The 264,520-nt window shown below is 36.7% G+C and overlaps 1 protein-coding gene across 1 annotated transcript; it reads left to right on the top strand.

Annotated features, from left to right (window-relative positions):
* Positions 1 to 44,196: 44,196 nt before the first annotated feature.
* UNC13C (unc-13 homolog C) lies at positions 44,197 to 166,102 on the top strand. Its single transcript, XM_066558584.1, has 32 exons — positions 44,197 to 47,176; positions 60,748 to 60,770; positions 61,298 to 61,362; positions 64,881 to 64,953; positions 66,192 to 66,197; positions 72,475 to 72,546; positions 77,245 to 77,464; positions 80,468 to 80,695; positions 82,621 to 82,762; positions 89,469 to 89,638; positions 90,474 to 90,589; positions 91,988 to 92,151; positions 97,969 to 98,119; positions 100,498 to 100,566; positions 101,839 to 101,928; positions 102,729 to 102,857; positions 111,508 to 111,641; positions 117,815 to 117,900; positions 131,978 to 132,104; positions 133,001 to 133,097; positions 133,534 to 133,677; positions 134,649 to 134,726; positions 138,101 to 138,178; positions 144,872 to 144,960; positions 147,144 to 147,293; positions 148,560 to 148,683; positions 151,171 to 151,227; positions 152,272 to 152,352; positions 155,887 to 156,034; positions 162,700 to 162,792; positions 163,525 to 163,684; positions 164,572 to 166,102. The coding sequence occupies exons 1-32, from the start codon at positions 44,206 to 44,208 to the stop codon at positions 164,855 to 164,857; spliced, it is 6,621 nt and encodes a 2,206-aa protein (XP_066414681.1). The 5' UTR covers positions 44,197 to 44,205; the 3' UTR covers positions 164,858 to 166,102.
* The last annotated feature ends 98,418 nt before the right edge of the window (positions 166,103 to 264,520 follow it).

Below are 264,520 nucleotides of genomic sequence, written 5' to 3'. Positions count from 1 at the left end.
AAATGTGTAAAGAATTATACATGTATTTTAAAGATCAAATTGTCAACCAGAGTTGTGAGCTGAGACAATTTTTAATTTTAAATTATGAAATGTTATTGTCTTGTAAGCTAGTAATATTTAAAATACATTTCAACTACAGGAAATTTTAACATAATTTGATTATTTAAATTGGTCAATAGAAACTTTTTTTTAAATAAGGAGAGTACAGTACTTTAGCTTAGCCAGGGTGGGCAGGAGAAGGTGTCTGAATTTTCCAGATGAGGAAACACAGACAGGAGACACTGATGGACAGTTATAGTAATCAAGTATTACCCTAGGCAATAAATATGAGCAAAACCAAGCTTCCCAGGTCTACACAAGTCTGTCTCCAGGACCAAGACAGCCATGGTGGAAAAGAAACCCTGTTTTGGGTTGAAAGCTGAAGATATGAGCAGGTGGATATGCTGCCCTTCACAAAAATTGCATTATATGCCTCCAGTTTTTGACAGGTAAAATGGTTGGAAGTTGCAATAATGGCTTTGTGGAAACAGCACTTCTTATCATGTAGCAAAATTGACAGCTCCTCTCCAGTGCCAGGGTATTGTAATGATATTCACCCTTGACTGTGTTATTCTTCAAGGAGGTTACATATTCAGTTATTTAAAAGGTAGAATATCTACATTTTCTTATTTGACATAACTCATGGCATTTAAAGAGGAGGGTGAATTAGTCAAAAAGCACTGAAGGGTAAGATTTAGATCCAGAGAATAGCCAAAGAGGCCAAGGAACTACTGGAGAAGTAGCTATTTTAAAAAGGAGATGACAGGGTTTCAGGCAACAGTATAAGGCAGGCAGTCCAAGATATTTTTAATTTTTCATGCTAGAAAAGGAGCTGCAAAAGGATACCAGGTGATTAGGTTTGATCATCTGGTGTGACACATAGCAATGTGAAACCTACAAATGGGAAATTAGAGTTGAATATGAAATAATGCAACAATGAAACAGATTTCCACTAAAATTGTGGGTTTAAGTTTCTACCTTATAATTTATGGGTTCATTTAGAGGAGATTCATTTTATTTATGAGGGAAGCTGGTATTGTAGTTTTAATTTACATGGCTGCTCTAAATGGCTGAAGTTAAACATTGTAGGCTGCTATTTTTCAGCTAAGAACTTTAGCGTTCTTCTGAAAATTTCTCAAACTTTGAGTTGCAAGTTCTCCCAACCATAAAAAAGTTGAGCAACTACAAAAGATTTTGCAATTTTTTTGTTTTGTTTGCCTCAGTTACACAGAATGGTGGTGTGTGAACCATGCCTTGTTGATGCCATTTCTCTCACATAAGTCACCAGACTCCTAAATTCATATTGACTTTGTCACGTTTTTTCAGTATAAAAAAAGTCATGTTTGAGAAGACTTGTCCACTGAGTTATAGAAAATAAATAGATAACATTGGGCACTGTTGACTTTTTTTATTAAAAAAAAAATTTCCGTTACGTGATATCTTTAGTTCTTTGGTCAAATATTATAATCGGTCCTGATAATAAGATCTACATCCAGGATGTACACAGCCAACGCTTCTCCTTCACACCTTTTGTTAAGTGCAGTGTAATTTGATACAACCTATTCAGCGATCTGTTGTAGACACTGACAGCTTCCCTCCAGCTCTGAGTGTTTGATTGACCTCTGGTAATACGGACAGTTCACAAATTCTGTTCTTGGCTATGTCTTATATATATGTATTTTGGCAGTGCTTGGATTAAAAAAGAAGTCTTTTTTTCAGTCATGTGTCAATGTTAATCCTCGCCTAGGATGCTGGAGGGTAGTGAAGGATGTGTTACATGCATACAAACTAAAAAACCATGTTCATTGAGATGATAGAATGTGCCTTTGCAGCCTTAAATTCCTGTGTCAGGCCCTACAGGATAGAGTTTTCCCTCAGTTCTGCTTTTTTCTGTCAGTTATATTTTCAAGCACTTTGGAATTTTAAAAATTTTATTATTTTTGTTTATTAGGTCTGTTTTTATGAATACTCACACTGTGCCTTTACAGAAGCATTTATAAAAATCTAAGAGTTCATTTGGGACTGCACCTGAAACCCATTTTCCTGCTGCTTCTATACACAGAACTCAGTTCATGCACAAAGACTGAATTACATGTTACAAGTCTATGGCCTTGCCTTAATTGGAAATAAAAACCTGTTAGCTGTCCCCAGTATAATTGTATCAATTAAAAGGCAAAAAAAAAATAAAATCCTAATTTGCAGAAAATAAGTGTGAACTGGTTTCTTGTGAGAGCTGCCAGAGAGATTGATGAACAGTAAAAAGCTGTGTCTGGAACCTGATCTGTAAAATACTCACATTTAGAATTATGTTCTCTCCCATCTGTCATGGGCAGAGGTTTTCCTGTCATAGTCCTACTAAAACTAATAAGAATTTCCTTGCTCACATCCACGTATTTGACCCACACCAGTGGAGGGTGTGTATGAGGGATGAGTTAAACCCTCGCTGCCATATAGTTGGTTTTCATCTTCTGGAAGTACCTGAAGTGGAGGTTAATGTGCTGGTAATTTGTTTTTCAGACACATCCAAAACATATGTTGTTTTAAAAGTCCAAAATTTAAAAAGCACTACAATAGATCGAAGGGGAAGGGAGCCTTGCTGGGAACAAGACTTCATGTTGTAAGTAAAAAGGAATTCTTATCAATTGATTTTGATGTATCTTTGCTATATTTGTATAGAGTAGAACAATTTAGTGCATGTGAGGTCGTGTACAGAGCACAAAAGCAAGGAAAAAGTATCCAGCTCAGAGGAAGGGTGCCAGACTAATTCTGGGAACACAAGTTAATTTTTCAAGCCACATGGCAGATGAGGGCCAGCAGTCAACAAGGGGAAGAATTTGTCTCCAAATTTAATTTCATGTATGAAATTAAATTAAATATATTTTAGGAATACAAGGATAAAGAACTCAAACCTATCCTCACACAAATTGATTTTTGTTCACTCAGTTTCATTATGAATTATTCTAATTTTATACATTATTTACTTAACAGCCAGTTTAGGTACTTTATTTATCTTTGACTCATACTGATTCTCACTTCTGTCTGCAGATCTTTGCCCACTCCACTCTCCATCTTGTTATTCAGTTGCTATTCTCTTTTCTATAGATCCTTATATACATCTCACTGGTCAGGAGGGTCCAAACACTTTTACACTGGCTGACATTCTGAGGAAACCTGCCTTCAACTTCCAAAGCAGTTAAACCAAATAAACATAATCCATTAGATTCTGAGTTAGTACATCAATCTCCAACGTTTTTGTTCCCTCCTTTTTCCCTGCACAAAACTTTGTCTGTGATCGCACCCTTCTAATGGAAACACAAATTTTACTCTTGAGGTCTACAGATGGTTGAAATATGTTTACAGAATTAAACATTTAATTTGATTTAGTTATTTTTATGAAGATGTCCTTTTTGCAATTTTAGCTTTTTTTAGTCCAAGTATTTTAATATTTTGTTGAAAGAATGAGTTGTTTTGCATAATATTTCTATACTTTCTGGTTATCAAAATGTATAAATATATTTTGGCTGTATGCTGAAACTGAAATTTTGATTGAAATAACTCACTCCTTCTTAATTTCACTTTATTCTGTATTAAAAATGGAGTTTCTAAAAGCTTCTCTAGTTTTCCTTCCTGGTTATTTCACATAATACACAATGTTCTTAATCTCCTTTTAGGACCTTATCTTCATCACAGTTTTTTTTCTGAAGATAGTGGGTGATTTGAGAATATTCTGTTCGTTTCATGCAACTGATTTCTTGACACAACTGTAGCAAACAGCTGTATTGCTTAGCTGGAGACTCTGAGTTGCTGAAGAACATTAGGTCAACATATGTACCTTCTTTACATGCTATTTTCTGCATTGATAGAATGGCATATCATAGAAGTCATAAAAAATTCTGACTTCTGACCACATCTGGTTGATGTGGGCTGACTCCTCCCCACCACTCTGGTCAGCGGGCTTCTCCAACAGACTGTTCAGAGCCACAGCCTCAATTATCCAAAAAGGAAGATAATATCTGGCTTTGAAAAAGTTAAGAAAAGTTGTTATCAATAGCTGACCTTTTTAAACACCATTCTTATACTGCAGCTTTCACTTGTAGATAATACTCCGCTATGATATTATTTCAGAACTTCGCAGATTTAGACATAATAGTTCTGTAAATCATTGGGCATGGAGTGGATGACAGTGCAAAAATTTCTTGGGAAGTAGATCAATTAAACTTCAACACTTGCCCTGTCTGTTACCTTTTGGGCAGGAGGCAATTAAAAAATATTTTAATGTGAGGGTGTTTAACCTAACCTCAAAATTTTCCTGAGGAATGTGTTATATTATTAATATTTAAAACAAATTATTTGCTCTTGTTTATATGCTTTTGTTCATATTATATGTAAATGAGTGTTCCATGCCATCATTAAAAAAGACCAATTTATTAGGATTATTTTCTTAATTTTTAGTGTACTAATTACCAAAGAATACTAAACCACCTTTGTAGCAATTGCATTATGAGGTTGCTGTAGCTCCATCTGCTGCCTACTCATCTATACAGCACAGCAGACTTTGAAAAGGAATTATAAACAAGCATTTACAAAGATATTTATCTAGATTTTGATAAGTATACTATAGTTCATTATCTTAAGGACTCTCACTCCATGTCTGCCAGTAAAAACTGTTCCATTACTTGCAGACATTACCAGCTTGCATGCTAAAAGTTGATTATTGCCTCACCTATCACTATTCAGTTGTCAGTTTAAAGGTTGTGGTCTAAAAATACTAGAACATAAAAATATGCAATTGGTCTTCAGTAACATATTTGTAAAGAGAAAAGCTGAATAAAACAAAAATTTAATATATCTAATCAATTGCATGAAGCAAGTACAACAAAAAATTAGGCCGCGATGCAGGATGGTTTTTGAGAGCAATGTGATTATTTAAGTAGCTGTCTTGGAGGTGCCACCTACCATTCTCTGATCTCATTTGTTCTTTTCCTGATGACTTTAAGTACACAGTAATGCTTTGTGGTACCCCACACAAATAATTTGAAGATGAGTTTTGCTACTTAAAATTAACAGAGATTACATAAAATTAGTCCAGCAGAGACACCAATACCTACTTTATTATATTGTTCATATTTACAAAACTGGTCTGTAGTGGGGAGCATTCCCTGAGGAAATGACCTCTCTCTTAATATTAATTCAGTGTCATGAGGGATTGATATGGTCTGGTAAAAGTTGATTTTGAATTCTTGCAAAATATGGTTGTGGTATGGTATTTTTTTGTCAAAACCAGCTAGTAATAAAATGCATGCATCCTTTAATTACAACTAAAGTAGTGTCTGGATTTGCAGCTTTTGAATTTGAGAGATGTCTTCCCGTTGTTCCAGCAGAACTGTCCTCATCATTTCATAAGGGCAATCCTGAACAATAAGACTTGAGATTTGGCTTTTTCAGTCTCACATTTGTGTTCATCCTGCTAGTTTAGATTTTACAAGTATACTGAAAAACCCCCACCTCTGTATCTGCTGTAAGAAGATAAGAATAAATTGTTATGATAGATTGCTGAGCAGTTGAGATTACATTTTCATTTTAATGATCTCTGTATTCATTCTTTGTAGTGAAATCAGTGCTGATGGAAAGGGCTTCATTATAGAGCTGTGGAAGAAAGGCTTGCTCTGGGATAGCATTTTAGGAGTTTTATGGATTCCCCTTGCCACTGTGGAATATGCAACAGATGTAAGTTGACTTTCTGTGGAAATATAAAGCTCTGAGTAAAATCCAATAAATTTCCCATTCTTGGACTCCCTGGATAACAACATTTGTGATCAATGTATACTTCTAACTCCTTTGCTTCAGTTGTAACATTAAAGCATAATGTACATGTGGCTCTCAAAGTGACAACTAGTGTGCATCAGCTGTATGCCCTGGAGAAATGGCTCAGATCCCAGGCCAGGTATAACACAGAAGGTAAGTTAGGGTTCAGCAGAATTTAGGAACAATTAGAGAGGCAGGCATGTTTGGTTTATATGATTAGAGTGAAAGAATTTTAGATCAAGTTCCATGGTCTGCTCTTCATTTTGTGACCTTGGGTAAATCACTATTAAAATGGGCAAAATATTGTTGTTCTCTTTCTCTTGGGAATTGACCATGGTCTCAGAGAGGAAAACAGAAATGTACCCTGTGGTGCTACAGAAGAAGTTAATTGTATAGTGAGGACAAAGGAAAGGGTGAGTCAGGAAACTGGGTCAATACAGGAGTTACATATCCACCATAGTCACTCGGCCACCGGAATGATTATACTTGCTTTCAGTAGGGAGTTTTTATTTTATAAAATAAAAAGAAAGGTTTCTAGGAGTGTGGAAATACTGAAGCAATCTGCAATTGCTGAAAAATTTTATAAATTTGGAAAAGGTAAGAGGTATTCTATTCTAATAATCCACAATTCTCCCAATCATAAATATGCTTTCATATGCATAGTCCCTGTAGGCTGTTTTTAAAGAAACTGTGAATTAGAGAAGATGAAATTAATCCTTGCAAATAAAAATTGTTTGCCTGCTTAAATACGTATAAAACATAAAAAAGGCAATTGAAGATAGGGTAAAGGTAAGAAAATCAGAGAATAACTTAATGCAGTATCTCATCAGACTATAGCCATTTCTTTACAGGAACTAATAAATATTAATATATACATTGAACTGACATTTCAATGATTCTTCTCAGAAAATGGAAGCAGAGGAAGAAAGTAATTCCTGCTTAAATTAGAAGAGACTCTATCACAGCTGCCAAGTGCCATTTCAAGCCCCAGGGCAAGTTGTTCTGCTCTGCTGCCCAAGCTGTTGCCAAGTTACAACTTGCTGACACAGAGGTTGTGGCTTGCTTGTAAATACTGAAACTTTAAACAAAGATGCAAGATAAGAGATTGTTTCCTAATTTCTTCAGATCCTCTAAACCTTCATTTATAATTAGTCCACTGTGGAACATTCCTATTTATTTATCCTCCTGGTCTTAACCCTGAAGTTTTGTTCTGGGCTTTATAACTCAGAAATAACCTACAAGGGAGTATTACTTTAGAAGCTCTTTTTTGGCTTGGTTATTAGCTTAGATGGATTGTTTCAGTCTTGCTAGTGGCACCAGTTGAAAGGGAAACTGGAAAATCTCTGTTGATAAGAGTAATTTTCAATATTCATATTTGTTGTGTCTTAATCATCTGGCAATCTTAATGTCTATTTGTCTATATTGTCGTGCAAATGTTATATTTTGAATGTGATGACTGAGAAAACGTGAAGTCCTAGCTAGTACATCAACAAAAGCTGGAAAATACTAAAATGTTGTTATAAAGGAGCTCCTACTGACTTAGGGGAAACTTCATTCAGTGAAAAGTGGGTAATGCTATAAATCCTGCCCAGGTAATTTCCATAACCTGTTTTTCCTAGGAAGGCCCAGGTTCCTGGTGGAGATTGCATTCTGAAGTAATAAAAAATGGAAGTGAGATTCAAGGCACAAAAACACCAACTTCTCATGAGATCTTACTAGATATCTACTTTGCATTACCATTTGGTGAGTTACAGATTAAGGTCCAGCATTCCAGCCATTCTCTCTCTCCCTAAGTTCCTGTCATTTCACCTGAGTTCCTGAAGTACACCAATAAATAGCAATTTTTCTATAGAATGCTAAATGTCTCTTCATCACTAGAGTATTTTCACAATCAGTACTGGTCATTGTTACTGGTAAGTAAGAACCACTTCCCACAGGGAGCTGGATGAGCAGTTTCAGTAGCTAGTGGTGATCCACATGTGGATTGCAGAGCTAAAGGAGAAAGTACCTCCTTCAGGGTCAGTACTAGAGCCTGTGTGTTACAGCTCTGCAGCACATCACCTTTGACCAATGCACAATGTAAGTTTTAATAAAATCCACACCTTCACAACATTTTTTACCCTCCTTGCAAAGGTTGTCTGCCCTTATTTTTAGTGCATATGAAGATGGAAACTATTGATATTTCTGTATATATGATTGTGGTGTAAATGAGGGTAAAAATTGAAACTGAACTTCAAATAGTATATCACCACACAATACTTCCAGATAAAATATGAGATTGATTTTACGAAGATTATCAGTCCATCCATATGACTTGGTCTATCTCCAATTAAGGTCTCAAACATAATTTAGCTTAACATTTTACTCTTTAAATAGTTTAATGATTGTCTGAAAAGATTAATCCTAAAATTTATTTAAGAATAAAGTAAAAAAAAACAGTGAAGAAGTATGAATAAGAAACTATATGAAAAGGAGGTCTAGAAGTTATACCAATAATATGCTCTTTGATTGTCTAATTTATTTTTAAAATGCATTGCCTTTGATTAACCTTGGTAAATTGTTTTTTGGTGTAGTCTGCATGACTACACTCTTGTTAATACATCAGGTGGGATACATACCTTTTCACAAAGTGACTGTGGACTATTTTTTAGTTTCTTACAAGCTATAACATAGTCTACCTTTTTTCCCCCTTTCTTTTTTGTTCTTTTTTTCTTTTTAACAAAATTTACTACTTTGCTACTTGGCCAAAAAAATTTTTAACTATACCCTCTTCTCTAGTTGCATTCAGATTTTTGTTTGCTTTGGTTTTTTGGTATGTTGAATTAGCAGAATGTTTTATGTCCTTACATCCTTCTTGTATCTAGAAACCTAGTGTAAATCTGAAACAGGAACTCTAATTGTGTGTTTACAATATGTAAATTCAGACTTTTGGTTATTTCAGGCTGCTTCTTGGAGAGAATGTTGGTATGTATGTTGAAGCTTGTATTCTGATTTCAAAGAAATATATTTGAAAGTTCCCAAGGCAGGCCCTGTGACGGTAGCCACGGAGTGCTGTGAAGATCCTGTAGAGGTCACTCTTACGCTGTAGTTTTCTTCATAGAGGCAAGAATTCAAAAGCAATTATGTCTTGGTTGTCGAGAAAGCCAGGATTATCATCCACCTGGGGTTTGGTGAGGGCATTTTCATTGCTTGTCCTGTTGAATGACTCAGCTCAGTTATGAGCACCTGAGAATCTCTCATTGACTGTTGGAATCAGTGCAGCCTCTTTATTATGGCAAATTACACTGGAAAGGTAGAAGGCTGCAGTTACTTCTGACAATTCCTGGAAGATGTTCATTTGAGAATGCCAGATAATAGGCACAAATATAAGAGCCTCCCATGCTCCTTTTAATAGCATGACTTCATTTGGACTTGAAATCCTGCATGAAGTACCATGGAAATGTGTTCTCATGAGTAGTTCAGTGCCTTTTCTAGAAGTATCATTTAATGTCAGTTATGGTAGCAGTAAAGTAGACATCTCACTGTTGCCAGCTAGAATGAGCTGCATTAAAAGGCTGCTAAGTAAAATGAATCCCTACTATATTTAAAATTCTGCAGGCAAAGTCACAGTAATGAAATAATGATTTTAGATAAACACTACAGTTGAATTACAAACGTTTTACATGTCTCTAAAAATCAAATTTTTTTAAAGGGTAATCAGGGGTTTGTGAAATAAGATAATTTTCCTTCAAATTTTTTAGGTCTTCCTTTGTAGGTGCACAGTTTTTGGTAATTGGGAGTGGGGCTGTGGCCGAGCCTCATCCCTAATGAGCTACAGCTGTGAGCAGCAGGTGAGCAGCGCTGACAGCAACGAGCCATGGAGTGCCCAGGGGCACTGACCAACCACCAGGGGGAACAGAGGGCACACAGGTGCAATGCATCAACAGGAGGGGTATAAAAGGCTGGGCTAAAGAACAAGAAGGGCAGATGCTTGCAGCCTTCTGCAGTGACATGGTGTTCCTCTGTATGGGCAGAGGCCTGAAGCTCTCTGATGAGGTATGGTGTTACTCTGTATGGGTGAATGCTTAAAGCCTGCTGAAACTGGATGGTGATATTTTGTGCATCGTGCTGTCTCAACTGTGACATTTCTTGTAAGAGACAACAGAAGAAAATGTAAAGGACATGTCTTTTTTTCCTTGAATTCAGCATTAGAAATAAGTAGCTTGCTCCTTAACATTTTTATACCTTACATAAAGAGTATAATCTAAAGAAATTCAAGGTAATTTTATTGAAGTAATTGGTAATAGCTGTAATTTGGAAAATTGTTTGTGTGTCTTGGGAGCTAAGATGTCATTTTGCCAAGTAGCCTACTAAAAGTTGACAAAACTTTTACTTTATTAATAATTTTGGAGAATACCATGCAGAACTCACATCTTAGGTTTGTTTTTAATTCAACTCATTATGACAAATTTCATATATGTTAATTAGCAAGTGAAGTAACAAGAACAAAGTAGCAATGATGAGATTTAATCCCTGTTTCTGCATTAGTCACCATACTAATTCACTTATATGCCAAGGGATTAGCAAGTGAGAAAATTAATTGTTCTAATACAACTTTGATCAGTAAAAACCAAAGTTCTGAAAAATCATAATATACTGACTGAACACTCATGCATCACTGTATAGAATTCTAAGTACAGGCCACTTTAGTTAGTATAATAATTCACATATACTTACAACTTAAAAGTCTGTATTAATATATGCAGTAGGAAAACTGAAAGATTCTGGTTTCCAAAGTGTTGTCTTTATTTTTTGCATGTTTTGCAACAGTGTTGTGTTCACTTTGAGCAAAAGATATGGCATAAGTTTCTGCCAGTTTACCTAGTGATGGTAAATAAAACAGCATCCCCAATCTGTAAGCAAAACTTGAAAAATGGAAAAAAGAAGTGGGCACACAAATTTTTATCATCATCATGGAAGAAAACTTCTTCACAATCAGGGTCAGATCATGAACCCTTTCCTCTCACTAAAGCTGATAGGATGATTTATAGAGCAAAGTGTTCTGCAGGGAATCAGTTTGTACCTCCAGTTGCAGACTTGTCATGTTTCTCCCAAGAGCCTAGAGCTGGGAGAAAAAGAAAAGCCCTTAGTTCTAGGCCAATAGCATGTGGAATTAAAGTACAACCTGATTCTCTACATAAAGCAAAAACACAAAAAGCCCCACAGAACCAAAATCCAATCAAACAAAAAACCTAGATCTCAGAATGCTGTGCATGGAGCCATAAAAAATACATGTCGAGTTGAACTGGAAAATTTAAAAAGATCAATTTTCTTCCTAATCCAGCAATAGGTAATTTTTTAAGCTGTAAAATTAACTTTGTATAACAAGAAAGTAAGTGCTCTAGGTCTCTCAGACTTTTTTGAGTGCCAATCAGAAGATCATCTTGAAACTCTTTCTGCTCTCCTTGTAACAAGTGATTTCATCATTACAATGTTTGCAATTGGTTCGATAATTCCCTGTTACTATAGATAAAATGAATTAAGGTAATTTTATATATTGCTTCTTCTTTTAGAGGTAAAATGGGCTGAAAGATTTCTAGCAGCTTTTTCCCTCTCTACAGATACCCACAGAGATCTAGATTGCAGAGGCTGGCACAGAGAGACATCCCCCCTATGTACAAGGTGTTCACATCAAGATACAAATGACAGTCAGACATCCATGGAAAGTGCACTCAGCATACAAGAAAGCAGACTCAGGTATTTTACCTTGTCACATCAGACCTGTGTGATATTTGTTGATTTTAATTTTTTTGAAATATTTGAATGTCAGCATGATACATGCATATTCCTGCTTAAAATAGTTTTGTAAGTCTCTTAAACTTGTAAAGAAAATACAGGTATTTATTAGCTTTTCTATGTTCTTTTATGGCAAATACATGTCCCCCTGTCCTGTTCTCATCCCTGGGCATGTGTCTACATAGGGTTCAGCTATTCCATGGTGACTTGTTGAAGTATTAAGAAAGAAAGGGAAGCAACTCCTGACATGATTTGGGTATTGTAACTATTCTATTTCATCTGGAAAGCAGGAAAGACATTTGATTCCATTTTTGAAGCTAATGTATTTACCTAGACAGCCTGCCTGCCTTTCTGGAAGTTTTCTAAAAGAGAATTAATATTTCCTATCTATTTCTTCTGAACAAACAAGAACACAGTGGAAAAAAAGAAAGGCAGGGAAAAGATAATTGCTGTCTTTCTGCTTCTGTGAATGTGCAAAATGATGATCCATAATGGTGGAAGGGGCAAGGAATAAGGTGGCAACAACTGTATTATTTCTCTGCCATCACCTTCTGCTCAGTGGAGTTGAATGCTCAGGAGGGAGCCCAGCCAGCCTCTAAGAACACTCAGCAGTGGTCTCTGAGCAGGGAGAGCTTTCTCTGTGTTGGCATAATCACTTCACTTCTTTTGAAAGGCAAACTGGTGAGAAAAAAGTTCCCTCTACTGTTCATTTTGGCTTTCATAGCAGCTGTCACAGACTGTATTACATTTCATTCATGGTGTCTTTTATCCATAGCTGTGCAGGAAAGGCACTGTGAGCAGCTGACACTCCAAAAGGTGTTCTGCCTTGATGAGGGGTAGAAAAGGCTCTTGGGAAAGGCAGCAAGAATATTTGGTGTGTCAGGCATTTTGCTCCTGTTTAAATAATGTCTAATAGCAATGGTACTAGAAAAGAAGCACAAACACGAGAGAAAATACAATAAAAACGAATACATTATTAAGTTAAATATTCTCTGAGGCAATAACATCTTGATGCCCTTAAACCACCTTTTCATGTCCTTTAAAAAAGCAGGGTCCTGGAGCATGTAACTTCTACACAAAATTAGGAAATTAGAATCTACAGAAAGCTCAAGCTCAAGGAGGCAGTTAGGGACTGCACATGGACAGGGTGCCACAGCATTGTTTTGGTGCTTGTCAGCCTCACCATTTACATTTCCCAGTCAGCCCTTGCAGGCTATTTACAGAGAAGTACAAGTGCTTCCTCAGGGTGAGAGCTGTCAGTAATGGCAGCACTCAAGAGCTGTTCCTCTGTGTTGTTCTGAGCACATGTCCAGTCATTAGCATATCATCTGTGCTGACGTGTCATTTTCAACAGAGATCTGAGCTCTGAGCAGGTTAAGCTAAACCAAAAGAAGCTAACCCAGTCTGACTATGGAATTCTTTACCCTCTTTGTACCAAATAATTTTATTGAAATTCAATGAGCTTTTATAGTACTAAATTGAGGGTCAGCACTAAACTGTTATTTTTAGATGAAAAGTTCTTTTATCTATATTTATAGGTATTTATAGCTATGTTTATATAGCTATAAATATAGATACTTACCTATATTTATAGGTATTTTATCTTATATTTATAGGTATTTTCAAAGATTCTGAGCAGAAATATGATTGTTTTAAAACTTAGAGATGTGTATTTATTCTAAATAACTGCATTTATACTAAAAATCTGGGATGTGGATGAGACTATTTCTTTCGAATAACTGCATTAAGCACCAAAATTAACTGTCCTGTAAATACTTAAGTATTAATATGTTCCAAATTTCTTCCTTAAGTGTTTTTTTTAAACTGATATTATTCATCAGTTCTTTGGTTATGTACATAAATCGTGTTTATGGCTGCTGACTTTAGGTGTAGACTAATGACTAATTAAGTGTAACTGAGTAACATTTTCCCATAAAGCAAACGCTCACCAAATGAAAATTTGAAGGATATCGTAAATTAAATAACCTCTTATTGGAGCAATATTTTTTTTCTAGAGGCTTAGGAAAAAAGACCAAAAGAGAAGGGGAAAATACTAGTAAAAATATCCCAAAACTCATAAATCATCTGAGTTTTTCTATAATGTAATTAATGAGTGAATCACTGTGAATTTGTAAAAATCAGCGATCAAGTATTTATTGTATACTTCATTGCATCTCTCCATAGTAGCCATAGGATAAATCACTTGGTTCACTCTTTATGCATTATTAGTATCCAGTGCTGAATGCTACTACTTGTAGGAAATATCATTTCATGGTTAATCTCTGGTACCACTGAGGTAGAAATAATGTTGCTGTACATCCAGAATAGCCAGAAATGTATAGATATAGTTAAGCATAAACTAAAGTGAACAGCATAAAATTGATTAGGGGCATTTCCAAAACAAGCAAAGTGGAGCAAATATTTCTTTTAAAAGCAACCAATTAACCCCAAAACCTAAGGAAGTACAGCAACAGATACGAGGATCTTTCCTTTTAGAAGAATATTGATTTGTCCTGTGATGTTTGTTTTCTCTGTAGAACTGTAAAACAATCATTGAACAAAGAGAAAAAATATTACATTAAAAAAGGCAACTAAAAATCCATTATTTAGATGTATTAGAAGCCATATATGTTTATTTCTTTCTACCTTCATATGCAAGCAAATAGATGTCATGTATACCTATACAGGAAGGGATATGCTGCCCACAAAACATTACTAGACCTACGTAGATCGTATTGACAAATTTGGGGTGGAATATCTTGTTCTAAAGTGTTTGGCTTTAACAGTTCTTCCTCTTTTCTAATGGTTTGATGGTTTGGGTACTGTAACTGCTGTGTTAAAAGGAGATATATTACTAAAACTGGACTTCATGGCCTGCAGCCACTAGCAAATTTGATTTTTATGTAATCATTAAACTGATATTAACTAAAACAGTGGTTTACGACAGTAAAATGCATATTTATTTTTCAAATGGATGAAAAGTGAAAAGAAAGCTTCAATGTGATAGTATTAGAAGTTTCTTAATGCTTGAAACATCATGAGCATTAAATGGTCTCTTAAAAATGTAACTAATCTTTCTTTCCTGGTTTTCCATACAAACAAACAATTGCTGAGGTCTAAATTAATTTGAGGTGATCAGTTTACAGCCATTTTTCCAGTAATCTGTTTCATTATTCATGCCTAGATAACAGAAAAAATGATAGACAAGCATAAAATTATTTCTAAACCATGAAAATTTCCACCTCCACCTCTTGGGCACAGGTTATGAACTCCTTGAATTAAAGCCATATTTCCATGCCTAGCTATCTGTTTAAACAGATAGGTTTTTTTATATATACATTATATATATGTATGTATTTTATGTTTATATCTATTTGGTATATATTTTTATTTTATATATATATTTTATGTATATATGTTACATTTATTTTCTGTTGTGATCATTCAGTGAGAGTCCTCAAATTTAAATTACAGAATAAGCAAGCATAACTGATTTTCTATAACATTTTATTGCTTCTTATTTACTGCCAAAACAAATAAGGTCCAAATGAAAAAAAGAGGCATTTAACAAAAGATGTCTATCATATGCAAGGCTTTTGGCTATGAACATCCCCTGGTTCCCAGCTTTCAGAACTGGCAGATAATTTTCAAAATATCAAAAGACATTGACATTATAATTAGTGATTGGTGGCTTTGCATTTAATTATTATTCATAGGCTGCTCTCTAAACTGAAGGTGGTTTAAGTCATGTAAACACTTGTGTGTTCCAAAGGCAAGGTAAAAAGACTGTTTACATCAAAACCCATGAACTAAGAGGCTTCCCTGAGTCTGAGCTATTTTCACATATTAAAGAGCATTCCGCTGAGCTCTTTGGCCTCCTGGACAGCTTTGTTCTGCTTGAGTTACAGAAAGCAGTGTGGGTAGGAAGGTATTCAGCTTGAGGTGATGTTTACTCTTGTATAATAGAGTAGTCATTTAAAACTGTAAATAAATGTTATTAATTTCTATAATTACAGTAAGGCAGATTTTTTCAGTGAGAGTCTTATGTAAAATTAAACCCTTTGTGTACCAGCACAGTGCTGAGAGTTCATTCCACTGTACCCCAGGCTTAATTCTCCTCTGTCACTCAAACTCACATGCTCATTGATGATCCTTCCTGCTCTGCTGCCCTTTCCTATTTCAGTTCCACCCTCTTGCCTTTCTCAAATGTTTTTCCTTCAGGTCTTCTGTGGCCTAAAACTATTGCCCTTGATTCCATTAAAAGTAGTACTTTAAAAGACTATTTTAAAAAAATATTTCTAAATAATTTTAAAGACTGTTACCATAGCTCTGTACAGCAGAGGAAATGCAAACAAAATTTAAAATCAGAGATGGAGAATGCTAAATCTCATATATACAGTGAATTTGAAGTGCAACCAATTTTTATGGGCTTTTTTATGTCTCTATAACTATAACAACTTTGCAATTCTTACCCATTTAATTAGTATATTTTAAAATTTTTTGAGTAAAAAAGTGGAAAAGAAGGTTAGTTAGCAGTTAACAATATAGAGAGAAAATATTTTACTTGAAAGAGATTGAGAAAAAGGACACTGAAATAACTGAGAAAAATTTAGGGAATTGAAGATTGTGTCAGAAAAAACCCCAATTAATTACATATGAAATTGTTATGAAGTCTAGTATGGAACCAAACAGATTTATTTTGCAAGGCAATTTGCAGTTCAGAAGAAGTGATGGTGAGCTGATGTGACATGTTGATGTACATTTTCTTTCCTAAAGTTATCCCAAATAGATTTTGGTAAGTTATTTTTGTTTGACTGGTTTGGAAGTCAAATGCTTTAATTGACATCCTGAAGTTCTCAGTAGAATAAAGTTTTTTAGTAACTATGAAGCATGCATAGTTGAATATCAATCTTTGTGGCACATCTGAAAGCCGGACTCTTCATACCTAGCTGGGTTTGTACAAATGTGCAGGATTAAGGCTGTAGGTAAGTGAGGATGAGCTGCTGCTCCCAAGGGAGGGGCAGTGAGGCAGGATAACACAGCAGGGCAGGGCCAGGGCAGGCAGTGCCCCAGCCCAGTACTCCAGGCAAGCCTGGGAATGGCAGCAAGGGTCAAGCAGCAGTGCAGAAGCCTGTGCTGATGGAACAGCTCCGAGGCCTAACTGGCAACTCCTGGAGCTCGGGGTCAGGGCCAGTGGTGCAGCCAGGGCAGGGCACAGCAGTGAGCACCGGGCAGGTCCATAGCAGCACAGCTGGGTCAGACAAAGGTCTGCAGTGAGTCCAGGACTGGGGGTCCTGCTCAGTGGGTACATAGGCAGAGCTCTGCTTGAGCCAGTATTCCAATCTAGGAATGAGACAATCTTGGAAGAACTTCCAGTGAAGGAGGAATAGTATCTAGCTCTAGCATAAAACATACAGCCAAATTTTGTCCTGCTGTATATATGAAAGAACCTACAAAACCCAATTATAAAATGGATTACACATTAAAATAAAATGCAAGTATCTTTGGCACATAGCAGAAATTACTTTTGGTTTCTTCCAGTACTCATCCCCACCACTCCATACTGTTTAGCTTCTTCCAGTAATCAGATCTTTTGAGTCTTATCAGTATTTTCACAAGTGTCTGTTTTGTTTGTGGTTATTGGGAGTGTTCTGAAGATTGTTTTGCATCCTGATATGAGCTGATACTGAGCTTTAATTGGCTCCCTTATTAATATTCATAGTTTTATATTGTTTGCTATGGTGACAACTTTTCAAAATAAATGACAAGTCATTATGATACTCCCTGAGATTCTGTGTAATGTAACATTACTCATGATAAATTCTTTGGGCTTGAAAGGAACAGGAAAGGCTTTTGAAGTTTTATTTTACCTAGACTAATTAAGTTCTATGCCTTCTTAAAGGTTTCTGATATCATGTAACTGTATTAAGTCTATTACTGTTATGCAGTTATCTTATCTTGGGTTCCCAAAAGGTTTACTTGCTATAAAGGTTAACACATTTTACTTAGACGTTACATAATAGTAAACTTTTTAAGGTAACCTTGTTGGCTTCTGGGAACTAGTTTATCTAATTAATGCTTATAGCTGTGTGTAAAAGATTGAAAAGATTCAATCTCTGTGAAAGTATTCCCTTGAAACTACTAGAAAATTTGTTCATTTACAGAAAAGCTAAAATAGTTGTCAGGTATCAATTCTTCTGCAGAGAAATTCCCTTTCTCTGTATGACTTGAACTCTAAAAACAACAGCCATTTCAGGTGGGAGCATAAGAACTCTACATAAAGAGCTACACAAAGAGGGAAAAGAGAGTTGCTGTGGGAAAAGCAGCAAATGTTTATGAAAAGTTTGATTTGGACTCCTACTGCTGTCATATTTCATCTATACACTGCTACCCTGAATGATAGCATTCTATTCAGAAGCAGGGTGAACTTCACTGGAATTAGTTTATTATACTTGCCTAGCAATTTATTTTGTTTGTTTATTGCATGCATATTCAATCAAATACATTTATAATACTGATTTTAATGGCTTTTTAATAAAATTGAAATATTAGGCATTGGTTATGAATAGAGAGATTCTGTATGAGAAAATTGAGCTTAGTTGATTGAAGAAATATGCCTCTCCAGTAAATATTGGGGGAAAAATACAGACACTTTTATTTTTTGAGTTGGGTATATTAGAAGAAAAGAAAAAAATCAATGATACAGTATTGAAATAAGAGAGAAATTGGAGACTAACAAATAGCTGCATAGTGCAAATCTAGGCAAAATCTGGAGAAATTCACAAAGTTTCCCTAAGTGTCAGATAGACATTGTTTGCTTTCTGGGAACAATCCAAGATGACACTTTGACAGATTCAAAATTGATTAAAAGCTGCAACTTCAGTGGACAGCAGAACAATGTCTTGATAATGTCTTATTCACATCAACATGTGTTTCCTTGTGTCACCTGTCTCCTGCCATAGCCTTTGGTCTTGTCAATCAGTTTCTGTCCTAATTGCATGTTCCTTTTGTTCAGATAAGCATCTTGCAGTTTGGAAATCACTAATGTAGCTACTGCAGCACTGAGGAGATAATGTATCTTGCAGGGGTTTGTCAGGTAGCAGCATCGCATTGTAATACCTCTAAGTCCATCAGAAAAACCTGGAAGTTACTTTGTAAAATGTTGATTTACTGTCTTGGCAGGCCTTAAAAAATAGAATCTTTCTCCAAAGCTTCTGTTCTATGGCAACATAGGGGGAAAGATGAGTTATTATCTACTGGCACTGCATTAAGTGTACAAGATGAGTATCACAAGCTGTAGTTTTGATAGATCTGAATGACAGTTTACAATCCAGTTCATAGCTCTGAGTAGTAAGAATTGCAATTTTAAAAGTTTAGGTATGGATTACTGTAGTTGTGGTGGTTCTTTTGAAGACTGTTTAATAGAATTGAATAAATTCCTCCAATCATAATGGAAACAGGATTTCACCCTATCTTACAAACCAAATCTTTCAAGAAAGGGATATATTAATGTTTGGGAATAATAGTTAATCAGATAACAAGAAAATCCCACAGTGTTAAATCCAAAATGCCTCTACATATTTTGAAGTAGAAACATTTGAAGGGGCCTAAAATAGAGTAGTTATTAGTTCCTTTTCCCACTACTCATTCTCAGCTACACAGAAGAGTTTCCTATTTCTCTATCTGTGATGGAAAAGAATTTTTTTAAGGTGATATTGTAAGTCAGAACACTAAAATAATATTACTGCAAAGTAACTGTTAAAGCAAGCTGGGACTTTGTGAATCAGTTTTAGCAGAGACAGCAGCATCCCTTCAACAAGTCATGCTATGGTCAGGCTTCACACCCATCTAAGGAGTCAAAAGACATGAGGGAGAGGAAGGTATTTTCCTTGCACCAAATTTTTAATTGTGCCCAGGGAGGGGAGTGGTGGTCAGACTGCAGTAATTGGTGGCTTATCTTTAGCAGCTGTACAGACTTGGCTCAGGGGTATTTCTAAGAGCAGGCAGGGACAGATCTTTTTCTTCAGGAAGACACGAAGATCAACATCAATGTGAATTATGCCTATGAAAATATTGTGAAGAACTGGAGGAAAAATTTGAAATGGGAAAAAAATATGAGTCCTATTATAAGGGTTAATGGATACCTTTGGGCTTTTTTAATTTGCTCTATAGGTGAGTCAAAAGTTGTAGCTCTTATAAAAGACTTAAATTCTTAATGATTAGGTAAGTAACCTGTAAAAGAGGGCTGGAGGAAAAACTGAACTAAAGGAGATATGTAAGTATATTTTAGTTTCTGTTCATGCATTGCTAAATTTTTGAATCTGAATGGCTAGAAAACAGATGTTATTGTTGTATTATGTGTTTTAGGCACTTAAACAAGGTTATCTCTAAGAAATCAGAAAGTGTTATTTTATTACTGTAGTAATGTTGTTCTCGAAATTCATACATCTAAAATTTAGTACCTTGTCCCAAAGAAACTAGCAACTTGTAATTTTAGTTTCAAGAACCACCAAGAACTCAGAACTGTAAACTATTTTAAGTGAAAGCAGTAATATAAATGTATGATTGAAGATGATAATATAGCTATGGAAACTTAGTATTTTAGACAATAAGAAAGCAAAATGAAAAGAAAAATGTGTGCTTAGATTTAAAACTAAAATTTTACTGTAGGGATGAGTGACTGGTTGCTGACCTATAGTAAGTTTTTTATTCTCTGCTTATTTTAGTTTAAAAATTAAATTTTCAAGAGCAACTTGAACATCTGTAAAAGGGAACCTGTGTAGGGGTATTATTTAGTGCTACCAGAAGAGGTATCTTGGAGGAAACTTTGCTTTCTTTTGCCACTAACACACAAAATAGCTATCTGAGGCAGTTGGATGATACTAAATTGTATTAATCTGTGCAAGAGTTAGTTTTTTTAAGTCTTACTGTGGCCTAGATAACTGTGGAATGCCTAGATCACTTAATTTTGCTTTGCAATTTTAACACATCATTAATTTCCTTTAAATGTGATTATAGTGAAGATGGACGAGTACTGCTTATAGTTCTTACTGTTTTACTAAACTGCTTCTTATTGCACAGCTTTTTAATGTTATAATTATTCTTTTTTCTATACTGTATAATTGAGGCCTATAAAAATTTTAAAATTGAATTGCAGTTTTATAGTCCAGCAACCCTTGATGGGATACCATTTCTACAGTTCCATATCCCAGACATATTTTCCAATAGGACTAGTGTGTCCTTCTACCAAGGGCATGAATTGAGTTGAAAGCCAGTGTTGTAAAGCACCTTGTTTTCAGCTGGAAACTATTTCAGTGCAATCAGCTTCAGCTAATGACCAGTGCTGGAACAAGGACAGCTTTTGTAGCCCAGGTGTATGGAATATTGCTCACATGGCTTTGGCCTGATGCGCGAGACTGTGGTAGCAACCTCACCAACAGATATTCCCGAAGAACTTGTTCTTTACACACTGCAGTCTAAATGAGTAACAAGTGTATAAATCCTCACAGAAATGTTTGGGGGTATGTTACAGACTTACTTCCAATGCATGCTAAATTGTGCATGTTACAAAAGTTACAGCACTGGAAATTATACACTTGAAAGTACCGTTCTTGTATTCTAAAAATCAGAGAAGTGGATATTCATCTTTCTGTATTCTTTTCTATCCCCCTCCTGAGCTATAGAAGAATGCAGAATAAAACTCAAAAATTATCAGCCTTGTCACATATTTGTACAAGAATGACCATTACTGGAATATTCTGAAAAGCACATTTAAAGGAGAAAAAAAACCCCAAACTTTTTTGTGGTAGTGTACTATCCAAGTATAAGTCTGCTTGATATGTCCATTGGAGATTGATTTAAGCACACAATTTTAGTTTCAGCCTGACTGTTGCCAGCGGGGAGTGAAAATTGCCAAATAAAAAATGTCATAATAGAGTGTAATTATTTCAATTTTTCTTCCACAGTTTGTTTCCAGTTATATTCAAAGCTGATGAAATTAACTTTAGTGATGAATGCATAGAAATGAATGCAGATGTTCAGGATTGCTATTACAAACAGATAAGCATTCAGAAGATGTCATTTTTTGTCTGTATGTGGCCACACTACAACTGCTCTATAATTAATTGCCTTACAATGAAGCCTGTAGTGAGATTAATTTTACAGGAGGTGCCATGAAAATGCAAATCATCCCTGAAATGCTAGAGCAATTTTAATGTATTTGGCCAGCAAAATTAAGAGGGAAAACATCTATTAAATAAAAGTGTCAGTGTAACTTTTGTTTTCTATTAAAAACCCTTAGCTTTTGATAAACCAGACTGAAGAACCTTTCTGTTTATCTAGCCTGTGCATTCCTTTGCACATACCTGTCATTGGTTGGTAAACCACTGCAACAAGATTTCCTTCTGGCTAAGAGATGTGAAAGTCTGCTGAGTTTGATGCACAGTGCATCAAAACTTTGACCTGGGCTGCTTGCTGAGCTGACCAGATCTGAATATTGCTGTACTGCTCCTGAGGTGTCTCTTGTAGTTCTCATCTTGTTGTTCTTGTGGCCTGTACAGCATCAGAGAGCACAGCTGGGCATTATGTTGTAGGGGTGATGAATCAGTATGATTTTCAGGCACTCTTAAGGCATTTGTCATTTGTTTTTAAACTTTTTGTTGTTCAATCACTGGGAATATTATGCTTTTCTAATTATCAGATATGATAATACAATTGATGGGATGCCCTTGTTTTTCAGCTTAATGCTTGTGTGAAGTTCCCTAATCTGCTGTTTATGTTGTTTCAAAAAATTATAGTAATGCATTTGCCTGGCACATATGTTCCTTGTGACAGTTCAGTTAGCAGGACAGATGATTCCCAGCAGTGTCTGGTGGGCTTTGTTACCTGGAATTCCTGTAAAGCACATGTCATCAGAAGCTTTGTTCAGTATTGAGAAAGCATTTTTCTGCCAGGTAACTAATTAGTTTCACTAAATCTGAATAGAGCATTAACAACCAGTTGTCCAAACTGGACTCATCACTGTGTCAGCAGGAAGTGGCTAGGTGGAAACTGTTCCTTGCTGTGTCTGTCTGTGCTGTTTCTAAGTGGCATATTCAACTAAACAGACTGCTCTGCTCAGCAGTCTGATCATAGATTGGTGACTTCATAAAAATACTACAATCCAGTTAAACCAGTTTTTGTCCCCCTCTCTACATTATGCCTCAAAACTTAAGAATACTCTTTTCCCTACTTACTTTTAGTGAAGGCAGAGAAAGCTGTTTCTCTCTGTTCCCTCTGAATCAGCACTGACAACCCAATCTCTATCTGACCGTGAGGTTAATTACCCTGGTAATCCCTAAGGTTAATTTTTACCCAGTATTTCCAGTCTAGTTAACAACTGCAGGGTGGGGCAGACCAATTATTACTATCACTTGGTTGATTTACCTGAAAACAAAATCCAGTTGTGGAGAGGGAAAAGGCTGGACCTGCAAACATGCGGCCTCAGAGATGAGGGCAGAGGAAGGCAAGCCTCTTCATACTTAGTTTGCATCATGTGCATTCAGCTGTGCATATCAGAGGGAACATTTTTCTCCTCAAATAAAAGAGCACTGTTCCAAAAGTCCAAGATAATTAAATAGTAATGTGTTAGACCAAGGGATGGCACTGATGTATAATATAAATATACTGCAAAAGCCTCAGTTAGTAAACAGGTTTCTACTGTCCTCTGTAAATTTTATGTGTAGAATTTTACTGTGTAATTTTTATTCTGCAACTTTACTGGTATTGTACAAGGTAGTGGCTTTTGAATTACTTAGAATCTTGCAGGAGAATTACAGAATCTTGTGGAGTCCACACTAATTATTTTAACCTGTGTAACCTGTGCTTAACAGCCATTAATGGAATTAGTATTTTTCATTTTAAACCAACATTCTTCACAGGTGTGGTGAAATAGCTGAATAATGAGCCCTAATTATAACTGGCCTGTGCAAGTGTGCAACTTCTGTGTCAGGGCAGCCAAATATGCAACAGATTGTATTTCAAAGATTGGTTGGAGTAAATGTTAGTTTTTGTCTGGCGGTACTTTTTGGGGTAGAGGGAGTATTGTTTTTATGTTATTTGGCTTCTCAATAACTCCTTAAGTGCAGCAGGCAAAGACTTGGTGATAGTGGCTCTGCCTCACAAGGATAGGCAATAGGCCTTTACTGAGGAAATTCATAGGTTTCCTTTTTTTCACTGTCTTGGTGGTTTGGATTTTGTTGTTGTTTTCTGCCTCTCCTCCTGCTATTTGATGTTAAAGACTTGGTAATCCTGATTTATGAGCCACTATAACTGGGAAATGTATTCCTTTGCTAATGTTCTTTTACACCCTGATAATATGAGGAGCAGGAGTTGTGTCTTTTCAAGCAGTAAACTCTTAGCTTTAATGGAAACCCCTGTAATCCAAAGGTGATATTGTGAGTTAGCGATGGATCTGACTTTGATCCACTCATCCATAGATTTATCAGATTTATTTTAATTATTTATTTTCTTACTTTTCTGTTCTGAGTACTTTTTTTTCCCCTCCTTTTCTTCAGGAGAAATACAGACCAAGGTAGTGGAGGTAATTTTGCAAGAGCAAGATGGGCCAGGGCTATCCAGAAGGTAAGAATGACTCTTAAAACTACTGATGTATCACTATAATTTAAAAAATTTTCTCAGTGTCAAGGAGAATTTGAATTCATGTAAGCAGGGCCTGAGGATGTGACTGCCAAGTTTCTGGTACTTGAGACAATTTCTTCCATTGGTTCTTAAATCTGCGCCATTCCGTCATCTCTGGATTTTTTTTTTTATTCTGAAGCACAAAAAGGATGAGAGTTTGAGACTTTCTTTAGTCTCAGAGGAGTGACTGCAGTCTGGCCATCTTACAGGTATTGCATATTAATCCAGATACCATAATATCACACAGCTTTGTCTAAATAATTTTTGAAACTTAGGAAGATCATTGATAATTAATAAAAATTGTTTGATGAACATTTTCTCCCAGAAAAAAAACTTGTAAATTCTACTGATGATATCACTGCCTCAACATGGATTTTTTATTAGGTGTGATAATTAAGGGAAATTAATGTGAGCACTTGGTATCATTATTGACCATATAAAAGATCAAGTATTTTCTTTCTCACTGTTGCTGTTAAACTGCAAACCACTACCTCGCATCAGTTGTTGGGAATTCAATGTTGTTAGTTTTTACCCAGTCTTCCTGCATGGGCTGTAGTGCAGATAACTTCTGAGAAACGCAGCAATTGTCTTTGGTATGTACCTGTGAGAAACTGAAGAGTCACAGGCTTCCTGTTTAATTTGTGTGTGGGCCTTTTGGAAACACTGCTTATTCTCATGTGTGCTGTAAAATATCTCTTTTGTGCTTTAATGGCACAGCCAAACTAGTTTCCTGTAAATATGAGTCAAACCCCATCTAAAATTCACCTTCGTCAGTCCATTTTGAGCTGTTTTTTTCCTGCTCTTTGGGGACCAAGTCCTATTTCTTTTTTACTGAATTCTCTTGTCTTTATGATAATCCATAGACTGTGCCTGTGTGAAAAGAGTGGTGGGGGAAATCTGTTTATACTGGGGTGTTGTGGGAAGAGTATTTACCTGATTGACATGATCTCAGTTTCTGCATCCAATTCTGTCACTGGTTTGATCTTTTCCTTTTTTCTGCCAATGGTAGCTCACTGAAGGAGACAGGCAGGAAGAATCCTGGTCTCTAACCAAACATAATGGTCAGACAAGTCAAATAGTCCAGTTTTTTCTTGCAGACAGAGGTTGCAATAGCCTTAAGATAAATTCTTCTGTGAGGAGTTTTCCTTCAGTGTGTGCTTAATTGCCTAGTCAGTAGGATAAAGTTATTTCTGAGTTTAAAACCAAATAACTAATGCCATACAGTCAGCAACTCTGACTTGATGAATTAGCTGAATTTTGTTCAGATGTTAAAAAGTATTTGAATAAAGCAATAGTAGAATTGCATTTCTTCCCACTGCTGTTCTTCAAAGTAATTTTGAGGTCAGGAATTAGAAGATGGTAAAGTAAGCAAGTTAATATGCATGAGCTGGAATCTTGGGCTGTCACTGTGCCATTAAGTCGTTTTTTGTAACAAAGTAGTCAAAATATCTTGGTGCACTGAAATAAGAGAAGATTGCTCAGCAGCTAATCTAGCATCAGTATTGGGCTGAAAGTTGTTGGCAAAGTTATTGTGCAACTTTTAAGAATTTGAAGATCGGGTGGATGGGAGATGTAAACACATACCTCATGTGAAACTCTTTTTGAAGAGGGAAATTTCTATAAGTATTTAAAAGGCTAATTTAATTCCTGAGTAATTATTTCATTTTATTCCATGACAAATTAATTTAGATAAGGTTTTTCTTCTGATAAAGTTATTGTCCCTGAAATACAGTTATGTCTTTAGTTCTTTACGCTTCAACCTTGTGGGTTGCCTTGGACTTTTTGCTTTGTCTTTTCTCTCTGAAGATAAACTGGTTTCCAGAAACAGTACATTGGTATTATCTCAGCATTGATTTAGCACAATTGATGTGATATTAAATGCCATTTTTTGCCCAGAAACTGAGATGTATGAAGGATGAATTTCTGCCAATGCTTAATCAAAATAAACTTTGCACTGGCAAATGTTATTGGGGCTATAAAAGGCCATCAGTAAAAAGAAACTCTATGCAGCACAACAAGATCAGAAGATTAAACAATCCTGACGTATTTTGAAGGAGATACAGTACTCACATAGCCTCATAATGGAGGCATGCAAACAGATAAATTAAGTAGTATTCCACAAAAAGCAGTCTCTTTATGTAGGTGACTGCTGTAAGATACAACCACATGGACAGAGCTGTATCTATAAGGAGCTGGAAAAGTAAATAATAATCTTTAGTAACCATAAGATAGATTTTTAGGCATCAAAGCAGGCTTAGATAGGGAACCAGTCCCTGGAAACTTTTAAGAACAGAGGAGTAACAATTTTTTTGTTTTTTTAAACTATTCTTGGAGGTTTAGGAAAGTGGCTTTAGCTTGGAACAGGGGCAGGGGGTGTGTAGTTTGTTCAGGTTGATGGCCTTCAGGTATTTCAGGTGAAACAAACATGAATCTTACTGTAATAGAAAATATATTTGTGGCTTAGATTCCAGTAATAATATTTAGAATGTATGCTTTTAGTGATAATCTATGGAAATATGAAATTGAAATAAGCTATTTGGATCAGATATGAGATGACAGCCCAGTGGTTTTCCAGAGGCATTGTAGCTGATGAATATTTACTCAAACATTGACTAGATAGGAGAAGTGCCAAACTGTTTTGGAGACTGTTTCTTTTTAGATAATGAATTGCCTTGGTGCATATTTGAAATAGTAATAGTTAAGCCTTCTTCAATACATAAGATCTAACAGTGCTAAAATAAAAGCTTTAGGGAAATCCGTCCTCTCTTTGAGAGGAGGGAGAAATTGAGAATTTGAGGTGAAATTTAACGTAAATAACACTTAAAATAATATAAATATAAAAATTAATAGCTTTTTAAAAGACAGTGCAAAACTAGATAGGGTCCTCTAATTGTGCTTCTACTGATTGATTAAAAAAATAAAAACCACAATTCTTTTAAAATAATCCCATCCCAGTGTCTAGTTTTCAGTTTCATATTCACTGTATTCCAGGAACATTGAGGCTTTTATTATTTGCCTTAGTTTTCTAACAGCTTTGAAATAAGTGCTATGAAGTACTGACAACAATTATGTAAAGATGCACTGGGAGAGTTTTTTTTCTTGTAACTCAGTGTCAGCCATGAGTACAATCAAATGGGTTTTCCCCTCTCCCCCCTCCTACCCCAGTTGTATGTGTCACTTTGATTATATCTCTAGCTACTAATCCTTAGTGAAGTAGAGACTGTTTTGCTGCTGAAATATATTGAATAAATAAATGTCACCTCTCTGAGATGGATATGCTTTTTTTTATTAAATACAAAGCATAGTAATTCATTCCTAAGGCTAACATTAAGCAGGATAGTACTCATGTAAGTTACCCTTTGTATCATTCCACAACTTTATTTATTGACAACAGTGAGTGTTGGAGACAAAAAAAACAGTGACATAGTGGCACTGTTGTATTGACTGGTTTTATAATCTGGAGATCAGCAGTGAGAGTGACACAGATCTGCCTTGGTAAATCTTCCTAACATACATTATTCCTGACTGCACAATGAGCACAACGCATCCATAGCTCACTAATTATTCAATAAATTAAATATATTGGTGTGTTCCAAAATTTAAAAAATATTAGGTAGAATTAAATAGTCACTGTGGATTGTTGTAATGTGGTTCTTTGTGATTTGTGGTGAATTACATGATGGATGCAGTGGTGATGCCCAGTATGAGAGCGCTCACTAATAGAGAAGTTATCAGCAGCTTCATTTTGTCAGCTCTATTGATTTACTGTCTTATTCAGAAACAGAACTTGATAAACTAATACTAAAGCAGATATTACACAATGACAGCAGTGGGAATTTAAGGCTGGGAAAGCAGAAATCATTCTTTGTTTAGGAGCCACAGGGCTATGAGATTAATGCCAAACTTCTCTTTAGAAGATATCTATAGACCCAAAGAATTTTTTTTCTTTTAAAAAGAAATCTTTCAGTTGAAAAATCTTTTGTATTCCAAGTAATGCAAGCATGTCTTGAAATGGAAACAAACAAGTATTTCCTTTTCATAAAGTATTAGTAATAGATATTTTGCATCCTGATTCACCTAAAAAGTAATTATTATGTTCAAGTGGCAATCAGCATTTTTACTGGGTGAAATGACTGTCAGCAGAGAAGCTGCTTTTTTAGTTTTTTGAGTTTATTTCAAGGATTAAATATTTAAACAAAAAGTGATAAACTGACAATTGGAAAACAGAAATGAAGTGCACTTTTCAATTAAATTAATTCATCATAAGTGTAAATTTGCTAAGCTGCAGATATTTTTGAAATGATTTGAATGTTAATTGGTGCATGAGGAAAATCAAAATATACCTGATAAGTTAAAGGAATTTCTGGGATGTTTTTGCTTTATAAATCACATTTTTAATATATATATAGTATGTGAAGAAACTTACTAGTGGGTAACATCAAGCAGTCCTACTTCTATAATAGAAAGAATTTTGACTATCTTGTGTCTGAGTTCTGAGTTTACATGAAGAAGGTGAAAAGGTCAGTGTGGGGCAATTGGACCAATAGTCACAAGATCACTTCATAGTTTCCTTTAAGGCTTTCAGAAAGTGGTGCTAAGAAAGTTTGCTTTGACAAAAGGATAAAGGCAGAAGTTCAAGATTGTGTTACGTATCAATTCTGAACAAATTGATTTTTATTTCTTCTATTTCCTATCATTTTAGGTGAACTTTGTTTTTCCTTTTCCCTCTGAAATGACAGCCTCTGAAAGTTTCTCAGGGAGAAATTATTTCAAAATCTGATATAATTGTGATGAAAATAAAACAGATGTCTTTTTATCTGACCAGAGTTACAGTTAATTTAGTTGAAGACTTATTATAACTTAGATCTTCCTATGGTATTGTGAGTTTAGATATTCTATTTTACTCCCTGTCCTTCCTGCCTTAAATCTATGTGAAAGTTGAAAATTGTTTTCTTCAATTAATTTAAGGCATTAAGTGTTATGGACCCTGGGAGAAACCTTTGTGAGCTGCTGTATCATTGTTTGAGGATTCTGTTAGCCAAGCTCAGAAAAAGAATTATCACTGTTTTTCCCTTTGAAAGGTGATATATAATGACTCACAATAGAGGATAAAAAAATCTAAGCTTTTGCTTTTGACCATTATTATAGAAAATCAACAAATAAATGTAATGTGCTCTCTTCCACAATTAAACTTCAGTTCTCTCCTTTGCTTCAGAGTTCAAAAGGGCACCATGGTAACATTTTTTTCTCTTCCTGCTGTTTCAAGTAACCATGTTTTAGCATTTTGCAGATTGTATTTGAGACTGATGTTAAATTATTTATTACTGATTTCATTGGTAACCTGTGGCTAATTTGCTGTGTTATAGAATTATACAGCTCCTGGTGCACATTTGTGATTGAATTATTGAGTGTTTTGTGAGCATTTGAGGGAATGCTTAAAAAAATGCTTCCAAAGACTGAAACTCAACAGGGTTCTCATCAGAGAAAGTTTACAAGTGACATTGGATGTTTCACATAAAGCAGGAAAAATAAGCCAGTTAGTATGAATCAGCTGGACTGATCTTCATGGGCACCCGTCTGTGGAGGCAAAAGCTGCTTTTTGGAATGCAGTGAAAATAAATAGGATTGTGAAGGCAAGAATGCATTCCATTAGAGAGGATTGGGATCGTTAGTTATAAGGATTGGCAGAGAACCTCTCAGTGCAAAAAAGGGAAGCAGGCCCTAGGGTGAGGAGAGAAAAATACTGGGATAACCAGCAATCATTTCAGTGGGAGATGTAGGATAGGGGAGAGAGCAGCCAAGAATGGAGCGCTGATGAACTCTGTATCCTAGCACAAAGAGTGGCAGGTCACACACTGAAAAACTAATGAATTCTATTGATGGAATCCAAGCAGTAGCTGGAGGGAGAAGGCCTAGGGGAAAAAAGATCCAGGAGAGTAAATTGCCTTGCTTCTCAATACATTATAAAAGATGTGACTTCACAATTGTTGCAATCACTTGTTTTCTTGAATCCTTGCAGCATCTGCCTTAGAGTTCCTACCTCATCACTATGGATCTTTCTTGTCATCTACCTCTCTTTACCTATTTTCAGATTTGCAGGGTTGAATGTTTTAATTCACTACCAAATTTTTTTTTCAAGTTTGGAGGTGTGCTCTTTTTCTAAATCTTCCTATGCTGCTGCCACTCTTGATAAGTCTTGAGATGGCTCTTAATTAGCACCTTTAGTAGGACTATTAAATATATTCTTGAGTTTAAGTAAATGACTGAGCATCGTATTGTATGGAGATGCTGTAACTCTTCCACTCTGTCACTTCTGTTTCAATAAACTTTACCCTATTATGGTGGTTTAACCCCAGCCAGCAACTCAACCCCACAGAGTTGCTCATTCATTCTCCCCCATTGGGATGGGGCAGAGAACCAGAGGGTAAGAGTGAGAAAACTTGAGGCTTGAGATAAAGGCAGCCTAAAATCAGTTCCCCACATGAGAAGTGGCAACTGAGTCAGATTGTTCATTTTTAAAAAGTTTTAGCAAGGATTCTATGTTCTTAGACAAAAAAACTAAAACAGTTTCTAGAGTGAACACGTTCCTAGAGAAAAAGGATGAATAAAATAGTCATAAGGAAAGAACACAATGGGGAATTAAATTTCAGAGTTAAGGTATATTGTTCTTAAGTTACTACTTCAAGTCCATTACACTTGTTTAAGTGCTTGATAAATCTGAATGGGGAGAAATCTCACTTTTCCCTTCTGGGTAAAAAAAAATTAAAAATTATTGGTGTTTCTTGATTTGTTCTTCAGTTATTGTTGGGCTTTTGCCCCTGTATTTGCTTTTCAGCTATGATCCCGTTTTATGATTCTGTCTGAAATCAGGGCCAAATTTTGATTAAATTGTAGCTGGCAAGAAGACATTTTTACATTGGTTGCTTGTTGCCTGTTAATTGCTATTTAAAAAAAATGTTAAATGTGATTTATTTCACTTAATAGAATTCAATCTGCATAGTTTTATAAACATAGAAATTGGTTTTTAAAAAGTCTGGAAAAGTTTTCATTTGGAATAAGAAGTAGCTTTAGCCTTCTGAACTTCAGAATCTTCAAAGTGTTTTTCACAGTCATTTGAAGTACAATTTAAACCAGCTCACAGGTGCCTTATGAAATACAAGAGCAGTTATTTTCTCTTTCCCCTTCCTATTGCAAGCCCTCCTTTCCAGAAGGAGACATTGAGCTTGACAGTAAAGAAAAATGATCAGTGTAGAGAAAATAAAACCCTTTATGGAGAAGAACCTCCAGAACCCAGTGCGTGCCTCCCAGCGGAGCGGGTTCGGGGCGGCCGGCAGGGGGCGCGCGGGGAGCGGCCAGCCCGCCCCGGGCGCGGCCCTGCGGCTGCTCCGCTTCCCTGGGGCACAGCAGCGCGAGTCGAGAGCTGCCCCGCGAGACGCTTTCTAATTGACGGATGGGATTCCGGAATTGACAGTTACTGCCTTTCTTTGATAAACGGGGAGATATAACCATCCCTTAAGCAAACTGGCAAGGTGATGTGCAGAACAAAGATAGATTAGTTGTGTGACAGCTTTTCCCACTTTCAGGCTGAAATCCATCATGAAATACAAACTATTCAAAAGTAATTCTCTCAGTTTACATCTGTCATCATTCAATATAAGTATTTTACAGTAGAAATAGTCAAATAATATCTAAAATATGCTATTTAACCCATTGCACAAAAGTAATTATGGAAATTACTGAAATATTTTCAATGGACAGACTTTTATTTCTGAGAATTCAAAGAATCATCTCTGAAAGTCATGACTGAGTAATCCTGGAAATAGGCACAAAGAATAGCTGCTTTCTCCATGCAGGCTTAGAGTTGCCCATTGGGGTTTTGGTTTTTTGTTTGGGGTGTGGTTTGGGCTTGGTGGTGATAGTGTTTTCTTTGTGGGGCTTTTCATTGTTTTCTCCATTAAGCTACAGGGTTTGGCTGGAATTGTGTAACAAGTTGCAACAACTCTATGCATGCTGTATACGTACATGTAATTACACGTATTTTTTCTCTTCCTTCTATGACACTCTGTTTGGGAAATAGAGTAAATCAGTGTGAATCCTGAGAGTTCAAGGGCAGCTTCATCAACATGTCAGGTTACTGCCAAGTAACCACAACAATGCGTAGGGCCCACACACACAAATTGCTCTTTTGTTTTACTTTTTCAAAACCTGGTGTGGATGTTTTCTCAAGATGCACAGGAGTTTCATTCCAGTCACTGACTTACAGCTATCTGGGCTTCTAAGCCTGTGAGTATTTCAGCTGTAACTCAGAATTAAAACATCTGCTCATAGATAGGAGGTTGATGGCTTTCTAGAGTAATTCTATGTGAGGAGTGCGTGAACAGAAGTACAATGTAACTTTGTTCTGAATTTGGGTAGCTTCACTTGTGAGTAATCGGTATCATTACAAACACCATATCTCTGGCTTGGAGAAGTTCCACACAGAACTTTAACTCCAGGGAAGACAAGCTATGATGGGTTCTGAAGGTCTTTGGATTCATGTTTACTTTTTTATTTCCTTCTGAAATATCAATTGAATAATGCATCTGGTAAAGTAAAATGTCCTACTTATGATGGTTTATCAAATAAGTTGAATAAGTTCACCTTCCAGCTGAAATATTCAGCATGTGGTAACACAATACATGAGCATAAACAGAGTCAACACTTAGGAGCTTCCTTGAAGATGGCAACATTAATCCAAGCATTCTGAGTTAATGTTATTGGTAAACATATTTTTTATTAAATGACGAAACCTTACATTTTTGGGAAACAGTTCCAATATTTACTAGTTTTACTGTCTGTAGTCTTAAGGCCATTTGTTTCATCTTACTGAAACAGGTATTACTAAGTGTGTGACTACTGCAGGTGGGCATGCTTGACTAGGCAGCCTGGTTTTTCCTTTTTTTCATCCTTATATAAGCAGTCCTGTTGATGTTGAGAGGATTTATTTTTGCATTTTGTGTAGTTAGGACTATAGCACTGACTATTGATATCAGTGGAATAGTCCTATTGTGCACTTACAAGAAAGTTTTATTATATTTATTTTTTGGCATGTAATATGGCAGTTTTAAAGAATAAGTTTGATTCGGTTTAGACAGAGTATTGAGTAATGGCTGCAGGCTAATAACTGCAGTAAGATTTTAATAATCAAGCATTCTTTCATCCGTTCTTAACTATAAATCGAATTAATGGTTTGTTTATAGGTTGCATTTATGTCAGCAAGACATAATAAATATAATGATCCATAATTATTTTTAATGATATGCAAAAAACCCAAATTATTAATTTACAACTTTACATAAGAGATCTGATTCTAGAATTTTTCTGTTTATAAATTGTATGTAAAAGAGTCCCAAGATGACAGTACTAACAACAGTACAAGGATGCTGAAAGTGAAAGCTATCACCAATAAGTTTTAACTATCACTAGAAATTGTTAAACAGTGTTAAGTGCTGCCTTTTACTCAACATATCATTCAAAGAACGTATTCTTCTGCAGAAGAATTGCAAACTTCTGCTACAAATGTCAGTTCTTACAGACGATCCCAAGTTTGAGGGTTTAATTTTTAAACAGAAAAGATACATACTTTAATATTCACTATGGCATTCCAGTCATGCTGTTTCCCAAGATTAAAGAGGATAATCACATACCTGAGGGTTTATGCCTGTACACACGTTTTGTGAAACATTTACACTCTGGCTGTGTGTACACTCTGTAGAATGCTTTTATATAGGCTCATTCTGGATGCATTTCTGTAGTCCTTCATGTGTCAGTTTTAAATATATTTTCAATACGTGTAAGGCTGCATGTGGCCTTACACTGCTAAACCTGTTAAGATTTGGAAAAACACCTGATGTATTCTGTGCAGGATAATTTACTAACTGCATGTATAATAGTAATCCATTCTGCTATTTGAATTGCAGTAAATGAAAAGGCTGATTCCTACTACCTAGACATTCACTGGGGATATATAAGTGCTTTTCCTGGAAAGTGAGTGATGTATTTCTTACGTGGAGCACCCTTCAATCACCGTGGAATGATAGTAGTTATGTAGGGTATTTAGTAGATTCATTACAAATATTATCAGCTGTTGATGAAAGCAGTGCTGTCAGAAACAGCTACACAATCGTTTCTGCGGGTCGTGTCAGACTGATCAAGAAAAGGTTAGGGCGGAACACGGCCCTGCCGAGCCAGAGCCGCTGTGTCCCGCTGTTCCCCTTGCGGGCACGGATGCGCACCTGGCAGCTCCCCCGACGCACTGCATGTGTTGTTCCTGCGAGCGAGGCTGCTCCGGGAGCCTGAGTGGCTCTGCGAGCAGAGGGGCTGCCTGCCACGCAGGAGGGCTGTGCCTATTGCAGCGGGTGCTGCATTCGGGAGCAGCGGCAGGAGAAAACAGCAGCGGGGGAAGTTCCCGGCACATAAAGCCCCAGGATGATTACTGTTCTCTCGTGTTGATGTTGTTTTTGAGCCGGAGTAGGACGCTGACTCCTGCTCTGCTATTACAGAGGAGAAACAAACCTGAGCTGCAGAATGAATTAGTAGCTAACATCACGATCCCTCTTAGCGGTTAGCACAAGTTGTAGGAGGGGGAAAAAATGGGAGAGGAAGAAAAAAAATCCTATTTAATGCTGCCTAGGGAATACCGTGGAATTTAGAACAGATACCGTTGCAGACTAGCAGCATGCCTGACTGCACTTGACTTGAATCACTGGGAAGCAGCCTCATGTTGTACCATTTAAGGCTGAAGGAAGAACGGCAAAATAGTAATGGATTTGTGTACAGTGTTTCTGCATAAATGGAAAATAATATAAAGATGGTGGTATGTAATTTGTGTTTTATTTTTAAGAAGAATTTAATCCAGGTATGTATGCTCTTTGTATTTTTGTCTAGTCTGCATACAGTTTTCTGTTTCCTTTGTTTCCTTTGCTTATTTTCATTCTGAATGTACCTCCTGCTGTTCTTGCTAATGCAATGCATTGATTTGTAACTGATTTGCTTTCTAATGCTATAATGTTGATGAAACTGTCTGGGCTTGTGGAATTAACACTTCATTAAAAACTGGGGGAGGTTATTTTGTAAGGTTGGTAACTTCACAGTGTAAGTTGAGTAAGACAGTATGGTGTTGGATTTTTCAATGAGTTGGTATGTTTAAATTGATATTAAAATATAAACAAAATAATTATATGAATACACGGTGAAAATACCGTATGTTTTGCCTATTTATGTCAGTACCTTTCTCCTAATTTGTGACAGGATTAGTAATAAATTGAGCTTTACGGATGCTTATGTATTTCTGGGTCTTGATTAATCTCCAAGATGAACACCCTGCAGCTTTCTTTTGAAGAGGCAGCTTGCTTAGACTACGTGTTTGATTCTGTTCCACAGCTAAATCTATGTCTTAGAATACCCTCTATTACATACCTTCTCCAAGCCACAACCTAAAAACCACCATAACTATTTCATACATTTTTGTCCATCATTTTAACTTCAAGAAGATAACATTAGTATTTTCCTTCTGCAATTTCAGAGGCCAATAGTAGCTGAAACTAATTTCTTACTATGAGATTGATGGTACATTTTGCTTTAAGAGGAAGAATTATGCAGATATAAAAATATGACTGCATTCTTTAGCTCTCACCTTTCTTCAGTCACCTGCCTCCTTTTGCGCTTTATTAATATATTCTTTCAGCTGACATGTAATAACTGAAATAGAACACAAAGCTATGTGCTCTTAAACTAAGGACACTGATAGTTGTCTTATGTCTAGTAAAAATATATTAAAACACTTAATGCTTATTTGATTGTTCATTAGTCTTGAAATATCTTAAAACATTCTGTTGCATTTGTAATTTCAATGCAGCCCAGTTAGAAGTAAGATTTTTTTTTTTAATAATATGTTGATCCAAAAAGGTTTAATATTACTTCCAGCATCATAATACTGTTGTTAACCCCTGGCTGGCAGGAACTCTTACACCTTAAAAACATTCATTGGTGTAACATCAATTGCTTTCTGATGTGAGAATAAACTGTCTGTAAAGTTGTAGCTATTTTTCACAGAGAGGGTGACACTATACTTGTTTCCGGTTGGTGATTATATAAAATAGATGCCTTTCTTTAGCGTAATACACAACTATGATTTGGGTAATTGAAAATGTAAGGTTACTTGACACATACAAATGTTCCAAAAGTCAGTGGTTAATCATCTAAATCAACAAACATAGTGAGAAAAGCAGTGAGAGAATGCTGTTAAGTCTAAAAGCACTAAGATGAATGAAAAGTAGAATTTAAGGTTTAAAGCATGTTTCATTCATCACAAATTCCTTTTGTAAGGGATATAATGTTAGGAATTATGATTATGAATTAAGATTAGCTGTCATCTCAAAGAAAAAAGCCATGATGTAAGATAAATGACAGTTCTTTAAGGTGAGTGTGCACAACTTGGAGAGTTGCATAAAGGTTTTGTCACTATACCATTTGCTTGATCCTGCAGTGATGTCAGCACATTACCATAATGACTATATGTTGCTGTGAAAACACTTAGGAAATCTCAGGTAAAGTACTGAGATTCCAGAGTGTTACACAGTAGGAGAATACTCATAGCTCAGAACATCTCCCGATTCACTAAAGTATTAATGAGGATTGAAAAGTCCAAATTTTCATTTAACTGTAGTGTTGTGAAAATCCAGGAAGAATGTAGTATAATAGCTTCTGCCTTGTGAGACCATTACAGCTCTGAAGCTCTGGAGCCTAAAAATTCTTTGGCACCTAAGAAGGTTGTTGCATTGGTTTTGTTTTTCTCATTTTGTCATTCCCTTAGGTTGGTAGCAGAGGTTCTTGCTTTCAGGTACAAATCTGAGTATCACACTTGTCAGTATATTGAAGCAAAGACAGCAGAGGGGTTTTTTAATAAAGTTTTTATTAAATTTAGAAACATATTTATTGTCTACCATCCTTATCAGTGAATGTCATTTCAGGTGTTAAGCATGGTTTCTATCTGTGTCTGCCTACTCATCCTAGTGTATGTTGTTGTCAACAGTACTTGTAGTCATTTGTGCTTGTGGTATTTTTCAAATCAAATATCACAGACAATTGCTACCATTTTTCAAATGAAAGAGTACTTCATCAAAAGATTTCCTTTTCATAACTTTTTGTTCTAAAAGTTTGATATAAGTATTCATTTAATAGATTTTAGAAAATATGTAAAATCTCTGTGTGCAGAGGAATGGAATCCAATACTTTGCCCATAGAAAGTTGTTCTCTTACTTGTAAGTAATTAAAAAAATGTCCCCAAACCCTCAAGAAAGAAAAAAATTCAAAGCTGTAGAGTGATGTAGTGCACATGTGGTCACTGAGTTAATGGTAAACTGTCCAACAGAAATCTAATTCAGGGCAGTGAATTGCCTATTCCAAGGCTCAGGCAAGTACAGTTGGAGGATTAAAATTCTTACCTGAAAGAAAATGGGATAGGGTCTTTTTGTTTGTTTGTTTGTTTTAATTATCTTTTCTGAAGGAATTACTATCCTGAAAAGTTGCTGAAATTTTTGAAATGTTAGTATTAGAAGAAACTTTGCACGAAGTATACTGTAAATACAGTCTCTGTATATATGCTGTGCTTCAGTGTAAATTAAATCACTTGGGTTCCTAGGGTGTAATGTTTAAGGGACCCTCTATTAAAACCCAGGCAAAACTAGGGACACAACTGAGATTAAGTCAAAATTTATGTTGATACTTTCTGGTTTTTAATAGGTACTAAATAGGTTCTGATTATTATACAGTAGCTCTTTTATTTATGGTCATCTGATATAATAGCAAGCTGGTAATAGTCTAACAAAGCTAATATGTCTGGTACTGACTTAGTTATACAGTAATCTCCATATAGTCAGCAAATAACTTTTCCCTCCCCATGTTTTCCATTCCTTTAGTAGTCTGCATTTAAATAGAAATGAACTATTTGGTGAAATTGTCTCAATCTTAGCAGGTTTTGAACTGAGTATTGACTAAAAACAAGTTTTTGTATGGGACACCATATATCATGTATACAGCTGTAAGAGGAGAAAAAGGTCATTATTACTGCCTGGTTATACACTACAGTGTAATTTTTTTCTTTTTTTTTAGTTGAGAAGGTCAAGGAAACAGCTAGAAAGATTAAAGAGAAAGAAGTCAGTACACTTAGTCAAATAATATTGAAGCTGTTATCCAAATCATCTGCAGTCACTTTTTCTTGTGTGCACATTCAACTGGCCTACATTATCTATGGGCTCTCTGGATGGGCCACAATTTACCTTTAGAATCTGTTCTATAGTTTTTACATCTCAGTATTAATCTACTGTATTTGGCACATCTCTTCCTGTTTTTAGTCTAGTCAAGGCCATTGACCTTTAAGAACAGTTGCTTCAATTACAGGTCTTTATGTTTGTAATGTAAATACCACACTATAGATTTGTTTCTAAAGAAATAGCATTCTAAATGCTTTCAACAATCTTATAACAAATTATTGAATTGCAATAGCCTCAGTTGCCTTAACAAAACTTTGTAGAGAAAAATGCAAATATTACAAATACGAAGACGTAGAGAATAGCGTAACTAAAAATGTAAATCTGCAAGTTATTATAAAATAGTGGGGTTTTCTTCAATTTGTCTGTCTTTAACAGTAATTGCAAAAAAACCCTCCATTTTTTAGTGAACAAAAAAATTCCTCTCTTTTTCCATAGTGGTCATAGTCATAGGGAAGCAGTGAAGATGACTTTTCTCTCCAGAGAAATTACTCATCCTAACTTGCTAGGAATTTACATTTTCTTGTAAGCTAATCCGAAGACAATGTTCTTCTATACATTGCAAAGCAGTTTAATCGCAACTGCTTAACTACTGAGTTAATTCACTAATGCAGAAAGTTCTAGGTTCGGTGTTCTAAATCACAATGAGCCAGTCAGGTTTAAGCATGTGCTGTTTCCATCTTTTTTCCTTAAACTCTATTAAGTTGTGTGCTGGCAGAAGAGATGCATAATAGTCATAAATGACCAGTCTTGCAGTATGACTGTTAAATTAGAGTGGAAGAAACTGTAGTGTACCCCATGAATATATATGCAGCCTCCTCAGGACAGCAGTAGGCCTTGTGGGTTAAAAAATAAGCAGATTGTAGGCTCTTAAGACTGGGGTTTGAATCAGCAGTTTGGTGGTTAGTTTTACTTTTTACATTCTCTTAAGTAGAGAAGGCAACACGTTCTGAGGGTGGTTAGATATGCATAAATAGCAGGATCCATAAAGAGATACTACCAGGTAAATAAGCAGATATAGTAAACTTTCCAAGTAATTTTGAAGAACAATAAGAAGAGCTTCCTAGCCAGGGTGAGAATGCTGATATCACTCCATGCTCTTGTGTGAATGTTGGACGGACAGAAGGGATAGGCAAAAGTCTGCTGCTGTGAAAACCTGAGGAATTTTTGGAACAAAAAATAATTGCCCAAAAGAGAAAGCAGGTCTCTTCATTGCTCTTGGCCCTGCCTCTGCCAGGGTCTTAAGGCAGGTCATCCACATAGCATACGCAGTGTTAAGAAAAATGTCATTTTACCTTGAGACTCACGAATTACACAGATTAAAAATGTCAGTAGTTAAGACTACAGGAGAATTTAGGAAGACTATAGAGGAGCAGATAAGTGCTCTAAATTAAGTTCTTCTGAATTAGGTCATCTGAGATGATTGTCAGTATAGTGCTCCTGTTATAGTAAATTAATGAAGCAATGTGGAGTGTACACTGTAATGCTTGTCAAAAGGAAGGGAGCATAGGTTTCACCCAGCAGACCTGAGCTGAGGGCAAGTACACTTATGTCAAGATAACCTTATCCCCAGGCAAGCATAAGACCAGTAAAAGACCATAATTAATAAATCTACATATCTGAATTCTGTTATTGTTTCCTTATGTACGATGGTTAGAGAAACTCTCTGAGCCTCAGTTTCTGCAGATGCAGGGTAGACTACACTTTTTTTTTTTGTTGTGTTTAATTAATTAATTTCTGGGGAGTATCTTGCATATCACAAAAATTTGTTTCTGTCTATAGACTCTAGTGACTATTTTGGCACAAATACAAGTTGGTATTGCTCCAGATGAAGACTTCCTAGTTTTGCTTTGGTTCCCCCTACCATCTTGGAGTTGTGAATATGAACTGTCATAGGGTATTTTTATAGAGAGAAAATGCACTTCCTGCCTGCTCCCTTTCAATACACACAGACCCCTTGTAGTTGATTAATAGTGTGAAGGTTAAGCAAGGCTATGGTTCTGCCTGGCTCTTGCTTTATAAGAGGACAGTCTGTATCCATAAAGCTGCCTCTTACTGGAGAGAGCTGCTGTTCTGCAGCTTCATTTACGAGGGTCTGAACAGAAGCTGAGCAGTGATCTAGTTATTCTATTTAAATACTGAAATTATATTTTTAAGGTGATTCACTTTTTTTTTTTTAATAAAGGGCTGGATTTGTTAAAGTAATTTTTTGAAATGGGGGTCTGGTGTTCAGATGCAAACACTCTGTTTGCATCATTTAAAAAGCTATCATTTTTAACTCTGCCCACTCCTCCCCCCTTCTCCCTGACACATTAGTTTTAGACTTGGAATAAGATCCTTTATAAATGATGCTTCCAACTGACATTTTTATTTTGACAATGCTTTGTTATCAACAAGTCCGGTTGAATATGCTCTACATTATCTGTTCACCATCAAGTTGATTGACAAAGCTATTTTGAGATTTGCTATGGGTCAAAAGTTGATGGACGTGTAAGTTTGTCCTTTCTTTATAGAAAAACCCCATTAAGAACTTATTTTAGTTCTAGTCTCCCAATCCATAACACTTTCCAGTTTCCTGCTCTATTACCATCTAGCATAAAGTCCATACCTCACTGCTGTAACATTTCAACATGAATCCTTGTGCTTAGAATGGGTTAACCAAGTAATGTTGAATTTCATCATAAAAACTGTTTTCATTCAATAAACAAGCAAAGTGAGAATTTTAAAAATTAGGTTATAATCGTTTATTGGGAGACCTGGATAAAACAAGAAAGTCTCCAAATGACAACTTGCAGCTCATTCAAATAATTGACTTAGTTCTATGTGCTTCTTGAGAGACTTCATTATCTTCTGGAGTTTTAAATTTACATTGATTTTAAATGTTAAGAACAACCTGTGCAAATCTTTACAGACAGAAATGGATGAGTCCTGTAATGACTCAAACTTGATTCCATGTGTAGACATACTATTGTAGAGAAAGAGTTTTTGACAGAGCAATGGTAGGCTGTAAACTGATTAACAGATCATATGACTAATACAGCTGAGATGGAATAGAACTCGCATGAGAGAACATAAATCTGCTCCATTTAGCAGATCTCCCTGTGTTTGTAACAGTACAGCTTTTAATTCACTATGGCATTGTCAGAAACTGGGTTTAAATAAATTCAGTTCTGAATGTTCAGCTATTTGTAATACTTTCAGTTATCTCTGATAAAATCATTGGTTAGACACTGGATAAAACAAACACACATGTATATGGCTTGCTATGAAATCAAGATTCTTCTAAAGAGAAGCATTAAACCTTATTGAAAGTGAATGGAAATGGTCCAGATTCCAGTGATAACTTCATTATTTCTTGATGCTTTTTAGACTGAGACAGGAAACAAGCCTTCTGGCTTGTTTATACATTCTTGATTTGAAGTCATTTGAAGAATGTCCAAGTCATCTATGTGAAGTTTATATAAGAAGGCACTTAAAAATCTGTGGCTATGTGGGCAAAGGAAGTAGGCAATCACACTTCAAATCTTGTTCAATAAATGGTTACAAGCACTCAGTGTAAGAGCTGAATGGTTAACAAGTGTTTCTACATCCAGAAACATGCCTTTGACGTTGAAAAGTGTCCAAAGATGGTTCCTTTCTCTACTAATAATATGTGAAAACAAGGCAGTCTTGGCTCTAGTGAAAACTTCTCAATATTCTGAGAGATGTCATTTGCATTCCTTGAAAATTGCATGCCATCTCATTGACCATTTTTTTGCTTGCTCTTAATTCACTCTTGATCCTTTAGGCATAAGCCTATAAAAAAAAGTGGCAAGGACTATGCTGAAGCATGTGTTAAAAATGTGATTCATGTCCCACAGATATTTCATCTTTTTGTTGAATAATAAATAGCCACTTTGGGAAGAGTGAAGAATGTTTTCTATTCTTCAGCTCACTCTGCATCCAGTTTTGTTATAACTGGAAAGGAAATGAGTCTGTTTACATTTCTGTTCCAGGATTCCAGAAGCCAACCAGGCTTTTAGCAGCTTTGCCTGTGCTCTGTGCAGCACAGTGCATTTTGCTGCTGCAGTATTTATCAGGGGTTAGTGGTTATTATTTACCATTACATATGTGTGTATATGTAATGAATAAATATATGGAGTATAATAGTAAGGTCAATGAAGACAAATTATGCAATGCAAAGACCATTTCTTGAGGTATGTAAGTGGACCATGATGTTTCATAGAGTGCCAGGATGTTTGCAGACAAGGACAGTTCATATTCTCAACTCCTCTTAAGACATCACAGAGAAATTTTTAACCCTTTATATACCCATCATCTAAACAGACTTCTTATTCTGCCAAAGAATTTTTAGCTGCTTTAGATACCAAAATGGCCATTTTAAGAACTTCGTCTTTGATGGATTTTTCAGAGCTTGTTGCCTTGGTTTTTATTCCACAGCTTTGAAACTGGGAGGTGAATGGTATGCTGTGCAGAAGAATACACTGACATGTTTAAAATATATTGACTATGTTTCTACGAAATACAAGCTTTTGTAGCATGGAATAGAAACTTCCAGATACCTCCTGGTAGCTTTTTAGACTTCTTTTAGATCAAATAGCTTTCCTGTTGTAATGGCACCTGTTTATGTCCTGCAACTTGTAAACCATGTTTTGTGTAGGTTTGTGGTGCGGGACACAGGCTGTTCTGTTACCAGAAAAATGTCAAATTTAATAACGTGGATGAGAATTTCTATTAGTTGTCATTATTTTCTGTTATGCTCTATGAGTTACTTCTTAAAGAAGAGATACCAAGAAGATAAGCCCACTTCTGAGTCCTGGCTTATCATAGCATATTAAAGTCTGGTGTCAAAGCAAGTATTTCACAAACTAGTAATGTACATAATTCAACCTCAAGATAGAACAGCACTTCATAAATACAATACTCACTTCTACATGAATCCTACCTTGTTCCAAAAGATGATGCAAGAGAAAACTTTCTACTTTTGTTTTATTAACTTGTAACCATTTGTTACCCTGTCCGTTTTTTTGATCACTGCTGTGTATCTTATGGATCTAAATTGAAATGCCAGTACTCTGAAAGAAAGCAGAGAGCATTTTAAACTGAATATCTCAGTTAAAATCAGAGAATTAAACTGGATGAAGAAGCCTGGAAATAAGTATAGCTTATTAATTGTTGTTAACAATATTGCCTAAAACTGTTTTCAGCTTCAATTATTAATGAAAAAATCTATTCAGACAATTATGGGGAATTGTCTGTTTTCATTGTAACCTAGTTAAAACATCATCAATATTACTGAATTATAAGTTTGCTTGACAGCCATTGTAATGTCATTCCCTCCTTTTTAGACACTTCAAGAAGCCATGTGCAACACAGTGAAATTTTGCAAGACATACAAAACCTCTTCAGGATTTTGTTTCGAACAAGCAGATGTGTGATTTTTTTTTTAATTTTTCTGTCACATTATTCCAGAGCATCAGTAGGTTTTATGGCTATAGTCTCCATTGAAACATTTGCCAATGATCCTCTTGGAGATACAAATACTTCTCTGGAACAAAAATTGTGTTTTATGGAAAAAACTTAACATAAATTGCGCTCCATGGTTTCTGCTCTCTTCAAGAGCCTGATCTCATCTTATATATATAAGATTTGCAAAGGAATGTTTACAAAGAAATCGGGAAATAGTACAAAAAGGAAAGAGAGTTGTCAGAGCAAAAGGGAACAAGACTTAAGTCATATTGGACAAACAAAAAATCCAAAATTTTCCAATACTTTAAAAAGCACCGTTAAAAAGATTGCCAAGTGCCCATCTGCCCGCAACTTATCAACTGAAGAAGAGGAAAGCAATAGAGAATTTTCACTTTCTCCAACATTCAGTTACAGAGTTGCTATTGCCAACGGACTGCAAAGGCATATTTTTGTAGCAAACACTAATAATGAAGATATAGTTCAAGACCTGTCTTCAAATGATAGCTCTTGTTCTGAGTCATTAAGTGAAATAAAATCCAATAGCAAGAAAAGTGAATATTTATCCCACACAATGCCTGTGCGACGCAACAGGAAAAGTTTGAGCAGCCTCGCAGCCTCTGATGGAAGTTCGGATGGAGAGCGCACTTTACACACACTGAAGCTGGGAGCCTTACGAAAACTAAGGAAATGGAAGAAGAGCCAAGAATGTGTCTCATCAGACTCAGAGCTAAGTTCGTGGAGGAAAACATGGGGGTTAAGAAGTAAATCTCTGGACAGAACTGGCCGTCACCAGAAATCAAACACTCTTGAACCTGGTTTTAGTTCGACAGGTTGCATTAGCCAAACCCATGATGTAATGGAAATGATATTTAAGGAGCTTCAGGGAATAAGTCAAATTGAAACAGAACTCTCTGAATTAAGAGGGCATGTTAATGCTCTGAAACAATCAATTGATGAAATTTCTAGTAGTGTAGAAGTTGTGCAAAATGAAATTGAACAATTGCGAACTGGATTTGTACAGTCCAGAAGAGAAACTCGAGACATACATGACTACATTAAGCAGATAGGCCACCCAGGAAACAAAGCAAGTCTTAGGTTTCTAAATGTGCCTGAAGAGCGGCTTGAAAAAGCTGAAAGCATAGTTTACAAAATATTAATAGAAAAAATGGGATTCTCAGAGGCACAAAGCACCATTAAAATTGAGTTTGCCCAAAGGCTTGGGCAGCAAAGAGACTGTCCAAATGCAAAGCCAAGACCCATTCTTGTTTACTTTGAGTCATCACAACAGAGAGATTTGATTTTAAAAAAGTCTTATAAACTTAAGGGAACTGGCATTGGAATTTCTACAGATATATTTTCCCATGAAATAAAAGATAAGAAAGAAAGAGGACTTCCTTCCTCTCAGACATATGAAAGCATGGATATGAAACATTTAACTGTGGAGACAAAATCTAAAATGCATGACTGGGAGTCACCTGACAGTGATAAAGACTTGGAATCAGATATAAATAAGAACAGTTATGCAAAAATATCTAAATCAGCACTTCAGATAAAAACAAGCACTACAAAGGGGACTACTGAGTCCCCAAACACTAAAGACCTTGACAGAACTGCTGACAATAGCACCTTTTCACACAGAAGTTATGACAATCAGTCACCAGAATTTGACACTATGGAAAAACAATCAAAGGCCTATTATTCAGATGTGACTCCTTTATGGCATTTACAGAATGACTTTGCAACACCAAAGCTTAGCCGTTCAGAATCAGATTTCTCAAAATTGTGTCAGTCTTACTCTGAGGATTTTTCAGAAAATCAGTATTTTAGCAGAACAAATGGCAGCTCATTGTTATCTTCCTCTGATCGAGAACTTTGGCAACGAAGGCAAGATGATTCTCTAAACTGGTATGGCAGTTCCCAGGAACAGACTTTTGCCCAAGACATGCAGCAGTATCCAGAGCAAAATGAAACAGGGAACATAGAAACTGTTGATAGTGGAGTAAGCAATGGAGTAATCCATGTATCTGGAGATATAAACCATTATGATGATAGTCAGCTTTCTTTACAGGATGATCTTTCCCCATGGCAAAACTGGAATCAGTTGGAACAAGGGGCAGATTTGGGCCTAGACTCATCCACACAGGAAGTTTTTGTGTATGATATGAGCAGCCCTTCAGACCAACAGACAGATTTTGGAAAGGGCCAAAGTTCTGACCTCCAGTATGATACTGAAAGCTATGATTTCACCCTAGATGGTACTTCTCCATCTTGTCCAGGCCTTGACAGCGAAACACAAAGTCAGTGGACTGGTCAATACGATGATTATCAGGAAACAAATTCTATCTCCTCTTATCAGAATCAAAACAAATTGCCTATGATGTACCGAAGTCAAAGTGAACTACCAAGTGACGACTCAGAGGAAACTGCCCCGAAATCCTGGCACAGCCGATTAAGCATAGATCTTTCTGATAAGACTTTCAGCTTTCCTAAATTTGGATCTACGCTTCAGCGTGCTAAGTCAGCTTTAGAAGTAGTCTGGAATAAAAGTACACAAAGTTTGAGTGGGTATGAAGACAGTGGATCATCTTTTATGGGAAGGTTTAGAACACTGTCTCAGTCTACTGCAAATGAATCAAGTACAACACTCGATTCTGATGTTTATGCTGAGCCTTATTGCTACAAAGCAGAGTATGAGGAAGAATTGATTGAACCATCTGGTGAGAACGAAACGGACTATGTAGAAGTAATGGAACAAGTCCTTGCTAAACTAGAAAATAGAACTAATAGTAGTGAAACCAGTGAACAGGTCCAAGAGTACGAACTGGACCAGTCTTTGTATGAAACTCCATATGCAATGCTACCAGAGGAACAATATGACACACAGTTTGACAGTGTCATCAGTGAAGAGATATTAGAAGTTGAAAGTGACGTGGTTCCTGAAGTAGAAATAAAGGAGGATGAAAATCAGAATGTCCCAGAGATGATTACTGAAGTCACTGAAATTCCAAAGAAAAAAAGAATACGACCATCATTTAAAGAAGCTGCTTTAAAAGCATACAAGAAACAAATTAATGATTTGGAGGAGAAGATCCTTGCTGGAGGTAACAGTCTTTTAATACTGTCTTTTAAGTAAAACGTTCTCATTCTGAATATGTTCAATCTCTTTCTGAATATGTTTCGTCAGACATGCTTGTAAGTAACTATATTTCTTTGAATTTCAGTAACTTTAAAATTAAATTTCACAAGGTTTAAGTCTTAAAAAGAACTAAATAGTACACTGTTCTTGGTTTCCTCATAGTTTTATAAATGTGTTTATAGGAGTAATACAGAGTGTTCAGATGCTACACTCTTGCTTTCTTCTATAGTTTTCAAGGCATGGTTGGTTCTGTATTCATCCTGATGAGCAGAGTTCTCTACCCGATATGCAACCCATAACTTGTTATATACTTACAAGAGTAAAAGTCTAAACTGATTCTATGTCTGTTCTTACTTTGATTCTGTCCTTATTTGTACTCCCAACAAGCTCTCAAGAGTAGTCAGTCCCCAAAATGGGGTGAGAAGAGTGTGGAAGAAAGACAAGAGTGTAAATGGTAGCATCCATGTATGAAGAAGTTCCTTTAGGAAGGAACTAAATTCACAGGAGGGTTTCACACTGATTTTTTTCATTATTTCTATCTTCCATATTCTCAGACTTCAAAGCAGAAAGTCATATATATAACTTTAATAATATACAAAGTAATTACTAGTAATAGACAAAGTAATGTACTAATAATATACAAATATGGTGATATTCAATTTAAACATTAACTGTAACTCTAATAACATTCAGTATAATATTGCATGTGCATTTAATTGGGAGCATTATAATGACTGTAGCTAGCCAGATGGTAATTGTCACCTTGACTGAATCTTTCCTTTATCTGCCTGGGAAAAATAATCATCTGATACATTCATTTTAAAGATGAAAAACTGTGCCTTTAGCCAAAGATTGTATTTAGTAGTAATGAGCTTGAGCTACTATGGTGTTTATTTTTGTACATGAACTACTTTTACAATAATTCTATAGTCAACTTGAAAGTCAATTACAAATGCATATAAATTTTGATAGTAGTAGAATTTACTTCAAAGTCTATCTTACATTTAAATAATGATACTCAACTGTATACCTGTATTTTGCAGCCGTTTTTCTACAGTACTCTGTTACATACTAGGTGGTGTGTATATGAATGAACAGCTATCAATAACTAGGATTTTCATTACTTTTTCCTTAATTTGTGAGGCATGGGAGAAGGGAACAACATTCATTTTACCTAGTCATTGTACAATAGGAATATAATGGTCTCAGGACTTAATTACAGAAACCACACGAGGAAGACCCCAAATTTTGACACTGAGATTGGTTCTACTATTTAAAGTCTGTGTGTTTGTGTATATTGGTAGATAACACTTGTTAGAAAATGAGAACTAACTTTGATACATCCCATGCAATCCTTTCTAGGAATTAAATATATGTTCCTCTTTTAACCCAGCAGGTGAAAGACTTCTTTCAGTCTCTTAATCTCTTGGCATTTTTTCTTCTGAATAACTGAAACATTTCTTATATTTACAGAGAATCCATTTGCCACCAAGACCAGTTTATGAAAATGTGATATTGGGTGTAGTCTATGGGGCAAAGTGTCTGCACAGTTACTAGACGTCATACTAGGACTTTGACTTATATTTCCAAAAATAAAATAATATAGAATATTATAAAAGAGGAAAGAAATAAAGGAGAAAGGGAATACATCGGGAGCTTAAGGGGAATTTACAAATGAACTGCTACAACACATTACTTCTCAGCTTATTCTGAGAACAGTGTGCATTCACTCTTGAGCAGCAGCTCTGTTTCCTCTTCACACTGTTTCCCATGCCAACAAGGAAGAGGATACATGTTTCAGTCAGGAATTCTGTTGCAGCAGCCACCAACTGGTTTGTAATAAATGAGTCTTCAGGTCCTGTACCCCATCTAGCAATACCTATTAGCAATACTTATCATCTTTCATGTTTTTATATCTAATGATGGATATGATATTCTTACCTTTATGTCTGTCCAGAGAACATGTAACAGTTCTTCAGAATTTAAAACTTGCAAAATACATTTTCTAGCTGGAGTAGTCTACTCAGAGAATAGATTACCTGAAAACTGTGTCTGCTGAGTAACAGGTAGTATTTTTGGAGCAAAATCTTTCTTTATTTTACTTTCAGCTAACTCTCAGTGAGCTGGATAATGGTTATTACAGTCAGTCTGTTCACAGATAATGAAATCCACAGGTGGGATGTCTGTCCTTGGAGATAGTCAAAATCCATCTGAACATGGTCCTGGACAGCCTGCTCTGGATGTCCTGATTTGAGCAGGGTTCTTAGACAAGGCCTCCAAAGTTCCCTCCCAGCCTCAGCTGTTCAGTGATATGGAAATGCATTTTTGAATGCTTTCTATGCAGCCTTTGAATTGGGATGTCTTCTTAATGTCAGTTTGGCTGCTAAGACAAAACGCCTTCAATTTCTGTTTATTACTTGAATGTCACAGTCTAGGAAAAAACATTTTATAAATCAGTTCTTAAAGGAGTTCTTCAAAACTCCCAAAACATATTTTTTAACTTCTCATTTTTGACAACCTGCCTTCTCTTTATGTATGTAATTAGGCATGTCCACAGAATACTTAGTTTGTCATTTAAGCAAATAGTTGTTTGAGTATTCAATCTTCATTTTAATATTTGCTGGAGCAATAATAACTTTTTTTTAAAAGTGACTAATAGCTGTTCTAGGGTTTACATTACTTTTATGAATGTTTCTTGGGTCTTATTACTCTCTTACCCCTGTAACAGATTCACAATCAGCTTCAGATTTCTTACTTTTAGATGGAAAAGCACTAGAAAGAGAAAAAATTCCTTGAATTAATCTTCATTATGTAACCAAACAGAACCTATTCTTCAATGAATTGTTTCATCCCTCCATGTAAGCAAGAGTTGTTAGACAACAATCTGTCCAAGCAGAGGTAGAGCTGTATAATATTGTAGTTTTAGTTCTCCAATTAAATACAAAAGAAAGTTTTAGAATGATATGATTTTCATTCTAGTAATGCATAAGGTAAGGTAAATAAATCTTTGGTACATAAATAATTTGTTAGTGTACAAGAACCCCATAAGATATTCTATTCTCTGTCACTGTCTGGAGGAAAAATACACTCAGGGCTGATTGCTTATATATTATTCATTAAAAAATGTTTTTGGAGGCATACTGGAATGACTAGGTTATACGAATGAGAGGAGACATGAGCAGTACATGAGCAATCCTCAGATTTAAAGCTCTGTAAGGATATAGAGACATTGCTTGGATGGATGTGTATCAGTGGAGGATTTGGTGGCTAGAAAAAATCAAAAAAATGCTACCCAGTTTTTTGTTTCTTTGTACACTATAATTGAGAATGACTAACACTTTTATTCATTGTTCTAGTCCTCACATATTATTTTCTAGCTTTCTTTTTCCCTAATGGTTTCTTCCATTCTGTCCCTGTCTTATCTTTTACACCCCTTTTTATCAGTTTGCTTTTGCAACAATGAAAGTACAGTTTTTCATGTTTTGGGAATTCTTTGAAATCTAAGCACATTCTGTTCTCATTACACCTTATTTCTTCAAGTATTTTGTTGCTAAAAATTGAATATAAATTTAATAAAATAAATTAAAATTCAATCTAAACTGTCTTGAACTAATGCAGCTTTCAGTTGATACTGTATGGACTTACTTTATACCATTGAGGTGTGTGCTAATGTAAACCCAGAATCCCCTAAAAAGGCTTGAAGCTGAGTTGTGGCCCCACTCTAAGTTGCCTGGAAGTTTAGCCTCACCCTGTTCAAAGTAATGAACAAAACACTATTTAATGTGATCTCTTTGAGAAGCTTTTCCTGCACTCAGCCCAATGGCATTTTGCATCTTTCTAATCTCAGGCACAGTCTGACGGGGGGAAAAAAGTGACAGAACGAACGCAATTAATCTTTGCATCATTGGGAAAGAATAGTCCAGACAGAAATACTCAGAGTTAATGAAAAGTAACAGCAGTATCAAGCTTCAAGATTTTTTGTTTTGCTTCAAAACATTGGAGCCACAGTATTTAGTCATAGAAGGTTTTGTTTGATTTCCCACATCTCGTTTATTTATGGTTTGTTTGGGTTTTTTTTCATAAGAGTGATAAATTACTTCATTAATATAAGGACTGATTGTGCATTCCATGTGGCTGATATAGTTCATCTGCAGTGTTTAAGGAAAATTAATATATATTCACCTAATGTATCATCTATAAAGAGATGGATTTGGGGACAGAATACTTTTCAACAGAAGGTGATTAATCTATTGCTCTTCTCTTCATGTGTAAATAATGTAAAAAGGCAGATTCCTGAGAGTTTTCATCTGTGTAACTTCGCTTCTCTGTTTACATCAGAAGATGGTCACAATAGAACAGTATTGTGTAAGCAGGCTGGGGAAGAAATGGTTACTCTTGCTATACATTTTAATAAATGTGTGGTACTGAGGAAACAAGATTACTGCAAGTTAAGGAATCTATTCTGGTGCTGTATTGGGAATGATAATGAACACAGAAATATAATAATCCAGTTTTTTCAGCTGTTTTGGTTTTCTTTTTCAACACCATGTTTTTGTCTGTCTTTTCGTCAGGTAAACAAAATGATGGATGTCTTTAACTCTTTTTTTGGGGGGGATGGGGAGGTGGTGTGATAAGAAGCTGTAGTTGTGCAGGATGGGAGGACACAAAATACATTTTCAGATGATGTGGGTAGAAAGCGATAAATACAATATTCCTGCACCCAAACTGGTTAGCCACATTTCCTTTTTCACTTGTGTACGTGTGCACTCTGAAAATCCTCTACTAATATTAGAAGAGGTAAAATAGTGTTCTAAAGAATTATTAACCACTCCATGAATTCAATCAGGATGGTGCTGATGAACCAAGGTATATTGATTTGACTCAGCTTCGTGTGCTTGTTTCGTGCACAGGAGAGTGAATGCATTATTTTCTTGCTACTGGTTTCGCTGGAGTCAGGCATAAGTCTTTATACCCTTCCCTTCCTATTTCTCTACTGTCCTTTGATGGAGAAAAGAGATATCAGAGACTTAAAACAGAAAATGGCAGCCTGTCCAGCTTGAGATTAATAGATTTGTAGAAAGGTTGCTTTTGAAAAATTATGGCAGGAAATATAATCAGTTAGTCATGAAGATGATACATCCATCTTTTTGTCTGTGAAGAAAAAGCAAGTAGTTACATTCACCAGCTAATCTAAAGTTGGTGCTTCATGAAAGGATGCTCTGTATCAGTTGCCTGCTACACACTCAGTCTGTACTTTTTCCCCACTAGTTAAGTGAGTGAAAGGATTAAAAAACCTGTTTAATATATCTTCCAGGAAACATAATAGTGTTCTTCTGGCTTATTGTGTTTTAATTCTGTGGTTACAGCATTTGTTCTTATCAGGAAATCTTAGATTATAATAGTGGGTCTCTTTGTAAACAGGATAGTAACCAAATGGATTGAAGAGCAACAGTTTAATCTAGCATAGTAACTCCTGCTAAATCAGTGTGCATTACATCAGGGAAATGTATGTCACAACAACATTTGTGTAACAGTCTCAGATTCAAAAAATTCTACTGTTACCAGATCCCTTTTCCTAGAATAGCTCCACCTATTCTTTAAGCATAAAAAACAAATAAACAACCAGGTAAACAAACCCAGACAACACCCCAAACAAAACCAAAAAACCCAACCAAACAACAGCAAACCAAAAAAACCACAACAAACCACCCCCGCCCCCCACCTCCCACCGTCCTTAATCAGTAATGTTTGGCAGAAATCTGTATTTTGGCTGTTTAATAAAAACAAGTAGACAACCCAAAAAACCCCCAAAAAACAACAAAGCAGAGCAGCCCAAACCTCTTCTGTTAAAGAATGATTTCTGTTTTTAAGAAAAGTGATTGGTTAAAACTGCTGGTCTCCTCCATAAATGAAGAAAGTCTCTGCTACTCTCCTCCTTATGATAGCAGGAGGCCGTTTAACACTATTTTAATTGACTTTGGAATTCATGTTGATTGATAAATATTCATGCAGTTTGTCTGCTTTTTTTGAGCTTAAACAGATTTAAAGCTGCTAGAGCTGAGAGGAAAGCTGACCATGAATATCAGTTCCAAGGAGTTTTTATACTGGTTTTGCTGGGAAAATTAACACCATATTGCATCATCAAGAATGAAAAATATTTTTATTTCCAAAATATTTAAGCATTTTCTTCAGATTGTTGTGCTTTAGAAGTGAAAATAACACTGCATAATTTTTGAATGCAGCTTTGGGATAAAGGAATCTTGTTAAGGCATCAGGCTAAAAAAATATCTAGACACACATTTAAAAAATGTAATGACTTGGAAAATGTGAATTTGTAAATAGGCTCAAGTCTTCCTCTCATGTATTAGTGAAGTAGAATATTACAACAGAGTGTGTTAGAGATTCTCTGTTTTGCTGTCAAAGGGAAATTCTGAGTACTCCCATGGGACAGGTAGCAGGTTTTTTTCTTTGTGCACATTTTCCAGGTGATCAGTGGAACACCTAGACAGTTGTCTCTCAGGAACTCTAAATAGAAGGAAATACCCGAAACCTCTCCAGTTATTGCTGATGCAAAATTATTGTTGATACTGACAGAACTTTGCTAATCATGAGGATTGTTTCCTTGAGGACCTGAGAGTATTCTTCAGATGGCCTGCAAGTTTTAGTAAATCTGAAAATCAAGACCTATGGTTGTATTGATGACAGAGCCATTTAAAAACGTCTTGGATGCTATGATAAAGAATATGGTGTGCAAAAGATACAAGGATACAAGTTAGCTAGGAAAATTACCACAGAAAATACTGTAATCTGTTTTTGCTAAATTAGTAGTGGCAAAGAGCAATCTGCTGACTGACACTCAGGTAGCTTCTCTAGAGCAGATTATTGGAGCAGCAGCAAGTGATTTGTCAATGCTGTCAGAGGCCCATAAACTATGGATAGGTCTGGGTATCACTAGTGCAGCTGCAGCATCACCAAAGGAATTCTTGTCCTTCAGCTGCATATGTACCAAGATGGAATAAGGACAGACTGATGTGATGGATGTACTTTTAATGAATTTAAAAATGAACCAGGAGAGAGGAATATTTATAAAATGTACTTTTTAATCTTATCCTGTAGCTCTTCCTGATTCATTTTGTACAAACAAGATGAAGCTGATGCTCTTCTGAATCCATAAGGCAAGGAGGGTACTGCAAACATAAAGTAGGGGAATTTTCCTTAGGAACTTTTAAAGGCATGTTGGGTGAAATTTCCTTTTTCTAAAAAACCGTTAAAGTAAAGGGCAAGGAGACATGCCTTTTTCTATTAGCTATAAAAAGGGATTGAGGATTTCAGAAGGATTTATGCATGTCCTATCAAGCACAAAAAGTCCAAAAGTACCAAAAGTCATCCTTTGAATTCCAGTTTTCCAGTCTATAGTTCTTAACATCTGTGTCTCTCTTTGGTGTTTAGGCATAATTATTTCAACTTATTATTTCAAGCACAGCCAAAACTGTAATTTGATTTTGAGTTTACCTATAATATAAAAGATGACAGTAAATAACAATTTTGGGCTTAATGCTAATCATATGGCTTAATGCTAATCATATTATTTCAAATATTGTTCTTCTCTTGTATCTCTTAAGCTTGTTTGTTATCAAAAGAAGAAAATCTGATAACTTTGTCGTATCTCAGTAAGTGTTATTAGCTTGATGTCATCTTTTTATTTTGTATGTGATTATACATTGATTCATTTTTTCTTTCATTGCCGTAAGTCTTGAAATTAGCTTAGCTAATCTAATTTTTTTAGCCTTCTAATTTGGGGGTTCTGAATGTTTGTAATGTTTAAAGTGTTTGAGATTGTTTTAAATAGTTCCTAAACTTTATCTCAGAAGTGGAAACAACTCCACAGAAGAAGAAATAACTTCATGCCAACAGCAGCTATGAATATTATACCCTGTGAAATATGTGACTATTGCTCAGACACTACATTCTGATCCTAGCTGTACATGTTATTCTTGCTCTTTAAGAGTACTATATTTATATGACTTATGAATGTGTAATCATTAGCATTTTATTTAACAACAGGGGTACACTTTTGAAGCAAATCTTTGTCTTCCCAATTCACCACATTTGCTTTGATCACTGGAATGGCTGAGTGGGATCTATGTGTTTTACTGATGCAACCAACCCAGATGTTGCTCTTCAAGATACATCTGATGTGCTCAGCAGCTCAGCAGCTAATGGGCTTTCAGTCAGCAGGGCCAAAAATAGAAGCAGTATGAAGTAAATGCCCCAAAACATTTTTGCTGTGAGCACTTGTGTCTTTGTCACCAACTGCTTTGACCTTCCGATCCGCTCTTACTGCACTCAGCTCTTTGCTACTGCCCTCGTGTTCTCTGTGACCCAGGGTGGACAGCAGTTCACCCCTCTGTCCCAGGCTGCCACCAAACCTACCAGCCCTGCTGTCCATTCTGTCTATGCTGTCAGGATAAACCAGATTGCTTGTCTCAGTGCAATCCTCATGTTCAATGCAAGGAACATGGTATTTGTTTGTTAGAGTCCAGAGGAACTGCTCTCACATTTGTTCTCCAACCACGGAGCTGTTTGCTTGGATTTCTTTGGAAGTAATCTGATTGGACTTCAGCTTGCAACTCAGACCATGATACATTTGTGGCATTGTTAGCTTTGTGATGCAGAAAGTTTTGCAATAATCAATTATCTATTTGTTTTCACAGCAAATAATTAGTTACTTGGTTGCATTTACTGTTATCATATATATTGAGGGAGATGAAATATGTCTTTTCATCCTTTTTGCATAATGTATGCCTTGTCATTTTAATGCTTTCTGGGATGAGAAGCGAGTGCTTAAAATGCATGCTGACTTTTGCTTCCTACCATCACTGTAACAAGCCAGAGATTGTCAAGAGAGCCCAGTCTTTAAGAGAATGGTAGTTTTTTGAGCTCACCACATTCTGTAACCAAACAATTCTCATGACAGTCTATAACTTACTGTTCTAGAGATAAGTTCTAGAATTTGGTAGAAGCATCTACTAGCTGTTGAAAAACAATAGAAAACAAAGCTGTTAGAAGTCTAATGGGACTCAACTTCTAAACACCAGAGATGTTTTTAAAGCATGTCCTTTTGTTTCAGATTTGCAGACCACTTTATTAATAGAGACACAAATGCAGTTTTCATCCTCACCAAACTGACCTCCTGTTTTGACTCTCCATGTATCCACTAGTAATTTTTCTACATCACTGCTAGTAAAATGCTAGCAGCAATTCTTGTATTTCTCCTGTCAACCAAGCTTTATTCAAGTTTGACCTTCTCTTTGTCAGACAAGCATCACTCATCCCTTATGATGTGCTAGCTTTAATATTATCTTTCAAGCGTTATACGCAATCTCCATAGAATAAGCTTCAGCAATACAACATCCTCTGGGCTTACACAGTGTAATGTTCTGTTCTCTAGTGGCAATAATAGCTTCTGGGTGCAGCATTTATTATTTTAGCATGGCTTAATTTGTGTCATTGTTTTGTCCAATCTACTTCTTTAATGTCCTGCTTCTATTCAAACCTGGTTTTCATCTTTTATTTCCATTTCTTGGCAATAGATGCTAATTAAAATTGTCCATCTCAGACTTGAAACTACTTCTGACTGTGGGTACTTTACACATGTTATTTTCATGGAACAGTTGTATTGTTATCTAATTCCAGCAAGTATTTTGTCTGAAGGCTTTGCTTCCAGGAACAATGTAATTATCAGTCAGTTTGACGTTCTTGCAGCCATTTTTCAGAATTAAATATTGAAATGGTACTTTGAGAGAATAATGACCTTAAATCTTTTTCCTATTTGGTGTTGTGCCAACAACACTCTTTGTTATGCACTCTTACAAGAGTGGAAAATCAATGTTTTGATTAATTTTGATCCTAAGATTTCCTAACAGTTTAGATTTTTAGAACCTTGTTACAGTTCTTGTGCTATGGTGTGGAGTGGAGAACTGAATTTTTGCAGTCATTAAAGAAAGGGGAGTGAATGGGACATTGTTCTGCTGCTCAGAAAAGTGCAGAAGTGAAATAATGACACAAGACTTTTGAAGGAGGGTTATGACTGGGGAGCAGAATCACCTGAACCTCTTTGATGGAAATACTTCTGCTGACTGATAGAGCCAGTTGTATTTCTGATGGTGTCACAAGCTAAAAAGCAAAAGTCTGTCCTGACTTCCATATCTTAATTACTAATATACCTTTCATGCTTGGAACCTCTGTCTTGTCAGCATCCTTTATAGATTTGTTTTTTCCTCAGAAAATTGGGTCTAGAAACTGGTTGTCTTGCACGATTAATTTCTATTTTGTGTAAGAAGTTACAGGTGACAACATTGCTAATAGAATGAATAAACTGGACCATGACTGAAAACTGAAAACAGTTGATAAAAATATTAAGTTAAACTCTTCTCAGATCTATTAATTTTAATTCCAAGATTGAATAGCAATTATGCAGTATTAATGAACACTTGTTGGAAATTTTACTTAGCCTACATTTAAACTGGTAGATGGCTAGAAAATAACCAGAGAGCTTATTTGAGGGTACTGAAAAAATGACAAGCCCGTCTCACTTCATTCCACAGCCATACCTATATGTAAACTATTTTCAATCGAAGCCAAGATTTAGTGGATATGCTGAGAATTATACAGTTTGTTAATACCTGATAACTTATTAAAGGAAACTTAAAGACTAATTTTATCTAATTTCCTGCTTAGTTATCTAATTTAATGTAATTGACTGCCTTAAAAAATAAAAAGGGCTTGTGCACACTTTCCTTTTGCCTTCAATATTTGACATTAGTAAAAATAATTTTCAGTAGTATGTAGATAGATGACTACCCTGCTGTTCATCATTCTGCTACACAGGTTTATAAATATCAATGTGGACTGTACTGAGCTGAAATAGCGACAATTAAGGAGCAAAAGGATTTTTCCTATAATCCTAGTAAAAAATACCTTCCTCTTATCTACAATGGCCTGTGGTATAAAGGCACAATCTGAAGGCTATAATTTAATGAATTTTCAATTAAAATGTAAGGAGAAACAACTAATTAAAGTAAGAAGGGTTACCTATAAGAACCAGTGTTTCCACTGCTCCTAGGTGCACTCATTACTTTTTCATGTTAGTATTTTGACTGTGTGGATGACAGAAGTGAGTTATATGAAGATAAGCTCTTTTAAGTAAATCATTGTCACTCAGCAGTATAATCTGAGATGTCTAGCCTTGAATCCCTGATTTGAAAATACATTCAGTGGTCTCTTACATAATCACAGTTCATTTCTTATCTACATCAAGGAATGTTGCTGTCTGTTCTGGTAGCCTAACGACTACTAAAGTGACTCTGTACACTTCCCGATTTGGTGCTATCATACATGCAGAGAACACTTCCACAGTTCAGATTATTTCACTCATGGTGAGTTCAGAAGAAGCAGTAAACAGTGAAGTTTTCAAACTAATTTTGTCTCTGAAGATGCATTCATTTGTTACAAAGAAGAGATATTCTTAAGATCTCTTTTTTGGGAAATTTGCGTCACTTGTCCACTTTATGCAATTTCTATTGAGAAAAGAGACCATTAGATGGGTGCGTTTTTTTTTTTATGTAGTGACTGCCAAGAAAAGCAAGTTAAACCAAAAACATACCTTTCCTCCTTCCTAATGTTGATTGTCATTCTCCTCACTAAATTTAGGTAAAATTAGGTTCCAGTAAAGGAAATGTAGTGAAATTAGATTAAGTTGGCTGAAACCAAGAGAGGTAAAGAAAATTTTATATATCTATCTGTCTCTCATGCTCTGAAAAAATCCATTTTATGTAGAAGACAAGTCTCAACAATTTTTAATATAAGTTTTTTAAAAAGTGAATTAATCATATAATTCATGTAATTCTTTAGGCATTTGATAGCAAAGTATCTGCCAAGTATTTAAGAATTGCATTCCACATGAATAATACTGAGATTTTTTTCTGCACCTTTGCATGTCAGTATTAACAATTTTGCTATGATGAGACATTCTAAAAGAAGGTGCAGGTTGCATAAAAAGATTGTGGTGAGGCTTCTTAAATTACAAATAGTGTCTTGCTTAAATCTTCCCTCAGTCCCCAGATTTTTCTTTGCCTTTTGGACTCTTCCTTTTTTACAATTTGGAGAATGGATACCTCTGCCTCTCCTACCCCGTTGCTAAGTGCTGTCATGCCTTTCCTTTCATTGATGTCCAGATGCTGATCCAGCCCTCTGGGTTTTACTCCTCTTTTCTTTAGGCCTCAGAAAAGCACACCCCACCCTGTTGCCATGGCCAGCCCAGCTTACAGTCACCTATTTCCTCCTGGTTCTGCTTTCACCCTGCTTATGAAGTGCTGTAATAATTTTGGAATTGGGAAGTTAGATCTTATGGCTGTCCAAATATTTTATATGCTTGAAAGAGTAGCCAATACTATCTGATATTGTGAGACAAATCCATTTCACAAAAAAATTTTTTTTAAAAATAGAATAGTTAAAGAGTAAGCTCATTTTCATAAATCTAGGCAGTCAAATGCTTTGATCATATAAGCTGCCTTTAAAATTAGTGGCAGGATAGAGCCTTTTAGTTCCCTGATTGTCACTACTGTAGACTATGCCATTTACAGTTGCCAGTATATTTTGGATTTATGTGTTTGAGTGTCATTTTTCCTGTATATAAATTGGTTTAAAAATTAAATGTGGCACATGTTTGAGGTGTAAATTGTTATTTTGTGATGTACATAACCTGAGATATCTCTGAACATCTCAAGAATATCCAAACTATTTAAAGGGTCCTTGAGCACTCCCTTTGGGGTGGTGGGAAGATCAGTAAGGTGACAATTAAAACAATGCTCTTTCATGTATGCACTGTACTATAAAGTACAAATGTGACAAGGCAATAAAATGAAGGTAGTTTTTTCTGTCAGCAAATATTTTCTGTCTGATTGTAAATTTTCATGTTGTGCTCTTGCATTAAGCAATTTAGAATGAGATATATATATATGAAATAACTTACACTTTCACAATTGTAGTTCTGTTAGTATTTGGGGAGTCATTTCTGTCATTTTATGAGTAGCTGTAATAGAAGAGTTACAGTTCAGGAGTTGGGCTGGGTAGTGTGGTCGCTATATCCTTAGAAACAATTGCCTTTTCCTTGAAAATAAAGCATTATTTATTTGAACACCATAAATATATTAAATATATATTCATTATTATTTAAAATACATTTTTTAAAAAGCAATAAAATTAAAAATCCCATGGAGATGGGGTATAGTATGTGAAATACTGTCCACACTGTCCTTCATAAGTGGCAGGTCTTCTTATCTACCAAGAACATCTTTTTGTTTGTTTAAAATGTAGTGACAGTGATCTCACCCCAATTATACGGCTAAGCACGGGTGTTATTTGGATTCTGGTCTACATTAACAGATTAAAACACTGACAGATTTTATAGATGGGATTTTTTTCATATACTGGTTTTTCTAACCTGTATTCCCCTTCTTCCCAATTCTCTTTCAGATAGCGGTTCTGTGGATGAAAAGGTTTAAAACCACCTATTTGCTCTAGGGATCATGTATTTTGTTGATGTTTGTTTGTGACTTACTTGACCTGTTTTGTTCCATCATTTTAGTTGTGAAATCTGCATGGTTTTTCCCAGCTTTCCACTCTTTTGTTCTCCTTTGATTGTATTGCAAATGTGTTGCATTTATATACAGGGTAACCCTCACTGTTGTGCTTACCATAACTGCCAACACAGGGGTCTGCTACTGTCAAACATGATTCTGATTTTTGCCTCTTATTATCACCTACCCTGCATTATCTATAGGATTTAAAGGGCAACAGTATTTGGGAAGCAATACCTTACCTTCCCATGGGTTCTTCCACTGTGTGTCACTAAATGCTGAATGCTATCAAAATGTTTCCCAAAGGAACAGTTAGTCTAGCTTTGGCCTGGAGCTGACCCTGCTAAACATTTTCATATGTCTTACATGTTTGATGCAGTTAAATTCTGTCCAAAACTTAACTAAAAGCAACCAAGTAACTGTACTTTTTTTGATCTCTATTAAAGGCTCGGTTGGTAAGTGCAAGTTCCTTGGATGCTTCCAAGCTTTATGCAGTCCAAGCATTTGCTGGGTAAGTAAAAGTATAATTGATAATTTTTTATTTGTATCTGCAAATTATTCTTACAGCATTATAGTATTTTTCCTAAGCTTTCTGTTTTAAGAAATTGTATTATTTTAAAAGGAAGATAGTTTCATTATGTCTTGCCCTTTTAATTTTTTTTAATTCATTATTTTCTAAGAAATTAATACAACAATTCCAATGGTGAGGTCATTTAGATAACAGATTTTACCTCTTTGCATATAAAATAAGTGTCCTTTAAAGCTGTAGCCCAATTTTGTCTTTCTTCTGGTAAATGTATAGTACTGCAATTCTAGCAATATAATATCACTCTAGTACTTGAAATTAAAAAGTCAAGGGAAAAGATCTTGCAGTGGCTGAGCGTGTATATGGAAGAAACCTGTACATTTTGGTTTTTTGTCTCCAAATGAAGTTATCGTGCATCCAGTTCAAGAGATTCCTTCCTATTTTGAATACTTTCTTATTATTCAATCTGGAAAGGTAAAGAAATAAAAGCCTTTGGTAAAATTTATCAGTTATATTAGTTACCTAATTAAAAGGGGTATTATCCTCTTGCTGGTGCACTCTGTAAGTACTTTTTTTACTGTAATTACAATTTATTACAAAGACAAGGTGATGAGATTAAATTAATCATTCATCTTCAGCTTTTACGTCTGAAATGCTATACAATTGACACTATGAAGTTTTTCCTGTTTAGATTCCTATTTTGAGCAGAGGTGGGTGTCACTAAAAGGTAGTTATGGCATTAATTTGCTTAATATTATGCACTACATCAGATGGCTGACAGTAGCTCAATATTAGCTCATGTTTTTAGATGAAACCTTACTTCTTTTGCTGACAAAGTTTAGACCTGTCCTTGCCTTGCTTTGCTCTCCGCAGTATCTTTATTCAAGCCTCTCTTTTACTAGGCCTCCTTAAAAACAGTTATGCAATTTTCATTTAACTTCTCATTCAGGCAAAGAATGCTATCATTCCAAAGACATTTGTGGCTCTGTTTTAATCACACTTCCCACTCTACTCCTTCGTGCAAAAACTAATGCTAATTTCTAGGATCCCTCAGTCTTTTTATTGCCAGCACAACTGACTGCAGTTAGCTCTGACTCCTTCTCCCTCTTAGTCTCTCCAAAAGGTTTTGCTGTTTGAAGTGAGGGAGGATATTTCTTCCCTCACAACCATTGTTACCACGCTTTTTCTATGCAAAAATACCCCAGCTGACTCTCTTCTATCTCACTCTTCCCTCTCTGCCATAGCACAATGCTGTGACCCCACCTCATGCACCAGCACCCCCAAGTCCATGGCAGGGACTGCAGCTCTCTATTCTCTGCAATGATCTTCACTTGGTTGCATGAAATGAGAGAACAGCCCATGACAAAAAAGTAAAGACAAAGACCAAACAAAGCATTTCTGGGGCTTCTCATGCAACTTCTCTGTTAAAAGGCAGAAACACCACCTTTCCTGGTTTTTCCATACCAGTATCACATAATAACATCTTCATTTTATATTTCTTCACTTTCTTGAAGATGAGGTACTTTAGAGCTCATTATCGCCATATTTTTAAAAAGTGAAAGTAGGTCAGCTGGAGCTCTCATCATGTGTATGGATCCTGGGTAGTTCTGTTTTACTTTTTCCAGAGACTTGCTCTTGTGTTCATTTACTGCTTCCTAATGAGCAGTCAGAGACTGATAATTTTACCACATGGCCTAATCCATTCTGAAATTCACTAACGATACACAGATGGTGCTGCATGCAGATGATTACTCCTTTCCTTCAGTGGCATTGTCTCTATGGTAAATCAAATTTATTTTTCTTGAATTCTCTGACAAATTCAAATAGATTACTGTTAGGCAGAACATTTCCAGAAGCACCAAAAAATAGTCAATATGATAGGGTTTTTTTTCTGTGCCTTTAATGATAACTTTTATCAAATTATTATGATTACACTTCATCATCTTCTATGTCAAGTTATTGTTGAGTTATAATTGGATGTAGGGAGGAGAGTAGACAATTCAATGTATAACCTACATTAACATGAAAATTTTTCCCTTGCTGTGTTATTTCTTAATGATGACTAAAAGGAGTTTAGTAAGAACCTCTATTTTAGTCATATTTTTATGTTATAGAGCAGAATAATAGATGGAAATCCTTTTACAGATATTGCCTCTATGTGAGCATAAGAATGCCTTATACACGATAAGTTTTATTTACTGCTGATGGAACTGCTCCTGAGTAGCAAAAAGCCCTGAGTTTATTTTTTGGTCTCTGTACATTTACTTTTCACAATCTCAGAAATGTTATTTTATTTCTATCACACTTTTGCTGGGTTTGTAAGTATGTCTGGAAGCTGCAATTTGGGTCTACTTTGATCTTTATGTTATTGAAAAAAATTCTAGTATCACAACCTGGCATGGGAAAATGATTGTGGGAAAATATAAAGGAATTGCATAAACAGACTATGAATTCTTTTCCCTTTCTTAGAGAATGGTGTGAGTGTATCAGAAGGAACCGAAAAATTCTTCACTGATTTTAGTTATATCTTTTTCACATAATAATTGGAACAGGTGTAAATAAACTTAGGGCTTTCAGATGAAGAACTCTTCGTAGTGAATGCAGTTTTTATATACACAGAGATAGAAATATAAGAACTGAAATGGTATCTGAGGCAGTGCCAACAAAGGACCTTGCAAAGAAACTTGTTAGGTCTTGAAAAATCTGATAACCTAGCTTCTCTGAGAATTTCCAAGTATCTGTAAATTAGAACTGACAAGGTATATGGAGATCTTCCAAAACCCTCTGTGGAAAAAGTTCAGGAAGATACCTGTGTTAATTGTTTGGAAGAGTCAGAGAGAATAAGGCAAATTTGTTATCCAGATCAATATGTATTCTTTTAAATTCTGTTGGTGTGTCAGCCTTTTATTCTTTGAAGTGACTCCAAGTTGCTCTTTGTTGTTGTTTCCAAGTTCTGTGTGAGATGTAACTGGGGTTTAATTGTGTGCTCAATTAAAAAGCTCAGACCAGGCAAGATTAAAATAATGATGGTCACCATGGAATTATTTTATAATGTGACAAGTTCTGCTTTCCACAGTTGCATGGAGTTATTTGAGATGTGATTATGTATTTAGCTGGATATTTTAAAATTTTGTATCAAGTTTAATACAACAATATTCATTGACATCAATGATGTTCAATATGTAATGTTGTCCTGCATCTCAACTACCAGATATACAAGAACTTATGATGGAAAGCTTCTCCTGTAATTTATAAATCAATGGTAAAAAGTTTTAGAAGGTATTAAGCAACCATTTAGCTTTAGCTACTCTGCTTTGGGTGAATGCCAGAAGAAAAAGCACCAAGAACACTCACACTGGTTTTTCAATTGGATCACATGCCTTTAGCTGAGAACTGCTAATTTTGATTTTTAACTGTAAATAGAAATACTATAGGCAGTTCTTAAGGATGTAGCCTTATAAGCTCCATGTTTTTATTTTCCTATTTGCCTTTTTATTTTTCAGTCGTGGATTGTATGGAATTGACAGCATGCCAGACCTACGAAGAAAGAAATCTTTTCCCATTGTTCGAGATGTGGTGAGTAACTTCTGAAACTGTTGATTCATTTGCCAGTTGTGCAGGTCTTTCTTGTAATTACTATTGTGCATCAGAATGACAGTTTGCAACAATTGTTTCATGGAAAAAAGGAGTCTTGAGAGAGTGGATTGAGGGCAGTAAAAGTCAATGAGGCAGTTGTTGTAATGTACTAGATAAGTCTGAACATCTCATTGGATATTTAGGTATTACTGGTGTAATCAAGTAATGTGCATTTCATGCAATAAAAAGCTACTCATTTTCACAAAGATGTTGTTGTTTGGGATATCGTTTCACTTGATATATTTTGATACTGAAAGAAATTCCTTTTAAAAAGCAGCCTTTTTCACTATTAATATTTTAAAGATTTATGTATACTTTAGGTACAAGGTGAGGTAATCAGGATTTCTAACAGTCATTGTAAACAAGAATAATTTAAGAAAAGAAATTTCAGTGGAAAAGAATGGCAGTTCCTTTGAGATTTACTCTGACTTCCAGTCTAAACAAGATTAAGAAGAGTCTCTCTGCCCCAAAGAATTTCAAGTGCTATTCACATTTCTCTTTTTCTGTAGCATAGAATGCATAATTCAATAAAATACATATTTAGTCTTTAATGATGGTGAGCTCCCAAACCAATTTCTCACTACAAAGAAGTGATTGGGTGTTAGGTTAAGTAAATGATTGCTATTATTGTCATTAAAAGATCAGGCTTTGTCTATTATTGCTCAATGTTTTCTCAGTTTCTGTGTTCAGTTACTCTGTGGTGATCTGCCACACTATCTGAGCAGTCAAAAAGAAAAAGCACAGCAACCATTTCAGAGTAGAATTCCTTCTGAAATTGATGAGAAATTACACTGCACAGCATAGTAGAGCCTGCATTCATTTAAACCATCTTTTTGACAGCACCTTCTTTGCTATTAGTTGTATTAACTAGTATAGTCTATTGTCCTGCTATGATTCTTTAATGCATGTTAAATGGCACTCTGCTTTGTTCTTAGTTGTTGGAAGTGCTTGCAGAAAGGTATAGCTCAGAATACATTAAGACATCAAAATAAATGTAAATGATCCTTTCTTATGCTTACTTATGACTGTTTCAGAAAAACAGAAATAATATTGTTAGAAATGAGTGCTAGACTCTCTTGATGCTGACTAAAATAAATATAATTTTTCTTTGTTGTGCAATGAATCTGACAAATTAATACTCTCTATAATTTCTTTCCTATCTTGTCTGGATTTTTAAGGCTATGGTAAGTACTTCTATATTTATAAGTGTTCTGAAATGATCATAGTAAATGTTACAGATTCCATTAATGTTGTGTTTTATTATGACTTTCTACTGGAAAGTTAAAATTATTTTATAACCAAGAATTTAATCATAGGGAAAGTGATGCCTTATGTGAATGTGTTCTCCTCTGCATCATGTATACCAAAATTGATGGAAGAAGTTTATGTTAAAAAGTTGTCAGTATATTCCAAATATCTTTCCTGATGATACAAGCACAAAGTTTAGGTCTCAAGCATGAAGCTTCCCCTGTGGTATTGGAAAGTCTTAGATACCTAGAGAAAGAGAAGTTCAAAGTGTTCCCTACTTTGAAATTCTCTTGTATCAATCAGTTTTAGTTTTTCTTATTTTCCTAGTCCCTCTGCACTTCCAGTTTCACTCCATTATTTTCATGCTTTCAGCATTGTGTCTCAATATAATGTTTATCAAAATTCTGTATGTTTTCTTAAGATAATATCTCTAACTCCCATTTGTTCTCATGAATTCACATTTTAAAAAATCCAATTTTCAACACAGAAGCATAGAATATGTTGAGGTGAAAAAGACCCACAAGGATTATCAGGCCCAACTCCTGGCCCTGCACAGGACCATCAGGCTGATACTGTGGCCACTGCCATGGGGAGCTGTTCTGGTACCCAACCACCCTCTGGAGGAAGAACCTTTCCCTGATACCCAACCTAAACCACCCCCCTGACACAACTTCAGGCCATTCCCTTGTGTCCTGTCACTGTCACCAGGGATCAGAAATCAGTGCCTACCCCTTCTCATTCCTTCACTGAACCTGCAGTGAGGTCTCCCCTCAATCTCATCCAGGCTGAACAGATCCAGTGCCTTCAGCTGCTCCTCACAGGGCTTCCCCTCCAGACCTCTCACCACCTTCACTGCCCTCCTTTGGATGCTCTCTTCCTCCTAAACCACTGAAAAGTTTTTGTATGCAATTGCATTGTGAGTCTCTGCTTATTTTAGATTCAGTCATTAGAGAGGATAAGGCAGTGAAAATCCACATGCAGGAACAGTTCTGTTTGCTGCAGTCATGGGTCATTATTAGACTTCTGGTAGAGCATATCTGGTACAGGAGAGAGAGAGAGTGCAAGGAGAAGTGATGGTTCAAGTGCAGTAACAATACAGAGAGCATGAACAGATCTGTTTACTGTGGAGCCAGGAAAAAGAGTCCAATGCACTTGCTGATGGAATTGCTATAACTTCTGCTTTTAAAAAAAGATATTATCTTTTGGATTCTTTAGAGCTTGAGTTGAGGTGAGAACCAGGGAGAGAAATAATAATTATAGTGGAGGTTAGAAGTTTATATCTCAGTGGCCAAATAGGTGTGGTGATCTGCCCAGCCACAACCAAAGGTAGCTCTATTTTACTGCCTTTGCTGCTGTTAATGCGTCATCATTTTGAATGTTATGAAGATTCTAGAAAATTCCCGTGTTTATTTGATTTAAATGTGATTTTATACTGTGTAATCACTGTAATCAGGCCAATTTCTTCTTTTGATCAATCAAGACTGTATTGCTCCCTAGCTTTATTATTTGATTATAAGAACATAAAAATAATTTGGGAATCTTTGCTGCTGTTGTAAAGCAGTCTGTCGAAGTGAACACACCAGATGAAACAACTGCTTGTTTCAGCTAAAATGATAATGCACTAAATTTTTTTTCTGTAAGTTTCTCCACAATCAAAACATTTATAGAGGCTGGAATTCAAATATGATAATTTAAGATTCATATAAAGAAGATACTCATTTAAATCGCATATGCCATATTATGTAGTTTTATATGTTGTCAGCTAAATACCTGGACTATTTTACATTAATTCTGCTATGAGTAGTCCATTAATTCTGCTATCAGTAGTCTTAACTCCTTTAATCATTGATAGGCAAATTCAGTTATATTCCTAATAAAAATATACATAAAATAGATAAATCATAACATAGTAAGTATTTGTATATTTGTAAGGGCTTTTTTAAGTCTACTAAATGTAAATCATAACAACATAATTATCTTTGAGGCTGGACAGATCATGCTTTTTTGTCTGTGCTCCAGATATGAAGAAAAAGCAGATGATGACAGTTATGTCCAGTAATGATTGTGTAGTGGAGCTGAATTGTCTTTTTTTCTAAATCTTCTTTCTGGGCTCAATGCTGCAGTTCTATTGAGTATTTCTGTATTAGACATCAATCTTTTTAACAGAAATATTGAGGGACAGGGCTAAGTAATTTCCCTCACTACCTTACTTCCTCTCCAGTTATTTTGTCTTCCTTCCTACCCCCTGTAGTTGCTCAAAAAGAAATAGTTCTGAAATTGTGCATATTTTAAATGCTGTAAACAGTGAAATTTTTGTCACGTTCACCTCTATTGGGTAACTTTTTTATATCACATAAAAAATAATATCACCATTTCTAAAGTGATGAAAAATGGTTTGTCTTCAATTTTTTTTCCTGCTGATAGCAGTGTGTAGATTTTTTTTAAAAGGAAAAAAGGAAATATGATGAAGAAAATTGAAACCCTCTATAAAACCAGAGCAATGAGGACTGCATGGCACAGCCAGCAGTCATGAACAGTTACATGAGCCTGACTGTTTGCTCCTCTGTGCTATTTCAGCTGTGCAAGGCACAGTTTGCCTATTTCATTGTGATAGAGGACTTCTTCTCTTTTTTTTTCCCCTCAACACAATTGATCACTTAACATGTAATTGTAGCTTGAATCTAATTTGCTTTTACTTACAGTTACCATTTTTCAATGTTTTTGCTGGAACGACTTCTAATTATATTAACTTCTTTATTTAAACTGCTACGGCAAATTTGGAGATAATAAATTCGACAGTGTAGATACAAGTTATTAGGTAGTCTAGAAGGTCTTGGGCATAAAGGAGATTAATTTATTTTAAATCCTGTATTAGAGAATTTCAAAACAAATGATAAATTAAATAGACAATGGTCTGCTTTATAATCTCTTATTGTTTGGGGGTTTTGCTATGATTTTGGTTGTGACAATTTTTTCATATATTCATAATTCAACAACACTTAAAGTCCTTATGCTCTGCAGCTCGAATTTTTACCTAAGGAAAGACATGAGGTAGTATCTGGACATCAGTTTGAGAGGGTACACAAGTATAAACTGCTGACAAGTTCTGTGTCCTCTTAAGGGAGAGGTGTGAAACACTGCAGGATCCTGTTGCTCTCCATATTCTTTTGATGCTCTGATGTTTTGGACTTGCTGGAACCTCCAGCTGATGAGCTGCACTTCCCTTTGTTTCTTGCTGCTGCTTGAAAACAGAGAGGCAATAGGGGAAGAAGTTTTCTTGTTATGTTCATAACCTGTCACCTTTTTTCCCATAGATAAATCTGGCAGCTTTTTCCCCTTTCTCTTTCCAAAATGCTCACTCCTCCTTGTTTTATTCCATACTTAAGATGCGACACTGCTAACACTGCTATGTGTTCAGTGCTTCATGCTGTTGAATTATCACCAGCTTCATTGTTTTAGAACAGAAGCATTGTATGAGCTTTCCCTTGTAGATGTAGTTTGTTCTGACAGTGATACATAAATGGAAATAATCCTTGTGGGGTTTTTTTTCACTAAAATCCCTGTAAATTTAATCCATATGACTTTTAAATTTACTGGTTTATCACAAATCCCTCTAGATATCACTTTCTTCCAACATGACAAACACTTTATTGAGAACAGCCTAATTATCTGTTTCCTATTAGGTTTTGTTATTTTATATAGGGCACTGTGCTATAATTTTAGACACATTTCTGATTAAGAAGAAAATAGTAAGACTCCATGATTCCAAGGGCACCCCTTAGGAGAACTGGGCTTGAAGGACACATGGCAGGGTCAAAATTGCTTCCCCATTTATTTTCTCACAGGAAATAGTATCTGTTTATTGACTTACAGGGATAGCATGAAACTGCAGTTCTGCTGGCTCATGTTCTTTGGTATTGCTGGAGGACAGAACACAGCAGCAGTCATTGCCCTATATTTGAGGTTAATGTTCTTATGCCCTTTGTCCTCCTGTCCTGACAAGTCGTTCACATTGCTCTATTGCTTGGAATGGCCAGGATTATGCTACTGAGTCCTAGAAGGGTCAAATCCTTTCCTAAGTGTAGGGGACATGAAAACTATAAAACTAGCATAGTGCAGGCAAGTAAATCGACATGGCTACTTGTCAAAACTTTGAGCAAAAACCTGTGCTTCAAGAGGGATCAAAAAGTTGATGCTCTTACAGTACACTGTTTTAAAACCCAGAACTCTACTGATAATGAAAGTTGTTTCTTTTCCTCTTAATGATATAAAAGCATTTTCACTTGCCATTTTTAACTTTGATATGTAGGTCTTGTAGTGTTGTGTTTGATACAAAAAATGTGAAAAAACAAAGCCTGAACACTAATCTGACAACCACTGAGGCTGTCAGTCTCACTGGCACATAACCATGGCATTTCCCACATTCATAGAATTAAAGGATGGTCACAGAGAAGTAAACAGGATTATTTACTTAATAATAAAAGAATGGAGAATCTGATAGCAAATTAATGGCATAGAGTTGGTAAATTGCTGAGTTTAAAAGAGAAAAAAAAGGGGAAGATTCTTTGTAATAGGAGATGAATCGAATACTACTAAGCCAAGGATGATTTCTTACCCTATAATTGGTTTCACAAGATTAATAATTCTGTGTCAGTCTGCAAGTTTAATTATCATCAAGAGAAACGTATTGAAAATTGAATTAGGGAAAGTGAACATTTAAAATTAAAATTGAACAATCTTATAAATAAATAAATAGAAATCCATTTTAAATATACCAGTGTTAAAATTATATAATTGGAAAAAATTGGAATTGTCTCTTCATCCAGAGACTAATGATGCAGTTCCTTTGCTGATGTAAGCCTAAATTGTTTCTGGCCCAGTATGCATTTCACAAAAATAAGAATGTCACATACAAAGTATCATTTGAACTTTTGCTGTAATAGTTCTGTAATTATGGACTACAGAGACCCCCTTCACAGTTAGGTGAAAATCTGTATCCTCACAACAAAGGCAACAACAGACTTGTGGTTAGTGGGTGGTATAATTGATCCACACACTGCTAGACTGTGAGGGCAGCAAAGCATGACAAAGCAGATAGTGGATGACAGAAGAACAGAGATAAGGCTCAAGTGTACAAACACACTTGGAATGATTTAGAATAAGAGAAAGGAGGAATGAAAACAAAACTCCAGGTGCAGTCCAGTAATATAACAGTGTTATGGTTGATATTGTGCACAGTGGAATAAATCTTACTTGTTTCTGTCAGGTCAAAAGGATTATTGATAGCAGAAGTGATGTTCAGATTTGAAATATTATTTGTAAAACACACAGAACTCATTCCCCGAGGGTCCTTTCTGATCATTTCACTCGCTAGTTAATTCTCAAGGACCCATTTAAATTTCTGCGGTATTGTAATAAGAAATATAAAATTTCTTTGTTAATTGTATATTAAAATTACTTATATTTCAGTCCCTTTGTATGTACCATGCTAGCTCAAAGGAGTTCATCTCTACAACCAAGTAAATTGTCTTCAGAAGCAGAAGTTTTCCATATACCAATAACATCATGTGGCCAAATGAGGATAGATTGACACAGAGTTCTGGTCTCTTTTCCTGTCTCAAATAACCAAAGTATTTCTCTGTATAGCTATCCATAGCATTGAATTAATATTTTCTTTAAGGAAAATAACACTTTAAGATTTCTTGAGGTCTTTTTATTTAAGTAGCATTTTATATACATACACACCATTTAAAAATGCTTAGTGAGTTACAAAAAATTATCCAGACTGACAACTTGAACCATAAGACTACTGTAAAATGATCTCCCATGTTGCTGCAGGCACAGTCAGCTTCCAAATTAGGGCAGGATGCCTATCCTTGTACCACATTAATTTGGTTGGCAAAGCAGAAAAACAGTGACAGCCTGTGGTTTAAAAAAACTGAGTCACAAACCTCTGAATTACAGGTTTTGTATTAGGAATGGCAATTCAGCTGGGCGCTGCTGAAAGAAACAGTAATGATGATGGGAAGTGTACTTCCATTCTGTACTGAAACCCTAAAAACTGTGAGCTGCAAACATTAACTAAAAGGTTTTGTATCTTCTACAGTTTTGTTTACATCCAGTAGTATAATCAAATAGTATTTGCCTTCCATTAGATACAACAGCTGCTGTTACTTGTATAATTGGTGACTCTTTTGCATTTGCCTTAAACAGACCCTTGCAGCTCGAAAATCTGGTATTTCCATGGCCATGCTCATCCGGACCTCCATAAACACTGAAGAAATGGTAAGTGTTTTCACTGACAGGATATTTAGGTAACAGATAAATTTTTGTTCAAAGATCTCTAAAAATTATTTCAGTGTTACACACTCCAAACTGGATGAAATGGAATGTATTCCATTTATTGTGTAGGAACTTTCAGGGAACTTGGGCAGAATTTGCTGCCTGATCCACAGTAGCAAGACCAGGTTTGCTTCTGCTGACTCACATCCATGGTGGTCAGAGGGGACTAACCAAGAAAACCTTTGATTTACAAAACAGCTATCTGGGGAAGCCTTTTGTTTTAAATTGTCCAACTGTACCATGTTTACCTGCAGTCTTTCATCATCTTTCTATCTTCATCACACTGTGAGTGCAATTATGATGACAGGGCTCTTCAAGATGAGTTTTTATGATCATTTTTCCCAGTCCTTGGGATAATACTTAATTTAAAAAAAAATAACTCATGCTAATAATATATGTGATTCTAGAAGAAATATTTAATTCATACAAGAAGTAGCCACAAGAGTCTTTTGAAAAAACATACTGTCATACCTAGTAAAATGCATGAGCTGTGGTTTTCCATTACTGATTTCACTTAGATTTGACAAAAGACATTTTTTTGAACAAAAACACAGTAGGTGCCATTTTCTTCAGGAATACTTAAAGTGTGACACAAGATTTATGTATGATCTAAGCAAAAGCAATAATTTGAGGGAATACAGGCCCATTTTGTGTTCCTCAAATTGCTAGTGCATACATAGCCTTCTAAAATACATCCTATTCTGAAGAAAAATGAAGAGTTGGATTTTTCTTCTGTTGTCAAGGTGCATAGCAGAAGAATGGGAGAACAGAAAATACTGACAGGTGTTCTGGGAACTGAAACATGTAGCACAAATATTGACATCATTCTAACCTGTTTATTGTGAACTTTCTGTGCTTATATGGTAATAATGAAGTCATGATTTGGTGGTGCTCAGGGATAGGTTGCTGAGGTAGAAAACAGATGGTGTATGAAATGTTCTTCAAGTAGGGGCAGTAGTTATTTTATTCTGCTATCTCAAAATAGCAGCAAAGGTTGATAGAATGGAGAACTATGGGATCTTAACTACTGAATTATGATTCAGGAGAAATGGAAAAGGAAAATTCATTTGAATGTATTTTTATACCTCTGTATTCTTTGTCCTCCATTTGAACCATGTCATTTGAAAAACTGTGTACCAGAAATAGTTGTTTCTTAAGCAATCTTGAAATAAAAATTTAAGTCCAAAGGCAGATAGCAAATGTAATTTAGACACATGAAAGTTCATTTGATGAGAAAATGTAAAAAGTTAATTCAGAGTAGAGGTGAATAAAAGAAGCCAGTCCTATGCCACCCTCACTACACATACCAAGGGCCAGGGAGTGCTCTTTCCCAGACAAGCAAAGGGTACAGCTAGTAAAGCCTCTTGCAGGATATTTAAAACAAGGGAAAGGCATTACTTTTCTACTTTCTAAGTAGCCAGCCAAACTTAATAACCTAGGGCATCATTACACTGGGTAGAGCAAGATTTGAAAACAAAAAGGACAGACATTTTCAGCCATAAAAGAATTTTCCAGATATTCTCCACAAAATGAAGATGTGAAATGCAGATCAAGAAATGGAGTCACCAATGAAATTTAAGGAAAAAACTTCCCCTTTGGGCAAGTTATTCCTCTGATTAGGGGTTTTCTAGTTTTTACCTTCTTCCGAGTTTTTTTCTGGAGGGAATATTAATGATTCTGGTGGGTGTGGGTTATTTGGCTGATTAAATTCAGTATGAAAATTCTTTGAACTAATGCCTTTATTAAAACTCAAGTGCCACCTACTCAAAAAATTACACCCTGAAGTTAAGGCTTTGAGCTTTGCCACCTGACACTGCTATCCTTTTGGTACAACACACTCATGACACACTGAGTTTGTGTTTTCTCAAGCACAGCCCCAAAGACATTTTAAACAGTGTAATACTTAGACATATGCTTTCAGTTGAGCACCCATTTAATTGCTTTGTTGAACAAAGACAGAGCTGCACACTTATGAAAATTATACATCAATGACATCATCAAGTATTTCAGGTAGAATATGACAGAAGTAAATTTCCCTTTAGAGGATAAGCAGATAACTAAATAATTCTCCTATATATGACTAGTGCTAAATGTTGCCAAACCAGTTATTAGTTATATACTTATATTGGAAGTTATTAGTGTCATGTTGTTATGCTCTGTAATTCACATAACAAAAACATTTAAACAGAGAAGAGTAATAGGAATGAAAGCCTCTAGACAGTAAGAGAAATAAAATTCTTCTTTGCAATTTGCTTTATTAACAACAGGGGAAAGAACATGTTCAGCAGCAAAACCAATCTACAAATTGTGTCTTTCAGCTGAAAACTTCATTTACCCTCAAAGGTTTATTTTAAGGCCTGTTGAGGGTATATTTCATTACTTACTGACATTTCAGAAAAATGTAAAAGTTACTGGAAAAGTTCTGAAAGTATTTATAATGTGAAAAATATTGAAGGTGAACAGGGTGAAAGGGCAGGATTTGTACTGAGGCTACATGAGCTCAGGAGTGGGAGAGTGTAATCAGTGGTTTCTGAGAAACACTATTCACTCAGCAAGCTGTATAAATTCACTTTAGGTTGTTTTAAAGTTTCCTTTCTGGTCCCTGTAACATGGAAGGCAAAAGTGGGGTAATATACAAAAATTAGTTCTCCAGAGTTAGGTGGTCATTACTATCACAGTTCTTAGGTTCTGCCAAATCAAACTGGTGCACACCTTTGCTTGCTTTCAGGGAAGTTATTAGGATAGGCTGAGAAGCACCCTGGAGGGCAATTCAGTATTTTTATTTTATTTAGTCTTTTCTGCTGTATCAGGTTTTTTTCTTACTTAGTTCTTCAGTGTTCTCAGTTGTGCTTAGATCAGATGTCCATGAAATGTCTCACCATATATCTTTGGCCAGGCTCCACAGGGTGGATATTGTTTTCAGCAGTAACTACTCGCTTCAGTAAGTGCTGTTGTAGCCTAAGCTACCTAATATTTGGGTTTATTATTTTTAGTGATCCTATGAATCAATGGCTACCCTATGGCTACATGGTACTGGTTTTCCTGTGGTAGCAAAATTCCTTTGATTGATGACTTTGTGCAACATTATGCAGATATGCACACAAAAAGAATATTTGACTTTTATCAGACAATCTATTATTAGCAGAATATCTAACAAGTTTGAGTAGAAATGCAGGTACATAAAACCAAGAATATGTCAGCATATTTTTAGACAGGTTAATATCTTCTATTTGGCATGCAGTTACCACAGCTGAATATGAAAGATAAGGGAGTGCTAACAAATGTTTAACTGAATAAGTTTGCCTTGCTTCCTATATTTTCAGAGCTGTGGCAGTGATGTTCAAAAAAAATAGACAAAGCACACAAATTGCAAAATCTTATTCCCTTGCCACAGCTTTATAGCCAGCATTAGAGCTACCTTCCATAATATCCACACCAGAGGAAGGCAAGGTAGGACAGGCAGACTTTCAGAAATATCCCACTGTGATATGTTTTGTAATACAGTTTCTTCTTTCTAAAATAAGAATATCATGATATTCTGATGATAGGATTATTATTTTATTCTAAAATCATAATATGGTGATATTTTTTGTAATACAGTTTCTTCCTTCTAAATGAAACAATTATTCCTTTATTAGGCAATCTAGAACTTCTAATACATTCATGGCAGTCACGTATGCATTTAGTGAACACCCACTCACTGAAAAAGGCACAAACAACCTAAGCTCGGTGCCAAGTGCTGCATATAGGCTGCTGAGCTCTTCTTATTCCCAATAAATTGCCTGGACCTAGAAGATCAGGGTGCCTGAAAAAAATCTCAAATAAACAAACCAGAGCATTGTGCCCATATAAGCCAAGGTCTTGTGTGCAAAACTACAGGGACTGCTTTGTTTTCATCTTATTAAGCACTAAGGAGCGGAGACTGAAGTTGTTACAATGCTAATCAGTAAATAGCCAATAACTGTTCTTGCAGTACAGCTAGTCATGGGTTTTAAGCCAAAACAGTCCAAGAAATGGGTTTGGATTTTTGAGAGTATGGATCATTCTTGTCTATAGTAAAAAGCAAGTTGATGCATAAAAATGAAACAGTAAGTATGCTATTATAGGAATACAGATAAAATGGAACCCTACAATTGGCTTGCTTTTATTTGATGAGGTTATATAGACACTTGGTATTAGAGGATAGTGTTGTATATAATCAAAAGGCATTTTGTGCAATATGTCTAAGTCCCTATAGGAAGTATTTAAATTTTCAGAATTAATGTTAGGTAGCTACTTAATATGCCCAAATGAATGTAATGCTGCTTTTTTTTTTAAATTTCTGCCTCAAAATATAAAAATATATTTATATAAGACTTTGTGTTAATTGAATAACTTTATTCCAACTTAACTCTGTTGTTTGTGTAATCAGAGAAAACAGTCAAGCAGAGTTCTTTTCAAAGTGTAAAGCAAAATGAGTAAATGAGTAAATGCATGAGTAAATGTAATGAGTAAATGTAAAATGAGTATTTTACAAATTATTTTATACTTCTATGTATATTCTGATATTTTCTAACATTTTGGGTGTAAATAGCATATAGTTTGAAACGGTTCTCTTGTGATATACAATACACCTGAAATACTTCTTTTCTTACCCAACAGAAAATCCATGTCTTCAAGAAGACCCTGCAAGCTTTGATCTATCCAATATCATCAACTACACCTCATAACTTTGAAATCTGGACAGCTACAACTCCCACATACTGTTACGAATGTGAAGGCCTCCTTTGGGGCATAGCCAGACAAGGCATGAGATGCACAGAATGTGGTGTCAAATGCCATGAGAAGTGCCAAGACCTCCTAAATGCTGACTGTTTGCAGAGTGAGTATTTCATTATAGCTGAAGAGTATTAATTCACACCTTTTGATTTTATGTGTATGCTCAGCAATATCTTGAAATGAGGGACCAGATCACCCAAAATCAGTGAAGGTGTGTTAATGCTCCTCAGTTGAGAAGTTAGCCAGAAGCTTTAGAGAAAACCTACTGTTAGAAAACCTACTCATTTTGCTTTTGTCCTTGAAATCTGTCAAATGTTGCTGGGCTTTTACAAAATAATGCTTGCTAACATCAGTGAATTATTTACTTGCCACTGTCTATGGCAATATCTGGAGCAATTTATTACTTGGCATAGACCCTCTCTGTTTTACTCAAAACACAAAAAATGTCAAAGGAAATATTTTTAAATTATTCCTGCTACTTACTGTAGTCATATTGATGTGCTATAAAGTAGTCAAAAATATGAAACAGTAAGTAGGATCTTGTCCCTTCAAAATACTAAATACTGTATGTGTAAGGGGAAAAAATTTAGTCAGTAAACCATTTGGCACTAGAATTAAAGCAGAGCAAGCAAAAAGCTCAGCTTGGCTCCAGCCACCACACATTGTTCTGTGAAAATATATCAGGTGTATTGAAATGATTTTTAAATTACAACATAATTATTATATAAGATTCTAAGCAATAGAAAATCAAGACCTGGAAGTTTTCTGATTTGGAGTGGAATGGGCTTCCATACTCTGGAGTTATTCAACACTGTTCACTGTTGATATGTTCCAGAGCTTCTACAGGTTGGAAAACTACATAGATATTTCACTCAGTTCTTCCTTCTTTTCACTATATTCTCTGTGTGAGGAGCTGTCATGCAGGATGAATGCTCAAGGTTTGCACTGCTCCAGAATCAATTAAAATTTCCCAGAGCAACTGATCCCATGGACAATAAATCAGTGATCAATGTCTAAATCAAACTTCCTAACTGTGCTTAATTGTGATTCTGCACTGTGGTTGAAACTGGGCTGCTGTCCCCTGGCCCATATCACCAGCCCAAACAACTGAGTCTTAAAAGAACAAAACCTCTAGAAGGCAAATTGCAGATAAAATATTTAACAAGCCTAAGGGATCCCACTCTTCTCATTAGTATGCAAATGTTTCTGAGCATCCTGTCATATTTTTTGCAACAGATTAATTGTTCAGCATTTATAGTATACTACTTTGAAAATTTCATGTTTCTTGTTTTCCATTGAAAAAATGAATTGACCAATTGGTTAAATCTCTGTTTCTGAGAAAGCTGATGCTAACAGTGTCATAAAGTGAAATGTAGTTATTTTTATCATAGTCATTCTTTTGCCCACCTTGTAATCAGTAGGATGTATTCACCTTCAAACTTCTGTGTTTTGTTTTTTTAATATATAATCATTGCTAATGTAGGCTGTAGAAATTAATTCACATCTCAAGATCTTTGAGGTCAATATATAAACTTGTTCTCAATTAGATTTAGAAAAAAAACAGTAGCACTTTCATTAGCTCTCTCATCTTCAATAAGATATCCTTTCTAGTACTAGGTGCAATATTAAATTAGAATTGATTTCAATCATGTTGAGTTTGTATCAGTCCCTAGGGTGAAAGGAGCTTGTTAACTTCCTGTACAATGTAAGTTACACTATTGTCTTAATTAGTTTGATCAATACTGCATGAAAAGAGTTGTTGATAGACAGCAGTAGAGGTTGTTAGCAATAGGGGACGTAAAACTAGTTGCAATAAATGAGTATAAAGAGAAAGATATTTACTTAAAGGAAGTTGTGTTTTAACACATATTTCAGTATTATCTGTACTGTCTCAAAAATCAACAAGGTTTCTAACAGGAATATGTTATTGCCATTCAGATTGTGCCCAGGGTTTTTCATTCAGTTAGGTTGTTACATTTCTACTTTTTAAGGAAGGGTAGAAAATAAGAGAAAATGAAAAAAAGTTCCCTCCTGCATCTTCTACGAATGACCTGTCATGTTTTCCAGACAGCTCAGCAATCATCTCATAATAAAATCCCTAGAGAATTTTTAACTGGTGTTTTGTTTTATGGTAGCACATAATTCTATTTCTACTAATTCCTAATTTTTCAGTCTGGATAATCTTTAATTGCTAGAATTTTGGTCTTCTATATTCAAAAAGATTAGGTACTCTGACCAAGAGATTTTCAAGATTTCTCAAGATTTAGCAGCCACGGAAAACTCCTTAAAGAAGCCATATAATTCAGCCTTTTGGCAGTCTGAGATCACTGGTATCTGGTATTTCAACCCACACTTTTCCAATATTATAACATTATGCCTTCCCACTCTACATCTCTCTATAGATATAGATACCAGTTGCCCTCCAATGTGCTAAGAAACCTTCTGACACATTGAAAACTGAAAAAACAAAGCATGTAATATTTGGTTTGTAAGACTTCACTGAAATCTTATGCTGCAAGATGAACCTTTCCAGTTCTATTTCTTTAGCCATTGCAAGCTGAATGCCTCAAAAAAAACTTCTTCAAAAGAAGGATAATATCCCTTGATCTCTTCTACCATCCTCATATAATTACTGAACTTATCAGTAATGACCATTTTATTGGAGAGGGGAACCTTTCTGTTCCATACCTGTGATAAATTATTTTCTTGGGTAGGCTCTCCTTTCCAAAAAGTCTCTGAGTTTAATACCACAGGTGTGGTTCTAATGATCAAGTTTTGAGATCACAAAACTTGTGCTTTCTGCTCAGTACACAGATGTTTCCACAGTAGTGATTGGCGCTGAATAGTACTGGTTTAATAAATAATTTTATGTATAACACATAACACTGATGGAAGATGACTATTAACCCCTCATGTTAAAATAAATCAACTGATAATTTTATATATCACAAAGAATATATATATATATATATATATGAGGTATTATTCAGGTGAAAGGAAGATCTCCTTCAGGTACTGCCGTACCAAGAGTTAACTGGAGACCTTAGAGAGGAAAAAGAACAAAGTTAATTTTCAATAACAATGGTGACCTTTTCTCTCATTTCAGGAGCAGCTGAGAAAAGTTCCAAACATGGTGCAGAAGACAAAACACAGAATATTATTAGCGCTATGAAGGAAAGAATGAAGATTAGAGAGAAAAATAGACCAGAGGTGTTTGAAGTGATCCAGGAAATGTTTAATATTTCTAAAGAAGATTTTGCACAATATACAAAAGCAGCAAAACAAAGTGTTTTGGATGGAACATCCAAATGGTCAGCAAAAATAACAATCACAGGTAATTTTCTTCTGTTCTAAGAGTTCTTTCTTTCATATTCCCCTGATTGAGGAGCAAGATTTTTTATAAGTAGAGCTGGACTGTGTGTTCAATTGCATACTTGGTGCATATAAAAACAGTGGAATTTATAGGATGCCAACTGCACGAGTTGAGTTTTAGGTTGCCAAAACCACTTTATATTCTATTGTTATAGGAAGGAAGACAAGTAAAAATAATGTATCTCCTCTACCTCCTACCAATATCTTCTGTGATAAGGATGAGATTTTTGCCATCAAGTACAAGAGTTTAAGTTCACCAAAAAAAAGGCTTTGCGTGATTAAAAAAACATTTGAGCTTGCAATTCCAGATCCCATTGGTTTTGAAACTTATTATCCATTCACGTTGCTTGACTAAGGGTGTGTTCCATTTTAGAGATGCTGATGTTGCATAATTCTGTTCACTCCAGACATATTCCAGATGGCTTCCAATTGCATTAGCCTGGTTGCTCATGAAGATTCCAGGTCCTCTGACTTTGACATTTCAGTTTTTGAGCTAAAACCTCAGCATAAATGGAGGCTATTCTGAAGGTTGAGAGGTGGTGCATGAAACTCAAAAGAATAATTGTGGAATTTTGGGACTGTCACCAAGCACTAAGGACATATTTAATTCATATGTTTACTTTTAGTTCTACCTCTAAAGGATACTGAAGGCTGTCTAGTGTTCAGGGCACTATGTACATACAATTTAATTCTTGAAGACTTTTGCTAGGCTATCCCCTCATTCTACTGCATAAATAGGAGAGGGATACTTCCTTGCCTTCTAAAAATTTCCCTGTGGATTTAGAGTGAATGGGGAAGACAAAATATGCTATTTTATTCCTAAGAGTGTTTTCAGAAATTGGATGTTTTAAAGAATAGCAGAATTTTACTTCTTTCACTGAAGTCAGCACATATGACTGAACCCACACCGAGACCTGATCTGCTGAGCAAGGTGCCATTTTTAGGTAATCATTTTTCTGAGCACACCAAGGGAGCTTCATTATCCAAGGTGATTGACATTAGAGAACGTTAACTCAATGTTACCACTGAGATGATTTAAAAAATGTGTGCAAAATAACAAAGCCAACTGCTGCTGAATGGTAAGAGCAAGAGCAAGTGTTTTAGCTGCAGTTCTCTGGTTTGGTAGGCTGCTCTTTGAGAGTTCTGCTTTCTCCTGAGATTTCCAGTTTTATGAATTATGATGGAAAATCAAATTGTATGTATTTATTTTTGCTACTAAATTCATATCTATTAACTATACACCCACACTAACTGTCAGAAAGGATAGCAAATACATAAACAGTTGATGATAATTGATCTGAACTGTCACCTTCTCTGTGATAGCATAGAAAGTATTCTAAAAGTCATAGTTCATCTCTTAAGAAAACAGATGGCAGCAATGTCCCTCATGGTTAGTTCCATAAGCCACAGGGAACTGTGGAATATATATTTTTTATATTATTGGAGGTTTTACTTTGGGAATGTTAGTTTGGATCTTGGGAGAAATTTTGGAAATTTTTATTTATTTATTTAGTGGGGGCAGGAAACTTTAGGAATCTATCAGACTCAAGACAAGTTACGCAACATTATATTCCTTGCCATTTTGACTAAAGCAATGTTTGAGAAAAGTATTTGAATTATGTGTGAAAAGTATTTGTTTTGTGCTCAAAGTAGTGAATCTTTATTACTCTATTAAACTATATTTTTAAATATGACACAGTCCAGAAGGGTAATTAGACAAACCTTGTCAGTCTCCAGAGTTACAGACATTGGGAAAATAGTCCAGAAACCTTTTCTTCAGGATCCCTCATTGTGAGGCCTTTGTTTCCTGTTGCTGTTGTCATTCTCATTTACTTCTTGGCAATAAAGGCTATGAGGTCTAAAGCACATTTCTCTCCTTTGTTGCAGTTCTTTGTGCTCAGGGCTTACAGGCTAAGGACAAAACTGGTTCAAGTGACCCATATGTTACTGTGCAAGTTGGCAAAAACAAGCGAAGAACAAAAACTATTTTTGGGAATTTGAATCCAGTATGGGATGAAAAATTCTACTTGTAAGTAGAGAAGATGCTGTTGCTATTGCTTTTTTTAATCTATATTTAGATAATATAAGTCTACCAAGTGAAATGTTGGCTTAATTTGAAAACATGTTTTGTCTGCACTATACATATTTATAGCATTATGAAATTAGCGAGTTCTGAATGGAGAGAGCATCAAAATTTATTGTGTCTTTATCTTAGAGTGATCATGCAGCTTATAATTAAGTCTTTTTTGGGATCTGTTGGTGATGTCTAATTATTCTAGTCTTTAAAGGAACTTAAGTAACAGTTTTCATACTTCAACCTTACATACCAAGTATTGTCCTTAGAAATGCTTTCCTATATGCCAGATACTGACCATGCAAGGTGAATGTGTTTTTATTTGACACTGTGATTCTCTGAGGTGTAGCTGGGGAATTTGGCAGTAACTGTTGTGCTCCAGGCTCAGGGTTGGTGTGTTTGTATTGTCCATACTTTTAGAGAGTGTTGTCTGAGTCAAATATGGAGAGTACCATATGATGGTATTGTTTAGTTTATTGTCATATTTCTTTCCTCCTATGAAGAGGGAAGGAGTTGTCACTATTCCTATCTGCATAAACTGTGCAGTTTCTGTGAGGGTTCAGGCATTTGAAATAGTGCCCTGCTTTCTTTGAGAAGGTGCAATGTCAAAACATGACAGGTTAACTTCTTACAGTCTGGTACTTCCCTGGTTTTTGGCCAAAATCTGCTACTTTATTTAGGAGGAGATTATTGTTTCAGTGGAGTGTAAAAGAGTTTTGGTCCAAGATGCTGCTTCTATTTGTCTGGAAAAGGAACTAGAGAATGCCAGCTGAATTAAACAGTGTATGCCATTCTTTCACAGATTCAAACACTTGTTTAGAAATGAATAGGTACTTCAGAGAAAAGAGACACCTAGAAACTTTTTACAAGCTTCTTCTATCCAGAAATCATTTTCTTTTTGAGTTAACTGTGTTACTGTGGTAACAGTTGAAGTGTCATACCTCACTGAATGGCTTTGAGTGTCCAAAAGCAGGACATAATTACTTTCCGGCATTTTAATTGTAGGAATTGTGTAATGTCAAAACTTGGATGAGCAATTCAGAAAATTTCACGGAAAGTTTGTTGAATGTAGTTTCTCAAAGATGTGAGCCAGGCTACAATAAAAGCCCTCGAAACTTGCAAATATTTAATTTTTTTCCCCAGCACTAAGTATTATTATCATCTGCTGCCCTAGGAATAATATTTAGACCCCCCTCTCAAACTTTACTCCAGCATGTACCTCCTGAGCAACTGCTTTGCACTGAATACGTTTTCCAACATTTTTACAGCACATGTGTTTTCTGAAATAATCTCCCTGACTTACTTAATGCTTTAGATTTCAGCTGAAAGTATATGAGAATTTCTAAATTGTATTAAATAAACTATAAACGTTTAACCAGAAGATTAAATCTAAAGTAAATCAATATAACTATTTAATTGACTCAGGAAGTGTTATTTAAATTAGGCTGTATTAGTGGCAGTTGATATTTAAATCCTGTTGAAAATCCAACATTAACCATCACTATAACTTTTAAATTATAAATTTAGAAATAAGATGTCGCAAAAATCTTACAATCTTATGCATACTTATCATACCAAAACATGTTTTCAAGTCCTCCCATCTGTTCCAAAATAAGGACTTGGAAAAAACATTGACTCCCCACTGTGCATTTGCTCTGTCATAGCACACGGAGTGAGCGCAGTGTTCCTGTTCTTAGAACCACACGTGACCCAGATATGATTGCATGGTAACAGTGAGAAAATGTTTCTGACAAAATGCAGTCTGACCCCCTGCTAAATGACCATGGGACACTGGCATAGGTTTGAACAGGGGACCTCATAAAGGATAACTAAAATAGAGCTTTGTGGTGCACAAGGTAGAGAAGTAAATAGGCCAGCAGATGTTCATTTAATGAATGTAACATAGGTGCTAAGGGCTTTGATCCTTTCTCCTGGCATTATTAGAAATGAGATAACAGAGAAGTTTGAGGGCTTTTTCAATGACACATCAGTGATAGGAGAGTTTCTTTCAATGCCAGAGCAGAGTCCTGCAGCTGTCACCTTCTCTTTGTGGTTGAGTGTGGCATCTGATACAGAAAAAGAGACTGCATTTTCTTTTTTTTTTTTTTAATTACAGGAAGATATATTTGGCTGTAAAGTTTTCAGCTTTGTAGAAACCTTTTTATTGATACACTATAATAAAAGTCTACTCTCATTCTTTTCTTGACTATTTTCAACAGTTGGTTGCTGACATACAGAAACAGGTTTTTCTGACAGTGTTGTCTAGGCTAGCACACATCTCCAAATTGCCCTGCTGACTTTGCAGGTACCACATTTCTTCTGACCATTCATAAATACCTCAGATACAATTTTATAATGTAGACATCTTTCACATAACTGGATGATTATTTTACATTATTTATTTTTCCTATTTTGGCTGTCACTAAGACAGCGTAAGGGCTCTAATAAATATCTTCATAGGATTTATATTGCTACCTTCAGTGGATGAAGACATTTGCTCAAACTGATTTCAGTCATCCAGCTGTAGATGTTCTTTCTTTAGAGTTACTTTAAAGCATGGCACTCACACAATATTTAATCAGAAATAAATTACTAGTGGATTCATTTTAAGCAATATTTACTGTCAGTGGCCAAAGTCCCTTTCAAATGTTATTTTGTGCATTCTTGATCAGCTGGACTGACTTTTAAAAAATATTATCTTCACTGTACCTGAAGATAACATGGTTGGTTAACTGCCTAAATGATGCTCCAGTTTCCAGTGCTATTTAAGCACAGTTGTGCCAGAATTGTTGAAATAGCTCAAGGATTGCCTCCTAGGCAAGAGTATATAACAAAGACTTGTATTACATAGAACTAATTGAGTAATAAAACCTACACATTAGTTTACTATATTCATCCATCCCAAAAGTTCTTCAATAATCAGCCTGAGACATTCTGCTAATTAAAATAACTGTATCTCACAGCCTCAGCCCAAATCAAGAGAGCAGAACACCTCTAAGAAGCAATTCCAATGATAAATCGTTTGTTCAGTGATTATATTTTTCAGGTTTAGAGTACAGCATGCATGGTCTGAGTCTTTTTTTCCAACTGCTGTCAATCCAGATTAATTATACAATTCTCTTTTTGTTATGATAGAGTAAAATAATGCAAGAAAAAACATAATTAGTCTCATTCTACTTTATCAGAAAGCATGGCCCATGTCAACACTGCTAAAGAATTGGGACTGTCCAGACTAGAGAAGAGACAAGTAGTGGAGGTAAGGATGTCTTTAAACACATCCTTTCTCCTGCAAAGAGGAATGGAATAATCTATTTTCCATGCTTACTGTTACAGTAGAACAAGAATAATAGAACAAGTAATAGTATAGTAGAACAAGTAATAGCCACAAATTACATTTAGAGACTTTTAAATCAGACTTCAAAAAAATTTTGCCAACAGTTGGGCTAATGAAATTCTGGGAGACATATCCTGAGGGACCATGGAACTGTCTCTGAATACCTAAGAACAAAGTGGACATAGCAGTGGTGTGGATCTGGTCCTGGATTGCAGTAATGGCAATAGTACTAATAATAAACATGAGGGTAATAATAGCAATAAGTGGCTTTCTGAACTTACTGAGGGTAGCACAGTATCACTTAGTTGTCATTTTAACACTGGGTGCAGATCTCTCAGGGGATATGTACAATAAGATCATGCCAGTGCATCTAATATTAAATTTACATTGGGGTACTGTTGTAAAGATACTTTTTTATTCCAGTTTTATTACTCTAACCATTAGAATAAGCTGGAATTCTGTGAGGATTATTTCATGTCTGTGTGGCATTCTGGAAATGCAGAAGTAATGTAGTGTCACCAGCTTGTTGGTAAATTATTAAAACTGTCTCTTCTGTCTTGCATCTCTGAATAGACTACAAATTCTCTAGTTTTCAGAAGCATCAGTACCCTCAATTCTCTGTGTGCTAGAGAACAATTCATTTCTCATCTTCCTCTATCACACTTCTGTGAATGCTTTTACTGAGCACATAAAGCAGAGTGCTTAGAAGAGGAACACTGAAACAAGCATATGTTGTCTAGCCTTTAATTCCCTGGGTTGATTTTCCTGGAGTAAACAGAAGTAGGAATTCCACGCAGAGCTTCTGGACAGATGTTAGCAGTGACTAAAGCAGAACATGCATGTCATTCCAGAGGGCTGTTTCTGATTCTGGGCAGGTGAGCAGGATCATTCAGAGACAGCTCTGGAACTTTAGCAGTAACTCCCTGCAGTCACACTGCCACAGGGCAGGCCAGGAGGAAATATTTGCTCATCCACTCTTCAGTTTTTAAATACAAATTCATGCTATTTTTGTGGTCCTGAAGAGGAGCATTACAAAAGTGACAGAGCTGACTCTGTGCTAAAGTTTTGACACAAAGATGAGCATGAGTTAACACATTGGTTGGGCCTGGTCTCACCACGTTTCACTAACCTAAGATTAAAGGAGAAAAGGATGCTGAGGACAACAGAGGAGATCAGGGAATCCTGACCATCTGAATAAATATTTCTTTAACAAATAAGTGTATATCAGAGGGAAATTTATGTTGTCTCAGAAGAATAGAAATATGATGTTTGTGCTGAAGTACACAATGACTTTTTATATGCAGCATCTGTCAGAGAATCAAAGCAGGAATAAGATTCTGTTAAAAGCACAGGTATGGTGATGAGGGTCACAGAAATACCTCACCAGTAACAGATCTCCCTATGTCACTGTAGAAATCCCCTGTCAATTATTTCTGTTGGGTGAAAGCTAAATGCAATGCTGGACTTTAGCAATGTTAAGTAATAACTTAGAGCTACATTTTAGGAGAATTAAATAGCCTAGTTTCTTAAGGCAGCAATGCTTATTTGGTTCACCTCTATCTTCTTATATTTTGTATGTTCTTGCCAATAGCCTTTGAATTTTGTGATCAGTCAGAGAAATTTCCCATATTGCCAAATAGTGTGTCTGTAATGTTCTATGAAAATATGTGGTTAGAGAGAGATGAGATACTAACTGTCCTCAGTATGAGCTCATCCCATAACAGATACCAGGAGTTCACATAAAGGGGTAATTTATGAAAACCCCAGCTATGGGAGAAGATTCAGTCAGGTGATTGTAGTTGGTTGGATGTCAGGGAAGCCAGTAATAAGACAAAAGGAAACTGCACTCTATTAGTTTTGCTAATCACAGAACAATGTGCATTTTAATTACCAGAATTATCTGCAAAGTTAAAATCTGGAATACAGACAGACACAAGGATTTCTGTGATACTGAATGATGTCACAGTATGGCAGAATAAAAGCTGTGCATGCCAGTTTTAGTGTCTGATTGGCCTTGACAATAATAATTCCATTTACAGCACTTTATACTTCCAAAGCCCATTACCACCACTAATTAATTCTTAGAATACCCCTGAGGGGTTCTGCTTGGAAGATAAGTTGGAGTATTACTGTTTTAACACTGGAAACAGAGACAGATCACTAAGTAATGATAGTGCTTGGAATAGAATTTGAGTAAAAACTCTTAATCAACTGTGAAAGTAATGCCCTGCTGAAGATGAAAATTAACAGCTATGCTTCAAAGTATTTAAAGATAAACAAAGGTATGTAATATAAAAAATACTTCTGTAGCACTAGTGAATGATTAAAAAAAATACTTCATATGGATGCATGGGTATGGTATGGATTTATTTAACTGATGCCAGCTCTGTACTAGTCAAACTTCAGCAGAAAGTTTTTCACTAACCCAAACCTCTGCAGTCAGTGTTGGGATATCCCAATCAAGTCATCAAAAGCCATCACCAACAAATAGTAAACAGTCCTGTGCCTTATGGGAATAAGTATTAATAGAGTTTATTTTCCATTTCTGTGCAAATAAATGCAGGGTGCAGCTGGGAGTAAAAATGTTTTTCCTCTGTGTACTCTGTAGATTGAAAGTGAAGCCACCTCATTCCCTCTCACATCCAGAACTTTCTCAAATCCGCTCAACCCAGAAGGTGTTAGTAAGCCACTTAAATTTACAAGAAATTTTTTAGAACATGGCATGGTCCCTACTCTTTCTCCTTACCAGTTAATGGAGGTCTTGAAGAACATTAATGGATCTTTTTTAAAAAGCAGCTACTTATTTTCCTGGGTTTTTCTGATTGCCTTTCTTTCCTTGTTGGGATGTTGGTGCATACTTTTTGGTTTTTAACAAAAGCTTCCTGACACACACTGGAATTACTCTTTAATTTTTTTCTTGCTTTTTGTATTACTCCAGAGTACTACTTGGCATTCCTAAACAAATAAACCTGACCTAACTATATCTTTCCTAAGATACTCATTACATAATAGCATAAAGTATGAATTTCAAATTTAAAAAAAATTTATGACCAGTTATTGACATTCTTAAATACAATCTTTATGTATATATAACTCAATCAATTTATTCTCTTTATATGTAATAATTCTCATACATAGAGAAAATTTTTTGTCTCTGGCCATCTGGGTTGGCCTTTTTTTCCTGTTGATATTGCAGATTGTTTGTGCTTTGACATTTGGTGCAGTTAAGCAAGTGTGTGGAGATTGAGTTTAATGAATTAGACAGCAGTACAGAGTAATATAGTTTATATATCACTCACATTTTGTGTTTTGTTTTTGTTTTTCCAGTGAATGTCATAACTCTACAGATAGAATAAAAGTAAGAGTATGGGATGAAGATGATGATATCAAATCTAGAGTAAAACAGCATTTCAAAAAGGAATCAGATGATTTCCTTGGGCAAACAATCATTGAAGTAAGAACACTGAGTGGAGAAATGGATGTATGGTATAATTTAGGTATGATTCTTACTGATTTTTTAAAACAAATTTAGGTAGAGTATTACTGTCTTTAACTTTGTGACTTCAAAATTTGTAGCTTTGGTACCAATGTATGACTTTTAAAATATTAAATATAACAGGTTGATTTGAAAATGAAAGATAGAACCCACACTGCCCCATCCCACTGTGCCACTGACAGGGAGGGGGTAGAGAAAATCAGGAATCAAGTAAACCTGTGAAGAAGGGATAGGTGAAGGGAAGGTGTGTTTTAAGATCTGGGTTTATTTTTCATTATCCTCCTCTGATTTCACTGGTAACAAATTGATTTTTTCCCAAGTTGAATCTGGTTTTGGCCATGGAAGTAACTGGTGAGTGATCTGTTCCCCATCCTTATCTCGACCCATGGGGCTTTCATTAGATTTTCTGTGCCCTGTCCAGCAGAGGAAGGGAGGTGATGGAGCAGCCTTGGTGGGCACCGATCAGAATCAACCCATCACACTCAGAGTAGTCCAGCTTGTTGGTAAAGTCTTCATAATTAAAGGAAAATAATAATATTTAGTACAGATGTCAGGTAGAAAATTACAGTAATTTCAGTTGAGAAGGGGAAAGTAGTAAATAAATAGCTGTGTAGCCTTGCTTGAATGAGGGAGATAAAATAAGAGATTCTTTACTTCATAGTTAGATATTCCATTTTGTGGCCTGAATCATGTGTGAGGTATTAAAAGACATTCTTGTTTTCAACAGCAGGACTCCCTAGCTTTAAAAGATTAAACTAGAATGATTTATGAAAGCTTTTCATATGACATACATGTGTTCTTGGTAGTTACTAATGTATTATTTTTCCACACTTCAGAAAAGCGAACAGATAAATCAGCTGTCTCTGGGGCCATTAGGCTGAAAATCAATGTTGAAATTGAAGGAGAGGAGAAAGTTGCTCCTTATCATGTGCAGTACACCTGTCTACATGAGGTATGTTGGAAAAGTTATAGTATACAGTATGGAAATTACTGTTCAGTTGTTGCATGGATAAAGAAATAAGGCTACAGAACATTAGAGCACTGAAACAAATAACTGCTGCTGTACTTGAGGACAAGTTTATTTTAGATTTCCCATTCTGTATTGCTCAGGAAGTATCAGGTTCAGAGGCAAGGGTAGAACAACATAAGACCACCAACAAACAGATCATTCCTGCCAGGAGGTGTTAGAAAAAGAGGTTGAGCCAGGTAAACTCTCCCTGTACTGTTTTTTGATTTAGCCTTTAGATACTTGATTGTTAGCATCAGGAATATACAAACATTTCTATATATTACAGAAGTATACTGTAAAGGATTTCTTTTGTTCTACAGTAATACATATTTTGGAGAGTGAGAAAAAGGAGAAACGCAAACTCTATAAAATCTAATTTTCCTTCAACTAGTTTGCTTTTGTCAACATTGAAAAAAATAATCACTGATAAATAGGTGTGTCTTCTGAAAGATTTTATTTGTAATTGATTACTCTTCCTTCAAATAGAGATCCATGTAGAAAGTCTATTCTGGAAATACAAGTAGTTTCTGAAAGCTGATAGCTAATGCATGAAGGTTCACCACTAGCATGTAGCCACAGATTCCCATTGTTCACCATTTGTAAAATCAGATATTTAGGGCATTTTTCCTGATCAATTTTGACCTGAAATTTCAAATGTTGGACTTATGAAGTAAATGACAATATTCAAATGCTTTAAGCGAATCCAAGAGACAGTTATGGGCTAATTAGCAAAACTGAAAGTATTTTGATGTTTTAGGAGGTTTTTTCCAATCACTGAAAATAGGAAATAAAATCTTTTGGATTTTTTGGATACATATAAAGTTGTAAAATTTGTGAATACATATGGAGCTAGGCAATCTGAGAAGAATTCTATGCCATGAATGTCAAATCCTAGCTTTGCTCCCAAGGGTACTAAAACTAAGTTTTGTTGCACACCTTGAACAACGAGAGAGGCACCTGCAGTATTTCTGTTAGCTCCCTGTAACTGAAGGGCTTAAATAATGAATTTGAAATTTATTGGTCACAGATACAATTGAAATTGAAACACTCTGTAATAAGTATTATAACATCATGATTTCATTCATTAACAAGGGCATATAAAAGAGAAGTTTCTGCACTATTTTATGTTGCAGTCTTTCTGTGCCAGTTAATAGGCAGGACTTTATATCAAGAAGATACAATGTGCTGAATCACAAGCTTGCTGACTAGTTTGAGCCAGTCTTTGGAAAAACAAACAATTTAAAAATTGACTAACAACATATTGAAGACTATATGTAGGATATATTTCAGAATGCTTCTTAAAAGCCAAACTTTCCTTTTTGAAACATTTCTTACCTTTAGAATCTGTTCCATTACCTGACGGAAGTGAAGTCAAATGGTGTGGTGAAAATCCCCGAGGTGAAAGGTGATGAGGCCTGGAAGGTTTACTTTGATGATGCTGCACAGGAAATTGTGGATGAATTTGCAATGCGCTATGGAATTGAATACATTTATCAAGCTATGACGTAAGTATCATCATGGCCAGCTTTCTGCTTTGCTGTCAACAATGAGTTTGAGGGAAGTAACGAGTCTCAAACCTTTGTGAATTCATTCACTGTTTCTCTTCCATTCCTGACTTTAAATTCTTATCAGTTTGACCATCTGATTCTCATTAAAGTGCTTCTCATCTGCAGTGGCTTTAAGATATAAGCATTTTATAAGCTGTTACTGGTATTACTGCTAATGCATTCTTTAATCCTTATGATACTGACATATAGCACAGTTCAGAAAGACTTCCAGTGTTCCAGATGCAGCTGGAACAGGGTTTCAGAAGCTTTGTACTCTTTTCTACTACTATGGAAGCTCACTAGTGGCTACAGTGAGCTTCCATAATATGTGTAAATAATTTGTGCAAACCATTTTTAACAGTACTGAGCCCTATTACTGCATCGTCCATTCTAAAGTATCTGTCTGAACACCTTAGAACACAGCACCATAGAGCCCAGACATGTGAGATCCATCATGTGTTCTCAATATATCCAGCAAAAAGTTTTCTGGTGAAAAGGACTATATTCTGCTAGAGCTGTAGAAAAACAGGAGATCGAAGTGAGTCCTATAAATAAAAAATACAGGCTTTTCTCTCACAGCAACCTGGTATTGTGGGATTTTTAATCAGAACATCTCTCATATTTTTGTATCTCATTACCTCCTAAAAAGAAGAGTCTTAGAATAAGTAAGAAGATACCTAAAAATCTCAAGTTTTCTTTTATTTACAGAATATATTGACACCACCTACTATTGCAATGAGCTTGTCTTTCACTTTATGTAGCTGTCTGTGAATTCTTGTATTGTTCATCTAATAGAAGTTCAGGGAATATATTTTTGTAATATACATATTTATAATGATCTTCCTTCAAGGAACTTACGCAGCACTGCAGAGAATAATTAATGATTATATGATTAATAATAATTAATTCCAACCAAGCCATTTTAAGTTAATTGACCTATTTTGCCTTGTCCTCTTTTTGTTCTTGCTTTCTTCTGTACCTTTCCCCCCAAATTTCCCTGTTGTTGTTGACTGCAAACCAGGTATCTGAGGGCAGATGTAATGAGAAAGTGAATTTAATATTAGATAGTCACAAGAAATAAAAGCTAAGATTTCATTGTCCCCATACCCACATCCTTTTGTATTTTAAAATGTTTCGTGTCAATAATGAGCACTGCCTTTTTGAGGGAACAGCCCCAGCCTGTTTAAGTTGGGAATAAAATCAGTGATGCATGTAATCTCATGTAATACTTGGAGAAAAATATATATTCATATCCGTTGTTTTGCTGAATCATCTGCAGACGCATCTCAGAGCATTCAGACTTTGGGAAGAAGAGTAGTGAAGACACTAAGTCTATTTGTCATGAGGAATTTTCTTTTGGACTATTATCTCCTGGTTTTATTCTTTTTATGAGATTACCTTTTTCTTCTGGAACAATTTTAGTGGCTGGAAGAAAATGTACAGCTTCTTGATTTGGAAAATAGAATTATCAGATTGCATTTTGTAACAAAGATCTTCTACTAAAACAAAAGCAATTTTCTACTATATAACAGAGAGAGAATTTGAATGTAATCACTTTGCCCAGAGGAATATTGTGTAAGAATTTTTTGCTTGAGAATCTAGTTGCAGAATACTTCTACTGCATGTCTCATGGTAACATTGGAAATTAAAATGCTTGTGTTTGTAAATGCAAAACTGATTAAGCTTTAATACCCCGGGATCCAGACCCCAGAGAGCATCTGCATTTTATCAGGCTACGTGAGTTTTAGGATGCTGAATTCATATTTGTTTTAAAGTTAGCTATTACAATAAGTTCCAGTGCCACTAAATGATAGTCAATCTTGACCCTTTTAAGTCTAGATAGATGCCATATGCTGGAGTAGGAACATATGCCTTTCTGCATTTCTACACAACATAAACCTGATTAAGCTTCTCTAAAGTACCCCTGTCTAAACTGATTTGGCATCCTGTTCCACTACAGCAATAAACAATCCCACTTGTCTATTATTTCTGGTTCATTATAGTGGCTTTAAAATCTATGATCTCTTAATAAACCCTGAAGATTTCCTTCTGACTCTCAGTAGTTATAGCTATCTTCTCCTTTAGAGCACAGAAATAATATTTCAAAAATTTCGTCTTGATTTTCTAAACACAGTGAATATACTCATACTGAAATGTGGGAATCAGACCAGGAGATACCACACAGGTTACCTATCTGCTCTAATCATTGTCCCTACTTAGACCTTTCTCACCAAATTAGAAAGATAATGAATTCAGGTGTGGTTGCACCTCTTGCTGGAGATAGGAACATCTCCACATTTTTATGAGATAAATGTAGACACTTTTCCCCTAAAGATGCTGACTTAGATGGAGTGTTTTACTCTCAAGATATGGATTACGAGTGTACAGTTCCTGAGGAAGAAAATCTGCTTTAAGGTACAAATGTGGAATTCATGTGAATAGAAAAACAGCCATTGACCCATAGTAAAATACAACAAAAAGACTGATTCTGTTGCAGTAATTGCAGCTCTTTGAAGTCTTGACTATATAGGTTACATAATCCACTCTTCTTTTTTATGACTATTTTATACTGCCATTCCTCATGGAGTCTGTTCTAGGAAAAGAAAAGCGAGACCATTACAGTCATTCTTAAATGGTTCAGATGAGAATTTTTTTTGGTTTTTTGATGGGTAACAGCCAGACAGACACTGTTAGCCACACAACTGGTATGTGTAACTCCCAGAAGTACAAGCAGGGATGTGTGAGACAGTAGGGAAGAAAATAAGTATCACAAAAAGCAGGAAGAAAAAGTAGAAAAACAGCACAGTGATCCAGCTGCCCTTTATTTTGATGACTGTGGTGACTGATGGCAGTTTATGCTGTAGATTCAATGTCTAGAAGGAATCAAACTGAAATTTTATTTATCTACATATATTAAGCCACACTCTGCAGTGAGGAAAAAGTAACTTTTTTCCTGTCATTCATCTTTCAACTTAATTTACTTTTCTTTAGAAGGCAAAAATCTGAGCATGTATTGCAACAGTGTTTGACGAGACGCTGAAATTACACATAATATCAGCAGCCTGAATTTACTGTGTAATAGAGTCAAGTGCAATAAAAGCTCTATTAAGATCTTTACTTCTTACTGGCAAGAGTCACCACAGGTAGAAACTAATGATTCTCAATCACAACATAGCTCTCATTCCAGCAGGTTAATGGGCACTAACTATGTCATCTTGTTCTCCTGCTAGTTTTCAATTAATGTGGCAGCATTACAGAAAGCACACAAATCGCCCATTAAACTAATTTTTTATTGATAGCATTTGCTTGCTGATGAGTACAGCACATCAATTAGACTCCTTTCTTTGCTAATTCATGCTAACAGAAGTATTGGAAAAATCCCAGGCACTGTCTATTGGTCAGAAAATTGCATAGTAAGAAAGTTGGAGCGAGCAGGCCTGGTTTCAGCTTATGCAGTGCAGCCTTGCTCTAAAATGTGTGAGATCTAGCAGTGGTTTCTATGACTTTATGTGCCCACTAGAAATTGTTCATAACTGATGCTACTGGCTACTGTTTCAAAGCCCAGCAAAAACAAGGATAGGTGTTTACTTTGATTTATTCATTTTAGCAAGCAGAAGGAATCCAGGTATCTCACAGGTAGCTGATAATCTGAGTTATCAGCACTCTGAGTCATGACCCATATTGTGTACTTAATAGGTCCTGTGAACATTATAGAGATTTTAATTAAATGATGGAGAGAAAGAGAAATCTGGCACACATGCTTTATCATAATTTTCACTAAGCACTTTACAGGTGAAACAGTGCAGTGATACAATAAGGACATAAATTACAGCAATTGCTTTAAATTTTCCTTGTGAAAAATTGGTACAATTAGGGTCTATTCTTAATATAAGAATTCAGTACAGGTAGCTCATTGTGAAATGCTTATGGGAACCTTCAGAAGACACCCTAAAATTTTGACCCAGACAATATTTCCATAGTCTGTTATGTTCCCTGAAGGCAATTGAGACAATCTCAGTGATTTTTTTTGCTGCTGACTGCTCCTTTTGCCTGCCTCCTCCCACAGCAGAGCATGTGTTACAGGTATGACTCTAAGGCCAGTGGGGTTATTAGTGCCTTTTTATCTCCAGATTGATGTTACTCATGCACTAAGGACTTTTAAGTCCACTAAAAGACTTTTGGAAAATAAAGGTCATCAATATTAAAAGTATTAATTATTTTGTCGATTTTTTGATAATTGCTTCTGATTATCCCTACCTATATTTCCCAAATTCACTCACAGATAAGGAGATATTTCTATTAGCTTTAAAGGTTGCCTTTATTGGTGAGAACCACCTGACATCACTATTGTATTTTATTAAAAAGGAAAGTATTATTCTTCTACTTGACAGAGACATGTGACATATGTTTTGAAAGATTTTTCTGTGGGGTAGAGACCTGTGTTTTTCTTTTGTTGAATTCACATTTCAGTCTTCAAAAGAACTTCTTGAAATTACTGGCTATGAATTAAAGTTTTGGTAACATCATTCCATGAGCACATAGCTGGGAATGCTGGGCTCTAGTCCTGGTTGGTTTCTGTGTAATTTTGAACCGTTTCTCTCAGTTATGTAAAATGCAGATAATGGCACTTAATAATTGCTCCTACAGGAAAACAGTCTTGAATAATGCCTTGAAAGATGATTTGGGCAGTGACAATAGTTAAGGGCATTTGGCTTAAGTTCAGCAGGAAAGTTGCATTGTACCCTGTGTTAATTTTTTTCTTGGAAGGGCATTAGTGCCCAGGTGGTTCAGGCCCAGCACACTGCTCTGCCTTATGCTCCTGAGGAGGAACAGGAAAGAGGAGCCAGAGACTCCAGCTAAGATGAGCATGTGGCCAGATCAGGACCTTCAGTCATACAGACCCTGATTGGAATTTCTTAATCCTCTTCTGTTTGTACACCCATTTTTACCACCATCTTTTCCTAATCTCCTTCATTCTCTTTCCTATTTGTGTACATTTATTCTTTATCCCTCTCTCTCTCCCAGTCCTGCCTAATTATAGATCTTGAAATTAGGATTTTATGTTTAAAATTATAATGTTCACTCTCCTCATGTGTCAGATCTTTCATTCATTTGTACCTCTCAGGTTTTGTTGTGTTATAAGCCCTTTGTATGCTTCCAGCAGGCATCTCCTGTTTCATTAAACAAGTAAACGGTGCTGCTACATTGCACCTCTGGTTTTGGCTGCTTTGTGTTTAACAGACTGATTACCTAAATTTTACTGGCCTGGATCAAAGTGGAAGAGTTTCAGTTATGGCCTAATTCAAATCAAGGCGAACCCAGAAGCTGCTTGAAGCACCTTTCATTAATAATGGAGGGTGAAATAAAAGCCACACTAAAATGCTGGTTTGAGTCTTTTAGTTGACAACAATTAAATCTTTTTCTACTATGGATCTCTGTGACTTTCCATGATGATGAGTTAGAGTTTTCTTTTTTAGGTTTTCTTTAATAATTAATGTTTTGTTGAATAGCAATTAAAATCATTAAGTCATGTTTTTGTGTTTAGGATTAACAGAGTAAGAACTGAATGCGAATCTAATGTGGCCAGTTTGAAAATATCAGTGTGCAACAAGTGGCAACTCTATCAAACATGTCTGGATTTTCCTCATATACATCTGTACAATTTTCCACGAGGTAGCCTGAAAGTTACATAATTAGAGTTAGAAAGAAATTATAATGGGAGAAGAAGCAGATTCCATGCCATATTTAATAACTGTTGGTTTGTTTGAATTTCAGGCACTTTTCCTGTCTCTCTTCTAAATACATGTGCCCTGGTGTTCCAGCAGTTATGAGTACATTGTTGGCCAATATAAATGCTTTTTATGCTCACACAACAGCAGCAACTAATGTATCTGCCTCAGACCGCTTTGCTGCTACCAACTTTGGGGTAAGTAGATTTTCTTTAATAGAGTTCTGGTCCTTTTCTTTTTTTTCCTAGTATATTTCATATTAACTTCTACATTGATATTTTTTTAATTGCTCATTTTAAAGAGTAAATGTTGCTGTTAGCGTTTGAAAATTTTACCCTGAGTCTTTAAAATCAATCATCTATAAAAGCCAGAGAAGATGCTACTCAGCTCCTTGTGAGGCATAGAGGGTAGAAAGCACTGGCACATATTCACAGCACTAAAATCTCTAACAAACAGGTTTTTGCTTTATTGCAGTGGGCCTTGCAAAGTGGTAACTGCAGTAGACTAAGTATTGGATGCAATTCCTTTCTTGGTCTGTGTCATCAGTGAACTCATGTTAACCTAATGGATGTAGCCATAAGTGCTGCTCTTCTCACAAAGATCCATAATAATAGACTCTCTCTGATTTTTGCTGAAATTTTTGCTGGTGAATTGTCCAAGTCCTGGATTTAGGTATCAGGAACTTTAGGAGGAATAGTAGCATTTCAGGATGTGGTAATACTTCTTTTGTTGTTGCTAAATTTTCTTCTGTGGATAATTATCTCACAGCATGGACTTCCTAGTCTTTGAACATGATAATAAATAAAGATCCATTCACTCCCTATTCTGATTTCTTCACCAACTCTTAGAGGAATTGAGAGCAGTAAGGCAGAGCAATAATTCAAAGAGATTGCCGTTATAGCTCTGGTATTACGCATGATACAGAGGGTATAAACACAATCTTATGCTGAAAAATGTGTTTATTCTTTCCTCTTTTTTCTTTTTTTAGTAAAGTTTTTATTTGTAAGGTTGATATCAAACATGTATTTGATGTAATATTTTCATAAAATACCATTTATTGACGAAATAAAATATTAATCGTAATTAAAATTTATTAAATACACGTTAAAATTTCAAAATCAAAATTTTATTTGAAGTAGTGTTAGAGGCACTAGTACTCTTCTCCAGTATTAGAATAATAGAGGAATTATTAATTTCAGATTTTCAAGATAAAATTATGAAATTATACATTTGGATGTGTAAACCAAGAATTACTTAATATCTTTGTTGAAACAAGTCTTCTCTTTCAATGTTTAAGCTTTATTAAACCTTTGACTTCGATGCAACTTTTGAAATTTAGAATGGTTTTGCTGGATTTTTATCCTTTTTTCCCATTTTTCTAATGATCAGAACTACTTTTGTCCTCAGACTGGTCAGAGATTAAGTCCTTTATCTGATGGTAATGCCAGTTTGCCTCTGACACAATTCCAGTCCAATTCATAGTTCAACAGATGGATGGAAAAAGAGTAGTAGGCATCACTAAAAGAGATTTGGAGCTCTTTTTCAAACAATTGACTTATAGGCAAAATATGAGATTATTCTTCTCTCCTGGGTCAAAAGGCATTTGTTAGTGAATAGCTGCACATCATTCATCAAAAAGAACATCTCAAATTCAAGTCCTCAGGCTACAGCTGGGAATGATTTGGCTGACTGAATATTTCAGTAGAGCTTTATAACATGACAAAAAATTTCTATTTTGATTGATCCCTTAAGGGAGCTGTGCCAAATTAGTGGGGTTTGGTGTAGGTTAGAACTCCACTGATGAGAGACCATGCACAGACTCTATTTTCAAGTTCCTGATCATCACATTTGTATTGTACAGATACAATCAGTGCACTCTGAGAGCTATCAGCTCCTGCTTCTTCCAGAAGTCTGCTGCTTTCACATAGGCTCAGATTTCACAGTTCTGTGCAGTAGACTATGGAATATGTTCTAACATGGTAATTAGAAACTCATTAGTATTACTTGAGAATGGCACAACTCAGCTGGAAATCTCACAGCAAAATACTTTCATTGCTCCTTCATCTATCAAGATAACAAGTTAATCTTCACATTTGAAAGGAAAAAATTTAATTTCATTGTATTAGTATTACTTACCTTATTCCTACAAAAGTCACTGTTTCAGAAGTATAATTTTCAATCATACTTTTCCACCAAATTCTGTAGTAAATGAGCATAATTTCTTACTTATTAAAGGAAGGGAGAGGTGCTTTTTTCAAGAGTTTAATCAGTTGCAAGGCAAATATAAGACAGGAAGATGTTGCATTGCAAAATCTTTGTGACCTCCCTAAGGTATTGCACAGCTGCACAGTGTTTAATGCATACCAGGTATACAACATAGAAAGGGAAAATAAAGTCAATGAAGTGCATCACCTGGCCTTGAAACACAGGTGTTTCAAACCATTGCTTGTATATGAAATAATGGAAAACAAATTATTTTCAAATAAGTTAAGAGTGGAAAGAAGCTTTCTAAAACCCCAACAATTACAGGAACCTGCAAATTCTAGTGCAACATGTTCTTCTTTTCTTTTTACAGAGAGAAAAGTTCATAAAGCTGCTGGATCAATTGCACAATTCTCTGAGGATTGATTTATCTAAGTACAGGGTATGTGCAACATTTTCTATTTGAGTCAACATGAGACCCCCAAATCCTTTGCAACAAAAAGTTACAGAATTTAAGCTGTTTAACACCAATATTATTCCAATTCGACAAAAAAAAAAACCTTAGTATTTTCTTTCCAAAAGCTAAGAACGGGTCGAGGGGTTATCATATATTCAAGAAAGAGTAGTATTCAACAACATTGATTAAATTGGTCTATAACTAGTCTTAAGTTGATTAAGTTAATTCATCTGGGAATTGCCTTCACTGACTCAGGTAGTGCAAAGTGCAGATACTGCTGTATTTCTGGGAGCCTGACATCTTCGCAACAACTTGCATGCTAAGATCCAGGAAATGTTGAAAGAGTCTTGTCTCCTTGCTTTTCTATTTGCTAGGAATTAGTTTCATTTCTGCCTCATGGAATCTCCTTCCACTGAGCTGTGCTCCAAAGCCAGCCTTTCAGGAAAGCAGACCCTGGGTACCTGGCAGTTACCATTTGGTTCTGAACTCCCTCTCATTCTCCAGTCCACTGGATCATTAAACTTTTGGACAATACCTAAGTTAGGGCTTCCTCACATGTGGCTCCTCCTTTCAACTTCTAGGAGTGGTAGCCTCCAGGTCAATGATTTGTCTGTTCATGTGGCCTGCTCTCCAAAACTGGAGGAGAAGGGGAATATTTAAAAGAACCCTAAGGCATTAGAGAGAATGAAATTGCACATACTTAGTTTTTAAGACTATATCCTTCATGAAGGAGATATGTTCATGCTAAGATCATTTCATTTTGAAGAATGCTGTCCAGACAGTATTGTAGCATGAGGCTGATATTTCATTAGTAGGAAGTAGGAAGTTATTTAAATAACACTACTTCACTCTGTTAACCCAGAGATCGTAGCAAAAATTATATTATTTCTACATTAAGATTACTACTGCATTTATGCCTACAAATTATGTTTGTGCCATGTAAAACCCATGAATTATTTTCATTAGCAGCAGTTCCCAGACTTCTTGTAACATTTTTTATTCTGTCCATGTTTTTGAAATATCACAATATTTTGAATTATTCATATCACAAGTGCAGGAGAATTATCAAAGGTGTTCCTACTCATGTCCAAGGGATGCTCATCATTAACTACCTCACAGGCAGAATTTGGGTAACATGAACATCTCTAATCCTTTCAAGCAGCACTTTATGTTTTCTTTGAGGGTTTTTAACTAGATGTTCAAGGATTTTACCTGTAACTCAAATTTTGCATGATTCCTCTTTCCCTGATTCACCAGGATAATTTTCCTGCCAGCAATTCTGAAAGACTCCAGGATCTGAAATCAACTGTGGATCTGCTTACCAGCATTACTTTTTTTCGCATGAAGGTATTGTCCTTTACTTGCACAAATAAATTTCCTGACAGAAACAAAAAAAATACCTTTTTAATTAGTTTAAAGGCAAGTCACATAAAGCATACTTAGCTGAACTCCTTAGGAATCATATGTTTTCTACTGATATAACAAAATCACAAGCCGAACAGCAAAATAGATCTGATAGCTATTTGCCTTAGTCTCTCCAAAGGTTGAGATCTAAGTGGTCAAGCATGGAAATATTTTTGGAATGGAATGGTACACATTAATATTACTGAATGAAAAAATAAAAACACAAAGCAACCTTTAGCATGTGATTCCATTGCATTAGGCAGCTACATGAAGAGAATTAAAATAATCCATTAAGTTAAAGTTTGAAGTAATGTATCCTGAAATGGAGTAAAAAGATGAACCCTTTGCTTTAAATAAATAACTGCTATTTGGCTTGAAATTGTAATTCAAAGGAAAGCACATATTATACAGTTTAATTGTTTCCTAAATAATAAAAAAACCTGATAAAATGTAAAACCTAAGATTTAAAGATGTAAACTCTTGGGCACACATGCCACTTTCATCATGTAAGTATTTAATTTAAATAAAACTTAGTGATAAAATCTAATTGCATGTGTTTTAATGTATTTGTGAACTAAATCAACCTTAATTCAACACAATCTTAATTATTTTTATCATTGCTTTATTTGAACACTTTTCATCCTGTATAATAGAGCTCCATTCAACACTTATATATATATATATATATATATTTGTGTTCAATCTAATTCTGACATTCTCCCATTTATGAAATATTTAATTAGGTCCTGGAATTGCAGAGCCCCCCTCGAGCCAGTACTGTGGTGAAAGACTGTGTAAAAGCCTGCCTGGATTCAACTTACAAATACATTTTTGACAATTGCTATGACCTCTACTCCCAATTAGTGGATCAGGTAAGGTCTAATGAACTTGTTCTGTGCTATTGCTCAATCATTATTGTTAGTTTGCCTTTAGTAAATAGAAAGTCTTCTGGTGCTCCTTCATATCAAAGCACTCAGATGTTCACTTTATTTATGCATGGAGGAGCAGCATACCATAAATACACCCACAGACAGCTATGAACTCTAAAATGTTTAACATGAGTTTCAAAATGGACACATTACCTCCTAATGTAGTCATCAAGTTGGACACAACTGTGAAATTGTCCAGTGGTTTTGGGGAAGATGACATTTGATCAATTACTGTTCATTTATGATCTGTAACAGGAAAACAGTTATTTAAAATCTAACATTTCACTTCCGTAGCTTTCAAAAAAATTTTAATTTGCTGAAAATGGTACAGTCCTTCCAGCCTTATATTTTAGTACCTATGATGCATACTTGGATCCAAGCTTTAGTAACTGCTTTAAGAAAGCAGAGGATTTCTCAATATTAGTCTGTCAGGTTGAGCTATCAGTGCAAATTAATTATAGCATTTGTTGTGTTCCAAATGTCATGCAAAATCCTTGAGAATACTCTTTATTTCTTAATGTAATATGGTCATTCTATAAGTAATGTTAGAATTAATTACTGTCTTAAAGGAGCATCACTTCTTTGTCATATTACCACCTGTACCTTGTATTTGCTTTCTGGATGGTACACTGAAAAGATAGTAGTTCTGTGACTGTTCCAGCCTTGAACAGAATTAACTAAATTCTTTGGCAAATGCACTTTTTTTTTGTGTGTATAATTAATAGGAACACTCATACTAATGATATAAGACTTCAAATGAAATTTATTTGAATTTATTTAAGTGAAAGATATTTCACTTAAATCCAGAATATGAATTTCTGTGTTTTAGGAAAGATGATATTTGCTTTTCAACATTTCTGAAATGAGAATTTATTTTCCCACATTGGATTCCTTTTCCTGAGAAAACTTATCCATAGCTTTGAATCTAAGAAATTCTCACCAGCACCAATAAGCACTCCACACTTAGTGCTGATGTGTGTTTATCCTACAACAGATTATATTTTAAGCTGAGTAGGAGTATAAATTAGTGGAAGGAGCAGCTTCAGGCATCACATCTATTTACGTCATAAACTGTTCTGTTTTCTCACTAACATTTACTCTGCAGCAATTTGATCTTGTCTGGTAAATATAAAAAAAGTGCTGCTAGACTGGGTATTACATAAGCCTGCAGTTTATCAGTAGATTCTAGTCCTCAGTAAACAGCTGAAAGTGATGGAGTCTTACCTCTGCAAAGCATTGTGACAACTGCAAAAGCTTCTCTGTACTCAGAAAATTCACAACTTTTTTATGTGAATCCATACAGTCATTTAGCCTGTCTATTTTAAAATATGGTTTTAAAGTACAGCTTTTCTGCTTGGTAGAGAATGTAAAACTTGCTTAAGTAAGGGTTCTCTCCCTCAAATTATATTTGAGGCAAAACAGGCAATGTTATTATATTTTTCTCTCACATGACTCTATTTAATGGCAGAGAAATAAGAAATCCTGAAATAAATTTTAAAAATCCACAAGTATTCACTCTGTTGGAAAACTGAGTTAACTGCATTTCACTGTATTTCTGCACCTCTTGAGTTCTCGTTCACAAGATTTCCTGCAGGGGCAGTTTTATATGGAAATTTTAATCAGACAATTTTCTGTACAGTTACAATCACAAAGCAGTGCAAGAAACTTTAGTGAAGAAGTGTAAAATGCAAAATTTAGAATAAATAGATTGCATTCAAAATAATTTATTTCTAACAGTAAATCACATTAAAAAAAATTCAAGCAACAGTCGCATATAATCTTAATGCCAGACAGTAAAACTTTCTTTCCCAGAAGGTGGGAGACAATTCTGAGAAATATAACTGATCTAACTTTAATAGAGAGATAAGTAAAATTAATTCAAAAGACTACCTGAATTCTGCATCAGCTCTTGAGTTGCACAAGGAGACTTTGTTCAGCATGATCCTCTTATGGTTTCCTATCAGTATATCCAAAAGTGCATTTTGTTTTAGGAACGCTTGAATATGCAGCTTGTTTGAACTTATAGCTGTGGAGGCCTTCCAATGAATCCAGGTGACTGGTTTGTGGTACCACTGTTATAATAATGAAGCAGTAATCAGTATTGTAATTAACATTTCATTAGCATTGTGTCCCTTAGATTAGACCAGATTCCACTGTAAAGCCTTCCTCAGTACCCTTCCCTTATCTCTGCTCTCTCCCCATCAGGTGAGGTCCCCTCCTCTCAGAGGGAGGGAGCTCATCCTAGCGTGGCTCTGCACACAGGAGGTTCATGTTTTAGCTGCACAGCTGAGCTCTGAGCTGTGAGACTGAGAACTGAGCCCCAAAGCCACAAGGAATGGTTCTTATGTAGGCCAGCACCTGCTCTCACTCAGGGGAAGGACTGGCAGATGTTGTCCTGCTGAGGCCCTGCACGCTCAGGGTGTATCTGTGTGTAACTCATGGTAACCACCTTCTGCAATTGCTTTTGGCTGCAACCTACAATTCTCAGAGATGCCTGCCACTGTATTTCGAGAAAATATGATCTGATTGTGCGGGATTCTTTAATTTTGGGGTGAAAATAGAGCAATGACTGTTAAAATTGAGGGGCTTGAACTGGAGTTTTTGGATATTTGCCACTGTGAACACAAAAATTAAATCACAAAATATGCTCAGCAGTCTCAAATTCCTCTTTTTATTACTCTCTACCTTTGTGTCAGACAGGCAATCACCGTTAAAAAGCTAATGTCTTGCAGCAAAATAACACCCCTGAGGATATTTCCTGGGGTGAAGCATTGCAAATGCTAACAGCATGCAAAAATGTCATACTACGGTTCCACACCAGAATACAAAGAACAGCTGATGGCAAAATACCAATGACTACCAGAGGCAGTAAAACATGATAGCTTGACAGTCTTACTGCCATGTATATTGCTATCCTCATTATTGGAGACAAAGCCCTCTGATGAAGGACTGTCTAGCTCCTTATGCAGCACATGCAGTATTTTCTCTTTTTAATTAATAGTTATCTGAGTGAAGTGCTTAGCTACCCTATGGTAAAAAGACATATCCTGGAGAAGTAGTTTAGGAAGCACTTTGATAGCTTTCTGACTCAATTTACAGATACATCACTCTTTCTGTTTTCTTGAGAAAACAAATTTTGAAATCCTGGCTGGTGCTCACAGAGGCTGAAGTCCCTTCAATAATTCTTTTTGCAGTCTTCTCCACTGCGTGCCACCAGTGAAATGCAGACCATACCCTTCATGTTATCTGAAGAGCTCTTGATCAGTACAAATAATTTCATGACTGATAGCACCAATATACTGGAATAAAACACTGGAGTACTTTATATTTGACAGCAGCTCATCAGAGCAGGCCTGATATTCTACCTGATGTTAGGAACCTTTATTTGGGTCTTAGCTCAGCTCTGCATGTTGTCACCGAACAGCTTGGTGCAGACAGGAGGTAGCAAAGAGCAATTGACTCCTCCAGGAGCCAGGGGTGGTACAGCTGCTCCAGCACAGTACTCTGCCCTTGCCATTCATCTCTCACAGGGGTACAGCACCTTGGGCTGGGTTGATAATGAGCAAAAAACATCCCAGATCTGGAAACTGGAGCTGTGGATGAGCACGTGGATGGGCCTATGCTTTGGGAGCTGGCTCAGTTTTGCTTTACTCAGTTGTGAGTCCCTGGTCTTTGGGATTTGGGAATGCAAGCCTCATAGTTCTTTTTGGAGGTGTAGTTTTTTTTTCTTTAGTATAAATGGCAAAAAAAAAGGTTAGATTATTAATTTCTTATAGAAATACTGCAAGAATTGAAGCACGACTGTGATCTGTGGTTTTCAAACACATTCAGGAGTATAAAGTGGGAAATAAAGTGCAGTAGCAAAAGCTGTTTACTACAGAGAGTTCTATTTTTCAGGCGTGCAAATTTCAGTGTCAAGTAATAATTCTTGTGACGCCCTTTGTTATGTTTATGTAATGCTTTAGATTCTCTGAAAAGGTTCTGACTTCAAATCTGGCATGCAGAGGGTACTTAGAGATCTCTCTTTGTGTTGCAGCATTGTTTTTGATGGCCAGCATGTTAACAACAGTAATAGAAAAACATTTGGTAAATTACCTCAGAACAGAAGGATACATTTTGTGCTATGGCATTTCCAACTCCGTTCTGAGAATTCTCTGTCAGAAGACCAGATCTTACAGATATAATTTCTTCTTAGCAGCTTGTCTGAGAACACTGGTTAGGAAGTCAAAGATCTTGCAATAAGTGAGGGGCTCACTTAGGTCTTCCTCCACGTATTCCCTGCAGAAGCAGAACTTTTCTGGGTGGGTGAGTCAGATCAAAACCACAGTATCAACTTGGCTGGCCACTGCAGAGAAGCTATGCATGTTACACTGACCTAAACAGATAGACCAGTTAAACCAGCTCCTTTCACCTGCCAGTCCTTGAAGAAAAAGGCTGAAAGTTCTTGATGAGAATTAATCCAAAAGAATTCTGTTCCACTTAGATGATACTGGAGAATACATAAAGTAAGGTTGCCTGAAAAAGGTGTGGGTGCCCCATCCCTGGAAGTGTTCAAGGCCAGTTTGAATGGGACTCTGAGCAACGTGGTTTAGTGGAAGGTGTCCCTGCCCAGAGCAAGAGGAATGAAAAATATGATCTTTGACATCACTTCCAACCCAAACCATTCTGTGATTCTATGGTGATTCTTTTAATAGGGTTTCAGTTTCAAATAAGTTAACAAATAACAAATAAGTTTAGGAGTTAGTTAGTGTGACAGCACTGCACAGGGAAATCCCTCACAGGTTTTGAATGAATGTCTGCAAGTGGTTTCTGGCTTTAGGCTCGGTTGAGTAAATTCTGTAAGGCCGAATTTTTATTTTTTTTAGATATTAAAAATATCATTTAAAATTATATAAAATCCTAAAAATCAGTAGATGTTATATGTGAATGTCTACATATGTGCATATTTTATGTATAGCGCATATTGTATATTTGCTGGTGGTTCTACATAAAGTAATATTATATGTAATGTAAGTAATAAATATGCAGTTTAAAATCTGGAAGAATTGCTAAAATTAATATTTCATTATCTAAGATTGATCTATAAAATTGCCTTCTGCAGCCTTGTGCTGATCAAGGCTACTATGTTGGTTTCCATTGAATTTCCACTGTATCATTATTTATATAGAAAATTTTGTATTCTGAAACCTAGCTTGGGGCTTGCAGCAGACAGCAATACATAACTTTCTGATATCATAGAATTCAATTTGTCAAAGTCACACAGATAATAATGGATATTGATTGCACAGAACACAATAAAAGCAAAGAAAATTAAACCAGACATTCATCCTACGATCTGGTAAAATCAGTGATGGGAGAAGTTGAAAGCTCTCTGTTTCTCAGACCAGGCTTTACAGATTTGTCTCAGGGTAATAGAGATGTAGATTTTAATCTTGCTTCACACTGGGTCTGAGATTGCTTTCTCCAGTCTCAGCCACTTTTCTAGAGTACAAAATGTTTGTTTGTCAACAGTTTTAGCTTTTTTTTTCCATTAAACTCAGAAAACTCCCTTTACATTTTATTTTTCTCTTTAAGAGAGTTATCAAAACACCAGTGATGATTTTGGAGACTCTGTGCTGCATGATCCATTGCTTGAATATGAATTCGGTGACTAGTAAATTGACATTAAAAGGGAATTGAGACAAACATGATTCTGTGCAAATAATTTATTTCGATTCATATCCTATGAAAAATTGTTCTTACACACTTCCTTTCTGATTTTGATGTCTTCTATGGCAAAAAACAGAGTTATCACCTAGTTTGGAAGTTGCATTAAAAAAACCCACAGAGAAGCTCCCGTACTTAGTGTATGTGTGAATCTTAAGTGAATAATATGACTTCTTGTTAAAGACACTTTTCTTATAAGGTGTTTGCTACCACTCTAGGGTTATCCTAAAGACAAGAAGCACCCAAGTCAATTAATATGAGAGTGTAAAAACCTGTTTTGTTGGTGAGATGTCATCTGCTCTTATTGCTTGTTTGATCTGCCAGCAGAAGCCCCTTAGGAATATCATTGTTGTGCCTTTGGCCAGTCACTCATTGAGCTTTTAAGCACAGGACATCTTATGGCATTTCATGGTTCTGTGCATGTGGGCAGCATTACCATCCAAAGTGATGCTACAGGAGGTCAAGATATTTTAAATAACCTTTCCTATGTGAAAAAGCTCATGGAAAAGAAAGTGATTCTGCTAATTGGCACACTTTCATTCATATCAGTATTTGGAAAGGTCTCTTGGTTACTGGAAGAGCAGTCTGTGATTTGAGCTTGTTCAGTGCTGTATCAAACAAAAACAAGACAGGAAACTTCAGAAACTCATTTATTTTAAAATTAAAAACCACTAACAGCATCAGTTTAATTAATGATTTTGTCATCTTGCTATTTTAAGAATTTATGTTCCTCTTGAAATTTTCAGTTGTATTTTTAAAAAATTCTCATTGTTATTATCCTATACAATAATAAGCACTATTTAGGGTCTCCTATGACTTTTCACTATATTTGTTCCAGTGTGGCACTAATTGGGTATATCAGCTATTTAGTTCATGCTTTTACACTGACATTTTCTTTCAAATGGGTATAATGAAAGTGAAAAAAAATCTAGATTGAAATCAAATTTTCACCACTGCTTTACCTCATTATAACAGCACTGCTCCAAGCCAGAGCTGGGGTAGCACTGTCAAACACACAGTGTGGTTTTGGGCATTGCCCTGTGCAAGGGCTGGACTTTGGTCCTTGTGGGCCTCTTCCAACTCAGAGTATTCCATAATTCTACAAAGGCATCTGCTATACATAAAGCAAAGTGGGTTCTGAGCATTTCTAACCCACTAGGTAGATTTTAGGATAAAGAATGGAAATAACAACTATGGATGGGCAGGGTATGCACTTTCTGTTCAGGACATAAAACTACATCTGTAATGTGAGACTATTTTAAAAATACCTTCTCTGGGACTTCTGAAAAGGTCATACAGATTTTAAAGAGATTTCTTTTCCAGAGAATTATGGTAGAAATTACCTCCTTGTGCAACTATTACATTGTAAATCAGTTACTTTTTGCTATCTCTGTTGAAGAACTGAATTTTGCATTCTGTGATTCACATTCAAAGCCATGAAAAGCTGTCTCAGCTACATGTCACTTGCTGTGAAATAGAGTTTTTGGAAAGATGCTGAGCTACATATGAGGTGGCTTTGTCTTCTACAGCTGCCTTTCAGTTCGTTTGATTTAATAAGCTTCTGAGAAAAAAATGATCTATTAGACCTACATCTTTGATGTAGAAACAAGACCTTTTTATTAAAAATCTATGTATATCAGGGAAAGCCTTTATGAGTGACATTAATGCTCTAATGTTCATTTCTGTTTTGCAAAGCTCTCTCATTTGCATGCACAGTTGTTAATTGTTCGTGACACCAGACCCACCATCCTTTGACCTCCTCCTGAGCTTTATTTCTGTTGCTTTAGACACTGAGGTGGTACCCTTTGTAGTTCATCTGAGTATGTAGCAGTGTGATTAATGATACATGTCTAAAATATCCACAGTGGCCACAAAAACAGTTTCAAATAGGTGTTGAAATTCCCTCTCTGCCATTCTAAATGGTATTCATAGATAAAAGTTAATTGGGGTTAAATTAACATTTAATTCATTCACTGTGACACGTATGTCATATTAGGCATATTCTAAAAGATACCAGGTCCATTGAAGTGGTCATATTTGGACTAGGAATGAGAAGTACAGGGAATATGTGTTTAAACTTGCAGGATCACAGGCTTACTAGCTGAGACCCCTTTCAATCTCACACAGGAGTATAGAAGAGAATGTGTAGATCTAGCATGTGCAGACATAGCTCTGCGTGGCAGAAATTATTCATGTATGTGGCCATACAGAATTAAAATATTTCTTTTCATATTTGGGTCCCTACAATGAAGTTATTTATTGGACATTGATAAGGAATCTGATCCTTCTGCCAAGCAAAGGAATGCAAAATACTTTTGCCTAGGAAATTTTAGGATAAGAGTTAATAACTAAAAATTGTAGAGACAAAGTCTGTCTGTAAATGCATATTGTAGTAAAATTAAAGAACATAAAATTCTCAATAACATAAAGGGAAATTCTACTGCTTCTTCATTTAGACCATACATCAGAAGCCGCTGTTAGGCTGAATACCTTCATAACAAAACAGTAAATACTCCTCAGCATTGATTTTTTCAGTCTTTATTGTGTCGGGTATAAAAGTTCTGCCTCAACAGGCAGTTCTACCTGTGCTGAGTCTCAGCACAGCAAAGAATTTAATAATATATCTAATTACAGCATGAGCATGCACTAAAAACCAAGTCTCTATTGATCTCCTTTGCTGACATGACAATCTTTGCACTATGGTTCTTTATATTTGTGCACAGCCAAGTACAGTTTTTCATATGTTCTGCTCTGTTGGTTAGCCAGTCTTGGTCCAAAATTTCTAAAGATTCTCAATATGTCACTCTTCCCAACCAAGGAATAATCTATAGGAGAGACTCCCATAGTATTTTCTCTAATAAAAATATATTCAATCTTGTTTTAACAGAGTAAGAAACAAGAAGTTCCTAAAGAAGAACAGGGACCAACAACAAAGAATTTGGATTTCTGGGCTCAGCTGATTACTCTGATGGTCACCATTATAGATGAAGATAAAACAGCATATACACCAGTCTTGAACCAGTAAGTAATTACTTTCCTCCAAAAAATTAAGAATCATGGATTTATTAAAATAACTATAAAAAATACACCTGAATTAGAATTTGTATTTTAAATAGATTCTAGCTAGAGATTTTTATTTGTATTTAATATATATATTTATATATTTAATATTTTATTTATATTTAACATTGTATTGACATAGATTGATAAAAACTTAGTTCTCTGATAATGGAAAGAAAATCTTTTGGTTTAGGAACATTAAGGACAGGTGATATATGAGTAATCTCAAAATTTTAGGTAGCAAACTATGCTACATGAGATATAAAGGATAGAAGGGAAATGTCAGTGACATTTCAGTGAAAGGCATTTTCAGTGTGATGATACTGATGGTATGGGAGCATCATGGCACACGTGGTGTTCAAATCATGCTGAAACTCATTTAGGTATGGTTTCTAGGCATGTAATTGTAAAAAAAAAAAAAAGAACTTCACAAAAAGACCCTATCTAAATTTATAATTGGCTGGCCAGACTGACCTGAAAATGTATGAAGTGGAGAGCAGTATCCAGAAATGGAATTTCACTTGTCAGAATTGAAGATGTAGCAGATGAGAGAGGTACAATCAATAACCAAGACAAATGAAATAATTTAAGATTGATACATGAGTAGAGAAGAGAGAAACAATTGATAAACACAGGAAAAGAAGGCAGTGCTGAGCTTTGAACATGAAATATATAGAAAGAGTGCAAAGGAACATGTTTCACATATTACAGCTGGAGAAATGGGCCTTGCACCAATTGAAATGTGACATGATGAAGCCCTGGGGAAATTTTTTAGCTCTTTGGAGCCATTTTACAGAGAGATTGCAGAAAATCTAGGCAGAGTCTGGCTGTGATGACTTCTGCAAAAGTTAACATTGAAACCTACATCTGTATTATGACTAAACAATTAATAGAGGTTTCTGCAATTGTATTTAATTGAATGCTCTGAAGGGGATCAGGAACAATCTGTTTTTTTCAGCCAAAGTAGGGTAGATAGTAAAATACTTGTCTGTGCTTGTCTGTTGATAAAAGGTACCATTCTATTTATGACCCCACAGTAAAAGTGACAAAGAAACCTCCTGGTGATAACCAGAAGCTGAAAGACTTTGAAAGTCATTGACTTCTGACTCCTTCCTTTACTTGAAATAAATAGAGTATCACTTCAGTACTGGATAATAAACATTTCTTTGTTAATTATTTGTTGCACCAACCTTATTAAGGAATAAGTTCTTACCCTATAGAGGAAAGAAAACACTTTTCCTGTTCACTCCATTTTCATGTCATACTGTCAAGTTTCTCCATTAATGAAAGCTCAACCTTTTGTCAGGCAAGCTGTACAAATAATACAGTAAAATATATAATTGAGACAAATACATATATGTGATTAATTTCAGTCTCTTCATTGAAATTAAACAAGTGTAATTGTGGGTTAAGTATCCTAAACAGTGTTCTAGCTCTATTTTTATACAAATGTGAGGGAGAAGGTAAAGGCATAAAGAACAGAGTTCCTCTAAGGGGATTAGTAGGTTCCCTGAAGTACAGATGAATGATTGTGTAAGATGTGAAGAGAGAATCCGGAGTGGACGGAATTGGGACAGATTAAGGGAGAGAGCTTGTGTCTCTGACTTCTCGCTGTTTTTTGCTGTTGTTTTTTAAGTGAAAGAGTGAACACAGGGAATAACATTTCTTTTAGAAGTATAGACATCAGAAGTAAAAGATGAAGAGGCTCTAGGTGGAAAAAACTTGAAAAACTGTTCAGAGTTGCTTTGGATAATCTTTTTTTAAGAAAAGCTTCTCCTAACACAAAAGCAGCATGTAAAAAGTGTTGAGACAGTAAGGCAGCCTCTTTCCCCCTGCTTACCCCAGAAAAGGAAATGGGTTAAAATAGATGAATGGGAAATATAACTTGAATACACAGGAATCCTGCAAAAATATGACTCCTTATTAGAAATATATGGCTGTGCAATGTCTCAGTGGAGTATTCAGGCCTGCATCCATTTGAATCCTATTTTAGAAATGAGGTAACCAAAGATCCCCAGGAGAGCATTCTGATAAAAGTTTTCACAATTGTATAATATTGCTCAGAATTCTATTCCTCAGCCAGTTTTGGAAACCCTATTTTTATATCCACCTTAGAGGCAAAAATTACGCTGTGATGGAGTAGTTTGAACTGTATCAGGTTATGAATCCAGATGAAACATGACACGATGGCCTCAGCAAGCACTGCAGCCACTGACAGACCACACCAGACCACCCAGTGGGAGTGTGGGGGCAACCTGCAGTTCTTACATGGCATGAGAAACTTGACAAGTTTGAGGGAAAAACATGGTCTGGTACTTATTTAAGTTATAAAATCCCCATTCTAGTAGTTAAACAATGTAAATTGTGTTAGAAACCTGAATCACAGGCAAATCCGGGGCTTCCTGTCATTTCTAAATATCCTGTGAGGCAGGAGAAATTTCTATCAAAATAAAATATCTATTCTAACAAAAGGAACATCAAATCAAGGACAAAATCTTCAAGTCAAATATGCTTCTATATTTTGAAAGCAAGACCTAAACTTCGAGCCCCTGCCTTTTTTTTTTTTTTGCACATATTCTCAGAACAGTCCAGTTGTCACTGTAGTATAAGTTTAAGAAACAAGACAGTTCTAATGGGACTTTTAAATTTGTTCTTTACTGATCCTCAGATCTTTGCAGTGTTAGGATCTGTTTTCTCTGTGATCACATTGTGTTCCACACAGTATGGAAGGGACTAACACATGAAATCTGCAGGAGCAGATCTCCTCATGCTTCAGGAGCTGGGATGTTTAACACTGAGAAGTTGGGGATAGTAACTTATGTTGAAGAAACAGCATAATTGTAACCTACATGTCAGTGAGTTATGAAATATAGGCCAGTGAAAAAAAATTATGGAATGAAGTGAAAAAATCAGGGTACATTCTATCATGAATTGGGCTACATCAGGCCAACTTTAGAATGTTTCTTTCATGATAGAAAGTGTATCTGATGTGGTTTGTGTCTTGATGCAGTGGTATTCCTCATTACCAATTACAGTTTATTCTGTGGAAGCATGTGAATATCACTTCTTTCATAGAATTTGTGAACATTATCCTGTGAACAAAGTTGTTCTCATTCTTTCACCACACCCACTGTAGCTTCTCATGTAACAATGTAACACTGACAGACCAGGTTAGTTATGTAGACTATATACAGCATCTTCTTGCCCATTATTTTTTCTTCAGGGAAAGGAGTGTTAAAAATAAGGCTTTGGATAGATAGAGGATAAAGCACAAAATATAAGAATAAATGAGCTTTTTGCTCACATTTAAATGGAATGCATCTTTTCCAAAATCAAATTGAACTTTTGTCTTAAGAGTTAGTGAAGCAGAGGCCATGGCCAGCCCTCCACAGATGGTGTGATCTATCTTCCTGCTGCATGCACAGCACAAAACTGAATGTATTCACCCCCTAGGACTGGTGAGATTTAGCACCAGGAAGAGACTGTAGCCACCAAGGAGGGAATATGAGCTTTTCTGGGAAAGTGCATTTGAGGTTCAGAGGCGTTGATATTCTCAAGATGTAGCAGACTGGAGATTTGGCAGCACAAATTATGAAAAGGCATTTTTAATTTTCATGATAGAATTTTCTGACTTTAGGGTTGAACTAGAGACATGCAGTACTGTCTGGGATAAATGCTTTGGGGATTATATATGTTTCACTTTTACATTGATTATTTTCATTTTTTTTAAGCTGAGTTCAATTTCATTCCATTGATCTGTGGTTTTATATATTGCCCTTCATTAGAACTAGCCAATGAGAACTGTATTCACTAAATTTTTGCTTAATTAAAATCAATAGAGTGAAGATATAAGTGGCTGTCTTGTATATGCAATTTAGTATTTTTGGAAACACATAGATATAGTAATGTACAGGCAACATAACTCTTCTGGATAAACTGAGATTTTATATAGTTCCAAGAATGACATAGAAATCGGGAAAATTATGGCCTATGGGGCAGAAATAACTGTAACAAGGGCCAGCTAAATGACTGACAGAGAACTCTGCTGGTTGTCCTTTTGCTTCACTGAAAAATATGAAAATACATGGCTTTTACAAAGATTAGAAAATGTAATGTGTAGAGACTTGCATGAGAAATTTCTATGATATTTTGATCCTTATGGATCAAAATTTGAAGTCGTTTGAAAAAGTTTTCTTAACTAAAAATAAGGTGATAAAATACAAATAATACAAAATACCATACTTATATAGATGCTTTAGTATTTGACCTTTGATTATCCCTTCCCTTTAATAAGACAGCTGCTTCTGTTACCATTTATCTTTAGCCTGTGGAATGTCCTGTGTGCTTCTGTCATGCATTGGCTATGTCACTTGTCACATACAGTAAACTGCAAGGACACCTCTGGTAGTTCCCCCATGCCCATGACTGGCAGCTGTGCAATGCCCACCAGTCTGTTAGGAGCATAAAAACTGGCACCAGTTTTATACTTCACCTAACTGGAGCCAGGTGGGGTGTTGAACTAATTTAATCAACATTAATGATTGCAGTTTGTGTGTGTGTGTGTGTGTGTGTGTGCTTTCACAAGTTAAAATGCATGGACAAATCTATTTATCACTAATCAAACAAGTGCATTTTTATCAGGCCCAGCCTTGCCTTATGGCCAGCCTTGCAATATGCTCAAAGACAGGGTCAATATTAAATCAGCTGTTAAATACTTCCTCAGAGCCACACCATCAAAGTTCAAGTCTGGTGCTAAGAAAGAACTCAGAGTGGATTGAAGGTAAAGTTAAGACAGCTGAAATACATTTCAGTTTTTGAACAGAAATTAATTTTGTGGTAATAGAATTAATATGAAGTTCTTTAATTGAGCAGTCATTAGCATAAAGAGGGCTCAGTGAACTGAGCTAGCAACTGCTTCCTATTAAAGTAGCAGAGCTAATGAGCTGTTTAAGTACTTTTTCTTTGCAGATATGATGAGGGTCAAATAGGTCTCTGAAATGAATACATTACTTAGATCCTACTGCTACCACTTTAAAGTTGCACATAATTCTCATTCTTTCTATGTCAACAAGACCTTTAAAATTCTTACATTTTTACAGAAATTATTATGGAATATTTTCTGAATTTGATTAGTGCTTTACAAAAAGGTCAAAATACTTTGTGTCCAATTCTCTGCTAGTATATAGTGTAATAACCTCAACACAAAAGCCACACAGCTCTGTGTATTTCCTCATTAATATATTCCCTTATTTTATGTGGCCTGGTGAACTGTGGGTGATTTGTGTGGCTCTCTCTCACTGCACCCCTGTGCCATAAACAGCTGCTTTACCCCACTGGGAGATTCTGTTTCTTTCTGCTCTTCATCTGCCTGACCTGCCTGGCTCTGCCTCTGTGTCCTGAGAATGGCTCATATTAATGTCAGTTCCACACCTGCATTAGAGAGCCCTTTTTTTAAGACCAAAAATGTGACAAAAACACAGTGTTGATCACTAAAATGCCAGCTTTTGCTAGTTGCTAACAGTGAAAATGGTAACTCGAAGATCAAGGACTTTGTTTCGCATTTGAAGAAACAGCTGGGATCTATGAAAAATTTGTGTAAAAGTACTTAACTGATAACAGCAGAAAGTATCTAAAAAGGATTTCTCAAAGATGACATGAAGCATGAGACCAAATCTAAAATTTTGAATCTAAATCTGCATTTCACTGCTTGTTATAGTCTTTGTTATTTTATCCATTCATCAAGGTGGAAGTCTTCAGTGAATTGGATTCTGTGAGTATATAAACCAATATAGCTTCACAGACAGCTTCACTCTTTCCCAGTGTCAAAAGGGAATTAAGGAAAAGCTGTGGCTGCTAAACAACTGAGCCAACTGTTTCATGTTCTTCATAAGCCATCTGATTTAACTAAAGTTGAGGAATCATCTGCAAGATAGATGAATGTTTCTTGATTTAAAATGTCATATGAGGGAAGTTTTTATTTGAAGGTTGGATGGTTTATATAATTGTTACAAAACATAAGATACAGTAAGTGCATACTAGGGGAATTATTTTGTGGAAATATTTGCTTTTTTGTTGTGCAGCTGTAAGCATCATTCCTAGCAGCAGGTGAACTGATGTAATGTGATTGATTGCAGGTTCCCTCAAGAGCTGAACATGGGAAAAATCAGTGCTGAAATCATGTGGACTCTGTTTGCCCAGGACATGAAATATGCTCTGGAAGGTAATTAGAACAAACTATTAATTACTCTAGTAAGTTCAGCAAGACTGATTTCCACTGCAAGTGATACCTGGCGTCAGATTTCTGTGTGTGATTAGAGCTTTCTGGTGTACTTGTTTAAGATGTTTGTAAGTTAGTGAAAAAGAAGGGTTACAAGGAATCAAATCATTTCACTGTGAATATATGAAGTTATCTGTGAAAGAAGAGCACAAAAGAATTGTGATTTGAAATGATGCTTCCTAGATCTGATAAAAACCTTCAGTGTCCAAAGAGACCCACATGTGTTTGCTAGAGAGCACTGTAGATATTCTGATTTTTCTCACTAGCTGAAAATTGCTAACTTGCCCATAGGAACATTTGTGGAATGAAATTATGGAGGAAGAACACACTTATAATTAAATGTTTTTGTGTTCAAAAGGCAGGATGTATTCATTCTAGTTCCAGCAGAATCAAACGCGGTTTCATTTTATCTCTTAAGATATTGTGGTTAACCATTGTTAAAATATATGGGGTTTTGCTATATAGCAGATTGTCTCCAACTACTAATGGCTTCAAACACACAATAAAATATAGTTATTGCAGCAAACCAAGTAAAGATACCTGCATGAAACTGGCATTGTCTTTAGTCAAGTCTGCTACTAACTACAGAGTAAGTCTAAAAAGGGTGAGAAAAAACATATGAGGTTGAATTTTAAAAACAATGCAATTCAACAGGCATAAAGTATTAAAAACCCCAAATATTTGAAGATACACTTCTCTATTATTCTCTCCAGAATGTCTAATGGGATAATATCAGTGCATGGTGCTTTGATGACATGGCAGATTTTCATTATGATAATTGAAGAGATGAGTGGCTAGAATGACTATTGGTGGAAGAACTGTTTTGTTCCTCTGCTGTTGTGTTACTTTACTTTGTTAATTGTGTTATTTGAATGTGGAACTTCCGTACTAAGCAGAGCAGAAAGGAAGGAAGGTAATGAAAATATGTACAAAAACAACAGAAGACATGGGACATCTTAGATCTGGGTAGGAGAAGAGATGTTCAAACAATTGTTTCAAAGTGCTTTTCTGTAGTCATGTCAGAGTGAATCAGAAGTGCAAGAGTGAGAAGGGATGTCAGGCAGATCATCCTTTAAGAGTGATCAGTGAAAGCAAAAGCTTCCAAGAGCTGAGAAATGTGAAGACCAAGTGAAAGCCACTGGTTTCACTTAGAGCATAATCCTGGTTTCATCAGGGAATCTTCTGTCTGGAGAGGCTGTCAGTCAGGAACAGCTATCAGAAAACTGCTGTTCAGTAACTCAGTGTTGTGAATCCCTTACAGATAGCACAGATTACTGAGGATTTCTAATAGTCACCAACTGCCATGACTTCATGACCTTGGGGGTGTAGTTATACTCTGCACATGGACATCAATCCACATGAGCACCCAGAGCTTTAGCCATTCAACTATAAACATTCTGCACTGCAAAGAAATAATCCACAAAACATCACTCACTCTATTTGTTCATTAGAGCACACTGATCACTCTAAAGGCAGCTTCAGAACAAGTCATGGCTTCTTTCTCGGTTGTAAAGGATAGAACAAGAAGCTCATAAGAAAGACTTAATTATACAATATATAAAGTGTGTATGTTAGGACTGAATCAGGATTTTTAAATAAATTTTAATGTTAGTCCTTATTCTGCACAGAGAAATGTAGAAGGCATTTGACTTTTTATGTTCCAGACCAGTCCCTGAATGTGGTCTCATTTCTGTGTTGCTGTGGATACTGACTTTCTGAGGACAGTAAATGCCATTGTTGGCATTAGGAATTCTAAACTGCTCCCAGCATCATTAGTGAGACAGTTCCTGCATATAAATAATAATTAAAGGAAAATTAAATTAGTAAAGTTATTATTTTGAAATTAGTATAAATTATTATAAATATACAAAATTTCACCTTCTATTATTTCATTCCTAAGCAGGAACCTCAATAAATCTAGTAAAAAAATATAGATCAGTATACTGATCCTCTACCCAGCTTTGCTGGGATTTGAATTATGAATTCTTTCAATAGATATTCTGCAAACGGAGTTTAACTCAGTTGTTGAGGGCAATAATATTTCTTTCTTCAGATTCTATAAGATTAGAAGCAAGCTCTTAAATATGTTCACAGTTGGTCCTCATGGTTTTAATGGAGTTCATTAAAATGCATTGCATTCTGCTATGCCACTCTCGCCTTCCAAGTTATTAACATAGGCTACCATCTGTTCATACCTAGTGTCCAGGGCTGTGATTGCAATCTTCCCCTACTCTAATTTAGTATTAATCTCCTGAAGCAGCATCTTTTGTGCTACAAAGTTGATTCCTTTCTGCATCCAATCAAGAAGCAATGAACTGGTCCAGCATTGTTTGCAAAAGGATTGCTCATGTGATAAAAAAGATTGGATTAGCTCATCCAAGATCCTGTTTCTGGTTTTACCCATTTTTTGTATTCACAAATATATCCAGCCACACCCATCAGCTTAAATTCAGGAAATAACAAGACAGCAAACAGTGGAGCATCCACTTTCCATTCTTTTTCCCTTTTTCCTGAGTGCAGTTCAGAATGGCTGTTCAGGCTCTCTCCTCTCCCTGTACATCTGAATCCCTTCTGGATTTGCTCAGGGGGTGTGTGCACTGCAGATCTGCTGCTCTCCAGCAGTGCCCTCTGCCCACCTGCTCTTGTAGAACAGCCCAGCAGCCCAGCGAGGGGCACCAGCTGGCACCACACACCTTCTGCCTTCTCTCCTCCCTTGGTCCTGGGAGTACACCCCAGCAAGGAGGCTGCTGCTGTGGCAGGGAGGAGTCAGGGGAGAGAGCTGCCATGGCAGAGGCCTTTGGCTAGGGAAGAGCAAAGCCACGTCTCTGAGAGTACCAAGGCACTAAACTGGCACTGGGGGAGCAGCTTGGGTTTTGGTGAGGGAGGAAAGGCCATCCCAAAGCACAGTTCAGTCTGCTCAGCTGCCAAGATCAGGGCTACACTGTGCCAAGCTGACATGCCTTGGAAACAAAACTGTACTAAAATCTGGTATTCAGTTCATAATTCCATTCTAGATTTTCTTCCAATTGAAGTTAATTAAAATGTTTAGCCTTTGGATAGTGTTAAAAGTTTTATGCAAACTTGAACAAATTGAGTTTACACTAGTTATATTTCTTTTTTCTGGTCTAATGGATTATTTTCACGTGTAGATTTTGCATGAAAAATCACATGTTTCTCTTTGAGAGTTGTCTTCATTAGATTTGGTCTCTTTGGGGTGTTTTTCTTCTTTGCAGGCTGTCCATGCAGCATCAGTGGTTTGCATGATACATTATAGATTGTTGTTTGGCATTTAGTTTACACAAACATCTACTCTTATAGGATGGTAATGTTTTTGTTCTCTCTGATCCCCCAATTATTCCATATTTATGCTGCAAAAAAATGAGAACAGAGAGAGAGTTTCACCAACAGTGCATATGATTTGTTACTCACTTCATATGGTAAGAAATCTTTTCCTTTACAAGTATGAAGATGCAAAGGTTAAAAGATGATGAGAGAGTAATAAGCTGAAATTAAACATGCAATTGCAAAGTATCTTTTTTTTAATTTTTTGTCCTCGGAAATTTCTTTTTTCAGATCATTCAGATCTCTAACTTTTGAATAGGTCAGATCAAATGTCTGAAACTATCCAGTCTTTTAGAAAGAGAACATCCTAATTGCTGTTATTATGATAATCTAATTCTGGTAGTGGCCAGAAGTCAAGACCAGAATTAGGCGAGAAATTAGATGGCTGCTGTGTAAATAACAGCAACAGACAGTCTCCATCCTGCACAGCTAAGATTCTAAAGGCCTTATAAAAATAGGAAAAGGAGATAGTCATTCCACCATTTTATGTATTTAATGTAAGTTTGCTTTTAAGTTTGCTGTTGTCTTCAGTGCCTAAGAAGACACTATTTTCCTGTTTCTCTGACAGATATTTCATCCATGACAGAAACTGATGAAGTGATTTGAAAGAGAAGAGGCAGGTCCAGGAGTTGATGCTGAGCACAGAGACAGCATAGAAAAAAATCCAAAAGGCTAATGCCAGAGAATGGTATGCCCAGAGAAAGGTCATACCATTTGGTGGCAGATTTCAAGTCTATTTTCACTCTAAATTTACAATTTACAAAGTTCTCCTTAAGATGGAATATAGTCTTGGTTTAGAGGGAGGCTACAGAGGGTGAGGGAAGATGAGACTGAGGTTTTGTAAAGGACAAGAAGGCAGCATCCACAAGAATGCAGGATGTCATCACTATCAAAATATAAAACCTTTTTATTTTAGTCAATCTCATTTCTGCATTTGGCACCTTTCAACAAATGTATTCCGTGCTTATCTTTTCAGACACCTGAGGAATTAAGAGTCCTCTATGGCCACTCAGAGAGTCTGTGAAGGCAAAGTCAAGGAGATTACAGCTGGAATTAAACCTTCCTTTGGCAAATAAGATAGCATGTTGCTGTGATTAGAGGAAGAGGGGAGTTAGAAATGTTCTTTACTCACCATAACAGACAAGGATGTTGGTAACAGCAGGTGCACTCTGTACACCCTGAGGGGCTGAGCTTCCTAAGTATGACAATCCACCTGTCGAGGGCAAAGCAGAGCTCTCCAGGCTTGCCCAAAAAGCACCACAGCCATGCCAAATGGCACTATTCTGTTGGTGTTTGTTAGACCCAGTAATTAAGACAGATGAAATGGACAAAACTGCTCCCAGGGGCTGAGTTAATACTTCTTCATATTGTGCTGTAATACTGTATCATCTTGCTTGGAACTACCTCAGAGATCTCTCTCTGGTGTGGCACAACCTTGCAATTGGGACTGTTATATCTATAATTTCCTTGTTCTCTAACCCATTTTCTTGGATTTTACACATTGAACCACCATCAGAACAATGAGCTGTTCCACAGTACAAGTCTACAGTAATCTTAGTTCAAGTTTCTCTATGTCTGACTGTAAGTGTATTCATGGTGCCAGATTTACTGGAAAAAATTTAATGCATCAGTGAATGCCTGTCTTCATTTTTCAGTCTTAAACTTGTCACTCAATAATAGCAGTGTATGTTGTCCTATATATTTAATAATGATAGCTGTGTCCCTATTTATTCTTTTGCTAACCAATGATTATTACTCTTGCTCTTAAACACTATTATTAGCTCTTACCCAGGTAATCACTTATTGTAAAAAAAATATATATAAACTTTTCCTGAACATTGCCTAATTGTGACAAAGGCAATTTTTTGTTAGTCAGCTTATACTGGTACCACCATGCTGGATAGGTTATGACTGATTAATAATTACAGGTTATTTATAGCTCACATGGCCCTGCCTTTTCCACAAGTGAGTGAGTTGAAGGGAGAAGTGTTCTGTTCAGCTGAATGGGCTGTATATCACCTGTAGCAGCAGGGGCAGGCAAGACCTCCTCCACAGTTTGTAGATATCTTAACCCAGAAGAACTGGGGTTTTGCTGCTTCTTTCTTCTTGTCCTTAGTTCTTTATCACTAAATTTATTTTTATTACCACTTTATTTCATCTCATGTTTTTACAAAAGCTAGACTTATATCTTTTGTCTGGACTAATGTTATGGCCAGACAAATTTTATGGGGAAGAAAAAGACTAATTTTAAGAAAAGACTAATTTTATGGGGAAATAAAACAAAAACCCCAAACAAACAAAACCTTTAAGCAAAAATGTGACTTTGTCCCCTTAAAGGACCAGCATTGTTTAGTGCAGTGCTGCATCTGCTGCTAGGGGAAAATTTTATCCTTTTGTTTTCTTGAGGAGGTTCTTCCCCTTATCTCTGTCAGAGTGGAGCTGCATAATTCTCACACTGCAGCAGTGGAATGTAGGTGCTGCACCTCTTCCTGCATTCTGTGAGCTAATCACATAATGGATCCCCTTGTATTTTGGATTTCCTTCATTGAGAAACAGTAACTAATAGCAGCTTTCTGGAGAAGAAATACATTTCTTTATCAACTAGAATACAATATTTGAGTTAAAGAAAATCAAAAATAACAAGCAACTTCTGCTATCTTTAATCTTGCCCATTTTTACTAAGACACTGCTTTAAAGCTTTCCTCACACAGCAGCTGTTCTAGTCTCTGTTTTCTTAGATTGAAGATTCAGTCTTTTACTTTCAGGACTTTTCCATAGAGTTTTATTTGTGTCTTTTTCTCCTATAGAATCTGGGGTCAATTTCCTCTTATGAGCAAGTGCATTAGTTCTAAACTAAACATTTGATACTGCTTCACCCCCAGGAGAATAGGATAAATCTGTTAAAACTGCTTGTTTCCACATTATCTTTTAATAAGCCTTAAGTGCAATTTGCTGGGTGAGAATTAGAAAACACCTCTCTGGTTTTGCCGTTGCAGGCAGAGCCAGATTGAGCACAGGTAATTATTTAAGTGCAGCCTGGCATTTATCTTCCTGCTGGATTCTTCCTGGTTTGTACTTCATTTTACTAATTGCTTGTAAAATGCAAGCATGCCTGTTTGATAAGGTTTTATGCTCACTTTGCCTACTAGTGATGAGGCAAAGGGCACAGAATCAGATCTTTATGGAAAGACGCACTTTTTTAAAAATTAAGCAATAAGTAGATGGAAGAGACCTATCACAAAAATTACATTTAAGATACAAAGCTGAGTATGCAATAGTTAAGTTCCAATGCTATTAAAGTGCTCTTTGTTACCTTTATTCTGTTTTCCATCCCAGATTCAAGCATTATACTATCAAATCATAAAAACATGGAATGATTTGGGTTCAAGGGGACCTTAAAGATCATCCACTTCCAACCCCCATGCCATGGGCAGAGATGCCACCCACTGGACCAGGTTGCTCAGGGCCCAATCCAACCTGGCTTGAGCACTTCCAAGGATGGGGCATATATTCTCTGTTTTGCAATTTTTATACATATTAGAGTTTTATCAAAGCTTAATCAATATAAATTGGATTCCTATATTAGGATTACTTTTCTTCTTTTATTACTTCATTACTTTTATTACTTTCATTACTTTCTTTTTTATTACTTTGAATAGATGTTGAAATATCAGTACGAAGTATTTGACATTTCAGTCATATTCTTCAGAACTAGGACTTTAATTATCATCATATCAGATAGGATGGACTATTTCTTCTGCTTCATTTATAGCTTCCATTTCCTTATGCATTCCATGGTCAATAAATATACAAAGCAAGTATTCCATCAGCTGTAAAAAAGCACAGTTCAGATTATTCCACTCACTGGATGTAAGTGCTTATTTATTTTTGTATTCAATACAGAATTTTGTCTCCAAATGTTTATTCTTTGAATATTATCTATTTAGTATCATGGTATGTAAATTTCAATCTGATAGAATATTGAAGGGTGAAATTTATACTGAGGTTGATCTTATTCATTTACTTGTATTCCTGGCATTTTTCTTTTCTTGTCAGCAAGCAAAACAGAGAAAGTTTATGCATAATCAAGCTGCACATCTTGCATTGCCCTTTTGGTGATAACCCATCCACTTTTCTGGAACTTTTGTGGAAGTATTTGTCTTTGGAAGTAGTAATTAATTGATGAGACTAATAGAAGTCATAAGGACTAAAAAGAAGCAGTAAAAAAATCAACTGATTAATGTTAATAAAATATCAAAGTTAATTTGCCTAAGTAATCTGAAACACTTAGGCAGTATAACACAGTGGGTAAAAAATGGCAAATGCAACGTTTAGAGTAGAAGATAGGGTAGTTTGCAGAAGGTTCATACATCCTGCATCTCTTAAGTGGTATATGACATTGGTGTTTGATGCCCTTGAAGTTCCCATGAGACATTGACTTCTCCCAAGGAACCATCTCTGTACATCTCTGCCTTTTCTGACACCAAGCAGGTGTCCCTGAGCTCTGCTGCACCTGCTGTGAAATGTCAGGCAGAGCAGAGCACTGAGCACACGGCCTCCTGCTCGGAGAGCTTCTCCTTGAATGTAAAGGGCAATGTCATATCAGCTTTTACAGTGCACCGCATTAAGGCAGGGATTGATTAGCAGCTTCCACTGCAGGCAAGAAGACAAAAAAGGAACAGTGAACATTCTTCCTCACCTTTCAGAATATGACAGCCTGTCTGCCTTCCCTGATGTCTGTACAGAATCACAGAATTGCCAGGGTTGGCCAGCATCTGTGGAGATCATCCAGTCTGACCCCTCTGTCAAGGCAGGGTCACCTGGAGCAGGTGACAACAGGAATGTGTCCAGGAGGGTTTGGAATGTCTCCAGAGAGGGAGGCTCCATGACCTGCCTGGGAGCTGTTCCAGTGCTCTGCTACCCTCAGTGGAAAGTTCTTCCTCATGCAGAGATTAAACTTCTTGTGTTTTATGGCCATTGCTTCTCATCCTGTCACTGGGCACCAACATAAAGAGTCTGGCATCCTTCTCTTGGCACCCTCCTTGAGATATTTATATGCATTAATGAGATCCCCCCTGAGTCTTTTCTTCTCCAGACTAAACAGGCCCAGCTCCTCTCCTAAATCTCTCCTCATAAGAGAGATGTTCCAGACCCCTCATCATCTTTGTGGCCTCCACTGGACCCTCTCCAGTAGCTCCTCTGTCCAGGGAGGAAATATGACTCCATAGTAAGGAAATCTTTGAAGAAGATTTACAATGCCTTTCTTAATTTATGCATCTTGCACTTAATAAGTGTACTTGGTCTCTTTTTTCTTCATTTTCCCATTTGCACAGCTTCATCACCCCCCAGATATGTTCCAGGTGCAGTTCATTATGTTTGTGAACTGTCCAAACATATTTTGATGAAAATTTTCAAGTAAATGCAGAGAAAAGATTGTTTGTTGTGAAAGATACAATATATTTTTTAAAGGAGCATTAGAGGGGGGGTTAGAGATAAATGTAATCGAAAAAGGAGGTAATGACAGAAGTTTTTCAGGTTTTGGTTTATTATATTCATCTTGACACAAAGAGCCCTTTCAGAAAGGTCAGTAGTATTTCACATTATAAAAATTAATGTAAATTATACATAATTATCAATTAGTTGTGTTCTACTGTCTATTTCAGTTAATACCCAGTGACTTCCATTGCCTTTAGCAAAGTACAAGAATCCTGGGATGAGATTCTAGTGGAATGTAATGTTTTCTTCTAAATCAGTGACAAACTTTGAGTTAAATTTTTGCTTCATTTGTGGCCTGTGTGCTGTTACATTCATACAATCAGAGGCTTCAGGTTTCTTTCAGCAGTATAGAGATTAAATCTAGAGCACTATAAGCATAAAAGAGGCTGTGGCATAGCAACTGCTCCTGTATTGTGGGGAATTTGCACTGGGATCAGGTGCATTGAACATTAACTTCTACCTGTATCCAAAACAGAGTTGCATCATTCGGTGTAACATTTCCACAGTGATTCAGAGGGAGGAATGCCAATGCATACCCCATCCATATCATTCCTTACTGGAGCTTTGCTTCCTCTAGCTCTACTCAGTTTTGTGTTCCTAATTACCCTTCCCAATTATATGACTGCAAGTTTGGAAATAGGAGGTTTTCTGAAACAGCAGTTCTGGAAGAAATAGATAGCAGCTGGCAGTCTCTAGAAAGATTGGTAGGTAATTATTGCAAAAAATATGAAATTGTGCCACAATGGTTGAGAATAACAGCTGAGTTTTGATGGGAAAATTTGCAGCTAATCCAAACACAAATCCCATATGCTTAGCCTCAACCATTTCTGTTTAATAAACTGTAGAGCAGTAGAATGTATGTCAGTCAAACAAGCTGGATGTGATGAAATTAATATGCTACACATAGATATTCTTTATAGTAGTTATTAATCTCTGAAACATTATTTATAAAAGCTGAAAACTGTACAAGTTCGGTTTTTTTAGAAAAATCTATTTATGTGTATGTAGTCAATTTGTTAAATTTTACAGACTAATTTCCTTGAAGTTCTTGTTCATAAAGATTTGAAATATACTTTAAAACCATATTATTAGAATCTTTCAAGCAGCTTAACTATATGTTTTTACAAAAATATTGGCTTGGAAACTGCTGTAGAAAAAAAATTGCTCTGAGTTTTTGTACACAAATAAGGAAAATCAGAGTTGAACAAAATATCAATTTGATTATCTGAATATTTAACATGTTCATCTTTTATGAAGGTTTTTAGATTACCCTTTTTTCCTTTTTTAGCAGCTAATAGATATCAAAAGTTACATGGAAACTCAGAGTGATGTTATTACCTCAAGGTTAAAAAGAAAAAAGGATTCTGTAGTGAACAATATTCTATTCCAGTTTGTTAAAAGATATTGTCCTTAGTGTCATGTAGATATTTCTGCTTAGTGACTCATCATTATGACTTTTATTTGTAGTTTTAAGAAAATTTTCTCAGCTTTCTTCAGCAATTGCTGAAAAAATGAACAAAAACTCAAGCATGATTCCACAGTACTGTTGTTTGGTCAGGGCCTGTGAGGAAAGTAGTCCTTCCTATTATGTTTCTTTATAATTTTTTCTCTAAAAGAACTGCTGTCTGCAATTAAATTATGTGCCAGATACAGCATCCCCAGGGCTGTGCTGATTGCATTACACACCAAGTTTTTTTTCCATATATTAATGCATTCCCTGTAATAGCTTTTAAAAACAATCTCTCTTCATTCTTGAGTATACAAATAACATTGGAGCAGATTTTATCTCTTTTCCTTCAGTGCTGTTGCTTATTGGAGGTCTCCTTAAGGGGGTTCCCATCTCTGTGGTTTGTAGCAGTGAGATGGAACAATTCCATTCAGTTTTCAGTGTGGTTGCAGTTACAGTGCCTGCTGTGGAAGCACATGTGCATTACAGCATCACCCCTGAGGAGATATCCTCCCCCCACCCCAAGTGGCATCAACAATGTAAAAAATTACACTTGCTGGATCTGCAGTTCCCAAAAGTAGCTGAAGTGCCCCATACACACAACTAAATTTACAGGTGTTACAGTTTACAAGACTCTTACCAGTATTTTTTCATTGATGCATGACACAGTGATATGCAATATGCCATCATGGGAACTGAACATGACCTCTTTATGAAACTTATTTGATGAGTAGGTGCTTATAAAAATATGCTGCACTACAAGGAAAATGGCAGAAAAGGAGCAGCACGAAATAAAAGACATTATCAGCATTAGGTTTGCTATACTGGAGATTTCCTTACCTAGAATCAGTTATGAGAATGGTCAGGTATTTCTGCCATCATTTCTCCAGAGAGCACATTTGCACACAACTGGCAGGTTTAGTTCCAGACTGACTCTGTAGGATAATAATTTTGCAAAGCAAGGCTGGAGTTTTTCAAAAAAAGTTATATTGTGCAGCTACTACATCTGTCTTCCAGAAAGCCCAAAATGGGTATCTCTGTATAGGGAAACATGGCACTAGCTTTCCCTCCAGGAAAATCAACACAGATTTCCAAAATGTATCCAACTATCCCGTGCTCACGTTTACATTAGCTTGTGCAAGATGTTCAGAAATTAAGGAAGCAATCTATTGGTCCTAATCTAAATTCAGAACACCTACAGTGATGTTGCTGCACTTTGCAACCAAAATCCATGGTTGCCATGGATAAACCCATCTATTACCCAGTTAAAACTGTCACTGCTGACTCATCCGGGCACCTGTTTACTCCATTCTTTGGTTTATATGAACTGAAGAGGTAAAATGCATGGATCCTATTGACCTCATATGTTCTGTGAAGTGTTTGCTGATTATGGAAAATAGATTTGTAGAAAATTTTCAAAACTTGACAGAAGGCTCACATAGTATGTATTTGTATGTAGTCTTTGAGATAAGAAATGTTGACTTAGAAATACTATAAAATAGGTCAGACATTGTTGAAAGAGAACAGCTGATGTTCTCATACATTAATGTCAGGGATTCTGGATGCATTTTTCACTTATATATAACTAGAAATAATATCCTTGGAGACTTCAAATATTCTCTACAAGGCATAAAAGCCTGCAGAAAAAAAGTTCAGTTATTCCTGAATTACTTTTGTGCTCATTTTTAATGCATTATAAATCTTAACCTTAAAAAGAAAATACTAGTGAATGGTATGTGTAAGTTGCACCCTCCTGAGCAAGTTTGCCAATTAGTGGCAGTAGCTCATTTCTAAAATTGAAATAAGCATTTCTTTGGTTTGTGATACTGTAGCAAACATTTTCAAGTTACATTGTACAATCTAACAATCCATTTATTAAAAGATTAAATGAAAAAAAAAGTGCTATTCATTTCAGAAATTCCATTCTTTTGGGATGCAGTCTAGGACATTTTTAACAATGACTTCAGCAACAGATATGCAGTGAATTTCATACAAAAAACATAATTTTTGTCAGTGAAAGGCTGGTCTACCTCGTAAGAATACCTTTTATAGAGCAAATGTCATCTAGCTTCCTGTACTAGTTTGTGAAAAACCTGCTACCTTAAAAAAAAAAGATTCCTCAGAACCAGGACAGAAGGCAACATCTTTCTCTCTGTGGTTCTGTTTAATGCTAGTAACAATGATACTGTGCTGGGGAGAGTTTGTAGTACTCTCAAGTAGCATGAAAATGAATAAATGCAATATTTAGACAGAAACTGATTTAGTGATTTTTCTTGAGTGTGATGGAAAGGCAGTGAAGGTGAAAATGCTACTGCAATGCTAAAAAGGCAATAAAAGCCCACAGGGGCACTTCATAAGCCGATTTGCACAAAACTTAGTAACTCACTGCATAATAAAATACATTTGAAACACTTGTTGGATGGCATGGTGTGCTACTGGAGTGCTGATTTGGCATAATAATAAAACTAAACATTTCCTTCTAATGTAACTGGCTAGATCTGAAAACACACAATGTGTCATTCACAGTGCATTTTCACTGACAGACAATCCAATGCTACATTCAAGTGTATGACAGAGGATGGAATGCTCCTGCTGTTACAGAAAATTAAGTTCCCATCCAAATATATGATTTGTATAATGCTGTGTTGCAAAGCAAGCAGAAGTAAGGAGCAAAAAGGAGGTTTGAAACTGATATATCTTTAATACCTAATATTTACACAAGAACATCATTCCTGCTGAGCCACCTGTACTAGGTCATTTTTTAAGGGAGCTGGGAAAAGAAATTACTCTTTTGCTTAGGGAAGGAAGAATGTGCAAGTGACATGACATCTCAAACAGACTAGATCTGTGGAGATTTTAGGAAGCTGTGAGCAGTAAAGTTATGATTATTCTGCCCAAAACTTGTGGATGCCTGGTTTCATGCTGAGGGAGAAGGAAATGAAAGATTTGAGCAAGGATAAAGAGAGAAGGAATGGAGCTGTCCAGGTATGCAGTGGCTGGGTGAAGAATGCAGAGCATAGTGTACAAGCTAAAACAAGATCAAAATCCTGGAAGAAAGATTGACATTTGTTCCAAACAAATTAAATCAGACTTTAAAAATGCTGAAAGTGGTTACAGGTGGCTGCATGATTTCTGCCACCCACCTCCATCTGCATATTCAGTATGTGGAAAACACGAGGACACTGAGAAGGTGAAGTCCATTTGAAAAATTTCAAAAACACTTTATTAAACCATCTTTTCAACTTGTGCCATAAATCAGATGGCTGTAGAGCTGTGGAGTTTTCTCCTCTTTTTTTTTCCTTAACTCTGATAAATGTAGCTTTCACAGATTCCTGTAGGACTGGAATTTATAGCTGTTAACTTTCTCTGGCTACTGCACAGCTATGGTTGTCTTCTCTAGCTTGACACACAAAAGCTTCCTAACCATTTTGTAACATCCAAAGAAGGATCTAAAGAAGGGGAAGTCAGCAAATTTTTGGGGTTTTTTCTCACTGCAGTGAAGAGAGGGGAGAAGCCTCATTTGTGGACTGGTCTTTACTTTGTTTTGTTTTTCCTAAGGGTACTCAGATCCTGAAAATTGAAATGCTGGGTATTACTACATCGAGAAAAACCAAACCAATTATGCTTTAAAATGCAAGTCCTGTATTATTATGTCACCAGTGCACTGAGGCTCAAGAATGTTATTTACTGTTAGAACGCTATTAAGTGCTTTTATTTGCACTCCTTCTATTACAGAACATGAAAAGCAGCGATTATGCAAAAGCACGGATTATATGAATTTGCACTTCAAAGTGAAATGGTTTTATAATGAATACGTGCGTGAGCTCTCTGCTTTCAAGGATGCAGTGCCTGAATACTCTCTGTAAGTGCTGTTTTGGGGAGGCTTCCATGAGGCTGGGCTTCATGCAAGGTTTATTTTGGTCAAATATTTATGCTCAGGTTTGTGCAAGATCTCAAGGTGTGTAGTACCAACTACTTTTTGCACTTCCTTCTCTTTAATTCTTTGTTCTATCAAGTGAAAGAGTCCAGCTGTTAAATGTGCAATTAGCTATTTCATGAGTTTCTACAGTTGTTGTAACTTCAGGTCTTCAGAGATGACAAAATAACAAAATGCTTTGGTCAGAAAATGTCTGAGGAAAGTGATTTTGCATTTGTTTCATAACCAAATTTGGATAAAGCTGTAATGCTAACAGAATACACTACTGAAATAATTCTTACTGGATCAGGTCATACTCAGCTACTGGTTTTGTTTTCACCTGTCCCCCTGCAAAAAATATATTCAGTCCTGTCCTTGTATAGGAGCTGTCCCTAATCTTCTGTAAGTCTGCTGGTTTGCTGAAATGGTTTGAGGCCTGTTATTTTATTTTTTTTTAAGTAAATGAAAGAAAAATAAAACAGCTGATTTTTACTAAAACAAAGTTATATACAAGTTATTTTATATAAAAATAAAAAAAAAATGTTCCAAAGAGCCAATATAGAATAAAGGTGCATACCTACCATGCTTCACTGGCAGAATATTGGCTACTGCTAATTTTATATTACCAGGGTACACCAGTGAGACTATTGTGAAACTGAAGCCTGAAAAGCCTTTTGGTAGCTGCAGCATTTTGGTGACAAAAATTTTTCCAGAGTTGTTGAAGTCTTTAGCAATTACAACATACCTAAAAACACAAGGTGCCAAACTGCTGGGTATGATAACATTTCTCCTCTTTATGAAATCTACCTACTTTACTTTACAAAATTGCTTTTAATTTTCAGGTGGTTTGAACCATTTGTCATACAGTGGCTGGATGAAAATGAGGATGTCTCAATGGAATTTCTCCATGGAGCACTAGAGAGAGACAAAAAAGATGGGGTGAGCCCTTACTTTTTTTTAAAAAAAGAATAAATAAAGTATCAATACATATATTATTATGAAACCAGAAGTACATTTGGTCCCACAACATTCTTCTTAGACTTCAAGAGATAACAACTTTTGGAAGATACATTATAGAGAAATTCCTGTTCTAATTCCCTCTAATTCCCTCTGCCTAAATCCCCACAGAATTCATTCTATGGTATCATTTCATTAACCTATGATGTGATAATGATGTCATGAAAGAAAGTTCTGGTTTTATTTTTAAAAGATTCAAAAGTATCAGAAAAGTGAAGAACATATTTCTTAGTATTACCAGGGAGACTTTTTTTCCTTTATTACTTTTTATGACTCTAGGATGAATTTTAAGTATAAGAATCAATCAATGCGGTTTTGATCTCTGAACAAATATTAACATTTGAATGTTCCTCTCTAGTTTCAGCAAACATCAGATCATGCCCTTTTCTCCTGTTCTGTGGTTGATGTCTTCACACAGCTCAATCAAAGCTTTGAGATTATTAGGAAATTGGAGTGTCCTAATCCAGAAGCACTATCTCATTTAATGAGAAGATTTGCAAAGGTAAATTAAAGTCAATGCATCTCAACTAAGCTTCAGAGAGAATGACACTGTGTTGCCATGTTCTTAAAAGCTAAGTGATTCCAATGCATTTTAGAATCAGTGTTTTCTACCTGACTGGGATCCTAAGACATGCTGTCTGTGGCTTAAGGCTGGGTTTTGTCTACTTTGTCAAAATGGTTTACCAGTTTGAGTTAAATCCTCTCTGAGATTTCACATTTATGTAATTTATACACATATGTATGCATCAATTGTTACCTTGCTAAGAACTAATTGCAGTTCCATCCAGTGAAATGCAATTAGCTAATTAGGCAGTGCAAGTGAAGGAAAAAGTCAAGCTATGGCAATAAAGTATTTTTGTTTGAAGTCTTGAGGTGGTAGTTATTCACCTGCTGCTTGATAAACTCAACTCTGCCAGCTTTCTGTTTGGATAGTTACATTTCCTCACAAGCTCTGAATTTCCATTATAGTCCTGCTGGCTTTAGAAAAGTTCACATTTACATTTAATTCTGTTCTTTCATAGCAGCAATTCTCCATTTGCAGGGTTCTTATTTACATGATTATTGTAAGGTAACTCATACTGCCAGGCTCTGAACAGTGCTCCTTTTGTCTTATATTTCCATTATATTTCTAGTCTATGTATTGTCACCCTGGAGGATTTTTTGAGCTTGCTACTCTTCCATTAATTATGTAGTACATTGCAAGGAGTGGAGTTCTCAGTGCTTCTCAAAAACAGTACTGCTAAAATTAAACTCTCTGCTATTGAAGATTGCTTTACAATTAGATCTACCCACTATCTGCTGTGCAGGGATTTGAAAATGTACTCACAGGATTGTTTCTATTATAGCAAAAAAATATAATACACTATGTGTGCAAGCACCTGTAAAACCTATCATTTATACAAACCTTTTCTTTTATTATTTTCGGTTTACATTATGAAATTCACCATTTAAAAGAGTCTTCTCCTCTTCTAGACTATCAACAAAGTACTTGTTCAGTATGCTGCAATTATTTCAAGTTACTTCAGCTCCTATTGTGATAAAGAAAATGTGGTGAGTAAGAAGCTGTGGCTTTTTTCTGCCTCAGAAATTGCCTTTAAATGACTTACTGTACTTTTTGAAAATGAAATCACTTCTTTATATGAAAAAAACATGAATGGAGGGAGGTCAGCATGTTTTCCTAGCTGCTTACAGTGATGTGTAAAAAGCTGCAATAAGTGAGATTAGTTAAGAATCCTAGTTAATAATTTCAATATTAAAGTTATAAAATAATTACTAGATGGCTACAAACGTGCAGTGGGTAACAGCCTAACACTATGGTGAACATGGTGAATGTATCTTCATCTTGTTTCTCAGACAGAAGAAAAGGTCTTTGTTTAGGATTTTCACTTGGCATTGCCTCTCTGTGTCAGTTTGTGCACTGGAGAGTTTCTAAGCTCCCTGTTCCCTGTGTGCAGAGGTTTCTGCTGCTGCTCTCTATGCTTTACCCCTGCAGAAGGGAGGAGAAAATTGTGCTGGTTTGATGCCTCACTGCTTACAAGGGAGTCCCTAATGAAGAACCAGATTGCCATGGACTCAGAAATAAATGAGAAATGGACACTAAAGATGTAGTTGAGCAAATGGAAACATTTTCAATACTTTAACAAGACCAAGGAAAGGTATTCTTGGGAACTGGCTTTTCAATATTATTGATATTCAATCAAAGCTAGTTCTCCCATGGCAGGCAGCTTTTAGCAGCATGTCTGCTGTATTTGGTAGTGTTTTGTTCAGCTGTACCAATTTGCAGTTGGGTCAATAACTGCAGCCCCATCCTCACACTGTTCACCTCCAATGGTCCAGCCCTCAGCCCACCACAGATCTCCTTGTCCTTGTGTCACATCCTGGGCATGACATCTGCCAGTGTTCTGTATAGTTAGGGCCAGTGTCATGGTCTACAGGTCACCAACATACACACAACAATAGCATTTAGAAAGACATTTATTGCAGCTAAATATCAAATATTGGGAGTTGCTATGAATTTAATGTTAATATTAAATAAGGCTCACTACTTTCTTGAAGAAATTAGTTCTAATAAAGCATTGAATCGTCAAGTCTAACTGTTTGTGTAGTCTTTTGGCCTATCCAATGGGAGATTTTAATTGTTGGAGTGAATAATTTCTGAAGTCATTCTCAAATACCTATCTTTATTAAGGCTTTAGATGAAATTAATCTCATTATGAATTAAAGAGTGGCTTGGGTTGGAAGGGAGCTTAAAGATCATCTCCTTCCACCCCTCTGCTGTGAGTAGAGACACCTTCCACTAGACCAGGTATAAAGTATTGTATCTAATGCCTTTGATGGACATAACTTTTTTTTAACAGAATTTGCCTTACATACTTTTATCTTAATAAAAGTCTATTTGATCTGGTAATTTCTGGTGCATTAAAGTTAATAGAAGAGATTTAAATGAATTCTTTTTATTATTCAAATTAGAATTTGGCATTCTTTTTCAAGTTAATACTTTTAGTAATCTTACTAAACACTATAAAATGTGCATATAAACTGTTCAAATAAAAGCATATAAAGATGCTTTTCATAAAGGTATTTATCTAATGTAAAAACAGGCTCTTATCTTCCACCTCCTGTCAGCATTTACAAACAAATGTGGGTTCTGGTATTGAACCTGCCACCCTCTTTTACCTGTTGCTGCATCTGTTTGATTCCTGTAAACTGCTGCACAGACTATTCTGAAGGGCAGGAGATAATGAAATACAATGAGAATGTTTTTAAGTAATGTCCTTTACCTGACAACAATAGCAAAATTTTCACTGAGCCAAGGTAGGCTTAGGCTCTGAAAGGGCCACCTGAGCCAGCCTCAAAGCGAACTTTGAAACTGCTTTTGTGTGAAGTGTTTCTCTCATAGCTTCAGTGTATTGCCAAAAGCATTTGCATTTGTTTGGAACAAAAGGAACAAGATGTTATATTCAGCTACTTATACCCCCATCCCAAATCATAATTCTCATAATTATTGATTTGTGATATTGCAGATAATTTCTAAAATAATTCATTTGTTAGAAGTCAGGAGATAGTACAGGAAAGGAGGATACAATCTTAGTGATTGTAAATTAATAGAAGGTAGACAAATAGAAGTGGGGTTTGTGGATTTTTCAAGAGATGAGCAAAGAGGTGACATTTCAGCTACACAAAGCCAGCTGCATTCTGTAGGAGGAGGAGCAGCACGCTTCACTGGGAAGGAATAATCTTAGTAAGAAGTTAGACCAAATCTCTTTTTTCTTCTTCTTCAGTTGAGAAGGACTCTGACACCAAATTCCTATGAGAGTAATGTATTAATAATTAAATCATGTTATTGAGCCCATCATGCTTCAGCTCTACATTGGAACATGCTATTAACTAGAAAGGTACAAATGAGTATCAATCACTGTAACCATTCCATCACCACCTTGTTGTCTGAAAAAAGTATACATGTCTTATTGAAATGCATTTCCTCAGTGTCTAAATTAATCCAGTCACACACTAGAACACACTGGCCTTGGCCAGCCACAGTTCTTTTGGTAAATATTGTCTGATTGCTTCTTCTGCACCATAACAAACCGGCATATAGAGTCATCCAAGTACACAAGAGTCTAGTAATAGATTCTTCCATGATTTTTTGTAACTAGCTCCTTATTTTTATTAATGTTTTACTTTTAACATTATATGAATACAGTAATTGCTGTCTTTTGCACAGTGGCTCTTTTGCACAATGTTCTGCCTTCAAAAATTTAGCTTAAACAGCAACATTTCTAGACTAAAATAATATGATTACAGAGTTCTATTGCCTAATTTATTCACCAGCTTTTCAAGTAATGCAAAAATGCATACTTCTAAAATATCATTCTGTTATTAACAGAACTGCCTCTTGATTTATTCAAGTACTTCAGCATCAGCCATTAGCTGGGTTACAGTGTTGTCACAGCTTTCTGCAGAGACTGGGTCTAGCAAGCAGTGTGGCAATCCTTTCCTGAAGCCTGTTGTCACTGCCAAAGCTCTTTGAGCATTGTTGTCTCTGCTCTCCACAGGATGATGATGTGCTATTGCATTAATCCACCAGATGTAACTGTATTAGGTATGACTAGAAATTACTTGGGATAGCTCAGGATGTGAAAGTCTGGGATTTGGAATCTGTGCAGCTGACTGGGAGATGGAATCCAGTTCCCTGTGGGGCAGCAGTGCCCTTAGTGGGCAGTCACAAGCTGAGCAGGCAAAGAGAAGGGTCAGTTAAAGGGGAAGGAGAGGCAGCAGTGGACAGAAGTTCCTCTAAAAAACCCAGCTTATCAGTGAAGATGGGCTTAAAATCTTTTCCAACCTTAATGTTTCTTTAATTCCATGAATGCAGGGCTGCTGAAGAATTGGTTGTGCACGGTCTCACAATTGATCTCTCTCTGTAGGCCTGCATCTTGATGAACAACATTCAGCAATTAAGAGTCCAGCTTGAGAAAATGTTTGAGTCCATGGGAGGGAAGGAGGTGAGTCATATCTGTTTCCTGGTTCTTTCAAAGTTCCTTAGAGATCATTAGCACCATGTTTGCAACCTAGTCAAAGTTTTCACTTCTACTTGCAAAGAAAATCAAAATGCTTTAAAAAAGTCTACAAGACCTATTTACTGTCCTGACAATACTGGAATGACATAACTATTCCACAGACACATGCTAATGATCTGTAATGTTTTATCAGCACTGGGTGTTTTGTGTTGCAATCTGTAGTGCCAGCTTTATTTCAATGTTTGTATTGGACTATACTTTGCTTTTTATGTATTGGTATGTTTTGTCTGTAATGTGTCATTGTCTTTGTCTAATGCCTTTGACTTGCAATCCACTGAGCAGAAGAAAGAAGGAGAGAGATTCTCTTATGAGGTTTGTTATAGTAAGCATCTTTTATTATTCCTGACCATATTTTCTACGGCTAAAAACAGCCACATTTTCTACTTATTTCCATTGATGCATCTGTGTAATTCCCTATGATCTAAAATCAAAAAGAGCTATGCCTGGGCATTCAGTTGACACTAAACTGAAAAGTTTTACTATGCAGATAGTGCAATACCCTTTCAGAGTTTTAAAAAATCTATAAAACATTATAAGTGCACTTTTCAATATCTGAGGGCCTGCTTGTATTCAAGATACCATTTCACCAAGATCTGTTACTCAACAGTTCAAAACATCCTCAGCTTTACCCCCTTTTTCATTTCAGAAGATTTAAAAGAGCCTGAAGTCCTTTCCAACAGCAAAAGAACATAAACAGTGCTTCAGTACCTTCCAGACTGTAGTTTTTCACTGTTCTGAAACATGATGAAGAAATTAACATACCTTCATAGCCATAGAAAAAATCCTGTCTACTTTTTGAGAAGCAGTGTTCAGAACATGAATATCCTAAAGTAGCTGGCTTTAAAAAGATAAGTTATGCATACATCATCCTTTTTCTTCCCGAGGCTGTAGCTGGATAGACTCCCAAAACTTTGATCTAATGTGGCCACACTATATGGAGAAAACTGGAAAACACAGCATTTCATATTTCCACATCCACAGTGGGACCCTGCAGAGGTGGGATGGGTCCCCTATGCCTCACAAGGAACTGAAGCCTCCAGATGCACCTACAGAGTCACTCCAGGGTGTGGAGGGTCTGCTGAGCCAGGAACAGCTCCTTGAAGCTGCTCCAGATAACAGGAAATAAACTCTGCAGCCTTGTCACTGCAAATTTCCTATCAAACTTTGAAAAGAGATATTCATCATCCAGAAGTGGCTGTTTTTGTGGTTCCTAGTATACCCTTTTCCTTCTCTGAATATTACAAGTAATCTTGTCCTCCATGCTTTTATGTTCTGTACAAAGTACTTTTGTATTAGGTCTCGGATCCAAACTTAATTTTTAATGTCATGATTCATGAAAACAGGTAAATGACTATAAATCGGGATAATGGCAAGGGCAGAGGAAAGCTGAGTCACATTTTATATCAATTTCTGTCAAATTATTTTCAACCAGAATATTTGCTTGAATCTCTAAAATGTCTCCTTTTCCCCAAGAAAATATTAGTTTTTCATTTGCTCCTAATGCCTTATATAATAATATTTTTAAAAATAGGAATTTTTCATAGCAATTTTCTTTCAAAACTTCTTATGACTTCTCATCCTTTTTGGTTTCCTTCTGATGTTAATGAGGATGAATTATTAAGGTTGTTACAGTATCAAAGCAGAATTCCCTATAAATATGGTGCGACATGCAACCCACAGAGACAATTTGGATATATTTTCTATAATCACTTCACTAGGTGTCTTAAGTGCATCTCTGATTCACAGTCTAAGAGAAAAGATCTTAAAAATACATTCAGACTTCTAAGGCAATTTCTTGAAGAAAGCACATTCATATTCAATTTTTTTTCACCCATATCAAGATGCCACTAAAATGTCCTCCAGTTTGAATACTCATTCCCCTCACTATTCCAAAGGCACAACTGCTAATGGCCAATTTGGCTTATTGAACTGGTACTTAAAGAAACAAAGCCAGCAATAAAATCTGTAAGCAGTTTCCTTGAAGGGAAAAAATAGTTTAATATTTCACTTGTGGAGGGCATAAAAGTCAGATGATTTTCAGCAAAATAATGAGACCTATTTCAGTAGAAGCAAAACTAATTCTAAGAAAAATTAAATGCTGTTAATCTCCTCAGTGTCACACTGTGAGCAGTATGTCTTTCAAACTGTGCAGTCAAAATAACCACAATCAAGCAGCAGTCCCTCTGTTCAGAGTAGGCTTATTGCACATAGCAGGCAGGGAGCTCTATAAATAGAGAAAAACCTGGTTTCTCAGATCCCCCACCATTAAAATAAAATAGTCTGAACAAGATGAGCTTCTTTATTAACTGTCCTCCTCTGCTGCAGCAAAGCAGGGAAGGTACTTACAAATCATATCAATGAGAACAGTCTGCCATAGAAAGAGTAGTAAAGTGCACCCAACCCACTGTTTGTTTGTTTGTTTTTTTGTAAATCAAGTCGAAAAACATGGGAACAGATCATCATCATAGAATTTTGGTTTAGCTCCTGTTTGTTTCATCCAAAAGGATTGCATATATTTGCACTAAATATTTTTTCATGTCTGACAAGTTGGAAGCTGATAAAAGAGAAAGAGAAGCCAATGCTTGTGTTGCTTTACACCAGATGACAGAACATGGCAGAAATGAGTTACAGTAATTAGGATCAAAAAAAAGGTGTAAAGCAAAAGGAGGTTGTTTATGTATGACAATATTATATTAACTGTAGATAAATCATATTCCCACTTCAGTAAATTCAGTTCTGACTTTACATATAAGGGTTAGGAATTCCTGTAGGAATCTATATGTGGCCTTAAAGACTTTGATGGGGTGGCAGAGGACCAGACTTGAGCAGCATTGTAGTGAAGTGCCCACCTTTACATCTTGTACAGAGGCCCAAGTGCTTTCCAGTGCATTCGGAGCAGCGGCAGCCAAACATCTCACATCTCACCACAGTCCCTGTGGTGTGAGTGGAGGAAGGGAGATGTCTGTCAGAGGCAGAAAGAACCCCTAAAGTGATGGAGCTCATAAATACCTTTGCTGTATCTTTGCCAGATATACAGAAAATATGTAAAAGTATTTTCTGAACAGAAGTAACCAGGTGGTCCCATTAGGAAATTGTAAGTAATTAGACCTGTGAAATTGCAGATAAATGGGATTCAGATTAGAGAGATTCCATTTAACTCATGCAAAAGTAATTTACATCTCTGTAGTTTCCTGCAGAAACACCACCAAATTTGCAGTTAACAAGATTATGTCCATACTAGCACACATTAAATTACAGCAGGAAATACCTCAATCTAACACATTGAAAGCAGCCAAATTCATCAGATTTTTAACTCTTTTCCAAGGCTTGTCTGTATAAAAAATTTCACAGTTTTAGACAGGCAGAATTTGGAAACTATGATGTTCAACTATTTCTTATTTTTTCAGCAAATGTGTTGTCAGTTTTTGTGTAGCATTCAGAAAAAGTCAAATTTCTAATTATCTCTTTGATAATGTATAATCAATAGATGTGCCAACAAAATAATGAGTATGTTCCCTTGTGGGTAAAACTTAATTCTGTTATTTAAGAACATGGTAAAATAACAGAAATATGAGCTTTGAAAAGCCAAGAATATTAAGAATTTATTAAAAAGAATTCTTTACACATTATTAATGAAATAAGCTTGCTCCTTTAAAAAAACCCATTTTGAAACCTGAGCAACCTACCCCAATGTATTTTAAAGTTACTCCACACATGCTGGGAACTGAAAATGGAATCCAGAATATAATTGTCCAAGGGATAAATGTGTTGTCTTTTCTCTTTTGTTGCTTAAATTGGATATAGTACACTAATGATACTCATAGCTGGGATTTATTGTTGGTTTGTTGTTTTTTCTTCCCAAAATAATCAGGCTCAAGTAGAGCCTTAACTTTTTATTTTCCTGAAACATGTTCAGGGAAGTTTGTTAGTTTTCATTCCTTCTTCCCCAAACTCTATGAGGCAAATGAGACTTGAAGAGAAAAAGAGAAGTCCCCAATACCATAAATACTTCATTTTCGTGTCTCTTTCTCCCTCTATGACATCATCTCAGATGCTGATCAGCATTGCCTCTCACTTCCATGCTTCCATCTTAGCTCTGCCATATCAGGAAAAAGAGGAGATCATGCTCTGGCACATTTGGATGATGCCTGAGGACAATCATTCACACATAGAAGGCACATGATTAAAAAAATGAAAAGTGCACATTTTAGTTCTGGTGAGACACCCAAATCACCATATTTTCCAGTACCTAGAGAGAAGCAGCAATTAAAACTCTTGCTGACATCTTGTCAGTGATGCCAGCATGGCCAGGTGTGGCACACCTGCCCGGGCAGCCCGCATACCTCTTTGTGTCACGCTCCTCCCCGTGCCACCTCATCCACGGGCATGAGCATGTGGGCACACAGGCCTGGGGGCCTGCCAGATGCCTCCAGCTGTGCACACACAAACTTGTTCATGCAATTTGTGAGCACAAAGCCTCTAAAATGTTTAACAGTTGCATGCACCCTTCTATAATGTGTGTAATGTCCACAATCTGGCATTAGCATTCAGTCCAATTTTGGCTGGACTAAGTTCAATTCCAGGTGAATTTAGCAGATACATTGTGTTTTCTGGTTATCACCAAAACCTCTGATAGAAAGTAACTACATCGACCTCTATAGGCCCAGTTACAAGGTGATTCTCTAGTTTGTGCATGACCTGCTAAGAAATTTTGAATCTTCTGCTTGCCTGGTATTTTGTTTTCCTTGACATGTATCATGTTCAGTGTGAATGCTTGTATGTTCAGTGTTTGTTCAATGTTTATATTCTAGTGGTCTTAAATTTGGGGTTTGTATGTATCCCTCCAAAGGAGACAGTATAATTCCCTAGTGAAATCCATTTCCTGGAAAAATCTTTGCCTTTGATAGCAAAATCTTAATTTGTTTACTAGTATAGACATTGCAGTAAAATTAGCTTGTTAATTCCTGCTCTTCATATGAAGGAAAGCAATCATTTAAGTGTATGAATTGTCAAAGTGTATCTGCCAGGGACACTACTAAGATATACAGAAGCTACAGAAGTTCTCTCAATGCAAAGTAATTCAAAACTAAATCAGTAAGTAGTCACAGTAAGTACTTACAGTAATAAGTAAAGTATGAGCTTCTCAAGATTAGAACAGAACTGCATGACACCAAGTATCTTCTAAAGGATGTGTGGTAATTCCCCCTTGCCACCTATTTCAGGCTCTTGTCAAAACCTGTAGTGAAAATCTCAGATTTTCTATTATTTCAACCCACACATAACCTCAAAGGAGATAAAGGATGGTCTAAGATTAAAACACCATAGATCATTGGATCTATTTCAGTTTGGTTTGCTGTAGAATTCTTTTGTAGTCTCAAGTAAATTATCCAGTGTGTTGCGACAACTTCCCCTTTTCTCTGAAGTGTGATTAAAAGAACTGACCTGCTGTGCCACAGTGCTCTGAAGCACCAGAGGAAAAATAAGCACCAAACACTACTCATGCAGTTGAAAGACAGAAAACAGAAACAGCCCTGATTATGTATTCTAAATGTGCAGTGTCCTTTGAAATTGTAAGAAGGTCTGTACCTGACCTTACTGCAGAACAGAGTCCACAAATTAAGGGATATCATTGGAAATCATTCCTTAACACTGTAATGTAGGCAGCTGAAAGACCTGGAACATCAGCTATTAATTCACATTCAGCTGTTGATCCCGATGATCATCTATCATATCCCAGAATGGGCTGTAATTATTTTTTCTGAGTGCTAAAGATCAGGAAGATAAAAAAATTATTCTTTTTTACTTCAAAAAGAATCCATAGCAAATAAACAAGTTTGTTGATCAATATCAATAGGGTACCTTTTTGATTAAATATCTATGCATGTATCCTTATCCCTGTAAATGTAAAAATATATTTCTCCCCTGCATTAACTTTTCCCCTATGTATAGAAAACCTGTATCAGAATGTGTTGCTCTGTGCTTGAATTTTGTTTGCCCTAATGGCTTTTAGAAACAGCAGTACTGAAATTTGGTAGAGTCCCTTCCCACATCCTCTGTCAGTAGAATTGGCATGGACATTCTTCAAGCCATCTTTTTCAGTGCTGACTGTTCTAATTTTACACTGCATTATGGAAACATATGAAATATGGAAACAACTTCAATGCAAATCACAAAACAAAATACCGACAGCAGTGAAATGTACAAAAGTAATAAAAATATGAAGGCATCTGCATTACTATTAACACAAGCACTGACTTTTCCTGCATCCTTCTCTTGGTGTGCCTCGTTGAATACCACTGGCCTCATAATGGTAGTTCTCTCCTTTGTGACTGCCAACACAGTTTCCACAATCCCACAGAAAGTCGATTTTTCAATGGCACAATTATGATTTCTAATATAAATATTCCATGCTGTAATCAAAAATTTTTTTTATTTTTTTAATGGTAATTGTATTTCAAAATTACTACTAAAGCAATTCAGTGTCACAACAGATGTTTCCACATTTGGTTTTCTATAGTGCAGTGTATCTTTGCACATAATTCCTAATTCATTGATTGTAATTGAAACCCCAGAAACCTAGTGTATAAATAAAATATAATGTTATTTATCTCTTTGCAGCTGGATCCTGAAGCTAGTGTTGTTCTCAAAGAACTTCAGGTGAAACTTAGCAATGTATTGGATGAACTCAGTGTAACGTATGCTGCAAGGTAACAAACCCATTTTACTGCAAACCTTAGAGGAATATTCCTGCTCAAAAATCTCCCTCGTTGATGAACTCTGGGTGGTTATTTGGATGTCCTGAGGCATGGCTTGCTTCTGCCCTGAGGGAGTGGTGTGAATTTGTGTGTGCATGTGTTTAGACTCTGAAACAAATAAAAGCAACCTCGCTGTAAAGACAAATGAACATCATCTGTGAGCATGAACATGTTACAGAGGTGAGGCTGATGGCTTTTGTTCTGCTTTTTGGGAAGCAAAGTCACCGGGGATTTTGCCTGTTGCTATGTTAAACTTTCCTCTCTGACCATGTTTATGTTACTTCCTGAGACTGACAGCTTTTTCCAAGTAGCCTGCTTCAACCAGGGATGTCTGCCTGTGTTTAGCCTGCTTCAAGTGGTCATTGTGAATGGCTTTCTTGGGTCATTTGCTTGCCTGTGGCTCTTCAAAAATAGTCTACTGAGCCTTACTCTCAAAACCTTTCATTAATCAGAGTGCACACTGCAGTCCTGAATGTGTATGGTGCTGTGCCAGCAGTGCTTGTGGTATAAGAAGTAGCAAGTTACTTTTGCTTCAAATTAGAAAGAAATCTAAGAGGGATTAGTGCTGTAGTGGTGCTCATTAAGCAAAGTCTGTAGTTGCTTATTTAATCCATTGATGGGCAGTCTGGGTGGACAGTCTGCTTTTTCCCATGTGCTTACTTTGCTGTATTGTCTTGCTGTACTTTTGCTCCTAGGCTCTGCTTCTCGGATCATTGACAGTGCATGAATATTATTTCTTCCCAGGGCTTCTTTCTGAATGAGCCAACTAGATTTCTGCAACAGCAAACCCAGAATAGCTCAGTGTAGGATATGCTCCAGATAGCTAGAACATTCCTCATGGGTCAGTTTACTGCTTGGGTCTGTGAGGTTAACAATGTTGGAAAGATGTCTAACGTCAAGAAAGGCAATGCATTATTTTGGCTTTTGTTGGAGGGACTGGTCCCAAGAATTTCCATGAGCAGTTTCTCTAGTTACGTCATGTTGATTTTATCTAGGGCTTTAAAGTGTGTAGGTAAGTGTACTTCCAAGTGCATTGGGAAAGTTTCTGATTTTTCCATTGATTTCATATGGAGGTTTTTGTTCTCTTTTTACAATTAGCTATGTCACTGAACAACCAATTGTTTCTTTTCTCTTGCAGTAAATTCTCTTTCTCTTTCCTCAAGTTAATCTTTGCCATTTATCTTTTCAGCTTAACAGGCCCCGTATATTTTTGGCCTCTGTTTTGCATTTCTGTTCATAAACTAATCCTAAACCATTTCAATCCATCACAAATCAACCCATAAACCAAATTACTGTGTGTGCAGAGACTCTTCCTGCCTCTGAGCTGGTGACTGATTAAGTGCTGTTCTGCTTTGTGTCAATATGTTGTCCAAAGATTATCACATCAATAGCACTTTAAGACTGTCAGACACTCAACCAGATCAGTTAGGAAACAGAACAGTTTTCAGAAAAGCTGAGCAGATACAAACTTGAGGAGGAAGAATGTGTTCACAGTCACCTTGAAGTGAAAAAGATTCCTCCCAGGAGGAAGACTCTGAGTGCTTCAAAGCAAGGGGGCTTTTTGCAAAAGGATATTTTAAACAGTCCAAGTGTTTAGTTGCAAAGAAGTAACAATCCTTCTGAAGGCTGTGTGAAATCTGGAAAAAGTTAAATTGAGTCAAATAGGGCAGAATCAGTAGGAGTTTTTGATTTTACCTCAGGAAGAATATCAAAGCTTGGTTGCTATTAACCATCAAGAGAAAAATTATTTATCATCACCTGTTTGTATCATCCTTTCACACCAAAAATAAAATCTTGAGAAGTTGTTCCTAGCTGGCAGGCAATCACATCTAACCTATAGATTCTGATACATCTGTTGCTTTCAGAAAATAAATATTTGGCACATCTACAAGGCTATGAAAATTGTGGCAGAGTTGAAGGCAAGGAAAAGATCAAAACATGGCATGAATTATTTATATGAGCTATGATCCTCAATAGAACTTATTTTCAGATGGTAACACCACAGTATCTTCAATTTTGAACATTGCATCATTGCAGAAAATACTTAAGTCTTGTTGAGGAACCTGATGCAAAATCATCATTATTGTTTTCTCTCCCAGAATTCTTTCATTCTCCTTTTTTTTCTCATCCTATAGTTTCCAATTTGTTATTGAGGATTGTGTAAGACAAATGAGCAATGAACTGAATCAAATGAGAGGAAATGGGAATGCAGCAGCCAATAAGAACAGTGCAGCCATTGATGCTGAGATTGTGCTTCGGCCTCTCATGGATTCCCTGGACACAACGTGAGTGTGGCAGACTGGATTGGGTGCCAGGCTGGGAACTGGATGCTGCAGTCAGGCACACTTGGTTTTACTCTGAAAGCTGGAACCACTTCACAGATACCTGGAAGCACTCTGCAGTATTTTTAATATTTCTAGTATTCACTGTGTGCAGAATCCCATGCCTAACCTGTTTACTTACACTGAGCAATTTTTACATAAGCTCCAGGCTTGTCTTTCCATGTCTTGTCATGTTTTGAGTCATTGAAAATGAGCCGGTGCACGGTCTCTCCTCCTCAGGCTGTTATGAAGACTGTGCTGAAAAAAAAGAACAAAAGTAATTCCTACACTGAATTGTCTGGCATTTGTTTTAGGCTTGTACCCAATGTCCCACTGCTTATTGATATGCACTTCTGTGTCACCAAAAACCAGCATCATCTAAACAGCAACTTGATTTTTTTTTTTTCATTTGGTAAAATGCTAAGTTTTTAGAGGATCCTGCAAACTCATTCTGGCTTCTGTAAGTAAGCATAACTTAGGCTATCATCATTCAGCAGTGACACATTCTGAAAGGCCATGTGCAGCACAGGCACATCTGTAAGCACATGGGTGTCCTTGGTGCTTGTCAAACAGCAGTGGCCTTTTGATGGAAGTAGCTGTGAGGACAAGCAGCCTGGCACTGACCCTGTACAGTCACAAGTTACACAGCCCTCTGGCTCCTTAGGCAGGTTTTTCCCAGCCAGAAATTTTCAAAGTAAAGATGGAAAAGGTGCCCTAAAAATTTAATTTTACTGTAAGTAATAGATAGCAAGATTGCTCAGACATGTCAGTATATAGAAATAAATGCTTCCAAACAGTAGCTGCATATTTGCATTAGCTGTCAGCAACCAGTTCTACATCCCAGTAGAAATACAAAGCAAGAGACAGTTGCTCTTATTTTTAAGACATAAACAAATTATATACTAAAACTTTAATTTAGGGGTGTAGGAGTGCTAAATTGTATCATCCATCAAACTTTTAACTCATCATGATTTTGCATTTTCAATAAATTTGCATCAGTGATATACTATGCATTAAATTAGATAGAGGAGATTTATATAAGTTTGTAATCTGCAAGTCTTTTTGCCAAAAATATTTACTGATAATATAGCAAAATAATTTAGCTACTAAGAAATTTTTATTACTAGAGAAAAGATAAACCTTAATGGCTATTAATCTGAGCATGATAGAACACCTCTGAAGCCATAATGCTGGTTTTGGTGACTGGTTTGTGGTTTTGTTTTATTCCAGTTTAAGTGTCTCTGCAAAAATCTGTGAGAAGACAGTTCTGAAACGGGTTTTGAAAGAGCTCTGGAAGTTGGTCTTAAACAAAATAGAAAAACAGATTGTGCTTCCACCGCTGACAGACCAAACCGTAAGTGTTCCAGAGCAATTCTCAGTTGATACAAAGGACTGTAATAATGATGTGCCTGAGCAGGTGTTGCCAAGGGCTCTGACACTGTCCTGTTCTGTTCCCTGACCACAGGGACTAACACCTGCATTGCAGGCAGTGTCGCTCTCTGGTGTCTCAGAGTCATGCAGCCAACTTGCTCTTAGCTGGTGAGGAAGACTTCACTCCTTCATTTACTGCCTGCCCCAAATCAGAGCATTTTCTATGAATGCAGGCACGTGAAAGAATGCGGTCATGTGCTCCCATACAAGGGGTTTCATTTAAATCCAATTTGTCTCTCGGCTTCACTGTGCACAGGAACGTGAAGAGTGTTCCTTGCCCTTCTTAGTCACATCAGAAATTCAATCACTTCCATTTTTGTAGGTTTGAGAAAGCCAGGGATGCCCATCCCATCCTCCAGCCCTACCTGCTGTGCCATTCCTCATCTTGAGGCAGCACTTAATTAACATCAGGAAGCTTCAGCCAAATATAGCACTAAAGATTTGGGGGATTTTAATAGCAGCCTTGACAGGAGGTCCTCTTTGGGCAGAGCTGCATTTCCAGCCTGCTGAGAAGAGGGAAGGGAGCTGTGCTTAGAGAAAGTGGTGCTGCACAGGAGCCTCTTGTGGGGCATGGCCTGATGTGAACCCTGGTGGCTGAGCCGAGGGAAACAGTGAAATCCCCCTGTCAGAGGATCACCAAAGAGAGCCTGGCTTGGAGGCCTTTTCATAATTGCTTCTTTTTGAGAGATTGGGTAACATAACTGTTAATTCTTCTTTTATTCAATCTTGTTTAAAATAAATTGACCATCTTATTACAAGTTAATTGTGATGTTGCCACAGTGTGCCTTTGGCAACTTCGCTGTTGCACATCCTGTGGTACTACTACAGCTGCTAAAAAGCTGTTGGTCAGGGTCCATAAGTTAAAGGCATATCATTAAATCTTACTATAATATATTGAAGATGCATGAAAGAATATTGCTGGACAGGCAGGAAAAGCTCTAATAGAAAATATATAAATGCTGTAGAAATAAAAATGAAATTACCTGAACTATTAAAAATCCTAGAGTAGAGTTGATCATGGCCATGACTCCAGTCACTGAATTTGTTCATATATACTGTACTTGTTAACTATGCATAATTAAAAACAACCTCTCTTTCAATAAGTAAGTTTCAAATTTACATTTATGAGATCTTTAATTTGCTCTTCAAATTTTTTGGTGCAAATATTATCTGTCAATACATAGGTAGCATTTCAGTTGGTTAGCTTCATTTTCTGCCATGTGTTAGGAGCATTTATTAGCTTTATGCAAGATCAATTATTCACAGGACAGTACGTTCAGAAGGGAGTTTCCTTAGTGGTACCCTCTATATAGAGTGTTTCTAGTAGGCATTGGGAACTATTCCATTTATTTTGATGCTTTTGTTTACTATTGAACACATAATTACAGAAAATCACTGAAAAGTAGGATACTGTGAGAGATTTTCTTGCCCTGAATATTTCTTTCTGTTTGAGGTTGAGAGGCACAAGCATTCAGAAATGGGGTTTATTTTTTCCTATATATATATATGTGAAAAAAATATATACACATTTTTCTTACTATTCTCGCTACTAAAAATAATGAAGATTTAAACTGTAGTTCTGTATTAACATTTTCTTCAACTGAAGCATATAGGAAGTAAAATTATTTCTGGAAAATGAAACTTTTTGGAATAGAAAGTCTAATGAAAAATTAGTCCAGTGTAAGTTGGATGAACCTTTTTCATGAAATCCACATAATCAGAACTATGTCTTCCTGAGCTGCCATGTAACTGCACTGATAGTTATGTTGCTTGGAGTAATTGTGATAAAGGATATGAGCATGGAATTACAGTAGGATTCTGTTTGAGACAAATGTGTAGGCATCGGCCTTTGGTGTCATGCCAGGATTTGGCTATTGTAAAATATTCTTTAACTTCATAACATTTCAATATCTTTTCTTTAAAAAAGGGCTCTGGCTCACAGTACACCATTGTGCTGTGCTTTACTCAGCTCAGGATTCCCCCTACACAGGCTTTTGCAGGTTCGTCAGGGCTGCTCACTTCCCAGCATGATTGTTCATGTTAGCACAGCACCTGAGAGCTACAGTTATGGACAAACATCTCACTGACACACACTGAGAACAATCACAACCTTAGCCTTCAGTATTAAACACAAAATGTGACAGCAGAAAGGAGAACACAAAACCACTCTCAGCAGAAAATGCAATATTTGTATCAGCTATAGAATACTGGAGGGAATCTTGCTGCAGGCATTCAAGCACTTGGCCTTATGAACTGAATGAAAATGTGTCTCCTGTGCAACTGAAACTTTTATTTAGCTTTGCAAAATGATGACTTTGGCCAGTGTCCTAGCAGAAAATAAGATTGTGTTGACATAAAAAGCAAACATGCTGTCGTGAGCCTGTTTCCTTAATTTTCAATGTGATTACAGGGGCCCCAGATGATATTCAGTGCAGCCAAAGATCTTGGACAACTGTCAAAACTCAAGGTAATGGAGCCAGATGAAGCTGTGACTGGCTTGCACTAACAAAAAAAGGAGGAAATATTAATGACTGTGAGGCCAAACCTCATGCTCCTTCTTGTTCTTAAGTAGTATAATAAGATTGAATATGACAGTAACTACTCAGAGGTAAATAATTATTTCACAGTTTCATCAAAACCAAATTATGAATAGAAGACTCTATGCTTTTATGGTAAGTGATCACTACATGGGTCAAGAAGCCATCATTCCCATATGGCACAACGAGGCCTTACAAGCATTACACATAAAAAAAAAAACCCAAAGAAAACCCACAAAACTTTGCTTCTGGAAAAGCCCTTAAGGTGAGAATACCAGCAATTTTCTTTCTGTGGACTATTTATGTACATTGAAACATAGTATGTACGTCTGCAGTAAAGTCTTCAGCACCTCAGGGCTGGAGTCCACTTGATGGACAGCAGAGATGTTTGATAGTGATGTCAGTTGTTTGCCAGTCAATTCTGCAATTAGGATTTCAGATTTGTGCAGAAATGTGGTATTTGGAGCCTCTATGAATGATTGTTCAGTGTGCTAGACGAGTTAAAATATTACCTAAGGAAATCACTGACTGCTTATTTAGACAAAGATTTAACAAGAATGTAGTCACTCTATGTCTAACATGTTCTCATAGGAAGCCCTCTTTTTTTAAACATAGGGCATTAACAAACATCTGTTAAACAGTCAGGTTTAGTATTAATTACTTCTATATCATCTAATATAATTTTTTAAGTTAAATTTTAACCTTTTCCCCATCCCTCAAAACAGAGAAATAATGCATCCTAGTAAAAGAAGTAATGCTCAGTATTAACCAGTGAATCTGGTTCTCTACAGTCTATGATTTCAGGAAACAACCCAATTGCTCTAGGTTATAATTTGTTGTGAAAGGATTCTGAATTAATCCCTGTTAATCATAGTCCTTGGGGGGCATTTGGTGGATGTTTGTTTGTTTTGCAAAGAACAGATACTCACAATATTGTCTCTCTAAAACCAAGTGCACTCTTGTCTCGCGTGCAGGACCACGTGATCCGCGAGGAAGCCAAAAGCCTGAGCCTGAGGCAGTGTGCAATAATGGACGTGGCCCTCGTTACCATCAAGGTACAGCTTCACGTCTTTCCTACTCTGCTGCAATGCCCAACAATCACTGATTGGTTTTTAGATAAAAGACTGGAGACTTTCATACAGTCTTCATGGAGTTGGTTTCTGAAGTCAAAAGAAATCATTAGGAATATTTATTATATTATTAATTAATGTATTATTTCATTTGCTTATCAGTCTTTTTCACATTGACCTGGATCGTAAGTTGGTGTAAATAACTTTAAAGCAATCAGTTTCTAGAATAACAGCATATGTTCTTGTCTGCTGGGAAGGGACAGCACATCAGGAAGGTAAGAAGGCAGCTATTGAAGTATAAAATTGAAGATATAAATAAGAGGAAATACTTATGATCAAGTGCTTTGCAGTAAAACAGTCTCTAAGGCAAGCAAAAAGTAACAGAGAGAGCTCCCAATTGCCATTTTTTGTATTTGTAGTGGAGACAGTTAATTACAAATGTAATTTGACATTTCTTGCAGAAATAAAAATAATTGGGAATTAGTAATGTTTTGGAAGCAAATTGAACAAATTGAAAAATGGAACAAATTGAAGTATGCTCCCAAAGTAAGCTGCATGAAGTAATGTGAATCTAATCATTTTCCAAACACATAAAAGCTGGGGAAAATGTGAAGTCTAACCTTGCCTAAATTTCCAGTGCTTAAACTCTTACAGATGGAGAGATAGGTGTTGACCATTTTGCTAAAAAGGTCTACTTTTGGAGGGAAAAGATTGAATAGGGAGAATCTCTTTCTTAATTCAGCATCCTTATATTTGTGTGCTAAGTTATAAGAGTTAATTCATAGCATTCATTAAGTGAGCTAAAGAAAGCTTCCTGAGAAACCCTTTTCAAATTGTAAGGCAATGACTGTGTGCATTATAAATGCCTGCTGTATTTACAAGCTGCTATGGCAAAATCATTTCCAAAATACTTAACAAATAACCCTGATCATGTAGAAATTGGGTTTATACTGGTAGAATGTTAAAAAGGCAAACCTTATGAGTTAACTCAAGAAAAAAAGACCGCTAAGTTTATTTAGGAATGTAGTTGATACGTTTAATGATCAAAATACAGATTTTTTTTGGTAATGCTTAGTAAATACAGCTTATTTACAAGCAAAAATCATGGCTGTCCAGTTAAGAATAGGAGAATGGTGAAAATGGCATGTGGTGTGTGTTCAGAAACTGGGTAGCTGATTATGGTAAGGAAGGGTTTTGCAGGGAGGAGTATCTCCACTTACAGTCTTTTTTATTTTTCCTTTCATTTAATTCACTGAGAATCAATCGTAATTTAATAGTGGATGGTGTTATTAATCCTTTGACAAATATAAATTAAAGTAATATTTTTTTAATCTTGAATATACATAGCATATCATCAATCTTTGTATTATGTAAAAAGAACCATAGCAATTTATATAACTATTTAATACTTTTCAGCTTAATTTGCAATTTACAGTTAGGAGAAGTGGCTTTCTGGCCTCAGTTATCTCAGACTGAGTTCTCTGCTACCTCATTATGTCAGCCCAGAGACAATGTCCATTGATGATACTGTCCCAGTTCTCTGTACACCCAGAGACCCTCTACAGCGAGAAAGCAGCACCAAAGGGGCTTTTGTGGCATTTGGCAGCTTTGGGCTGAGACTGCAATGGCTCCAGCACTTGACACCTGCCCCTTTCATTTGCCAGTGTGACTGGAATCTCTTGTGCCACCTATAAACCTACAGAAAGGAGCAAGAGTAGCAGGGGAATTATTTTAAGTTTTCCATCTCTAAGGAACGGGGCAACAACTGATCCATCTGAATCTGTAAAACCCTGTTTACTCATTATCTTTCTATATTCAGTTCTATACAGTAATGATAGGTTCAACATTGCTGCTTTGCTTACAAAATTTACCATTTATGGGAAAAACAAAAAAAAATAGTTAAAAACTCAGGAAAACAAGGGTCAGGTGTCTATTTCTTTATATGACTATAAGCTTTCATGGAGCTTTCAGCCATGTGTAGCTGCTGCTGCAGATAATATTTTACTGGGAGAAACAGCTTCAAAAAATCACAGTAATTGTCACAATAGCAAGAAATATTAACAGATTTTAACACTCGCTTATAAATTGAATATGATTCTTAGTGAAATCATGACAAAACTCTTGAGCAATTAAGATGAGAGGTTTTTTTGTAACATATTGTATGAAATAATTTGCTTGGAAAGAAAGATTTATTCAGAACCTTTTAAACTGAGACTAACTGTCCACATCGTATTAAAAAATATAAAACATTGCAGCCTGATGACTTCAAATCCCCTGTTTTGCTCCACAGATATTTTTTTCCCCTTCAGCAGTCAGTAGGTAGCAATACATAAATGTAAATAATAACTGTTATGAAACATTTATGTTTCATCTCCTGCAGAATCTTGAGAACTGGAAGATGAAATGTGTGCACTAAATGTAAAGGGCATATGTGGACTCTAGGTCTGTATCCCAGCTGTCCAGATAAGCTGGGATACAGCACCTAGTGGAGATGTGTATATGTGAACTGAAATGTAGATATTGCATTCATTCCTTTGGCAACACTGCAAAAAGGCAGGGAGAGTAAATTCTGCTTACATTCCCCAAGATTCCCTGTACAGAGTGGACCAATATTGCATCTCATCAAGTAGTCATTCTGTTCCTGCAAAACACTGTTTATTTTTACTAATTAGCCATTAATGGGAGCTTTATTGATCTTGAGACCTAGAACTGTAATGGAGGTTGCAAAATGCTTTGCAAGGTGTTTGAACAAAATGAAGGTATGTAGCACATTTATCTTTTCATTGTGGCTAACATGAATTAATTCATCAAACATTGTCCTGTACAAAACTTGAGGAAAAATTCATCCTTGTGGGAGGAAAAAGGGAAGAATCTGTCCCCTAATTTTTCTGAACTCAGCTTTGGGATTGAAAACGATATAATACATTTGTATATGTAGTTTTTATATATATATAGTTCACATAGTCAGCATGGCATCAAAGTCATAAGCATATTTGTTATTCCAAATCTAGCTGTGCCCATAGAACCAGAAGTCCTCTTCTCACACTGCTACTCTAAAACTTCACACTCTGGACTATTCTCTCTGAAATGTTTTACAAATTGCCCTTTTCCCTAAAAAGTAATATATCCTTTATATTTTACAAGCACTGGCTTGTAAACCATGCCTTCATTTGAGAGGGGTTTGTGATGTTTTGGGTTTTTAGATAAAGAATTAAAAAAACTCATTCCACTTTCCGCAAGGTAAAAGAATGCTTCAAATATTTTCCAGTTTTGGCAAATTAATACTTCAGATTATCAAGACCAAAATCAAAATTTTGTATATTTCTTCCCTTTATGCTTAATTTTTTTACCCTTGGAAAGAAGCTTTGTACTAGAGATTATGACAGTTATCTCAAATGCTATAATAAAAGTAGAAATGCCTGTTGCTACTTCCAAACATTCATTTTACTTAAAGTTGTATGTCTGTAACTGAGGTCTTTTTTTTCCCCTGTGAACAACCATATTTGGTTTTCATTTCAGCAATACTTCCATGCTGGAGGAAGTGGGCTGAAAAAGAATTTCCTGGAGAAGAGCCCAGACCTGCAGTCCCTCAAATACGCTCTCAGCCTTTACACACAGACTACTGATGCCCTGATAAAGAAGTTTATAGCCACACAAACTTCTCAGAGTAAGTCATCTGCAAGGGACACAAATGCATCCTATTATATTTTAAATGTTCTAAATTGTTGATTGCAGATTACATTCCCTACCCCCTGTGGTATTTTAGAGTTTATTGACACAAATTTGCCCAAGTGATGTTATTGATGTTATCCCTTCTCTAATGCTGTTGTTGGAGCTTACCTGAGGGCAGTTCCTTTGGGGGCTTGTGACTGCACAGGGAGAACAATCCCTGAGCTCTGGGGGCACACTGAGCACCAGGGTTATTTGTAGGAGCACTGCACACATCATATTCCAAGCTGAATGTTTTCTTCATTCTGAAAACTGCAGAATTTTGCATCATAGTAATCTTTACTAGATTTCTTCTGAATGTAATGAGCGTTTGTAAAAACTGACCTGCCTGCCACTTCATGTCTTTGGGAAAGAATACAATGTACTGATATAATGAATTACCCTGCTCCAGCTCATAAGAATCAGAAAGTTTTAATTGGACAGTAAAGCTGGAAATAAATTGCTTTTATTCTGAAGTACAGTATGTTAGTCACAGTATAAAAAGCATGAAACATGAGTTTTGCAGCTTGTCCCAGGATTATTTCTGAGGAATGATTTCCTAAGCTATTTCCATATTAAAACTGAGCTCTCTCTTAGTAACTCATATATTAAAAATTGAAAAATAGCTATAAAGCTCTTACATGTAAGGCAGTAGAGTCCTTTTTTCCCCCCTCTCAAAAAGAAAAAATTAGCAATATGGATCCAAGCAGAAAATTAACACATACCTTCATTGTAGCTTCAGGAGGAAAAAAATAGTTAAGTTGTAGCCATAAGTGATCTTTTATAAATCCTGAGTGACAAAATTGCATTTTCTTATTTTCATCATGATTTCAGCCTGAGGTCTGTGCTCATTTCTGTGCACACATTACTATGCCTATATTTGCACACCAGTATTGTTAGAAATGTAGCCTCTGGGAATGAAACTTAAGGAAAAGTGACTAAAACTTTTCATTATCGTTTAATGCCTCATTTAAAATAACTAAATCATCATCTATTATGATTTCCAGCCTCACAGCTATAACTGCATTATTAGCTTTTAGTTAAAATTACTCTGTTTGCAAATGAGAAATCTTCTGTGGAATATAATTAGATATTTGGCCTATCTTTTCCACATTGCCAATCCATAATCAATAGACAGTTGGATATAATTTTAAGCTCAAAGCAACGGAAAGAAGAATTTTGGAAATGTAAAGAAAGTATCTATTGTATAATAACTATGACTGTAGATAGAATTGGATGCTTGTTTTTCCTGTAATGACTACAAGAATCAGACAACAGCCAGGTTTACTTTTACCCCCAGGTTAAGATAGTTTCTCACTCACCATGACTAAGCTGCAGCTACTCTAAGAAACTGAAGAGCAAAAATTTGTCTGATTGGCATGAGAAGGGGGGAGTTAAGAGCACTTGTCCTGTTTTATTCCCAACCCACAAATGTTAAACATGCAGAGCAGCATTTTCTTTTGCAAATAAATTATCAGTATTGTTTGATTGGAAAACTTCTTATAATAACACATAGAATGATTTATAAACTAGTAATGAAATTTAGTTCCACCTATCCGAACTTCACATTTAATATTACCCAGAAAGGAGTCAGCTGATTCTGCAGTGCCTGTTGTAAGCACATTCATCTGGATCAGTTTTCTTATTCAATCATACCCGAGTGCTGCCTCTGCCAGGAACCATTCCATGGAGCAGGTCACTGCTGGAGTCTCTAAAAAGGACATGGATACTGACCTAAAGGATTTTGAGAAACCTGAAGGCAGTTTAGTGAGGAGAACTGCATTCCAAAGCCTGAGTGACCAGTATTTAACACACTAGGTGGTCACTGATACCTTAGCAAAGAGCACATAAAACACAGCCAGATGAGAATAGTATGCCATCAGTGCACCATCAGACCCAAGGTCCAGATCTCAGATTGATTTTATTTACTCTGGACTTAATTGTCACTTTATTTGTACATTAATAATAATAATAATAGTAAACATTAGTTCATGCTGTAAAAAGGTGGGGTTTTTCCTCTAAATTCAGCTACAGGATAACATTCTTGCATACGTTCAGATTATTATATGGGTTGCTTTCAAAATCTTCTGTAACCAAACCATTCTTTGTGCACTTGAGCCAAGCATGAATCAGTTGTAAAACAGCAGCACAGCTTTTACAAGCCTGACCTGCAAAACCCTGCTCAGTTGCAGGAACTTGGGGGTTCACTGCTGTAGGGCTGAAACCCCATGGTTGATTCACAGCTGAAGACAGGCTGTGAATTCTGCCAGCCCAGAATTTCAAGGAACACTCCAAGACTTCTGAAAGACCATATATTTTGTACATTGACAAGAGCTCTTGTTTCAGGTCAAGCAGGACAAGATAATTTTAACTTCAGCTAAATTCAACCACATTTTCCCAATCAAGACAGAACTCTAAAAGCCAAAGGATAAACTCTCACTATACTTCTGCTGGCCTATTGCATGAACTTCCCCACTCCATGGTACACTTGACTTACCCTTAGTCTGTGCTGAGACCAGTACTGGTGAAACTTCTCTTAAGTCACTCCTGAAAAAAGGAGAGAAGGAGTCACCTTTTTAAGTTGTACCTTCCCCTTTTAAACTACTTAAAGCATATCAAAATTAAATGGCTATGGTTTAGTTTAGCAAATGCCTTGAATCTTCAGTAATTTCATAAACTATAGCCAGTGCTGTGACTATTTACACTTGTTTAGCATTAACACTAATAACATTTGAACAAATATTATTTTAATTTTAGCAAACTACATAAAAAGACAGTCTCAAATAGAGTTTCCTGAATTAGCTCTCATTTATTGCCACTAATTTCTCCAAAGTAAACACCACTCTTGCATGTAAAATGGTTATTTATTGGACATAGGGAAATATTTTTTCTTACAAATTTACAGCAGCTCCAGTTCACAAATGTTGTTATAGAATAATAAATACATAATGGCAGGATTCTGCACTATATTTTTTATCTTGACTTAAAGTAGTTTGTATCACTTAAGAAGAAAAATCAATACTCATCTCACAACACAGAGCTCATACTGCAAACCCTACCTATGTTTTTATAAGGCGGCAGAAAAGGCTTTGCTTCAGCTGGTCTGATTCAGATTTCTTCATTCTTATGCCAGAGAATTGAAAGCTGAAAAGGGAAGACATACCTGAAAACAAGAAAATATAATACTCACTTTCATTAGGTAAATATGCTTATCTCTAAAAGTATCTCCATCCTTTTCTTGTGAAGTCACCAACACAGGGAGGGATATTACACATTCAAAAATGAAAACAAATTATTTTCAATTGCCAAGCCAAAATTCAGTTCTGTGTTCCATTGCAACTTGTAATTGTACAAAGAAAAGCATAACCTCAATATTTCATAAATAAATGGAATTGCATTAAAACAATAATCTGATAGTAACTATAGTTTAAACAAGCAGATAGATGACATCATACTACAGAAAATAAAAATTGCTTAAATTGTTTAGCAGCTCTTCTAAGTGAAAAAGAAAGACCTTTTCTTCTTTTGCTTGTCAAAACCGTTATATTATTAACTGTCATATTTTGAAAGCTATACCTGTATTCTAACAGGAAATTTAAGTCCTACAGAGCATTTCCAGTTCTCTCATAACCCATACTTCAGACTGAATTTAACTCAAGAAATAATCCCTGCTTCATCCACTGTAGTTTCAAATTGAGGTCAGAACCATGTGTTACACAACCTTATTTCATGCAAAAAAAAAAAAAAACCCAACTGTATTACAAGCTGCAGAAATCAGCACACTATTGCAAGCAACCAACAGGAAAGATAAGAACAAAGAAAGAAGAAACTTGCTGAATTACATCTAATAAAAGTACTCCAGCATATGCTGATAGCAAAGCAAATGGACCCAGAATAGTGGCAGAAAAATAATTATTTTTAAAGTACATATAGTTAAAACCAGACCAGTGGTAAAGCAAAAGGTCTTTACAAAAATATTCACTTAAGAGGCTTTCACATTTGAAAATTTCTGGTCGTTCCTTAAATGAAATAGTAAAGCACCTAAATTAGAAAAAAGTTGTGTATCAGTTTCCTCTAGGTCTTCAAGAAATAAACACAAACTACAGGTATCCATCAGTTATAGGATATCATTCCAGGTGCTAAATAAGGAGGGATAAAAGCCTGACCTCTAGGCCTTTCTAGTCCCTGAGGAGCAAGCATCTTTGAGGAGATCTCCAGAGGAGATATTTTTATTCTTTACCATTTATTTGCTGCAAAAGAATGACTGCACTTTAAATGCAGGTGATCACTTGAACACCCACCAGTAAGAGGACGCTGTATTTTGAATAATATAAATATACCAACAAATAAAATGTAAAGCAGATATTAGAGAGCAAGCAGTAATAATTAAACATCCATAAAGTTTTCAAACATGAGGCAGAATCATTTATAAGTTTGTTAGCCTTCAAATGAGTTTTATTACAGTACTAAAGGAAGAAAAGTGCAATCATCCTCTGCAGTGCATGAAGAGATTTATTGTCAGCTAAATTGGCTTATTAAATGTAGTAGGATAAATGGACCTTTCTATAGTGCAGTCAGAATCACTAATTCCTGCTGTGACTGTTCAAGAAGTGGTAGCAAGAAAAGAAAACAAAACAGCAGAACTAGACAGATCAGAGGCTTCAAAATTAAGTACCCTAGCTCTTGAATGTCAGCAAGAGATGCTGTAAGCAAATACTAAATGTCCTGGAATTGTATCTGTAGTTTGTTCAGCAGGTCAGAAAGAGAAAGATGGATGGGATGATTACTGAAAGAAACCAACTTTATGTTCTAGACTCCACTAGGAATTGTCTATGCTCACTGGGATGTTCTGCAAAGGAGGTTTTCTCAGCAATACTGGATGTAGGGTCATTTCAATGTCAGCTGCTTTTAGTATAAAACTGGGTGATGTTTTGCACAGATTTCTTTATAACCATATCAAGCAGCAGTACTGTACATACAAGACTATTCATATATTTGCAGTGCTGCTTGGAGCACTGTTGTCAATTATGGGCTACCAGGAGAAGGAAAGAGACACTTATTAGGAGACCTCTGCAAGAATATATTTTGCATAAGTTAATAAAAAAGGTGAAGAAAGAGAACAAGTCTAATCTTACATATTTGTAGATTCTTGTCCTGATGAAATCCTACCTGACATTATTAGAGGTTAACACTGCACACTCTGCTACTACCACCATCCACAGGCTGCTCTTAAGGCTATCAAATAAAAATGATAATTGTCCTCTTTTAAAACTTTCCTGGGGTTTTGATTTGGGTTTTTTTTTAAGCTAGAGGCTAAAACACATAATTTACACCAGCTGATCATTTCAGCGATATTCAAGATCAGCTTAATTCATCCTCCACTGCAATCAGGAGTAAATTATTATTAATTGTTATTGGGAGAGGGTTCAAGAACTTCTCATTCTCTCTCTCAGTTTATGCTACTCATGCAGTGTCCCTAAGATTTAGGTTCCTGGTTCACTTCTCCTGTCTGGCTTGGCATTGAAAGCTTTATAATTGGAACAGAGTTACAGTATGCTCAACTCAAACTTCACAGCTGAAGGAAGGCTACAGATGTAATCAACAGCATCATTCATAATGAGGTTCATCACCACAAGAAGTACCTGTGCTGAGGTTGAATTCCATGCATTATGGAACATTGAAAAGGTGGAATTTCACAATATGAAAGGATGAGACAGATTAATGCTCTAGGACCTCCAGCCCCTGCTCTCTTTCATTTACTTTTCACTATCACAAAAGCAATGAGAATGCTCTATATATACAAACATATATAGTATTGGATTCCTATCCTGGGCAAGCTGCTTTCTGAATTACAGGCATTGTCTGCATTTAATCCAGCTGATCCACATAAATATAAGGGAAGGCTTTTTCACACAAGTTAGCACCCAGGGTTAAATGTAACTCCATTAAAAACATGCTACTCCATGATATATGGCCTAATGACACTGTGTTTGCAAGAGAAAAGAAAACCAGCTTTAACTTTATGACCTTCACCAAATGAGAATTTCCTTTCTCTTCCCAACTAAAAGCAAATTTTACTATAGTCAGATAATACTTCAGTCTGTGATTCTAAATAAAGCCATTTTATTATTCTTACTATTTAGCTTTTCTGGTCCATTTGGTTCCTACCTTTTTTACAAATTCTTTAAGCCCCTCTGTCTGTGTCAGTGCAGAACTTCAGTAATTTGTTGAGACAAAACCTTCAGCAAAGGATTCATCAATAGAGATATGGACGTAACTTTCCAAACATACATTTAGCAGTAAGATTTTTGGAAGGGTACATGAAAAGCTTGACAAACCCACCAACTTTGGCATTTCAAGATGCAAACACATCTAATGACAACCAGAATGGAAAGCTCCAGATGGACAAGATTTTTTTCACTGAGGCACTTTCCACAGATATTTGCAATTATCCAGTTTTTTGTGGCAAAATCATTTATGAATCTGTAACTGATTCTCACTGAAATGTGAAACACATCAGAAATTTTGAAGTGTTTCTAAAGGAAAATACCACTCACCTTTGGGTGTCTATTTCTCTGGATGCATTGAGAAGCCAGGTGTGCTAACCAGTAATTCTTGTTTCAGGTCAAACTGCTAATAATTCAGTGGGTGAGATATCTGTACAGGTGGATGTCTCTACCCATCCTGGAACTGGTGAGCATAAAGTCACTGTGAAAGGTAAGTTTCAAACAGGCAACTTTAAAAAGAAAGCAACAACAAAGACCAAACCTCCAAGCCCTACATCCTAAGTCAAACATACCAGTACTAAAATAAAAAATGACAGGTATTACAGTACTCGAGAAACTCTGAGTACACTTCAGGTGATTAGGAGTGCACTTCTTCCTTGCTCAACATCAGCAGAAACTCAGATTATGCAGGCAAGTACTGTCTATGCTTCTCTGTCTAGATAATTTAAAGTTATTATACTAAATTATAGACTTATAAATTAAAATGTGCCAAATTATACTTCTCAATTGCTTGTACATAATTCATCTTATAAGAACTACAGCAAAGCTGAGTGGTGAATGACTACACCAAGTCTTAAGAAGCCGCATTTTTGATAAAATGCCTTTATTCTGCACAACCTGAATTTCAGAAACACAGGATCATTCAAATTAGTATAAGATGATTTTTTTAATTGCAGTGAAGGTAGCAGGTAAAAAGAAGCTGCAAATGTAAAGGATTTATAAAATACACATTAACATTTGATACTTCTGAACCTAAAAGTAGTCAGACATCTTCACTTGGCAGGGAAGGGGCAAAGCATCTCCTAGGCTTACCAGGTATTCATATTCCATAGGAAAGCTCTCAGGTCACCTTTCACTGGCTATACCAAGTCATACAGGGTAATTAATTGGAACACTTCCAGTGGAATTGTATTTAACGTCATTTTTTTAAAACTCTTTATAGTTGTAGCAATTAATAACCTAAACTGGCAAACAACAGCTATGTTCCGGCCATTCGTGGAAGTTTGCATACTGGGTCCTAAATTAAGTGACAAGAAAAGAAAACATGGAACCAAGACAAAGAGCAACACCTGGTCACCAAAGTACAATGAAACTTTCCAATTGTAAGTCTTTCATCTCTAGGAGTTGCATATTTTTTGAAAATTTCCCTAAAATACTTTTGCCTTTAAACCATTAATAACAAGAAAAGCCATCCTAACATAGATATATAGACACCATTTCAAAATTATTTACTAATTTGTATCTTTGTTGTATATGAAAATGAATGGCAGACACCAAGCTTTCAGTCCTACAAAACCTGGTTAAAATGTACAATTAATTTCCCTACAAAGGAATAACTATTTCTATCCCTAGGAATCTATTGGCCTAGGTATTTGTTTGGACAGAAGTATTAGTTATTATTTCTAGATAATTCCTGTAGAGATATCAAAATGTGTATTGGGTTGTGCATGTGTTAATAGTATTGTTTCATTTAATCTTTAAATCAGTAAGAAGCTTCCACCTAACCTAGAGTTTTAAATTTAGTACTTCTCTGCCCTTTCCTGAGACCAATTTATTTTCCTCCTCTTACCCTCCAACCCTGACTGAAATGAGTTCATTGTGTCTCACCACAAAGCTCCTTTTGATGCCTGCTACCAGGGATTTTCTGTATATTTTGAAGCTGATTTAAAGTAATGGTGCTGACAGCTGGGGAACCAGCTGAACATTTTTTGTCCTTTCCAGGGAAAGGTAACTGTCTGTTCCAGCTGTTGAGGGAATTCTGTTTCTGTTCAGGCTGCTGAGAACAGAGGCTCCATCACCAATCCATCTGAAGGATTACCTGTGTAGAAAGTTTAAAACTAGATAACCTGTTGTAACAAAATGGAACCACAAAACTTAAACTACCACTCACTCTCACTTTAATTTGCCCAAGATTTCTAGAGCAAATTAATTCCTTGGGGGAAATTAAACTGAAATCTTTGTTCTAAATTCCTATTGTTAATCCTCCCAGCCTGCTGGGTAACGAAGATAAGCCAGGAGCCTACGAGGTGCACCTGTCAGTGAAGGATTACTGCTTTGCACGGGAGGACCGCGTTATCGGCATGACCGTCATCCAGCTGCAGGCCATCGCCGACAGGGCCGGCTGCGCCGCCTGGTACCCCCTGCTCAGGAGCATCTCCGTGGATGAGACCGGCCTGACTATCCTTAGAATACTCTCTCAGAGGAACAATGATGAAGTTGCTAAAGAATTTGTAAGACTTAAAACAGAAACGAGATCTGCTGAAGAAACGGCCTAAGATACCCAAGTAATGCAAGATTGTCACCGCCAAGAACATAAATACAACGCTGTTGTCTGACTAGTGCATGCATGTGCAAATCTGTGGGAATGTTTAACTATGTTTTCAGTGTTTGCCAGTACTTATGTACTATATTTGCAAGGTATGTCAAGGAGCTGTATATCTTTTATACATATTTTGGTCTTTGGTAAAGTAATTGTTCCAATGAAGTGCCAAAACTAAGATTAAGAGTAAATGTTTCATCATATCTTTTTAAATGATGATTTCACCTCATCACAATTTGATTATTTTTTACCATTTATTAATAAGTAAGTAGCTTTTTTAATTAATAATAGTTTATCACGGTTAAACTGTGTTGCTTATTCTAAATTAAGTTACATCCCTTACTCTTCTTTTAAAAATGAGGTGTACCTAGTTTTCTTCAAACTCTCATGTTATGCAAGCCTCATTTTAGGTGTCTTACTAATGACTTTTTCTATCATTACTACAGATGCAGTTACTTATAGAAAGTGTTTGTAATTTTATAATTACCAATATAAAGTAATGATTTTTGCATAAAAACTGAAAAGGATGGAAATATTTTATGCTAATCTCTTTTTCCAACCTTTCATAAATATCACTGTGAAGAAATGCTGTTAAAGCAGGTTCTCAAGAAGCTGTGCTTATCAGAGTTTGTTACTGATGTTTGATATCTTGCGATAACTTTGTTCTTCAAAACTGCCACGGTAATATCATATTTGTATTAAAAGAGTAAGTCAGTATCTGTAGAAACAGGTTGCTGTACAGTACAGTATATGTGCTTTTAAAAAGTGATTTTTTAAATGATATGGTACTGTACAAGGGGTAGTAGTTTGGAATATGTAATGCCGGTTTGTGGTTTGTTTCTAGAAACTGTTTATGAGAAGAAAAGATTCTGTTAGCATTTTCACTCAGAGTTCTTAACGTTGCTTTACATACTTAGCTGTAACATCAGTTAAGTGCTTTATTCTTTAATTTTTTTTAGAAAAGTTCAACAGTTTGTACTTATGCAACATTACTATGTATTGCACTAAAGCAAACTCTGTGTCCTGTAAATATATTTAGTGAGGAAAATAATTGTAAAATAAAGTATGCAGAAACTGCTTTCCAGTTTTGTCATTTGATATTATTTATGTAACTCTTGGTTTTATGTGCATGTGAAGCCCATGGAGTGGGCTTACTATATAGCTTTATAATATATTAAAGTATGATTTGCACTGTCTGGAATCTGGCTGTTTTATATGTGTAAAATTTGATATATCAGTGTCCTAAAAAATATAATTAATTAGGTAGCTATACATATACATACACATAAAAATGTTGTGGAATGCCACACATTTGTCATTGGTTTTGCTCACAAGTGTTTCTCATTACACAGGTTGGAGTTTTCAGCTTTGCTTAGGGGAAAAGTAGCTAAGGGAAGGGAGGACACATAGTTTGTATGCTGATGTCAGTCTTCTAACAACCTAACACAGGACTCCACGCACATAAACCAGATTCTTTCCAGGAGATATTGGTTAGATGTTTAGATGAGATTTTAACGTGTTTAAATATCCTCAAACTTCTTCCTTGAATACTAAAAATTAGATTTGTCATAAGTATATTTAGACATTTAGAGAAGTTATGCACAGTCTTTAGAGAGTTAAGAACACTCCCCTAAGATCATGGATTCCAAATTGTGTTTCTGCCAGGTATAGCCCTAAGTTTCAACAGTAGGCTCAGATTCTGTTTACAGTTAACAAGATTTGATGTAAGAAAACATCATCAGACTCAGTTTCAAATACAAAAGGAAAATAATCAAGAGATGAAGTTGCTCCTGGTACAGAACACTATTGTGGACAAAATGCAGAAAGAATTCCAGAATATGTAATTTGTGGCCCTGTGAATTAAACCAGAAAAGCTGGAGTAAACAGCTTCTGTTTTTTTTACCTGGAGCACTTTCATCATATTTTTCTGTGGTTGTTTATTCTACTGTAAAATGGCACACATTTTAGTGCATAATGTAATCACCACCACTTAACTGTTTATCCCCAAGACTGGGGATAAAGGAATAACTATGAAATCAGTCAAGGCAGGCAATTACTGCTTGTAGTGGTCTCCCTCAGCTGCACAGAGCAGAAGCAATCAGGCAAGCTGGTAAAACCATCCCTTATAATCCACAGCTTTACACAGTATTCTTCAGTGTTTCACTGTTTCTGACAGAGAAATATTTATAGATCAAAAGTTGTCATGTGGAAGATAAGATGAAAAAGCCTTAACTCTACAGCACAGGACTGCCTTAAACCTTGTTATGAATCAAAATACAGGTAAATTAAATAGTGTAGCACAAGCAGTTGGACCTCACACATTTAATGAAGTCAAAATGATTGACATGGCAGAGTTTTCAGTGCTGTTTTAAAAGCTGTTATAATCTCTTTTCAGAAAGTAAATATCCCATTTAAAAAAGAAATCAACTCATGAGAATTTTCTTAGTTCAGCTGAGCTAACCTAAGCAAACTGTCAGCTGTTCCTGCAGCTTCACTTCTCAGCAACAGTGATGCAACCAAAATCCTACATGGAATTCCATTTGCATTGGTTAGTTAAGATGGCAAATATACATATATGCTCTTAGGGAAATAAAGGAGAAAAAAAGACAGCAGAGAACAGCATGATTAATTTGAGAACAAATTTTCCATTCTCCAAGGAACAGCTACTACATGGAAACCATTTGATGTGCACCTGAAAAGATACATTCAGTGAAGTCTGTCATATGACAGCTCTTCAAGTCAACTGACAGTTTTACATAAAACTGTTCAATAAAGACTGAGAAATATTTTTCCCTTTTTATTTTGTTTGCTAGGATGAAAATGTAAGAGCCAAATATAGAAACGGAATTAAATTTTCCTTAAAGCAATTTTAAGCTAATATCTGACAAAATAAGCAAAGAGGTAATGTATTAATTAAAATAATATAAGAAACTAAAACTAGCAGCAATTCTGAATCTCAAACACCTTACTTAAAATAGGTTTTTCTCCTAATGCCAATTGAGATGACACCTGAATTAAGAACACAGTGCTGGAACTGGCCTTTCCTTTGCCTATGGACACTGAACTCAGGAAACTGCTAAAATACCAAAGGAAAAATCTGCAAGATGGAACTGGATATGCATAGTTCTTCATACCTTTTATGTCTTCTGGAGACTTAAATTTGCATCAAATTGATCAGTTCATGGGTGTTGGGCTATCATCAGGAGGCTCAACCAGTCCCAGCAGCAAAATATGAAACTTTTTTTTAAATCATTTGTCTGTATCCTAAAAGAAACAGGATTCTTTCATAAAGAATTCCTGGCATGTGCAAACGCCACCATTCGGCTTAGGTAGACATGACTCTAGTGATTTACTTGAGAAGCTTACAGAAAAGAATAATAGACCAATCATTTCCATTGTTTTTCTTCCATTTGTTTTACCAGTTTTCATTTATATTCTCATGCTAGTGACTGTAGAAATCAAATTTGTAGATAAATACTGTAAACAGAATAATAATTTACCATTACTGTATTAGTCTGAATTAAATACACATTTCTCACAAACCCTTGAAATCTAAAGACCTGAACAAATATGAGGAGAATACTAAGTCATTGTATTAAATTAAATTCAGCTAGCAGACATAAAATCAACATAAATGGATTCAATGTTATTTGTAAAATACAGCTGGGCAAGTGTTGGAAAGCATTCAGCTGTTTACACAAGCTTATTTTGATGGTATTCTCATATTATTTTGCATTTTGGCACCAGATTTGTGTGATTGACTTGTATTATGAAAAATTCATAGAAATAAATCTTCAGGAGATAAATTCTAAATTTTTTAAAGAAATTATAATCAAGACCTGATACAAACACAAGACTGAGACTAATAAGCAGATCTGGGATATTCTAAAAATGTGTCACTGCAAGTATTGGCTGAGAGAAAGAAAAACTACAGTTTGTGTCTGGAAAATATCTGTTTCTCCTGGGTGTTCTATGCTGAATGAATACATACACACACTACAGAGTATAAATGCATTTCTAAATGATCAATCTATAAAAGCTAATTTGAAGATAAAGCCAATAGGCAACCAAGTGAACAAAAGTATCTTTTCAAACAGAGTCTGTAGCTGACAGCTTACCTAAACAAACTTCCTAAGTGACTCAGCCTATGACCATTTCATTGTAAGAATTCAGTTTCATATTTCAAAGACTCCAGCAATTACAGCTGAAAGCCTTCACTATCAATTTAGCACAATGAATTATTCACTGCAGAATATGAAATAACAAGTGGGCATACTGTACACTTTGTAGTGAAAGCCATTAAAACATCATAGATGAATTTTCAACAAAATAAATACAAGATAATCAGAAAAGTTAATCCAAGGAAGTGAAGTCTGCTCTTTAATATTTTTCTGTTATTTCTACACGCTGCAGTCCCAGGCTCCAACCTGCATTGCCTCAGGCTCTCACCTAAGTTAACACCCATTTCTCTAGGGGGTTTTTTGAGCAGTAGTAGGAGTTCCAGGAAAAGAGGACAAACCAGAGAGCAGTTCAGGCCACAGAACAGCTTCCTGAGCTGTTCCCAGCTCTGCTCTGTAAACTGGACACACACTGTTGTCTGACCAAATACACCAAGGAAAAAATAAACCCTGGGGTAAGCACAAGTGGAGCTGTAACAGACCAGACTGAGGCAAAACTCAGAGATCTCCATCATTACTTGCCCAAGATACACAAGAGCTGCTAACCATTACTGAGGCAGCTCTAACTTGCCTTCCATTCAGGTCTAAGAGGGCCTACACATTTTGTTCACTCATGTTTACCCATTTAAGCAAGAGAATTTCTCTTGCCAGTGACAGCACTGACTGCAATGTGAGTTAAGCCTCCCGGCCTGAGGTCATGGCAGTGAGAAAACAAATGTCAATTACTGACTAGCAGAAACAAAAACTGAAAAGGAATTGTGAAAATATGCAATTTACAGTAGAACACTAATGGAAAACTACAGCAGAGTGAATCCATTCCCCTCCTCTAGATAACAGCCCCTGTATGATGCCTGCTAGATGGACTTGAAATTACAACAAGTGGCAGGGCTTTGTCCATAGAAACCACCCAGTGTTTCTGGGCATTACACAGCAGTCAGACATAAAAAACACTTCACAAGCAAATTGGATACCCAGAATGGCTGGACTGTATGGGTATACACTCAGAGGAAAAGATGGAGAGGAAACAAAAAGAGGAATGGATGTGGAAAAGGGCTGACAGGGAGTGTGGATTCAGACTGCATCCTACTCCTTTACTCCTGGCAGAACCAGAAAAGGCTCTGTGATACCAATATGACACAGAAAGGTAGATTTATCTGAATTTTTGTCATGTTCTACTCTGGCTCAAGAGTTACTTCTGTTGGTTTTAATTTCAGTAGAGGTACAAGACAGAATTTGACACCTGAGAGGGTCTTCCCCCTTTTTTTGTACCAAGTGGAGTCTGAATAAGTGTGCTCTGCATGTCACTACCCTCTGTTACAAGAAGATAAATGTATTCCCAGCCCAGAAGCCACCATAAACAAGTTCAAGCTACAGAGCCTGCAGATATTATTTCCCTGAATAATAAATATCCAAGACACAACAACATCAATGAGGTGGAATATTCTCTTGAGGAGCTTAAGAAACAACAGCAATTTGGATCTAATGATGCATCAATGTATCAACATGTGAATTTGTGCCCAGGAGACAAAAATAAATCAATATGCCCTTAAAACACTATCTGCTTTTCCTGTGTAATTTGCAGAGGAACTCCTGTGCCAGATTGAGCTTCCTCAGCACAGTGTCCACCCTGAAATTAGGTCAAGCCCTTCGTTCTCCCCTGCTCAGTAGAGACAAAGCATTGCAGGAACTACTGAAGTGAGCTGGAGTCAGTAGCAGCAGTGAACTTAACTCCTACAAATATGCTCTGTGATGTTCAACAGTCCCTATAAAAACAGCACATCTTCCCTTACTACAGAGAATTTCATCTCTGATCAGGGAGAAATTTCACAGCAGAAAAAAAATAGAAACAAAGAATGCTGTTTACACTTAGCAATAACTTACTACACTTATTAGATGGAAGCAATGAAGAGTGTAACTTTAAGTACATATCCTTCTCTGTCAGAGGGAAATAAAACTTATACACAAAATTCATTGCATGAATTGAATCTCTTTAAAAAGAAAATACAACAGAAATAATAAATACATAGAAAAATACTCATAAACAGCTTGCAATTTTGACAAATATTGTTATTTACACAGGCTGGCTAAATAATCTGTGAGAAGGGGTTAAATCTTTGTCAAACACTCCAAGTGAGCTATTGAGGCTAGTGCCAGCTAAGAGAGTCCTGTCTAGCTGGATGCAATGCCCAGAACCAGCTTATTGAAACACGGACCAGGTTTAAAATCCAGAGTGTCAGACATCGCTAATGGAAACAAACACAGTCAACTGCAGTATTTAGAGAACAGCATCTGCTTTTGTGCAGAGAGCAAAGTGAACACAGAGGAGAAAACAATTTGCCAGAAAGAGGAGGAGAGTCTGGAACAGTATCATTACTTACAGCAGCAGCTTGTGGATGACAGTGTTAAATAAAATACCATTGAAAAAGAGATACCTAAAAACCAAAACAAGAGACATTGCAGTAGGAAGGGCAGAGTTGAAAGAAAAGGGCCCATGTAGCAAAGACTGTGCTATTCTAAATCAGACCTGCCACCTAGAGAGGCCTTTGAGTCCTTTAAACTGTAAATTATTGAAACGGACTGATAGAGGATAATTAGCACACATCTATATACCAAGGTGACTGTGAATAACAATAAGAAAGAAACAAAGGAAAAAAACAAAAAATCTCTTCAGACCATCCTGGAAAGGAGTTATAGCAGGAGGAATAAAGTTCTAGATTCATTTTGAAATTCCATTATAAGAACACTTTCAGTGTATCTTTAGCCAATAAATAATAGGCAAGCAGTGCAAGAGGTTTTTCCCATTCTTTCTGCCCACCCTCCAAGCTCATAAAATGTTTGCTATCAGAACACTTTTATAGAAATTAAAAATGGCTTCTGAACTCAGCAGTAACAAATACAGCACAGCAACTTCTACTATGTAAAACTATAGTCACACAATACCTGAAAAACACCAAAATCAACTTAAATTACAGGGACATACACAGCCCCCCCAAAACCACCCATATGAGTTGACTCTGTCCAGTCAGAGGTAAGAGCAGAGTGAGTGAAGAGGCTGCAGGGGCACCTGGTCACAGCTTCCATGGTGCTTTGAACTTATGTAATTTACCCACAATCATCATCTTCTGGGGCAAGCAATGTCCCATCATTCATACACAGAAAGACTGAGGCAAGAAGATTAAATGTTTTGTTTAAATTATAAAGGGCAGGCAACAACATCAGAATTTAAATTCAGGCAGCCTCAGATTCCAAGTTTATGCTCTAAGCATTGCACCTTGTTTTTCACCCAAGGAAAAAGAAAAAATTCAATTACCCCAAAAGGCTGAATACTCTCCAAAATTCACAGAACTAAATTCACAGAACTATTTAAATTCATTAAGCTAGAAGTGAAAATTGGCATCCAAATTTAAAATTAAAAACTGCCAAGATTTTAATTCAGATTAAACATGCTGTCTTGATCTGTGATTATACTGAATTTTAAATTAAGTTGCAAAGAGCTGTGTATAATATTTTCCTCAAAAAAAAAACAAGGAAGAAAGAATTATGTGCTTGTGGTTTAGTGGGGGGGTATGGTTGTTTATTTATCTTAGCATTTAACATTTAGAACAACAAATAGAATATCTGGTACAGCTATACTTTGCATAGGTCAGCTATGGTTTGTAGAAATGCACTCAGAGGTAGATATTTTTGTTGAAAAAGGATTCCCAAAGTAGATAAGGCATCAGCCCTGGCTGCCACCATCAGCTCTGCTGGCTCATTCTCGCTGACCAGCCTGGAAACTGAGGGGGCTTCTCCTCACTTCTCATCAATACAAACTAGAACTAGGAGGCTGCTAAAAATTATTTGGGAACATAAAACCCAGAGAACACAGGGCCATTTGGAAATATCACTGAGCATTTCCACAAGCCCACACATACAATAATAAGGATTTGATAAATCTGCATCAGTGTTCAAACTGGAATAAGAGAGCCTGCAAGTCTTATTAGTCTGAGCTCTTCCCAAAGCAATTTTCTGTTTCTTAATGTAAGAGAACCAACTGGAAACCAGTCTTCCCTACAACTCTAAAAGCCCCTAAGTCAAATTGAGACAATTTTTATTGTTAATCTTGAATTTTTCCAGTAATTAAATTGTAATGAAATATTAAACATGATATAGTAAAGATGATCTATGAGTTTCGGAGAGCAGGAGGCAAGTCTGCTGGACAGTGAGGACTCAAGGCAATTCTTTTCATTAAAAATATATAATTTTTCGTTATTACCCAGGAGGTGCTCTTACGTTATGAATTAAACTTCACAGAAAATTACTTAGATTAAAAATAAGATTTCTTCAATCATTGCTGAAGTAATGAATTCCCATTGGATGATCCTGGGATAGCAGAATAAATATGTATGAAAAAGGAAGCAAAGGCTGCACTCTGGCAAGGTTATTCTGTCAGCTGGCAAGAGTTACACAGCACAAAAAAAACCTTTTCCAAAATGAGGTGCATTTGAAGTCTAGCTTTAACTATCGAAGTAGTCAACTCCTACACTTGAAAAACCGACATAAGTACTATTTAAGTAGTTTGGCTTTTTTCACAAAATATATCTGAAACATAACTTGTATTTACACAAAGTGGGTTAAGTCCATTTGGAGAAGGCTGCATGTATCATGTGGTGTCTGGGTACAGATATTGCAGATTAAAAACTTGGAGAAGAAATAAACAAATTTCAAGTAGTGGTCAATCCAAGGACTTGAGAAAGAAAATAGACCAAGGAAGAAAATTCAGTTTGAAGCTTGTCTCCAAAGTTATATACAAAACACATTCATTAAAGATTATTATTAACATAGGATTACATAGCATTATTTCCAACTGTATTTAATTATTTAGAATAAAGTTAGCTTTAAAGTCTTGACTACCCCTCAATTTCTTCTCTAAATAATAACTCAAAGTAAGTACTCAGGGATACTGTTCTACTGTTCCAAAATATGCTCAAGGATGACCCTGAAGGAATTCTGCATCTGCCTGAAAAGAAGTATTTCTGACCAAAAAAAAAAAAAACAAAAAAAAAGAAAAAAGCTCTGTTTTGAATGTGTTTGTATTATACAGAATTGTTTGTATTATATTATATGTCTCCTTCTAAAACTCGTTAATTATGAAGAGTCAAAAACACACTGAGATGGCTCCTACCAGACACACAAATCATAAATCTGACAAATCTCATTTGATTGTGATGAAGGTGACAAGTGCCAGACTCCTCTCCTGGATGAAGCCTCTCCTGCACTCCCAGCTGCTCCTGCAGTTTGGCCAACACAGGGGAGCCCCAAGAGCTGAGCCTGCAGCACTGCCACAGATAATCCCAGAGCAATTAAAAAGGGAGTACTGGATACAAAGGGTGTTCCTAAATACCCTTTGGATTGAAAAACCAAAATCACTATCACCTGAACACAGAAAAATACATTCTGAAAACCAAAGAGAAACTCATACAATGTTCTAGGAAACAAAGAGAAAAAACAATGAAATGATTGGAAACACATGAAAAAAGTGAAAAGGAAAAAACCCAAGCACTCTTATTGCCTTGATTGACATTTAATAATTCTGATTATTTTAATATATTTTAACATAAGTTCCTTGTTCATACATAGATACTTGCTAAGTTTGCTACTAGATTCTAACAATACTAACTCAAAGGGGGAAAAAAACAATTATCAACCTATAATTTTCAAATGGGCAACTCTTCTTCAAATCAGATATGAAATAACACAGGCTCTACATATAGAGCAATTTTTTCTTCAGTAAATATTATGTTTAATTAATATTACTATAGAAAATCATGTTATAATTTTCCTGACCCTCTCTAAATATGCAGCAGCACAAACACTTTCTTTCTAATTGTTTAGAGAATACCTAATCCACACATCAAACCACTATAGCCTCCAGCCATGAGGTCCTCCTTTTGTTGGATTTAAAAAAAACAGTTTATCATTTCTTCTTCTCAGCTCAGCTGCCATTAAGTCACGCATCAGTTTCCTTTAATCACAACAACACAGCATTCCCATGTCTTCACAAGGGTTTTAAATTCTGGCTCAGCTGTGCTACAGCACTTTACATACTCTTAAAAACTATAAATGAGGCAATACAGACTGTCAGTCTCACAAGTAATTGCAGATGCAATCCTGCTAACAGCTGGAATCAAGAGTTCAGCAGAGCTACCCAAGCCCCTGCCTACACTAGGACACACATTCAACAATCATCTCACTACTGCTGACACCATTTCCCTCCAATGAGCCTGAGATCAATGCCTAGGTTTGCATTTCCAAGTATGAAGCAGGCATATATGAAGTGTTATTTTGCAGACATGCTCTGAATTCCTGCTTCCCAGAACAGATTCCACTGAGAAACATTCATACAAGACACAAATAGAGCAGAATCAAGACACTCATCTTGGAATTTTTGCACCTGTAACAGGCAAATGTGAAAAGGAAGGGACATTTATAGGTGAAGTTTACAGGCTACACAACCAATCTGAAAAAACACCACATGAGGAACTTTTATTTTTTTAACACCACTGAGTGGTTGCTCTGAAACTGCATGGCAAGTCTCTGAGGAGCACAGAGAAGCTCCTGTGCTCAGGTACTCAGTGTTCATGGCAATTTCTTAGTGAAGGTTGACTGGATGTCACAATCTCCATCTGGTAAGGGAAAATATCATACACACAGAATTCCTTTTTTATATACAAGGCTTGACCTATTGCTAGTGATGCTTAATTTAATCTTCTTTCAATAAGCCTTTTTTCACTTGTATTTTGTTTGTCTGACTTTAAACTCTTCACTCAAAGGAAAACCTTTGCCAAAATAAGCATTTTCAAAATAAAGAAACAAAACATTTAGGAAACATTTCAGGTTTGTTTTTTTTTAAACCAAAGACACTGATTTGTTCATCAAGTGGAAGACAGAAAGGTGATACTGGAAAGAAAAGACTGTCACCTTTCCTTTCTTCTGTTTACTGACTGAGGGTACAATGAATGGTGTTCAATTAAAACTACAGAATGAAGGATGCCTTTCTGGAAGCGCTAAGCATTGAGGAGAAGTTCTGCAAAGTCAAATCCTCCATAGTGGAAGCTTTAGAGAGAACAATAGTTATTTATAGACAAAAATTGATCCAAAAAGCTGGATCAGCATCTGGCACAGAGCTTGGGGTCATGGAAGAAACAAACTCTTTCATTCAGGCTCCCTATAACAAAACTACAACCCTGCCATCACAAACTTCTTTCCTGGTTGCTGGACCCACTGTCAGACTATTTCTAGACATCCAACACTTATCAAGACCTGATTCTTCCCTATTCTGAACTCTAAGAGCAGCATAAAAAAGGTAAGAGAATCACTTAAATTTCTACACCTCTTTTGTACTCTTCTGTGCTGGTATGGATAACTGTTTTGGTCCAAAGCAGCAGGGAATTGTATCCTCCTCACACTGATGGCAAAGGACAAAGCTGACTCTCCAACCTGGACTTCAGCAGGCACCTGTCAGCAAACCTGTCAGAGGCATGTCCAGTTTACTGCATTTTGTACAAGTACTCTTACCCTGCCCTGTGCAAATGGAACTTTATCATTCCACAGACTCAAGGGATGTTGCCTCCTTTTTGAATGTGCCACTGAGAGAGTTTCACTCCCCATGAGCAAATGCCTTCACCAGGGAGCAGCTCCTCAGGCTGAGGCAGGACCAGCATGTTCACAGTCCTGTTGTCAGCAGGTAAACTGGGTGCACCCCTCAGGTGGAAACATGGGGCACTCCAATTGCTGCCACAGGCCAAGGTCACATGCTGCCCACAATAATATTGCTTGAAAGACAATAGAAACCTGAGTTCAAATAATTAAAGCACATGAAGATTAAAGTATCTCCTAGAGGTTTCAAAGCAGTGATCTTTGTCTGACTAAACCAATTCCAAGACATTTTCCAGCTGCCTGTCCTTGATTGTCTCCCTATGTGTGGCTGAAGTTTCCCATCAGAAAACAGAATGAATTTCAGCCCTAAGGTTAAAACACATTTTGAGACTGGGATTTCACATTACAAATGCTTCATTCTGAATTCTGTTGTGGAGTTCCTAGCTGGGAAAAGAAGGGGCTGTGTGACTGAGGAGAGACAGTCTGGGCATCTTGTTTTCAAGAAGTCACTCAGATCCATTTTGAGTTCATACAATCAGTTCTATCTTTTAAAAACCAGGCCCATACCACTTCAGAACAGCCCTGAAATGTGGCACAAAGCTTCTAGATTCAGTCAAGCACCAGAAACTGAATGTGCAGTCACTGCCTTAGCTTCCTATCCTCAAGCAGCCACTATTTCAGGAAATTTAGGACACCCTCCTCTGCAGCAGAGTAGAAACACTGTGCAGTTATAAACAAGGTAATAATGCAGAGATGATGGAGTTGGACACCATCGAGGAGATTAGCTCTAGTGCTGGTGACAAAAGTAATATGCAGAAAATACTGCTGTGTTGCAACACAAAATCCCTGCAAAAACAAGCTATATTGTGGCACACCAATGAAAAAAGCACTCACAAACAGTGCTTAGGTTTGGGTTTTTATGATGCTGAACAATAACATAATTTGATTTCATTACCATTCATTGCTGTGTAATTGCCCTAATTTTCACAGAAGGTCTGGAGATGAACAGAAGACATTCTCATATTATCTGACTCAGTTCCCCTTTACTTTCTGATATTTTCTCTCTTTTAAGCCCTAAAAAACAGCACCAGTCATTTACTGCACAGACAATTTGTCACTGCTGTGACAATAAACAATTCTTATCCTCCACAGACCCAGTTTTCTGTGGTAACATTCATTTGCAGAATGAGGATTTCTGAACTGCATCAATCTGAAAATCTCCCAAGAAAAGACACCTGCAAATCTTCCAAGGTTTATGATTCTCCTTGATGAAACAGTGGCTCAGGAACACAGCAGGATGAGCCATCCTGTGCCTTTTGAGATATCTCATTACAATGTTTTAGATCTCAAGGACAAGCAAAACTTATGCAAGAAGTTTTATTGTGCATTTTCCAACTCTAAATAAGAGAGACCACACACAGGGGAGGAAAAAAAAAAGGAAGAAGAAGATCATCAAGAACTGAATTGTGGTAGATGTAGTTCCAAGGCCTGAACCTCTGAGTCAAGGCAAATAAAAGCTGGATTCAGCTGGATGCAGGAATCTATTATTGAAGATACCATCAACAAATTTGCTTTACAATTAGATCCCACAGTGAAGTTGAAGACTGGGAATTTAGGATTGTTTGTGCTTTATATAATTCAATTTATGATGCAACCGATCCTGGCAAATATTTGCCATTAGAGATTATATTAGCTGTTCTAGAAGTCACATTAATAGAACCAGTTCTTAATTAGGCTCACTACAACTTATGAATTTCACCATTATTTGATATTCTTGAAGCTTGCCCACAAATAATTTAAGCATCAGGAAATGCCACCTGCTTGGCAAGACCCAGAATACACAGCATCACTTTTTTTTTTCTTCTCCTTTCTTTCAATCTAATTTTATGTGATTAATCAGATGCATGATTCCCAGCTTTCTACAAACTGCAAAGCAAAGGCATTGCTATTATAAAAAGCTACTTTTGCATAATCAGATAAGATTTAGTATACCATTCATCATCATTATACAGCTGATAAGCAATTCCCAAGTTGCATGGTTTACTTCTCCAGCATGCTTATTGGCTATTAAAAAAATAAACATGTTTTGGAGCATCCCAATATGTCCATATAAATAAACAAGAGCTGGAATATAAAAAGGCTGGTATATAACTATTTAAGTACAGTATGTACCCTGGAAGGATATATATGTCAGAAGCAGCAGAAGTTCTCCTTTTTTTTCCCAAATATACCTTTATTTGAACTTCCCCTCACTTATACACAGAGCAGTTCATCCGACTAATGGGCATTTCAGAAGATTAAATGTGCAGACAAACTTCACATACTTCCTGGAAAGATGTGGAGGAAAAAAATGCAAAATTCACCATAAATATCTACAGAAAGAGAAGAGCGAACCTCAATATCCTGAAACCTCTTGACCCCAACTCCTCTCCAAAGTCTGTCTCAGGGTGCAGAGGGAAGAATAAAACTAAATATTTCTGATAAACAGAACCTAACATATTAATGATTATGGAATCTATTCAATTTACTGTTACAACATCTGCTCCAGATACAGCCAACATAAAGCTGGATATTGAAAACTCAAGGAAAACCAGAGCAATATTCAGTGTAGCAGCACAGCAGAGGAAGAGTTAATTATTTCTATACATGTAACTTTGGGAAAACTATCACAAAATTATTCCATTTGTTCATACACCTAAACTGTATAACAAGATAATTTATACTCAAACAAACAATAGCAATTCCAAGACTATAATTAAAAAAAAAAAGAAAAAAACAATCCAAAGTATCACTGAGAAGCAATTGCCTCTATCAACTTCAGTAAATACTCCTTTATCAGATTGTAAAATATTTACTACTGATGGCTGCCTGCCCTGGGCCTCTCTCTAATCATCACCAAAAAGATTGCTTAGCTGAAAGGAACAGTGCTATGTTCATAAAAAAATTTTTAAAAAAACCACAGCGTATTCATATTGATGAATTAATATTTTTCTCTCAACTGACACAATACTGAATTACAAGATGCTCCTGCTCAAAACTTTCCTCACAGCACCTGTGAACATTTCATCTCTCCAGAGATCTGTTCCAACCTCCCCAAGCTTTCCTTCCTGAGCTTTATTCTTCTGCAAACTTTGGAATTTAGCCTGAGGAGCTAGACAAATTTGGATGCTCTCACTCTTTTCTCAGTGGCTTTGTGCCTGTAAGTATGTGCTCCAGATAGAGGTTATTTTTAACCTCAATTAGTAGCACAAACAAGGATGTGACATAAGGTTGGATAAGCAGACAAGTGCACGGAAAATTCATAAACTAGTATTGCTCAAAATAAATAAAGAAAAAAGAAAAGATGAGGGGAGGTGGTTACACACACACACACTTCATCCACTTATCCTGTCATTCTCCTGCAATACCTTTCTTCCTTCCCAGGGTAATTTTCTGATCCAGTCCCTGGCTCAGAGATTAACAAAAGGATCATTAGGCTGCACAAGGACAGATGAACACAGAGCAGGATTTCCATGCACTTTAAACATCAGAACAGGATTTCATCCTTCCCTGATACCTCTACCTCTTAACCAAGGGCTGTATTTATCTGTATTGTCAAGCCTTAGTGTATCTATGGCCAACGAGGAAATTAAATTTGCTTGCTAGAGTACACATATATTCAGTTGTTTATTTTTCCTTGTTTTCTTCCTTAATAGAAGTAGAGCCTGTCAAATTTGCCAGACAGATCATTAGAATGAAATAACATGCATGAGATTATTGCAAAATATTTTTTCCTGGTTTCTCTTTCTTCCCACAGCAGCATTTATTCTGACACTGCCCTTCTGAATGATGGGGCCATGCAGGTCAGCTTCCTAGAGGAAGAGAAACCAGTGACGTCAAGTCCAGGTATAATTTAAGTGTAACTTGTTCTATTTATGCATGGTCTCAGTTCTAGATTTGACAAAGAAATTACCAAATTGCCTCTGGGTGATCTCTTCCTTCAATAACAAGGCAAACAGCAGCGGGCAGTGTTCAAAGAGCAGCTCTGCCTCAAGAATTGCATTTAATCAGAACCCTGGGCAGAGAGTGAACTCTCCTGCTGCTCTCACAGTCCCTCTCCAGCAGCCTTGTCACTCCAGTGAGCCTTGCATAAGCAAGGCTCACTGCAGCTCAGCACGCCCTCCCAGCACTGAACATATGGGCTAAGGAAAAATCCTTCTTCAGGACTGCCTGTAACTCCCATCTGTTGACACCTACACAGCCCTGCTCCTCAGCACTGACAGAGACAGCCCCTACAGCTCAAGTCAGAGGCTTTGTTGTGCTAGACTTGCTGCAAACACAACCCACACATGACAGCCAACCTCTCCAAACATTCACCCAAGCACAGAAGCACCAGCAGTTACTCACCAACCACTTGCAGAATGAGGGCACTTTTACAAGGTTTGCATGGAGCAGCTCTTCAGATGTATTTTTTCAAAGTGGGATTTTATGTTTCTAGATATCTAACACACAATATCCATGCTAAAGTTTCTAATTTATGTGAAGTAATAATTTCCCTCATTTATGATGAGTTTGTCTGAAGAGGGGGAATATATTTATAGCCAAGATTACCAGCCAGTAGCTGAGCTGAAACCTTGGCAGGCATCCACTGAAGATGACAGTGATCCACTGAGCTATGTTAACAAGGACAGGGCACAGGGGAAAGAAGTGACCACAGAGGCAAAAATACCGTTGAGGAACAAAGCTACTGGATTTTGCTAAACTGATTATACAAAACAGCTCATTATAATGGTCTCTATTAAAAACTTTTAAAAGCATAAAACTATTCCTTCATGATATGCCAATTCTAGTCAACTCTAGATCAAGTCCTGGTGGAAAAATCCAAGGTATTTCTATCTCTCTACAACTTTATTAATTGGATTTCAGAATTAAAAGCAATTCTTTTTAGTACCCTAAAATAATCTGTAGACTAAATTGGTCCCTGAAATGTGATCAGTGAATATGCTCATGTTTTTTGACTTTCCACAAGTGTTAAACAATGTTTAACATTGTGCAGTATTATGGAACTAGCAGAGAAAGAGGACAGCACTGGAAGGTGTAGCAGCCTGCTAACATATACAACTTCAAAAACATGAGAGGCAGGGAAAATTATCTTCCCAGACATTCCACCAACAATTAGAACTGTGCACTAAAAATAGTAATGCTACACAGAGTCAAGAAAACTCAGCGTCTGAATTTATAGAAATGAATGAATTCTGAAATTCATTCATTGTCATGTTCACTTCCATAAACATTTTTTTTCAATTTATCAATTATTAACTTGAGTGTTATATGAGTCTCCAGTTACCAGTGATTCCGTATTTCAGTGGAAATACACAAATTATAAGGTCAAATAAGGAGATGGACCAGAATCATGAGCAGAATTCCTCCTGAACAAGTGACCCCAAGGTTTGAAGTTTTTCTAGACACATCTATATTAGAGTTCCCTTCATGGATAAAAATCCTGTATCTACAGAAATACCAGGTTAAAGTAAAACAATTATTACATCTTAAACTGTTATTTGTCATACTTTGCTGCAGAACACATTATCTCCATTATTGTTAAACTTATTAACTGGTATTCCCAGCTGGTTAAGATTCAAAGCATTCAAGCATGTAAAGCATGATCCATTGTCTTTTTACAGATTATTAAACAAAAAATGTTTTAAGAGCCCTGGAAAAAAATCCCAACTCAATTAAACAATTAAAATCTAGTCTAGTGCTAAAATTCACTAGTGCTAAAATTTGGAACATTAAAATAACAGCAATATGGTTAAACATTTCACTCAGTTGTGTTCACTCAGCTTCTGTTTGAGACTCTTCCAAAGAAAACAACCATAGGTTTTACTGAACCAACCATATGATAGAAACAGGGACAGATGGAGAACGAGGCTGTGGCAGTGCACTCACAGATGGAAGAGGTTGTAGACGATATAATAAAGATATTTTACACCTCTCTGTATTTTCAGTAAACAGTGAAAAAAGATACCAAAAGGCTATCACTGTTGGTGGTAGAAGTGACAGCTCCTATTTGCAAAACCATGCTAAAATCTATACTTGAACCACTTCACACTAAAGCAGTTTTGATTTCTGAAACTCTCCCATTCCTGAGAATTCCCCATTTCCAAGAGAAGGGTTTTAATAAATACTTAAAACAGTGGCTTAATCTAAAGCAATACTAGATGGAGCAGATTCCCAGAAATTCTCTGATTTCTCTCAAAGGTAGGAATGTCAACAGTACTGGTCAAAAAGTTAGACATTCTCAAGACATTACACAAAAAAAGAATTATTTCTTTGAATGAAGAGATCATGTGATCTCTTCATGAAATGAATCAAAATGGTAAACTAGTTTATCTCAGCTATACAACAAAACTAAATATTTGCATTGCACCAGTTTTATATTCTAGAGTAATATTTTTTCTGTGTCATTTTCCTAACCATACTCAATATATTACTGGGAAAGGGTATGAAGATGTTCTCTCCTTCCAAAAATCTAGGGTTCCCATTCTTTACCCTGTTAAAATTTTCTTCCTGTAGAACCTGCATAATTAATAAAATTTCAGATTGCCTTTCCTCTTCTTAAAACTTCTTGGGTAGCCAGAGGTGATCAAGATCTGCTATAATAAATAAAGTGGAATATTTATGTCAGTTATTTCAGACATTTTTTAAGTCTCATTTGCTTTACTTTCTGGAATGAAATACAAATAAAAGCCACTCTGCATATTTTAGTGCAATTGAGTAGTGGCAGTTAATTTTTGGTTCATGTATTCAGGTGCTTGAAGTTGTTCAAAATTGCCCAGCTTTTCATAAGTGGAAATTGCAACCTGAAATTATGCAATTTTAATTTATTTATGCTGCAGAGTTATAGAGAAACACCTTCAGTCAAGATTAGAAATAAAATAAACATTAAACAAATAACTGCAGTGACCCTACCACTCTGACAACTGCTACAATATCAAGGGGGTTTGCTAAATGAGATTAATAACTACCCTATCCCTGTTAGTAGTACAGTAGATCCATCTTTTTGGAAAGATCAATATAACAAACTGAAAAACGTACCACTGTGTGGCCAAGGTGCAGAACATGGAAAGGCTTGTTAATTCTCATTACTTATTGAACAACCTATAACATAGAAAGCAATATGAAAAAGCAATATGGATAAGTATGCCTTTGTTTTGTCCTTTAACTCCAGCCTCAAATAAAGGTGATTCACTTACAAACCTCCTTTCAATATCATTTGTTCCAGAATTGTCTCCTCTGCCAGGCACTCTCACTACAATAATCTCTTTTGATCAACTACTGTAGCAGGTTTTCCTACAATTGCAAATTATGTCTGTAAAATGCAAATTAATTTTTGTTATTTCTTATTCAAAAGACAATCCCAGGAGACAGACAGATACTCATTGCTTTGATCACCAATAGAAATGGCAAGAATTAAGCTTTTCATTTGTCCTCTAAAAGTATTTCTCTTAGAAATCTTTACAAGTCAATATTTGTTTTATTATGTAATGTACAATTTGGATCATAAAAAGTAGCAAATAAAAATTCAAAAATATTGATGAACCAAGTGAAATACTGAAACCTTGATCAACTATTCTGCTGAAACCTACACACAGTAATTCTCAAAGCTAAACAGGTCATTTTGCCAATAAGTAGTGTTGATGTCTATATGCTTTATAGAGCCTCCACAGCTTTAAAACATTCTGTAATAACATTTTCTGCAACAGAATTTGACTGTTTAGTCCTAGACATCATGAACTATAATTACTCAGCAGCTAATACTATAAAATTATGTCATTTAGTAAAGCTTCACATCAGAGAAGGAAACAATTCTGAAAATAAAAGATAAATGTAATAAACATAATATTAACATTTATTAGCAATTAGCAAATGAAAGCAATAAACCATTCAAGATTAGAAGTACTCCAAGTCCTCCAGCTGAAGTGATGGAGCTTAAATACAGTTAATAAAGGTTAAAAGTAAAACCATCCCAATTTACATTTTACCTCATATACTTGTTAGCATCACTGTGGAATAATCAAATAGTAGTCTCTGAGCAGTCATGTTTCTATGTGACATGTAAGGAGCTTACTCCCATCTTCGATTTATTCCCCTTGTATAAAACAGCAGCTGTCTCCCAAGACTGAACTCAGAGCAGAAGCATTTGCAAGCACTTGGAAGCTAAAACTAATAACATCACATCCATGTAATTGTTTAAGGGAAACAAATATATTTCTCATGTTGCTACATGTCAAATGGATCAATTACCTCACCTCGTGTGCCTTGTGAAACTGAAAACTGATCTTGCATCCTTCCAGGTCACACATCTCTTTATTTATGCCATATAATGTTCAATACTTTGAATGATTTATAGGTAACAAGAAGGAAGCTGCACCATGTTTTGCCAGACTAAAAGAGGAGTTCAGAAAGCAGCAGTTCCTAAGCATTTTCTCACCCCTTTTATTGATGCACAGTAAATAAACTTTATCAAGACTTTAACGTAAAACTTCCAAATTAAACCAATTATTGAGTTCTACACACTTTGAGTTCCCAAATTGAAAAGTCAAGACAAAATATCTTCTAAATATTAACTTTGGGAGCCACATATTGTTGGCAGAAAAACTATTATGGTATCATTCCCTCCTAGTGTGCGGTGATTAACTGCAGATCAAATGTATTAACTATGCATCAGGAGTTAGCTACAATATTCATCTTATAATGCCATTCTGTTGATAGAACAACTTTTCCCATTACACTAAAAATTCCAATACTGCAATTAATGAACCTAGGTAATGTTTAAAGTAAATAAGCCCTTTTACTATAATAGGAGGGAAAGTATTTACATGTGGATGAGGTACAATAAAGTAACCTGTTCATAGGCTTTTGTGCAATTCCTCCATGCAATTACTTCAGCCTGAGAACTACAATGTGAAACCCCCAAATTAAATACAATTAGTTCCGTGGATTAACTTCACACCAAAGACACTTTAATACTCCCAGAAGACTACAATCCCCTCTCCTACTAGTGTTCACATATTCTTATAAATCCTTTGAACTAGATCATTCTGTCTTCCTCTTCTGTGCTATACACATTTATTCCTGGCACTAGAATATCTCTATTTCTCTTTGAATTCTGGGAGTCATCTGAGTAGTGCTGTGGCTGTAAATCTGTTACTGTTGGGTGCATATAGGGAAGGACAAGGAGTAAATCAGTTCAGGGCCAGACACTCAATGGATGTAAGGAGCTGAGTTCCTGCTAGGATACCCATATCCCACAGACAGATGAGAACTCCAAGGGTTAACCTTAAGTAGTCAAGTCCCCTACTTCATCCAGTGCATAATCTCCTCGCCAGTATGGGCACACAAAGAGAAGGATATTATAAAACCACTACCATATGCTTCTGATTCAGGATGTAAAACACTCCAGGGCATGTCTGAAAGCAGATGGACCTCTGCAGAGATCACCTAAATCCACAGCACCCCAGGGACACTCCAAGGATGGCACTGTACCACGAGACTCTACCTCCTTGAAAATGTATGGAGCAAGAGAAGAGATCCAACAACGCACTCACCATGGCAGATCAGGCTACAATCAAATAACATTCCATCATACATATAGGACTGGTCACTTATATGTGTGATAAACTCAGATGGATTTCAGATCTGGGGCTATATATATTTCAGGAAGCCATCAGATTACTATGCAATGGCAATGAAAAAAAAAAGTAAATTGAATCTTAGGCAGTGTTAAGAAAGAAACAAAGACCAAAACACCGTTATGCATTTCATGGCAAAACATCTTAGACACCATCAACTTTGGGTCTCCCTGCCCTCAAAAAGAATAGAATAGAAAATAGAAAGTACAGAGCAAGCTGACAAAAATGAGCAAAGATACTAAATAGTTTTGTATTAGACTCAAAGGCTCCTCAGCCAAGATTAAGAAAGAAATTTGATAGAAGTCTATAAATGTCAAGGGTATAATGGAAAATAAAGCATATTAAATGACAGGCAGATGAGAGATTACAAACAAAAAAAATGTGGTCCTTCACAATATTTAGGAATTACACTTAGTATAAAAAAACAATGGACCCTTTCTTCATTTATAGGAATTCCTTTTTGCCCAACGTCTTGAATAAATCTCAGAGAAAACCAAATAAAGCAAAGCATGAGTGAGTTCAACAGGGAATCATAAATCAGTAACATGAGGACTCCTTTAAAAATAGGTCAGGATACACTGCAATATTAATCCTTCTCTAAGTACAGTTTGCTTCATCTACATCCCGGTTTCTTCTATTGCAAATGCTTTCAAGCAGCATATTAGTGTCAAAGCAGCTCAAACAGCACAGAGCTCTCAATCAGCACTGGAAGGTTTTCTCATTTTCCTAAACAATGGGGAAGGAGATGTACAAACACACTACATCAGGAGTTACTGATGAAGCAGAATAAATGGGTCACACAGTGTTTTTAAAAGTCTGTTACTGTGAAAATACATGCCCGCTAATGGGATGTAAAACCAGGTTCTCAGTAAGTAGGTCATGCAGCATTTTTATAGACTATTAGAACATACACATGCATACTAATGGAATACAAAACTGGATTCTGTTAAAGTAAGAAGATTAGAGAGACCAAAAAAATCCTGTGACATGGATGGGTCTGAGGAGGTTGCTCTATTAGACAGCTGTATATATTTGTCAGGGATAATCTGTTTCCTGAAATATTTCTGTCTCTTTTCTTACAGTTGTTTGGAACAGCCTGTAGGGGAATTGTGCTTCTCTGTTAGCTCAGAGCAATAAAAATATAGCTCACTTCTAAAACTGGATGTTAAAAAGTAATTCTGCCTCTAGAGAGCACTACTGTAAGCAGTCCAAAGTTTGAGGAAAGGAAGCTAGAAGATGACAGAAACAAAACCAAGCATAGATATGTTTAAAGTCATCATTCATCCGCCTATAATTTTGTTGACAGGCTAAACTTACATACAAAAACAAAAACCACATTGAACTGGCACAATGTATAATTATAATAAAACTACAGCAGCATAATATAAAGGATATAAAGCAACGTAACTTAAATATAAACACCTATCTTCTTTTATTTAGGAATACAAAATATTTATACTTAATGCTTATTTATTTGAGGCCTACCAGACAAGTTCATCATTTCTATTCCTAAGATTGATTTGTCACAACAAAATCGAGATAGTTGAAGCAAAAGATTTCTGACAAGTGAAAATACAACATCAATTTAAGCAACACATTATACATATCAAAAGTGAAAATGCATTGATCTGACTAGTTACAACTTTATGTACCAGATAAAGTCTGCACTGGGCTTTAACTACTCCAGAACCCAAATACATTCACAGGTCAAGCGTGGATTCAACTGTTGAGTATCTTGGCCTTGTAGAAGGAATTACTTCTTTGTGAAAGTAGGCTGCCCTGAACGAAAGCAAGAATTCATCCTGCACATCCTTCATCTTTCAGCATGGGGTGCTCGCTGAGGCCCCCAGCACTCCCTAATCAGAGAATACATTTTCTGGAGTTGCCACTTACAAAATAAAAAAAGCAACCAAATCAGAGCAGCTAAATTTCCCATCATTGTTGTTCTGGGGTTTGGTTGTTTTTCGGTATCACTCTCTCATCCTGACACTCTTAGATTGCCACTCACCAAACAGCACAGCCAATGCAATCAGAACCTAATGGAGGAATTAGAATTGCTATTCCAGTTACAAATCAGAGTGATGCCAATAAGGGGGACCATCTTAGAAGCAGCAGGAGTAGAAGATAATTAATAGTTTTCAATCCCAGAAGCCACTGTGAATTTCCAGGGGAAAAAATAACTTTTTAAAAATTAAAGATCAGTTAAAAGCTCTGGCACAGAAAGCTGATTTCGTACTAACATTCATTCATTAACTATCCCTTTCACTTCTTCCCTTGGCTGATGGAAACCAGAGCCAGGATGCAGCACAAAGCTGACCTGAACCCAGCACAAACTGTAATAAAGAAATCCAATTAAGACCCTCACAGAAAGAATTCAGATGAGACAGGTTGAGAGGACAGAATCTACATTATACATCTTTCAGGGAAAACTGGAAAGTGCTGATATAGCAAATTTATTTTATTAATATTTAATGTTTACTGATAAATATAAGCTTAGACTGAGAAGTGGCACCTTTAGTTTTCCATTGAAATTAATAAAGCAGCACACTCTCTGAAATTAGGCTGGCAGTTAAATTTTTACAGTAAGCTGTTTCAGCTTACAAAATTACCTCATCTTTTTTAGGTTATTATGACACATTTTCACATTTTCAAATATTTGCAAGACTTTTCAAGATAATTGCTGATTCAATGAACAGGTACCAAAACACATTTAATGACAGTAATATTTTGTAAATGCTTGTCCCAGATTAAGTACAATATTTAAACCTTATAATTAAATGAAGATTTATTACTATCTTTGCCAAATTTATTTCTAGATCAAAACTTAGACTAAAAAAGTTACTCTGATGAGTCTGAGACTTCTGTTCCTGCTATGCCCCGGTTCACAAGGGATTATGTTATTTTATGTCACAAACTAAGATACAAACTGGAAAATGTAGCTCTCTAAATAAATAATTCCATCAGTAAACTACCAAACTCAAACAATTCCCTCAATAGGTTTGATTTGCACAGAAACACAAAGGTTTTAGTGGGTATGGGATTGGTTTTGTTTTCTGCCACCCTCTCTCTCTCTGAGGACAAAGAGTTCACTCTCACCAGATTACCTCAGCAGAGGATGACTCCTACCCCAATCCCATTTCATTTATCTCCTAGAACTCTCCACTCCTACATGGAAAACAGAAGTGATGAAATCCCCCCTGGCTCAGCAGAGCCCATGAGGTTCAGAGTGGGCAGCTGCCTCTTCCCCCTCTGCCACCTCCCCCAGCTCCTCCAGAAGTGTTTTCCCCCTTTCAGGGCATACCCCAATTCTATTCCAAATCTACTGAACACATCCCTGGTTTTAGGGGACATCCCAAACCAGAACAGGTTTGGTGATGGGCATGGCAACACCTTCTCCTACAGCAAGTCTGTCTTCCTGCTCTGATTTATAGTTTCTCCCTTGTCACATGAAAATCAGAATTTCTAATTAGCAACATCAACTGGGCATGTTGTCTTTTTTTTTAAGTCTGGAAACAAAAGCAAAGAAAGATAACACACTGAAATTGTGCAAGCTCAGTATGTGAAGAGAAGCAGAAATTACTGAACAAAAGCAAAGATAAAATAGAAACACAAAGAATATACATTCATACTATCAAAGCTCATTTTGTGATGTAACTTGCAAGATTACAGTATATATCTAATATTCTATAATTAGAAAGCATAGATTTTAAAAACAAAACCTTTTTTAGCACCTAGAAACTCTAAAATGAAAACCCAATGGATCATTCAGGCACCTGGAGGGTGCCTGAATCACTATAAGTAATTTCCTGTCATTTAATTTTTTTCTACCAGCAAATAACCCTTTAACAATCAAAGGCCCAGCAGAGTTCAGGGAGCAAAAGGAAATAGAGTAAGAAAATTTATAGAGTACATTCAAAATGCAACTGGCATTACCAGAATTTACAGACCTGCACCCAGGTCTAAGTTAATTTTCAGCTCTTCTCACCACCCATAGGGAAGAATTGTAATATGCCACCTTGTTAAAAGTAAGAAAAATGAGTTCTGTTCTGCATGTGGATATTCAGGAGTTGGTTTCACTTACTTCTTCTCAGATTATGAGCCTTGGGTTTTCCCTGCAGGTTTGATTTCAATTGAATTCCCAAAGTAAACCACTTCACAAGGGTTCTTGACTTTCAAGAGCTATAAAAAAATAAGTCCTAGTGCTTGCAGAAACAGAACATCTTCATTTAAAATGACCTTCTCGTTTCTGATGCTTTCACCCTGAGCAGATTGCCTTAGGAATTAAAGGATACAAATGTCCATTCAAATATCTCTTTTTATTTTATATTTTGGGTTTGGTCTGACACAAAGTTTTTGACATGCCAAGAAACACAAATTTTCATATTACTTCTAACTTTAAAAAATCCAGAAATAACAAGGGAAGAAAAAATATTTAAAATTCACTGTAAGCCCTCTGCATGGAATACTTCCACACCACAGCTAAGGCAACAGAGCACAGCATGTCAAATAATGTTAACATTGAAGCAGCTGATCACAAATAAAATTAAGCTGGTCTGAAACCACCACCAAAGGTTTTGCACAGTATTCTGCAGTAACACATGGGTTCCCATTCGCTCTGCACAACTATCTTCCAGTGTGAGGGGGGCTGTGAAAGAACAGGAAGTGTTCCAGATCCTGGATGTACAAATTCTTTTTCATGCTGAAGGATTGGAGAAAATTTTTTAAGAAATAATTTTTATTAAAATGCCACTATGTGACCTTTATGGAGTCATTTTAGTCATTAGTTTATTATCATTTAGAATGTTATGGGAACATTCTAGAAGTGTTCCTATAACATCTGAACAATTTAAAGAAGATCATTATAAAGGGTTTTGTTTTTCTTTCTGAATTGCAGGGTTTCTATACTGCCTGACACATGCACTGCCTGAAGGTGACCCTGAGGATCATTGGCAACAAATGAACGGCTCTTAATTCTCGTGGGTGCATTTTAGAAACACAGCATGTGTGGAAAACCTCTGTCAGACTCATTAAGCAATTACAACGACTTCTCAGGGGAAAAGAGCAACCACTCTCGTAATAGCACCCTTTAAAAACAAATACTATTCTTATAGATGCACTGCACTGCTCTGAAATTCCCCATTTCCTAGGCTGCCTCATGGGAAGAGTTCACTTTCTACTATGCATTCACTCCTGATCAGGTTCTCTCAGCACAAAGGAGCATTTCCAAGGTCTACTGGGATTTACCCTCTATCTCAAAGACTGCTTCACTGAAGACATTTTCATTTTAGTTTTATTTTGCTTTTTTTTGTTCTGTCCTGAAAATCATTCTTTTAGGGCAAATACCCTTATTTAATCATATATAACACTAAAAATCTTGCTAAGAGTAAGATACAAAGTAAACACAAAAAATTTGGGTCACCAAAAAAAAAAGTACTCCATAGAAATGCAAAGAGAAATAAAAGAACCCTTCTCACCCCACACGTTTTCCAAATTTTCATTCATTGAATAATACTAAACAAACTTATAAGTAGTTCACACCAGCTTTGGGTACTGAATAGGAGGTTGAGGGGAGGAAAGGAGTTGGGCTATTTGTTTACTTTGTAATCCTCATGTGGTATTCAATAAAAGTCAATTTGCAGGAAATACTCAGTTAATCTGCTAACATAAATTATTGATCTTGAGTTTTTGCGAAAACTGAATTCCAGAAAGTCTTACGTTATCTGCAAAAATATTCATGTCAACATTAAATCTCTGACATTCTAAGCCAAGAACAGTTAGATTGCTCTTAAATTCAGAATAATTGGTTATAAGAATGTGAAATCATGCAAAGGACAGTTACTCTTTATAGAAAAATCTCACTGACCTCACTAATTCAACTAACAAGAAATAGTCTCCTACCCATGTTATTTTAGACAAAGAAATATATTCTACTCTGGTACCCACCCATCTGGTTCCTCAGCATGAGAACACTTCCAAAGAGCCCAGTTCACAACAGCCACTCTGTCACAGGAAAATTCCACCCACGTTTTGTGAAATAGAAAGACAACAGGTTTGGAATATGACAACTCCCACTCACTTTAATAAGTGTAGGGCACAAAACTGCTGTACAAAGCAGATTTCACTCTTTGTGCAGCATCCTGGGAACATTCAGATTTTACATAGAACACTAAGAAATTAATGAAAAAGCAAAGCTATAGACTGACTGCAAAGGAATTTGGTCACAATGGGAGTCCTAATGCAGAACTGCATCACTTTTATTCAAATGAAGAATGGAAGAATTTTCAGGCTAACTTGCCTATAATGAAAAAGAATTTTAGGGGTAAATTAGTAGGGATAATTGCTCTACACTTCCAGCTCCTTTTAGCTGAAATGTTTACAAGTGTGTGTGATTAATGGCAATCTGTCACCATCATTGCCTCTCAGAGGAGAAGGCCAATGTGCAGCACTTCTGCCAGCATATATTAGATTGCAAGAAGGAAACAGAAAATCTAAAGCCAGCCTTACACCTTACAGAGCCATAAGTGCCAAAGACTTGAGCAACTGTCAGAGAGATCTCAGAAGAAAAGCTGGCTGGCCAAGTGGAAAATATTAGCCAAAAGCAAAACACTTCCAGCAAAACGTGTCTAAACAAGAATTTCCCTCATTTCTCTCATCAAGAATTTTCATAAAAGCTCATTAAGAAAGGAATAAAAGAATTGCAAATAGCTCACTGTAAATAGATTCTCCATAAGCTGCAAGGTACACTCTTGTTTTCACCCTTTTTAGCTCAATACCTTCTCTCACCTTTCACTTAATATAGTAGCTGTGCTAACATGATGAGATTCTGCTGGGATGCAGTTATAAAGTCACAGGAACATCCCATTGACAATAACAAGCATCAGCAGGAGCTGAGAACGTGCTTATTTGTACCACCTGCTGTTTTGTCTTTTCAGACCCCTTAGACATTGGGTCCTCCTCTTTTCATCCTCATCTTATACACACACCTTAAAAATGTGCCTTGTCTATATTCCACTTTCTGTCTAACCTTGGAGTGTTACAATTAATTTCCAATTCATCTTCACCTTTCCTGTGAAAAGGTGGAATCCTCATGTAAAAGGACACTTTTACATAAAAACAAGATTCAGCTTTAGATGGTACTTTGATTTATTGTTTAAGGAGTCAGCAAATTTACTCATCTTCAGCTGAAGATTCCTACACCTGTCCTTGTTATGAATTTGGATGTTTCATTTCACTTCTCTCCCAGTTCATTTTAATGTAAAAATCTTACAACACCTGCAATGTTGTTCATTGCTAGAAGAAATACTTCCACTTCTTAATAAAGAGCAATCAAAAAAAAAAAAAGGCAAAGCAGAAAGAGAAAATGTTATCTAATAGCTGAATTATCAAGAAATCCAGGTACATTTCCAGAAGGTAGCCAGGCAGCTCAGCAAACATCACAAATTAACCCCTGTTCCCCATAAGGAGATTTAGGACTACTGACACCTCTGCATTCATTCAAAAAGACAAATATAAGAGTTCAAAGGTGACTTCAGTTCCCTTTCGCAAAGTATTAGAATGAAAATTATTCAGATCCTACCAACTTGAACATTTAACCCTGAAATATCCCAAAACATTTGCTTTAGAGGCTTAAATCAATTTAAATATTTCCTTGTTAGCATCAATCTTTGTAAATACTGAGACACTAAAAATTTTTGCAGAAAAAGATATTGGACACTCGCTTCTCTGAATCAGAGAATTCATGCTTTGTCTGTTAAGCAGTGGAAATATACTTCCTTTCTTTCTTCCTAGTTCTAGCCCTGTTGCCTGTTACTTTGTGCATCCCTTCTTAATAGAAATTCCTAACCAATTTTATCCACACATATCCATTCTATTCCTTTGCATTCACCCTTAACTACACACTTTCTCCCCCATTTTGTATGATTTCTATTTGATCCTCAAGTCAGTGACGAGCTCCTTATACAGCCATTACGGTCTGTTTCTATCATTTCTATTTCGCCTCCACATTGTATAACATGCACAAAAAACTATGACTCCCTCAGGAGCTGCAGTCTTTTATCCCTTAGCTGGTCTTCCCAAGAAATCCTATTTAGCAATTCCCTGAATTTGTGGAAGTCTGTTTCTCTGAAATGTGTTATTCTGTTTCTCCAATACATTCTTTTCCTTTAAAAAATGGATTCTATCTTCTGGCTTTTTTTTTCATCTTGTGTTTTCACCTTCCTTTCTTAGTTCCCCCATTAACCAGAAGCCAATCTAAACTATCTGCTACAATAACATTTCACAGCTTCTGAAACCAATTGCCCAGCCCATTTCAGGACTTCTGTGTACTGGTAGCTATGGCATAATCTTACTATAATGGCCTATTTTGCACTTATTATTAATAATATATAATTATAAATAATCACTGCTATGAAATATAAAATATAACTATTTTAGTTTAATATATAGCATGTATAATTTTGTTATGTGATTTGTAATATACTTCACATTAATATTCAAAAATATGATAGTAGTATGAGTGAATTCATACAAGTGGTTATTAAAGCCCCTCGGAAAACATTATTTAGAATGTTTTCCTTGATTAACCACACACAAAGTGCTCTCTTCTCTAGGGCAAAGACCTCAGAAAAAGTATATCCAGAATACCAGAACATAATATACTCAGCCAAATTTCTATAAAATCAATCTCTCCTCAGAGAAAGAATGAAAATATTCCATCAAGACTCTAGGATAAAACCATTTCTCTCTAAAAATTGATGAATGGTAAAAGTAAGAATTTATGCTTCACAACAAAATCTTTGCATCTTTGGAAATGTTTCAAGTACTGTTCTATATAATAATTCTATCAATTATTGTTATTTAAAGCATCTATTTTCCTCTGTAATCTTTTTCTATAGTTACTACCTGCAGATTATAACCAAAACATGCTGTAATAAATAATGGAGTTTATATTTTACTTCTTTCCAGACAGGGAATTCTAGGAGACAAATTATTTATGCATTATTTTAAATTCAGAACAACTCTATGGCTTCTCTTTATGCAGCTTCAAATACACCAGCTAGAGATTAACAGAAATGAGATGGATCTTGTGAAGTCAGTACAAGCTCTAATGCCACTGATCATGATGGGAAATATAAAATGTTCTTTTTACTTGCTACAGAAAATAAGTTGTGCTGATAATCTAGTAGAAACTTCCCATAATGTCTGTGGAAAAAAAAAATTCAAAGTAACTTAAAGATAATTTTAAAACACTGCATTAGGTCTCCTGCCTAGGGAAACCCTTAAAATTCTGATTTGATTGATTTGGCATAAAGGTGCATCTATTGCTCTTGTCACTCCCAGAAGTAATGAGAACAGAATCCCAAATAATCCAGAGATTTCTGCCAGCAATAACCACTTTCCTTGTGAAAAAAAAAAATCTCTGTAATAGAAGTAGCATGTCAATTAACAAAAAGCAGTCTGGCAGCAGCCTTAGCAATACTGCTCAAGATTAATGTTGATATGTACCTTACAGCATTTTAACTATTACTCAAAATCTGTCCTGCTCTGTAGGTGGGAGATTGGTTTTCCTAAAAACACTATTTTTCATTACTTGAAACATTACAGGGGAGCGGAAATCGTGGTTCAAAAATCCAGAGCTTTTAAAATTGTAGCAAAAATTGACATTACATATCAGCATAGCCTCTAGTGATAGTCATTCTCTTCAGAGGCTCCTTTGGAGCCTTTGGAGCCCTGAATTAGGCTAGCAGTGCACTAAGAATACTTTTCTAGAAAAACTTAATCTCTTTAAATTCCACTACTTTAAAACAAAATATAAAACTTGGAGTTTATCTATTTCTCATTATTTAATAGTACCATGAATTATTTCCTGGTAACTAATTGCAGTTTATGAGCCATTTGAGAAGTGATCACTCTGTGCTTGTGATTTGCTGCTTAGTCATATAAATGGCAAATTTTATTTTCCAATTGAATAGTGTTGGCTTAAAATTAGGAATTCTAGACAGCAAAAATATGAAGTTAATGTTTATTTACTCTTTCAAAATAATTTTCTCTCCTCATATACCTAGCTCTGCACATTGATTTAATAAATAAGTACTATTATTTATACTAATAAAAAGACAAAACTTTCATTAAAGGAATTACAACACAAATATGTAGGAAAATACATAGGGTGGTACAGGAAAGGAAGGAGCTCTCAATGTGGAAGGGTGTGCTTAAAGGGTACTTAATAAACACCCAAATATTGAGTTTTCCTGGAGAAAACTCGAAGGAAGATAATGTTACAGCTGTTGAATCTGCTGTACCTTGCTGAAAATGGAAGTTTTCTCTGCTGCCAATGAGAAGAGGACAGTAGAATCAATGATCCACAGAAAGCAGAGTCCTCTGGACATGCCTGTTCAGAACCTCAAAACAGTAAATCTTCATTCAGATTCAAACCTTCACTCTGCAGTGAAAACGCCCTCAGGAGAGCTGTAAAACTTTTTTTATGGCCATTCCCATCAGCTGAGAAAACACTCCTCAAACCCTCCCACAGAAACATCCTCAGTGAGACAAGTAAAACAAACAACAAATAAAGAGTGATGATGTTATTTTGGGTGAAAACTCGTACTTGGACAAGATCATTACAACAAAGTATTTGGTTTGTATGTTCAAAAGCAACACAGAACTTTTTCCTCTTCCCTGAGGAGCAGAAACACAAACCCTAGAATCAAACAGAACACAAACCTACCTGGACATCCTCCTTTTCTCCAAGTACAGCAATCCCAACAGAAGTGAACCAGGCTTGAAGGCAGCCATGGAGGAAACCACCTAGGATCAGAGGCAAGTTCAGCAAACAGTGGAGCCAGGTTAGCTGGACTGTCTGAATTAATTCCCTTGAGCAGAGCTTCTGCTTCAAACTTCTACAGAACTGACCCAGGGATATTTCCTCACACTGCAAAGAAATTCTGCCCTCAGAGCAAAAATTGCTGTTTTCTGGAATGGGCTCATGGTGAACAGCTGCAGAGTGAGTAAATGCTTGTGCAGAGAATACTGTTCTTGGAAAACATTTGGCTCAACATTTCACAGGCAGAATGAGCACAATCTCACAGGATGAGCCTATATTTTTGGGATAATCCAAGATACAGGAAAATTCTATCACATTGCTGTACTGTTCACAACCTTAACTGTAAGCAAAACAATTTAATCCAAATATTGTGGTGACCAATCATCCTCTTTGACCTTTTAAAAAGGTCACACTGAAGTTGACTTTTGACAATTGATCACAAAGCTGATATTTTTCCAACATTAGAAAAAAAATCTACCAAAAGTTCTCTGGAGCAGGGATGCAGAGAGCATTTGGAGCTCCCCTAGATGAGCAATAAAAAGACTGCAGAGTCAGGTACAATGCCACTGCTATTCATGCACTCCAGAAAAGCCATGTAAAAGAAAAGAATATGCAGAACTTGAGAAAAGCACAATTATTTCAGCCATTACTAAAACCAGTGGCTCTGAGGTGCTCAGGGCTTTGCAGGGCACCTGTAGAGGTTTTCACCTGTAGCAAGCTCCAAAAGAACACTGGTAGCATTTTAAACTCCAAGAAGGCAAGTTTTATTGCAATTAAACTAAGAGTTGCCATCTTAAACAGAAAAGACAAGAAGGAAAATTATAACAGAACACAATAAAAATGAAGTATAAACAATTCTTCCCAGCCTACTGTCCATGTTGGCACATCTTTAATTCTAGAATTGATTTTCCTAATCTTACTAATTTTCTGAGCTGCAGAGAAGTCTGCCCCGCCTCAGGATAGGTCCTTCAGGTGCCTCTAAGGCCAGGGTGGGTGGTCCTAATTTGGACCTTCTCACTTGTTGCCACTACAGCCTTTATAACCTCCTCTGCAGGCAGGCTCAGTTCCACCCACTTATCTTAAAGAAACTTGATGTCATAGCAAGCAGAAAAAAAATGAAAACATCAAATGCTGCCCATAAGAGAGAAACAGAAAAAGGAAAAGAGAAAAGATTAAATGGAAGAAACTACTTGGTGAGTTCTTATTTATTTTCACAAATTCAGAATAAACTGCTTTGCCTTCAGAATATTGCATAATTCAAGAACACATTACCACATGGGAATTCTTAGTTGGTAGAGAGAGCAAAAAATTGTGCTTTTCAAAGAGAAGATGCATCATCTTAATTTCTAGAAGAGTTCCATAAAAGAATAAACACCTATTTTAAAGTCCTAATAGAAATTTTTTAAAGAAAAGGTATTTCAAGTATGATTTTTTAGAGAAAATATCTCAACCGCCTCCTTTCTAAAAAGATCATTTAAATATTGTTGATCATTTAAATTGTGTTTTCCTAAAAACACTATTTAAATTATCAAACATCTAAATACCAGTAAAGGATAGAGAAAAAAAACCCTGAAGCAGCTCACCTGATGACATCTCAAAGGAAAACTTATAAGGAAACGGACCATGAAAAAAATCAATTTTCTTTTGACATTCCTTCAACTCCTTTCTCAAAGGAGGAGAGAGTAAAGGGTTGGGGGGGGGAGAATGCAAGACAAAACTAAAATGGCTTTTGCACCACCTTAAAAGTAAAATAAATGATTACATACACTGGAATAAATGTAAATGGACAAAGCTGCAGAATCTGGCTCACTAGAGTTTATGATTTCTGCTACAGCTTTACGAAATATTAAATATTTCCAGGAAGATACTGAAAAGCTTTTGGATCAAGCTGCAAGTGTAAAAAGCAAATCACCAGAAAGTTTCTCTTGTAAAATCCTGCTTCTGACTCAGAGGCTCACCTCACTTGTCACCCCTACCACGTGAAGTGCCACTGTCCAAGAACTGTAAAATCTCTTCCGACACTGGTTATAACAATTTGAGAGTTGGCGATTTAAATCTGGCACATAATATCTTCTGTCAAAATAATTACAGTCTTTTGGGAAAGCTTTTCCTGTACTGTCTGGATTTCTTTGTGCAAGGTTGTCCCCTTGTCATTTGCAACCACATCCATAACATTTTAATGGCAACTGCTGGACCTTCAACTCTGCTACTGAGCTGTCTCAAGTAATTTTGACATATTTTATTCCCGAGACTAAGCCTGATGAACAGTTTGGGCTGATAAACCATACCAAACAGCCATATCTGTAATTACCAAAAGCAGCTCAGTCTTAACTATTGAAGTCACTGAAATGTTTCAAATTCAGAAGCTTCTATAATAAGCTTCAGGACTCCCACTATATCTCTGAACAAAAATATTATATTTTTTTTTTAAATCATACAACCATAACCAGGTATTCTCTGGCAATAAATGTTTAAGTACTTTCCAGTTCCTTCCATACTGTTGTTACATTGTTCTCTTCCTGTTACATCTTTGAGTTTTAGACTAAAAATGAGGTACAATAATCTAATACATTATGAGAACAGACATCAGTCTTTGCTTGCATTTATAGATCATCTAAAGACTACCAAATAAGGATAGAGAAAAACCACTAAAGTAGCTCACCTGGTGACATATCTATAAAATAAAACCTATTTAGTAAGGAATACATGCAATGACCAAAAAAAATCTGTTTTCCTTTTTACTGTACTCCAGACTACAAATATGGTGTAACTGCATTCCAAGTGTATTACAAGATACCAAGAGCTGGGTATTCCCTGTGGCCAGTAAAACTGACTTCAGAGGTTGGATAGATTTTTTCATAAAAACACAATTTAATTCTGATTTAGAATCAGTGTCTCTCAATTTCCAATTCATGAAACCAGAAAATCTGAGAAAATTTTGCTCTAAAATCACTGAACTGCACTATTCCTGAAACAGAAGGTCCTGGGGTAGTGTGACAGTAATGACAATTTGCTTATAGGGCCAGTGAAGCACTGCAGAGCCCAGGAGGAGCTGGCAGGGCTCCCCCCACACTGCTCCCTGGGCAGAGGGCCAGGCATGACCAAGGCTGAGCCCTGAGGCCACCAGGAGCCAGGGAGCTCAAACCCCAACCTCAGCACAGCCTCACTGGGAGGTAAAGCAGGGTTCAGGACAGGCTTGGGCACTTCATGCCTTGAGGATTGAATTCAACACACTGTGGGGCAAAGTTGTTTATGGGAACCCCTTATGAGCTGTGACCCATAGTTTCTGTTGTGCACAAACAGAACTGGCCCAGTACTGCCACCCAGCAATGGAAATGGCTGAACTTTTCTCATCTTCTGGGGATTTTATTCCAGAAGGAAATGTTCTACCAGCTCCTGTTGCCAATTCCTTCCCAAGCAATAGGAAAACCCGAAGACAAAGAGCTCTGAGTGCAAGCAGCTGCAGCTCTGCTGGTTACTGCAGAGCCTGTCCCAGGCAGGCACCATCCATCAGCTGTGGCTGGGTGCAGCACAAAGGCTGACACAGCTGAACCATCCTGAGCCTGCCCCAGGCAAACACCGAGACATTTCCCTGAGCACAGGATGGCTCTGATCAGCTTTTTGTCAGCAATCCGTGGTGCATCAGGCATGGGAATCAATAACAGCTTCCTCTGTTGCCCACGTCTTTACATTTGTATTTTAAATTAAATAGAGTTTTCTCTAAACTGCTGTCTATGACTATGTTTTGGTATGCACCACATCACAGCATTTGAGGATCCATCTCTTCCATTTCTGTGGGGTGACATATATACTTCTACATCCTAAATGTTTTGGTTATGAAAGGTCAGAGGGGAAAGACTGAACATAAAAGTTTACAGTAATTAAACAATTATTTGCATTTTTTCTTTTCAGTGAAGAAGAAGTTGAACTTAATTATCCGTTTCCAAAAGGAAGTCTGCAAATTATTTTAATTAATTAGGATCAGTTTACCAAGATCTTTGCTTGGCTTTCGGCTTCTTAGAGTCTGAATACAGAGCAGAGGAAGGCAACTGGAATGTCACCAGGAAGAATTACTGAGCCCACTCCTCTTGGCCATTACATTGAGCTGGCAGAATAAAAAGGTTTTCGCTTCCTATCCTCTCATTGCAATAGGGATCAATTTGCATTTAGTTCATAAATCTGTGAAAGGCAGATTGTACAAGAGACTGCCTAAGAATAAAAGCTTCCAAAGCATTTTTAAATTTAAAACTACACCAAAAAAAAGTATTTCTCTTAAGCTCAAAGACATGTAATCTTTGTTTCTGTTAATCACTCCCATGAAAACATTGGCTTTTTTTATTTCTCTGGTCTGTGACCATTACCAGCTAGCAGATTTCAGTTAAAATGGAAAAGGAGACTCTCACCAGATTATTTTCTTAGAAACTACTGAAGTGTATCTTCCACAGGTCAAGTTTCAAAGGCCTGAACATTGACCCAAGAGACAGAGAGCAATACAAAGATTAATCTGAAGCACACACATCTCCAGAAGATGTCTTTTTGGTCCAGCATTTTAAAAATTACCAAGAATCAACCACTAGCAAAAAGGCATTTCTAACAACTGTAACTAGAAGAGGAACAGGTCTTTCGTGTAAGATAAACAGGATACTCCCACAAAATGCATGCTCTCTATGTCTGGACAGCATCATGTTTATACACTAAACAAAATTAACAGCAAGTCTCTCTGTACATTCCATTCACTTTACGTTATTTGTACATATACTTAAATGTGAAAGCCAATGGAATATCTGCAGCAAATAATCCATTATTGGTTTGAGGTCTTATCCACCAGATTAACATCCACTGAGAAAAGTTTTACATATGCATTATAAAAATATTTTGAATTCTCAACCTTCATACATACATCAAAAATAATGACAGCAATTTGCAGTATCTGACGCATACAAACACACATTCATTTTATTCTACATTTTGTCTGAAATGCATGTTTCAATATAATGCTTTCAACATCTTAATAGACTAACACTGATAGCCTATAGAAAACTGGAATAAAGTAATAAATGCTCTACAGACTCTCACCAAAAGGATACAGATCATCAACATTTATGAGACAGGTACACAAGAGGGTAGAGGACGGAAAGTAGAAATATCTGAGGAAATTAAACTGAGATATAGAGGTAGGATTTAGATAAGACAATATTCAGGTGAAACAATGATGAGAATTTTTTGAGTGTTCTTTTGTATAATAAAGCCTCTTGGACAATGAGATCATATCACCATCCTTCCCATTTGAACACTGACACATTGAACACCTCCCACTGCAATGCATTAAAAATGTCTGATTGGGAACATTTTTGTGCCAGAGGGGGAAGAGATGAGAATTTTCCAGCCTGAATCTGTACTTTCAAAATGATGGGCACGTTCTTAGTTTAATGTTGAAGAGCAGAATTACACCATAGTCTTCTTCAATTTTCTATATGTGAAGTATTTAAGTGGATCAGCTGAGAAAATACTGTTGTTGCTTTATGAAACACTGAGGTCTGTATGTACCCTCCCTAGGCAGGATTACAGAGGATTTAACACATGTGCCCAGTGCTTTTTAAAGTTTAAATTATTATTTCCCAATTTGAGGCTTCAGTATAGCAGTTGTACACATTTGCAAAACTTTACACACAATTTTCCTAATAAAACTTGATACCTGTGTCCCTGCCCTACTGAGATGTGCAGCATAATTAGGAATCTATCTATTGCCCATGTGATGGATAAAGAAAGATCTAAACTTTTCACAACCATGAGATTAAAAAGAGCTCCACGTCCTTCAATTTTACATTGTGTCATAAAACTCCAGTGCATTTTCTGATATATGAAGTGGATATAAACTAGTTTTGCAGTCTCCCATGACACTCATTACAGATCTATAAATATCATTCCCTTTCATTTACAGAACCTGAATGAGAGCATAAAGTTTCTGCAGCTACAGAAAATATATGTATTTTAACATCTCATGCTTAACATTACAGAATTATATCTGAGCAACTACTAAATATTTCAAGTAAATTCTAAAAAAGCCTGAAATGCTTTCCAAAAGAAGAAACAGTAAGTTAGATTTTATTAGATATTATTAAATCTCAATGTCCTATTTATTACAGAACAGATTGTAAAATGATTAGACTACAGCTGGCAAATTCTCAAATGTGTGATATCCAAGAGAAAGGTACTTATTGTTATTTTTTTCAGTCACTGACATAGTAAAATAGTTTGAGTTATTTAAAAGGAGACTTTTAAAGCACTTTAAGCATAATTGAGTCTTGGCATAAAAGGAATATACTTAAATATTTTGAAATAAAATCCAAATAACATCAGGTAATATTGGTAGAATTGTGAACAACTGTTTTGTCTATCAGCTCACAGATCCAAACAGTTGTAGCCCTGATGCCATATGGCATATCTGCCACTAACATTTGATGTCCAGATTGATTTGTATCTGGTCATTGTTTCTTGGACATAATTACCATTGCTACTCAATCTTTTGTATAGATAAAATCTGGTTGGAAAGATGGTGTTTCAAATGTCTGACAGCTAGGATATGCTAACATTGAATAAATAGAATAATGACGTAAGAAAAATTATTTTAAACCATACAGCTATCAGTAATTCTATTGTTACCTTGTCATGCAACCATCCTCAGAAAATCACATCAAATTTAGTCTTTGGTTAAAGTCACTCACCTGCCCTGAGCTATATTGCTCAACTGACACCTGAGTGCAGAAGCTGACCCCCACAGAATATTTGATTCTTTTTCTGAAAGGACAAGTCTCTGAAAGCAAAGGATATAAAGCAAGAAAGAAAATAAAGTCATTGGGATGTGACACCATGTGGAGCTACACAGGTGAAGTTTGAACCAAGAACAATTTCAAGTGCATCTGTGTAGTAAATACAAGATAGTGTGTCTAATCCAGACCTACTTCTCATAGAGGAGAAAGCTATTCTGCATAAAACAGGCTTAATATATTTATGGATATCACAAACATTCTTCAATATGAAAAAGAACCTCAGGACATACACCTTAATTTTCCTTTTCAAATAGGTTTTTTTTCCAAACAAACTGAAAATCAATAATACTTAAAGGACATTATTAAATTTTCAGCTCACAATCACTAGAGAAATGCTGAATCTATAATAAAATTCATCCATTTTGAGCAGTGTAATTACAAACTATGAAAATAATAATGAGTCAGATTTTAAGATGTAACCTTACATGTCCCATCACATTAGATTTTAAAGCTGAGTTAAACATCATCACAGTTTCTATTATATTTACTATAAATCACTCATATTATAGAAACACATTTAATTTAGAATGGGATAAGTAATTAATAAACTATTTCAATTAATTAAAATACTCTAGGCAGATAGCAAATTACTGATTACATTGCAAGTCAAAATATTAAAAAAACATTTTTCAAGGAATTAAATGTGAATATTTTGAACATGATCTGCTGTTACTGGGCAGAGAAAAATACAACATCAAGGGGCTTTATTTACACAAATGTTTAAGTTTATCTATTAATAACATTCATATGTTTAAAAATGAAATTACTCAATTACACATCTACTGTACCATCAAAGATTACAGTGATTCTTTTCTGATGAAATTTGGTATCTTGCTACCAAATTTGAGCAGGCAAACATTTGCAAAATGAACACAAAAGAAGTTCTAGCAAGGCTTACAAGTCACAGCAGAAGTGCAGACGTGGTGTTCTTACCCTGTTCAGCAGGACCAAGTGGTGCAGAGCAAACACCACCTCCTGTCCCAAACGCTGCCAAAGCCACACTGGCACGGCTACAGCCCCTCACACTCATTGGGGTTTAACATCACTTAACAGATTGTTTTCACCTGTGCCTCCTTGTGTTTGCACCTGCAGGGGAGACACAGGTGAAAGCTATTAACGAAGTGAAAGACTGAAATCCCGACTGAACAAAAGGATCTCGATCACTGGTAAGACACAGGGCAGGAACACACACTCACACCTATCCACCCTTCCAGTTTTGTTGTATCCTGAATTTTAGTTGCCACATTATTCCTTAACCTGTGATTTTAATACCAGTATTGCTATCATCCTGAATATGACTCTATGAGTAACCTTTCCTTCACTACTAGAATATATCTTTATGTAAAAAACCACAGATGTCAGATGAAAGTTCTATGTACAGCAACAGTTGATCAAGTTAATTACTGCTATTTGAAGCAAAAATCCACCTGTTGCAAGATACCCAAACAGAGATTTCTGGAAGTAGCTATTTTATATGTGACACTCAAATCACAAAATCATACTGTTTTCCCATTTCAGGTTTTCTGTCACAGGATATAATTTGAGAGGATGCATAAACTTGGCAAGCTTCATCTCTAATAAAAATATGCAAATAATAGACCCAGCATTTTGTCATTGTCTGCAGAATCAGAGTCCTAGCTCAGACAGGTGAACTCTGAAATACAATCTGCCTCTGCCACTCTGATGGATTTTCATCAGATTTCATCTCCAAGAGCACCTTTGTCATTTCCAGTTGAGTTTCAATTACATTTCTCATCTTGATGGACTGTGAAAACAACATTCTGGGGGAAGGGGTGAGGGGTTGGTATCATGAAGACCAAACTACAATTGCTGATTCTTCTGCTTTGTTTGTTGATCTAAACAAACATATAGGTATTCTCAAATATCAATTTGAAATACAAGTTAAATCTCTTCAAAATTTTTATACTAAATCTATTCATACAGACAGTGAAGCCATTTTGTAAAAAGAGAGTCAGAGAGGTTTATCAATTGATTTACATCTTGTTTAGACAAACACATATAAAATAAAGAGGCTTTAAAGGAAACAGCCAAAAGCTACAGAAGCAAAACCTGAAATACTCCAGGGGTACCTGAAGTTCATACATGGGTAACTTTTCAATGTGGAAATTCTGCATTACACAATTCTGCAGATTGTTTCCAGTCTGGGCAGAGTGGTGCAGACCTTTGCATGAACCAATCTCAGCCACCCTCTGAGTGAGTGGAATTGTGTCTCTCTTACTGCACCAACCCACAGGCAATCCAGAGGAGCTGCTTAGCTCAGGGCCAAAAATGAGAAAATGTGTTCAGAAAAGTAATGGGCTGGTAGCACTGTCAGGACCCTTGTCTCACAAAAAATAACTTACCCCTGCCCTGTTGGGTGTGGAATTGCTCCCTGGCCTTATGGATCAGGCAGTCTTTCCTGCACCCTAACAAACATTCCTAAACTCCCTCTCTTCTCACTGCCATCACACAAAGTTGCTGACAGGCTGTTTTACCCTCTATTCAGCTACCAACGATCTCTCTCCACTCTCAAACCTGAATCCTATAACCCCCTGGAACTCGTGGTGCCTGTAATCAGCATTGTGAGCATACAGGGTTTACCTTTAGATAGCAGTGATGCTTAATACTGACTTCAGAAGAACACTGATACTCTCTGTTCCAAGAGATTTAAGGTAATTCTCTGTAATCATTCCAGTCCTTGAAATTACATGTTATACATTAAAAACTATACACTCAGTAAACTACTCAGAAAACATATTTCCCAATTATTAAGCTTAATCCTCAGAAGACAAATGTGTTAATGGACCTGGTAAATAACTAATATGAATAAGCCACATGAAAGGCATTGTAATGGGCCAAATAAATAAAAGGCTAGTTACTCTGTTCTTCAATAAACCTGAAAAACACTCCCTATATCCTACAGAGCAGATCACAAGGGATTTGACTTGGAGACTCACAGAGAGAGGTGGGAAGTGAATTAAATGGGCAATGTTATCCATCAGTGGTAATAATAATAAGCCTCATGAATATGTAAGCTATTGAGTTTTTAGACTAGTAAAGTTCATAGTTCATTTTGCTTATTCACAGCCTGCAAGTTCCTAGTTGGGTACACTGTGTCTGTATGGAAATTAAAACTAAATATTAAATAATTGCCATTTTCATTCAAAAACTATTTTTCCAAGTAAAAACGAAACACAATAAGAACTATGAGGTTTCAATTGTTACTTATTAATTGAGTCTGACTCTCTCAAGGTCTCAGTGGAGCACTTGAATTATTTGCATAATTAACTTTTGCTATCCATATTGTTTAAAGATTTTCTATGTAACTTGAGCTCTATTAGAAAGTAAAACTTTGTTTCATTAAGAGTGTGGGTAAAATAAAATAACAACCTAAAAAATGAAATAAGACAGTCCTAGAAAATTACATCAGCTGAGGAGTTACAAGTCAGGCACAAAATAAAGTTAAGTACAATCTCTAACTTGTGAATACAGAAGATGACTCTCAAAACAAGGAAAACTTTCTTCTCCAATTCCAGAGCATGGGCAACTTGCTTCTTTTGCAATTATGCAAAATCCTATAAATCTGCTCAATGACATCAAATTAAGTTACCATTATCTCAATTTACCCAGCAGAAAAAGCAAAGTTATGCATTATTAACATCTTGAAACACAAGTGCAAGCTAATGAAGTTTGGTCACTGAGTCAATGGCAGAGCTGCCTGGAGAGCCCAAGCAGCATAACCCCCAAGGGAAGCCAGCCACCCTGGAGTAAGGAATTCTGTGGGAAATATGTCTTACAAAATCTGTTCTTTAGAGTTCATTTCTCAGAAGAGAAACAAATTGACCAGCTGTACATGAACATATCCATATTCATAGAGATGTAATTGTCATTTTCTTTTGCTCCTTCCCACAATGCATTTTAACCTGCAGCTCTTCCTTACAGACACAAACTCACACAAAACAACCTACACAGAGAGCAGCCTCTTTCCAAGAACCATTCCAGCAGTACTTGTAGCTCTAAGACATTAGGCAAGGACTTCCATGTGTGTAGTTAATTAATAAGAAACACTGCTTTTAATATGACAGGAACTGTATATGCTGCATAAACTGAGCCATATAAGTCATATACACTAGACCAAGTAGCAGATGGTAAAACCAGATTGTCCTCTTCCTTCACATTTCCATCACATCTAATATAGTGAAGCTTTTACTCCAAGCAAGGTATTTAGGAGGGAATGAAATACAAATTAAGTAACTGTTTAAACCAACATAAGGTAAATGCTAAATTTCATAAAGGACATACATAACACTTCATAAAAACTAAAAAAAAAATCTGATGTATTTTTCCATTGTTTTTCTTTTTAATAAAAGCCAGTAAATATCTTAAGCCAAAACAAAATAATAGAACAAGTGAAACCTCTCCTAGTTGCACACATAGATATTAGTAGAGGAAAATGCAGCATAATAACTAGATATACCCCTTATGTAACATTAGCCCTACAGGCTTTAAAAACCTGCTACAGAAATCCCAAGTGTTTGTACAAAAGTAGGTGATTTATGACCCTTGTTTTCAGACATGCTTAAACATTGATCTGTTCAGCACAAGCCTCACGGTGAAAAAAAGAAATCAATTCTGGGTTTCAGTGAATGAAGCAGTTTGGTAAAGATTCATGAGCTTCACATATAATGATCTAAAAATCAAAGTTGTATGAATGAGGATCCACTCCCTTAAGTATCCTTCATAGAGTGAATGATGCCATTTGATAGTTATTTAGTGGTTTTAGTAGAAAAGAGCATTTACTTCAGAAGGATGCATTTGTGGGAGCAGTGTGCCATAAACCAGCACAGGGAGCTGCATTTCCATCCTGGGATGGACTGCACCAAGTTGGTGGGTTTCATTTAAGGTCCCAGTGCCTCTCTGCACCTTCAGAGTGGAAAAGGTGTGTGGGTCAGGCCTGACCTGCCTTCCCTGCACCAGGGGTTTTGTGCTGTACAACATGCAAAACATGCAGTTTCCCAATAGCAGTGAGTGCAATGAGGCAGGTGATGCAATTTTGAATGATCTCATTTGTAAGTGCATTGCAGCTCCAGGGCTGGACTAACCCATGAGCTGTCATGAGCAGGGAAGCCTCTGCATGCACAATATTTTGCAGGTGTGCAAGACACAGCCCTGCTTTGAAGGACCTTCTTATGTAAAATATTCCTATCTGGAAATGTGATTTTTTTTTTTTTTGTGTCCCAACAGCAGAACTTTTATGGGGGAAAAAATTTAAAAGAAAAACTTGTAATCCAAAACTATAAATTCAGTAAAACTGCTTTTAGATACTCAGTGATTTCCACAGCATTGCTGAAGATAAGAGTAGTTTGTTTTTATTCTTACTGGCTCACAGATCTAGAGTGGAAGCCCATTTCTACCCTGCTTGTCACATACAATCAGTGCCCAGGTTGGGTTTCCAGCACCTTTCAATTATAATTTTCAGGCAAAATCTCAAGGCAATGAGGCTGCACAGATGAAGTGCAAACTCTGCATATCAAGACAGTGGAGTCAAGGGCCATAACATGGACTTAGAGCATCCAGAGTGATTTAAGCCAGGAAAAAAACCCAAATTTTAACCATCTGACTAGTTTTTCATTTTGAAAAATTACTACTTTTGCCCAAATGACAATAAAATATAGAGTGGGACTCCAGATCTAAATAAATTATTCATAAAATAACAGATACACCACAGTCAGCACACTAATTATAAAGGAAAATCTTTGAGATTTTTCTAGACCTGGATTCTAGGCAAACAACTCCAGTTAATTTTGTCTTTAAAACAAAGACAAGATTTATTGTGCTATAAAAATTAATCTTCTGTAAACAGGCTTCAGTCTACCTTTCCTCTGACATATAAATATATCTTTCACATAAATATTTAGATTCATTCCAGCCAGGAATGAAGAAAAAAATCTTGAAAATGTCTTTTGTGACTAAGGTTTTGGATGAGAAAGATGTGTAAAAGAAGAAACTACAACTCTAAAATATCAAAATAACCTGCAAGTATTCACTCTTTTGGTTCTTATCACCCTGTTTCAGCTAAAGTAATTGACTACTGCAATTGTTTTGCTGAAGCCTCCTTTAAATTCAGGCCTTTGTTCTCCCATTTCTCCTACCATTAGACAAGCTTGACTGGCAGCCTAAGCAGAAGGTCCTGTCTCATGGATTCTGTCATTTGTAATATTCCCTCAATAAGTACTTGTGTTGCAACTGATGTCATCCTTTCCCCACCTTACTTGGTAACAGGGACATCTCCTCAGAATAGATATCTTTCATGAGGCTCTTACTCTGCACTTGCTTTTACTTAGGTTTTTTTTTCTACTTATAAAACACAAAGCACGGTAGAGATTTCACTGCCGGAATTTCCTGCCTAAACTCAGAATGAACCTGCTACACACTGATACTAACAGATGGAATAAAGCAAACACCAATCTATCATAACCTTTCATATAAACTTTAACGTTGAACTACTACTACTACTTTGAACTAGTCCTAAATTAAAAATAAAAAATAAAACTTCTTTTGATCATCCAAATCAGAAGTAATCCTTAAAAAATGGTGGGGTTATTATTCATTCACATCTTATATAGGGGGAGAAGCAATTCAGAACAGTGTTCCTGTGCTACTCTCTTGTAGCTCTTCCTGTGTTACAAAAATATTGTGTGAATACATCACTATGCTTTGCCTAGAAATGCATTTCCAGAAAAACCGTGCTGTTCCCATTGCTTTCTGGAAGTCCACATGTTATTAAAAAGAGAATTGTATTCATGAGTGAAGCTGTTTGGGAGCATTTTCAACTGCCTATAAAATGCAATATTAAAAAAATCTATCTGGTTTTCCTAACTGGCACCACCATGATGACCTCAAGTCACTCACAGTGCCTCTCTTTTCACATTTTATTGTCCCTGAGATTACTCTGAAATCGTGCAAATATAAAAAATCAGTAACTGCTGTAATATCAGTAGATTTGCTACTGCTCTGGTTATGTATCTAATCAGGCTTTGAAATGGAAATAGATGGTGCTAGATTTTGATCCAAATATGGATCTAAAATTCAGCATTGCTTTCAGAATATGAATTATAACATCCTATTCCCTGATGGACAAATGGCTTTTTTTTGTTTTTATGAAATCTGATGCTATTAAAATACAATCTTCTTTCCACAAGCAGTTTCCTTACAGAGAGTCCAAAGGCACAACCACTTAAATTGTGTCCCCCTGCTAGAGAGGTTTTCACATCTCCAATTACCGTGGCTCTAACTACCTGGTTTATATCACCAATTATAGTCAGACTGGGTGGGTTCAACTCCACCACCCACTGGAGCTCATTTACCCAACCATGCAATAGCAGGGCCAAGCATGTAATCTTTCCTTTTGTATCCCAGTTGCAGCATATCTGTTATCAACAGAGATAGGTTCATGAAATTTAGTCAGAAATTAATAAACACTGGTTAGATATTGATCATGGCAGAACTATCACAGTCACCAACAAAGATATGTGGGGGGGATTATTTTGTATAAATCCAGGGAATCAATACCCTAAACATAAATATACTTGTCACTCTACATAAGAGGGTAAATGTGTGTAAGGCTGTCCTCGATATTGTTTGATTATTGCTGGTTTTCCAGGCAATAACATAATGAGTCAAACGTGTAATAAAAAGAAGACAACTGTTTCTACTGCTAATTTTTTTTATTTTATTTGTCAAAGTATTGTACTCTGCCTTCAAATAGAGCAAGTGAAATAAATAAATTATTTAGAAGCTTACTTAGAAGAAAACCACTTGTTTTTAGGTTTGTTTTACTTCCTCTGTCTCTAATCCTACCTCAGAACTGGAAATTTTTCTCCATGCAGTTTCCTAGTATAGTTTGTAAAGTTCAGAAATCTGAAATTCAGGCTATTTCAGCCACAAGAAATTCAGAGCCATCAATCAGAAACTATTAATGACCAAAAACCTATATCACTGTGAGTATAAGCAGATACATTACCAAGAATGCAATACTTTTGAGAGACCTCAGACTGATCGATCAAGAGCGTGAAAACCTAATCTTTTGTAAATGGAGTTCCATGTAAATTAACTCCATGTAATATTGGCAAAGAATGGGTCACTGTACCTGGAGCACAGGTGCACAGAAGGAAATGCCTTGGAAGCTGTCCAGCATTGTACAATCTGCCTCTGTCTGCAGCTCCCAGCAAAGCCCTGTGAGCTGCCCTGGTACGTGGACAAGGTGCCTTTCAGTTGTATCATCAAAATCTCCACAAAACTTCAGCTGCTGAAGAAAGTTTTATTCAAAAACAGGCCTGCACAGGCTGGTCAGCTAAACAATTTCACCTTTTTTGCAAGCTCACTGGTTCATCAAAACTCGCTGAGAAAATTATGTAAAATCCAAAGTCTGTCCGAGGTTCAAATTATTTAAATTTCAACACACAAAAAATAATTTTTAAAATGAGAACTCACAGAATTTAACAGAGAATGAAGGAATTTGTTTGTAGCTCCTACAATCCTGAAGCCTGAAGGACCAACCTCACACAGAGTTAATTAGACACTCCAAAGGTAAATACAGACCCAGGAATTTACTATTCAGTGCCAGTATTCCAATTAGATGAGTTCAATGTATTTGACAGCCAGCCCAGCAAGTTCACAGTGGGACATTTTTGGACACACAGTAGATTCTATGTGACCAACATTCCAACCATTTTGTAGGGGACAAATATGGGCCTGGAAAAGCTCCCCACAGAGAGCCCCAGTTCTGTGTAATTGATAGAGGCCACTCTGCTAACATATATTCCTTGTTTTCTACACACATGCTGATGGATGGCCCTGAAAAGATGGAGATGTGCAGTGTGAGCAGATATCCATCATTTCCACTGGATCCTTTAGTGGACAGTACAGATCCCTTAAGGTTGTGCTGACAAATATTACAGTCACCAGTGGCACTTAACTGCCATGGAGATTGAGTTTCTGCACAGCACCCAATATCTGTGAGATTTAGAGACAAGCCCATTGAAGGGCGACAGAAATTCAGTCTTTCCCTTGACAGGGCAGCAGGAAAAGAGCTCCATGGGGGAAATGGAATTACTGTGGACTTTTGCTCTCTGAATTTTCATAGTGCAATCTGAGAACAGTATTAATGACTTCCTTCCAGTTTATTACTAAGCTGACAAGCCTCCTCAACATCCAGCTGTGATGGCCATTGTACAGATGGGGACATTGAAGTGCAGGAAATTAAAAGTCATATTTCAAAAATGTCTCAAATTTCATTACTTGGTTTCCAGAGGGGTTCTTTTTTGAGACAAATCTAGAGTTTACTTTCAGTAGTAATTGGTAGAAAAAGCAGGTGTCCAATTCTCTTGAAACCAGAAAAAGCAAATGGCTAATATTAGATAGCTGTAAAGCACAGGCGACCTAAAAATGAAGGTCACACTTGAAAACTTCTCTCATTTCCCAAAGTCCAGTGTGAAATTAATGAGAACAGTTTTGTTTACTTCCCTTTTTTTCTGTATATAAATGAAATGGCTGTCAGGAGGGTAAATAACAGAGAAAGATTGAGTAACACCCTTTCCTGGGCACAGATACATTACCCAGGTAGGACAAGGAGAATCAGTTTGTTCTCTTTGGTTAAAGTTTGTCATCATCTCTGAGAGAGGCAGACACACATGCACCAGGCTAAGTTAAAAGCCTTGCACTCTAAAATGATAATTATTTTCTAATAATTTCCAAACCATCGGGACATTGCTTGTTCTCAGCAGAGCTGAAAGGCTTTCCCACAGCTGGAAATGCTCAGTATGGTTATCAGGCTCTGTTTCACCTCTTGCAGGTGATGTGACATAAATTCAGTTTGTACAGCTTGTGGTATATGTATTGCTGTCACAGTCAATATTTTGATATCTCCAGAGAAGAATACAGGGTTCTTTAAGTGCCAAGAGAAACCCCAGCTACCTAAGGAACAGATCACTGAAAGTCTGTGGGAGGTTTTATATTTGCACCTGTCAACACAAAATTCCATCACAGGGGAGGCTGGGATGGTAACTCAGCAGCAGCTTTGCATTGCTAAGATTTTTACATTAAGACCAGGAGCCAGTGATGGAACAGGAGAATTTTGTTTCTCTCAATGGAGAATTTTCTTGCTCTGAAAAACCCTTTGGTTTGCCACCCTGTTTGAAGGGATATCAATGATATTCATTACAATGCTAAAGGTTAGTAGGTTGCTTTCTTTGATACTGTAATCATTTCAATGGCTGATTTCCATAGGCCAGATGGCATTCCTCATGCTCTTATTTCTCAGAAATAATATCTACTCCAAACAAGGAGACCAAGCTCTCTTTATTTCAGCCATCCCATAATATCTTTAATTTTTTTTCATGTCCTGAGTGTATTGCAAATATGTCATTCTATTTCTGAACTGCATGAAGCTATTGAGAAAGATTACATTTGGAAAAATTCTAGAAAATGGAATTGTTTTCCTTTGCATGTTTCTAAAAGTATTTTGAAATGGAAACTTTCAGCACTGAAACACAGAAACTGCTATTTGGAATAGTAAAGGGAGCAGTGTTTCTGTCACTCTGTAAACTTTATGCAACTTAGTAACTGCTGGTTTGCATGTGATTTGTTTCCAAAATCAAGTGGAAAAAAATAACCAAGCAAAAGAACCAAGTATCTAGACTTACATACTTCAAGAGTGAAGATAGACAGTGTTTTATTAACAAAGAGTTATATTTTTCTTTTTACAGGACTAGTCATAGCCTCTCCTGGGGTATAATGCATTATTGGAATATTGTGCCTCCATGTATTTTATAACTAAATATTTCATTTGCTTTGTATTAACTGATCCTGAGGCTTTTTATACTATTTAGATGTGGGTCTGGTAGCCTTTTAGACCAAAACCAGATGGATGAACTCCAGGTAGAGAAACTAAGGGCATGATCCATGTTGCTTTTCATTGGAGTGACCACGTGGAGGGTTCCTATAAAAGATTCAATTCTTTCAAAAGGAAAAATGTGAGAAATTGCATCAAAATTAACACACAGGAATAGGAAAGAAATTATAAAAAGTAGGGGGGAAATCACTTGGATCAGAAAATTTTCCTATAAAAGATGAAAAAAAAAACTTATCATGAGGATTTCAATGTGTTTCCTGTCAGAACAGTAGAAAGGAGAATGCCCTGTGTTAAAATCCAGAGAACACAATTTCAGTTCTAGAAAGAGGCAACAGAAGGGAAGCATGGGGCAGAAGATGAGGATAAACACAGGAGGTTTGCAGGGAGTGCCTCGCCAAGGGAAGCCAAGTACCTTTTTTTTCCTGGTGTACAGCTAAACTGTAAGCAAGTTTAAGTATGGCCAGGCATGTTTTAGAGATATAAGACCAAAAGGAATAATTAAATCAATGTATAGGAAACAGGCCCCTTAGTTGCTTTTACACATACCAGTCCCTCTACAACTGTCAGCTCAGGAAGACCAAGTTATTTTCCAGAAGAGTGGTTTAAAGTTGGGAACAAACTGAGCTTCCAGTGTGAATAATAGATTGCTGGTGTTCCTCACATTGATAAGTGCCTGGCCTTGCCATATGGGCCACATATGCACAATGAAAGATTGCTGATACCACAGAATGCCACTCTAACTAAATCTGCTTTTTGTAAAACTTCATCTGGTATTTCTGATTAAAGTAATATTAAATATTTCTTTTCAATCTAAGTTAAGATATATAATTAGCAAGTCTTGCTCTCCACAGATCTTGAAACACAAGACAACAAGCCAGGTAATAAATCAGCTCTGGCCAGCTCCCAATCATGTGACCTTGCCTTAAATTCCTCCAAGGTGAAGCACAATGCCTTAAAAAGAGCAAGTAGTTGTAACATCAGCTAGAACTCTTTCCAGTGCAAGTTCCAAAACTCAAAAATCCTGTTTAATAAACTTGAAAGAGAGTCTAAATCAAATAATTCCTTGGATTTTGAAAGAGAGTCTAAATCAAATAGTTCCTTGGATTTTGAAAGAGAGTCTAAATCAAATAGTTCCTTGGATTCCCTCCTGATTCCAAGATGAGACATAATGTTTCACTTTCAAATTATTCAATTGCTTCACCTTTCCTTCATTTGCATGACTTCTGTGCTTAGTTAGGAAGTTGAAACTTAAAACTAAAAATAGAGAAAAATCTTGAAAACTTTACTCTTTTACCCCTGAATAAAACCTCTCTTGTATAATCAGCCTATTTTTTGGATATTTATTTTAATAGAGAAGTTGCTTCTTTTTGGGTTTGTGTTATTTTTGTATTATTTTAATTTAATACAATATTTATTTAATCCAATGTACTTTGCAACTTCTTTCTTCTGAAATTTTAAAAAATAAAACTATTAAAAAAAACACAAGAATTTTTAAGTAGCCATCCCCCAAAACCTTTTCCTTTTTCCCTTCCTATGTATGTATAATAGTAAAAACATCCCTGCCAAGAATACTACATTTCAAATTGAAAGCACTGGAAAAAAATCTTACTGGAAGCCAGCAATGCAGTAGATTTGAAAATAAAGGAAACAAAACAGACAGTTATTAATTATTAATCATCAATAAAATGTACCAGCATTAAAAAAAGGCACAAAGCAAAAGGTTAATACCCACGTTACAACATTTATAATGCCTCTGGCTGATAATAGACACTGAGGGAATCAATCAAATAGGCAATGGGGTCACAGACAACAACATGCTCTTAAAAACAAATTCTGAAAGCAAGGCATATGCCAGGTGCCTTAAAAAGGTAGTACAAATACCAATTTCATAAAATTAATATCTGCTTCTAAATTTTTTATGCTACATTTAAAAGAGAACAGAATTGTATGGCCTGTAATGAAAGAAGATGCATGGCAGCATATAGTTTCAAGTCAACAGGCACAGAAAATTGGCTGAGAAGCTCTCTGAACTACTATAAATTTCTTTACAAGCCCAAAAATCTAAGAAAACTCCAAGTACAAAATTTTCTCAGTGTTACCACAATGCTGTAAGCAATAAAAGTTGTGGCTGGGGAATTAAAAACTGGTCAGACTTCTGCAAAGCCTGGAACAGATAACTTGTACTGGGCAATAGAGATTCAAATACCATCAATGCCAGTCAGCAGTCAAAAATAATAATGGATGTTTTCCTAGCAAGTCAGTCCTGTTAAAAGTCTGCTCTCTTTTCAAAAGTTGCACAGCAGTTTGATAAACACAGATGTGTCAGTGCAGTCCACCACCTGGACTCCTCCAAGCAACCTGGCTTAAAAGAAAAACCTTATTTGGAGGATTGAAAATAGAGTATTTATTAATTTTTAAACTTTCTGAAGCAACCTCAGAGATCAAACATAAATGTCAAGCCACAAACATTAGGAGACACTCATTCCAAGAGCAATCATCTTACAAAGAGAGTTTGGAAATAGACTGCACAAAATGGAGTAATGGAAAGAAAGGCAGTAGTAGGAGCTGCCTACACACCCAGGAAATTACTTGTTTTTCAGAAAAAAAGTGTTGTTTTTCCATTTAACTTTGTCCTGTTTCATTAATAAAGACACCCCTGAATATTCATTTTCATGGGAACACTCTGCCTGCTGTTGAATATGCAACACATCATTCTGCCTTTCTAGCTGGAACTGTCTCCATAAACCTCAACTTTCATCTGTTTTATTGACGTCCCTCTGTTATTCAAACACCAAGAGTAAAGATAGTTTAATACTGCCACATAATTTGTGGTGTCAGTCTGCAAAAACTATGTTACTATTCTAGAACAACCCAGGAACACAGCTATAATGGGAAAATAATAACCCACCAGGCTCAAGATACAGACACATACAGCAGATGCTAAGTAATATCATCAGCTTCTACAAGTCAGCATCTGCACAGAAGCAGCAAAAGATCCATGTCCTCTTTTCAATTCCTCAGAATAATATTTTAGGTGGCAGTGATTTATTTCCTTTCACATATTCGAGCTTTTTGCACTCTCAGATTACATATTAACATTTCAATAAAAATACAATAAAAACTCAGAGGATCTGAACTTGATGGATGAGGATGCAAAGAAGGGTGAAAACGTGAATGTAAATCTGCCTTTGTGCTAAACTGCCCCTGAAAAACCAATTTAAAGGGGTATGGTTCAAAATTGTGAAAACAATTGAATTTCAATAGAACTAAATATCTCTGACACTTTAGAAAATATATTCTTTAATGTCAGTGGGAAAAGTAGCTATTTCCTGTGCAATGTAACTGTCAAAAAAATAGCATTCATTAATACCAATAGAATGTGACAATGACAAACTGGATACTTATTCAAATAAGATTTGGACCCCTTGTCTTCTTAAAAGTAAATATGTATTTTGTACTCTTAAAATCAGAATTTACTCCCAGACCACCAGTATGTTGTAAAATATATTTCCTTTCAGAAATCTCTATCATTATTTTAACAGCTTTCAAAAACATTGAACCCATTTCAGACCTGCAGCCTCTTATTTTGAATGCATTGAAATTGCAATAATAATCATGTTATTGCTAAATGAAAAAATAGGGTCACATTATATAAATGCTGCTAGCTTTAGTGTTCAGACTTTTTGCACTATTTAACACTACTAACTTTATACTTATAATTAAGTAATTTTCATCAAATTACTCCATCACACAAAAAGCATAGTAGCACAAAAACTGATACAAATATATTTAGCCTGAATAGGAAGTCATTGCATGACATCAATAAAACTGGTATCTTCAGATTACGGAAAATTATTGTGACATATATACAAAAAGAATAAATACAAATTTAACGTAACACTGTTGTTTTCTTCTGATCTCTCAAGATACAAATAAGCAATTAACCTGCACTTCATTTTTTAAAGAAAGAAGACTCCTTCTGTTGGATAAGAGGGCATTTGGGGTCATGCTGGCAACCAGAAAGTGGAATGTAAGGTCTGGAATTCTGATGCAGGCACAAAGGTGATACAGAAGAAATTGTCAATGACTCTGAGTGCTGACTGTGCATTTTCAGATTTATATTTACAGTATTTGTACTGTTGGAAGGAACAAAAATGTATCTTGATTCCTAACTTTGTTACCCCCCAGATTTGGGTCTTTATATATGTCAGTGATTTAAGTCTTTCAAATTCTTTAAATGGGATTTATATTGATTGAAATCTACCAAACTGAAAGTAGACTGTGCAGAACCCAAAAGAGTGTACATAAAGCTTGAGAAACCAAAGAAATCCACAAATGATAGAATTAAGAAACAAGGGTTGAACATAGAATGAGATCTGAAACAGCAATAATAAGATTATATCAGTTTACAATGCATTTTATCAAATACAAGGAATGTTAGAACTAATGTGGTATTTTTCTTCAAATTAGATTTGCTTTGCAGATTTCCTCAGGAGCCAGTTAAGTCTGAAGAAAATCAGTTTGCTAAATTTGAGTTAAAAACATTTAAAGCAGCAAATCATGGGTCTAATACATGTCAGAGTGGATAAATTCAAAGCTAGAGGCTCCCAATCTTCCAGCATGGCTTTAGCTTTAACTGATTTTAACAAAACACATACACAGAATGAAAGGGATCCAGCCTGAACACACTGGGTCATTTCTACTGTTTGGACATCTATTATTCAAAGTACAATACCTATCAAAAGCAAAGTTAATCTTTCAGATAAACAGCTGTTACTTTTTTAAATGTGTAAGTATTTAAAGCTATCAAACAAGTCAAGTAAAAGGACAGACAGTAAAACTATACGGTCAAAAAAAAAATCAGTGCCTCATACACCCATGATATTATCTAACTTTCATTAAAGCTAAATTAAAGCAAAACTTTTTTCTCAGTATAAGCAATACTAATAGTCCTCAGCCTGTCTATTTTTACAATAGTTTTTCCCAGAAGAAAATGGGTTGGGTTTTTTTTCTAATGAGAATTACATTATTTCACCTCAAATTAATTTAGAATTGATTGATGGGAAAATTAAACGTTGGACAGAAAGCAATTGTGGAGGTTGCTTTAGCCAATAGGGAAGCGCTGTACAAAATTATGGTGTGCAGAGACAGCTGTCGCTATGGAAACTGTTTTGCAACCTTAAATGTAACAGCAAGTACCAGGTGTCTGCTGTAATGAGGCTGTAAGGTAATTACAAATTGTAAATAAAGTTTGCTGCCAAACTGGTGCAGCAATAAGGTGGATTTAAACCAGGTATGATCTCGAGACCTAAAGGACAAACTGTCTCTGGATGACACGCTGGGAGAAGGTGCAATTTGGTGGTGCCCGACAGAGCTCACAAGCACTTGGCACTGCTGGGCAGGGGCTCCCAGCCCCAACGCCCAGAGGAAGGATCCAAGCTGGGCTGTGCAGCAGGAGTTACAGAGCAGAGTGCATGGCCAGCACAGGACACATCTCTGGGACAAGCAAGACACAGCACAGCCACAAGGCTCGCCTTGGGTCACTGCCCAGGCTGGAGAAACCACAGCTCCACAGCAAAGCCAGAGGGAAAGGGAAGCACCCACATTTGAAGGAGCCCAGCTGCAAGGGCCAGTCCCCTGCTACAAACACACATCTCCTTCCTGCACTGACTCAGCTTCTTCAGAAAGCTCAGAAATAGTAACAGATCATCTCCCCCTCTGTCCTGACAGTATTATATATCAAAATTACCACCTGCTTTTCTGGGTCATTTTAGAAGACTGTGATACATTTATTCCTGCATTAAAACAATGGACTTCCATTTCCAAAGCACCAGTTCTTAAAATGCACTTTAGTAACTGGCACTGTAGAAGTTACTCATATCACCATTGCTGAGTCAGAGCCCAGATCTGGCATTGTTGAGCAGTCAATTGAATTTTCTCTACATTAGGTCATTTTTGGTAGATAAATCTCTACAAACTTTGCATCAAAGAAGATTCTAAAAAGTTTCTCTTCTGAAATTTATCTGTGTTTCTACCAGACACTTTTGGATTTCTTAGGTCCTTGGGTTTCTTTCAGTGCTCAGAAAATCTGACCAGGTACATGGTAACAGATCCACCGCAGAGCCACCTCCAGGGAGAGAAAACTGTTGCTTGGGGTTTGGTTGCTGGCTGGGGTTGAACCATGACACTGCAACACCAATTTTATCTCTGCCAAGGGCATCCCACTCCAGAAAATGAGAATGAAGGGAAACTCAGTCCCACCTGTCTGCGCATCCAGGGGCACAACTACACCTGGAACCAGCCTGGGGATGACCTTCAGGGATGATTCCTCACATGCCATCAGTTACAATCTCCTGGGCTTGCTCAGGCATTTCTAAGCCAATATAAAATTAATAATTTGATCTGGAAAGAGATCCTTTGTAAAAAACAAAACCCCTTAAAACTTATGCAAGAGAAAATTGTCTTCTTCAATACAGATTTTCCCAGCATTCCCACTTGCTATAGGGAGTCTCTGGTTGCTGCTTGATGAAATTTGTTTCTCATTATAACCCCATAAACTCCAAACCCCTCAAATTTGCATTTATTGCAATGCAGATTACTATTTTTGGTCAGTTATTACATGTTGCTAAAAGAAGCCCTGGAAGTTGTGCCTTGTATTCCAGACACAACATCAATGAATTTGCTTTACAACACAGTGTCAGAAAGTCAAGTAATGGTAACCTTGACAAAGAGCCAACCCTAAAAAACACAAAAGCACATTCATATGTCCCTGTAGTGCTGGGGGGTTGGAAGGAAGGGAGGAAGAGGTGCAGTGGAGCATAGTCATTTATCTCAATTATTGTCTGCTTTTCCTAAATCAGTTTTGACAAGAATTACATTTCATAATATCCATTATTCTCTCGGCCCTGTTGGGTTTGGCTCTCTCTCTCTCTCTCTCCATATTAACAAGTTCACTGATGTCTCCCTAAACCACATCTCCTGCTATCACTGCTGAAGAACAAACCCTGGGTTGGGGGGGACCATCAACACCCACATGCTGTGTTCTCACAAAAGGGCCACAAGTGATGCCTTTGCCCTTGAGCATGGAGCACCCCTGAGGGAAAGTGTTTGTTCCTCTGGGTCCCAGGCCCAGCCAGAAGACCTTATCTGCAAACGATTCATATGATTTTAACAGTGCAGCAATTGAAAAAAAAGCAGGAACAGCACAGAGGTGACTTCTTCCTAGGGAATTTTCTTGAAAGATGAAAAAACAGTTTTCAAATTGTGCTGTAAGTTGTTAAAAATTGTATTTACTTCAAATACATGATGACCCTTTATTGCTATTTTTGCTCTTAGTGGAGTTATGGGGTTCATAAACTAATGCATAACTGATTACTTTCACATACCAAAAAAATAAAACATTTCATGTTTTCAATATTGGTAATTGACAGAACTCTAACCTAAAGAGAATTACATTAATGAGGCTACTTTGCTAGATATTAGACAATATATCTTTCTACTGTAATGCTATCAGGAACACAGCAATAGAGAAACTTTGATCTCACAATGGGGAAAATAACATTTAAAAAAAAGGCTTTGACTACTTTTTTTTCTTTTGCAAGAAAGAAAGATATCCCAGCACAGTGCATGTTACAGTCCCACCATGAATATTAAACCTTGGTTCAATGCAGCTAGCTATTACATTTGTTATCTTTCTCTGTCTTTCAGTCTCTTACCTTGTGGAGGTCCATCCTGAAATAAAAATCCTAACAACAACCATTGCACAAATTGCTTTGCCTTTAACCTGATATTTTTGAAGAGATAAAAGCTATATCCTTGTCATAACCTTTCTATACTTTAAGTATTCAAGCATTACCATGATCAGCACATCTTCAATGACAAATCATTTCCTTATTTATTTAACCTCTACAGGGAAGAGCCTTTTTCCTGCCATTTGGTTTTTCATGTTGAGAGGCTAGAACAGGAGAATAGGCATAGCTTTATGTCCAGCTAGTAGGAACATCAATTTCTCCTTTAACTACATCAGGTATCATGCTTCAATGAATGAGAGTGAAAAGACTTTTCATTTATTGGACAGTTTTCCATTTGTTTTGTTATCTATTGATATTTCAATAGATCTCCAATGTTTTACTTCCAAAATATTGTCACTAAAGAAAACAAATTATGGCTGGTCCTGTCTTTGTTTCAGTGCCTTTCAGAGGGAGAAAGATTTTTAAATGTTATTCAGGGCATCAAGAATTTTGGGACAGAATGATATTGATCAAAATTATTTATATGGAATAATTAAGTTCAGCAATTTATCAAGGATGCAGATGCTCTAGAATAACTATAATAACAAGTGAGATGGCCACCTGAGAGACCAAAACCAATAGCAAGTAACATATTGGAAGCACTAAATATCATGATGTTCAAATACATCAGGAAGATTAAAAGAGACTTACAGAAGGAAGATTATGACCTAATTTCTTTTTGTCTTCACTAGTGAAGTGGTAAATATAACAATGAACTGCAACAGAGAAGTACCAGAACCTCTGGAAAGAATCTGATGCTGCTCTACGCAAAAAATGTCACTTACAAGGACAGGGGTCATCAGCCAGAAAAAGAAACTTTGAGGAGCTAAAGTATAACATTAAGGACAGAAATTTTCCTGGAGCAGAAAACAAACAAAACCATGAACTGTATCTGTGTTGAACATGGCTAATGTGACACCAAAAACATTTTCCTTTATGCGTGTGTAAAGAATGATACCGAGTAGTTCTGCAAAAGAAACAGCTTTGTTATTTAGAAGATGTCTTCTATAGAGCTCATAGGCCACGTTTCAACATTTTTGTAGTGCAATTTATACATTCAAAATGATCAAGATTATTTTGAATGGAGAGGACAAGTTTCTCAGCTGCTTGCAATCATGTTTTCCTGTGTCCTCATTAGCTCTTGTGAGCCTATGCAAGATACTTTTGGAAAGATCACACAGTTCAATATCTGGTCTTTCCCTTGGGACATTTCTGTCACTTAGTTATGAGGCAATTCTCATCATTCACCAGAAGACATTCAGATTTGTGTGCCTCAACCCATATAAATTTAATATATACATAGGAAAACATTGCAGCATTCTCTGTGTCCTCCAGCTTCTTATTCCTCTGTTCCTTCTATTCTGTACTTCAGAGTTCTCTGCTACTCTGAAAGGATCCAACATGGATGTCAGTTTTCCTCCTAAACAATCCAGGACCAACATGTCCTAGACATCACTGGTTCATCAGCTGTAGCTTGATTTATATTTCATCTTAGTACTATATTTTTAAAAACTATTTCCTCAATGGGAACAATTTTTTCCTATCATTTCCAACAGAGAAAGAAAAGTCAATTCAAGGGAAAACTTGCAAAGTACAGTAAGCAAAATGTTTTCAAAGTCAGAGCATCAGAAGGAAGATTATGGTTTTTGTAGACAACACGATAATAAAACTCTAAAATGTAAACCTAAATAAATCTATTTCTGTAGTACTGCACCCTCAAGAAGAAACTATAAAGCAGCACATTTCACAGCCTTGACCTTGCCATATTTCCTACCTTATTATGTCACACTACTTGATGAGTTGTATTACAGAAGAAAAATACGCAGAAAACATGCATACAGAGCCATGAATTTCCCTCTCATAAACGATAGTTCTCATGATTTTTATTCATTATTCCAGGCAGTTGAACACCAAGATGTGTCTAAAAATCCATATCCATATTCACCAATCCCAGCAAAAAGACCTCAGAAATTACCCTGAATTGGTTTTGATGAGTCAACGAGTTCATAGCACTTCATGCAGCAGAAAATTCTGGTTCATGGGTTATTGGCACAAGGTTCCTGAACTATGAAGCTGGAAAGAGAATTAAGGGTAATCTGAAACTCCAGATAAACCAGACGAATACTTTCAGTTGTATGTCTGACTTCTAGTTTGCTTACTGTCTCCAGAACTGGAAGTTGATGGCAATGGCATGGATGAAAAAAGTAGTGCCCTGTATTATTTTACCTGCTAATCCAAACTCCATTGAAACCAATTAGTTAAAATAATATTACTTTGCTCCAAGGCTTTCATCACTTCACCCTTGTCTTTCCTAATAAATCAAACATTATTAAAAACAGAATTCAATAAAGTTACAGTTGTATTTGGGGCATATTAAAAATAAATTAATCTGATACCAACAGACAAGTTGGTTTTTTTCACTTATAAAATGCATAACACCATGACAACCAGTGGAATAAAGCAAAATAAAATTCAAGGAATGACATTTGAATTTATAAATTAGGCAAGTCTATAAAAGATATTTCATGCACATAATGGTACACAGACTGAAAATTCTTGCACTACTTAAATTAATTAACACAAGAAAGTATAAGATTATGACTGAAAAACTGTAAAGTATAACTGAAACACTATTAGCAAATTTCTTTGTTCAGTGATTATAAAGGTATAAACTAATCTATTATTCTCCCATGAAATAGAGAGAAAAAAAGTTCATCTGAAAAAAAAAATCATTAAAAAGACACAGACATTCCGAGAATGCTGCAATTATGACTAGCCCAGACCACTGGCTGCTGGGCAGAGGTGGCTCCCCTGCAATTACTAATGGTCATGAAAAGATTAAATGCCTTCAACTGCTATTTCTAAGTTTTAGTGATACTTTCCAGTTCAGCTCTTTTTACCATTCTTAAACTCTAGGAGATCAATGGAAAAGGGAAACCTCAAACACTCGGTCTTTGACCCCAACTGCTTGCAGGTAGTCAGGATATCAGAAGTCTGCAGTGATGGGTACAGTACTATTCCTTTCAAAGAGTACCTGACAATAAAAGTTTGATGGCATTCAGAGCTCTCACAAGAAAGTTCTGTGCGAGGAGTTCAATTCTGCTGTTAGAAGTGCCACAGTCAGCACTGCCCCGGGGGCAGGCAGGGAGGGAGAGCTTCAGGAGGCTTTGTGCTGCGGTGAGCAGCAAGGAGTGTGGGACCTCCCCCAGACACACCAGCTCATCAGTCAGACAGCTTAGCAAAGCAGCGCTGTTTTAAAGCTCAGTGAGCCTGAGCAATGGCCAAAACAGTGTGGAATCACCACAATGAGAATTAAAGATGACCTAATTCAACCATGCCCAGACAACCTCTTCAAGTTCAGAACCCCAGTGGCTCAGCCCCTGGACAAGGTAATTGCTCTGCCAAGTGGCTGAACAGCAGCCAAGGGCTGCAGCCTTTCCTGCACAGGGGCTCACTGGATCTCTGCAGCTCTGAACATCTTCACCCAAGCTCTCCTGACAGCTGTCAACTGCCTTTCTTACCTTGTGGGAACAACTGAAAGTTGGATTTGCTTTGCTCTTTTAATGTGTAACTTCTAGCAATGCTTTCATTGAAGAGCTTTCATAATAATCATTGTAGGTTTCATTCCCTTAGCCCAGAGCATAAGCCTGAGATTGCTTCAGTCATTTTCATCTCTGTATTTTCATTAACAACCTCCACTGGGAACATAAAATTTTCAGTTATTCTGCTCTGCAAAGAGGGTATGGACCTGCAACACTTTCCTCCTACATATCCAAAACATTTTCATGCATGACACAAAAAATATTATTAGAATTATAGTAAAGTATTTATCTGAATACTTTCTATGTTTCCTACAGCTATTTTTACCACTTACAAAATGTTTTTTCCACTCCAACAATTCCACAAAGTTCCAATTAACTCCATTTAGCAATGACTACTTTCTTGACCTTTCTGACTTGCATTAACTTCTCCTGGTTTAGTTTGCATTTTCATATGCTAAAACACCTAGGAGGTATGCAGTAGTGGCTATAAATAGTCATTTCCAATTATTGTTTCTCTGACCTTTTTGTCTCAGATTCCTGCCAGTGTTTCCTCTCAGGGGAGCCAAATGACAATTTTGTCAGTAGTTTTTGGATACACTCTCTTCTCTCCTTTACACTCTTCTGTTTTTCATATAAAAAAAAATTCAGTGAGCTTTTCCAGTTAAATTATACATCTTCCTTTTGTTAAGAACAAGTTCTCCCGTGCAGCTACCAAATTATAGCGTAAATATATTTATTGTACACAACCTCACAGTTCCCTCATCTTTTCTCTTTTTCCCCCCTTCTGCCCTTCTGCTGTCTATCTAGCCTTTTTGGTGCTGTTTTTTGTGTCCAGAAAGAAGTAATAGACTCACCTGCATTATTTTAGCTTCTATTTATAGAGACTCTTAGTGTATATGCTGATTTTTTAAAAAATGTTCCTTTCTTTGTTTTCTAAGAAAAAACACTTTAGATTTTAACATACCAGTGCCTTGGGCCTGAAGTGAACAGAGAAATGGGTGAAAATTGCTATCCCTCCAACTCTTGCAAGATCTTGTGTGAGAAGAAGACCTGAAAGTCATACCTTGCAATTACAAGTTCACTGCTTTAAAGATATATAATACATATAAAACCTTGAAATAAACCAGTGTTTTCAGCTGCAAGCACTTACTAATTTTTTTGACTTCAGCACAATAAAATGTAACAATGCAATATTTTTGAATAAGAGCTTAAAAACAAAGGAGTAACATTATTTGCAACTGTTTATACACAGAGTAATAGAGCGGAACTCCTGCAAACTTAAGCATGAAACACATCCCTACTACAAAGCTCCACTACACACAGTCATCTGTTTTAGTGGGAAGCTTATTCAACATTTAGGCATAAAGGAGTCATCAGTTTTAAGTTGTTTGGAACAGTCTGTGGAAGCAGCAGTCAGAAATAAACACTGTGGGTGGAATGGAGAGAACTGAGCAGAGAATGAGAATGCTTACAGGTTTAGCCTGAAAAAGTTGAGTGAGGATTTACTTACCTATTGCCTTGTTCTTTTAGGACTCTATTACTGCAGGAACACTCACACACAAAAGCTGTAAAAAAGTTCAGTCCAACCAAGGATGGCATCCATTCAACACAGGTTTGTTTGTGAACCTGAGGGTTTAGTCTGGTGATCTGTGGACCCCTGGCAGGGGCTCTGCAATATTTATAAAAGGTCTGCAATATGTAAATAAGAGCAGAAAGCACATTATCAGTAGGTTTAAACTTGCAATACAAGAAACTAAATTCAACCTATAGTGGTCTATCAGTGAAAAAAGGTTGAAAGTTACATATACATCAGGCAAGACTCTGCTGTAGGTTACAATCAATCAAATATAACCCTTCTGCCATTAATATCATGGCTGTAATCTATGAGATGATAGATCAGAATTTGCCTACAAAATTGTCCTGATTTTTGTCAATATGTACTGAGCAGTTCAAGTGACATCAAGTGTGTTAGCCACATCCTAACCTCTATTACATTTATTTAAATTTATAAGTGCTCTGCAGGATGAATACATGATGAAATTGCCATATTTGCCATGATGCTTAGGGGGAAAAAAGAGGTTACAGCAAATAAGATCTATAATATTTTCTTTTAAAGCTCTGCAGCTGACAGTCTAATCTGGAAAAAGTCAGAACAAATGTTTAAGATGTTCTGCAGTTTTATTTTATGTCTTCAAACCTCTGATCTAAGTAAAAACCTACACAATTTGAAATTCTTTTAAAATTTCTTCCAGCACTCTTCAGAGAGCAAGTTTTCCCATAGAACCATACAGAGTAATGGATAATGGCCTTTTTTCAGTAAGACAGCACATCAAGTCTATTGGTAGAAGATACTACAAGAAATTCAGATTTTACTTCCCCCCCAGCTGATCAACAAATATAGCAGGATGACAGTTTACTGATCCATATTCACTCTAGAGAACACCAGAAAGGATTTAAACTTTCTGCAAAATCAATTTAAGAATAATTTATAATGAAGACAACTTCCATATTTCCTCAATTATGCAAGGCTTTTAAATTCACATGTTTATTGGTCAATTTTTGTTTACAATTTCTGATCTGAAATACTATAGTAGTGAAATAATCTGAACAGAAATCTTCCACAAAACCAGAGGTGTTAGATGGGCTTATGCTAGTGACCCATAGAAATGTTCCTTTTATTGAGGGAGCAAATAACCAACAAGATCTCCTGGAATACATCAAGAGATGACATTCTGCCTAAGGAGTAAAGCCTGAGTCTTTGACATTTTCTCACCATTAAGATTTCATAGAGCCATTTGTAAAAGTCAGGGACACCAGTCCTTGCATGCTGGCACAACTCCAATTTTTGCAATTACTGCCTGACAGCTTAAATTCCCCTATGACTTTGAAATATCTTCCTGTTCCTTGTATAAAATCCCTACCATATTTTTATTTGAGAACATATCTGTTTTTTGTGGTTCAGGTTTGTATACCCTGACTTCTAGATCAAAATTAACTTTACTGTTTTATACCCATCTCACTACTGGAAAGGCCACAATGTCCCTTGATGCATAACATGCTCTGATTTCTCACTAAACTGTGGCCCATGAAGCACCAGTAAAACGAGAAGGTGCTCTCAGTCACACTCAAATGATTTCCATTAAAGAAATGGGTTAAATTTACTCCTAATGGTTCGGTCCAGGGAAGCAGGACTCTAAATTGCTGGTCAAAGAAACCATAAAGAAAGCAAAGACTCTGAAGTCTGTGAAGTTTAATTCCTAGAGTGGAAGGCATAGAGAGATGCCCTGGTTATAGGATGTGAACTGCAAGTACAGCTGTTACAGAGCAATTTTTTTTCTTTGTTTTTTCCTTCAAGCCTTGTGAGTTCCTGTTGTTGTTTTGAGATTTGTATTTCCTCTTTCCATCCTTCCAGTTTCCTTCATACAGTTCCTTTAAAAACCCATGTACAGTGGCAGGCCTTGCTAGTAGTACAGAGAGCTTTGGAATCAAAACTCTGAACTCTCCCACCCTACAACAAAAAAAAAACATGCAAACTTGGATATAATTATATTTATCAGACTTGTGGGTTTTGGGGGGTTTTAATCCTATATTTAATAAAAATAACACTTGTCATACAGAATTCTGCAAAAGCAAGAATACCCAGGAAACACTGTGAAATTCCACTTTACCCTTTGACTCCACCACAGACAAGGCCTGGATAATCCCCACATGCTGCTGAATTTCACTGTAAGGTTTTAATTTGCAGACAGGGAAATTGGACTTCCTTAGATCTGATGCAAAGCACTCAACTGAAATATTTCTGCTCAGATCTCAAATTCACTTTCTCCACACAGCAATAACCCTGCAAGAGCAAGAACCCTTTCATTCATGAATGTGGAATGGTCAGCTAATCTCTAGCACCTCTGGGAAGGAAATAAATGATTTACAGACAAAAGTAAAAATATTAAATATTCCATTCAGCTGCTTTGAATAGTTTCTCACAGGATTCTTCTGTCTTCTCTGCAGTCAACAGAACTAGTTCCAGCACAAGAAAGGGTCTGAGCTTGAGGCAATTCTACATGGCCGGCCAAGGTCATACAGCACATCTGTGACCAAAATGGGCAGACAGCCCAAACCTCTTCTGACTCCTGCTTCCTATGCCTCCTCTCACAATGACATTCAAAAAATTCAGAGCTCTTTAAAATATTGATACAGTACATTAATTTCTAAAATATTTGGGATAATGGATATTGTCCAACGGTATGCATACAAAATAGAAGTCACAGCAAGGAGAAAGGCCATTCATAGGGGGCACTGGAGTTGGAAGCTGTACTACTGCTTTGCTACAAATGGCTCTGTGTCACAGTTATCCTAATACCAGAGAGCTTGGAAAGGCCATTTGAGCAAAAGAAGTGAACTCAGGGTGGACAGTGTGCTCATGGCAGGGTCCATGCAGCCCTCCCAGGAGCCAGGGAAACACAGCCACAGACAGAATGGTTGTAGAACACCACTCAGGAGCCTCTCTTCAGCCACACATTAAAGTGCTCTCCTTGACACTATTTCCTCAGATGTATACAGCTATAAAGAGTTAGAAAAATTCTTATATAATTCTTTAAATGCTCTTTCTTGAATGCACACTTTGGAGCTATCTAATGCTAGAGCCATACTAACTTGTTCACCTTGAAATGTCACTTTGTATCTATTGCAGTCTGATGCTTTGGCTGATGACCAGATGCTTCTTGCCAGCTGCATCCACTGTTTGCATCTTAGTTTTCACCTTTTAACTTGAGCCTTCCTCTGCAACAATAACCTCAAACAATGTTTTTCTATGACATCCAGTGCTGTAATAATATTGGGCTTTCTTGCAAATTTCTCCCTGGAATAAATATGTCCCACAGCCCTCTGCCTTTGGTGCTTTTAGACAGCAACACCAAGTGAAGAACACTGCAGGCAGAATCATAACAGCCCAGACACCTCCCTCTGCTAACTGCAGGCAAGAGGGAAAGAGTTCATGAACAATGAGCGCCTGCTAAGCCAGAGTTATTGTGAAAAGCTTTTTATTCCCACTGCTGAAAGATAAGCAAATCTGGCATTCTCTCGAGAATATCAACAGCTAAAAAACACCACCAAGAAACCTGTCAAAACAGCTGACTTAAACAATTTCTGCAAAACAAGTCCCCTCTCTCCACAGCTCCTTGTGCTGGTAGCAAGTGCAAAGTTTTGCCATTTTTGACAACTAAAGTTGCTACAAAGTAAAACACAAGGAACATTACTCAACATTTCTCTAAAGGCTGCCATATGGAAAGGCATTGAGCTGTTATCTCCCATGAACTTTCTAGGAGCTTCCATCTTTTGGAAGAGATTTGTGGGAGAGAGCATCTCCAGAAAGGATCACTGAGAGAACTCATTACCTTAGCTGCTCTGAGCATGCTGCTCATGGGATTGTGCATCCTGTTCTCCCTTCCAGCTCCACAAGGTGAAGACAGTACCATCCACCCCATGCCCCCACACCAGCACTTAAGAATTTTTCATATTCTAAGACAGTCTCACTCAAGAACATCATTGCCAGAAGATATTTTCTTCTGCAGTTTTACACAGGTGACGAGTTTCCTTCTGAAACTCCCTTATAAGGTACAGTCTGCCTCAGTCATGATTTTGTTTCTGTCTCTAATGCTGTATTCTGACATATAAACCAGAAAAAAAAGACAGTATTTCCATGGCATTAACCAGCAGTACTGACAGAATGATAAGTAACTTAAAGAACATTGGTATAGTCTTGTTAACATGATTTATAAAGGTAATTGCTGCTAATCAATTATTTAGTAAATTAGATACCCCCACAACCAGGCTCAGTGAAGGCCCCTTTATTATCTCTGGCATTTGCAGCAAACAGCACCAGCACTACATGTTCCCCATTCCCATCAGTATAACTTTACATCCTCTTGGCTTTCATAAAACAAAAGTTATCATGTCAGCACCTCTGTGAACCTGTGAACAGCAAAGTGAGTGAGCTTGCCGTGCCAGGAGTCAAGAGAAAATCTTCACAAAGACAGTGCAGGCAGAGCTCACATCAGCCACGCTGCAGCTCACCGGGTGTCTCCCTTGGTTACAATGAGTTTATTTCAGAAATTGTCAATGGAGATAATCCAGATAACCCTACCTCCCGTGTCAAAAGGAAGGGTATCTAAAAAAAACCCAACATAATACTCCTATCTAAGTATGAAACTAAAATAATTGTACCCATCTCAGCATTATCCAGAAGACAAAAGAATCAAAGGTTCACAAAATTAAAATTGACTCTGATTTCATTCTTTCCTACAGAATAGCACAACTTCGCTATGATAAACATTATCATTCAATACATTAATTATTAATTTAAGAAATTCAGATTAGAAGTCTCAGAGCAGATAAAGGTCAGTAATTTAGCAACTAAATCCGAGCAAAAATTAAGCAAAGGAGTAAAATGCCACAGTTCAGACAAAAACTCGGTGTCACTGAAGTGAGCTGTGCTCCCCAGGCTGTGCCAGGCACTGCACTCTGGAAACGTCATTATGTAACGATGCAGCTCCTCACCTGCCAGGCAAAAATACTCCAGAGGGACCCTTTGGGGAAAATTCCGTCATGATGAATCTCCGCTGTCATTAATTACGTCTTTCTTCTGTTGTGTATTTCTAGACCTTTGGAACACAGCCACAGGTTCTGAACAGTCTGCAGTACACCACAGCATACAGAAGTGTCAGAGGTTGAAACTATTGCTCTCAGAAAATAGGGCTGTTTATATGACTTTCATTTTCTTTTCGAATATTTATAACTATGCCACTAGTGCACTGTAGTGTGGATGAATGGTCTGTATTTCATATTGATCTTAGGCAACTCAGCAAAGGCTTTCTTTAATCTATAATTAAAAATTAAAACCTTTAGGGGAGCTATTCATCTGACAGTCAGTTTTCTTCTTGCTGCCCTCTGCCAGTAATTAAGTTCTGCTAGCACTCTCAATTTTTTTAAGGACTTGGTTTATTACAATTTTCTCCATATTTGTAGCCACAAAACACCAGAGGCTGATGTGATGCCAACAACTTCCATTTAAAAAAAACCCCACAGTAATATGAAAAATGCATTCGAAGTACTTGTATTACCGAGCTGTATTCTGTGAAAAACTGCACTGCATATCCCCCTTCATTACACTGTACCTACTACAAGTAGCAGCTACAGTTTGCAGAATTATGAATGTGGATTTCACCATTCTGAATTCTATTTTGTTTGTTTAAAACTGCCTGGTTTTACCTAGGAAATTCAATCCACCTCCTGGATAATCAGAAAGGATTGATACCACAAAACACCACCAAGCTGTCACTTAGCAGTCAGAGACACCTGCTGATCAAGTCTTGGTATATTTTGCACAAGAGTATTCCTTCTGTGCTGCCCCAAAGGGAGGAATGCTGATACTTGTATTAACCACAACACTTCTGCCCAAAAATCTCAGAGCACTTCTCTAGGGTTGAGCACCATTTCCACTTCCCATATGGGCCAAGCACTCCCGTGACTAGCCTGAGACGTAATTCTAAAGAAACAAATGTTTCTGTAGATTTTCACCAAATCTTTTTACATTAGACCAGTTAACATGCAGAAATGCCATAAGCAAAATGCCTCAGTAATGTCAAACAAGCAGGGTACTGAACTCCCTTGCCGCCTAAAAAATATTTTACTTTCATCTCTGCTTGTCGAATCAGAAATCATTTGTTTACAATAGAGAAATCTGGCACTTGGCACTTTCCTTATTAAAACTGAGGCTTGGGAGGCAAACACGATAAGAACAGCTCTGTAGCAGCACGCCCCTGTGATTAGGAGAGAGGCATGTGGTGCTTGACACTGCGGGTCTTGCTGGAAGGAAAAACTACAAAGCAGCCACCAGTCTTCCCTAAGCCTGTCTGCCATCATAACCATAGGATTTAAAAATCCAGTAGTAAAGATAGGATCTGAATAACCTCCTGCTGGGTTACACAGTTACTCCAAAAGGTTCTCAATCACTACACTGAAAAATGCTACAGGAAAAACAAAAATTAATTTAGTAAAACAGCCAGGGATCGTAACTAAAAGCAAGCAAATCACTGTGCTGCTGCATTTCAGGGAGCATTTAGAATTTCAGCCCACACTACTTTTTTTTTGTCAGTACAGATAAAGAAACATTAAAAAGTTTAGATTTTAACCAGATTTAGAGTGTCAAACCCTGAAGCTAAAATGTTCAATGTCATCAACATTTTTCCCACTTTTATAACATTTATTCAAATGCAAAGCTAAAGCAAAGCTACACTAGAGCAAAATAAAGTAGTTATTTAGAAAAAGTAATTGACATCCTTTTCATGCCATACCAAGAGGTTAAATATATCTGCATGTGCAATATAATTAGTCAAAACAATTCTGATATGAAGGAGATAAATATATCTTTGGTATTAATCAGAAGAACATAGAAAATAAAGTGTATTATCCAGGAGGAAATGCTGCAATTTTAGAACACGAGTGCATAGAGGTAAAATTGAAATATGTGATGAATCTGATGTCAGCCTAATCCCCAACAGCTACTTGGCTTATCAGTTCCAATTTAAAAACACAGAGATGTGGAAATAACTATTTTGAAAGATATTTTAATTTCTTATGAAATAGAATGAGAACATGAAAACAAAGGAGCCAAGTAATCTCAGCACAAACCCAAATCCTGTGACATAGACAAAGCCCTGAGGATCATAGCCGTAGCTCAAAAATAATAGTATATTTGTTTCAATTCACACCCTTGCATATTTATGAAGCCCAAGAAGGAAGTGAGGAATCTGCTTTGTAGGAGGGGAAACAGGATGCTAGGCCTGCTTGCTTTACCCAGGACAGGAGGATTACAGGAGGATTTCTGTAATCTGACAGTCTGTGCTCACTGACTCTCTCAGTTACAGTGGTTAGACGTATTTAACCTTCAAAATAGAAAATTACATATGCCAAAGGTCTGTTTCAGTGACTTTTTTCCATCTGAGATCTCTTGCATTGTGTTACTGTCTATTTTTCTGAGCTGAAACAATACATTGTCCTAGATCCTTCCACCAGCATATGCCAGAAAAACAAAATTAGAATGCTATTAAATATTTTGGCTGCTTGGACATTTCACCAAAGGCAGCTTCTCTTCCATTTCCTTGCCTTTTCAAGAGTGAGTTTTTAAATTGCTGGACATGTTAGGATATATATTCTTCTCCTCAGATTGCCATGTACTACAAGACCCAACTTGGTCAGTATCTCAGGGCAGAACTGCTTCACCACTTCAAAAGGCACCAAAGTTTTCCACTTTACAATGCCAGATTTCATTAAAATGAAACATATGGAAAACTAGACCAAGGTAACCTTTTAAGGCAGAAAGGTGTAGACCTGCCCCAGTGCAGAGACCAAAATTAAATGACCTGTTTGCCTGACTGCCCTGCTGGAGCACAGCCTGCTCACCCTCAGCACGTGGCCACAAGGGAGCTGGCAGGTTGCCTTCCACCTCCACCCAGCCAAAACCCTCTCCCTGCTCAGATGCAGTAGAAACACGACTGACTCTCAGGAGCTCTCACAGCAGCAGCCCAGGGGATGGACTAGAGCTGCATGGCCCCATGAAAATATGTCACACTGAAAAGAAGGAATGCAACACCCATCTCTGTACAGGCCACATGTTCACAGAGCAATTAACACAAGTTGTATAAAAGGCATTGTTGCATGGAAAGCAGTACAGCACCCAGCCTCAATTGCAACAAAGATCATTCTACTATGCTATTTTACATTATATTTACTCATGAAAAATGCATGTTTCCATAAGCAAAAATATTTTCATAGCACTGCTCTTAATGCTGCTTTGTTTCACTGAACCTGACCAAACAGTTCTCATGGAGAAATTACAGAAGCAGGATGTGCAATTCTGAGAATGTCTGTGTTGACCTTGTCAGAGGGGGGAAAATAAATCTCTGTGGCTTTATTTTTCTTCTAGAGAACTTCCACATTCTGCTGTTTCAATGCCTCTTTGTATGACTCAACGATCCTTGATCCCAAAGGAATATAAAGTTTAGCAATTTTATTTTCTTTCCCTTCCTTGTTTTCTATTAGCTGTTACTATGAAGATATTGGATTCTTTTCTTTGATCCATCAGAAGAAAATCAATCCTTCTGCAGAAAAACAAGCAGAGAATTGTCTACTGACAATCACTGTTCATTTGACTTTTCCTATTATTTGAAAGACTGAAAAATGCCTCACTCTACTGTAACAGTATTTGTACTAACCCCAAGTAGTCTCTAAGGTTTTCCATTCTACTATTTAATCTAGAAAATTCCCTTTTCTGTTAGTTCAGGGTCTGTACCAGTCACACCATATGTTAAAGCAAACACTGCAGATTTCCTGTTCAGTGATTAAGACATGACTAAGTTATAAATCAAACCTCAGGTGGAACAGAGCAGAAATCTGTACTAAGGAAAAGGCTTTTGAAAAGTATAAATCTCAGAGCTGCCTCACATGACCAAAGCAGCCATTTGCATATTCCCAGAAGGGACCTGCCCCAGGAGCTTGCTGTGGGTGTGGCACAGGTGACCTGGGCACGGGCAGAGCAGGGTCACTGGTGCTCACTGTGTCTGCTGGCCCACATGGATGAGCAGCCCCCTTGGCATGGCAAGGGTTCTACAGCCCTTTGAACTCTTCACTGAACAAATGGTTGAGAAATGTACAGAAGACACTCCCCTAAGATATCCCAGTCTTCTCTTGCTTTGTTGGAAGTTCTCAAATCTTATTTCCTACCTGCCAGTTTGGTGCTATTAGTTAGTAAGCATTGCCAAATATATTGGAAAAAAAGAGAAAAATACTTTTGTCTTGTTAATAGCCCACATTTCAATTAGAAAAACTTGCATAATGGTCAAAGGTGAAGTACACCATGACACAGAAAATAATCTGCACTGGAAAATTTTCATAAAACAGTATATTTTCAATAAGTTTTCTCACATAAATACACAACAATCTTATTAAATTAAGGAGGGAGAGACAAAATCAACAAGAAAGTATATGAAGATTGATTATATTCTACCATCATGGTATATATTGTTATTTTATCCCCTGAGGTCAAACATAAAAGCTGATTTTAAAATTCTGTTCATCTGCCTATATTAAAAGTGATCATCAGAAAATCTTGATCTCCCTCAAATACAATCCCCTTTGGTAGTGTCTCTGAAGAGCAGAAGGGAAGGCATTATAACTGACATGTCAACAATACTGTAAATGGCTTTTCATACTTCAGAGAAGACAAGGGTGTAATCAAAATTCCATGCTTAAAAAGCAAAGCAATGGAAGCAAGACAGCTGCTATAACTAGGTCTGTCAAAAATAAATATACAATTACACAAAGAGACAATTTTTCTGAGAAATAGGATATAAGTCGCCCCCACCCCTTGGGGGGCAAGAGGTGGCTTCGTTAATGGGTCAGTGCCACAGAGAGGAACAATAGGTGCCATTCCTCTTGAGTACCTGCAAAACAAAAGACAAGATGGGTGTTTTTAGGGACCTTTCAGTGTGCAAACTGCAGAAATCTACAGGGTTCTGATAGATCTGCAGCTTCTCTTTTTTATTCCTTAAAATCTGCTCACATAATCCAGGCATTTTCAGAGTCAAATTGGAAAATATGAGCTCAATTAGTCTGTCTTTAGCCTAGTCTAGCTAAGAACTGAATGGGCACGGTTGCAGATTTTATAGTCAGGAAATGCTGTGACTACCTCAGTCTTCTGGAGTGGATTCCCAGGGCCCCAGTGGAAGGTACCAGATCCCTTTGCTGAGAAGTTCTTGTCAGACCCCATGGTGCTGCCCCACCTGGAACCTGTCCTTGCCCTGCAGCCCAATGCAGGAAGAAGAGCAAGTAAGGTGACAAATCCAGCCTGGCAAGGAAGATGCTTGTTGTTCAAAAGCTGTGCAGCTCCTCAACAGACACAGACAAAATTTTCCATCAGAAAATGCCAACCCAGCAAACTTTTTCAAGGGCAAGTCAGTTTAGTCAACTCTAATGACCAAACCTTCTTGGCTCCCAGCCCACTTGCCTGCCTCCTTGCCATCCCATCTGTCCCAGCTATTGATGGCATTTCCTGGTTTCCTGCAATAAACCTGGAGGCAGGATGTGCCACCCTGAGCGGAGATTCCCAGGGCGTCATCCCTGTACAGAGAGCAGACATCTCTCATTATTACTGTTGCTGTTACTATTTTGACAGAAACACACTTTGAGAAGAGCCAATGAAAACATGCTGAGCATCCAGGTGCCTTCAGTAATCCTTTTTATCACATTGAAGCCCAGAATTGCAATATAAGCATCAAGGGAAGGGCTTCTCTCAAAGTTATCACTCATTTCCTCACCAGACATGTTAGAAGACATGTTTGTGACCTAATTAGATGCTGTCAGGACTTCATTACTACTGTCAAAAGCAACCAGACAAAATTAGAAGTGCTGATGCTTTGCATAGAGATTTCTAAATATTTGTCTCTCATGGAAATGAGATCTTTTTCCAGTAAGATGAGAGGGAGAAAGACAAAGGAGAGAAGAGGAGGGGAAATGAGAGGTTTTCATTCAAAGAAAGAAATTACAGCTTTTCCCCCCATAATAAACATGTTTTATTGTTGTCACAGGACTAAATATATGGTTTACTGCACATACAATGTGTATGTCAGTCTACTTTACGTCAGTTTTGGCTAGCTATAGGGAATCAAGAGCACAGTGTCTCCTAAAGAGCAGGGAACAGGGATGCAATGCAACTAGAAAAGAACATACAGGAAGGCTGTGGCCGTGTACAGAACTCCTAAATCACTTTCAGATGTGTTGAATGATTGAAGAAGAGTATTTTAAATGGGAAACAGAAAAGATTTATAGATAAATTTACTATTAGATAAGGTGCTGGGTTGACAGTGAGCCTCTACTTCCCTGTTTTCATTGCTCCTCAGTACCTCACAGGCACAGATATTTGCTTTCACGTTCTCATTTTCTTTATGCACTGATGAGTTACCTTGAGAGACAATATTTTGGCACCCTATATACCTTGGAAAAAAAATCAAAACCGCAGAAGATATGAATACCTCCCTACAAAATGGGAGCCTTAATAATAATTAATTCCTGTTAAATTCCAGCAGGGAAAACCTTTGGGAATCCATGCTTTTTTGTTCTAGAAAAATGTTTTTGGGAAGGAAGCTCTGGAAGTCTAGGTCAATTTCTTGCTAGAGCAGGGCTAACAGTAATGGTTTTTTTTTTTTTGAGATACTAACTTCCATCAAATCCAACTGCCACATATAACAAGGACAAAGTCCTAAAAATGTCAGAAACTCAGGGGAAAATCAGACAAAACCCACTCCAACATCAGTTATTCCAGCATGAACATCCATACTTTTATGCAAATGAAATTATCCCAGTCTGCATAACTTGCCCTTTGAATACTAAGTTTGTTCCCCACCCACACAGCTATGAGTAGTTGCTTTCCCAAGAAAGATTTTTGCAGGAAAGCAGGGTCTTACATCAGCATAAGAAAATCTCCACTTTATTAACTGTTCATTTTCCAGTAGGTAGATAACTAGGGAGATTAAAGCAAGCTTTCATACCCAATCTAATTAGATAACTACATTAACTGAGCCACTTATTATCTCACTCACTTCTGAAGCTGCTAATGTTTATAGCACTTCAGTGGCTGCAGAAAATGACAATAGCGCAACTACTTATTTGCCTTGCTACAGGCTTTCCACAGCTTTGGGATATTGATTTATGCTGCTAGGACTTCTTCCCTTGTAAGAACTGCAAACCCCTTGAGAGCAGCCAGGTTGTGTTCTGTGAATGAGGTGCTGACAGCCTGTCCAAGATCCAACCAAGATCTCTAGGCATAAGAGCAAAGCCCACGTGATTTAATCAAGAACAGTACTGTTATAATAATGCAATACAAATGTTAATTTCAGTGATTTATGGAGCACCTAAGCTGTCATCTTAGCCCTCATGAAAGTGCCATCAATTACACAATAGCAGTTTCATGAAAATAAATCCTGGCTTAATTGCAAATGCAAGTTAAACATTCTCTGAACCCAGAAACTTCAAGTCTTATGCCATAAATTTTCCCTTAGTTTTCATCTGATATGAAACCAGTTTGCAAGACTTACTGTTTTTCCCATGCTCCTGTAAGCTGAGTTTCCTGATCAACCAAGACACAAATGCTATAAATTCATAAAAAATATCAGAAGTAGCAACTGAACTTACTGAGATCTAACAGACATCACCTGAGTAGACAGCTGTTGGAGCCCTCTGGAGAAGCACAGTCATGTGGGGGGTGAGGGAAGGAGGCAAAGGCCCAAGCAGACATACAGAAAGAAACAGGGAAGAAAGAGCTGCTCAGGGCAAAACTTCCCAGGAACTACTGGGAACTGAGCAGAGTTTGCTGGTGCCAAAATTTACTGAGTTAGACAATACAAAGCTTTAGTCTATAGACTCACCTGCAAAGAATAAAGAACTCCATACAAGCTCTGATTCAGGCTCCACCTGCACTAGGATTTTCAGATTTTTTGTTTTGAGCATTAAATCTTTGAGTTTAATTCTAATAAAATATTTTAGAAGGGTATGGTTTAAAACCTTTTGGGCATTCTGGGCACCTCACTCAGAAGACTGTCCAGGCATGTCCACTGTAAAGCTCTATCTTCCCTGGAGCACCATCACACCTAAAAATAAATCAAGAAGTTATCTTTTTTATCATTTGAATGTGCATCTGTTAGTAGAGGTAAGCAGAAATAGTCAATTTTGTAAATATGTTGATTTGTCTTTGTTCCTCCCAAAGTCCTTTCTTCTTGATCCTCACTTTCCCAAAATATAGCCTTTGGTGTGACAGTTACAAACTGGTGAGAATAGTGTGCAGCCAGAAAAACAGTTCTATAGAAGATGGCAGTCAGACCAACAGGGTGAGTGTGAAGGAATTGGCCTTGGTGCTGTAAGTCGATATTGATGAAAGTGTGAAAGCAAAGAAAATTATTGAAGGAGAACTCCGTGCTGCAGTAGGTCACAGAAAATATTGGATTTAAGTTAGGCTGGCCCAGAGCCACTCTGCTAATTGTTACCTGCTGTGAGCACCCACCTTTCCCCTATGACTATTGTTTGGGAGTAGAAAACCAGGGCTGTGTGATTGCAATCACAGCAGCTGCTCTGAGCACACAGAAACGACGCTGAAATATTGACCAAGGGCTCTGTCACAAACACTGACTCTTCCCTAAATGAGATTTTATATCAACTTACAATTGTCAGTGCTGAATCTTTATGTTTACACAATAATAATGTCAGGTATATAGTATTTTTTAAATTACGGCTTTCTTGAACCTTTCATTCAAAATTACCCCCTGCCAAACCTGAGTTTCACCTTCCTTATAGCACAAATCATAGCACAGTACAGAGCATTAATACAGCCTATACTATTTATAACTGTCACCAGCTATATTTTACCCCTACTGGTGACAGCCATAAGCTTGAAAAATGCTCCAGAGCATTGTTTCACAATTTAAATTTGAAGTGTTTGGGGCGGGGAAAACTCTCTCTTGCCTGTCATTCAATAAATCCAAAACTGAAGCATATATCATCTTCTTTGATTGCATTTACTTTTATCTTCTTCAACAGAGAAATAATTTTAAATTCCTAACTTTTTTTTTCTGTTCAGGTTTTGAAGTCCCATGAGATTGCTGAAAGTCACGTTATTTGTAACTGCAGTAATGTGGCAAAAGTGCAAACTAATTGGTGCAATTTGTATTGATACTGAGCATTAGAAGCTCTATGGAGTGCAAATTAAGGGTATTTTTTTCATGATGCTATGCCACAGTTGAGATAGCCACAATACACAAAGTATTACCTTACAATTTCAGGAGGCTTTAAGCACTCACCCATACACAGTAACACCTCACCTCATCAGAAGGCTTCAGGAGCCTGCCCATACAGAGGAACATCACTGCAGAAGGCTGCAAATACCTGCTCGTTTTTTTAGCCCAAACTTTTATACCCCTCATGTTGATGCAATGCACCTGTGTGCCCTCTGCTCCCTTTGGTGTTGGTCAGTGCCCCTGGGCACTCCATGGCTCGTTGCTGTCAGCGCTGCTCACCTGCTGCTCACAGCTGTAGCTCATTAGGGATGAGGCTGGGCCACAGCCCCACTCCCAATTACCACAAACTGTGTGCCTACAATGCAACACCTTTTACAGAGCAGAAATTTTAACTTCATTGATGCTCACAACAGCTACATAATAAAGGATACCTCACCAAAAAAAATTCTATTTTTTGAGGGAATACATAAAACTTGCAGGCTTTGTAATATAAAGCTTCCTCTCTTTTACAAAGGGGAGAGGGATGAAGAGATAACAGAAAGAGCTCGAGGTTTAAGACTACAGCATTTAACAAAATGGGAACAAGTGTTTCACACATATCAAAACTACAGAAAGACCAAAGGAAAAATTTTATAAATTGGTTTGAGTGTCTCTGTCTCCCCTCCTTAGTGGCTCTGCTGGAGTGCCATAGCCATTAACAGAGAAGAGCACAGTAAATACAAGGTTAATAGCTGCTACTATTATAAAACTACACTGTTACCAACATAAAAGGAGTGCAAAATTCTTCATCACTGAGGATATTGATCCAAGCAGACTGATCTCGCTTTTATGCATACAATGCCAAGTTGGAGAAAAGCACCTAAGAAAAATGAAGCATTAGTCAACGCCGAGTTGCAGTGCCCCAGCAGCAGCCCCTGATGAAGTGCCCGCCTGCCTCCCAGGCAGTATAAAACAAGTCTGTCTGCAGCCATTCGAGAGCTCGAGGAGCTGCTATAATTACTGCATCACTGCCCAAATCCTCATTTGTCACAGACCAAATAAATTCCAGCACCAGTCTGGGTTCTCTTCAGCCATGACTCAGTACTTCAATCCATTACAGTAACGGTGGAATGAAGGCATTATTTAAGGAGGTAACTAAAGTTTTATGTAGGAGAATGGAATAAAATTGAGAAAAAAGGCCATTAAAACCAAACTGCTTAAATAATAATTTTCTGATATTCTTTGTTGACATATGCAAATGACTAAACCACTTACAGCTAGAATATTTTCTTCCTTTAATCCCTGTTTATAACATATTGTTAATATGTAAGTACCACTCCTAGAGGGGCTTGTTTATATATATAGGCCAAGATATTTAATGCATCATTGATCAGGCTTTTTTTTCAGTTTAGTTCCTAGAAACAATGTACTCACAATGTAAATGGCTTAAAATAGTTTTATATTATTTGAGATGATTCGCAATCTTCAAACTGAGGCACTTCAGTGACTCAAAAAATGAAAAGGAGTAATTGAAATGTCAATTATTGCATTTATAACTAAATCTATCAATTGTCTTGATTTCAAGACACGTGACTAGAACAAAAGTCCTTGATAAAATGCTTGTATTAAAAGAGTGACTAAAACCTATGGAAAGTGAAGTGGGTTCTATTTTTCTCATGGAAAATTGAGTTACATTTCCTCCTAGTTTTGTCTTGATGGTCATATCAGCACCATCCATGCCAACATCAGGCTACACACAGATTTTTATAAAACACATTTCCAAATCATAGAATCCACAGAGAGCCTGAAAATTAAGCTGTCAGCATACCAACTTGAAACTCTGCAATAAAATAGATTGTAATATTTTTGTTGAATTGGCCTAAACTGAACTATATGAAAATACAGTTTGTTTCTATACTGTCCAGGTATGATTATCAAAGTATTTGGAGTGACAGAAAAAGCAAAGGCTAAGAGGGAGTCAGAGTCATGCATTTAAAAATAAAGATTTCTAATTTGTAATTACAGCCTTAGACAAGAATAAATGAGCCATACCCCAGGGAGATAAAACAGTATTTAAAACAACATTGTAACAAGCTCAATATTTTTCCTATTCCTAGAAGAAAATATCCTCTCTAGTTAGACTCAGCTAGTTAAGGGCAATCTGAGGATCCCAACAGAACACAGAAATCTGTCTTAAAGAATTTGGGTTGCTCTGCACTTCTTTGTGTCAGTTAGCAGAAAAGTAGCTGACAGACTACTGCATACACTTCTCATTTGGTGCCACACTGTCGATATTCCCAGCAGGTTTCTGTACAGTTTGCCATTTCAAAGAGTCACATTAGATTGTCACTAAGTGGAATTTACTATATTAAAAACCTTTTCAGTGAAATAATAATCACTGTTTGCTGAGACAGTCTCCCACATGAATCAGAAGAGGCAAACATGTTCACCTTCCTCTGATCTGCCTTAAATTGCCATGTAGTCAGCTACAGAAATAAATACACCCAAACAGACAACTGGTTTTTATTTAAATATATACATAACAGTGGAGGCACAGCAGCCCCATTCCTACTTAACAGGAGCACTATTTGCAGTACTACAGTTATAAATCTGTCAGTTCAGTGGACTAACCCATTTACACAGGTTTACAATTGTCTTCAGGACACAACACAAAAAGTTTAAGATGTATTTTTAAGGGGCTAAACAAAATAAATGAAGAAGAAGAAGCAGAAATAATTATGTTTCATAATTTCCATCTCAGATGCCAAACAGAGACAGCACAGGAAGAGCTCAGAGTATTCTGACTTTACTGAGTCCAGTATCTCTGACAAGATCAGTAATCCAGATTATTTGTGGTCATTAGAGATTCTGTGGCATATTTTATTATAGTTGAGAGGTGTTCATGACAGTGACATGTCCTAGTTCTGATGAAAGAGATTATATCCTACTCCTACAATCTTTCTGGACAGCTACATTTTGGCAGAAAGCTCTTCCTTGCTGTAATCCAATCTATATTGTAGTAAGTATTGTAGACTTTATTAATAAGCCACAGTGGAGCATTCCAGAGACAGCTGCTCATTAGCAAGCTAAATTATTTTTCCATGTGATTATTTTTGGAAAGACCTATAGTAAATGGCTCTATCCTTTTCTGTTTCCACAGTCAGATAAAAACAGAGGCTGTCCATACCACACAAGTTGACTGCCTGGTACCTGGATAACGCATCAGGGAAAGGGTAGGCACACAGAGACAGGAGTTTTCAAGTGCTGCTAGATCTGGGCCACTGGTATAGGCTATCTATATCCCTATATCTATCTATTTATTTGATGTAGGAAAGTTTAACTGGAAACTTTGTAAGAGAAGTTTTAGAAGAAATGCCAGTACTTTCTTTTCAAGTGAGTCTGATGCTCTTAAAACTTCATATCTATCTCCACTTTACAGTTTGTATCCAGAATTCCCAGTTCAAGAAGAAGAATGTTCAAAAATATGCTTAAATCTTTACTTGAGAGGTCCAGTACGGCGTCCAGTTAATTTAATCTTTAATGCCTGTGCAGCCTTTGTCAGCCAACATAGCAAACCACATCTACTGTCTGATACATATTTTTTCCCACTCACCCCAAAATGAGGGTTGATGTGCTCTCCACACTTTACACAAAGCAAAACCAAATACACATCACTGCCACTCAGTTCTCACAGAATAATTACTTTCAGTCAGTAGTCAGCAGGGATTTTCAAGAAAGGGGTACTGAAAGCTCTGGGACATCTTCTGAGTGATCTGAACAAATCTACCTTGTCCAAGTGCTTTAGTATTGCTTTGCTTTCTATGGGATGTGAGTTAAATGTGCTCTTTTGCAGAGGAAATACAAAGCTCTGCAGGTCTCAGCCACCATTCTGCAGAGCTGCTGACACCCCTCTCTTTCATGATGACTAGCAGGAACCCAGAGACAAGGCAGGAATCAAGGAGACAGGTTCCACAGCAGGGACAAAGTCAGGACTTTTTGCATTTTCTTTGCTGTCATACTTGTTATTTCTAAAGTGTCAAAAGGACTTTTGGTACTGTCAAGACTTTTAGCCTTTTCCATGACTTTACAGCTCACCCTGCTCCAACTTAATTCTACAAATCAAGATAAAGAGATAGTTAACATTTTGACTCATAGGCAAAAATTAATTTTTCATTTTTAAAAATTTGATTTTTGTGACAATTCACCCCTGTTCTGAGATGTCTGTCCACATGGTACTAAGGAAACCATAAAGCCCCCATACAGGTCCCAGTGGGCGTGGAATCAGAGAATCAAACTACAGACTTGGTGCTGAGTCTCCTTTTTGTTCAGCAAAAGCATTCCAGTAGAGGTGGCCGCCATCTCTCTGCCATACAATGATTAACATGTTTTCTAATACAATTTTCAGGTGTCAGCTTGCAGGTCCAGCCAGAAAGCAAAATCCCCTTCATCAGGAGTGCCAGCCCAATGAACCTTAGAAGACTTGAACAGGAACTATCCTCTGCCAAATAAATTTCCTTGATAGGTGAATAATTCTCCTGGAAGAGAAGGGGAGAGAACAGGAGTCTGTTCACCTGACTTGAGTCCCCTTGACAGAAATGCATAAAGGACAATAGCGTTTTTTAAATGCTGAGTTGCAGGAAGGTCTGATCATGTGGCAATTATCAGCTTTTCTCCTGCACACCAGGAGGGGTTGTCAGCTTGGGGCTAAGAAGCAAAGGATGAAAGTTTGGCCACTAGTCTGAAGGGTGAAGATCATTCCTAACCCCTTCTAAAGCAAATCTGATCAATACTTCTTAGCTTTTCTAGTTCTGCTACTCTTTGTTTCCCTTGGGTACTGCCTCTGCACAATTTAACTGGAAGAATAAACTGCAACACTGCAGTGGAAGTACGAGGTGACCAGACACAGAGCTTCTGAAACATCTGTCATTATCACACAATATCTCCCGATTAAAGAACTAGAAGAGAGATTGCTCAAAATACAAAAGAACTAGAAGACCCAAGATAAAAATCAAGGTACATTATTCTCTGTATTTGTTAGCTGAGCACTTCACAACCTGTAGAAGTCTTTGTCATTGCTCACTGCTCTGTAAAGGATCACTTTGTAACAAGGACAGATCTTGAGGCCTGTTTTGTAAGTGTTGCATTAGAAGGGACCACAACTAGATTGAGCATGCAATAATAACTTAAAGACATAACTGTATTTCAGACACAAATCTATACTTTAGTGAAAACAGAACTAGAAAGCAAATTCTACTATAATCATCTGCAGAAAAAAATAAGGCAGACTGTAGCAATTCTGGGGCACCAGCTAGGTCAGGGAAATCCTCAGTCTAAACAAAGATGTCAAGAAGACTTGAAGAAATACACAATAACTTGTGGGCTGCATTTTAAAATCCCTAAAGCTTAATTTAAATCCACAGCCAGCACACAGTGGAACACAACTTTTTCATCACTTTTCTATGAAACCATGAAAAATGCTTTGTATTTTTCAAATACAAACAAAACAGAGTTGAGCAAATTTTAATCTCTGGAAGACCACAAACAGAAATTTCCATTTGTGAATCCCTTTCTGCAGAAGAGCTGTATTGTACTCTCCTCCTGATAAGGCTCAGACCTGAAATCTGAGCCCTGCTTTAGATGGATGGCAGTAAATTTTGCACACTTTGTATCAGTGCTTTTCAAATTGCCTGTTCTGACACATGGCAGGTTTAGAATTTACCCTATTAAGTTACGACATTCATTTCCGAGTGCTTGCACAGCTGAAATGTTCAGACAAGCATGAGTGAAGGAAGGAAGGTGAGGACAAGGATTGCATTGAAAACACGGCATGATAGTTCTGGATTATACCTTTTCATCTCAAAGATATAAGAAACAGAGACTGTCAATCTTATGTCCAATCTGTAACTCTGCTTATTGCTATATACATGAAAAAAAAATATTTTCTGACTGCAATTTTACGAAAATGCAGAAATTTAAAAAATCCTACATCCTCCTTGATTGTGGAGGATGTCTCATCTGAGACAACACAGTGCCCTCTGCGGGTTCTCCTCTCCTACTACAATCACAGGAAGTAGATGCCTTGGAGTATCGCGAAATTCTCTCTGCTAATCTTTGTCATTACACTGTAAATGCTGTGAGATGAAAGGAAGACATAAACTAAATAGAAATAGTCTTTTTTTTAAAAGTAATAATAATGCTGTTAATTTATCTAAAGACCTTGGAATTACAATAGATATGCAGTTTATAAAGTCTCCTATGAAGATTGGCTGACAGAGCTGGGGTTATTCAGGTTATCTCAGCCTGGAGAAGAGAAGCTCCAGGGAGATTTTAGAGTCCGTGGCCATAGGAGCTCTGAGACAGCTGGAGCTGGAGAGGTGCTCTCGATCAGAGTGTAGTGATAGGATGAGGGATAACGACTTTAAACCGAAAGAAAGTAGGTTTAGATGTTAGTAAGAAATTCTTTGCTGAGAGGGTGGCTGGGCACTGGCACAGTCACCCAGAGAAGCTGTGGCTGCCCCACCTCTGGAGGTGTGCAAGGCCAGGCTGGATGGGGCTCTGAGCAACCTGATCTGATGAAAGGTGTCCCTGCCCATGGCAAAGAGCTGGAACAGGATGATACTTGTAGTCCCTCCTAACCCAAGCCATTCTGTCATTCTGTGAAATGATTCACTGCTTAGGTGATGGAATGACACAAAAGCAAACACATAACTACTACCTAAGCAGTGTTCTCCAGAAGAGCCTGCTAATAGTTTTTACAGAAATTTCACTTGGTTTGATCATTAACTCTAGCAGGAGCAAGTACCATTGCAAACTCGATTAGCACTTAAAAAATCAGAAAGGAGATTAAATCCCATCATACCAATTGATACAGAGGTTTTGCTTCCCTAGCACCTGGAAAAGCTCAACACTTTAAACCATAGCTGTTTTGGGCAGAACACTTAAACACACAGCCAGAAACTCGGAGCTGGTAACAAGTGAAGCATGACAAAACTTGTTCCTTGGCCTACTTTTTCATATAATAGAGAAGACAGAGATATAATTTATTTCAAATTAGCTTCATTTTAAAAAAATTAAGTATTCATTATAAACTACCTCAGGATTTTTAAGGGGTTTTCCGAAGTACATGAAATTCTATTCAGGGCATGGTAACACTTACTGAACTTCAGAACTTGTACATAATTGAGCTGTGCTGCATTAATACATCACAGCGAGTTTTGCCAGCAAACAGACTGATGAGTTACAGGAGTTAGGGGTTTTTTTGTATGTGTAAAATCCAGACAGAAAAAACCAAATTTTTTTCTGAGGAAGCAAAGAAAAATATTCCATGGCAAATAGATACATGGATTTTATACACATGTGCATGCATGTCTAATAAACAAAGATGATGCCCAGTTTGTTTTATGGTAACTCTTTCTATGAAAAGGAAAGTTCTGGAAAGATAAACAAAACATTTCAGTAGAATTTCACAGCCAGGAAGAGCACAACAAACGTCTGCTAGTTCATCAGATGTAAACACGAACAAAACAAAGACACTGACAAGTCACAGAGCAAAATGGAGTTAATAACCAAAGTGGCAGGGCTCCAAAAGCAAACCTGGTGAATCTGTTTAGAACCACCCAGGAAAACCAGCAGACCCTGACTTTGCAGACAAGATTAAAGGAAATACCGTCCTTATGAATATGCAGGCTTTTAACAATTTCAACATTAATAGGAGCAACATTCCATTAATATTTTAGCCACCTAGATTTTTTTCCTACTATGCAACAGTATTTCCTCCCAAGAGAAAATACCTGATTTTGCTGCCTTTACACAAAATGCTTAATGCTTCCAGCAATCCTAGGTTTCTAGCAATCCATTTTTTCTCCACAATGTCTTTGCTAATGTGATGGGAAGAACAAGCCACAAATCTTAAAGGCAAGAGACTGGATACATGGTGTTATCCCAGCAGGTCTCATCACCAGCTGGGTGCTGCAAACTGCTCTGACCATGGAAGTCAATGCAGATGTCAATGACCCAAGACTCCAGGATACACCAGAAGGTTATTACTAACCCCTGAGGTTCCCTGTTGGGAAGCTGAAATCTGACTATTGGTAGTCTTTTCTTTTAAGAGACAGACAACCATGCAAAACTGCATTATGACACCTGTAACACTGTTCTGATAGCTGTCCTCACACAGTCAGTGTCAGCTGAAGGACTAAAAACTAAGAGAGGCAACAGCACTCTGCTGAGCAAAGCTAGGGGGAAAAAAAGATTTGTTGGGAAAAAAACAAAAAATATTTTTTGGGGGAAAAAAATTAGAATCAGCCTCATTGTCCCACTTGATAAAATTATTTCAGGAAGTGAGGAATGAGAAGCAAATCGTTAGTTCATGTGAGAGAATACACTGGTCTCGTGGTGTGTCCCCCTGAGAATGGGCTGCAGCACAGAGTGGCTCCTTGACTGCAGCTCTAAGAGGATTTATAAAGAGCAAAATAAACACAGGTTACAGTGCCATGCCTGCAGTGCTGCTGCTGAGGGACAGCTTGCACACTGCCCTATGGTAGAAGAGTGAGAGATGTTTCACTCAAACCCCCCAGTATAAAATGGTGCTCTCTGATTTCAGCTGTTGGTTAAGCAGGAGGTCACCCCTTACAGACATGAAACTCTGGCACACCTCAGCCTTCCCTCTGTGCTGCTATTGCTGCTGCCTGGCCTCGGAGCCTTCGCCAGGTTATTGCAGGGTTGTGGCTGTCTTCTGTGATTACAGTTTACTGCAGGGTTGACATCCTCCAGGGGCTCTTGTCCTGTGACAAGGAGTAAGGATTCAAGAATTAAACAACTGCTCTGATGGTCAGGTTGATATTTATAGGGAAGGCAGATTTTCCTGTGTTTCTTCAAAGCAAGCTTTTATTACTTTGCTAGCACAGCATGAATTGATCTGTGTGACATCAGGCCCCTGGCTTTCACTTCATAATTTAATGTTAAAGAAAACCCACTATCTTACCCTCTAGCTTTCAAAATCTGGATGCAGCAATCCAGATATACCTCAGGGAATTGTATGATTATGTTCCCACAAGTGTGTGTTTATAATTAGGAGCACAGCCTGTAATTTACCAAGTGAACCGCTCAAAGTCAATTTTTCCATTGCAGCCAACAAATATTCCCAGCCAAGTCCCTTGTCACAGGAGGAATTCCAAAATGGGTGATCAGGCAGTAGCCAAAAAATTGCAATTAGCTGGGTTCCAAGTAGATAAGTTCATCAGGAATTAGCCATGTGTTAGAAAACAGACACAAATCCATATGGAAACTACATGCATACTTTCACTCTCAATAATCAGTGAAATATCCAGCATTCTGGTGGATTTTGACTTCTTTTGTATGCATCTTTGAGGATCTCTGTATTGTTACTTGAGCACAGAGATGCACAACCTCAGTGCAGCTGGTACAGATACACCAGAGATGTGACATTACCTGTGCCCACACTCTCCACAGCCCCTGGGTGAAACCAGGTGAGTTGCAGAGCACCTTGGTCTGCAAGGTGTTTGTCTGTCTCAGCACTGACTTCGAGGGCCTCCCCCAGAATGGTCCTCCTCCTCTTTCCTCTCACAACAGACAACTCCCAAAGCAAGGGGGTCCTGAGAGAGAGGAACAGAACAGCCAGTGTTCACACAGCAATGTCACACATTTAACAGAAACTCTCATCACAGTAAGGCCAGTTTGCCTGAGGCAACCTGACATGCCTAAAAACAAAACCAAAAATACTTTCATCTCCTTGAGAGCAAGATGAGTGCTTCATTCCCATTTTACCTACAGGTAAAGAGAAGATGACTTCCCACCAGCACTGAGAGCTCAGTGCAAGGCAGCATACCAGGAAGAGATCCCAAGCCTTGCTCTACAGTTGCTGAAAACCTGCTGGGCAGAGAGACAATGGTCCTGTCCCTAATTCAGTCTGTTCACCACTCACAACACCACAGTTCTGTTCAAAGCCTTCCTAATGCTCTCTTTATTTCTTTTCTTTATTCTATTTTCAAGTTTTGTCCGTTCCATTTACCTCCCCAATCCCCCCATGACTCTTAGCCAAACACACCAAACGTAAGCACCCAGATGACATTGATTTCCCAGAATTTAGGATGAAAAAAGTGCTCTTAGAAAAGCCAAATGGCCTGTTGCTATGATTCTGCAGTGCCCCACAGCATTAAGTATATAATAAGTCATGCCAAGGATAGGATTGCAAATTTAAGACCAGCTTTCAGAGATAATATAATGAGCTGATCTCTTTTTCTGTGTAGATTTACCTGATGTAATTTTTTTAATGAAGATTAAGGAGGCAGATTTAAAAATGCTACAGATACAGCTGTTGTATTCTCCTTACTGTGTTTGTAATTTAAGCCAATTACACACCAGCAAGTTGCTGGAAGTCTTTTGTTTAGGGCACCATCCTTTGACTTTACAGACACACAGACATGATCCAGCTGTGTACCAAGCAAAACTTGTTGCACAATAAACTAGATAAAGACTTGAATGAAGATGTTATATAGGACTGGAGAAGCCAGTCATTAAATCTTGATGATAATGAGACCTGCATATCTGAATCATAATCAAGTTATTTTTTACTCCAGTGTTGCTGTAACTCAATGAGCATCTCAAACTTTGAAAAGAAAAAAAGTTCTCCACATTTTCACTTGGAAGTTTTGTGCAATCACAAGTATTTTTATAAAGCTTATTTTATCTTTTCCATGACATGCTCAGTTATTTTCAGAGATACTCTCGCCCATAACTACAAACAAATTTCAAGTAAAAAAAAAAAAGAATATTGTAAATTATGAAAAAGTCACAGAACTAGAAAATATGCAAAGTACCTGGAAATAAAAGACAATTCTACATGGAATTTTGTGGCTGATTTTAAACTATTTCCTGATCCATTCACTGTCCTCTGAGCACACATAAGGTCTCAGTGAAGTCATTAGGACTCCACTAGAGTTCAGATGTTTGTTCAAATGGCCTTGAGAAGAGCAAAGACAGCAGGCTTTAAACTTCACCTAATCATAACAGCAAGGCTGCTTCAATAGATACTCTGCAGCTTTCACAGCTATAAACATATTTTAACTCAGGAAAAAAGCTGATTTCAAACACACAAACACACAGAGATACACATAGCACAGAGATATTGGAAGTATAACTGACATAATTACAAATCCAAGTATATTTGAGAGATGCTTCTTGCCTAAGCAATACTCATATTATGACAATCCCACATGGTTTACACTAAAAAGAAAGGGGAGAAGAGGATTCTTGTAGTAAATCAGCTAATAAGTGAAATCAGTGCAATGCTGAAAGGAGCAAATATGGCCAGATTGACTGAATAGAGTGAGGGGCATGCCTGGAATGAGTAGTTACTACAAGGAGATGAAACCAAGAAGGGAAAAGGAAATTATGGCATCAGAGGAAAGGGCAGTATGGACACTCATCAGCAGTTTGTTAGAAATGTAGGTAAGGAGAGGGAGAAGCTTCCTGCAATATGCTTGAGCACAGTGAGCTTTGCTGAGCAGCCTCTCCAAGGATACCACAGGCATGCACAAACTACACCACAGCTGGTAAAAAAGAGCAAACTAATGAGCACAAAGCCATATAGCAGCAAAGGATGTTCATTGCCTCTGACTCACTAGTGACTATGGACATTATGGAATGTTAGTTAAGTTCAATATTTACAGGAACAATGACCCTAAAATCTACTCTAAGGCAGAGCTGGAACTGAATTTTACAATCTCCCAAGTGAAAGAAAAGCCACAGTGGTCTGGAACTTTCGAAATCCTGCTGTTATGCAGATCTGCTACCTCACATGTGCTTGTGGAATCTGGATGTGGGTAGGGACAGCCATAAGCAGCTGGTCTTTGAAATTACACTTTTGGTAACTGAATCACAGTTTCTTCTCCATATCAGAATGCAACAGGCAGTCAGACAGCAGCCGGCATGCAAATATCAAAAGCAAATCACAGCAGCTGAGAAAACTAAGATGAAATAAAAGACAGCTTGCTTGTGTCTATGGCTCTAAGGAGACAGAAAATACATAACTCTGCCAGAATCCTATCTTGCCATTCTGGGCTCTCATATGCCATAATTATTCATAACACTTCTGTGCCTCAGTACTTGAAATACAGGAATCCCACAAATCCCAGCTCAAAGCAACTGCTGCAGTATCCAGCCAAACCAGTGGAATCCCCCTCAGTCTATGTTTATGCTTTCCTTTGGGTCCTCTAAACACCAGATTTTAAAACCTGACTTCTTAGTTGGATGCTGATGGCATCCACTGACTGGAAAGCAAATCCAAGTGCCCTCTTGAGAAGAATCATTTTTGTAGTTATTGATGAGAATCTGTTTTGCCCTGGCACAGAGTGGTATTTTGCATGTACTCTTTACCAGAAACTATCTCTGAGCCTAATTATTGAGGCCAATGCCTTGTCCACAAAATGAGTCGCATTATTCTAAAGAAAGTGTAATTATTTTAAATCAAGCTAATTACTTCTGTATGGAAAGCTACATGGAGTTGAGTTTTACTCAGATGCGATTTGGTTTTAGAAGTCAGGAATAAGCTGATACTAAACTGAAAATGAGACTACTGAACAAAGAAGTTCAGTATGTTCAAACAAAGAACAAATGAAATACAGCAAGTGTATATATATAGGTAGGTCTATGAAGGCCACACTTTGAGCAATAATTTACTCCAATTATGTTAGTAAATGCAGCCATTTCACACTAAGTATAGATTTAGAGATGCTTTAGAGGATCAGGAATGGTTTATACTCAAATCTTATCCTACCTGAGGACATAAAGGTCCATAGAGTGACCCACAAGAACTTTATTTAAATATCTTTTCTTCAGAAACTCATAATATTTTTCTCACATAAAAACCTTCATTTGATCTGAAAAACCAGATTTCTTTCTACAGCTTTAATTGCAAATGAAACCCAAGCTGTAAGTAAAGGCAATTCTATTTCTAAGGCTGAGATCAATAGCACATAGAAGAGCCGCTCACTTTTCTTCCCCAGGCAATTGAACATAATTTATATTCTGCTTACAAACCGTTATTTCAGAAACTCTCAATTTTTAGTGTAATGTGTATCAATTAACATAGAATCCTGTTTTAATGAGAACAGCAATTAGAAATTAAATAAATCATTCTTTAGAGTATCATGGACAAAACTCTGCTCTAATACCAAAGAGAAAAAAGCAACAAAACCAGACCTCAGTCATTGTGCAGACTCTTAGGTCTTTGAATGAGAAGACAGACCACAAATCCAATACCTAGGTCTAGATCAAGACTTTACATCTAAGTAAATTAATTTTAATTTTTTCATTTAATTTTAATGCCACTGCTAATCCTCAAGAATTTACAACAGATTAATAAATTGGTATCTCACCAGCCAGTGGAAAAGGGCTAATAAAAATTGCATATTCCTCTTCCAAAAAAAAAAAAAAAAAAAGAGGGAGAGCAAGGTATTTTATTCAGGCAAATAATTTCCTTTGCAGAGTCCTAGAGTTCTAGTGTACTACCCAGCAAGAAGGGATAGACATATATTAATTGCTAGTGGCTTCCATACAACAATAACCTTAACATTTCCATTTCACAAAATAAGAGATCTTAAATCTTGAAAAGCCTAAGTCTTGCATCATAATGTTGACTTTTATGGTGACAAGTCAGAATTTGATAGGCCTTTTACATATTTTATTCAGTATTCTGTTGAAAAAGGCTGTAGTTCCTGTGTTTTTCCTGTTACTTTAGTGGTTTCATATGTAATCATTTTCACAGGTTATTAAAAATTACCAGAAATTAAAGGAAACTTGAGTTTCTGAATGTCAGCCTAAAGTAGGTAGCTTGATCTCTGGTATCCACTGAGCATTCAGTAAATATCAGCAAGAAATTTGTGGAGGACAATAAACTCCTGATTTGACAAGAATACAAGTGAGAAAAAGAAAATCTGCAAGAGACTCCATCAAATGATTAAACCCAGGAGTGACACAAGTGAAGAATTAGGTACTAATCTTCAGTAACCTCACCTGCTTGATTCTAATCTAAGATACTAATCTTCAGTAACTTCACCTGCTTGATGTTCAGTCATGAGAAAACTTCTGTGTTCACTACATCATCAAAAAACATTGCACTAACAACAAAAATTGTTTCATGATTACTTCTTGATTCCTTCTCTCTCTAGTATTGCATTCCTCCAGTCTGAGCTCACATAAATTATTCTAAATTTTAAATAGCTGAATAGTTTGCAAATGAAGCACACGGGACTAAGATGCTTCCTGATACAGACTGAAGCCACTTGCTACCAGGCCTATTTCATATAATTTCTTAAAAGAATTGCTCTTGAATTCTTCTCTTGCTTCTGCAAAAGTTTAATTCTTCTGACAGTTAGGAACTTGACTTCCAATCCAAATTTATTCATTGCCAATTCATGCCTATTACTTCTGCCAACATCTATCTTGCACAACTTTCCCTGGAGTTGGTTCTTTAGGCTTATTTCCAAGGTAACACATCCATTCCCAGGCTTTACTTTCCTGAGCCAAAGAAACCTTCCCAAGAATATGTATTGTCTGCTCCCTAACAAGCCCTGCAATTCCTTCTGCACCGTTCCAGTCCAAAGAGCTGTACATATCTGCACTGTTAAGGGTTATCCCTTGCAGCAATGGCCCCTGGAGCCACTTGCCCTCAGGCAGGGTGAGAGGAGCAGCAGCAGAGCAATCCAGCCTGCAGGTGCTGGGCAGCTCACAGGGACCTACAGCAGGGACCCCAGAGCTCTGCAGCCCCAGCAGGGCACAGCCCCAGGGCTCCCCTCAGCACTAACAGGGTCCTGCTGGCTCTCAGTGCTGTCAGAGCATCCCACCCACACAAACCCTCCAGCAGCAGCAGCAGCTGGGCACTGAGCCAGCCTGCACCCAGCAGGGCTGACACCAAGCACAAAGCTGAATCACTCACACCTGACTGGTTCCCTTAGCCTGCCAGAACCACAGCCAGGCTGGAGCCATGCAGTGTCAAACCAGATATCCCTGACTGTGTGACCCCCATTTACCAGCAGCTGAGGTTATGTACCCACAAATCAGAGAGGGTCAGCTGCCTGCCCCTCCTGAAACATCCCTGTATACATTTATTTTTCCTATTATTTGGAAAACAGAAAATGCCTCATTCCAGTGTAACAGCACTTGTACCAACACTGCAATCCAGTTCTGCTAGACCCTGAAAGTCTAATATGGTTATTTCAGTTATGTTGTGATACTCTATGCATCACTGTCTGCCATTTGCTCTTTCAGAAATACAGATGATACATTATAGAGTCTGCATGCCAGATTCTAAAATCCTTTAGTAGCTGTCCCCATGGACAATAATGCCAAAACTCATCAAGGTCTTCAAACAGTGGTGAGTACCTTTGTGTCCCTCTGACAACACCCACCTGGTGTGACATTTGCTTTCTGTACCTTTCAGTCCAGGAGAAAAGTCATCTTCTCAGTCCCATTGTGGCCCATAAAACAGAGGAGCTAAATCATGAGAGCCAAAAGGAAGCAGCTGAGACCAGCCACATGCCACATGTAGTTCCTGACCTTAACTGGAGTCACAAATAGAGTCAGCTTCACTCCAGGGACAGGTCAATAAACTGTCCTGGATATAGGAAGGAGACAGCACTCCAGTGATGCAGGAAAGAGCAGGATAAATAGGAGAAGAATGCAGAAAGGAAACAGGAGAAGTGGGACTCATTACTGGCAAATAACAAAGGGGGGAAATGAGGGGGAGCAAAGGAATAGAAGAGTAGGAAAAAAAAAAACCAACACAGAAAGCAAGGATGGAGACCATTCCCATTGTGCCTGCCACTCACCCCATCCCAGTCTCCCTCTCCTGGTCTTTTGGGACAATGATCAACAAAAGCCATGTTGTGAAACAGGTCTAGAACAGAAACTTGCCCTCAAAACCAAGACTTCTGTAAAAAAATGGACATGTACTTTTGAATTCACTTCAAAGCCAAAAATTATCCAAGACAATTTTTTAAAGGGTTACTATGAAAACTTAGAATTTATTCCTTGATGCAGTGAGCAAAATGGCCTCATGACCAAAACACAACTCAGTTCCCAGTTCTGCCAATGAATCCTCTGCAGCCTTGTCACTTGCCTCTGTGTCTCATTTCATCATCTGCACACCCCAAGATTTGAAAGAATCCATCTAAGATTGTTTGAGACATTTCCACTCTAATCATGGCAGCCAGAAACAAACACACCAAGCTTCCAAATAAAAGAAGGAAAAATTCTAGGAACAGAAAAATCCAACTGCCAAGCACACAGAAAAGAGAGATTTTTAATTTTGTTAGGGAGGAAGACTGTGCTGAGGATAGAGAGGAAAGAGAAGACAGAAGACTGAAAAAAGCAGAAGTGCTGAGTGTTCAATCATAGTAGGGAACATCCTAAAGAGGAATGAGAGCTGCATGCCCTGCAAGAGTAGTGCACACACTTGGAAAAAAGATTTTCCAGATCAGGTCCCTTGCTCTCTTATTGCATTGCTGGCTGAGAAGAATTTGCTGGTTTCAGCTGAGATACTAGACATGCAAGTTGGACCAAGATGTAATAACAAGGTGCAATAACAGAATGCTTGTCAGTGGGGTGGATAACATGGGAACGTGGGAAACACCAGAAGTCATTTTCAAAACAGAGGCAGCTATTTTCACTCACTTGAAAAACAAGTTATTTTTGGTCCAAATTACCATCTGCTAATAGCATATATTATGAACCAATTAGCAGATAGCAGAGATAGTGGGACATATCTTTCCTAGTGGAAATTCCTATGGTTCCCCTTGTTTCAGGTGCAGTTTACATTAGTTAACTCTTGCAAGTGACACCACCAAACATGTGCTAACATAACACCAGGCATGATCCATCAGAGGGCTCGTGACAGACACACTAACCCATAAGCCACTTGTTCTGATAACTGCTGAGAACCTGAAAAATAGAGGGAACATGCAGCTTGTAGTAGTCTACATGAGACCCATGCCATGGTATGAGTCTATAAGTACAGACTGCAGACAGTGGAATTAAGTCTAGTGCATTTTTTCCCTCCTCTTGGGGTGTCTGTGTAGGACTAGAGTGCAAACACTCTGGGGATATCTGGGAATTGATTTGTGAAGTGAGATGTAAGTGCTTCACTGGAGGTTTTACCTGTCTGACTTTTTCTGTCACAAACAAGTTGAGTGCAGACAAGAGGCTGTCTCTAGATATAAAGGCCAATCTTTTCATTCTTTCCTACTGCTGACATTTATCCCTTTGCTCTAACAAGATTTGCAAATCACAAAAGGAATTCTACTGTGAAGTATCTTAACTTTAACCAAGGGCCATTCAAAACAAAATCATGTGCTGAAGTATATATTTGCCTCAGCACAACTGCCTCACTGTACAAAAGCTGCAAACATCTTCCTGAATATATCACAACACTAAGTTCTGATTGCTCTGCAATCATATTCCCTTTAAAACTGTATTTTAGCTATATACGAGAATAAGACCATATGTGAAAACTCCCACAGAACTGCAGCTTCCATCACTTTCAACCTCCTCTCCATGGAAATCCTCATTCCTCTCCTTTTGTATTCTTCTGCTCACACTTTTAATGTTACTGTTCCCTTCAACAAGATTATCAGCATCTTTTTCTAAGGCAAGATAAATAAGTATGATTGCTCTGTCCTAGACAAGGTCCACCAGCAATCACACTATCTTTTTAATCAAAATCACCAGTCAACCAAAATGTGTTTCCAATGAAATTTCACCTTTCTTTGATAAACCACTCTCTATTAGTTTTATCAAGGTTTTCCCTGCTGCTGATTTTGGCTGATACATTTGTAATTGACAACTTGACACAAGTCAGGACCTTTTTCGAATATTAATGATACAGTCTACTCCCTAACCCTTAGAAATGTAATGCTAAAAGTGTTCTTTTTCCCATCTCAGAACTCAGAGAAATGGTCTCAAGACTTTTAGACCTGACTTGCAGCTGCAGCAATATTAAAACTAAAGGAGCTTTGCTAAGCCTTACCTGAAGGCAGGCAAATCACACACCAGTATAGTCATGAGAGGATAACGCTGGACAGTTTTGGCCAGCAGGATCAAGCTTCCAAAGATTACTAAATCACATTTTCCATATTTACCATCAGGTTACATCAATATTCTCTTTGAAGACTCAGGAGAAATCTCTTTTTTCTCTACCTCCGAGCCTCCTTGGCAGGCAAGATCACTCCTAACTTGTGCAGAATTCCTGGGGTCAATGGAAATTTTACAGAGCATGTGAAACCAGGCAACACTAGAGACAAAACATCAATATGAGTGGTACTTCTTAATTACCCATTCCCAGTTCCCATTTATCAGAGGACTGGTTATCTCTCCTCCTGCCCTCACTGCAATATACTTTCAGCTGTGTATTGTAAACAAGCAGCCAGGGCTTTTTCTAGCTGTGTAATTAGGTGCCCTTGTTTCTCTGTTTAATTTCTCTTTCTGTAACAAAGCTCCCACTCATTACCTGACAGCAGCTGTGCTCTTATTACTGACCCTGCTGTCTAGATACCTACTCACACATATTATCCACTCTCACTTTTCCAAGTAAGGACCTTAATGAGGACAAGAATAGTCATTATCCCTACAACGGTGTATTAAAATGCTTTAAATTTAAATTTCAAATTGTAAGCACTGAGAGAGCATCTAGGTTCAAAATCTTTTTTAAAATACCTCCTTTATGACCCTGTGAAATAATTCAATAGTAATGATATTTTTGCAGTCACTAGAATGCTGATGTTTTGTAACCTCTGACTTACCTATTGCAGAAGGTTTATCTCCTTAGTTTATCTCCAAAATGGCTTTTGGCTGCTCAACAAATTAAATTTTTTTTTAAAAAAATTAATCCTCGACTACCACTAGAAAAGTGTTCACAACTTTTTTTAAAGGTTGTTAATCCCCTTGACTAAATATCATTACAATTTATATAAAAACTGTATTTTTTTTTATCCTGGAAGAATCTCTTAATGATAAAGATTTCATTATCTTCTTTCTGTCACTATCATGGGGATATAGATGGTTCCAAACAAACACAAAAAAGTCCCCTCACAACTTTCAGTGTTGATGACTTCCATCCCAGTTGTCCCTGCTGTGTCAGCCAGAAGAAATGCATCACTTCTCTCCATCCACCAGCACCATCCATCAATGCCCACTCTCCACACTTGCTTTGTTTGCCTGTCCTTTAGTAAACCCTGCACTTCAGCATTTTACCTTCTGGAGGAGGCTTTACTGAGCCAGCCTACCAGGCACCATGGCAGGAGAAACAACCCCACACTGGGATGTCCTGGGAGGTGAGACCAACCCAGCAGCTACACACTCTTGATGCACAGAGGCTCTGATCTTCCAGGGAAAACCACTTTATTTACTGTGTTCATAGTCTGGATGAGTATGCTGAGCCAGCAATATTAATACTGGATAAATCTAGAGACTGGAGTGAATATTTTTCTTCAGTTTTTAAATCAGATATTCCTGGCAAAGAAACCCTTCCTATATGCTGATCATTTATATAGAGGGGACTGTAACAGTATTATGTTAAAATAACCCAGTTACATTTGTTACAGGTTCTAGCAAATAATAAGTACCATTTTCTGCTTTGCACACAGGCCTCCAGTAGTGGCCTGGGGATCTGAAGAGATAATTGGATTTATTGTCCACCAGAGCCCACATTGAGAAGGTTACAATTAGTTATGAAGACACAAATGTCTAAGCCCGATATCATCTTGCACAGGCCACTGTACAAGAGAGTGAAATCTCCTGAAGACAGCTCATTTAAAACTTATTCACAGTAGCAACAGAGATGAAAGTACAGCTAAAACTGTCAATGATACCTGGCATATTATCCCCTAAAATATGCCTCCCGATTCATAGAACTGCACCAGTTTTTTTGGCTACAAGTCACAATTAATTGGAAGTACCATTTCAAGACACCATTAAATTCTCCTTTCCTGCCCTTATTTCACCTAAATTGCTCAAATTCTCCTCTATTTTTTCTCCAACAGCAAAGGTTTTTGCTAGTCAAACCAGGACATGGCACAAACACTTATGAAAACATTTATTAGCCTAAACAGGTACATTTATAGACTCATTTGTTTTTGTCAAAAAAATTTGTACCATTCATTTCAGTTCCTAACCTGGACAGCTCTTTGCTGACTCAGAAGCTTGCATTTGCAATGCCTTTCCAACTGATCCCATGCTGAAAATATATCTTTCCTGTATCAAAAAAACCAAAACAAAACAAAACAAGCTGCAAAACAATCAATCCCCCTAATTTTATTGAAATTTCTCCAGTAAGCTACCCTTGCCTCAACCAGGAACAGTTCTGTCTCTGAGAATTTAAATTCCAATCTCCGTAACATTGTGAAAATGCCCTCAGCTCCACGCTAAACAAGTCAGTAACAAGCCAGGAATTTAAAGCACATTAAGCCTGGCTCTGACAACAAGGCTATAATCAAGCAAGATGAGAGATGTGATGACTCAGCAAATTAAATCTCCATAAGGATTTTATTTCATTGACTATATTTACATCAACAGATGAGAAAATCTCAGAAGTCATAACATGGATTAGTGCAGTCTAATGAGGCACACAACAGAGGGGAAATCAAGTCAACAACTTACCTTCTATTTCCCTTATTTTAACCAGTTAACGCATTAACCAGCAAGTCAACAGCATTCTTGGCAAAAACTTCTGGGGTTGAACATTTTGCAGCGGGTGCACAGCAAGTCCCACAATGCAGAAACGCAGGGCTTTGGGGCCCTCCTATCCCCAGACCTCCAGCAGCTGGCTGAGTGTCTGAGAAACCAGGCTTCTCCCTCCTCCCAAGGCATGCAGCACCCACCAGGTAGGCAGAGAGCTCCTGCAGCCATTCCACAGCCCAGGCAGTGAAGAAATTAATTTACAGCTTCATTCAGTCCCAAGGTGGCAGAATGGCAGAGATGATAAGAAAACAAAAATTCAGGTTTTCTTGTCATTTCTTTCCATTGTGTCAGGTAAATGTACAAGTTCTTTAGCAAAAGATTAAAAACACTCCAGTAAGGGGAGCCAGTACTGAAATTCAAAACATTTGCCAGGAGAGCTTAGGACTTGTGAAAGGCTCCAGCCCATAAATCTAATCTCTTCCTGTAATGTGCCCCAACTGAGTCATAGTCATGCTTCAAAAGGCAGAATCAGAACAATTCCTCTTCCCCAGCCCTCCACACATGGTGGTGGTGATGTATCAATCACATTCCTGCAGTATCCAGCCTCTGCTCTTGTCCCAGCCCTCGGGCCCTGCAATGCTAGCAGCATTCTCAGAGGACCCAGACTCAGTGTGACAGCTTGCAGGCAGCCTTGTTGCCTAGAGATGGCATCCCCTCCTTCTTATATCCTAAATAAATCCATTCTATGCTCTATCTGCCCACAGTAGTTCCAGGGGAACAATAAACCCTCATAGTCCATCCCCAGACTGGCTTTTAATTACAGAGTCACAATCCCTGCAAGGCTCTGCTCTTTAGGGCTGTTACAGAAGTTTCTAATCCCTTTTTCCTTCCATGTGCTCTCATCAAGGCATGGAAAGAATAAAGCAGAACAAGTTCCAATTAAAGCTTGGGGGATTTTTGACCCCACCAAACATCAGACCTGCTTTGAGCTGCTGGGGCTCTTCCCTCCTGTCTCCTTTGATGAAATGGAAATCCACATGTGGAGACTGGCCAAGGGAGCACCCAGCAACCTGCTGGTGCAAAATGGTCTGAAGATCATGTGCATCGAAGAGGCAGGGGTTGTGTACTCCTAGTCTCTTTAGCATCAGTTCCTAAGTGGCCTATTCTGAGTACAATCAATGGAAAGCACAGGAAGGAGTTATTCATATGGGCCTTCTCAGGTATCAAACAAAGAAGCTTCTGACTTCTGACCCACCAGGCATCCATCAATCACTTCTTCAGCTTCTTCCCGAGGAGCCCACTTCCCTCAGCTCATCCCCAAAGAGCCATTCCCTGTGCACTACCTGAGCCACCCCTGGTAGGACTGCAGGGCTGTTAGCAGGCTGCTTGAGAGACACAACCACTGTCTGAGCAATCACCACTCACTGTTCAGTCCCCCACCACTCCCATCCTGTCTGCAAAATTAAAAATTTGTCACCTTCTCTGACTTGGCCAGCAACTGGCCCTCTCTCAGGATAGTGCTTAGCAGACACAGGGCTTTGACAGATGGCAAGACAATGACGCAGTTCAAAATCTAAATGTGATGCCACAAGATCAGAGCAGTGCAGATTTGGTAACAAACTCAATGGAAAACATTACAACTGTGGAATCAATAAGGCATAGCTGAAAAAATAAATTAAATGTACCCTTATACAGTGGGGAGTGGATGTACTTTGTTGAAGGATGAA

Source organism: Molothrus aeneus, chromosome 13, assembly GCF_037042795.1.
Source record: "Molothrus aeneus isolate 106 chromosome 13, BPBGC_Maene_1.0, whole genome shotgun sequence".
NCBI classification, from domain to species: domain Eukaryota; kingdom Metazoa; phylum Chordata; class Aves; order Passeriformes; family Icteridae; genus Molothrus; species Molothrus aeneus.
This window is presented reverse-complemented; position numbering and strand designations above follow the sequence as displayed.

What these genes read in the sequence shown, in the direction of transcription:
- UNC13C (XM_066558584.1), top strand. Translation starts at nt 44,206, where the DNA reads ATGGTTTCTGCTCTCTTCAAGAGCCTGATCTCATCTTATATATATAAG. An exon ending in GCGGTTCTGTGGATGAAAAG is followed by an intron (nt 60,771 to 61,297) that starts GTTTAAAACCAC and finishes TCTCTATTAAAG; the next exon opens with GCTCGGTTGGTAAGTGCAAG. An exon ending in GACAACTGTCAAAACTCAAG is followed by an intron (nt 151,228 to 152,271) that starts GTAATGGAGCCA and finishes TCTCGCGTGCAG; the next exon opens with GACCACGTGATCCGCGAGGA.